We start from the raw sequence: 288,358 nt of genomic DNA, 5'->3' as shown, positions 1-288,358 counted from the left end.
CACATATTTGCAATTAACTTAAATTCATAACAGGGAACATGTGGGGTAGATAGACGCAGGCAAAACAGCTACACACACCTACATTACAAATTTCAGTAAGATTGTTATACCACTCACAAGCGCTCAAGACACTGACATCGCACATCCATGTCCATTGGCTTTCATACAGTATAGGGTCCTGTAATCCGGAGTGTGTGTCTGTTCGGCTCATTCATATATACAGGCATGTAACATGGTGAATCTCAAAAACTATGAACACCGATCATCATTACTTGCACAGGGGAATCAGAGCTGATTTGACTCGAGCGCCAATGGAGCGGAGAGATTCCCAGCATCAGTTCCCATTGTGCCACAAGGGGATACTTGTGTAGTCCCAGTACATCATCACGCCGGAGAGCCGTGCACTCTGCACCTGCCCAAACAGAGAAGGAACGTGCCCATGCCTCAAATGTCAGTGGCTCAGGAGACCACCACTTGCGGGTTATAATGCGTTTGGCTACTACGAGTCCCAGATCCAAGAAGTGAAATGTAGCCTTCAGCCTCATGTTCCTGGGGAACAAGCCCAGGATACACACTTCCCACGTCAGTTGTAAGGGCCGATCTACGCAATGCATTAAGCGACCTAGGATTAAGGACCAGTAAGGGCACAGCGTGGAACACGACCACATCATATGCAGAAGGTCTGCTTCTATGCTTTGACAGCGCGGGCAAGTGGCTTCTGTACGGACAAAATATCTGTTCATTTTTTCTGGTGTGAGATAAGCTCTTTGGCTCTTTGAGTAACATAATATTGGATAAGTCGAAGCTGCATATTACGCGGGACATATATGGGAGTTTCCAATATGGTTACCCATTCTTTGTCTGTGAAAGGCTGCCCCACCCATCCGCCCCTCCACCCCACCCCACCAGTCACACCATTGTTTTAGTCGTTTTACTGAGTGCCTTGTTATGACCTGATGACTGATTATTAACCCTTGGTTCTCTATGCAAATTATGCCCATTTTACTTCGCTGTGCTTGATACATTGTACCATAAGTGGAGAGACAGCATCACTGCTGCACTTGCAATCTATTACTTAATACCTGCAACACCTGCAAATATCTGCAACCTTTATTGGATATCAGAAGGGTTAATGACCCCACTGTATTGCTTTGTTTGAAAAGACACTTACCTTCAGCAGGTGTTTCTCTCAGCTCTTGTTCTCGTCACAGATATCAATCCATTTGCCACAGGTACTAGATACAATACACGTGGCACGAGTTTTGACGTCATGGCCGAAAAGGAAACCAAAACCAGCCTTAAGCGCACAAAGGCAGCACCTTTTACCTGACTCTCTGACTAGGGGGAAATCAGACATATCTACTACAATGGACATGACCTTAAAAAGACTCGCCGAAGTTCACAAGTTGGCTAGATCTACCAACATAGGTTTGATGCAACAGGAACTTTATGCGACCAGAGCAGACATCAATACTAATAATACTAAAGTGACTGATGCAGAGGCGTGAATCAGTGCCTTAGAGGATACTTCCACCAGTGCTTCCAAGTACATACAAAGACTACAAATCTCAAACTAATCTTTACTAAAGGATATGGCCAAACTGGAAGATAGAAACAGCAGGGGTAGCCTGCATATTTCTGGAATAGCTAAGGGATCAGAATATGCATCCGAATCCTGCATATTGTTTCGGAAGTTATGGATCCCACAAATGATAAACATTTATTTTTAAAAAGACTTTGAACTGGAAAGGGACTTCCCTGTGATCACCCAAGAAAAACATCAAACACCAGATTGTCTGCCTCCCTCGAAGATACCAACTCACTGAACTTATTCTAAACTATATACGGAAAAACAACCATTTCCTGTGGAATGGCCATAAAATATTTGTCTTACAAGACTGCTCTAAATTCACAGTGGAAATCAGAACGTTTTTCTGGCTCTTAGACCTCTGCTGAAAAAATATAACCTCCAATTTTCTTTCAGGGTTTTGACGGACGGGAAGAATCACATCTTTAATGATCATCGGGATCTACAAGCTTATCTAGATGAAAGAGACAATATTGCTATGGATACTCAACATCATTCCTCAGTGAATCAATCCCATAAGCCTCCCTGATCAGTAATCCATTTTGTTTCTACATTATTCATTATGAGCCTCTTCAGAAGGGGGACCTCATGAGTCCTCTCTTTACCACAACAGCTAAGTTTCAATGTTTTTCATTCGACTTAAACCTTAGTGGGTCTTAACTAGCATCATAGCTTTCTTGAGCTTATGTGTTTTACACTTTGCATACATGTTACCTGTTGATTTTTAATGCCGTTACACCTGACTATGGCCCTCATTACAACCTTGGCGGTCGGTGTTAAAGCAGTGGTAATACCGCCAACAGGCCGGCTGTAACAATAATGGAATCACGACCACGGAGGAAACCGTCAACCCAAACAGCGACTTTCACACTCCGACCGCCAAGGCCGTAGCAACAAACACCACGGCGGTCACGGCCAACAGACAGGCAGAAGACAATGTACCACCCACCACATCACAACCCGCCTATCCACCAGCTTTTCCTGGGCGGTACCAATGTCATCAAAAGCACGGCGGAAACAGTGTTTAGAAGGGAAATCACTCACCTCTCGACACTGCCATGGAGCCCGAGCTGCAGGTCCTGACGATGCTGGTCTACCTCCTCATCTAGTACACAGGGGAGGGGGGAGGAAAAAGAGAGTGACACACACGCAACACTCCCACCCCCACCCCCAACACCATACACACAACCAGATGCAGTAACATTACATATACACCCCGTAACCCCCTGGAAGAACGCAAGGACAAAAGGAATTGATTCAAACCAGTGATATTTTAGAAATAGGCAGATATACTATAGAATTTGAAAAACAGTATTTACAAAAATATACAATATGTACAGAAGGCCGTACATTGTCCTTCACACATGTTTGTGGGCCACTGGGCCAAAATTCATGGGCCAAGCCCACACTTGACTCCTGCCTCAATATGGAGAGAACACTGCAGGGGCATCAGGTCGAAAACACACAGGCACCTCAGGAGGATGGGGAAAGAGGGCACCTCAGCAGGAAGATGGTACTACGCCACTGCTCCTGGAGGGGGCTCTATTCCCACAGCGATGTCCTGGGGAGTGCAAAGCCACAGTCTCTCAAGTGTGTGGTTTGCCCACTGCTTGGTCCTGGGGAGTGCAAAGCCACAGTCTCTCAAGTAGGTGGTTTGCCCACTGCATGGCCCTGGGGAGTGCAAAGCCACAGTCTCTAAAGTTGGTGGTTTGCCCACTGCTTGGTCCTGGGGAGTGCAAAGCCACAGTCTCTCAAGTGGATGCCTCCTTTCCGCTGGTTCTGGAGGGGGCTTGTGCCCAGTGTGCCTCATCCTGCCATGGATAGGGTGAGTGGATGCCTTACTCCACTGGTTCTGGAGGGGGCTTGGTGCCCAGTCAGCTTCATCCTGCCAAGGACAGGGTGAGTGGATGCCTTTCTTCACTGGTTCTGGAGGGGGCTTTGTGCCGAGAGTGCTTCATCCTGCCAAGGATAGGGTGAGTGGATGCCTTTCTCCACTGGTTCTGGAGGGGGCTTGGTGCTCAGTGATGCAGCCAGTTCACATTCCCTCACCTGGGTATCTGAGGCACACGATTTGCAGGGAACAGGTAGCATGATAGTTCATGGAGGCAGGGCTAGACTCCATACTGCAGCACCTAAGGCTGCTAAGTGGTGGTACTGCCGTTGCTGGTGGGGGTGCTGCCAGTGGTGGTGGTAGGCTCCAGCCCGTCTCCTGCAGCCTCTGACGGCCGCCCACTGGGGATGCTGGTGGTGGCAGTGGTCCTACTGTCAGCGGTGCAGGTGGCGGTGCTTGCGGCGGAGCTGCTGGCGGTGCTGGCCGGGGTGCAGGTGCCGGTGCTGCCAGTGGTGGAGGGAGGCTCCAGCCCTTCTCCTGCAGCCTCGGACGGCTGCCCACTGGGGAGCTGCTGCTGACAGTAGTGGTGGCAGTGGTGGTGCAGGTGGCGGTGCTTGCGGTGGGGCTGCTGACAGTGCTGCACGTGGTGCAGGTGGCGGGGCTGACAGTTCTGCTGGTGGGCACCAGGGCTTCACCTGCAACCTCCCTCGGCTGAAGTGCCTTGCCTTCGGTTTTCTGCCCTTTCCTCACCTTGGCAGATGCTGTTGTGACCTTGGCTCTGTCAGCTGGAGTTTTGGAGGAGGCCTTGCTGGCTGGGTCGTGCTCCTTGCCCTTGCTGCATGCTGTCCCCTTCTTCACCTTGGCAGGTGGCGGAATGGTTTGGTCCTGTGCAGGGGTTGGTGGCACACTGGCTGTCCTGACGGGTGCCCCCTTTGAGCCTCTGGGAGTTGCAGGTTCCACAGCGGACGGCGACTTGGTGGCTGAGGTGCTGGCCTGGGTTCTGGACACCCTGGCCCGAGAGGAATGCTGGGGGGGAGGTGTAGGGAAGAGGTCAATGTTTGCCAGGAAAAGCTTCTTAGACACACTGGGGCAGGAAGAGGGAGCGGGTTTGGGAGTGGAGGAAGAGGGAGTGGTTGTAGGAGGTGTCTGTCTGCCGAGTTTGGGTGAAGGTGCATGGGATGGATGCTGTTATGAGGTGGATGGCTGTTGGGTGGGTGGGTGCTTGCGTTTGTGTACTTTGGGAGGAGGGGTCACAAACACACCAGGAGAGGACGCAGGGGAAGTGTGAATGGTTGAGGGGGTGGTGACTGCCAGTGTGGGGTGAGTAGTGATGGGCGTGCTGGTGATGGAGGTAGTGGATGAGGATGTAGTGCATGCAGGTGTGAGTGGAGACAATACTAGGGGGGAGGTGGACAAGGAGGAGGGGGACATAGTGGAGGCAGTGGATGTTGGTGTGTCTGCATGGGTATGGTGCTCGTGTGAGTGCCTGTGAGATGAAGTGTGGTGCTTGTGTTTGCCTGAGTCATTTCTGTGTGTTGATTTGGGTGAATGATGGTCTGAAGGTGTGCTTCGGATAGGCTGGGGTTGAGGGGATTGGCACTGGGTAGAGGAAGTTGGAGGGGGGAGGCTAGACACAGGGACAAGGGCTGCCATCAGTGCAGAGGCCAGAGCCTGAAATGCTCTCTGTTGGGCTGCCACGCCAGAGTGAATGCCCTCCAGGTATGCTTTTGTTTTTTGCAGATGCCTCTCGACACCCTAGATAGAATTCAGAATGGTTGACTGCCCAACAGTGAGGGATCTCAGGAGGTCAATAGCCTCCTCACTGAGGGCAGCAGGGCTGACTGGGGCAGGGCCTGAGGTGCCTGGGGCGAAGGAGATGCCCACTCTCCTGGGTGAGCGGGCATGGGAAACATGCTGAGGGACTGCTGGGAGGGCGGTGCTGGTAGGGGGGGTGGCGGCTGTATCTGCTGATGCGGTGGGCACAGAGGTGTCCGCCACCGCCAGTGAGCTTCCATTGGAGGAGGAGTCGCTGTCTCTGGTCTCCCCTCCTGTCCCCGTCGTGGTGCTCCCCTTGCCCTCCGTCCCACTGGTGCCCTCACCTTCTGAGAATTAGGCCTCCAGGCCCATGTGGGATGCAGCTCCCTCCATCGCCTGTGCCTCTTCTCCTCCGCCAGATGATGCTAATGCACATAAGGACAGGGTGACAAAACAAAAAGGTGGGGAGAGACAGAGGATACACTTGGTCAATGCCAGCAACACCACTACCGTTGGTGTACACAACACACAGGGAGCAGCCCTATGCACTAGGCCATGCCCAACCAGTTACTAAGATAGTCACCAGCCCATGGGGTACAATGCCTAACGTCATCAGCTGCACCCCAGAAATCCACAAGTCCCTGCCCAGTAGTAGATGCTCACTAACACTATTGGGGTAGGTGTGCTTCAGAGCCTGCCCAACAAGGGACCTACCCTGCCATCTTCGCCCTGGCCTAGGGGCACCCATAGCCCCCACCCCCTACCCAGGTAACTCTTAACACGCGCAAAGCAGGAGTCAGATTCTGTACTCACCCCCTTGTGACTGCTGTGATGCCTTCAAGTGCTCATTCAACTCCGGATAGGCCACCGACAGGATGCGGAACATCAGGGGGGTCATGGTGCAACGGGCACCCCTTCCTCGTTGGGAGGCCAGCCCCAGCTGGGCCTCCGCAGTCTTCTTTGCCCAGCGGCACAGGTCCTCCCACTTCTTGCGGCAGTGGGTGCTCTGCCTGTCAAAGACCCCCAGGGTCCGCACCTCCTCGGCAATGGCACGCCAAATACCCTTTTTCTGGTGGGCGCTGACCTGCAGGGAAAAGACAGCAGAAAAGGGAATTAGTCAACCGTTCTGACCGTCACACTCATGGCCCAACAGATCCCTCCCATCCCCTGACGCACATACATTGACCACCTTACATGCTTTTGCCCCCCCCCCCACATGTGGCTTACATACACAGCACTCCCTACATTCTTGGCCCACGCATCATGCTCACAGTGTACTCACCTGTTTGTCTGGAGGACCGTAGAGTAACGTGTACTGGGGTAGGACCCCATCCACCAGTTTCTCCAACTCTTCCGCAGTGAAGGCAGGGGCCCTTTCCCCAGACACATGAGCCATTGTCGCTTCCAGACACAGGCCACAGCAGCACTTGTAGTGTAGGTCCCCTCCAGTTGAAGGCCAGGTAGCAAGTGATTATAAAGATAGAAAATGGCGGTGACGTCTGCGGCGGTGCGTACCGCCACCGGCGGCGCGCATCGCCATTGGCTCCTGGAACCCATAGGGCCCAATGTTAACCAATGCAAAGTTGCGCGGTGGTCATCGACCGCCTACAGCGACGGCGCACAATGCCAGCGGAATTACCTTATTTCCACTTGTCCCTCCCCACAGGTCAGGAAGCCGCCATCTCAGGGGGGCACAGGCCATGGCACCTAACTGCGTCACAGCAGACATTGGCACTGCAACTGTTTTTCGGATTCACATTTTATTTCTGTAGAGTAAAGAAATCAGCATTAGTGCAATAGATGTGTGAATATGACCCTCTGACACTGTTCTATTCCATAGGCTTCAACCGCTGAGGCTGAATATGAGATGGCGGCATCCTCCGGTGTAAAGACCCATGGGGAACCTTGCAACAATGGAGGACAGACACATTATCATTACCTACAGACTTGATCGTGCCACAATCCAGGAACTGTGTGCCCAATTGGAGCCAGACATGATGTCAGCTATCCGCCAGCCCACTGGTATTCCCCCTCTAGTGCAAGTCCTGTCAGTGCTCCATTTCCTGGCAAGTGGTTCCTTCCAAACAACATTGGCCATGGCATCAGGGATGTCTCAGCCAGTGTTCTCTAATGTGTTGACAAGAGTGTTGTCAGCCCTGCTGAAACACATGTGCAGCTACATCGTGTTCCCACAGGTGGAGGATTTTGGCCACAGTGAAAGCTGACTGTTATGCCCTGGGTCATATCCCCAAAATCATGGGTGCCATTGATGGTACACATGTGTCATTTGTTCACCCTCCACCCCCCCGGAGAAATGAGCAAGTTTTCAGGAATAGAAAAAGCTATCACTCTATGAATGTGCAGATTGTGTGTTTGGCAGACCAGTACATCTCCCATGTGAATGCCAAATACCCTGGCTCTGTGCATGACACCTTTATCTTGAGGAATAGCAGCATCCCATATGTGATGGGTGAACTCCAGAGGCACTGGGTGTGGCTAATAGATGATCCCAAGGTCCCCACCCAGTATATATTGGTGTCTGGGTATGTGGTTGTCCCTAACGGTCACTGTGTGTCTAACAGTTGTCCCTCGATATTTGCAGGTGACTCTGGGTACCCCAACCTCTCATGGCTACTGACCCCAGTGAGGAATGCCAGGAGAAAGGCAAAGGAACAATGAAGCACATGGGCATACAGGAGGATTACAGAAAGGACCTTCGGCCTCCTGAAGGCCAGGTTCCAGTGCCTCCATCTGACAGGTGGCTCCCTGTACTACTCACCCAAGAAGGTGTCCCAGATCATCGTTGCATGGTGCATGTTGCACAACCTGGCCTTGAGACGCCAGGTGCCTTTTCTGCAGAAGAATATGCCTGGAGATGGTCTTGTGGCAGCGGTGGAGCCTGTGGACAGTGAGGAAGAGGAGGCAGAGGAAGAAGATTTTGACAACAGGAGCAACATAATTCAGCCATACTTCCAGTGACACAGAGGCAAGACATTGTACGTTCACTTTACATTTCAGTTATCTGTTGGACATTGTACAAGGCAGCCTCTTACCCTATGTCTATGGCCACTGACTGTACTCTTTGGCATCTCTATTTTCAGATCCCTGTACCCCACTGTGGCTCCTGCTGTGTATACTGCTGCCCATCCAAAGGTCATTCCAAAGTATGTTTCACTGTACATTTCCGTTGCAATACTTTGATAAAGTTTTACTAATACATTTGTGAATCATGTGACAGACTGCAGATTTGTATTTGTTCCAAGGGTGTTTATTTAAGTGCTCTTAAGTAGAGGGGGATGTGCAATGGGCTGTGGTGATGGTGAGGAAAGTCCAGGGTAGAGTCCAGTCTCTTGGTATCACAAGTGCATTGTCCAAGGGGGCATGGGAAGTGGAGCATGGCAGTTCAAGGTGGACAGGGTGACAGAGTGGGACACAAGGGTGACAATCAGGAGAGTCTTTTTCCTGGTGGGGGTCTTGGCAATGTGATCGTAGGGACCGTTTGCGGGGTGGTTCTCCTTCTGCAGGGGGTGCGGTGCTGGTGGCCTGTTGTTCCTGAGGCGGTGCCTCCTGTCCACTAGTGCCAGTGGAGGTGGAAGGTTGTTCATTGGTTTGGCTAGTGTCAGGGGTCCGTTGTTGTGCCACTGCCTCCCTCATGGTCTTGGCCATGTCAGCCAGCACCCCTGCAATGGTGACCAGGATGGTGTAGATGTTTGTTAGGTCATCCTTGATCCCCAGGTACTGTCCCTCCTGCAGCCGCTGGGTCTCCTGCAGCTTGGCCAGTTTCCTGGCCCATAGTCTCCTGGGAATGGTGGTATGCTCCCAGGATGTTGGAGAGTGCCTTGTGGAGAGTGGGTTCCCTGGGCCTGTCCTCCCCCTGTCGCACAGCAGTCCTCCCAGCTTCCCTGTTGTCCTGTGCCTCTGTTCCGTGAACCGTGTGCCCACTGCCACTGACCCCAGGTCCCTGATTGTCCTGTGTTTGTGGGGTTGCCTGGGGTCCCTGTAGTGGGGGACACACTGCTGATTGACGTGTCATGGGGACAGAGGGATGGGCCCGCTGGGTGGGTGCTGTGCTGGTGTTTCCTGAGGGGGGAGGCTCTGTGGTGGTTTGGGACTGTGGCAGGGGAACCGACTGTTCAGAGGTCCCTGATGGGCCAGGTTGGTCATCCTGACCCAGGCATTCAGAGCTGCTGTCATCACTGTGGGCCTCGTCGGGGGGGACTGGATTTAGCTGGCACTCCCTTTTCGGTGATGTTGAGTAGGGGTCCTGTGGGGATGGAAATGCAGTATTAACGTATCTGCGTGTGCCCTCTTGTGCATGGGTGTGTTTCCCTGTTTGGTTGTGATTTCCCTGTCAGCTTGGCCTTGTGTGAGTGGTGATTTTGTGGGCTGGCTGAGTCTCTGTAATGGACATGCTGTGGTGATGGTTGTCCATGCAGGTCTGTGTTGGAGGTCAGTGCTTTGGTGTTGCATGCAGGGCTTGGTATTGGGATGGGTGGGTTGTGATAGTGGGATATATTTGAGGTGGTGGAGTGATGGGGGTGAGGGTAGGGGTGTGACATTGTGAAGGCATGCAGGTAGGGGTGTGTGAAAGTAGTAAAGAGAGTCCAGTCCTCCTTCTACTCCTGCGAGGCCCTCAGGATGCATGATCGCCAAGACTTGCTCCTCCCATGTTGTTAGTTGTGGGGGAGGAGGTGGAAGTCCACTGCCAGTCCTCTGTCCGGCTACCTGGTGTCTTCCAACCACGGAACGCACCTTCCCTCATAGGTCGTTCCACCTCTTCCTGATGTCATCCCTTGTTCTGTTGTGCTGTCCCACGGTATTGACCCTGTCCTCAATTATCCGCCATAGCTCCATCTTCCTAACAATGGACGTCTGCTGCACCTGTGATCCGAATAGCTGTCACTCTACCCGGATGATTTCCTCCACCATGACCCTGTTTTATTTTCTTTCCATTAATTTGTTTTCCTTTCTGTTGCACTAAGTGCTTATATGTGAGAAATTATATGCCTTGACCGCTTACTTCAACCTGTGTTCTGCAACGCTGTTCCATATTAGTTTTATTCTTTTGTGTTTCTTTGTAAAAGAAAATCAAGAAAAATTGTTTGAAATAAAAATAAAAATAGGTCCTGGCCCCCAAAAAAAGAGTGCTGGTGGGCCCTACCTGCGACCACTTGCTCAAAATCAGCAATTAATCTCACAAATTTAAAGTACAAAAACTGTTTGGTTAAAAGTGAATATGTAGCTCAGTTTGTGCACCACAATTTGCACATATGATTCGCATTCCTTATCGAGTTCCAAGAGGAATAATATAGTTCCCTGGCAATGGCTGGTTGGCAAAGTAATCAGGGGAGTGCAGTGATTTCCAAGTTATTGCCTTGGGGCAGTGAGAGAATCCAAGGTGGCAATCACTTAGCATTGCCCTTTGTGGAGCTGCTGATTTGACCAGGGCCCTACCAATAGCTTTGATGTCTTTACATATGCACAATCATATTTATATCAATCTCACCACTCACTCCCTCTCTCTCCCTCTCTGTGTGTGTCTGTGTGTATGTGTACAGTAAGTGCACATATGACTCATTAACAGTGTTAAATATTGGTAATAAATTGTCTTTTGAAAGGGCTAACCACACATTGTACACATTGGCGATTTCTTGCTGAGCTGTTCCTTTTTAGGGTCAAGCGCACACAAGCGCTCTGGACCATGTTGTAATCTCTCTGTGGGCTCCTTACCACGCCCGTCACTTTCATTAGTTTGTGGACTTGCCTTTAAAAAATCGATTGATTCCATTTGTGAAAGGCATGCATACGTCATGCCTTTTCCGGTGTTTAGCCCTCCTCGAGCGCACCGGTAAACTACTGAATACATATGACGCTCTGTGTTTTGGGCTGGTTTCCAGACTACTTTATCTTTTAATTTCCTGTGCAGCGCGATCTTGCTAGGAAGAAGTCAAGCGCTTTGCATGACATCAACCCTGTTACATGGCTAATTGCACTTTTGGTGGTTACATGGATAATTGCACTTTTGCTGATAAGTTTCACTGCGAGCGAACTTCTGTTTCCTTTTCTGTGTCTCCTTAAAGCTCATGGCGACCACTGGCTCGCATATGTGAAACTGTTTTACTTTTCATTATTAGTTTATGTGGCAAGAAAAGTCCGGTTAGGAGTTTACAATTCTAATAGCTCTAACGTGCTCAAACGCGAGACCCATTACATTGCAAATGCTTGTTGTATAGGTTTGTTTATTTTTTTTATTTTATGCTTTTCTCCTATTTTGATACTCTTATAAAAGCTAGACTTCTGTGACGTGTCATATAAAAAATTTGGCCTGGTACGCGCTATATAAAACCACAAATAAATAAATCTCCACTAGGAAACACTCAAACTGCAAAACCTAGGAGCAAAGATGTCTCCCTCTGTTTGTGAAACCAACCACTCCACACCTCAAAACAACATGCAAATTGTAGCTTCTATCCAGCCTTATCTATTTGCGTGCAGAAATGTGTTTTGTGTGTAGAAGTAAACATTCAGAGAGGAGCAGCCTGTCTCGCTTAGTTATTTGAAAGTATTTACATACAATATACAGAAAAGCAGGGTGTGAAAGTCCAAAAGAGAGATGCATTTGGGAACTTTGAAAAGTAATACTCCCTTTCCTTCTGTGTTGCCACTATTCCTCTATTAGCTCACAGGACAAACAGTGACTATTTTGAAAATCTAATTTTCACATATAAAAATTGATCTATCTTTAGTGTGTTAAGGTATACAAGTACAGTTAAGCACAAATCCGTACAAATGATTTATGCTGCATCTCTTTCCAACCTTCGTCATTCTGTGCCACTACTTTGGTTCATATTATTAACTCCCCAAGCTTGTGGTAGGTGTTAGACCTGATAAATGGGGTGTCTTGTTTTTTCGGAGTGCATGTTAAAATCGCCCATGTATGAGTTAATTGCTATAATCAAAGAAACCAAATATTAAACACTCTTTTTTCTATCTGTGCTGTAGGATATTTTCAGCTGTTTAAGTACCATGTTTGTATTCTGTTTAGGAAGGAATTGGAACGAGGAGTGGTTTATTGAGTTAATCAGTTTGCAATTAAGGGACTACCTAAGGAAAAGCCAACCCTCACCAGTTTTTTATGCTCTATTAAGGTAGAGGATGTTGTATCCTAGGGAATAGGTTGTGAGAATAGGTTGTGTTATAGGGTTTGAAGAAAACATATTTCTGTGAGTGCAACATCATCACTATCTCACAATCTTGGATAAGGACAGAAGCAGAGACCTTAATTAAATACCAGAGACCATCAGTTCAGGAGAGAAACTTGGATGTGATGTGTAGGAGGGTGGTCACTGGCTAGAGAGGAAGCAGTTCTTCTTAGGTGGCTTTGGCAGACTGATTTTGTGTATAGCACATTTCTGGAGATTATGGTACTAAAATGTTATGGGATTTGTGATCCCAGAACATTTGGATGTGTGGAGTACATTAGGGGTAATGTGCATGGAGCAATGCATTGAAAAATTGGTGTTGGTGCACACGTGGACTGCTCAGAAGTAGATATGTTCAGGAAGGTGTTACACGGCAAGGGTTCTGAGAGCAGTCCCTGAGAGGAGAGTCAGTGAGAGTGCAGTTTGTAGTCTTCGCGCCTGATTTAGATTTTTGCAGGCAGGTATCACAACGGTGACAGGTATCATGTCCGCCAAAATATAAATCCCATAGGATATAAAGGGATTTATATTTTGGCGGTGGAGTAATCCGTGCGCTGAAATCTAAATCTGTCCCTTGTGTCATCTCATGCAGATGATCCAGCTTTGGTGTGATACAAGTAGGTCATTTTGGGGAGTGTATAAGAGATTTGTGTTCAAGCCAGAAGTAAGTGTCTGTAATAAACTATGAGGTGAGTATTTGCACCAGTCGTGTAAATCATGCCTAGTCCTTCTGTGGAGAGTCGGTCTGTGTGCTGCAGTATGATGTCACTGCACTGAACCGTCAAGTTGTTTTACAGATGGTGGCTACTTGGAGGGATATCAGTTTTGTACTTGTTAATATAATGGATTGGATCAGTATAGGAGAAGGTTTGTTCAGGCTAGGTTGATTTATGCTGCCATTATGCTGTCTAGTTTAATTTCCGGAGGGGGTGATTAGGAGGAAAATTGGAAATTGAGGAAGTGAGCTAATGGTGTCATAGGCAGTAGAGACTGTATGCTTAATATCATGATATTGTCTTTTCTAATTGTAAAATGTTTTATAGAGGATCAAACAGAGACTGAACCTAGATGCAGGTCAAGATGAAAGCTCCGCTTTTGGGACCCTTTGGGAACAATGAAATTCTCAGCCGCAGGTGCTTCAGGATCCTCAGGCAAGCCCTTGCCTGGCAGAGACCAGCATGAGAGGATGACTGACCACTGAGGACCTTAACTGACTCACCGGAGCTATGCTGGAGGCCCTCTCTCAGTGCTGTCCAACACCTAAAATGGCAGAGCTTGTGGAGAAGATAGCGGTCTAATGCAACCTGCCCTGGCAGACCTGAGCTTCTGGACACCCTCACACTTAGAGACGCAGGTGGTGGTGGGAGAGACAGACTAATTTAGCATGAGAAGCTCCCTGACTGGCAGAGGGGCTGGACTGACTCACCAGAGCTTTTCTGTAGGCCAGCACATAGCACTGCACAATACCTAAATTAGCTGTAGTTATAGTGAGAACAGAGGCCCGATGAGACCTGGGCCAGCAGACCTGACATTTTGAAACCCGCCACCAACAGTAGTGCTGACTGTCGAGACGGGGCCACTCACCTGAAAAGCAGGATGGCTGCAGGGGCGATGGTATGCCCCCGACCTCATGGAACACCTCTCGGCACTTCCTGGTGAACACGGAAGCCCCGGCAGGTGTCCCAAAAGGAAAGGGGGAGTGAAAGAGACAAAACACTGCCACGTCTTCCCGGTCCAGCCAGGCACCCTATATCTTAGGGGGCGGGGGCAGGTCATTGTTGACAGAGTGATAGTAGAGTTAGTGCACTCAACTTCCTTGAAATTGAATCTCTCTTTCTGATATGGGCACGGGAGCGGTAGAAGAACACCGGGATGCTCCAGCACTTTTCTTGAATAATAATAACTGTTGGCAAAATTTCTAACTCTGCATTACCAAAAACCCAAACTGAGTACCATAACAATAAGTGCTGCGACACTAGGGCTTGCTTCACAGAGATTCACTGTTGTACAGTACAATTAGAACACATGGTTGCACTTATCATGCAAGTGAAAGACAAACAAGGGCATTAATTATATCACATATAACTTTCCTGCATGCAAAGGGTTAAACTAGAAGGAACTTAAACAATCCAAGAAATACAAATGTCCACTCTGGTTTCAAACAGTTAGGATGGCACAGTTTGGTTTGATTCACTGTGTGTGTGAAAAAACCTTCAAAAAGCAAATTCTCTAAACCTGAAACACAGGCATGAATGACACAATTTAAATCCAAGAGTTATGCTATTAGAGAAAGAAAAGTCACATAAATGCTATTTTAAAATTGTACTGTCACTTTTTGTAGTACTTGAGCTCAAGCAGATTTCCTGAAGCACATTTAGGCAAGTAACTACAATAATAATGTAGAATGTTCAGAAATGCATTTGTCTCTTCAAGATAAACACTCTGCCAAAATATGAGGTCTGAAATACACCAGCTGTTCTAGGAAAGCACAACTCTCAAAGAACAAACTCCCTGGAGAATACTAATCACTTAGCTGCAGTCTTTTCCGGTGTGCTGGAGGAATGGCTGGGGTCAGCTGGTACAGGAACAAAGAAAATAATTGCCTCAAAAGTCCTGAATAGGAGGATGACAGCAGGGGCTGGACTGCCAAGTCAGATGCTGAGTTCAGGAAGCAAAACAAAGCCAAGCAGGGAGGCACACATCACTCTGCTATTTATGGCCAATCAGGAAAGCAGTTGAGTTTCCACGTGTGGATGAAAATAACGTCACCACGCCCAATTAGAAGCACATGTCTACACCTGCTCACATTAGCAAACAAGTATTGTTAAAACAAGCATTGATAAAACCAATTGTGTAAGACAGTACATTATGTTTACTTAGAAACATGAAGGTTTAACCAAGAACAGAAATATGATTTAACCCTATTCCCTGGGGATGCTGACAGATAACGCAGGATGCACCTTGGGGATTCCTGACACTGACAGTGGTGCGTGGTAGATAAGTGTACCCATACTGCAGTATTTGCCTCTCGAGCATGAGGAACCCAAGCTCCGACTGACGAGTCTTATCCCACAAGTGCTGGTCTTGGGTGCTTGTAGTTCACTGCTGCTGGAGATGACATATCTTAAACCCCAAGTACTTTAGATAGGATGTATAATTGTGAAGTCTTCGAAGCTGGTCATACATTGATTTTGTGAGCTGGTCTCAGGCGAAGTTGAACTCACAATCTATCCCCGGCTGGTTGGCACTATTTCACTTCACTGAGCGCACAAGTGAAGAAGTGCAATTGTACCCCCTTTCCTCTCCACCTATATGGGACCAGCCTCTCACAATTTGAAGGCATCCAAAAGCCACCTCAAAGAACAATTGAGATTGGGATCATTTAGTGAAGTTGCTGGGCCTGACCGAGTCCTGTGCTATCGCCTCCCCTTGGTCTCTCAAGAGTGCAGAGACTTTCATGTGGAGATCTGGGAGGCCTCATTAGTTATGAAAACCTAAGCCTCAAATGACATAACACTCCAAATTGAACAGTGATTTAGAGAACATGTGTGTGATCATTTTGGTGGATAACACTCATAAGTCTGAGAATTTGTGAGATCTTTATGCTGCCCTTGGCAGAGAAAAGTCATGTACTTCTTTGATATTGCACCAACCTCGAAGGGGAAAAGCACCATCAGCCCAACTGAAGGTATGAATGGAGAAGCAGGAGGAGCAGCTACAGATGGAGCCCAAACCAAAGCAGACTTGTTGGCCAGTTTGCAGACCTTTAAGATAGAACCCCGGAAAGACCTCCAGACAGATTTCTCTAAAGAACCGTCACTTCTGTGATCTGATTTGGGAGAAAAGGTTGCAATTCCCCAATCCAATGTTGACTCTGCAGATTCCAGAGTTATGGATGTGGAACAGTGGCTGCAGCCCTGCAGTCCCAAAGCCTGATGATGATAGACACATGCACTACCCTCCATTTGCAAAACGATACCATGGCAAGTAAGATCGAAGATCTGGAAAACAGATCAAGGAGAAATATCATGTGCATTAGGGGCCTCAGTGAGGGGGCTGAGAGCAAAGACTTAGACAATTTTATCAAACCTCTACTTGCCTCTGTCGGTGGACTTGAACCCACAAAGATTCTACAGAAACTGGTACATCATGTGAGGACGAAAAGTACTGAGCAAACAAATAGACCCCAGGACGTTCTGATGAAATTCTATGGCTGTCAATACAAAGAGTATATCCAGAAAGCTGCCAGAGCCAAGGATGCCATAGCCTAATATGACTACTGCTCCATTTTGATTTTTCGACATACTCCTCTGCCACATTTCTTCGCTGCCAGCAACATTGCCCAGTGGTAGATCAACTGAGGCAAAAGAAAATACGCCACAGATGGCATCACATTTGAAATTAGGAATAAGTCCCACCAATATATGGACTTGGTGACAGATGTTTGTGCACTGGGAATAGGGCTAACGGACCTCCCATCTTCCCTGGGTGGAAGTTCTCAGTCTACAGAAAGAGATGGACACCCATCAGCATGGCAATTGCTTCTGTCCCAGTGGCAGAGAGGCCCCCTATGTCACAAGCATCTAGCTACTTTACTGAAGAGGGGACATGAGACTGGCCTGAACCAATGACATTCTCTAGTTGAAGCTATGAAGCGCCAGACCCTTTGATATTGCTGCACCTCGGTGGAATAGCACCTCTTGCAGCTGTATAAAATACAGCAGATACAATATCCTAGTGGGGTCCCCGGCACTTCAGACCATCAAAATCACCACGATGTTGGAGCATCAGTTATCCCCTGATGGAGGAGACTTTCATGCTCATCCAGTAGCCTCTAACACACCAGGAGGATATGTTATACATGATTTTTATTAGTTCTGTTTTCTTTTTTACTGTTGTGGGATGCTTGGTGGGAAGGGTTGACTGCAAGAGAGACACTGGGATTCCAGTCAATATATTCTGTACTATCACACAATTATATACGCTACATAGATGTGGAGGCAAACTCAAGGCATGTGACATGATATGCCTGCTCAAGAAAAACATCATATCTGATTGTTCCTGTGGTTAAAAATTATCTCCTTAATTGTAAAAGAATGAAATGCGCCTCCGAAATACCCAAACAATTTGGCAGTTCATAGGAAGGAGGAATTATAGCATAATTGGGATACAGGAAACCCACCTGAAGTGCACTGAGGAAATGGAATCTAAGCATAAACCGTATCCTTTGGCATTCTACTGCTTAAAACAGACAACGCACAATGGGGTAGCCCTCTTCAAAACTCTCCCATTTATCAAGATGGACAGTAAAAAAAGACAAGGAGGGGGTAGATACCTCTTAGTTAAGGGCTAGTTGGAAGGGAAACTCCTCACGTTAACCATGACCTACTCTTCTAGCCCAGGTCATCTTGATAGGGGCACTTTAATGAAGTGTGGAACCCATCGTTAGACAGAACTGGTGGGGGAACCTTTCATTCAGGAGGTTTCACCAAGGAGCTTAAAAATACATTTAGAGGATTGGTCTTATTCAATATCTGGAGGGAACAACATGAAAATGAGAAAGATTTCACATTTTTCTCACACGTTCATATGACTTTCTTTAGAATTGATTACATATTTCTCTCCACCCCTCTCATGCAGCAGGTCTTCCGGGGACAATTGCAAATTCAGACCACGCCCAGACACTTGTAACCTTTTTTTAAAAAATAAATCTTTTTATTGAACAGAAAAGGTTAATAGAGCAGGGTTACCAGAATTCACTGTCATTATTGTCTAACACATCAATGAGTCAGTACACTGCAGAATGGGTTTCACCAGTAAGACACAAGTGGCAATTTTAGAGCTCATTAACATTTGGAAAGCTCTGAAGTAGCTCATTTGTGCCGCATTGGTGTCTAGGCCCTCCAAGATTCGTCTCTCAATTCCCCCGCCCCCCCAGCTTTCACCCCGATGCTCCTTCCACGCTCCCCACATTTTCTTCCATTTTTGAGGGCAACCGCCAATCCCGACACTTGTATCCTTACCTAGCAAGAGATACTCAACGGCAGCAACAGGTGGGCCTTCTATCCATCTGTGCTGTGGGATCAAGTCCTCAGTAACAAAAGCAAAACCCATATTTTCAGTTACTTTCAGGATAATGATATTCCTGAGACACCTGTTGCTTTTCTCTGGGATGGCTTCAAGGCAATCCTCAGGGGCAACTGCAGCAATAAAGTGGCGTATCTTAACCATCTTTGTCAACAATATATAACAATATAAACAATAGAAGATGATTACAGAGCATCTCCCACACATTAAAATCTTCAGGCTCTGCACTACAAAGACATCTGTGGCCACTAGACAACAATAAGTCCGTTCTGAAACTAAAACAGTTGTGTTTTGCTTAGAAGAGTGAACTAAGAATTAGACAGGAAACAGCCTTTGTGAAAGACATTGTCCTGTACTATGGCACTAAAGTTATCAAAGAGAAAGACAAATTAGCAGATTTTAGTCTTTGTGTTTCAGTCTATTGTAGTAAGTTGGCTCTGTATATACTATCTCAAAGAGAGAGATAGTGTGCACAGAGTCCAAGGGTTCCACTTAGAGGTTAGATAGTGGCAAATTTAGATAATACCAATGCTCTATTTTGTGGTTGTGTGGTCGAGCACTAGGCTTATCAGAGAGTAGTGTTAAGCATTTGTTGTACACACACAGGCAATACATGTGGAACACACACTCAAAGACTTAACTCCAGGCCAATAGTTATATAGAAAAATATCTTTTCTTAATTTATTTTAGAACCACAAGATTCAAGATTTGAAGTAAATACATAAAATGCAAGGTACTCCACACAGGTAAGTAAGGAACTTTGAATTAGAGCAGTAACATACACAGTATAGATTAAAATGGCAGCAAGCTATTTTAAAAGTGGACACTGCAAAAATCAACAGTTCCTGGGGAAGGTAAATATTGGTTAGTTTTTCAGGTAAGTAAGGCACTTACAAGTACAGTTTTCTGGGCATAGGCACCCCACCGTTGGGGGCTCAAGGCAATCCCAAAGTCACCGCACCAGCAACACAGGGCCGGTCAGGTACAGAGGTCAAAGGAGGGCCCAAAACACATAGGCGCCTATGGAGCACTTGGGTGCTCCGGTTCCAGTCTGCCAACAGGTAAGTACCTGCGGCTTCGGAGGGCCGACCAGGGGCGTTTTGTAGAGTACTGAGGGGACACAAATAAGTACACAAAACACACCCTCAGTGGCACAGGGATGGCCGGGTGCAGTGTGCTTAGCAGGCGTCTGGTTTTCAATAGGAATCAATGGAGGGACCTGGGGGTCACTCTAGTGGTGCAGGGAGGGCACAGGGGGGCTTCTCGGGCCAGCTACCGACTGGGCTAGGCAGAGTGACGCCTGATTGTCACTCCTGCACTGGAGTTCGTTCCTTTCGGTCGTGTGGGCTGCAGGTACAGTGCTTGGTCCAGGCGTCAGGTTCTTTGTTCCAGGCAGTCGCAGTCAGGGAGGGGCCTCCGGATCCTTTCTGCATGCGTCGCTGTGGGGGCGCAGGGGGGTCGTCCCAGGTTACTCACGGAGTTGCAGTCACCTGGATGTCCTCTCTGTGGTGTTAGTTCTCTGGAGCTCGAGCCGGGGGGACGGGTGCAGAGGGTGAAGTCTCATGCTTCCAGCGGGAAGAGTGAGGTCTTTGAAAGTTGCAAAAAAGTTGCAAAGTTGTTGCTGTTTTTGAGCAGTGCCGCTGTTCTCAGGGGTTTCTTGGTCCTTCGGATCAGGGCAGTCCTCTGAGGCTTCAGAGGTCGCTGGTCCCTGTTGGACGCATCGCTGTGCAGGTTCTTTGAGTCTGGAGACAGGCCGGTAGGGCTGGGGCCAAAGCAGTTGTCGTCTCCGTCATTTCTGCAGGGCTTTCAGGTCAGCAGTCCTTCTTATTGTTGTAGGTTGCAGGAATCTGATTTCCTGGGTTCTGGGTTGCCCCTAAATACTAAATTTAGGGGTTTGTTTAGGTCAGGAGGACAGTAGCCAATGTCTACTGTCCTGGAGGGTGGCTACACCCTCTTTGTGCCTCCTCCCTGAGGGGTGGGGGGCACATCCCTAATCCTATTGGGGGAATCCTCCAATCTCAAGATGTAGGATTTCTAAAGGCAGGGATCACCTCAGCTCAGGGCACCTTAGGGGCAGTCCTGACTGGTGGGTGACTCCTTGTTTTTCTCATTATCTCCTCCAGCCTTGCTGCCAAAAGTGGGGGCAGTGGCGTAAGGAGGAGCTGGCATCTCCACTAGCTGGGATGCCCTGGGGTGCTGTAACAAAAGGCATGAGCCTTTGAGGCTCACCGTCAGGTGTTACAGTTCCTGCAGGGTAGGTGAGAAGCACCTCCACCCAGTACAGGCTTTGTTCCTGGCCACAGAGTGACAAAGGTACTCTCCCCATGTGGCCAGAAACTTGTCTGGTTGTGGCAAGCTGGCAGAAACTGGTCAGCCTAGCACTAGGAGTCGGACTGCTATTCAGGGGGCATCTATAAGATGCCCTCTAGGTGCATTTTACAATACATTCCACACTGGCATCAGTGCGCATTTATTGTGCTGAGAGGTTTGATACCAAACTTCCCAGATTTCAGTGTAGCCATTATGGAACTGTGGAGTTCGTGTTTGACAAACTCCCAGACCATATACTCTTTATGGCTACCCTGCACTTACAATGTCTAAGGGTTTGCTTGGACACTGTGGGGGCATAGTGCTCATGCACACATGCCCTCACCTGTGGTATAGTGCACCCTGCCTTAGGGTTGTAAGGCCTGCTAGAGGGGTGACTTACCTATGCCACAGGCAGTATGAGGTGGGCATGGCACTCTGATGGGAGTGCCATGTCGACTTAGTCATTTTCTCCCCACCAGCACACACAAGCTGTGAGGCAGTGCGCATGTGCTGAATTAGAGTTCCCCAGAGTGGCATAAGACATGCTGCAGCCCTTAGAGACCTTCCCTGGCATCAGGGCCCTTGGTACCAGAGGTACCATTTACAAGGGACTTATCTGGGTGCCAGGGCTGTGCCAATTGTGGGAACAAAGGTACAGTTTAGGGAAAAAACACTGGTGCTGGGGCCTGGTTAGCAGGGTCCGAGCACACTTTCAATTATAACTGGCATCAACAAAAGGCAAAAAGTCAGGGGTTAACCATGCCAAGGAGGCATTTCCTTACACAACCCCCCCCCCCCAAAACGAAAGAGGATGAGACTAACCTTTCCCAAGAGAGTCTTGATTTTCTAAGTGGAAGAATCTGGAAAGCCATCAGCATTGGCATGGGCTGTCCCAGGTCTGTGTTCCATTACAAAGTCCATTCCCTTTTGACAGTCCTCTGTCCAGTTCACTTTCTTGGGCATTTTCCTGGAGGTCAGTTCTGTGAGGGGTGTCACTATGGATCCATATCCCTTCACAAACCTCCTATAGTACCCAGTCAAGCCAAGGAATGCCCTGACTTGAGTCTGGGTTTTTGGAGAGTCCCAGTCCAAAATAGTCTGCATCTTGGATTGGAGTGGCTGAACTTGGCCTCCACCTACAAGGTGACACAAGTAAACCACAGTGCCCTGCCCTATCTGACATTTAGATGCCTTGATAGAGAGGCCTGCTGCTTGCAGAGCCTGTAAAACCTTCTTCAGGTGGACCAGGTGATCCTACCAGTTGGAGATAAAGACAGCAATATCATCAAGATAAGCTGCACTAAAGGACTCCAAGCCAGCAAGGACTTGATTCACCAACCTTTGGAAGGTGGCAGGGGCATTCATTAAGCCAAAGGGCATCACAGTAAACTGGTAGTATCCATCAGGTGTAGAGAATGTTGTTTTCTCTTTTGCTCCAAGTGCCATTTTTATTTTCCAGAACCCTGCTGTCAAGTCAAAGGTACATACGTATTTGGCAGCATCTAATTTGTCTATTAGCTCATCTGCCCTTGGGATGGGGTGAGCATCTGTCTTTGTGATGGAGTTGAGCCCCCTGTAGTCCACACAAAACCTCATCTCTCTCTTGCAATCTTTTGTGTGAGGTTTGAGGACCAAGACCACTGGGCTATCCCAGGGACTGTCAGAGTGCTCAATCACTCCCACCTCCAGCATCTTGTGGACTTCCACTTCGATGCTTTCTTTAACTTGGTCAGACTGTCTGAATATTTTATTTGTGACAGGCATACTGTCTCCTGTATCCACCTCATGGGTACACAGGTGTATCTTACCACGGGTAAAAGAAAAGAGCTCAGCAAACTGCTGGAGGACTTGCCTGCAGTCAGCTTGCTGTAGGCCAGAGAGGGTGTCTGAATAGATCACTCCATCTACTGAGCCATCTTTAGGGTCGGTGGAGAGGAGATCAGGGAGAGATTCACTCTCAGCTTCCTGGTCCTCATCAGTAACCATTAACATGTTTACATCTGCCCTATCATGAAAGAGTTTGAGGCGGTTCACATGGATCACCTTCTTGGGGGTCCTTCTAGTGCCTAGGTCCACCAGGTAGGTGACCTGACTCTTTTTCTCAAGAACTGGGTAAGGGCCAGTCCATCTGTCCTGAAGTGCCCTGGGTGCCACAGGCTCCAGAACCCAGACTTTCTGCCATGGCTGAAACTCATAGCAGCATTTTGGTCATACCACATCTTCTGGAGTTGTTGTCTGGCCTCAAGGGCTTTGCTTGCCTTTTCCATGTACTCTGCCATCCTTGAACGTAGGCCTAGTACATAGTCCACTACATCTTGTTTAGGCTCATGGAGAGGTCTCTCCCAGCCTTCTTTAACAAGTGCCAGTGGTCCCCTAACAGGATGGCCAAACAGAATTTCAAAGTGGGAAAACCCTACTCCCTTCTGTGGCACCTCTCTGAAGGTGAAAAGCAGGCGTGGCAAGAGGACATCCCATCTTGTTTTGAGTTTTTCAGGGAGGCCCATGATCATGCCCTTCAATGTCTTGTTAAATCTCTCAACAAGACCATTTGTTTGTGGATGGTATGGTGTGGTGAATTTATAAGTCACCCCACACTCATTCCGCATGTGTTTCAGGTGAGCTGACATGAAGTTGGTACCTCTGTCAGAAACCACCTCCTTAGGAAATCCCACTCTGGTAAAGATACCAATGAGTGCTTTGGCTAATGCAGGGGCAGTGGTGGACCTAAGGGGAATTGCCTCAGGGTACCTAGTAGCATGATCCACTACTACTAGGATATACTGGTTCCCTGATGCTGTGAGAGGTTCCGGTGGACCCACTATGTCCACTCCCACTCTTTCAAAGGGGACCCCCACCACTGGAAGTGGAATGAGGGGGGGCCTTTGGATGGCCACCTGTCTTAACACCGGCTTGACAGGTGACACAGGAGGTGCAAAACTCCTTTACATTCTGTGACATATTGGGCCAGTAGAAATGGTTGAATAATCTCTCCCATGTCTTGGTTTGACCCAAATGCCCAGCAAGGGGAATGTCATGGGCTAAGGTCAGAATGAACTCCGTAAACTCTTGAGGAACTACCACTCTCCTAGTGGCACCAGGTTTGGGATCTCTTGCCTCAGTGTAAAGGAGTCCATCTTCCCGTCTTCGTAGGGCAGACCAGGGGGGATTTGTAGAGCACTGGGGGAGGACACAAGTATGCACACAAAACACGCTCTCAGCGGCACAAGGGTGGACGGGTACAGTGTGCTTAGCAGGCGTCGGGTTTTCAATAGGAATCAATGGAGGGACTCTAGCGGTGCTGGCATGGCACAGGGGGGCTTCTCGGGCCAGCCACCGACTGGGCTAGACAGAGGGTCGCCTGATGGTCACTCCTGCACTGGAGTTCGGTTCCTTTCGGTCCTGGGGGCTGCGGGTGCAGTGCTTGGTCCAGGCGTCGGGTTCTTTGTTCCAGGCAGTCGCGGTCAGGGGGTGCCTCTGGATCCTCTCTGCATGCATTGCTGTGGGGGTGCAGGGGAGTCCTCTCAGGTTACTCACAGGGTTGCAGTCGCCTGGGAGTCCTCTCTGTGGTGTTAGTCCTCTGGACCTATAGCCGGGGGCGTCGGGTGCAGAGGGTGAAGTCTCACACGTCCGGCGGGAAGAGTGAGGTCTTTGAAAGTTGCTAAAAGGTTGCAAAGCTGTTGCCGTTTTTGAACAGTGGCGCTGTTCTCAGGAGTTTCTTGGTCCTTCGGTTCAGGGCAGTCCTCTGAGGCTTCAGAGGTCGCTGGTCCCTGTCGGATGCATCGCTGTGCAGGTTCTTTGAGTCTGGAGACAGGCCGGTAGGGCTGGGGCCAAAGCAGTTGTCGTCTCCGTCATCTCTGCAGGGCTTTCAGGTCAGCAGTCCTTCTTATTGTTGTAGGTTGCAGGAATCTGATTTCCTGGGTTCTGGGTCGCCCCTAAATACTAAATTTAGGGGTGTGTTTAGGTCAGGAGGGCAGTAGCCAATGGCTACTGTCCTGGAGGGTGGCTACACCCTCTTTGTGCCTCCTCCCTGAGGGGTGGGGGGCACATCCCTAATCCTATTGGGGGAATCCTACAATCTCAAGATGGAGGATTTCTAAAGGCAGGGGTCACCTCAGCTCAGGGCACCTTAGGGGCAGTCCTGACTGGTGGGTGACTCCTTGTTTTTCTCATTATCTCCTCCAGCCTTGCTGCCAAAAGTTGGGGCAGTGGCCGGAGGGGCTGGCATCCCCACTAGCTGGGATGCCCTGGGGTGCTGTAACAAAAGGCATGAGCCTTTGAGGCTCACCGTCAGGTGTTACAGTTCCTGCAGGGTAGGTGAGAAGCACCTCCACCCAGTACAGGCTTTGTTCCTGGCCACAGAGTGACAAAGGTACTCTCCCCATGTGGCCAGAAACTTGTCTGGTTGTGGCAAGCTGGCAGAAACTTGTCAGCCTAGCACTAGGAGTCGGACTGCTATTCAGGGGGCATCTATAAGATGCCCTCTAGGTGCATTTAACAATAAATTCCACACTGGCATCAGTGCGCATTTATTGTGCTGAGAAGTTTGATACCAAACTTCCCAGATTTCAGTGTAGCCATTATGGAACTGTGGAGTTATTGTTTGACAAACTCCCAGACCATATACTCTTTATGGCTACCCTGCACTTACAGTGTCTAAGGGTTTGCTTGGACACTGTGGGGGCATAGTGCTCATGCACACATGCCCTCACCTGTGGTATAGTGCACCCTGCCTTAGGGCTGTAAGGCCTGCTAGAGGGGTGACTTACCTATGCCACAGGCAGTATGAGGTGGGTATGGCACTCTGATGGGAGTGCCATGTCGACTTAGTCATTTTCTCCCCACCAGCACACACAAGCTGTGAGGCAGTGTGCATGTGCTGAATGAGAGTTTCCCAGAGTGGCATAAGACATGCTGCAGCCCTTAGAGACCTTCCCTGGCATCAGGGCCCTTGATACCAGAGGTACCATTTACAAGGGACTTATCTGGGTGCCAGGGCTGTGCCAATTGTGGGAACAAAGGTATAGTTTAGGGAAACAACACTGGTGCTGGGGCCAGGTTAGCAGGGTCCGAGCACACTTTCAATTATAACTGGCATCAACAAAAGGCAAAAAGTCAGGGGTTAACCATGCCAAGGAGGCATTTCCTTACACCCCCCCCCCCCACAAAACGAAAGAGGATGAGACTAACCTTTCCCAAGAGAGTCTTGATTTTCTAAGTGGAAGAATCTGGAAAGCCATCAGCATTGGCATGGGCAGTCCCAGGTCTGTGTTCCATTACAAAGTCCATTCCCTTTTGACAGTCCACGGTCCAGTTCACTTTCTTGGGCATTTTCCTGGAGGTCAGTTCTGTGAGGGGTGTCACTATGGATCCATATCCCTTCACAAACCTCCTATAGTACCCAGTCAAGCCAAGGAATGCCCTGACTTGAGTCTGGGTTTTTGGAGAGACCCAGTCCAGAATAGTCTGGATCTTGGATTGGAGTGGCTGAACTTGGCCTCCACCTACAAGGTGACCCAAGTAAACCACAGTGCCCTGCCCTATCTGACATTTAGATGCCTTGATAGAGAGGCCTGCTGCTTGCAGGGCCTGTAAAACCTTCTTCAGGTGGACCAGGTGATCCTACCAGTTGGAGATAAAGACAGCAATGTCATCAAGATAAGCTGCACTAAAGGACTCCAAGCCAGCAAGGACTTGATTCACCAAACTTTGGAAGGTGGCAGGGGCATTCATTAAGCCAAAGGGCATCACAGTAAACTGGTAGTGTCCGTCAGTTGTAGAGAATGCTGTTTTCTCTTTTGCTCCAGGTGCCATTTTTATTTGCCAGAACCCTGCTGTCAAGTCAAAGGTACTTACGTATTTGGCAGCACCTAATTTGTCTATTAGCTCATCTGCCCTTGGGATGGGGTGAGCATCTGTCTTTGTGATGGAGTTGAGCCCCCTGTAGTCCACACAAAACCTCATCTCTCTCTTGCAATCTTTTGTGTGAGGTTTGAGGACCAAGACCACTGGGCTATCCCAGGGACTGTTAGAGTGCTCAATCACTCCCACCTCCAGCATCTTGTGGACTTCCACTTTGATGCTTTCTTTAACTTGGTCAGACTGTCTGAATATTTTATTTGTGACAGGCATACTGTCTCCTGTATCAACCTCATGGGTACACATGTGTGTCTTACCAGGGGTTAAAGAAAAGAGCTCAGCAAACTGCTGGAGGACTTGCCTGCAGTCAGCCTGCTGTAGGCCAGAGAGGGTGTCTGAATAGATCACTCCATCTACTGAGCCATCTTTAGGGTCAGTGGAGAGGAGATCGGGGAGAGATTCACTCTCAGCTTCCTGGTCCTCATCAGTAACCATTAACATGTTTACATCTGCCCTATCATGAAAGAGTTTGAGGCGGTTCACATGGATCACCCTCTTGGGGGTCCTTCTAGTGCCTAGGTCTACCAGGTAGGTGACCTGACTCTTTTTCTCAAGAACTGGGTAAGGGCCAGTCCATCTGTCCTGAAGTGCCCTGGGTGCCACAGGCTCCAGAACCCAGACTTTCTGCCCTGGCTGAAACTCATAGCAGCATTTTGGTCATACCACATCTTCTGGAGTTGTTGTCTGGCCTCAAGGGCTTTGCTTGCCTTTTCCATGTACTCTGCCATCCTTGAACGTAGGCCTAGTACATAGTCCACTACATCTTGTTTAGGCTCATGGAGAGGTCTCTACAAGCCTTCTTTAACAAGTGCCAGTGGTCCCCTAACAGGATGGCCAAACAGAATTTCAAAGTGGGAAAACCCTACTCCCTTCTGTGGCACCTCTCTGTAGGTGAAAAGCAGGCGTGGCAAGAGGACATCCCATCTTGTTTTGAGTTTTTCAGGGAGGCCCATGATCATGCCCTTCAATGTCTTGTTAAATCTCTCAACAAGACCATTTGTTTGTGGATGGTATGGTGTGGTGAATTTATAAGTCACCCCACACTCATTCCGCATGTGTTTCAGGTGAGCTGACATGAAGTTGGTACCTCTGTCAGAAACCACCTCCTTAGGAAATCCCACTCTGGTAAAGATACCAATGAGTGCTTTGGCTAATGCAGGGGCAGTGGTGGACCTAAGGGGAATTGCCTCAGGGTACCTAGTAGCATGATCCACTACTACTAGGATAAACTGGTTCCCTGATGCTGTGGGAGGTTCCGGTGGACCCACTATGTCCACTCCCACTCTTTCAAAGGGGACCCCCACCACTGGAAGTGGAATGAGGGGGGGCCTTTGGATGGCCACCTGTCTTAACACCGGCTTGACAGGTGACACAGGAGGTGCAAAACTCCTTTACATTCTGTGACATATTGGGCCAGTAGAAATGGTTGAATAATCTCTCCCATGTCTTGGTTTGTCCCAAATGCCCAGCAAGGGGAATGTCATGGGCTAAGGTCAGAATGAACTCCGTAAACTCTTGAGGAACTAACACTCTCCTAGTGGCACCAGGTTTGGGATCTCTTGCCTCAGTGTAAAGGAGTCCATCTTCCCAATAGACCCTGCGTCTTCGTAGGGCAGACCAGGGGGGCTTTGTAGAGCACTGGGGGGGGGGGGGACACAAGTATGCACACAAAACACACTCTCAGCGGCACAAGGGTGGACGGGTACAGTGTGTTTAGCAGGCGTCGGGTTTTCAATAGGAATCAATGGAGGGACTCTAGCGGTGCTGGCAGGGCACAGGGGGGCTTCTCGGGCCAGCCACCGACTGGGCTAGGCAGAGGGTCGCCTGATGGTCACTCCTGCACTGGAGTTCGGTTCCTTTCGGTCCTGGGGGCTGCGGGTGCAGTGCTTGGTCCAGGCGTCGGGTTCTTTGTTCCAGGCAGTCGCGGTCAGGGGGCGCCTCTGGATCCTCTCTGCATGCGTTGCTGTGGGGGTGCAGGGGAGTCCTCTCAGGTTACTCACAGGGTTGCAGTCGCCTGGGAGTCCTCTCTGCGGTGTTAGTCCTCTGGACCTATAGCCGGGGGCGTCGGGTGCAGAGGGTGAAGTCTCACGTGTCCGGCGGGAAGAGTGAGGTCTTTGAAAGTTGCTAAAAGGTTGCAAAGCTGTTGCTGTTTTTGAACAGTGCCGCTGTTCTCAGGAGTTTGTTGGTCCTTCGGTTCAGGGCAGTCCTCTGAGGCTTCAGAGGTCGCTGGTCCCTGTCGGATGCATCGCTGTGCAGGTTCCTTGAGTCTGGAGACAGGCCGGTAGGGCTGGGGCCAAAGCAGTTGTCGTCTCCGTCATCTCTGCAGGGCTTTCAGGTCAGCAGTCCTTCTTATTGTTGTAGGTTGCAGGAATCTGATTTGCTGGGTTCTGGGTCGCCCCTAAATACTAAATTTAGGGGTGTGTTTAGGTCAGGAGGGCAGTAGCCAATGGCTACTGTCCTGGAGGGTGGCTACACCCTCTTTGTGCCTCCTCCCTGAGGGGTGGGGGGCACATCCCTAATCCTATTGGGGGAATCCTCCAATCTCAAGATGGAGGATTTCTAAAGGCAGGGGTCACCTCAGCTCAGGGCACCTTAGGGGCAGTCCTGACTGGTGGGTGACTCCTTGTTTTTCTCATTATCTCCTCCAGCCTTGCTGCCAAAAGTGGGGGCGGTGGCCGGAGGGGCTGGCATCTCCACTAGCTGGGATGCCCTGGGGTGGTGTAACAAAAGGCATGAGCCTTTGAGGCTCACCGTCAGGTGTTACAGTTCCTGCAGGGTAGGTGAGAAGCACCTCCACCCAGTGCAGGCTTTGTTCCTGGCCACAGAGTGACAAAGGTACTCTCCCCATGTGGCCAGAAACTTGTCTGGTTGTGGCAAGCTGGCAGAAACTGGTCAGCCTAGCACTAGGAGTCGGACTGCTATTCAGGGGGCATCTATAAGATGCCCTATAGGTGCATTTTACAATAAATTCCACACTGGCATCAGTGCGCATTTATTGTGCTGAGAAGTTTGATACCAAACTTCCCAGATTTCAGTGTAGCCATTATGGAACTGTGGAGTTATTGTTTGACAAACTCCCAGACCATATACTCTTTATGGCTACCCTGCACTTACAGTGTCTAAGGGTTTGCTTGGACACTGTGGGGGCATAGTGCTCATGCACACATGCCCTCACCTGTGGTATAGTGCACCCTGCCATAGGGCTGTAAGGCCTGCTAGAGGGGTGACTTACCTATGCCACAGGCAGTATGAGGTGGGTATGGCACTGTGATGGGAGTGCCATGTCGACTTAGTCATTTTCTCCCCACCAGCACACACAAGCTGTGAGGCAGTGTGCATGTGCTGAATGAGAGTTCCCCAGAGTGGCATAAGACATGCTGCAGCCCTTAGAGACCTTCCCTGGCATCAGGGCCCTTGGTACCAGAGGTACCATTTACAAGGGACTTATCTGGGTGCCAGGGCTGTGCCAATTGTGGGAACAAAGGTACAGTTTAGGGAAAGAACACTGGTGCTGGGGCCTGGTTAGCAGGGTCCGAGCACACTTTCGATTATAACTGGCATCAACAAAAGGCAAAAAGTCAGGGGTTAACCATGCCAAGGAGGCATTTCCTTACACCCCCCCCCCCCCAAAACAAAAGAGGATGAGACTAACCTTTCCCAAGAGAGGCTTGATTTTCTAAGTGGAAGAATCTGGAAAGCCATCAGCATTGGCATGGGCAGTCCCAGGTCTGTGTTCCATTACAAAGTCCATTCCCTTTTGACAGTCCACGGTCCAGTTCACTTTCTTGGGCATTTTCCTGGAGGTCAGTTCTGTGAGGGGTGTCACTATGGATCCATATCCCTTCACAAACCTCCTATAGTACCCAGTCAAGCCAAGGAATGCCCTGACTTGAGTCTGGGTTTTTGGAGAGACCCAGTCCAGAATAGTCTGGATCTTGGATTGGAGTGGCTGAACTTGGCCTCCACCTACAAGGTGACCCAAGTAAACCACAGTGCCCTGCCCTATCTGACATTTAGATGCCTTGATAGAGAGGCCTGCTGCTTGCAGGGCCTGTAAAACCTTCTTCAGGTGGACCAGGTGATCCTACCAGTTGGAGATAAAGACAGCAATGTCATCAAGATAAGCTGCACTAAAGGACTCCAAGCCAGCAAGGACTTGATTCACCAACCTTTGGAAGGTGGCAGGGGCATTCATTAAGCCAAAGGGCATCACAGTAAACTGGTAGTGTCCGTCAGTTGTAGAGAATGCTGTTTTCTTTTTTGCTCCAGGTGCCATTTTTATTTGCCAGAACCCTGCTGTCAAGTCAAAGGTACTTACGTATTTGGCAGCACCTAATTTGTCTATTAGCTCATCTGCCCTTGGGATGGGGTGAGCATCTGTCTTTGTGATGGAGTTGAGCCCCCTGTAGTCCACACAAAACCTCATCTCTCTCTTGCAATCTTTTGTGTGAGGTTTGAGGACCAAGACCACTGGGCTATCCCAGGGACTGTTAGAGTGCTCAATCACTCCCACCTCCAGCATCTTGTGGACTTCCACTTTGATGCTTTCTTTAACTTGGTCAGACTGTCTGAATATTTTATTTGTGACAGGCATACTGTCTCCTGTATCAACCTCATGGGTACACATGTGTGTCTTACCAGGGGTTAAAGAAAAGAGCTCAGCAAACTGCTGGAGGACTTGCCTGCAGTCAGCCTGCTGTAGGCCAGAGAGGGTGTCTGAATAGATCACTCCATCTACTGAGCCATCTTTAGGGTCAGTGGAGAGGAGATCAGGGAGAGATTCACTCTCAGCTTCCTGGTCCTCATCAGTAACCATTAACATGTTTACATCTGCCCTATCATGAAAGAGTTTGAGGCGGTTCACATGGATCACCCTCTTGGGGGTCCTTCTAGTGCCTAGGTCCACCAGGTAGGTGACCTGACTCTTTTTCTCAAGAACTGGGTAAGGGCCACTCCATCTGTCCTGAAGTGCCCTGGGTGCCACAGGCTCCAGAACCCAGACTTTCTGCCCTGGCTGAAACTCATAGCAGCATTTTGGTCATACCACATCTTCTGGAGTTGTTGTCTGGCCTCAAGGGCTTTGCTTGCCTTTTCCATGTACTCTGCCATCCTTGAACATAGGCCTAGTACATAGTCCACTACATCTTGTTTAGGCTCATGGAGAGGTCTCTCCAAGCCTTCTTTAACAAGTGCCAGTGGTCCCCTAACAGGATGGCCAAACAGAATTTCAAAGTGGGAAAACCCTACTCCCTTCTGTGGCACCTCTCTGTAGGTGAAAAGCAGGCGTGGCAAGAGGACATCCCATCTTGTTTTGAGTTTTTCAGGGAGGCCCATGATCATGCCCTTCAATGTCTTGTTAAATCTCTCAACAAGACCATTTGTTTGTGGATGGTATGGTGTGGTGAATTTATAAGTCACCCCACACTCATTCCGCATGTGTTTCAGGTGATCTGACATGAAGTTGGTACCTCTGTCAGAAACCACCTCCTTAGGAAATCCCACTCTGGTAAAGATACCAATGAGTGCTTTGGCTAATGCAGGGGCAGTGGTGGACCTAAGGGGAATTCCTCAGGTTACCTAGTAGCATGATCCACTACTACTAGGATATACTGGTTCCCTGATGCTGTGGGAGGTTCTGGTGGACCCACTATGTCCACTCCCACTCTTTCAAAGGGGACCCCCACCACTGGAAGTGGAATGAGGGGGGGCCTTTGGATGGCCACCTGTCTTAACACCGGCTTGACAGGTGACACAGGAGGTGCAAAACTCCTTTACATTCTGTGACATATTGGGCCAGTAGAAATGGTTGAATAATCTCTCCCATGTCTTGGTTTGTCCCAAATGCCCAGCAAGGGGAATGTCATGGGCTAAGATCAGAATGAACTCCGTAAACTCTTGAGGAACTACCACTCTCCTAGTGGCACCAGGTTTGGGATCTCTTGCCTCAGTGTAAAGGAGTCCATCTTCCCAATAGACCCTGCTTCTTCGTAGGGCAGACCAGGGGGGCTTTGTAGAGCACTGGGGGGGGACACAAGTATGCACACAAAACACACTCTCAGCGGCACAAGGGTGGACGGGTACAGTGTGCTTAGCAGGCGTCGGGTTTTCAATAGGAATCAATGGAGGGACTCTAGCGGTGCTGGCAGGGCACAGGGGGGCTTCTCGGGCCAGCCACCGACTGGGCTAGGCAGAGGGTCGCCTGATGGTCACTCCTGCACTGGAGTTCGGTTCCTTTCGGTCCTGGGGGCTGCGGGTGCAGTGCTTGGTCCAGGCGTCGGTTCTTTGTTCCAGGCAGTCGCGGTCAGGGGGCGCCTCTGGATCCTCTCTGCATGCGTTGCTGTGGGGGTGCAGGGGAGTCCTCTCAGGTTACTCACAGGGTTGCAGTCGCCTGGGAGTCCTCTCTGCGGTGTTAGTCCTCTGGACCTATAGCCGGGGGCGTCGGGTGTAGAGGGTGAAGTCTCACACGTCCGGCGGGAAGAGTGAGGTCTTTGAAAGTTGCTAAAAGTTTGCAAAGCTGTTACCGTTTTTGAACAGTGCCGCTGTTCTCAGGAGTTTCTTGGTCCTTCGGTTCAGGGCAGTCCTCTGAGGCTTCAGAGGTCGCTGGTCCCTGTCGGATGCATCGCTGTGCAGGTTCTTTGAGTCTGGAGACAGGCCGGTAGGGCTGGGGCCAAAGCAGTTGTCGTCTCCGTCATCTCTGCAGGGCTTTCAGGTCAGCAGTCCTTCTTATTGTTGTAGGTTGCAGGAATCTGATTTCCTGGGTTCTGGGTCGCCCCTAAATACTAAATTTAGGGGTGTGTTTAGGTCAGGAGGGCAGTAGCCAATGGCTACTGTCCTGGAGGGTGGCTACACCCTCTTTGTGCCTCCTCCCTGAGGGGTGGGGGGCACATCCCTAATCCTATTGGGGGAATCCTCCAATCTCAAGATGGAGGATTTCTAAAGGCAGGGGTCACCTCAGCTCAGTGCACCTTAGGGGCAGTCCTGACTGGTGGGTGACTCCTTGTTTTTCTCATTATCTCCTCCAGCCTTGCTGCCAAAAGTGGGGGCGGTGGCCGGAGGGGCTGGCATCTCCACTAGCTGGGATGTCCTGGGGTGCTGTAACAAAAGGCATGAGCCTTTGAGGCTCACCGTCAGGTGTTACAGTTCCTGCAGGGTAGGTGAGAAGCACCTTCACCCAGTGCAGGCTTTGTTCCTGGCCACAGAGTGACAAAGGTACTCTCCCCATGTGGCCAGAAACTTGTCTGGTTGTGGCAAGCTGGCAGAAACTGGTCAGCCTAGCACTAGGAGTCGGACTGCTATTCAGGGGGCATCTATAAGATGCCCTCTAGGTGCATTTTAAAATAAATTCCACACTGGCATCAGTGCGCATTTATTGTGCTGAGAAGTTTGATACCAAACTTCCCAGATTTCAGTGTAGCCATTATGGAACTGTGGAGTTATTGTTTGACAAACTCCCAGACCATATACTCTTTATGGCTACCCTGCACTTACAGTGTCTAAGGGTTTGCTTGGACACTGTGGGGGCATAGTGCTCATGCACGCATGCCCTCACCTGTGGTATAGTGCACCCTGCCTTAGGGCTGTAAGGCCTGCTAGAGGGGTGACTTACCTATGCCACAGGCAGTATGAGGTGGGTATGGCACTCTGATGGGAGTGCCATGTCGACTTAGTCATTTTCTCCCCACCAGCACACACAAGCTGTGAGGCAGTGTGCATGTGCTGAATGAGAGTTCCCCAGAGTGGCATAAGACATGCTGCAGCCCTTAGAGACCTTCCCTGGCATCAGGGCCCTTGGTACCAGAGGTACCATTTACAAGGGACTTATCTGTGTGCCAGGGCTGTGCCAATTGTGGGAACAAAGGTACAGTTTAGGGAAAGAACACTGGTGCTGGGGCCTGGTTAGCAGGGTCCGAGCACACTTTCACTTATAACTGGCATCAACAAAAGGCAAAAAGTCAGGGGTTAACCATGCCAAGGAGGCATTTCCTTACACACCCCCCCCCCCCCCCCCAAAACAAAAGAGGATGAGACTAACCTTTCCCAAGAGAGTCTTGATTTTCTAAGTGGAAGAATCTGGAAAGCCATCAGCATTGGCATGGGCAGTCCCAGGTCTGTGTTCCATTACAAAGTCCATTCCCTTTTGACAGTCCACGGTCCAGTTCACTTTCTTGGGCATTTTCCTGGAGGTCAGTTCTGTGAGGGGTGTCACTATGGATCCATATCCCTTCACAAACCTCCTATAGTACCCAGTCAAGCCAAGGAATGCCCTGACTTGAGTCTGGGTTTTTGGAGAGACCCAGTCCAGAATAGTCTGGATCTTGGATTGGAGTGGCTGAACTTGGCCTCCACCTACAAGGTGACCCAAGTAAACCACAGTGCCCTGCCCTATCTGACATTTAGATGCCTTGATAGAGAGGCCTGCTGCTTGCAGGGCCTGTAAAACCTTCTTCAGGTGGACCAGGTGATCCTACCAGTTGGAGATAAAGACAGCAATGTCATCAAGATAAGCTGCACTAAAGGACTCCAAGCCAGCAAGGACTTGATTCGCCAACCTTTGGAAGGTGGCAGGGGCATTCATTAAGCCAAAGGGCATCACAGTAAACTGGTAGTGTCCGTCAGTTGTAGAGAATGCTGTTTTCTCTTTTGCTCCAGGTGCCATTTTTATTTGCCAGAACCCTGCTGTCAAGTCAAAGGTACTTACGTATTTGGCAGCACCTAATTTGTCTATTAGCTCATCTGCCCTTGGGATGGGGTGAGCATCTGTCTTTGTGATGGAGTTGAGCCCCCTGTAGTCCACACAAAACCTCATCTCTCTCTTGCAATCTTTTGTGTGAGGTTTGAGGACCAAGACCACTGGGCTATCCCAGGGACTGTTAGAGTGCTCAATCACTCCCACCTCCAGCATCTTGTGGACTTCCACTTTGATGCTTTCTTTAACTTGGTCAGACTGTCTGAATATTTTATTTGTGACAGGCATACTGTCTCCTGTATCAACCTCATGGGTACACATGTGTGTCTTACCAGGGGTTAAAGAAAAGAGCTCAGCAAACTGCTGGAGGACTTGCCTGCAGTCAGCCTGCTGTAGGCCAGAGAGGGTGTCTGAATAGATCACTCCATCTACTGAGCCATCTTTAGGGTCAGTGGAGAGGAGATCAGGGAGAGATTCACTCTCAGCTTCCTGGTCCTCATCAGTAACTATTAACATGTTTACATCTGCCCTATCATGAAAGAGTTTGAGGCGGTTCACATGGATCACCCTCTTGGGGGTCCTTCTAGTGCCTAGGTCCACCAGGTAGGTGACCTGACTCTTTTTCTCAAGAACTGGGTAAGGGCCACTCCATCTGTCCTGAAGTGCCCTGGGTGCCACAGGCTCCAGAACCCAGACTTTCTGCCCTGGCTGAAACTCATAGCAGCATTTTGGTCATACCACATCTTCTGGAGTTGTTGTCTGGCCTCAAGGGCTTTGCTTGCCTTTTCCATGTACTCTGCCATCCTTGAACGTAGGCCTAGTGCATAGTCCACTACATCTTGTTTAGGCTCATGGAGAGGTCTCTCCCAGCCTTCTTTAACAAGTGCCAGTGGTCCCCTAACAGGATGGCCAAACAGAATTTCAAAGTGGGAAAACCCTACTCCCTTCTGTGGCACCTCTCTGTAGGTGAAAAGCAGGCGTGGCAAGAGGACATCCCATCTTGTTTTGAGTTTTTCAGGGAGGCCCATGATCATGCCCTTCAATGTCTTGTTAAATCTCTCAACAAGACCATTTGTTTGTGGATGGTATGGTGTGGTGAATTTATAAGTCACCCCACACTCATTCCGCATGTGTTTCAGGTGAGCTGACATGAAGTTGGTACCTCTGTCAGAAACCACCTCCTTAGGAAATCCCACTCTGGTAAAGATACCAATGAGTGCTTTGGCTAATGCAGGGGCAGTGGTGGACCTAAGGGGAATTGCCTCAGGGTACCTAGTAGCATGATCCACTACTACTAGGATAAACTGGTTCCCTGATGCTGTGGGAGGTTCCGGTGGACCCACTATGTCCACTCCCACTCTTTCAAAGGGGACCCCCACCACTGGAAGTGGAATGAGGGGGGGCCTTTGGATGGCCACCTGTATTAACACCGGCTTGACAGGTGACACAGGAGGTGCAAAACTCCTTTACATTCTGTGACATATTGGGCCAGTAGAAATGGTTGAATAATCTCTCCCATGTCTTGGTTTGTCCCAAATGCCCAGCAAGGGGAATGTCATGGGCTAAGGTCAGAATGAACTCCGTAAACTCTTGAGGAACTACCACTCTCCTAGTGGCACCAGGTTTGGGATCTCTTGCCTCAGTGTAAAGGAGTCCATCTTCCCAATAGACCCTGCGTCTTCGTAGGGCAGACCAGGGGGGCTTTGTAGAGCACTGGGGGGGGGGACACAAGTATGCACACAAAACACACTCTCAGCGGCACAAGGGTGGACGGGTACAGTGTGCTTAGCAGGCGTCGGGTTTTCAATAGGAATCAATGGAGGGACTCTAGCGGTGCTGGCAGGGCACAGGGGGGCTTCTCGGGCCAGCCACCGACTGGGCTAGGCAGAGGGTCGCCTGATGGTCACTCCTGCACTGGAGTTCGGTTCCTTTCGGTCCTGGGGGCTGCGGGTGCAGTGCTTGGTCCAGGCGTCGGGTTCTTTGTTCCAGGCAGTCGCGGTCAGGGGGCGCCTCTGGATCCTCTCTGCATGCGTTGCTGTGGGGGTGCAGGGGAGTCCTCTCAGGTTACTCACAGGGTTGCAGTCGCCTGGGAGTCCTCTCTGCGGTGTTAGTCCTCTGGACCTATAGCCGGGGGCGTCGGGTGCAGAGGGTGAAGTCTCACGTGTCCGGCGGGAAGAGTGAGGTCTTTGAAAGTTGCTAAAAGGTTGCAAAGCTGTTGCTGTTTTTGAACAGTGCCGCTGTTCTCAGGAGTTTGTTGGTCCTTCGGTTCAGGGCAGTCCTCTGAGGCTTCAGAGGTCGCTGGTCCCTGTCGGATGCATCGCTGTGCAGGTTCCTTGAGTCTGGAGACAGGCCGGTAGGGCTGGGGCCAAAGCAGTTGTCGTCTCCGTCATCTCTGCAGGGCTTTCAGGTCAGCAGTCCTTCTTATTGTTGTAGGTTGCAGGAATCTGATTTGCTGGGTTCTGGGTCGCCCCTAAATACTAAATTTAGGGGTGTGTTTAGGTCAGGAGGGCAGTAGCCAATGGCTACTGTCCTGGAGGGTGGCTACACCCTCTTTGTGCCTCCTCCCTGAGGGGTGGGGGGCACATCCCTAATCCTATTGGGGGAATCCTCCAATCTCAAGATGGAGGATTTCTAAAGGCAGGGGTCACCTCAGCTCAGGGCACCTTAGGGGCAGTCCTGACTGGTGGGTGACTCCTTGTTTTTCTCATTATCTCCTCCAGCCTTGCTGCCAAAAGTGGGGGCGGTGGCCGGAGGGGCTGGCATCTCCACTAGCTGGGATGCCCTGGGGTGGTGTAACAAAAGGCATGAGCCTTTGAGGCTCACCGTCAGGTGTTACAGTTCCTGCAGGGTAGGTGAGAAGCACCTCCACCCAGTGCAGGCTTTGTTCCTGGCCACAGAGTGACAAAGGTACTCTCCCCATGTGGCCAGAAACTTGTCTGGTTGTGGCAAGCTGGCAGAAACTGGTCAGCCTAGCACTAGGAGTCGGACTGCTATTCAGGGGGCATCTATAAGATGCCCTCTAGGTGCATTTTACAATAAATTCCACACTGGCATCAGTGCGCATTTATTGTGCTGAGAAGTTTGATACCAATCTTCCCAGATTTCAGTGTAGCCATTATGGAACTGTGGAGTTATTGTTTGACAAACTCCCAGACCATATACTCTTTATGGCTACCCTGCACTTACAGTGTCTAAGGGTTTGCTTGGACACTGTGGGGGCATAGTGCTCATGCACACATGCCCTCACCTGTGGTATAGTGCACCCTGCCATAGGGCTGTAAGGCCTGCTAGAGGGGTGACTTACCTATGCCACAGGCAGTATGAGGTGGGTATGGCACTCTGATGGGAGTGCCATGTCGACTTAGTCATTTTCTCCCCACCAGCACACACAAGCTGTGAGGCAGTGTGCATGTGCTGAATGAGAGTTCCCCAGAGTGGCATAAGACATGCTGCAGCCCTTAGAGACCTTCCCTGGCATCAGGGCCCTTGGTACCAGAGGTACCATTTACAAGGGACTTATCTGTGTGCCAGGGCTGTGCCAATTGTGGGAACAAATCTACAGTTTAGGGAAAGAACACTGGTGCTGGGGCCTGGTTAGCAGGGTCCGAGCACACTTTCAATTATAACTGGCATCAACAAAAGGCAAAAAGTCAGGGGTTAACCATGCCAAGGAGGCATTTCCTTACACCCCCCCCCCCCCCAAAACAAAAGAGGATGAGACTAACCTTTCCCAAGAGAGGCTTGATTTTCTAAGTGGAAGAATCTGGAAAGCCATCAGCATTGGCATGGGCAGTCCCAGGTCTGTGTTCCATTACAAAGTCCATTCCCTTTTGACAGTCCACGGTCCAGTTCACTTTCTTGGGCATTTTCCTGGAGGTCAGTTCTGTGAGGGGTGTCACTATGGATCCATATCCCTTCACAAACCTCCTATAGTACCCAGTCAAGCCAAGGAATGCCCTGACTTGAGTCTGGGTTTTTGGAGAGACCCAGTCCAGAATAGTCTGGATCTTGGATTGGAGTGGCTGAACTTGGCCTCCACCTACAAGGTGACCCAAGTAAACCACAGTGCCCTGCCCTATCTGACATTTAGATGCCTTGATAGAGAGGCCTGCTGCTTGCAGGGCCTGTAAAACCTTCTTCAGGTGGACCAGGTGATCCTACCAGTTGGAGATAAAGACAGCAATGTCATCAAGATAAGCTGCACTAAAGGACTCCAAGCCAGCAAGGACTTGATTCACCAACCTTTGGAAGGTGGCAGGGGCATTCATTAAGCCAAAGGGCATCACAGTAAACTGGTAGTGTCCGTCAGTTGTAGAGAATGCTGTTTTCTCTTTTGCTCCAGGTGCCAATTTTATTTGCCAGAACCCTGCTGTCAAGTCAAAGGTACTTACGTATTTGGCAGCACCTAATTTGTCTATTAGCTCATCTGCCCTTGGGATGGGGTGAGCATCTGTCTTTGTGATGGAGTTGAGCCCCCTGTAGTCCACACAAAACCTCATCTCTCTCTTGCAATCTTTTGTGTGAGGTTTGAGGACCAAGACCACTGGGCTATCCCAGGGACTGTTAGAGTGCTCAATCACTCCCACCTCCAGCATCTTGTGGACTTCCACTTTGATGCTTTCTTTAACTTGGTCAGACTGTCTGAATATTTTATTTGTGACAGGCATACTGTCTCCTGTATCAACCTCATGGGTACACATGTGTGTCTTACCAGGGGTTAAAGAAAAGAGCTCAGCAAACTGCTGGAGGACTTGCCTGCAGTCAGCCTGCTGTAGGCCAGAGAGGGTGTCTGAATAGATCACTCCATCTACTGAGCCATCTTTAGGGTCAGTGGAGAGGAGATCAGGGAGAGATTCACTCTCAGCTTCCTGGTCCTCATCAGTAACCATTAACATGTTTACATCTGCCCTATCATGAAAGAGTTTGAGGCGGTTCACATGGATCACCCTCTTGGGGGTCCTTCTAGTGCCTAGGTCCACCAGGTAGGTGACCTGACTCTTTTTCTCAAGAACTGGGTAAGGGCCACTCCATCTGTCCTGAAGTGCCCTGGGTGCCACAGGCTCCAGAACCCAGACTTTCTGCCCTGGCTGAAACTCATAGCAGCATTTTGGTCATACCACATCTTCTGGAGTTGTTGTCTGGCCTCAAGGGCTTTGCTTGCCTTTTCCATGTACTCTGCCATCCTTGAACATAGGCCTAGTACATAGTCCACTACATCTTGTTTAGGCTCATGGAGAGGTCTCTCCAAGCCTTCTTTAACAAGTGCCAGTGGTCCCCTAACAGGATGGCCAAACAGAATTTCAAAGTGGGAAAACCCTACTCCCTTCTGTGGCACCTCTCTGTAGGTGAAAAGCAGGCGTGGCAAGAGGACATCCCATCTTGTTTTGAGTTTTTCAGGGAGGCCCATGATCATGCCCTTCAATGTCTTGTTAAATCTCTCAACAAGACCATTTGTTTGTGGATGGTATGGTGTGGTGAATTTATAAGTCACCCCACACTCATTCCGCATGTGTTTCAGGTGATCTGACATGAAGTTGGTACCTCTGTCAGAAACCACCTCCTTAGGAAATCCCACTCTGGTAAAGATACCAATGAGTGCTTTGGCTAATGCAGGGGCAGTGGTGGACCTAAGGGGAATTCCTCAGGTTACCTAGTAGCATGATCCACTACTACTAGGATATACTGGTTCCCTGATGCTGTGGGAGGTTCTGGTGGACCCACTATGTCCACTCCCACTCTTTCAAAGGGGACCCCCACCACTGGAAGTGGAATGAGGGGGGGCCTTTGGATGGCCACCTGTCTTAACACCGGCTTGACAGGTGACACAGGAGGTGCAAAACTCCTTTACATTCTGTGACATATTGGGCCAGTAGAAATGGTTGAATAATCTCTCCCATGTCTTGGTTTGTCCCAAATGCCCAGCAAGGGGAATGTCATGGGCTAAGATCAGAATGAACTCCGTAAACTCTTGAGGAACTACCACTCTCCTAGTGGCACCAGGTTTGGGATCTCTTGCCTCAGTGTAAAGGAGTCCATCTTCCCAATAGACCCTGCTTCTTCGTAGGGCAGACCAGGGGGGCTTTGTAGAGCACTGGGGGGGGACACAAGTATGCACACAAAACACACTCTCAGCGGCACAAGGGTGGACGGGTACAGTGTGCTTAGCAGGCGTCGGGTTTTCAATAGGAATCAATGGAGGGACTCTAGCGGTGCTGGCAGGGCACAGGGGGGCTTCTCGGGCCAGCCACCGACTGGGCTAGGCAGAGGGTCGCCTGATGGTCACTCCTGCACTGGAGTTCGGTTCCTTTCGGTCCTGGGGGCTGCGGGTGCAGTGCTTGGTCCAGGCGTCGGTTCTTTGTTCCAGGCAGTCGCGGTCAGGGGGCGCCTCTGGATCCTCTCTGCATGCGTTGCTGTGGGGGTGCAGGGGAGTCCTCTCAGGTTACTCACAGGGTTGCAGTCGCCTGGGAGTCCTCTCTGCGGTGTTAGTCCTCTGGACCTATAGCCGGGGGCGTCGGGTGTAGAGGGTGAAGTCTCACACGTCCGGCGGGAAGAGTGAGGTCTTTGAAAGTTGCTAAAAGTTTGCAAAGCTGTTACCGTTTTTGAACAGTGCCGCTGTTCTCAGGAGTTTCTTGGTCCTTCGGTTCAGGGCAGTCCTCTGAGGCTTCAGAGGTCGCTGGTCCCTGTCGGATGCATCGCTGTGCAGGTTCTTTGAGTCTGGAGACAGGCCGGTAGGGCTGGGGCCAAAGCAGTTGTCGTCTCCGTCATCTCTGCAGGGCTTTCAGGTCAGCAGTCCTTCTTATTGTTGTAGGTTGCAGGAATCTGATTTCCTGGGTTCTGGGTCGCCCCTAAATACTAAATTTAGGGGTGTGTTTAGGTCAGGAGGGCAGTAGCCAATGGCTACTGTCCTGGAGGGTGGCTACACCCTCTTTGTGCCTCCTCCCTGAGGGGTGGGGGGCACATCCCTAATCCTATTGGGGGAATCCTCCAATCTCAAGATGGAGGATTTCTAAAGGCAGGGGTCACCTCAGCTCAGTGCACCTTAGGGGCAGTCCTGACTGGTGGGTGACTCCTTGTTTTTCTCATTATCTCCTCCAGCCTTGCTGCCAAAAGTGGGGGCGGTGGCCGGAGGGGCTGGCATCTCCACTAGCTGGGATGTCCTGGGGTGCTGTAACAAAAGGCATGAGCCTTTGAGGCTCACCGTCAGGTGTTACAGTTCCTGCAGGGTAGGTGAGAAGCACCTTCACCCAGTGCAGGCTTTGTTCCTGGCCACAGAGTGACAAAGGTACTCTCCCCATGTGGCCAGAAACTTGTCTGGTTGTGGCAAGCTGGCAGAAACTGGTCAGCCTAGCACTAGGAGTCGGACTGCTATTCAGGGGGCATCTATAAGATGCCCTCTAGGTGCATTTTAAAATAAATTCCACACTGGCATCAGTGCGCATTTATTGTGCTGAGAAGTTTGATACCAAACTTCCCAGATTTCAGTGTAGCCATTATGGAACTGTGGAGTTATTGTTTGACAAACTCCCAGACCATATACTCTTTATGGCTACCCTGCACTTACAGTGTCTAAGGGTTTGCTTGGACACTGTGGGGGCATAGTGCTCATGCACGCATGCCCTCACCTGTGGTATAGTGCACCCTGCCTTAGGGCTGTAAGGCCTGCTAGAGGGGTGACTTACCTATGCCACAGGCAGTATGAGGTGGGTATGGCACTCTGATGGGAGTGCCATGTCGACTTAGTCATTTTCTCCCCACCAGCACACACAAGCTGTGAGGCAGTGTGCATGTGCTGAATGAGAGTTCCCCAGAGTGGCATAAGACATGCTGCAGCCCTTAGAGACCTTCCCTGGCATCAGGGCCCTTGGTACCAGAGGTACCATTTACAAGGGACTTATCTGTGTGCCAGGGCTGTGCCAATTGTGGGAACAAAGGTACAGTTTAGGGAAAGAACACTGGTGCTGGGGCCTGGTTAGCAGGGTCCGAGCACACTTTCACTTATAACTGGCATCAACAAAAGGCAAAAAGTCAGGGGTTAACCATGCCAAGGAGGCATTTCCTTACACACCCCCCCCCCCCCCCCCCAAAACAAAAGAGGATGAGACTAACCTTTCCCAAGAGAGTCTTGATTTTCTAAGTGGAAGAATCTGGAAAGCCATCAGCATTGGCATGGGCAGTCCCAGGTCTGTGTTCCATTACAAAGTCCATTCCCTTTTGACAGTCCACGGTCCAGTTCACTTTCTTGGGCATTTTCCTGGAGGTCAGTTCTGTGAGGGGTGTCACTATGGATCCATATCCCTTCACAAACCTCCTATAGTACCCAGTCAAGCCAAGGAATGCCCTGACTTGAGTCTGGGTTTTTGGAGAGACCCAGTCCAGAATAGTCTGGATCTTGGATTGGAGTGGCTGAACTTGGCCTCCACCTACAAGGTGACCCAAGTAAACCACAGTGCCCTGCCCTATCTGACATTTAGATGCCTTGATAGAGAGGCCTGCTGCTTGCAGGGCCTGTAAAACCTTCTTCAGGTGGACCAGGTGATCCTACCAGTTGGAGATAAAGACAGCAATGTCATCAAGATAAGCTGCACTAAAGGACTCCAAGCCAGCAAGGACTTGATTCGCCAACCTTTGGAAGGTGGCAGGGGCATTCATTAAGCCAAAGGGCATCACAGTAAACTGGTAGTGTCCGTCAGTTGTAGAGAATGCTGTTTTCTCTTTTGCTCCAGGTGCCATTTTTATTTGCCAGAACCCTGCTGTCAAGTCAAAGGTACTTACGTATTTGGCAGCACCTAATTTGTCTATTAGCTCATCTGCCCTTGGGATGGGGTGAGCATCTGTCTTTGTGATGGAGTTGAGCCCCCTGTAGTCCACACAAAACCTCATCTCTCTCTTGCAATCTTTTGTGTGAGGTTTGAGGACCAAGACCACTGGGCTATCCCAGGGACTGTTAGAGTGCTCAATCACTCCCACCTCCAGCATCTTGTGGACTTCCACTTTGATGCTTTCTTTAACTTGGTCAGACTGTCTGAATATTTTATTTGTGACAGGCATACTGTCTCCTGTATCAACCTCATGGGTACACATGTGTGTCTTACCAGGGGTTAAAGAAAAGAGCTCAGCAAACTGCTGGAGGACTTGCCTGCAGTCAGCCTGCTGTAGGCCAGAGAGGGTGTCTGAATAGATCACTCCATCTACTGAGCCATCTTTAGGGTCAGTGGAGAGGAGATCAGGGAGAGATTCACTCTCAGCTTCCTGGTCCTCATCAGTAACTATTAACATGTTTACATCTGCCCTATCATGAAAGAGTTTGAGGCGGTTCACATGGATCACCCTCTTGGGGGTCCTTCTAGTGCCTAGGTCCACCAGGTAGGTGACCTGACTCTTTTTCTCAAGAACTGGGTAAGGGCCACTCCATCTGTCCTGAAGTGCCCTGGGTGCCACAGGCTCCAGAACCCAGACTTTCTGCCCTGGCTGAAACTCATAGCAGCATTTTGGTCATACCACATCTTCTGGAGTTGTTGTCTGGCCTCAAGGGCTTTGCTTGCCTTTTCCATGTACTCTGCCATCCTTGAACGTAGGCCTAGTGCATAGTCCACTACATCTTGTTTAGGCTCATGGAGAGGTCTCTCCCAGCCTTCTTTAACAAGTGCCAGTGGTCCCCTAACAGGATGGCCAAACAGAATTTCAAAGTGGGAAAACCCTACTCCCTTCTGTGGCACCTCTCTGTAGGTGAAAAGCAGGCGTGGCAAGAGGACATCCCATCTTGTTTTGAGTTTTTCAGGGAGGCCCATGATCATGCCCTTCAATGTCTTGTTAAATCTCTCAACAAGACCATTTGTTTGTGGATGGTATGGTGTGGTGAATTTATAAGTCACCCCACACTCATTCCGCATGTGTTTCAGGTGAGCTGACATGAAGTTGGTACCTCTGTCAGAAACCACCTCCTTAGGAAATCCCACTCTGGTAAAGATACCAATGAGTGCTTTGGCTAATGCAGGGGCAGTGGTGGACCTAAGGGGAATTGCCTCAGGGTACCTAGTAGCATGATCCACTACTACTAGGATAAACTGGTTCCCTGATGCTGTGGGAGGTTCCGGTGGACCCACTATGTCCACTCCCACTCTTTCAAAGGGGACCCCCACCACTGGAAGTGGAATGAGGGGGGGCCTTTGGATGGCCACCTGTATTAACACCGGCTTGACAGGTGACACAGGAGGTGCAAAACTCCTTTACATTCTGTGACATATTGGGCCAGTAGAAATGGTTGAATAATCTCTCCCATGTCTTGGTTTGTCCCAAATGCCCAGCAAGGGGAATGTCATGGGCTAAGGTCAGAATGAACTCCGTAAACTCTTGAGGAACTACCACTCTCCTAGTGGCACCAGGTTTGGGATCTCTTGCCTCAGTGTAAAGGAGTCCATCTTCCCAATAGACCCTGCGTCTTCGTAGGGCAGACCAGGGGGGCTTTGTAGAGCACTGGGGGGGGGGACACAAGTATGCACACAAAACACACTCTCAGCGGCACAAGGGTGGACGGGTACAGTGTGCTTAGCAGGCGTCGGGTTTTCAATAGGAATCAATGGAGGGACTCTAGCGGTGCTGGCAGGGCACAGGGGGGCTTCTCGGGCCAGCCACCGACTGGGCTAGGCAGAGGGTCGCCTGATGGTCACTCCTGCACTGGAGTTCGGTTCCTTTCGGTCCTGGGGGCTGCGGGTGCAGTGCTTGGTCCAGGCGTCGGGTTCTTTGTTCCAGGCAGTCGCGGTCAGGGGGCGCCTCTGGATCCTCTCTGCATGCGTTGCTGTGGGGGTGCAGGGGAGTCCTCTCAGGTTACTCACAGGGTTGCAGTCGCCTGGGAGTCCTCTCTGCGGTGTTAGTCCTCTGGACCTATAGCCGGGGGCGTCGGGTGCAGAGGGTGAAGTCTCACGTGTCCGGCGGGAAGAGTGAGGTCTTTGAAAGTTGCTAAAAGGTTGCAAAGCTGTTGCTGTTTTTGAACAGTGCCGCTGTTCTCAGGAGTTTGTTGGTCCTTCGGTTCAGGGCAGTCCTCTGAGGCTTCAGAGGTCGCTGGTCCCTGTCGGATGCATCGCTGTGCAGGTTCCTTGAGTCTGGAGACAGGCCGGTAGGGCTGGGGCCAAAGCAGTTGTCGTCTCCGTCATCTCTGCAGGGCTTTCAGGTCAGCAGTCCTTCTTATTGTTGTAGGTTGCAGGAATCTGATTTGCTGGGTTCTGGGTCGCCCCTAAATACTAAATTTAGGGGTGTGTTTAGGTCAGGAGGGCAGTAGCCAATGGCTACTGTCCTGGAGGGTGGCTACACCCTCTTTGTGCCTCCTCCCTGAGGGGTGGGGGGCACATCCCTAATCCTATTGGGGGAATCCTCCAATCTCAAGATGGAGGATTTCTAAAGGCAGGGGTCACCTCAGCTCAGGGCACCTTAGGGGCAGTCCTGACTGGTGGGTGACTCCTTGTTTTTCTCATTATCTCCTCCAGCCTTGCTGCCAAAAGTGGGGGCGGTGGCCGGAGGGGCTGGCATCTCCACTAGCTGGGATGCCCTGGGGTGGTGTAACAAAAGGCATGAGCCTTTGAGGCTCACCGTCAGGTGTTACAGTTCCTGCAGGGTAGGTGAGAAGCACCTCCACCCAGTGCAGGCTTTGTTCCTGGCCACAGAGTGACAAAGGTACTCTCCCCATGTGGCCAGAAACTTGTCTGGTTGTGGCAAGCTGGCAGAAACTGGTCAGCCTAGCACTAGGAGTCGGACTGCTATTCAGGGGGCATCTATAAGATGCCCTCTAGGTGCATTTTACAATAAATTCCACACTGGCATCAGTGCGCATTTATTGTGCTGAGAAGTTTGATACCAATCTTCCCAGATTTCAGTGTAGCCATTATGGAACTGTGGAGTTATTGTTTGACAAACTCCCAGACCATATACTCTTTATGGCTACCCTGCACTTACAGTGTCTAAGGGTTTGCTTGGACACTGTGGGGGCATAGTGCTCATGCACACATGCCCTCACCTGTGGTATAGTGCACCCTGCCATAGGGCTGTAAGGCCTGCTAGAGGGGTGACTTACCTATGCCACAGGCAGTATGAGGTGGGTATGGCACTCTGATGGGAGTGCCATGTCGACTTAGTCATTTTCTCCCCACCAGCACACACAAGCTGTGAGGCAGTGTGCATGTGCTGAATGAGAGTTCCCCAGAGTGGCATAAGACATGCTGCAGCCCTTAGAGACCTTCCCTGGCATCAGGGCCCTTGGTACCAGAGGTACCATTTACAAGGGACTTATCTGTGTGCCAGGGCTGTGCCAATTGTGGGAACAAATCTACAGTTTAGGGAAAGAACACTGGTGCTGGGGCCTGGTTAGCAGGGTCCGAGCACACTTTCAATTATAACTGGCATCAACAAAAGGCAAAAAGTCAGGGGTTAACCATGCCAAGGAGGCATTTCCTTACACCCCCCCCCCCCCCAAAACAAAAGAGGATGAGACTAACCTTTCCCAAGAGAGGCTTGATTTTCTAAGTGGAAGAATCTGGAAAGCCATCAGCATTGGCATGGGCAGTCCCAGGTCTGTGTTCCATTACAAAGTCCATTCCCTTTTGACAGTCCACGGTCCAGTTCACTTTCTTGGGCATTTTCCTGGAGGTCAGTTCTGTGAGGGGTGTCACTATGGATCCATATCCCTTCACAAACCTCCTATAGTACCCAGTCAAGCCAAGGAATGCCCTGACTTGAGTCTGGGTTTTTGGAGAGACCCAGTCCAGAATAGTCTGGATCTTGGATTGGAGTGGCTGAACTTGGCCTCCACCTACAAGGTGACCCAAGTAAACCACAGTGCCCTGCCCTATCTGACATTTAGATGCCTTGATAGAGAGGCCTGCTGCTTGCAGGGCCTGTAAAACCTTCTTCAGGTGGACCAGGTGATCCTACCAGTTGGAGATAAAGACAGCAATGTCATCAAGATAAGCTGCACTAAAGGACTCCAAGCCAGCAAGGACTTGATTCACCAACCTTTGGAAGGTGGCAGGGGCATTCATTAAGCCAAAGGGCATCACAGTAAACTGGTAGTGTCCGTCAGTTGTAGAGAATGCTGTTTTCTCTTTTGCTCCAGGTGCCAATTTTATTTGCCAGAACCCTGCTGTCAAGTCAAAGGTACTTACGTATTTGGCAGCACCTAATTTGTCTATTAGCTCATCTGCCCTTGGGATGGGGTGAGCATCTGTCTTTGTGATGGAGTTGAGCCCCCTGTAGTCCACACAAAACCTCATCTCTCTCTTGCAATCTTTTGTGTGAGGTTTGAGGACCAAGACCACTGGGCTATCCCAGGGACTGTTAGAGTGCTCAATCACTCCCACCTCCAGCATCTTGTGGACTTCCACTTTGATGCTTTCTTTAACTTGGTCAGACTGTCTGAATATTTTATATGTGACAGGCATACTGTCTCCTGTATCAACCTCATGGGTACACATGTGTGTCTTACCAGGGGTTAAAGAAAAGAGCTCAGCAAACTGCTGGAGGACTTGCCTGCAGTCAGCCTGCTGTAGGCCAGAGAGGGTGTCTGAATAGATCACTCCATCTACTGAGCCATCTTTAGGGTCAGTGGAGAGGAGATCAGGGAGAGATTCACTCTCAGCTTCCTGGTCCTCATCAGTAACCATTAACATGTTTACATCTGCCCTATCATGAAAGAGTTTGAGGCGGTTCACATGGATCACCCTCTTGGGGGTCCTTCTAGTGCCTAGGTCCACCAGGTAGGTGACCTGACTCTTTTTCTCAAGAACTGGGTAAGGGCCACTCTATCTGTCCTGAAGTGCCCTGGGTGCCACAGGCTCCAGAACCCAGACTTTCTGCCCTGGCTGAAACTCATAGCAGCATTTTGGTCATACCACATCTTCTGGAGTTGTTGTCTGGCCTCAAGGGCTTTGCTTGCCTTTTCCATGTACTCTGCCATCCTTGAACGTAGGCCTAGTACATAGTCCACTACATCTTGTTTAGGCTCATGGAGAGGTCTCTCCAAGCCCTCTTTAACAAGTGCCAGTGGTCCCCTAACAGGATGGCCAAACAGAATTTCAAAGTGGGAAAACCCTACTCCCTTCTGTGGCACCTCTCTGTAGGTGAAAAGCAGGCGTGGCAAGAGGACATCCCATCTTGTTTTGAGTTTTTCAGGGAGGCCCATGATCATGCCCTTCAATGTCTTGTTAAATCTCTCAACAAGACCATTTGTTTGTGGATGGTATGGTGTGGTGAATTTATAAGTCACCCCACACTCATTCCGCATGTGTTTCAGGTGAGCTGACATGAAGTTGGTACCTCTGTCAGAAACCACCTCCTTAGGAAATCCCACTCTGGTAAAGATACCAATGAGTGCTTTGGCTAATGCTGGGGCAGTGGTGGACCTAAGGGGAATTGCCTCAGGGTACCTAGTAGCATGATCCACTACTACTAGGATATACTGGTTCCCTGATGCTGTGGGAGGTTCCGGTGGACCCACTATGTCCACTCCCACTCTTTCAAAGGGGACCCCCACCACTGGAAGTGGAATGAGGGGGGGCCTTTGGATGGCCACCTGTCTTAACATCGGCTTGACAGGTGACACAGGAGGTGCAAAACTCCTTTACATTCTGTGACATATTGGGCCAGTAGAAATGGTTGAATAATCTCTCCCATGTCTTGGTTTGTCCCAAATGCCCAGCAAGGGGAATGTCATGGGCTAAGGTCAGAATGAACTCCGTAAACTCTTGAGGAACTACCACTCTCCTAGTGGCACCAGGTTTGGGATCTCTTGCCTCAGTGTAAAGGAGTCCATCTTCCCAATAGACCCTGCGTCTTCGTAGGGCAGACCAGGGGGGCTTTGTAGAGCACTGGGGGGGGACACAAGTATGCACACAAAACACACTCTCAGCGGCACAAGGGTGGACGGGTACAGTGTGCTTAGCAGGCGTCGGGTTTTCAATAGGAATCAATGGAGGGACTCTAGCGGTGCTGGCAGGGCACAGGGGGGCTTCTCGGGCCAGCCACTGACTGGGCTAGGCAGAGGGTCGCCTGATGGTCACTCCTGCACTGGAGTTCGGTTCCTTTCGGTCCTGGGGGCTGCGGGTGCAGTGCTTGGTCCAGGCGTCGGGTTCTTTGTTCCAGGCAGTCGCGGTCAGGGGGCGCCTCTGGATCCTCTCTGCATGCGTTGCTGTGGGGGTGCAGGGGAGTCCTCTCAGGTTACTCACAGGGTTGCACTTGCCTGGGAGTCCTCTCTGCGGTGTTAGTCCTCTGGACCTATAGCCGGGGGCGTCGGGTGCAGAGGGTGAAGTCTCACGCGTCCGGCGGGAAGAGTGAGGTCTTTGAAAGTTGCTAAAAGGTTGCAAAGCTGTTGCCGTTTTTGAACAGTGCCGCTGTTCTCAGGAGTTTCTTGGTCCTTCAGTTCAGGGCAGTCCTCTGAGGCTTCAGAGGTCGCTGGTTCCTGTCGGATGCATCGCTGTGCAGGTTCTTTGAGTCTGGAGACAGGCCGGTAGGGCTGGGGCCAAAGCAGTTGTCGTCTCCGTCATCTCTGCAGGGCTTTCAGGTCAGCAGTCCTTCTTATTGTTGTAGGTTGCAGGAATCTGATTTCCTGGGTTCTGGGTCGCCCCTAAATACTAAATTTAGGGGTGTGTGTAGGTCAGGAGGGCAGTAGCCAATGGCTACTGTCCTGGAGGGTGGCTACACCCTCTTTGTGCCTCCTCCCTGAGGGGTGGGGGGCACATCCCTAATCCTATTGTGGGAATCCTCCAATCTCAAGATGGAGGATTTCTAAAGGCAGGGGTCACCTCAGCTCAGGGCACCTTAGGGGCAGTCCTGACTGGTGGGTGACTCCTTGTTTTTCTCATTATCTCCTCCAGCCTTGCTGCCAAAAGTGGGGGCAGTGGCCGGAGGGGCTGGCATCTCCACTAGCTGGGATGCCCTGTGGTGCTGTAACAAAAGGCATGAGCCTTTGAGGCTCACCGTCAGGTGTTACAGTTCCTGCAGTGTAGGTGAGAAGCACCTCCACCCAGTACAGGCTTTTTTCCTGGTCACAGAGTGACAAAGGTACTCTCCCCATGTGGCCAGAAACTTGTCTGGTTGTGGAAAGCTGGCAGAAACTGGTCAGCCTAGCACTAGGAGTCGGACTGCTATTCAGAGGGCATCTATAAGATGCCCTCTAGGTGCATTTTACAATAAATTCCACACTGGCATCAGTGCGCATTTATTGTGCTGAGAAGTTTGATACCAAACTTCCCAGATTTCAGTGTAGCCATTATGGAACTGTGGAGTTATTGTTTGACAAACTCCCAGACCATATACTCTTTATGGCTACCCTGCACTTACAGTGTCTAAGGGTTTGCTTGGACACTGTGGGGGCATAGTGCTCATGCACACATGCCCTCACCTGTGGTATAGTGCACCCTGCCTTAGGGCTGTAAGGCCTGCTAGAGGGGGGACTTACCTATGCCACAGGCAGTATGAGGTGGGTATGGCACTCTGATGGGAGTGCCATGTCGACTTAGTCATTTTCTCCCCACCAGCACACACAAGCTGTGAGGCAGTGTGCATGTGCTGAATGAGAGTTTCCCAGAGTGGCATAAGATATGCTGCAGCCCTTAGAGACCTTCCCTGGCATCAGGGCCCTTGGTACCAGATGTACCATTTACAAGGGACTTATCTGGGTGCCAGGGCTGTGCCAATTGTGGGAACAAAGGTATAGTTTAGGGAAAGAACACTGGTGCTGGGGCCTGGTTAGCAGGGTCCGAGCACACTTTCAATTATAACTGGCATCAACAAAAGGCAAAAAGTCAGGGGTTAACCATGCCAAGGAGGCATTTCCTTACACACACCCCCCGCCCCCAAAACGAAAGAGGATGAGACTAACCTTTCCCAAGAGAGTCTTGATTTTCTAAGTGGAAAAATCTGGAAAGCCATCAGCATTGGCATGGGCAGTCCCAGGTCTGTGTTCCATTACAAAGTCCATTCCCTTTTGACAGTCCACGGTCCAGTTCACTTTCTTGGGCATTTTCCTGGAGGTCAGTTCTGTGAGGGGTGTCACTATGGATCCATATCCCTTCACAAACCTCCTATAGTACCCAGTCAAGCCAAGGAATGCCCTGACTTGAGTCTGGGTTTTTGGAGAGACCCAGTCCAGAATAGTCTGGATCTTGGATTGGAGTGGCTGAACTTGGCCTCCACCTACAAGGTGACCCAAGTAAACCACAGTGCCCTGCCCTATCTGACATTTAGATGCCTTGATAGAGAGGCCTGCTGCTTGCAGGGCCTGTAAAACCTTCTTCAGGTGGACCAGGTGATCCTACCAGTTGGAGATAAAGACAGCAATGTCATCAAGATAAGCTGCACTAAAGGACTCCAAGCCAGCAAGGACTTGATTCACCAACCTTTGGAAGGTGGCAGGGGCATTCATTAAGCCAAAGGGCATCACAGTAAACTGGTAGGGTCCGTCAGTTGTAGAGAATGCTGTTTTCTCTTTTGCTCCAGGTGCCATTTTTATTTGCCAGAACCCTGCTATCAAGTCAAAGGTACTTACGTATTTGGCGGCACCTAATTTGTCTATTAGCTCATCTGCCCTTGGAATGGGGTGAGCATTTGTCTTTGTGATGGAGTTAAGCCCCCTGTAGTCCACACAAAACCTCATCTCTCTCTTGCAATCTTTTGTGTGAGGTTTGAGGACCAAGACTACTGGGCTATCCCAGGGACTGTCAGAGTGCTCAATCACTCCCACCTCCAGCATCTTGTGGACTTCCACTTTGATGCTTTCTTTAACTTGGTCAGACTGTCTGAATATTTTATTTGTGACAGGCATACTGTCTCCTGTATCAACCTCATGGGTACACAGGTATTTTTAATTACCAGGGGTTAAAGAAAAGAGCTCAGCAAACTGCTGGAGGACTTGCCTGCAGTCAGCCTGCTGTAGGCCAGAGAGGGTGTCTGAATAGATCACTCCATCTACTGAGCCATCTTTAGGGTCAGTGGAGAGGAGATCAGGGAGAGATTCACTCTCAGCTTCCTGGTCCCCATCAGTAACCATTAGCATGTTTACATCTGCTCTATCATGAAAGAGTTTGAGGCGGTTCACATGGATCACCCTCTTGGGGGTCCTTCTAGTGCCTAGGTCCACCAGGTAGGTGACCTGACTCTTTTTCTCAAGAACTGGGTAAGGGCCACTCCATCTGTCCTGAAGTGCCCTGGGTGCCACAGGCTCCAGAACCCAGACTTTCTGCCCTGGCTGAAACTCATAGCAGCATTTTGGTCATACCACATCTTCTGGAGTTGTTGTCTGGCCTCAAGGGCTTTGCTTGCCTTTTCCATGTACTCTGCCATCCTTGAACGTAGGCCTAGTACATAGTCCACTACATCTTGTTTAGGCTCATGGAGAGGTCTCTCCCAGCCTTCTTTAACAAGTTCCAGTGGTCCCCTAACAGGATGGCCAAACAGAATTTCAAAGTGGGAAAACCCTACTCCCTTCTGTGGCACCTCTCTGTAGGTGAAAAGCAGGCGTGGCAAGAGGACATCCCATCTTGTTTTGAGTTTTTCAGGGAGGTCCATGATCATGCCCTTTAATGTCTTGTTAAATCTCTCAACAAGACCATTTGTTTGTGGATGGTATGGTGTGGTGAATTTTTAAGTCACCCCACACTCATTCCGCATGTGTTTCAGGTGAGCTGACATGAAGTTGGTACCTCTGTCAGAAACCACCTCCTTAGGAAATCCCACTCTGGTAAAGATACCAATGAGTGCTTTGGCTAATGCAGGGGCAGTGGTGGACCTAAGGGGAATTGCCTCAGGGTACCTAGTAGCATGATTCACTACTACTAGGATATACTGGTTCCCTGATGCTGTGGGAGGTTCCAGTGGACCCACTATGTCCACTCCCACTCTTTCAAAGAGGATCCCCACCACTGGAAGTGGAATGAGGGGGGGCCTTTGGATGGCCACCTGTCTTAACACCGGCTTGACAGGTGACACAGGAGGTGCAAATCTCCTTTACATTCTGTGACATATTGGGCCAGTAGAAATGGTTTTCTAATCTCTCCCATGTCTTGGTTTGTCCCAAATGCCCAGCTAGGGGAATGTCATGGGCTAAGGTCACAATGAACTCCGTAAACTCTTGAGGAACTACCACTCTCCTAGTGGCACCGGGTTTGGGATCTCTTGCCTCAGTGTTAATGAGTCCATGTTCCCAATAGACCCTGCATCTTCGTAGGGCAGTCCAGGGGGGCTTTGTAGAGCACTGGGGGGGACACAAGTATGCACACAAAACACACTCTCAGCAGCACAGGGATGGACGGGTACAGTGTGCTTAGCAGGCGTCGGGTTTTCAATAGGAATCAATGGAGGGACTCTAGCGGTGCTGGCAGGGCACAGGGGGGCTTCTCGGGCCAGCCACCGACTGGGCTAGGCAGAGGGTCGCCTGATGGTCACTCCTGCACTGGAGTTCGGTTCCTTTCGGTCCTGGGGACTCCGGGTGCAGTGCTTGGTCCAGGCGTCGGGTTCTTTGTTCCAGGCAGTCGCGGTCAGGGGGAGCCTCTGGATCCTCTCTGCATGCGTTGCTGTGGGGGTGCAGGGGAGTCCTCTCAGGTTACTCACAGGGTTGCAGTCGCCTTGGAGTCCTCTCTGTGGTGTTAGTCCTCTGGAGCTCGAGCGGGGGCGTCAGGTGCAGAGGGTGAAGTCTCACGCTTCCGGCGGGAAGAGTGAGGTCTTTGAAAGTTGCTAAAAGGTTGCAAAGCTGTTGCTGTTTTTGAACAGTGCTGCTGTTCTCAGGAGTTTCTTGGTCCTTCGGTTCAGGGCAGTCCTCTGAGGCTTCAGAGGTCGCTGGTCCCTGTCCAATGCGTTGCTGTGCAGGTTCTTTGAGTCTGGAGACAGGCCGGTAGGGCTGGGGCCAAAGCAGTTGTTGTCTCTGTCGTCTCTGCAGGGCTTTCAGGTCAGCAGTCCTTCTTCTTGTTGTAGGTTGGAGGAATCTGATTTCCTGGGTTCTGGGTCGCCCCTAAATACTAAATTTAGGGGTGTGTTTAGGTCTGGAGGGCAGTAGCCAATGGCTACTGTCCTGGAGGGTGGCTACACCCTCTTTGTGCCTCCTCCCTGAGGGGTGGGGGGCACATCCCTAATCCTATTGGGGGAATCCTCCATTCTCAAGATGGCAGATTTCTAAAGGCTGGGGTCACATCACCTCAGGGTACCTTAGGGGCAGTCCTGACTGGTGGGTGACTCCTTGTTTTCCTCATTATCTCTCCAGCCTTGCCGCCAAAAGTGGGGGAAGTGGCCGTAGGGGCGGGCATCTCCACTAGCTGGGATGCCAGGGGGTGCTGTAACCTCACAGAGTGGCCTTTGAGGCCCACCGCCAAGTGTTACAGTTCCTACAGGGGGAGGTGAGAAGCACCTCCACCCAGTACAGGCTTTGTTCCTGGCCACAGAGTGACAAAGGCACTCTCCCCATGTGGCTAGAAACTCGTCTGGTTGTGGCAGGCTGGCAGAAACTGGTCAGCCTAGCACTAGGAGTTGGACTGCTATTCAGGGGGCATCTCTCAGATGCCCTCTGGGTGCATTTTACAATAAATTCCACACTGGCATCAGTGTGCATTTATTGTGCTGAGACGTTTCATATCAAACTTCCCAGATTTCAGTGTAGCCATTATGGAACTGTGGAATTTGTGTTTGACAAACTCCCAGACCATATACTCTTTATGGCTACCCTGCACTTACAACTTCTAAGGTTTTGCTTAGACACTGTAGGGGCATAGTACTCATGCACACATTCCCTCACCTGTGGTATAGTGCACCCTGCCTTAGGGCTGTAAGGCCTGCTAGAGGGGTGACTTACCTATGCCACAGGTAGTGTGAGGTGGGCATGGCACTCTGAGGGGAGTGCCTTGTCGACTTAGTCATTTTCTCCCCACCAGCACACACAAGCTGTGATGCAGGGTGGCATAAGACATGCTGCAGCCCTTAGAGACCTTCCCTGGCATCAGGGCCGTTGGTACCAGGGGTACCATTTACAAGGGACGTATGTGGGTGCCAGGGCTGTGCCAATTGTGGGAACAAAGGTACAGTTTAGGGAAAGAACACTGGTGCTGGGGTCTGGTTAGCAGGGTCCCAGCACACTTTCAATCATAACAGGCATCAACAAAAGGCAAAAAGTCAGGCGGTAACCATGCCAAGGAGGCATTTCCTTACATCTGTACTCTGCAGAGGGACATTTAAGCGCATTTTGAGAGAACTGCCTGAAGTCTTGCCAACTCCTAAGAGTCACTCCCCATCAATGTAAGAAACTTGAGGATCCTATATCTGAAGAGGAGCTACAGCGGGTGATTAAACATCTCAAATGTAATAATGGCCCAGGACCAAATGGCTTCACAGCCAGCTTTTATAAACACTTCAGGGCCAAACTGATCTCTATCCTCCTAAGGCAATACAACTCTGTTGCATTGACTAAAACAGTCCCCGATGATGAATGAAGCAACCATTACTCTTATACGCACACAGGGCAAACAGTCAGTCTTGAACTTATATGTTAAGATATGCACCAAGATACTGGCAACACATCTTGAAACAGTCATGCCCTATTTTGTTTATCCCTGTCAGTAAGTCTTTATTATACACTGGCAAACACATGATAATATCAGAAGGATAATCTACCTGGTTGAAAAGGCAAAGAAGAAAGCAATCCCGGTTGTTTTGGGCTCTCTAGATGCAGAGAAGGATTTTGACCAGATGCATTAGGCTGCACGCTCATTTACAGAATTATGAAAATGTGTTTGATTTCAAGATAAATACAACCACATTCGAAATTCTCAATTTTACACTTCCTACAGAGATATTAGGAAGAATACGGGACATCACTAGATTTGAATGGGTAGACAAACATATTACATATTTAGGAGTCATAATATCCACAAATATATCAGACCTATATGGGCTCAGCTTCAGCCCCTTGATAACAGATCTGAGGTGGCCGTAGGCATTTGTTCTCTCTTCCGAACTCTTGGTTGGGCCACATCAATGCCCTCAAAATGAACATCCTGCCACGGCTTCTCTGTCTATTCCAGGCATTACTTATAATGTTACCCAAACTCTTGTTCACCACGCTCAAGTCTGCATTCCTGAAATACATTTGGGGAGGATGGATGGCCCCTGTGGTATATAAAGTTCAATGCAGGACCCGCACGGCATATAACGTTCTATGCAGGCCCACAGAGAGTGGCTGTTTAGCCCTACCAGATGTGTATATATCTGTTTTGTAGCCTCCCAGCTAAGGATAATAGCCAAATGTAGTGCGTGTGAGTCATAAAAACCAAGGATAGAGCCATAGCAGACCCATCTTTATGGAACTTAATTTGGAAGCTGAAAACAAACATGCTCCGAATGTATACCTAAGCACGTCCTGTAGCACGATCCGGCACTCTTGGGAAGAAATCAATAAGATACTTCTGACCACATACCCATCCCCTCATGCGCCCATCCATTTCAACTTCACGTTTATTCAGCATTACTTCCAGGACCTTTTGAAGCCTGGCGTAGCGGTGACGGGTGAACAATCTGCACTTCCCAGAAGGTGTTAAATCATTCCTTGACTGCAAAAAGGAATTTAGACTAAGTGAACTAGAAAGGTTACATTATGCCTCTTTGCTGCATTGGGTGTCCCCCTTGAAGATCAAAGAAGCAATAACACAGGGCTCTACCCTATTGGGACTACTATTTAAACTTATCACTGGCACTAAAGGGGTGGTTTCGTCTATTTACTGGTTAATAATCTTTGAAACACATTCTTTCTCTACCCCTATGAACCCAAGTGGCATGACCTGATAGGAAAGTCTCTCAGGAGGTAGTAATACACATGCAAATGGTGTTACGTAAATAAAACCTCACACAGTGTCCTTATGGCTGAAGGCTTATTACAGGCTACTATATAGCTGGTACATGCAAATTACACAGATTTTACTCAGGGGTTAGCCCTCACATGTAGTCTTGCCCGAAGATACAGCCCTTCTTGAAGGAGGTCCTAACTTGTCCTAAAACTGTTCTAGGATTCCCAGTTTCAGAAAATCTGTCACTCTTGCTACTTGGGGTTATCCCACAGGGCCTATAGTTTCAATCCTAGGGGATACAATTCGGATGTGGAACTGCTTAGGTGCAGCAAAAACTACAGTACTATGAAAAACTTACTTAGAATTTAACAGTTGATGCTACAAACTGTGGGGGTGATTCTGACGCCGCCCGCCAGAATTCCGCCCTCCATTATACCGCTCCGCGGTCAGAAGACCGCGGAGGGTATTATGAGTTTTTCCCTGGGCTGGCGGGCGGTCTCCAAAAGACCGCCCGCCAGCCCAGGGAAAAACTCCCTTCCCACGAGGATGCCGGCTCGTAATCGAGCCGGCGGAGTGGGAAGGTGCGACGGGTGCAGTGGCACCCATCGCGTATTTCAGTGTCTGCAAGGCAGACACTGAAATACTTTGCGGGGCCCTCTTACGGGGGCCCCTGCCGTGCCCATGCCATTGGCATGGGCACGGCAGGGGCCCCCAGGGGCCCCGCGACCCCCCCTACCGCCATCCTGTTCATGGCGGCTTTCCCGCCATGAACAGGATGGCGGTAGGGGGGGTCAGAATCCCCTCGGCGGCGCAGCGAGCTGCGCCGCCTTGGAGGATTCGAAGGGGCAGTGGAAAACCGGCGGGAGACCGCCGGTTTTCCCGTTCTGACCGCGGCCAAAGCGCCGCGGTCAGAATGACCAAGGGAGCACCGCCGGCCTGTCGGCGGTGCTCCCGCCCCCGTTGGCCCTGGCGGTAGAGAACCGCCAGGGTCAGAATCACCCCCTGTGTCTCTTATTGGGAACCCCTATTAAACTGTTTGTTAGAAGGTGCCCCATTGAGGGTGTACCCACCTAAACTGAGATTATTTAATCTGTTTTGAAGGAGAGAAATGCGACCTGAAATATCTCTCAACATTATGGGCGTGAACCATAGAGACCGAAAGACTGTTTTTTAATTTGCCCACATCATTTTGTGGCAATATACAGGATTTATCTACATCTCATTACTTTTCTTGAAGCAGTGTCACCATATCCTCACCTGGGCTCGGGGATGGGGGTGATGCTCAGTGGGAGGGAGAGTTAAGGGTCTTGTTTTGTATATGTTCACATCGAAGTTTACCTTTATAGACGCCAGACTTGACGTTTTAATGGTAAGGTATTCTTTAGCTGCCAATAGCATATCTCTGCCACTGTACTGTAAAATATTACCTGAAAAGCTAATGAATTTATTTTGGAAAAAAAGAGTATCAAACAATGTGATTAAGCCATAGGGGTTGATGTCGAAGACTGAATATTCACTTACCCATTTTTATTCAATTTATCATATAGTTTGCAATTCTGGATATGGTAACCTGAGATAGAAATATGTTTTCCTAAAAGGGACTGCCTCTTTGAGACTAAGAAGAAAAAGCATAGTATATTGGTCTGGGGATATGTCTTTCATAAAACTAAGAGCCAGATTTAAGAAAAGTAACGCTGCACATAGAGCAGCGCCACTTTTCTTGCGCCCCTTAGCACCCCCCTAACGCCACCATGTGTGCGCCATATCTAAGATACAGCGCACCGTGGCGGTAATTAGGGAACTAGCATCAACATTTTTTTATGCTAGTTTGGAGCTTTGCTGGATTAGCATTAAAAATGTTGATGCTAATCCTGCAAAGCCCGTTGAGGCCCATTATAAATAATATTGGGCCAGATGTAGGAAGGAAAAAGTTTGCGATTCGGAAATTGCGAGTCATTGCGACTCGCAATTTCCGACTCGCAAAATGGGATCCAAGAAAAAAAAGCAACATCAATTTGCGACTCGCAAATGATGTTGCACCGCAGATTGCGAGTCCGCTGTTAGCGAGGTTGCTTTTTGCGACCTCGCTAAAAGCAAACTCACAATTTGCGAGTCGGGTGTCGCAAATTGCGACTGGGCTGCAAATTGCATGCAGGTGCACCAAAACAGTTGGAAAAACACTTCCTGGCTCTTGCTGATGACATCAGCACCAGGAAGTCATCAAATACACCTGGGAGGAGGGAGGACCACACCCTTTTCAAACTGCTTTGCAACTACCTGGAGAGAGGAACTGCTGCTACCATGGAAGACACAGGCAGTGCAGGAAGGAAAAGGAAATTACAATTCTCAGAAAAAGAACTTGAGGTGCTGACAGAAGAATGCTGTCAGCACCATGACCAGCTTTTTGGCAAGGCAGCCCTGAGTGTCCGTGACACTGAGAAGAGGAGGATCTGGCAGCAAATCCAGGAGAGGATCAATGCCATTGGGGTGAGCCACCGAAGCATTAATGAAAATTAAAAAAAGTGGTACGACCTGTGCTCCAGGACAAAGGAGAGGGTGGCAGAGCGCCTCAGGGAAATGAGGGGCACAGGAGGAGGCCCATCCACCATCCCACCACCCACAGACATGGAGGAATTGGTGGAGCAGACACTGGAGCCTGAGGCTGTGTCAGGAATGGGAGCATTGGACACGTCGGCGCAAGGGACATCCAAAAGTGAGTACCATGAAAAATGCATGTACACCTACAAATGCTATATCCACACTCACCCAGTACACAGCAGCATGCACAACCAGACTAGCTCCATTCCAGACTAGCAACCACCAGAATGATGCATTATGGGCAATGTAGTACAGTAGTCAGCATATAGGCAAATGTTTATTATGAGGCATACAACAGATGTGAGAGACTGACAGTGTGTTCCCTATGTCCCACAGGTCTCCCACAAGACACCCCCACCAGCCACACCATCCAGGGTGAAGACAGCAGGCCACAGGCAGTGTAGGAGGCTGCAGCAGCCATTACAGGGCCCAGCACAACACCACCACAGTCCTCTCCAGAAGAAGTACAGGACATGGAGGAGGGAAACACAACACCTGGCCCCAGCCACACAGTGAGACAACCAGAGCCAGCAGCACCACTGCATCGCAGACGCAGAGTCCAAGTCCAGGCGGTGGCCCAGGAGGATATAGGGGAGGCATCAATGTCTGCAGTCGAGGCATCCCTCCTTTCCGGTCAGCGCCTGCAAACAAGGCAATTACGGATTATATCAGGTGCAATGCAGAGAATGGAAAACAATATCACACATGGCCTGGCTAATGTGAACACACAGTTCACAAGGCTAAATGACAATGTCAGCGAACTTACACATTCAATCCGCCAACTGGTGATGGAACTGGTGGCTGAGAGACAAAGCGCAAGGTGCCGTGAGCGCCACCTAGTTCAAAGATTTGACCGCATGGCAGCGTCCATTGGCAGTCTTGCCATGAACACCACAGGCCTGTCAAGACGGACCGTGAGTCTGCAGGTGGAACCGGGCCACTTTGCAGGGGATGTGGCGCGGGGACTGGGCCGCATTAGCCACGCTGTGGACATGTTGGAGGCCAGGCAGGTGGCAAGGGGCACAGGTGAGACCCCTCAGGACAGTGAGGAGGGGTCCACTATCAGCAGTGTATCTGCCACTGACACACGTGTACTGCGGAGTGGAAGTGCACATCAGGGGTCAGCTGACCCAACTGGGATGAGCCATGCTGGGCGAACCAGGAGGAGGATGTAGGCACAAACACTGCAGGACTCATGAGGCACATGCAGTTAATGTGTCCTCATTAAGGGTGGACATGTGCAGCCCCTTACGGACAGTTATGTTATTTCGTCATTAGGTTCACTAATTAAAAAGTTTTGTTTGTTCCACTACACAACTGGGCTCTTTGTGTGTAATATTGGTGAGTGTGGTGTCTGTTGCCACGTACCTTCCAAAGTATTGGGTTGCAATGTGGTCCTGTCTCTGTCTGCCTTGATTTGCAATGCTTCTATCTCCAGGCTGCCGATGTGGTAGCTCTTGCTCATCATCCTCCGAATCTGGGTCTGCAGGGGTGAGATGTAGCTCACGTCTGATGGCAATGTTGTGTAGTTTTGCGCATGCGCCAACTATCTTGAATGCTGTTATTGGGGCATACTGTAGCGCACCTCCACTTCTGTGGAGACATTGGAATCTTGCCTTTAACAGTCCAAAGGTCCTCTCTATGACATTTCTATGTGCACTGTTATATCACCTCTCATTCTCATTGCTGGGTGTTAGGTACGGGGTTAGTATCCATGGCCGTAGTGCATATGCACTGTCACCTGTTTAGCAAAAATAAGCAATGTTAGCAGGGCATGGATAGTTTCTACAGTGACCTGTGTGTATGGCTTCAGGGTGTATTCAGCAATACCTAAGAGATATCCATCTCGAAACTCCCCACGTTCTAGGCGTTGGTGAATCCCACTGTGCCTGAAAATGTAAGAGTCATGTGTACTCCCTGGAAATTTGGCTACCATGTCAGTGATGACATAATGGGCGTCACATACCACCTGGATGTTCAGTGAGTGGGTACATTTCCTATTGCGAAACAGATATTCCAGATTTGCAGGAGGGCAAATTTGTATATGTGTCCCGTCCACACACCCTATTACATGAGGGAAGTTGGCAATTCTGTAGAATTCCAACTTCGTGCTGTTAATTTCTGCCTCATTCCTGGGTCGGTATATGTATCTGGACATGTGTGTGAGTATGGCATCTATGAAAGAGCTGAAGAATCGTGAGAGTGCACTTTGGGATACCCCACCTGCCACAGCAATCACCCCCTGATAGCTACTGAGGCCAAGAGGTGCAGTGAGCATAGTACTTGCACATGTGTGGGGATGGCGCTGCCGCGCACAGTCTGACGTTGAAGCTGCGGATTGAGTAGATCAATTAATTCTAATATTGCTGCACTGCTGAGTCTGTATTTGTCATAAATCTCCTCCTCAGTTTGTTGGAAAAGTGTCTGCCTGGTTCTGTATATCCTCTCCTGTCTCTAGCTCCTCCTCCTCCTCTGCTGGGCGGCGTGGACTCTCCTCCTCCTTGCTATCTCGTATATTTCAGCCATTTTGAGTAGCCCAGATGCCTTCTGGGTCTCCTTTTATACTTTGGTTCTGGTTACCACCTGCTCTGACTTAGTGGTAATTTGGGTGTGCAAAATGGGCTTTTTGCGACTAGTCGCAATTTGCGAGTGGCTTTTTCATATGGTTTGCGACTCACAAATTGCGACTTCCTATTTGCTGGTCGCAAATTTTGCAAGTCGGTAATGGCTCGCATCGCAATTTGCACTACTGAAATGGGACTTTTGCATCCCATTTCCGATTTTGCGGGGTCACAAAATTTGCTACACCTGGCCCAAAATGCCTTCTTTTAATGCCTGCTCTGAGCAGGTGTTAAAAGTGCTGACAAAAATGACACAAAGAAATCTCTTAGGTTTTTGGCCTAAAGGGGAACACCCCATTTGCATGCATCATGCATGGCGCATGCATGATGTAGTGCAAAGGGTTACAAAGTGGCTCAATGCATGCATTGTGCCACTTTGTAAATCTGGTGTGGCATTTTTTGCCAGCAAACGCCACATTCACGTAAAACAAATGATGCTAATGTGTCGTTAGATGGCGCAAGGGGCTCTTAAATCTGCCCTAAACGTTTAGGCTGATTTTCTTGGAGCCAAAGTCATAGACTGTGGTATAAATCACTGATTAAGTTTCCTGCGTTAATCGGTAGGGAGCTTTGAAGGTAGCATGGATAGCACAGTAGGAATAGGATCTCTGAAGTCTGATTAGTTATGAAGCTGTCTTTGTTTTAGGTTCAGCTGAAAATGTGAGACAATTGTTCTTGAGAAGCAGATTCAGTGTGGTAAGCATCAAAATGCAGTTGTTGAGTATCACTCACTATTCAGTACTAAGGTGTCACATTTGGTGTAAAAGGTGTGCATCACAATGAATTCACATTTGGTTGAGAGCATTTTGAGATGCAAAATAACCCCTAATATAACATTAGCATGGGAATGGAAACGTTTACTCAAGGGGTATCCTGGTGCTGTTGACGAGCAAGGCATCACACCTGAGATAATCTATCAAGGGAAAGTTACTGGTCATTAAATGCGAAGAGTACGTTGAAATGACCATGTTTTCACAAGATTCTGAACTTCGTGTAATTACGATGTTTATGGGCCGGATAAGGGATCTGATTCCAAATCTTGGCAATCCAAACTCCACTAAAGAGCAATGTTGCCTGCTTTAACTTTTTGGCTTCTAGGACTTTGTTTTAGAAAGTGAGCCTGAAAGGACCCCTGCTGTGTACAAGGGGCATATGTTTGGAATATAGCACAGAAGAAAGAATGCCTTACATAATGAACAGTCAATGCACAAGCATTTGAACCAACTCTTGTTTTATATTACTTTCCAGTGCAGTTATTTCATATATCTTGAGACCGTGTTCTGCCTGCCAAGGCCCAGATTCATTCTTACGCTTGCATCTGGACTACTTGTTTCCTGACTAGATATTGAATATTGCTAATATAGAGAGAGAATTGCCATCGTCAAGCACGAAGTAATGGTTGTTTCAATAACAGATCTTTAGCAATCTATGGGAATAATAGATAAAATATTTTGCTTCATCGTCAGGGTGGCAAAGCAGGCAGCCACAGTTGTGTTAATATGGAGTTTGAGAGTAAGGTTCTGGTCCTTTATAAATCCAAATTTTTACTTCCTCCAAAGAAGGTATAAAAGATGTGCATTAGAACTACCACACATTTCATCATTAACACATCACAGTGCAAAAACACCATTGGTTCTACGTTAGCATGAGTGTGAAAATAATTTAGCAGCACAAGTCACATTTAGGTGCAAGGTAAGAAGCATTGTAGTATCACTTTTAGAATAAAAGTATAATGTATGTGCAAAATAACATTGAGGTGCAAATTCACTCATGGTAAAACATCAACTGTGATGTGAAAACGTGTAGGAGTTAACATCACATTTAGATGCAGAAACACATGTAGGTGCAAAATCACAATTCAGTGTAAAAATGCACTGCTCCTACAACTTTACTTGTTTGGAGACACTTTTAGGTAAAAATACATTTTAGAACAAAAATCAGACTTAGTTGCACGAACACAATCTGATAGAGCCCTCTAGCTGCAAATTCCTTACCCTAGAATATTCCCCACGCGTCAGACTGGTTCCTAAAATTTTTCATCAGCAGTACCCCTGCACACTGGTAGATGCCATCATTTGGCTTCACATGGCTCTGTTGCTACATCCACACCAAAAGTGACATGAGTAATGCCTATATAGGTACCACCCCAGCATGCTGAAGTCAGTTGTTTTCTTTCCACACTAGTCAGTGCAGATCTGGAGAACTGCTACCACCAGTCTTTTCTAACCGACCTTTTTTTGACATTTTGTTGAGTTTTTTCGCTACTGTGTCTCTTGTGCCACGCCGAAGAAGTCTGCTAGGAAGTCTGTTTACTCCAGTATTGGAACTTTCATAGATTCACATGCTTGAATAATTCCCTGTCGTTGAGATGGGAGTCCCCGGTACCTTAGAAAAGACAATGTCCAAAAGACATAACAGGTATAACATAAAAAAGTCTACATTTTAGCAATCTATCCAAGTCCTTATGTAAAAAAGGACAAAACTTGAACCTCAGCCAATCAGAGAGCACCACCCTTTAGAGCCCTCCTGAGAGAAGCTCCAGCACCTCAGATTTTCTACCACACATCGTGCTAGGGAGTCTTCTCTGAGCTCTGCTCAGTTTGTTCTTGTGGAAGAATATTTTCTCACTATATCTGAATTTCTATTTGCTCATTTAGGGGGTCATTCTGACCCCGGCGGTCTTAGACCGCCGGGGCCAGGGTCGGCGGGAGCACCGCCGACAGACCGGCGGTGCCCCGCAGGGCATTCTGACCGCGGCGGTAAAGCCGCGGTCAGACCGGCAACACTGGCGGTCTCCCGCCAGTGTACCGCCGCCCCTTTGAATCCTCCAAGGCGGCGCAGCTCGCTGCGCCGCCGAGGGGATTCCGACCCCCCCTACCGCCATCCAGTTCCCGGCGGTCCGCCCGCCGGGAACCGGATGGCGGTAGGGGGGGTCGCGGGGCCCCCTGCAGTGCCCATGCCCCGTAAGAGGGCCCCTACGAGTATTTCACTGTCTGCTTGGCAGACAGTGAAATACGCGACGGGTGCAACAGCACCCGTCGCACCTTCCCACTCCGCCGGCTCGATTACGAGCCGGCTTCATCGTGGGAAGGACGGTTTCCCCTGGGCTGGCGGGCGGCCTTTTGGAGGCCGCCCGCCAGCCCAGGGGAAACCTCAAAATACCCACCGCGGTCTTCCGACCGCGGTACGGTATTTTGGCGGCTCCCGCCGGGCGCGCGGTGACCGCGCCCGGCGGGAGTCAGAATGACCCCCTTAGTGTTTCTGACTTACACTCATACTTTCTGGAGGGAGCCTGTTGTACCAGCAGGATGTCTGACAGAGAGAGAAAAAGTCTCTTTAGAGCCTGCAGCACTTGTGGGAAGAAAAGGCTCCATTCAGAAGACCATCATACAGATTGTATATATTGCCTCTATCCTGAACATTCTGCTACTGACTGTAAAGTATGTCGTACCTTTTCATCGAAGACTTTGAAGGATAGAGAGGGGAAATTGTTGATATGGCTCCAGAAACTTAAATCAAGAAAAAACCCTGTCTCGGGCTCTGACAGTGAGGAGTCTTCATGGTCTTCTAGGAAGTCACAAAAGAGGCAAATATCACCTCATTCTTCAAAACAACCCTCAAAGACTTTCAAAAAGACCTTACAGGGGTCTGGTGAAGGCTGCAGTCTCTCATCCTCACCTCAGGAAAAAAGATCCTCCTCTAAGTCCAGGCATCAACCTTCAACATCAAAAGAGGTACCAAACTCCTCCATAGAGCCTTCTACACTCCCTCCAAAGGTGTTGATGGTGTTTAGAAAGCCTTCTTTAGCTTCTGAAGACAGGCCGTTGATGACGATTCCACCGTCGACGAGTTCATCGTTGTCGACACTGTCGTCGTCGAGAACATACACAGCGGCTGCATCAACGGCGACGACGGTAACCAGTGTATCGACTTCTTCCTCGTCGACGACATCCACGGCGAAGGTAACAAAATCTAGGCCGTCAACGTGGAAGATCAAGACGTCATCGACTATGACTCCGACAATGACTCTGTCGACGACACCATTGACGATGAGGATTCCTACGTCTACGCTGTCGTCGGTGACACTGTCGACAGGAGCACTAGGGCTATCGGAGATGACTTCGTCGACGACCTCGACAACGGTACCGTCATCGACACCGTCGACGAAGAGAAAAAGGCAGTCTGTTTCTGGGAGGGGAGATATCACTCCAAGAGCTACATCCCCAAGCAAGGTTACACAATTAATCCCAACTCATCTTCTGGACGAAGTTTCAGATGAGGATGGGCCGTTTGGGGCAGCCCATAGCCCTTCACAGCTTCATGTTAAGTGTCAAGAGGATGAAGAGGAATACTATCAACAGTATTATTCTCCTCAGCAACAGATGACATAGGTACCAGAGGACATGGTTTGTGTTCCGAGTTCCCTCATATCTGATCTACAGTTTATGTTATCAGATTACAAAAGGAGGTTTCCATCAGCGCCACAATCGGACATTCAAACGGCGCCTCCTCTATCGATGCCTGCCACCCCAGTGCCACACTAGATCATCTCCTAGGTCCGCCAGAAGTACTCCGCAAAGGTCTTTCATGCAGGTTACTGACTCTTCGGATGAAGAGAAGGAAGAAGGAGAATTGCAGAGCAACTCAGATTGGGACAACTATCTATTGCCAACACTCTCATCTCCATCGCCTACGCTGGTGGAATCTCCCCCAGGAGATTTTGTTTTTTTTTATAATCTGCTTGAGAGGGCGCAAAGAGATTTGCGATACCCATGCCATCCAAGCAGATGTATTGCTTTTTATGTGACTTCAAGGAGCCGTATCAAAAGAGTGTCCGCTCCATACTGATAATAGGCTACATCTGGGAGGAAGGTCTCAAAGTGCTGAGAAATCCAGCTACGGTGACGGCAGTCTTGCCTAGGTTGGACAAAAAGTATAAGGCCCCAGAGGACGCCCCGGCGTGTCTAGTTAGTCACCCAAAGCCGGACTCCGTTATAACCCAGGCAGCGCAGAGTCTTTCCAAAAATCCATCAACGCCACTTTCAGCTCCTCCAGACAAAGAGGGGAGAAGACTGGACAACATTGGGAAGCGTTTCTCTTCCATGTCTGGTCTAATAGTGAGGGCAGCGAATTTACTGGCAATCCTGGGAAGGTATGACAGACAGCTGTGGGCTGATATTGCCCCGTATCTAGACCACCTCTCAGAAGACTCTAAGGCGGAGGTGAAGAAAATCCTCTCGGAGGGAGTGCACACCTCGGCTGAGGTGATGGACTGCGCTATGGCTATTGCAACAACAGCCCTTCGACAGCTAGCTGGTGGAGCAGTGCTGCGGCGTTAGGGCTGGCTTAGGGCAACTTCCTTTCATCCAGAGGTTCAGAATAAAGTGTTGGACCTTCCTTTTGATGGAGAGGCTTTGTTCGGCAACCATGTGGATGAGGCCCTGCAAGCCATCAAATCAGACACAGACACTGCAAGGTCCTTAGGGACACTTCAATTTAAGAGAATGCCTTTTCGTACCTCCAGAGGTCGAAGAGTCTCAACATATCGAGGGGATTACCAGAGTTTTCGTTACCCCTCCTATGTTACACAGCAGTTTTGGCCTCAATATACCCAAAGGCAACTACCTCAGGCATCCTATTCCAGACCCCCTACTAAGGTAAGACCGCGTCAGGGAAAAGAGGCAGCCAGACGTCAATGACACGTTTCAGGCTCCAACTGCATCCTTACCATACAGCTGGAAGATAGGAGGAAGGATATCACACTTCTACCAGAAGTGGGAACAAATAACATCAGATCAGTGGGTTTTAAAGATTGTTTGATTTGGCCATACTTTAGAGTTTAATCAGCACCCACCTTCTTGTCCTCCTCATGCCTCCTTGCAGAAGCATCTAAAACAACTCCGGCTGGAGGTCGTGACCATGCTCAGAAAGGGAGCGATAGAGAGAGTTCCTTCTTCGGAGAGAGGCAAAGGTTTTTACTCCTGTTTCTTTCTGGTGTGCAAAAACTGGGAATCTTGGCGTCCCATTCTAGATCTCAGGGACCTAAACAAGTACCTCAAACACTAAACCATTCGCATGGTCACACTGCAAGATATTCTTCTCCGTATGAACCACGGAGATTATATTATGTCTCGGGATATACAGGACGCTTACTTTCATATTCCGATTTCACCTGCCCACAGAAAATATCTCTGTTTCGTGGTAGCTGTCAGCCATTTCCAATTCAAAGTTCTTCCATTCGGCCTGAAGTCCGCCCCCAGAATCTTTACAAAGTGGCTAGCTCCAGTAGCAGCTTTCTTGAGAAAGAAAAACTTGCAAATTTTTCCCTACTTAGACGATTGGCTAATAAAGATGCGGTCGTCTCAAGCAGCTCACGACTCAACAACGGCTTGCATAGCAATATTCGACGAGCTGGGATTTACTCTGAATCAGAACAAGTCAAACATCTTGCCAACAAGAGTGATGACCTTTTTAGGAGCAAAAATCAACACCATCAAAGACAGAGCTTTCCCGTCAATGAAGAGACAAGCAAAACTCGTTTGCCCAGCAAGCAGAGTACAAAGAAAAAGTCTCTTTCTGTACACACTTACAAATCGCTTCTGAGGATGATGTCTTCTTCTTGCATACAGTTAGTCCCCTTTTGTCGACTAAGAATGCGTCCCCTGCAGGAAGAACTAGATCTTCAGTGGATACAGAGAGAGAACTCGTTCGACGGTCTAGTCACAGTAACTCCTCGGATGGTTCAGGCGCTCCACTGGTGGAAAGATGAGGAAGACATCGCAGTCGGTCTTCCTTTCCTACTGCCTCAGGATCCGTTGGTCATCACCACGGATGCTTCTCTAGAGGGGTGGGGAGCGCATCTTCAAGATCTTCAGATCAGTGGAAAGTAGAGCAACTCCTTCAGAAAATATCACATGAACTTCCTGGAGTTGAGAGCGGTCTCCCTGGCTCTGCAGGCTTTCCTCCCGAGAAGAAAGCACTCAGCAGTTCTCATAAGGATGGACAATACTGCAGCAATGCATTTTTTAAACCAGAAAGGGGGAACAAAGTCTCTCCTCCTATCTCGGGAATCGCAGACTATTTGGGATTGAGCAATTTGCAATGGCATCAGTCTACGAGCAGAACATCGACCAGGAAGGCAGAACAAGACGGCAGACACTCTCAGCAGACTGACTTCCTCCGTCACGAATGGGAGCTGAACCAGGAGGTGCTCGACCAGGCCTTCAGGAGGTGGGGGAAACCCAAACTGGATCTTTTTGCAACCCCGCAGAACACCAAATGCCGCTATTATGCAAGTTGGGTTCACCATCCGGGCTCTTGGGGGAATGCGTTTTCGATGGCATGGTGCGGAATATTTGCCTATGCTTTTTGACCCATTCCTCTAACCTCAAGAGTACTTGCAAAGCTCAAACGGGACATTGCAAGCTCATCCTGATAGCTCCGTGCTGGCCCCGCCAACATTGGTTCTCGGGACTCCTCCTGTTCTCGGAGGCGACTCAAATTCCACTGAAAGTTTCACCACAGCTCTTGACAACGAACGGGGCCAGATTTTACATCCGGGCCTCAAATCACTCAAATTATCGGCCTGGCTCCTGAACACAATGAGTTCGCCCATATAAACATTCGCCCTGAGTGTCGGGATATTTTGGCAAAAGCCAGAGCAGATAGCACCAACAAATAGTACTCTTTAAAAGGGAAGAGATTTTGTTTGAGTGTGAGAGAAGGAGCAGATTGATCCACTACTATCACAGCCGGAGCGAATATTGCCCTATCTCCTTTATCTGGCATCTACAGGCTTGGCGCGTGCATCCATTAGGGTGCACTTGGCAGCGAGATCTCGCTTCAGACGTTCGCCTACATCACCATCTCTGTGGTCGTCTAGATTAATCAAACAATTTCTCAAAGGACTCCTTCGAGTTTTTCCGCTGATAAGGCATCCTCCACCGCCTTGGCAACTCAACACGGTTCTCTCTCAGCTTATGAAACACCCATTGAACCGATACACAGAGCGGATCTGAAGCATTTATTGTGGAAAGTGGCTCTGTTACTAGCCCTTACTTCTTCTAGACAGGTCAGTGAGATCTAGGCGTTGACCATTCAGGAGCCTTTCCTCCAATTTAAACAGGATAGAGTGATACTTCATACGAACCCTAAGTTTGTTCCAAAGGTGCCATCAGACTTTCATATTAACCAACCAGTGGTTTTGAAATCTTTCTTTCCGAACCCAACATCTCCGGCAGAGAAAGCTCTGCACTCGTTGGACATCAAAGAAATCTCAAATTTTACTTGGAAAGAACTAAGAATTTTAGAAAGACGACTCAATTATTTGTTGCATATAGGGTCCCTAGGAAGGGACAGGCCCTTTCCAAGAGGAGTATAGCCAGGTGGATAGTAGCTGCTATAAACCTTTGCCACCAAGCAGCTGGAAAGCCTTTACAATCCTCAGTAAGAGCACATTGTACGAGGACTGTCTCAGCGTCCATGGCACTGTTTGCGGGTGTACCCCTGCAGAACATTTGCAGAGCAGCCACCTGGAAGACTACTCACACGTTTACCAAACACTATTGTCTGGATGCCATTCCTAAGGGAGATGTAGCGGTTGGTCATGCAGTACAGCGACATCTGTTCCAGTAACGGTGAGCTCACATTGCCTCCCTCCATCCTTCTTTTCTATCCTGTACATTGCATGGTTTAAGTTTTCTATGTTTCATTTGCATATGTTCTTTTTTCATAACGTATAAGTATGTATCGAAATTGATGATATTATATGTATGGAAGGTAATGTTTTTTCATGCTATTAAGAACAGCTCACTAATCTCTGATTAATTTGAATAATGTAGAATCAATGCAATGTGCTCTGAATACTGCTTTATAGTCTGATTCAAGCATGTGACTCTCTGAAAGTTCCAATACTGGAGTAAAAAAATAAGTTACTTACCTGTAACTACAGTTCTCCAGTATTGGAATCTTTCATAGATTCATAGCGACCCACCCGCCTCTCGGGAGAAGCTCACCTTTTATATCTCTTGTTCAACAGTTGACTTGCGCACTAGTGCGTAGAAACTCTGAGGTGCTGGAGCTTCTCTCAGGAGGGTTCTAAAGGGTGTTGCTTTCTGATTGGCTGAGGTTCCAGTTTGGTCCTTTTTTACATAAGGACTTGGATAGATTGCTAAAATGTAGAGTTTTTATGTTATACCTGTTATGTCTTTTGGACATTGTCTTTTCTAAGGTACCGGTGACTCCCATCTCGATGACGGGGAATGATTCAAGCATGTGAATCTATGAAAGATTCCAATACTGGAGAACTATAGTTACAGGTAAGTAACTTATTTTCTTTCACGCCCGATGGCACCTGTCACCGACAGATGTCAATGATGGACCCACAGTTGATGTGCCTCTGGTTCTTGAAGTGCAACCACGACAACAAGACCTGTGTCGATTTCCTCACCATGCACCCCAAGGCTTTGAGGGAGTGCTCCCTCAAACTCCTCGCCGCTTAGTTTGCAAAGCCATGAAGTTCACTATCTCGAGAGAAAGGACTTGAGATCATTCGCAGAGCCACTGCACGTACTCAATGTCACAGTCAAGGTCATGGGGAAATTGGGTAAGTCCCACTGAAACAAGAAGAGTAAGAAGTCAAAGCGGCAAGTCTTTCGAAGTCATCTGAGGAGATGAGGGAGCATCGGCACTTGAGGCCTAACTCTGTGGTGGAGCCTGTGCCTGGGCCATCTCCACACCTCCTAGAGGGTTCGAACTCGGCAGTAGTCGGTTCCTTGAATCCATTGATGGATTTAAGCAGTGCTGGTTGAGCCACCTCGACCTTCTCTGGTGCCTGCTTCAGTGATGACACCCCCAAGGCTGCTGGCGCCCCACAGCCGTATTGTCCATCCCTATCTTCGACTCTGACATGGAGCCAGACGTGCATCACCCGACACCGGCTGCTATGCCGATGGAGGGAACACTCCTTATGAAGTTGCCAGTGCTTTATTCTTATAATAGGCCTTGATTTGGGGACAAATGGGTGAGGCCTGCCGACCCTTATGGATACCAGTTAGGTATCCATCATTTTAGGTATCCCTATGGATACCAATTAGAAGAGACAAAGGACAACTGGTATGAGGATCTGGTGGATGCCAATGGATCGAACACCTCCCCAGACACTGGCCTGTTCTCTCCCACCTTCTATGGCTATGCAGAAGGGTGCAATGGTGGTGAAAAGGGAGGCTGATGTCCTGGATCTTATGCTGCACTCAGTGGCAGACAAGACAAACGTCTTATTGGAGCTGCTTCAACGGGAGTTGCCCCTACAGAACAATTGATCCCATTTAATGAAGTCCTTAGGAATGTCGAACTCAGGGCCTGGTCCAAGCCCTGTACAAGGGCTCTTGTGCATAGGAAAATTGCCCACTGCCATCCTCTGCCCCAGGGGGACTTCAGTTTTCCCATACCCAGTACTCCACCCTGGAGAACTTGGTGGTCCATGGCTCCACCTCCAAAGTTCACCCTTCCACTCCACTGGACAGACTGGATACCTTTTGGAAGAGGATGTTCTCTCCTGTCAGCCTGGCACAATGGTCGGTGAACACTGCATGCCCCTTGGGCTGATACTCCTACACCATCTGGGACTCAGTTGCGCAAGTGCTACCCATGGTGTCGGAGGAGGCCCAAGCCATACTCTCACAAGCAATTGCTGGTGGGAGGGTCGCAGCCAACTTCACCATACTATGGAAGCTGGATACAACAGGCTCGCTGGGCAGAGTGATTTCATCGTTGGAGGCCCTTAGGAGCCATGCCTGACTGAGAACCCCTGTTTTTTCATGGGATGTCCATGCCTCGATCATGAGCATGCCCTTTGACAGCTCATGTTTATTTAGTGAGAAGAAGGACTCTGCGCTCTAGTACTTTCAAAACAGCAGAACTACGACCATGTTGATTGGGCTTTTCTATGGCCATCACCAACCCCAGTCCATCTTCCACCCCCTTTTGGGGCCACGGAAGGGGCTTCCAAATGCATCTATACATGCCCAGCCACACTGTCCAGCAATCTGCACAATCGTTTTGTGGTTTAGGGCGCAGTTCCCACAGACCACATGGGTCATTCAGCCAGAGGTCGAGCCAGTCCACTAGCCCCCCGAACCTCTGCCCCCAGCAGCAGTAGCCTTCAAACTCCTTTAGTATGGCCTACGACCATCATGGGCACCCAGTGGGTGGCAGGACATGCCATCAAGTCCACAACTGGAGGTAAATAAGATCAGACTGTGGCATTTGGTAGCTCATCTAAAAGGGCTTCTCCTTCCTCTTTGTGACCGCCATACCACCAACTTACAACAAGCTGGTCGAGGACCACCTCTCTTAGCGTCGTCAGGAGGTGTTAGCTCTCTTGACCAAGGGAGCTATAGGAAAAGTGACACATCAGAAGTAGGTTGTGGTTGCTAGTCCCGCTACTTTCTGGTGCCCAAGAAGGACAGAGGACTTCATCCTATGACACATCAGAAGGAGGTCGTGGTTGCTAGTCTCACTACTTTCTGACGCCCAAGAAGGACAGAGGACTTCATCCTATTTTAGACCTGTGCCTTCTTAATCTCTTTTCATCTACGGAGGTCAGGGATTCTAGTCTTTCCCTACCTCGATGATTGGCTGCTAAAGGAGGCCCGCCCTAGGCAGTCGTCTACCACCTCCAGACTACGGCAAGCATTCTGCACTCGCTGGGGTTCACTAGCAACATTCTGAAGTAACACTGGCTCCCTTTCAGATGCTCCCCTTCATCAGAGCTGTTCTGGATACAGTGCAGGTTTGGGCCGATCCTCCAAGCGATCCTCCCAAGCGGCAAGTCCAGGATATTCAGGCTGTGTCTCAGCCATCTACCCTGGATTTTAGAGAGACTGACCTTGAGGCTGTTAGGCCACATGGCCTCCTGCATTCTTTATATGACACATGCCCGCTGGCACATGAGGACTCTGCAGTGGAACCTGAAGTTCCAGGTGGCACAGCATCGGGGACTCTCTCCCACATGGTCCAGATCTCGAAGGGAATTGTAAGAGGCCCGCAGTGGTGCCTAACAAACCAGGATTGGATAAGTGGCAGACCCCTCTCCATTCCCCACCCAGAGCTGACTGTGATGTGAGATGCCTCACTTTAGGGTTGGGGTGGCCATCTGTGAAAGGTAGAGATCAGAGGACTCTGGTCTCCAGCAGAATCCAGACTCCACATCAACCTGTGGGCGCTCCGAGAGATCTGACTGGCACTGAAGGCCTCCTTCTGTCAATCAGGGGAAGGCTGGTTCAGGTGTTCACAGACAACACCATTGCCATGTGGTACTGCAACAAATAGGGTGGGGTGGGATAGGGTCATGGACCCTTTGTCAAGAGGCTCTGTGCCTCAGGACATGGATGGAACATCAGGTCATATCCCTGATGGTGACGTGGTCTCTGAACACTAGGGCAGACAAACTCAGCCATTGATGCCTCATGGATCACAAATGGTGACTCCATCCGGAGATGGCACTAGATCTCTTCCAAGAATGGGGAGAGCCTTGGTTGGATCTGTTCGCCTCCGTCGAGAACTCGCAATGTGAGTTTCTAAGGCGGTTCTCGCTTGGAGACGCCTTTCATCTTGAGTTCTCAAGAAAATCAGGAATGACCGGGCCCAAGTCATTGTTGTGGCTCCAAACTGGGCACAGAGTGTCTGGCATCCCAAGCTGTTGAGCATGAGCATGGATCCTCCAATCAGTCTGTCTCTTTGGGAGGATCTTCTGTCGCAGCAACAGAGCAGGGTTCTGCGCCCAAACCTGGCAACTCTTTGCCTTCATGCATGGAGATTGAGCAGCGACAGTTGACAGCTTTCCACCTTATGTCCAAAGTCTGCAATTTTGTCTAGGAAGCCAGGCGTCCCTCCACCGAGATGGTATATGCCTGCCATTGGAGGAAGTTCTTGGCAATTTGTACAGATAAGCGAGTTGATCCCCTATCTGCACCCCTTTTCCAAGTTCTTCTGCTTATTCTCACTCTGCCGCAGCAGGGCTTTGATTTGGGCACATTAAAAGGCACTCTTTCTTCCATCCTTGAATGTTTGTGGGTGCAGGATCAGCCATCCTGTTCTGTAGGTTTTTGGAAGGCCTCCAACATATGTTCCCACCTTCTCCCTTCATCGTCTTCAGTGGGACCTCAATTTAGCCTTCACATTCCTAATACGTGCTCCTTTTGATCCAGTGTACAACTGCCCTATCAGGCTACTTACTCATAAAATAGCCATTCTAGTGGCAATAACATTTACCCAGGTGGTCAGTGAGCTACAGATTTATCACTCAGCCACTGTACCTTACCATCTACCCAGACAAGCTGGTTCTTTGAGTGTGAGCCTCCTACCTACCAAAGGTGGTCGCCCGCTTTCATGTAAGCCATTCTATCACCCTGCCTACCATTTACGCTCTGCCTCACTCCTGTAAAGGAGAGGAGAGGCTCCCTCAGTTGGACCCAAAAAGAGCATTGCTGTTCTACCTTGACCGCACAAAAAAGTTCAGAGTGGACAATCAACTCTTTGTGGGGTACGCCAGAGCTTAAAAAAGAATGGTGGTGCAGAAACAGACCATCTCAAGATGGATAGTGCTCTGCATCAAAATCTGCTATGCACTGGCCAAAAAGCAACCGCCAGAGCTGTGACCACTGCACTAGCCCATGGAGTACTTGTCCTGGATATTTGTTAGGCAGCAATGTGGGCTTCTGTGCACACGTTTACAAAGCACTACTGCATTAACTACCAGGTATTTCAAGATGGTCATTTTGCCCATTCGGCCCTACAGAAGTTTGTACTATAATCTGTGTCACAGCTCAGCCTCCAGGGAATTATTGCTTATGTATCTATTCTAAGGTAAATAATCTGTGGATAGAAGTCTCTGAACATGTTACTTACCTTCAGTAAGGCATTATCTGATAGAGACTCTGTCTACCTGGAGATTCCTTACCGACCCAATCATCCTGCGAATGGTTTCAGAGAATAGTTTTTTTCCCTTTCAAGGGCCCTAGTTTGATACACCAGTGGTCAGTGTTCTTTGTGGTTCTGTGCTTCTGACGTGAAAAGTCACAAACAGAAACTGATGTCAAGCATCCTGAGGTGGCACCTATATAGACACGATGCACATACTTTCGGTGCGGATGACGATTACAATGCCATGTGGATTCGAACAATGCCACCTACCAGCACGCAGAGGTACTGCTCACAAAACACTTCTGGATACAGTAATGCATCTGTGAAGTATTCTAAGATAATGAATCTGGTGCTAGATAGAGTGTCTATAAGCTAAGGCATTACTGAAGGTAAGTAACTTGTTCTTTAGGTGTCAAATCACCCCTGGTGTAAAGTCAGCAGAAGTTTGGTATCACACTTAGTTGCAAAATCAGTACAAAGAGAAAATGTAGTAGTAAGATGCCACATTAGATGCAAAAGATGTGCATCAGTATGACATTGCATTTGGTTGACAGCACATAGAGGTACAAAATCATCATTGATGCACCATCACCAATGAGTATGGAAAGCCTCTGGAGGGGGGTGCAAATTACATTTATATTGTAAATCATGTTTGAGCATAGCATTTTGTGTCATATGTAGGTTCAAAATCGCATATGGGTTTAAATCACCATGTTGCAACATCAGCAGGGTCTAATCCAATTTTGCAGCAAAAACCGATTTACATACAAAATCTTAATCAGGTGCAAAATTGTCATTGCGGCAACATCAACAGAAGTGTCAAAACACTTTTTGGAGCACAGGGCACCTCTTCACTTCAAAGTTCATGCAGTGGAGAGAAGTCTCTAGGCAGGTGAACTAAGAAGGCTAATAGCCAGTACCTGACATTAACACTGAAATACTATTGTTGCAAAATCCAGAATATGAATTACATATTCTTAAATTAGTGGTTGAAAGCACCTGACCTACACACACTAATGGTTGAAGGGGGCTGACCCAAACTCAGTATTGAGAAATAAAAAATGATGAAATGATGTATCTAAAATCCATTTCTGCCTAAAGTGTAAATATAAACAGGAGAAAATAAAGACACTATCATACATTTCTAAAAGAATCAATATGTGCTGCCCACCAACCAGAGAATATCATCACCACTTGAAACAACCAAAACATGAATTCCTCAGTCTACTGCTTAAGGGTGCTACCGAGAAAGTACTGAAAAACCAACACAATCAAGACTTTTACTGAAGGTATGTTTTCATCGCAAAGAAGGCAGGGGGCTGGAGAGCTTTCCTAGATCTACAAAATTGTAGCACGTTCCTGAAGATGTGGTCCTTCAGAATCGTTATTCTTCAGAAAACTCTCTTGATACTTCAAAAAGGTGAGTTCCTGACTGTTGGAAGTGGCTTTTCCAGCAGTGTTATCCCCAAACATTTTGCCTTTCTTCTCCTATTTTTCTGATCCTCTTTTTGTTGACTTTATGACTCTTGGCACTTTACCACTGCTAGTCAGTGCTAAAGTGCATGTGCTCTCACCCCTAAAACTTGGTATAAGTGGTTTCCACCTTTTTGGATTATTTAATTTACCTGTAAGTTCCTTGTAAAGTGGTATACCATATACCCAGCGCCTGTAAATTAAATGCTAATAGTGGGCCTGCAGCGCAGATTGCGACACCCTCATAAGTAGTCTTTCAAACATGTCTCAGGCCTGCCACTGCAGTGCCTGCGTGCGCAATTTACTGCCACATTGACTTGGCAAGTCAAACTACTTGCCAAGGCCTGCACTCCCTTTTTTCTACACCAGTGTCACCCCTAAGGCCCTGGATAGCCCTATGGGTAGGGTGGGGTGTATTAAAAGGTATGACATATTTTTATGTGCTACATTTCCTAGTAGTGACAAACAGCCTGTTAGACTTTTCATCCTTGACGTGGTCTCCCTTAACTTTTTTGCCTCTGTTCGCCAGGTTTTTGACGTGTGCTGGACTCTGTTTTTGCTGTTTTTGTTACTCTGGGCACTTTACCACTGCTAACCAGCACTAAAGTGCAAGTGCTCCTATACAAAATGTGTATGTAATTGGTTCAACCATGATTGGCATATTTGATTTACTGGTAAATCCTTAGTACAGCGCTCTAGAGGTGCCCAGGGCCTGTAAATCAAATGCTACTAGTGGGCCTGCAGCACAGGTTGTGCCACCCACATTAGTAGCTCTGTAATTATGGCTCAGACCTGCCACCGCAGTGACTGTGTGTGCAGTTTTAAACTGTAAATTCGACTTGGCAAGTGTACCCACTTGCCAGGCCTAAACCTTCCCTTTTCTTACATGTATGGTACCCCTAAGGTAGGCCCTAGGTATCCCCAAGGGCAGGGTGCAGTGTATGGTTAAGGCAGGACATATAGGCCCTCATTCCTACTTTGGCGGGCGGCGGTCATTCTGACTTTCCCGCTGGGCTGGCGGGCGACCGCCAAAAGGCCGCCCGCCCGCCCAGCGGGAAAGCGCCAGCAACGAGGATGCCGGCTCCGAATGGAGCCGGCAGAGTTGCTGGTGTGCGACGGGTGCAGTTGCACCCGTCGCGATTTTCAGTGTCTGCCAAGCAGACACTGAAAATCAATGTGGGGCCCTGTTAGGGGGCCCCTGCAGTGCCCATGCCAGTGGCATGGGCACTGCAGGGGCCCCCAGGGGCCCCACGACACCCGTTCCCGCCAGCCTGGTTCTGGCGGTGAAAACCGCCAGAACCAGGCTGGCGGGAAGGGGGTCGGAATCTCCATGGCGGCGCTGCTTGCAGCGCCGCCGTGGAGGATTCACAGGGGCAGCGGGAAACCGCCGGCTTCCCTTTTCTGACCGCGGCTTTACCGCCGCGGTCAGAATAGCCCCAGAAGCACCGCCAGCCTGTTGGCGGTGCTTCCTCCGTCCCCTACCCTGGCGGTCTCGGACCGCCAGGGTAGGAATGACCCCCATAGTAATGTGTTTTATGTGTCCTGAGAGTGAAATACTACTAAATTTGTTTTTCACTGTTGCAAGACCTGTCCCTCTCGTAGGTTAACATGGGGGCTACCTTTAAATATAATAATTAAAGTGTAGATTCCCTTTGGGAGCGGATAGACATGTGGAGTTTGGGGTCTCTGAGCTCACAATTTAAAAGTACATCTTTTAGTGAAGTTGAGTTTAAGATTGTGTGTTTGAAAATGCCACTTTTAGGAAGTGGGCATTTTCTTGCTTATACCATTTCTGTGACTCAGCCTGTTTGTGGATTCCCGCTCTGGGTCAGTTTGACAGTTGGGCTGTTTGCACCTCTCCCTAGACAGTGACACAAAGGGAGCTGGGGTGTAGTCTGCATTTCCTGATGAGTCATCTGTGCTAGGAGGGATGGGAGGAGTGGTCACTCACACCTGAAAGGGCCGTGCCTGCCCTCACACAATGCTGTCTCCAACCCCCTGGTGTGTGTCTGGGGCCTGGCCTGGGCAAGGCAGGATTTCACAAACAATAGAGACTTTTCTTTGAAGTAAGCCTACTTCAAAGGGCAAAATGGGTATAAGAAGGGCACCCAAAACCACAGACTTTAGAACACTTCTGGAAACCAAGAGGAACCTCTGTGTGGAGAAGGGCTGAAGAGCTGACGAAGAAGAGCTGCCTGTGACTGCTTTGTGGAGCTACCCTGCAGTTGCTGCTTCTGCCTGTCCCAGAGGACAAAGACTGGACTTTGTGTGCCTTCCTTCTTGTGAAGAACTCTCAAAGGGCTTGATTTCGAGCTTACCTCCTGTTGTTTGAAGTCTCAGGGACAGCAAAGACTTCTCTCTGCCAGCACCTGGAGCCTCTGCTGAGACTCCTACTCTGCCAAGTGGTGCCCATCCAGTTCCTGGGGCCCTGAAAGGAGAAGCTGGTAGAACAAGAGTGAGAAATCCACGCACTGACCGCCGTGCGGGGAAAAGTTCGACGCAACTCCGATCTGCAGCTGAAAAATTGACGCGCCGCCGGCTTCGCAGCTGAAAATCGATGCTCGCCTGCAGCGCGACTGAAAGATCGAGGCATGTGGTTGGAGAAACGACACGCATCATCTCTGACGGAGGCTGGTGAGATCGCAACCCACGCTGCGTGGTTTTCGGATCATCATGCGGCAGGATTTCTGATGCAAACATCGCTGGGCATGTAAAAACGATGCAAGGCCTGCCCGGACCCGAGAGTGAAGTTCAAATCGACGCATCGCTGTCCTGCGGAGAGAAGAAACGAGGCACGCCAACTTGACTGAAGGAGAAACGATGCGTGGTCTCACTCGTGAGTGATATCGATGCATCGCAAGCCCTTTTTGACGCACACTCGCCTGTGCGGGGTTATTTGACGCACCCAGGTACATTTCCACGCTAACAGCGTTAGTGTTGTGTTTAAATTTACATTAGACACTTTTTGGTTTTTAATTGATAACTTGACTTGTGTATTGTGGATTTTTGTCATTTTGGTCTTGTTTTGTTTAGATAAATATTTTCTATTGTTTCTAAACCTGTGTTGTGTCATTCTGTAGTGTTTACATTGAATTACTGTGTGTGTTGGTACAAATACTTTACACATAGCACTCTGAAGTTAAGCCTACTGCTTGTGCCAAGCAACCAAGGGGGTGAGTCAGGGTTAGCTGAGGGTGATTCTCTTTTACCCTGACTAGAGTGAGGGTCCTTGCTTGGACAGGGGGTAACCTGACTGCCAGACAAAGACCCCATTTCTAACCCAGCCTATTTGGTTTTTCACTACAGTGAGTGCTGCCCGTCTCTCAGGTTTGCAGTGCGAATTTCCTTAGTTATGTCTGAGTGGTAATTTCTGATCCATAAGGAGTAGTATGGGCATGTTTGCAATGGTGATGAGAAACTGCGCTTACTGGTGTAGGTAGGTTTTACATTACTGTTTCAAAAATGCCACTTTTAGAAAGTGGGCCTTTTCTAATGCTTATAACTCCTGTGCTTTGCAGCAAAACTCCAATCCATGTCTAGGACAGGGTGACAGGTCCATTTTGTGCAATACTCCCCAGACAGTCATCCATCAGGGAGTGTTAGGCGTGACAGGGTTACATCTGCATACTGATGTTCTTCCTGGGCTGAGAGAGAGGGAGACCGGGTGCACTTTACACTTGTATAGGCTGTGTCCTGCCATCACACAAAGGGCTTGTTTACCCACTACAGATGTATGGAGCCAGGGTGGAGAAGAAGGGAAATCCTAGGTACTGGTCAGATCTGTCTGGAACCTTCTCCCACCTTCTAGAAGCTGGGAATTATGAGTATAAGTAGAGGGACTGTAACTCCATGTTTTAGAGCCATTTTGGTAACTGGACTGAACCTCTGTCAGAAGGACTGCTGGAGTGCATGAAGGACTCCTCTGGATTGCTTTTCTGCATGCTGCCCTTCTGCCAGTTGCCCTCTGACTTTGAAGGACCCAGACACTACCAAGACTACCATGAGTAGCCACCAACCATCTAACTGTGCTGGCCTGACTGCTGCCTCCCTGGTGCCACCCCCGTAGTGGATGAGACGCACTTGCATCTTTTCTGCTGTAGCGCAGGGGACATGCTGATCAGTACAGGGAAAGTCTTTCCCGTGGACTCATTAGGGCCACTTCACTGTCTGGGCAAATCCCTACATAAGAGTATTGCCCTAGCGCGCATTTTCAAACAACAGCCTTCCTTCTTTCACTGGCCGGCGTTCGTCTGCCGATGTTGCTGCCCGACTACACTGGGTTCTCCCCTCACAGCAGCCAAGGTAACAGAACTGAGTCAGGAGAAGAGTGACTTCATTTGCGCCGCGTTTTCATAGGCGGCTGTCCCACAGTTCTGCGTGCCACAGCATGGCTGAGAAGGCTGTGCACCATACCTCCCCCCTCCGATGAGGGTATTCACCACTCTGCACCATGTAACAGCTGAACTGCGCGCCCGCCCCCTCTCCTTACCAGGGCCATGGCCCGGGACTCCTTGCAGTGCAGGAGCAGGAACGTACTTTCAGCGCAAATGCTTAGGAGCCTCCCCTTCCTATAGAGTTGACAATGGAACCTTGTATGATATAGTAATATATCTAAAGAATTCAACCACCGTTTTGTTGTTGTACCTAAGTATCCCTGGTGGTCGCTCGGAGTCGTCTTTTTGCCGAGTGACAACAGGACAGCATAATCCTGCTTACAAGTGGGCAGGGGCTCCTGTGCCCCACCTGGGACCTCAGATTACACAAAAATCCCCTAATAGGAATATCGGGTGCTGAACACTATACCTCTCTTTTGGGTCCATGCTATGATTCCTATATTTCTCCCAATATTGCTGGTCATACCAGCACCCATTTATGAGCTATGTTGCTTCTGATTGTATGATATGAGTGGAATGTCCATACGCCTATCTAATCCTGTGTTCACTTGTCCTAATCTGATTTGCACTTATAGGCCTCATATGATTATGCTGATGTTTGCTGGTCTGCATATTTTACCATGTCACTTCATGCCCTGGTGCTATAACCGGTGTCGTTTTGTCTTACATTGATAGGTTATTAGTTCTACCATGATAATTGCATACAATGCACAGTAATGTTTTTGTTCCTGATGTTTGGCAACCCAACCATAGTTTTCTTACTGCACTCATGGGTATGTTTATGACAATTGCCTAGTGACAGGGTAATCACTGAGTCATTGCTCTATGATTTGTGTTCAATATAATTTATATTTTATTGTGTAGAGTCTCTTTTTTGGTGTATTTTATTGTGTCACTGGTGTGTGTGTGTGTGTGTGTGTTGCGCCAACGCTTACACATGACCTCTGGGGATAAGCATGACTGCTCTGTGCCAAGTTACCAGGGGTGAGCACAGGTTATCTTTGGGGTGTAACATACTCGCCCTGACTAAATTGGTGGTTTCCGCGTGGTGGAGGTGCATACCCTAGCCAACCAGAAACCCCATTTCTAACACTGTCATTATAAAACCTTCAGGATGCTTATTTTCATATCCTCTTTCCTCAGGATCATAGGTAATATCTGCAATTTTCTGTAGAAGAACCGCATTTTCAGTTCAGACTTCTACCATACGATCTCAAGTCGGCCCCAGGGGTGTTCAACACATGTTTGACACCAGTGGCAGCACACCTGCGGAAAGAGGGGGTGCCGAGTGGCAAATCCTCTCTATCACTTACCCCTTCCCTAACTTTCTTGAGAAAGTTCCTTGATACCGCTCAAGGGAAACTGTTCAGTTTCCTGTAGCGCTCAGCAAAATTGGGGGGAGGGGGCAAGCCACATCTATTTTTGAAACGCAGTTCTGTTTCAATCACACTGTGCAATTCACTGCTAGGACTGATTTCTTCCTGCATCATTCCACTGTATTGCGGACTCCTGATGCGACCCATCCCGCAGAACCCACATTGCCAATGGCGACTGACTGTGGATTAAGGGAGGACCAATTAACTTACTCTCTGGCTGAAACAAGCATTGTTGTGGTGGAGAATGTCCCAGAAGATTTTGAAAGGCCTCACCTCGTAGCGCCATTAACAGCAAAAGATGCATCAGTGGATGAATGTGGCGCTCTAATGCAGGATTTGGTGACAAAAGTAAAGTGGTTGGAAGACGAGAAGAGTCTCATATCAAGGTTGTGGAACTACATGTTATTTGCTCGGGCTTCAGGCTTTTCTTCCCTGTCTGTTTAAAGATTTAGTCATGTTTCAGACAGTCAGCACAACATCAATGCGTTACATCGTCATTCACAGTGGAATTATATCACACTTCCTGTTAGAGGAAGCGCAACAGTTGTGAGATTCGCCAGTATTGATAAACATCCACCTGCCAGCGGAACATCTGTCATGACTCATCTGTATGTATGCTTTACCTTCACTTATCCCTGGTCCTGAAAGTCCTCGGCAATGCGAAAAATAGCAGAGCGAATTGATGCTGGTTACCCCTATATGGCTGAGGCACATCGATACACTAAACTAAAACGGCTGTCGTTCATATCACCCTTCGCCTCCTGGAGGAAGGGACCCTGAACCTCACCACCTGGCACATGGTTAGTGGGGTTTGGACCTTTAGATAACCCAAAAAAACATTGAGATTCCTTAGAGCAGACATGTAAACCCTGTGTCTCCAAGACGTGCAACCTTAAATGGTGGTAAGTCTGTATATAGGGGGTCATTCTGACCCTGACGGGCGGCGGAGGCCGCCCGCCAGAGTACCCCCCTCCAGAACACCGCTCCGCGGTCATAAGACCGCTGCGGTGATTCTGGCTTTTGCACTGGGCTGGCGGGCGGCCGCCAAAAGGCGGCCCGCCAGCCTAGTGCAAAAGAGCCTTCCCACGAGGACGCCGGCTCAGAATTGAGCCGGCGGAGTGGGAAGGTGCGACGGGTGCAGTGGCACCCGTCGCGTATTTCAGTGTCTGCAATGCAGACACTGAAATACAATGTGGGGCCCTCTTACGGGGGCCCCTGCAGTGCCCATGCCATTGGCATGGGCACTGCAGGGGCCCCCAGGGGCCCCACGACAAGCCATACCACCATCCTGTTCCTGGCGGGAGAACCGCCAGGAATAGGATGGCGGCATGGGCTGCGCCGCCATGGGGGATTCCCAGGGCAGCGGAAAACCGGCGGGAGACCGCCGGTTTTCCCTTTCTGACCGCGGCCAAACCGCCGCGGTCAGAATGCCCTGCGGGGCACCGCCAGCCTGTTGGCGGTGCTCCCGCCGACCCTGGCCCCGGCGGTAGTGAACCGCCGGGGTCAGAATCACCCCCATAGTGTGCAACTAAAGTCTTACATCCACTTTTAATGCAACTGTTTCTAGTTCTCCCTTCCCTACTACATCTAACTATATCAGGCCTCAAACAATCCTCATTGAAGATGCATTTGGAACCTGCCTTAAGATACTGATGCTCTTCACAGGAACAGTTACTCCTTTCACAGAGATAATGTTACAAATGCGGTCTCTAGCTGGCACTAGTTTAACCCTATCCAAGTAGGGACCCTCACTCTAGTCAGGGTGAGGGAGTCTAAAATAACCCCTGCTCATCCCCTTGGTAGCTAGGCATGAGCAGTCAGGTTTATCTCAGAGGTAATGTGTAAAGTATTTGTATACACACACACACACACACACATTGAAAACACCACAAAAGTACTCCATACCAGTTTAGAAAAATAGCCAACATTTATCTGAGTGAAACAAGACCAAAATGACAAAACTCCAACATACACAAGTCAAGATATCACTTTTAAAAGTTTAAGCAAGTTTAGTCCATGGAAATCAATGAATGTGTTTGTTTTAGGGCAAAGTACCTTGGATGCGTCGAAAATCAAAGACAAAAACAGGTGCCAGGTAGGTGAGGCGCCAGAAGAGCAAGTGATGCATTGGTTCCTTACTGCCAGGGGAGGTGATGTGTCGGTTCCCTTCTGTTGCAAGGAGGTGATGCGTTGGCTCCTTACTGTCAGGTGAGGTGATGCGTCAGTTTTTGGACACACAGCCTCAGTTCCTTACTGTGGTGCTGTGTCAATGAAGAAATTGGCGCCTAGGAATGATGTTTAACAAATCCTGACACTCTGTGTTGGTCTACAACGGCAAAGTGGGCGCTGCGTCGAATCCTTCCAGCAATGTGTCGATTTACAACGGCGCTAGGAGTTGATGAGTGAATTTTCTCCTTATGATTACCAGAACTCATGTCTAAGGGCCCAGGGACTGGATTTGGCAGGTGAAGTCTATGATGGCTCTTAGACTTCTTAACACGAGGCAAGCTCAGTTCAAACCCTTGGAGAACCTTGGAAAGCAGGATGTAGAACGCAACGTCCAGTCCTTTCACACCCGGTACAGAAACAGGAAGCAGCAGGCCAGAACAACACATCAACAGGCAGAGTGGCAGTCCCTCCTATAGCATCCAGCCCTTCTTCCTGGCAGAATGTCCTCAGTCCAGAGGTTTTCTAACTTTGTGGTGTCAGAGGTCCAGTACTTATATCCAAATACTGTCTTTGAAGTAGGCAAACTTCAAAGAGAAGTCTTTGTAGTGCACAAGACACTACCTTTCCCTGCCCTGGCCCCAGACCCACTCCAGGGGGTTGGAGACTGTTTTGTGTGAGGACAGGCACAGTCCTATTCAGGTCCAAGTGTCAGCTCCTTCCACGACTCTAGCTCAGGAAGACCCATCAGCCTGGTGATGGGCCATCAGGACATGCAGGTCACACCTCAGTTCCCTTTGTGTGACTGTGTAGAAAAAATGCACAAACAGCCCAACTGTCATCCTGACTCAGACGTGTATTCAGCAGACAGGTAGAGGCACAGAATTGTTAAGCAGTGCATTTCTCAAATAGATGTCTTTTTTTACACACTGTCTTACATTTGGAAGGAAAAAATGTTGAGAAAGACAAGGGCCAATAACACTTGTTCTTCTGTTCCGTGTTCCCCAACGCAACATGGACACATCACATTTTTACATTGAAATCTGACGTGTTTTTTGCAAAGTGCCTAGCTGTGGATTTTGGCCTCTAGCTAAGCCAGCACCTAGGGAAACCTGCCAAACCAGTGCATTTTTGACAACTAGAAACCTAGGGGAATCCAGGATGGAGTGACTTGTGGTGCTCTCACCAGGTTCTGTTACCCAGAATCCTTTGCAAACCTCAACATTTGGCAGAAAAATCACTTTTTCCTCACATTTCGGTGACAGAAAGTTCTGGAATCTGAGAGGAACCACAAATTTCCTTCCTTGCAGCGTTCCCCCAAGTCTCCCGATAAAAATGGTACCTCACTTGTGTGGGTAGGCTTAGTGCTTACGACAGGAAATACCCCAAACCACAACGTGGACACATCATATTTTCCCAAAGAAAACAGAGCTTTTTTTGCAAAGTGCCTAGCTGTGGATTTGGGCCTCTAGCTCAGTCGGCACCTGGGGAAACCTACCAAACCTGTGCAATTTTTAAAACTAGACACCTAGGGGAATCCAAGATGGGGTTGACTTGTGGGGCTCTCATCAGGTTCTGTTACCCAGAATCCTTTGCGATCCTCGAAATTTGGCAAAAAACACATTTTCTTCAAATGTCGGTGATAGAAAGATCTGGAATCTAAGAGGAGCCACACATTTCCTTCCACCCAGCATTCCCCCAAGTCTCCAGATAAAAATGGTACCTCACTTGGGTAGGCCCAGTGCTTGCGAAAGGAAATCCCCCAAAACACTTTGTGGATACATCAAAATTATCAAATACACAACTACCTGTTTTACCGGGGGGAGGGGACCTGTGTTTTTGGTCCAGGGTTCAGCAGCCATATAGGGAAACCTAACAAACCCAAACATTTCTGAAAACTAGATACCTGAGGGAGTCCAGGGAGGTGTGACTTGCCTGGATCCCCCAGTGTTTTGTCACCCAGAATCCTCAGCAAACCTCAAATTTAGCACAAAAAAAAATCACATTTTCCCCACATTTCTGTTTGGGATCACTGCACCGGGACAAATTTCCTACCATCAAACGTTCCCCTCAGTCTCCCGGTAAAAATGATACCTCACTTGTGTAGGTGGTCCAAGTGCCTGTGACAAGGAAGAGCCAAAAACATATTGAAATTGAGGGGGCACCAAAGCGGGTCCAAAAGGGCAGTTTGAAAAAGGAAATTTTTTATGCTGACAAGTCGGGCAGAATTTTTACCGATATAGATGCAACAATGCTGGTTGGTAGAAATGTTGTGGATTCCTGCAGATCCCGGAAGGTTCCTTCACAAAAATGTGGGAAAAAATGTGTCATTTCCAGCAAAGTTGGAGGTTAGCAGGGCATTGTGAGTAAGAAAATGGTGTTGGATGCACGTGAAGCACACCACCCTGGACTCGCCCAGATGATTACTTTTCATATGTGTCTAGGTCTTGTGGATTTTTCTACATGGCAGCGTCCCAAAGTCCAAAAAGTGCAGCCCTCACCATTCCAAGTGGGACGATTTTGAGAGTTAGACAAGCTCTCATGGCCCAAAGGTAAAACCAAAACCCAAAATAATCAAATGTCCTCTTGCTTGCCGTGGGATAAGATGTTTTAGTGTGCGGTGGGGAGAGCAAAAAGACTGTTAACGACTTCAGTTGGGGTGTGGGCATAACCATGCCCATACTGGTTGGTAGCTACCACCCCACTATGTTTTTTTTAAATTCCCTGGGATCTAGTAGGCTTTCTGGCCCCCCAGGTAGTGGATCGGGGGTAATTGCCCCATCTGCCCACTGGTGGGCAGAACAACTTTGGCCCCATTTATTTGGGGTGAGGGTATGGCCATAACACCACCCTCTTTTTCTGAAAAAAAAATCTTTCCTGGTCTCAAGTGGTCTTTCTGCCCCCTTTGGGGGCAGATGGGCCTTCCAAAAATAGGCTGATCTGCCCCGGTCGACAGTAATGTGCCCCCATGGGGAGCGACCCTTGCCCAAGGGGCTGCCCCCTCAAACAAAACACACATACACACCAATCCCTGGTGCCTAAGTGGTTTTGGCCTAAAAGAAATAGGCCTATCTGCCCCCAGAGGGGAAGAAATGCCCTAAAATAAATTTGCCTCCCCAGGGGAGCGACCCTTGCCTAAGGGGTCGCTCCCCTAGCATAAAACTGACCTAAAAAAAAATCCCTGGCGTCTAGTGGTTTCTGCCCCCAAGGGGGACAGATTGGCCTAATAAAGATAGCCTGATCGGCCCCCAAGGGGGACAGAAATGGCCTAAAGATAATTTTGTCCCCAGGGGAGTGCGCCTTGCCTAAGGGGTCGCTCCCCGCATCTACTGTACTGAATTTGAGTTTCCTCTTTCTTCCTCCTGTGTCCTTGAGTTCCCTTCAGCTGCCATTGTGTATAATGGTCCTGGCTGACTCTCCTGAGTGCCTCCCTGGTGCTGTGCTAGGTATGTCTGCCTTCTCCTGTGGCTGAGGCTTCTGGAAACAGCATGCATTGACTTACTTCCTGGCTGTGATGTCATCATGCTGCTCCAGAAAGCAAAATTTGCAATTTGCGACTGCCAAATACTGCTCTGCTTTTTTACTGAATCAGTATTTGGTAATCGCTACTTACAATTGCGATTTTTTGGTAATCACAAAATATTTTGCGATTTCCTCGTTACGTCGCATTTTGCTAATCCCAAATAGCAATTCGGTGAAAATCGCTATTTGGGATTTGCAATCACTGTGCTTCATAAATATGGCCCACAGTCTTTAGCTAACATATGGCTCCCCCACTTGAAATAATTCAGAAAGCAGATTTGAAGCTTCTTTCCTGGAAAACCGCATTGCTTCTGTCATTGACTTTTTCCAGGAGAGTAAATGAACTGCAAGCCTTGACAATCAAAAAGCAATTTCTCTTATTATTAAAAGCCAAAGTTAATTTATACCTAAAGTGCATCTGATTTCCTCATTTAGCCAGTGGTACTCCACTTCTTCTTTGCATCCTCTACAATGAATGCAGAAAGATCCTTGCATTTGTTAGACTATGTGATGGATGTTAGAGTTTATCTGGAAAAAGACTAAAGCCATTGGAATTTTTGCTCAAAGCATGTGTCTTTTTGGTATCCTAGCAGATGCCTTCCTCTTTTCAAGCAAGATCTGTCACATTGGCTGTCTACATATATCTTTTGTCACAAGAAGGCTAATCTGCCACTTCATGTGCAGCCCTCTATGCTGGTGGGCTGCTACATGACTCAGTCTGTACTGATACATGGAAGAACATACATATGTTCACCAAGCACTACCGCCTGGATTTAGATGCAGCAGCGGATTCTTAGTGGTACAAGCAGTTCTATGCTACCTCTTTCTATGAGGTGTTCCTGCTTTCCGCTGTTTATATGTGATATACTTCAGATTATTGTAGTTAAATCAATCAATCCATCTTGAACTGACATCTCTTCTGGGTCGAGAGCCAGTGGAGGTTTCTGAGGTTGGGGGGGGGTGATGTGAGTCTGTTTGGGTAGGTCCAGGACGAGTCTGGCTGCGGTGTTCTGTATGGTGTGGAGTCTTCTGAGGAGATTGAGTAGTCCAGGTAGAGACCGTTGAGGTAGTCAGGGGGGCTGGAGACGAGGGCCTCTGTGCCAGTTTTTCAGGTGTTGATGGGGATCAATCTGAAGATCTTGCAGAGCATGTGGAGGGTGTAGAAGCATGAGGAGGCAACTGTGTTGATTTGTAATTTCATTGCCAGTTAGATGTCAAGGATGATGCTGAGGTTGCATGCCTGGGTTGGTGTGTGTCTGAGTTCTGCCGACCACCAGCTGTGGTCCCATATGGAGCGGTTCTTACTGAAGATCAGCACTTCTGTTTTGTCGGAGCTAAGCTTGAGGCAGCAATCTCTCATCCATTTGGTTACGTCTGTCATAGCGCTGGGGAAGTTGGTTTTGGCATTGGTTGAGGCCTCAGCAAGGGAGAGGATGAGTTGAGTGTTGTCAGCATAGCAGATTATGTTGATGTTGTTCATGTAAATGTTGAACAGGGTGGGGATGAGTGAGGATCCTTGGGATACACCGCAGGTGATGTCTTTGGGTGCGGAGAAGAAGAGGGTTAGTCGGATGCTCTGTGTTTGGCTTGATAGAAAGGAGGTGATCCACTTGGTGGCATCTTTCTGTATGCCGATGGTGTGGAGTCTGTTGATGAGGGTATGGCGGCAGATGGTATTGAATGCTGCTGAGAGGTCGAGAAGTATCAGGGCTGTAGAGCCTCTGCGGCCGAGGAGGACTCTGATGTCTGTGGCAGCGATAAGCATGGTCTCAGTGCTGTGATTTGCATAGAACCCAGATTGTGATAGGTTGAGAAATTTGCTATCTTCCAGGTATTCGGTGAGTTGTCTGTTGATGGCCTTCTCAAGTACTTTGGCAGAAAAAGGGAGTATGAGATCAGTTGGTAGTTTTTGAGGTCTCTGGGGTCAGCTGAAGGCTTTTTCAGGAGGGGTCTGACCTCTGCGTATTTCAAATCATCTGGAAAAGCTGCTGTGGAGATAGAGATGTTGAGAATGTTTGTGAGTTATGTCCTAGTTGGGTTGGCGCCGAGGTTGAAGAGATGGTGGGGGCAGAAGTTGGTGGGAGCCCCGGCGTGGATGGACAACATGATGGACAGTGCGGTCTGCGCGGAGTGCAGGGATCAGGTGGTGATAGTTCAGTCTCTGTTTCCTGGTTGCTTGTGGTTGTCTAAACTGGTGGTAGAGGGTTGGGGGTCGAAGTAGTTGTAGATTGTGGTTACCTTGTTGTGTAAGTTGTCTGAGAGGGAGTCACAGAGTTTCTGGGAGGGGTGGATGGAGTCTTCTGTGACGAGAGGGTTAGCTAAATCCTTGACAATCTTGAACAGTTCCTTCGTGTGGTTTGCTGCAGAGTTGTTGCGGTTGGTGATGGCTGCTCTCTTGGCTTCCTTGATGTGCCGGTGGTATTCGTTGAGGGCTGCCTTGTAAGTGACTCTATCAGAGGGGTGTTTGGAGGCTCCCCATCGCTTCTCGAGTTGATGTCAACTGCACGTAATGGTTTGGAGCTCTGGGGTGTACCATCAGGCTCGTTTTTAGGTTTTGATGTCTTTGACTGGTTTCAATGGGGCAACTTCGTTGGCGCAGTAGGTGATCCAGGTTGCGAAGTTCCGGATGGCCTGGTTGAGATCCACAGAGGTTTCGGGTGTGAAATGCTGAGGGATTGGGTCCATTGCGTTTTGGTTGCTTTTCTCCATCTGCTGTGGGAGATTTTGTGGGCCATGGTGTGAACGTTTTGATTTCTTCTATGATAAGGTAAAGTGGACGATGGCATGGTCAGTCCAGTTGAGCTTTGTAGTGTGGCTGAACTTGATTCTGTCACTGGAGCAGACAATGGCATTGAGTGTGTGTCCGGCTTTGTGCATGTGTGCGGTTACCAGTTGGGTGAGGCCAATGTTGTTGAGGTTCTCTAGGAGGGCAACAGTGTTGGGGTCTTTTGAGTTGTCGATGTGGAAGTTGAGTTTGCCAAGCAGGATGTAGTGCTGGGAATCTATGGTCAGGGGGCGATGATGGTGGGGATAGCATTGCCGAATGCTGGTCAGGGTCATGGTGGCCTGTAGGCTAGGGTACCTATTATCGTGGTCTTGGCATCTGTATGGAGTTGGAAGTTGAGGTGTTCCTTGAGGGGTGTGGGGTCGTCGATGATTGTGGTGCATCGGATGGTTTCCTTGAAGATTATGACGATGCCTCCTCCGTGTTTGTTTGTAGGGGCTTTGTGTATTATCTTGTAGCCAGTGGAGGTGGTGACGGCCATGTCAGGGTTCGCGGTGGGGCTGAGCCATGTTTTGGTGATGAAGGCCACATCAGGGGCGAGGGTGTTGATGGTATCCCAGACCTCTATGGAGTGCCTGCAGAGGGAATGAGCGTTGATCAGGATGCACTTTGGAGAGGTATTAAGGCGAGCGGGGGCTCGCTCGCACAGGGTCTGGTGCGGTCCAGAGTTCTTATGGTGCAGATGAAGCTGCAGTGGCGACAGGTGAAGGGTCTTTTGGTTGAGTGCGGGGAGGCACTGAAGCAGTTGTTGTTATGGCATCTGTGGTCGGGGGCCAAAAGGTCTATGGCGGTGTAGGCATGGATGGTGTGAGGGCCAGGACTCCTGGCGCTGGGCGTGGTCCAGGCACGGACGGGCGCAAACGGGCTTGGCTTTGGCACACTGGCGGTGTGCCGGATGTGCACCCGCTGCACACGGCCACGCAGCTGACCTCCATAAGTAGTGCTGGGGGTAGGTATGGGAGGCGTGGGTGGTGAAAAAAGGCGGGAGCGGGGAGAGCGGGAAATGGTGACGGTGTCCAAAAAAATACCAACTAATTAAGCCTAACCAGTGCTAAGTGCGTCAAACACAACTAACTAAGCCAAAGCCAAAGAGCAAAAGAAGGGTGAAAAAAGGAAGTGCAAACCGAAGAGACCTTAAGTTCTGCGGGCGGGCAGCCAGGGGTGGACCGACCCTCAATGAGAGAGGAGGAGCATCGATCCGCTAGGAAAAATGCCCCCGGAAAGGAAAAATGAAATGGTAATAAACTTTCTTTATTACCGTTTTATGTTTCAGCACCCCGTCCTGAACCAAGTGTCAGGACGGGGCAGGACAATTGCTGCCGAGTGGCAGCAGGGAGTTGTGCACTTGTTTAAAGTGTGCATGTCCCTTTGGCCAGCTGTCTTGCGACGGACAGCCTGCCATGCACACTTTAAACTTCTCTAACCCAGCTGTCTTAGGACAGGTGGGTTAGAGAAAGCACAGGCCTCCAGCGCTCTTGTGAGCGCTGAGAGAGGCCGCTCCCACCAATCCTGGTGCTTCTTTCATGCTGGTTACCAGAATGAAAGCAGCGCCACGATTGGCTAGTGCAGTTTCCTGGGTCCCGTCGAGCTTTGGACCCAGGAGAGAAGGAGAGATGACAAGAGGAGGATGTCCGTCCTAAAGTGAGTGCAGTTTTTTAAATTTTATTATTATTGTAGCCCCTCCCAATTGTAAATAAGAACCAGCTACCGGTGTGGGCAGCAGGATCAACCTAGGGGCTTTGGGCAGAATGTATTGAGGAGCCAGGCGGGGGAGCGGCGCAGAGACCAGGGGTCACTGGACTACCAGCATTAAAGCACGTGTATCTATAAAAATAAGTGCTGAAGTTGAATACCTGGAACTATATTTTTGAAGTGCTGGTGTATTTCATAGAGTCATACACAGCTCACCACGCTCCCCTGTCAGGGGCTTACAAGTTTTGCTCTTTCACTCATGTTCTATGAAACCTGAGCTAAGGTGAGTGAGAGTTCTGTAGCATTCAACTGATTGATTAAAGTAATGTTGGGTGCTTTTGAATGACTGGAGCTTAAAACAACCTTTGTTCCTGATCCTATGGCCATATTAACAATGTTTATTGCTCTTTTAAGATAAAGCTTAGCTTTGGATACAAATAAAACTGTGTGCACATCGTTATCAGCAGCAACTGCCGCAAATATCAAGGGAAGGAGTGGGGAGTGGCGGGGGTAAATACATTACAAAAAAAAGACACCATTTGTCTCTACCGTCCTCTCCTGTCGCCTCGCTCGTCCTCCTTTCCTGTTCTGGTGTTCCAGCATTCGCCTGGAAGTCACCAATTAGGTAGTGTTGAGTGTAAGTTGCATGTATTTTACATCGCAAGGAGACAGTAGTTGATGAAAGGGCCCTTTTGAGGAGAGTCTTGTGTACCATCTCTCTAGGGAAGACACCCTTTGATGTTACTGGTTTGTGGCCTGCCTGCTAGGAAGCAATGCACCCTCTTAGGGAGCTATCTTGACATCTGTTTCAACACCCTAAAGTAGGTATAGTTTAGCACCGAACCAGAGATTTGCATTATCCTATGACTGGGTCGGTCAAGCGTACGATTATTAATACAAAGAGTTGTGAATTAGGTAGCATAGGAGAGTTGAAAGCTGCTGAATGTGTCCTCCACCTGAGGGTCAGTAGTTACAAATTAAGATGGGAGGATGTTATCTTGCAGACCGAGATCACCCCACACCTGCGTTCTGTCACTTCCTCCAACACATCTTAACGAATGTACCTCTCAGAGGTTTCTACATCCTGAGCTGCTTCGTCTGCTCCAGTCAGAACAAAAAATAATGCAACTTGACCTTTTCGATGCAGGTTTCTTGGGAACCTTCTTGCCAAGGATGATATTTACTGTGACTTCCACTAAAAGTTGAAGCTGCTTTGCAGTCAATGGAGCTGTGGCATTATTTGGAGAATGCCTCCGATTTGGGGTTTCAGCTTCGAAAAGGCAGTACGCTGACTTAAGAAGGCAACATGCACTGTTTGGGAATCTCTATTTCCCAGAGAAGCAGATTATCATAATTGTACTGTCAGGGGAATCTCTGTTTTTAGGAGAAGTATGTCGACGTATCTTTAAGATGCTTATCTTTGTAAGTGGATCACCCTTAGCCAAAGACTGATGAGGAGGATGGGCAAGACGTAGGTTTGTTGTCACTTACCACATTTCATATAAATATGTGAATGTGCAGTTTAAAAACAGTTCAATACAACATGTTCAACAAATTCCGAAAGTTTGAGGCGTCAAAGGCGTGGCATCCAGTTAGGATATTTCTTCTTTATTGTCCAACATAAGGCAAGAGCAAATTCGGTGAAAAATATTGGATTAGAGATTTTAAAAAAAAAATTAAGGAAAAGACATGTGAAAAAGCACTTGCGAATTTGGACGGATGTAGGAAGTTGGCTCTGTATATACTATTTCAAAGTAAGAAATAGTGTGCACAGAGTCCAAGGGTTCCCCTTAGAGGTAAGATAGTGGCAAAAGTAGATAATTCTAATGCTCTATTTTGTGGTAGTGTGGTTGAGCAGTAGGCTTATCAGAGGGTAGTGTTAAGCATTTGTTGTACACACACAGGCAATAAATGAGGAACACACACTCAAAGACTTACTCCAGGCCAATAGGTTTTTATATTGAAAAATATATTTTCTTAGTTTATTTTAAGAACCACAGGTTCAAGATTGACATTAAACACTTTAAATGTAAGGTACTTCACTTAGATACTTTAAGAACTTGGAATGAAAACAATATCATGTACAGTCTTTGTAAAAATGGCAATAAGCTATTTTCAAAGTGGACACTGCAAAAATCAACAGTTCCTGGGGGAGGTAAGTAAAGGTTAGATTAGGAGGTAAGTAAAACACTTACAAGTCTCAGTTCTGGGGCATAGGCAGCCCACCGTTGGGGGTTCAAGGCAACCCCAAATTTACCACACCAGCAGCTCAGGGCCGGTCAGGTGCAGAGGTCAAAGAGGTGCCCAAAACACATAGGCGCCTATAGAGAACAGGGGTGCTCCGGTTCCAGTCTGCCAGCAGGTAAGTACCTGCGTCCTCGGGGGGCAGACCAGGGGGGTTTTGTGGAGCACTCGGGGGACACAAGTAGACACACAAAACACACCCTCAGTGGCACAGGGGCAGCCGGGTGCAGTGTGCAAAGCAGGCGTCAGGTTTTGTATAGGATTCAATGGAGGGACCCAGGGGTCACTCTAGCAGTGCAGGAAGGCACAGGGGGGGCTTCTAGGGACAGCCACCACCTGGGCCAGGCGGAGGGTTGCCTGGGGGTCACTCCTGCGTCGAAGTTCGGTTCCTTCAGGTCCTGGGGGCTGCGGGTGCAGTGTTGGTTCCAGGCGTCGGGTCCCTTGTTCCAGGCAGTCGCGGTCAGGGGGAGCCTCTGGATTCTCTCTGCAAGCGTCGCTGTGGGGGCACAGGGGGGTTGTCTCTGCTTACTCACGGGCTCACAGTCGCCGGGGAGTCCTCCCTGAGGTGTTGGTTTTCTGCAGGTTGACCCGGGGGCGTCGGGTGCAGAGTGTAGAGTCTCACGCTTCCGGCGGGAAACGTGAAGTCCTTGGAAGTTGCTTCTTTGTTGCAAAGAAGTAGCTGGTTTGAACAGGGCCGCTGTTTACGGGAGTTTCTTCGTCCTGTAGTCCAGGGCAGTCCTCTGAGGCTTCAGAGGTTGCTGGTCCCTGTCGGATGCGTCGCTGGAGCAGGTTTTCGAAGTTGGAGACAGGCCGGTAGGGCTGGGGCCAAATCAGTTGTCGTCTTCCGCCTTCTCTGCAGGCTTGTAGGTCAGCAGTCCTTCTTCTTTCTTCAAGTTGCAGGAATCTAGTTTCCTAGGTTCTGGGGTGCCCCTAAATACTGAATTTAGGGGTGTGTTTAAGGTCTGGGAGGGCAGTAGCCAATGGCTACTGTCCTGGAGGGTAGCTACACCCTCTTTGTGTCTCCTCCCTATAGGGAGGGGGGCACATCCCTAATAGTATTGGGGAAATCCTCCAAAATCAGCAGGGGTCACTTCAGCTCAGGACACCTTAGGGGCTGTCCTGACAGGTGGGTGACTCCTCTTTGTTTTTCTCATTATCTCCCCTGAACTTTCCTCCAAAAGTGGGGGCTGTGTCCAGGGGGCGGGCATCTTCACTAGCTGGAGTGCCCTTGGGCATTGTAACACGAAGCTTGAGCCTTTGAGGCTCACTGCTAGGTGTTACAGTTCCTGCAGGGGGGAGGTGTTAAGCATCTCCACCCAGTGCAGGCTTTGTCTCTGGCCTCAGAGAGCACAAAGGCTCTCACCCCAGGGGGTCAGAAACTCGTCTCTCAGCAGCAGGCTGACACAGACTAGTCAGTCCTGCACTGAAGGATTGGGTAAAATACAGGGGGCATCTCTAAGATGTCCTCTGTGTGCATTTTGTAATAAATCCAACACTGGCATCAGTGTGGGTTTATTATTCAGAGAAGTTTGATACCAAACTTCCCAGTATTCAGTGTAGCCATTATGGAGCTGTGGAGTTCGTTTTTGACAAACTCCCAGACCATATACTTAATATGGCCACACTGTACTTACAATGTCTAAGAATGGACTTAGACACTGTAGGGGTACATTGCTCATGCAGCTATGCCCTCACCTCTGGTATAGTGCACCCTGCCTTAGGGCTGTAAGGCCTGCTAGAGGGGTGGCTTACCTATGCCACAGGCAATAGTTTGTGTGCATGGCACCCTGATGGGGATGCCATGTCGACTTTGCCTTTTTCTCCCCACCAACACACACAATCTCTAATGACAATGTGCATGTGTTATGTGAGGGGTCCTTAAGAGTGGCACAACACATGCTGCAGCCCTTACAGACCTTCCCTGGTCACAAGGCCCTTGGTACCACTGGTACCTTTTACAAGGGACTTATCTGTGTGCCAGGGGTGTGCCAATTGTGGAAACAATGGTACATTTTCAGTGAAAGAACACTGGTGCTGGGGCCTGGTTAGCAGGGTCCCAGCACACTTCAGTCAAGTCAGCATCAGTATCAGGCAAAAAGTGGGGGGTAACTGCAACAGGGAGCCATTTTCCTACAACGGACATAACTTATTAATGTACAGTCTGCATAAAGGACCAACGCACAGAAATTAAAGTAGACAATTATTTTTTGTTTGGAATACATTTTCGTTTTTTTATCCTAAAATAACCCCAGGAGAATTCCTACGAAGCTAGGTGAGTCACAGCTTTCCAGGAGTTGGCAGATGCGTAAGCATTTAAGCATAAGTAAATGTCATAGGTGTAAACTTTATTCTTTTTTTCACCATGGTGAAACTGTTTTCCCTGTGAAGAAACTCCTTCCTCTAGGCAAACACCCGTTTTGATTGTGTACCCTCCCTGTTTAGAGACTTGCCAATACACATGATAGAAGTACATTTCCAACCTTATCCAGTGTGGGAAAAAGCCTTATAAATACCCATAAACTGTTAAATGTGTGTGTGTTCAACTGCCTTTTAAGACATTCACGCCCTACAGCTTTCACCCCTCTTCCCTGTGAGATTTATACCCGCATTCAATTACACCACAAAAGTGTAACTTTACATGTGAGTATATTAATTTCACGGATGTTAATTAACTTTTGTGTGAATATTGTGAATATCAAAGAAGAACTTCGCTAAATCAATCAATTTGTGTGTCTTATTTCAACTTGGGTGCGAACATGACTGTGAACTTGGCCCACTGTGAGTTTCTTCATAGGTAAGGTAAATTGATACCGTACAAGAATGAAAGAATAAGAATAAAAATTGTCAGGTGCAAAATAAAATGCTGATTGATTTTTTTACACATGTTTAGGCCAGTTTCCTTCAGTGTTGAAGATATGGTGTTCGAAGCCAACTTTGTTTTGGCTACCTTAGCTGATGCAGAGTCAAGGGCAATTTCACAAAGATCACAGGTTCTCTCACACAGGTATTATGTTTTGCATTCAAATACCTTCTGACATATCTGTTATTGATTTGTGATGACTGGGAAAACTAGGGGTTTAGTGATGTAATGGCTCTGACAATTATAATTTTGTGAATATCATCAGTCAGTAAACCGTATTACTTGCAGGGTTAAAAATGTAATGGAAGGAATAAGGAAGCGAGTGATACACTTAATGGCTGCTCTCTCCTAACCTCCTGAACAGATGCAACTTGACTTCTGGCTTGTGCTATCCACAAGTGTAAGAAGTTATACTATTTCAAAGTAAAAAATAGTGTGCACAGAGTCCAAGGGTTCCCCTTAGAGGTAAGATAGTGGCAAAAATAGATAATTCTAATGCTCTATTTTGTGGTAGTGTGGTCGAGCAGTAGGCTTATCAGAGGGTAGTGTTAACCATTTGTTGTACACACACAGGCAATAAATGAGGAACACACACTCAAAGACTTACTCCAGGCCAATAGGTTTCTATATTGAAAAATATATTTTCTTAGTTTATTTTAAGAACCACAGGTTCAAGATTTACATCAAACACTTTGTCCCGTCCGCCGAAATCTAAATCCCATAGGACATAACGGGATTTAGATTTCAGCAGAAGGGACATCCGTCACCGTTGTAATGGAGTAACCCATCCGCCTGTATCTAAATCAGGCCCTCTGTCTTTCCAAAATGAGACACCCTTGCCACATAAATCAGGAGGGCTCTCTTTACATCTAGTATATTCAGCTCTTGCTCTTCTGGAGAGGATGGGGTAGCAAAAAAAACTCTTACCCAAAATTAGATGTTGAATTAACGTTAAGAGAAAAGGAAGGACCAAGCCTCAAAACTACACTATCTCGGAATGCTCTTAGATATTGATGTCTGGCTGACAAAGAACCCAGTCCTCCTATTCTTTTGGCTGTTGTGATTCCTACTAGAAAACACACTTTCATCAACAGAAATTTCAACTCTGTTAACTCAAAGGATTCAAAAGAAGAAAGCTTTAAAGCACCTTACATTAGCAATAGATCTTAAAAAGGCAATCGTTTCCTTACTTTTGGGCTAATATTAAAGAAACCCTTAAATAATCTAGGTGCTAAGTTCTCACATTACCTCAGTATTGGAACTTTCATAGATTTACATGCTTGAATCCTTCTCCGTCGTCGAGATGGGAGTCCCTGGTGTAATACTGAAGCTATGCTCAAGGGCATATACAGATTAAGTGCATTAGACCTTAAAATTAGAAACATATCACAGTTGTTTTGTAAAAAAGGACCAAACTCCAATGTCAACCAATCAGATCACACCTCTAGAACCCTCCTGTGAGGAGCTGACTTCCCTCAGAGTTTCCACCACACGTCGTGCTTAGGAGTCTCCTCTGATCTCTGCTCAGTTTTCTCTCAGATATTCTTTTCTGAGGAGATTTGGAATATTTTTCTCTTCAAAAGTTCTTACAAAGTGGTTGGTTCACCCTGACAGCCATGTCAGAGACACCTAAGAAAGGGCCTTTTAGAGCCTGTGCTACCTGCATGAAGAAGAGGCTACTTGTCGATGATCAGCATTAGGACTGCATATACTGTCTCTATCCTAACCATAAAACTAGAGACTGCAAGGTATGTAGGACATTTTCTACTAAAACCCTAAAGGACAGAGAGGGTTATCTTCTCATTTGGCTACAGAAATTGAAGTCCAGAGACAATCTGCTTTATGATGAGGACAGTGCCTCCTCTTCTGTGTCTGTCGTCAGACACCTGTGAAGAGACAGTCTGAGGAAATGTCAGGCACCCAGGAACCACCTAAAAAAGCTTCAAAGAACTCATCTGAGACGTCCTCAAAAATACGTAGCCCATCAAAAAAGGGAAAATCAAAAGCTTAAGAGTTGAAATCTGGAAAGGAAGCTGTCTCTTAGCCCTCATCGCCACCTTTCAGACTAAAATATACTTTCAAAAAGCCAGCCCCTGCACTGTCGATGGGACCATCATAGACGGTAACACTGTCTACTGCCCATTCCTTAATGACGACATCTACCGTCGTCACAATGTCTATGTCAGCGGCATCCACTGAATCCTGATCGACAGTCTGTTCATCCTCGTCGACGGCGCGCCCCATCTCTTCACTATCACAGCAGTCTTCGTCGACGCGGCTCATCACGTCGACGATCCCACCGTCAATGCTTCTGTCGACGGAACACTTGTCAGCGCTTCCACAGTTGCCGGTGATCTTACCGACGATGACCTCGTCGATGACCCTTCAACTGACGACGTCCTTGTCAACGACGTTTCAACCGTCAACGCTCCCACCGTAGTCGACGCTTGTTCCGTCGGCACTCTCGGCGACAATGCCTCAGTCGACGATCATTTTATCAACACTGCCACTGTCAACATCTCACCTCTCGTCGACGATCAAGATAACAGCAAAGACACAGAGACCATCTACTTTAGCTCTGTTCTTGTTGACGGACCAGGCTAGTCAAAGGAAAGTCAAAAAGCATCACTTGACCCCCTCAATTACATCTCCTAGTAAGGTCTTGAGCCTACTACCTTCGCATCTGTTGGATGAAGATGACTCAAAAGAGAATGGCCTCTATGGGGTGACCAGTTACGGTTCAAGTGTCAGGAGTATTCAGATGATGATGACTCTTATTATGACCAGCACTATCACGAGCAGCAACAACCGGGGCTGGTAGGTCTCCCTCCCGGCTTGGTGTCGGATTTGCAAGCAATGCTAGTGGATTATAGGGAGCGTTTTCCGCCAATCCCTACATTGGGGCATCAGCCGACAATTCCTAGCCATACCACCGACCCCTCAGCAGTTTCAACAACCGCAACTTTTAACCCCGCCTAGGTCTCAAGCTTCTTCTCAATCTACGCCTGCGCAGGGGCAAGCCTCTTCGGAGGAAGATAATGAGGAAGGAGAGATCCATACAATAAATGATGAATGAGATGACTGTATCATTCCAGCACCTGTCTCTCCTGCGACACCTGTTGTGGAGTCTCCTCTAGAGGATATTGGTGGCTTTCATAACCTGCTAGAAAGAGCAGCCACGCGATTTGATCTACCAATGCCTGCTACTCAGCAGGATTGTTTCCTGTACGATTTCAAGGAGCCTCACAGAAAAACGGTTAGGGCTATCCCAATCATTGACCATGTTTGGAGCCAATGCTTGAAGATAATGCAGAATCCTACAACGGTTCCTGCAGTGCTGCGTAGGTTAGACAAAAAATATAAGTCCACAGATAATGCTCCTGCTTGCCTCACAGGCCACCCGAAACCGGACTCTTTAATCTCTCAGGAATTCCAGGAATCCTTCTACTCTGTTAACCACACCGCTAGATAAAGAGGTGAGACACCTGAATAACATTGGAAAGCGTTTTTCCTTAATGTCTGCCATTGTAGTAAGAGCTGCCAATTCTCTAGCGCTCCTTGGTGGATATGATAGGCAGCTCTGGCCAGACATGTCTCAATGTTTGGAGGAACTCTCGGAGAGTGTCAAGGTGGAGGCAAAAAAGGTGCTCATGGAGGGACAACGTTCTTTGGCGGAAATCATTGATTGCGCACTTGATATCGCAGCCATAGGTTTTAGGCTGTCAGCTGGATCAGCTGTTTTAAAATGTCAGGGCTGGCTCAAAAACACTAATTTTCGACCCAAAGTTCAGATGAAAACTTTAGATCTTCCCTATGACGGAGAGGCGCTCTTTGGGAAGCACGCCGATGACGCGTTTCAGGCTATAAAGTCAGACACTGAGACAGCCAGATTGTTAGGCACTCTACAGTACAGGAAAGTGCTTTTTTGTGGCACCAGGGGCAGAGGACAACCTTTGGTGGAGGATATCAGCACTATAGATATCCATCGTACTCCACCACTTTCCAGACTTCTACACCACAGTATCAGCAGAGACAGCAGCCCCCACGGTTTACACCAGACCCTATCACAAAAGTAAGCCTGGAAGACAATCTAAAGAAACTGCCCGTAGACAATGACTGCCGCCAGCCGCTTATTCTCACTCTTCCCCTACAGTCTTCCATGGAATATTAAAACATCATATCCAGCGTTGGCGGCAAATAACAAAGGACAAATGGGTGCTGGATGTAATTCAATTTGGACACCTCTTAGAGTTCATTCAGATTCCCCCGTTAATGCCTCCGCCCCAGGCTCGACAAAGACATCTTCGTCTGCTCAGCTTAGAAGTGGAAACCTTGCTGAGCAAAGGGGCCATAGAAGTTGTTCCATATTCCCAGAGAGCAGAGGGTTTCTACTCCCACTTTTTTCTCATTCTGAAAAAATCTTGCTTATGGAGACAAATCCTAGACTTGTGGGAGCTAAAGAAATACCACAAAAACCAAACATTCCGAATTGTCACTCTACAAGACGTCCTACAACTTCTCAACAGAGCAAACTATGGGGCTCATTCTGACCCTGGCGGTCGGTGAAAAAGCGGCGGCCAACCCGCAAACAGGCCGGCGGTCAAAAAAATTGAATTCTAACCCTGGCGGGAACCGCCAACACAGGCCGCCACTTTAACACTCCGACCGCCACGGCGGGACCGACAAACAGCGCGGCGGTCACCGCCAACAGGCAAGCGGCAGACAATGTACCGCCCACCCTATCACAACTCACCAATCCGCCACCTTTTCCGGGGCGGGAGCCCGCCGATAAAAACACGGCGGAAACAGACTACGAACGGGAAAACGCTCACCTATACACACTCCACGAGGAAGGAGGACAGCATGGAGCCCGAATTACACATCCTACCAGCTATTGTCTACCTGCTCATCTACCAGGAGTACGAACGCCGGCGCAGACGACAACGGTGAGTACTGCACCTACGACACAGGCGAGGGGGGAGGAGGAAAGCTTACGGCACACACATGCGCCATACACCCACCCCCCCACCACAAATACCTACACCCCAATGCCAAGCAGCAAGTCATAGTGACACCACACAAACCCCCCGGAATAATGCAGACACAATTTAAATGATCTATAAAATATATGTATAAATAGCTCCATTGAAGGAATGGCAAATATGCCATATAAAAGATACAAAAATAAGGAATGAACATAGGCAACAATATATCCTTGGTCAAAAAGTCCAGCACATTCCGTCAAAGTTCCATAGTCTGTGGGCCAATGTGCACAAAAACATGGGCAAAGCCCACACAGGAGACCAGATACCATTGGAGAGAACACTGCAGGGGCATCAGATGATAAAACTACAGGCACCTCAGGGGGAAGGGAAGGGGGGGCACCTCAGCCACATGAGTCCATGACGCCAGATCCACGAGGGGCCTCCATGCCCACTGTCCCATCCTGGGGAGTGCAAAGCCACAGTCTCACAAGTCCCTACAGTGGGAGGCTTACCCACTGGACCATCCTGGGGAGTGCAAAGCCACAGTCTCTCAAGTCTCTACAGTGGGAGGCTTGCCCACTGGACCATCCTGGGGAGTACCAAGCCACAGTCCATCAGATGGATTACCGACTCCACTGTTATTGGAGGAGGCATGGTGCCCAGAGTGCTTCCTGAAACCCTGCTCGACACAGAACCGGCACTGTCAATGGGCCAGCGGTGCTTGAGATGAAGGGCCCAGCGGAGCGGTGCTTGACAGGAAGGGCCCAGCGGAGCGGTGCTTGACAGGAAGGGCCCAGCGGAGCGGTGCTTGAGATGAAGGGCCCAGCGGTGCGGTGCTTGAGATGAAGGGCCCAGCGGAGCGGTGCTTGACAGGAAGGGCCCAGCGGTGCGGTGCTTGAGATGAAGGGCCCAGCGGAGCGGTGCCTGACAGGAGACGGCGGGGCCCAGCGGAGCGGTGCTTGACAGGAAGGGCCCAGCGGTGCGGTGCTTGAGATGAAGGGCCCAGCGGAGCGGTGCCTGACAGGAGACGGCGGGGCCCAGCGGAGCGGTGCTTGACAGGAAGGGCCCAGCGGAGCGGTGCTTGAGATGAAGGGCCCAGCGGAGCGGTGCCTGACAGGAGACGGCGGGGCCCAGCGGAGCGGTGCTTGACAGGAAGGGCCCAGCGGTGCGGTGCTTGAGATGAAGGGCCCAGCGGAGCGGTGCCTGACAGGAGACGGCGGGGCCCAGCGGAGCGGTGCTTGACAGGAAGGGCCCAGCGGTGCGGTGCTTGAGATGAAGGGCCCAGCGGAGCGGTGCCTGACAGGAGACGGCGGGGCCCAGCGGAGCGGTGCTTGACAGGAAGGGCCCAGCGGAGCGGTGCTTGAGATGAAGGGCCCAGCGGAGCGGTGCCTGACAGGAGACGGCTGGGCCCAGCGGAGCGGTGCTTGACAGGAAGGGCCCAGCGGTGCGGTGCTTGAGATGAAGGGCCCAGCGGAGCGGTGCCTGACAGGAGACGGCGGGGCCCAGCGGAGCGGTGCTTGACAGGAAGGGCCCAGCGGTGCGGTGCTTGAGATGAAGGGCCCAGCGGAGCGGTGCCTGACAGGAGACGGCGGGGCCCAGCGGAGCGGTGCTTGACAGGAAGGGCCCAGCGGTGCGGTGCTTGAGATGAAGGGCCCAGCGGAGCGGTGCCTGACAGGAGATGGCGGGCCCAGCGGAGCGGTGCTTGACAGGAAGGGCCCAGCGGAGCGGTTCTTGTCCCGGCGGGGCCCTGTTCAGCGGTTCTTGTCCCGGCGGGGCCCTGTTCAGCGGTTCTTGTCCCGGCGGGGCCCTGTTCAGCGGTTCTTGTCCCGGCGGGGCCCTGTTCAGCGGTGCTCCTCCCGGCGGGGCCCTGTTCAGCGGTTCTCCTCCCGGCGGGGCCCTGTTCAGCGGTGCTTGTCCTGTGTGTCTAGGGAGCCAGACCTGGGCAAGACTTCCCGCTCATTCACCATCCGAGCTTGCGGTCGCGGCGCCCTCCTGTGATGGAGTCCTGGGCGCGTGGGTGTCGTCCGTCACACCCGGAATGGGGCTGGTGGGGCCCTCCTGGGCAGCTCGCCTGCTGCCTGACTTCTCCGCCCTGCTGCCCTTGCCCTCTTTCGCTGGAGCTCTGTGGCCCTTGCCTCCCTTGGATGATGTGGCAGGTGACGGGGCAATGCTACTGTCCTTGGTGGCAGCCGTCTCAGGCTTGTCGCGCTGGGCCTTCTTCTTTTTTGTCCTCTTCCCAGGGGGGGGGCTGGCTGTCCCCTTGCTGCTGGCCGATGTTCCTGCCCTAGGATCTGGTGGACTCCAATAGCCCTGCACTATGGTCACAGTAGATGCAGGGCTGGTGGTGGCTGAGGTGCTTTTTACCAGATCGAGGGGGTGGGTCAGGGATTGGAATGAGCTCAAGGTTGGAAAGGAAAAGGACTTGGGAAGGACAGGGACGGGTAGCTGTAGTGGGTATGGGAGTGGAGGAAGAGGATGTGGTTGTAGGAGAGTCAAGTGTGCTGTCTTTGGGTGCAGGTGCTTGTGACGGAGGCTGTCGTGAGGTGGATGGCTGTTGGGTGGGTGGCTGCCTGTGTTTGTGTGCTTTGGAAGAGGGGGTGACAGACACACTGGGAGAGGACACAGGGGACGTGTAAATGGCAGTGGGGGTGGTGACTGCACGTGTGCGGACTGTAATGGAGGGTGTGCTGGTGATGGAAGTACTGGCTGATGGTGGTGTGCATGCAGGTGTGAGTGGAGACGTCACAGGGAGGGAGGAGGGAGATGAGGAGGTGGGGGACACAGAGGTGGTAGTGACTGTTGGCATGTGTGCATCTGGATGTTGCTTGGGTGAATGCTTGTGGGATCTGTGGTGCTTATGTCTGGATGAGCTGCCCTTGGGTGTAGAGGTGTGTGCAGGCTGGTCTGATGGTGTGGATGGGATAGGCAGAGGAACAGGAGATTGGGACTGGGTGGAGGGAGTCAGAAGAGGGAGGCTGGAGACAGGGACAATGGCTGCCGTCAGTGCTGAGGCCAGAGCGTTGAACGATCGCTGATGGGCAGCCTGACCCGAATGAATGCCCTCCAGGTATGCATTGCTCCGATGCACCTCCCTTTCTACACCCTGGATGGCATTCAAAAGGGTAGACTGCCCAACAATGAGTGCCCTGAGGAGGTCAATGACCTCCTCACTGAGGGCAGCAGGGGTAACTGGGGCAGGGCCTGAGGTGCCTGGGGCGAAGGAGATGCCCGCCTTCCTGGGCGTGCGGGCACGGAGCGAAGGCTGAGGGGCTGCTGGGAGGGCGGGGCTGGTGCGCTGGGTGGCGGCTGTACCTGTTGTGGCAGTGGGCACGGATGTTGCCGCCACCGCTAGGGAGCTCCCTTCCGAGGACGTGTCGGTGTCGCTGACGTCTCCACGGGTCCCCGTTGCGGAGCTCCACTCGCCCTCCGTCTCACTGGTGTACTCGGAGTCTGTTGTATGGCCCTCCGGGGCCATGTGAGATGCAGCTCCCTCGTGGGCCGATGCCACTTCTCCTCCGCCTGATGATGCTAATGCACACATGAACAGGAAGACAAAGAAAATGGGGGGGGAGAAATGAAGACAGGTTGAGTGCATGCATTGGCAACACCGTTGGCGGCGAGGACAGACACAGAAGCCCCCTGAACTAGGCCGCGCAATGGGGGTACACTACTCAGTTATTGTGACTAGGCCTACGGGTCTATGGACGACAGATGCACACATGGGTGGGGCCGGACCATGGCTAGCTGTACTTGGCACCCTACAGAGGTGGGGGGCGGGGGCACAGGGCCGTGTCTAACGGAGGGGCCTAGCCTACAGAATGCGCCCTGGCCTGGAGATAGCCACAGCCCTCCTCCCCCACCCAGACACCTTCACTGCGCGCAAAGATAGCAGAATGTGCTGATACTCACCCCCTTGTGTCTGCTGTGATGTCCTCACGCGCCCATCCAAATCGGGGTAGGCCACCGCCAGGATCCGGGACATCAGGGGGGTCAATTGCCGGCTGGCACCCCTCCTACGTTGGGAGGCCATCCCCAGCAGAGACTCGGCGGTCTTTCTGGTCCCGTGGCGGATGTCCTCCCACCTCTTTCGGCAGTGGGTGCCCCGTCTGTTGTGGACCCCCAGGGCCCGGACGTCCTTGGCGATGGCACGCCAAATGTCGATCTTCTGATGGGCGCTGACCTATGTGACATGTACAGGGTGGTAAAGGAAATCGCATCAGTTTTCTGCCTGGTCAATGTGAGTGGCCCCCCCCTCCCCAACCTTGCCATGTGGCACATGCTCTCATCTTTCGTACGTTGCACTCCTCATTCGCTCCCCTCCCCACCATCTTACATACACCCCACTCAACACAAGCATAGCCCATTCAACGTGCACCCTGTGTACTAACCTGTTGGTCTGCAGGACCCTAGAGTAGCGCATACTGGGGGAGGACCCCATCAACAAGTTTCTCCAATTCTTCGGCAGTGAAGGCAGGGGCCCTTTCCCCAGTCGCAGCAGCCATTGTATCTCCCAGACCGAGGTCACAGCAGCACTTGCAGTATAGGTCCTCTCCTGTGGATGATCAGGTCTCGAGTGATTAATCAGATAGAAAATGGCGGTCACGCCCGCGGCGGTGCGTACCGCGACCGCCGGCGCACATCGTCATTGGCTCCTGAGACCCATAGGGTTCAATGTTAACCAATGCTGCTATGCGCCGCGGTCTTCGACCGCCTACCGCCACGGTGTGCCACGCCAGCGCAGTGACCTCACATCCCACTGTCACACTTCACAGGTCAGGCAGCCGCCATTTCAAGGGCCCACATGGCATGATTTCTACTGCGTCACACAGGCCTAGGCCTTGCATTGCCACTCATACATGCCGTTCCATGCATAGCGATTCGTGTACTGTGCAAGCTGTGTGAACTAACCTGTGGGTTGCTTGACTCTGTGCTCCATGTTGTCCTTCCTAGGCACCGACCGCTGGGACTTGCGAGGAGAAGGATGAATCCTCCCGTGTACCGACCGCTGGTGGACCTGTCGACAATGGAAGAACGACATATCATACTTACATACCGGCTTGACAGAGCAACTATACATGAACTATGTGCCCAGCTGGAGCCAGACCTGATGTCACCCATCCGCCAACCCTCCGTGGCGGTGTTGTGGCGTTCGGGTCCTGCAGGGGTATAAAGGTATGGTTATTGCTTCTGTGTGTGGCATTTCGTGTGATGGGTGGGTGTCCGTGTACCCATGTGCAGGCATTTCCTTGTGGGGGCTTTTGTGAGGGTGGCTTGTGGGGGTGATGTGTGTGTGCAGTGTGCATGCTTTGGTGATGGGTGTCCATGCTTTGGGGTCGCATGCAGGGCTTGGTGTTGGGATGGGTGGGTTGTGATGGTGAGCCTTTTGCTAGGGGTTGGTGTGATGGGGGAGGGGGTGAGGGTGGGGGTATGATTTGGCATGCAGGTGGGGTGGGGGTGGGAAGCAATAGTGAAGATTTGCCTTACCAGAGTCCATTCCTCCGCCCACTCCTGCGAGGCCCTCAGGATGCAGGATGTGCAAGACTTCCTCCTCCCACGCGGTAAATTCTGGGGGAGTAGGTGGGGGTCCGCCGCCAGTCTTCTGCACTGCAATGTTGTGCCTTGATACCATGGAACGCACCTTCCCCCGTAGGTCGTTCCATCTCTTCCTGATGTCCTCCCGATTGCGTGGATGCTGTCCCACCGCGTTAACCCTGTCCACTATCCTTTGCCATAGCTCCATCTTCCTGGCAATTGTGGTGTGCTGCACCTGTGCCCCGAAGAGCTGGGGCTCTACACGGACTATTTCCTCCACCATGACCCTGAGTTCGGCGTCACTGAACCTGGGGTGTCTTTGGGGTGCCATAGGGTGGTGTGGTTGAGGTGTGGGGTGGCGTTTGTGGTGATGAGTGTGGTGCGTGTGGTGGTGTGTGGTGTTTGGTGCGTGGATTCTGTGTGGGTGATGGTGTTGTGTGCCTCTGTGTTGTGGGATTCTCTAATCTGTGCTCTCTCTCTAGCCTTCGTCAATGATTTCGGGTCGTAGGGGCTTGTGGGTGATGTGGGTGTGTGTTTTATATTGTGTTGGGTGTGTGGGAGTGGTGTTAGTATGTGTATCAGGTGTGTGTATTTCGAACTGGCCAATGTTGTTGAGTTTTCTATGTGTGTGTGTATTTTGACCGCGGCGGTGTGTACCGCCAATGGAATACCGCGTTTGAAAGACCGGCGCGTGGATTTGTGGGTCGGAATGGTATGGGCGTATTTCTGTTGGCGTGACGGTGGAGGTTTGGTCATCGCAATTTTTGCGCTGACCTTTGGTGGGGCGGACTTTTGTGGATGTCGGGTTTTTGGCGGTTTGCCAGTTGCGGGTCAGAATGACCGTGGCGGTTTACCGCGGCCGCGGCGGTGTTATGGCGGGCTTCTGGCCGGCGGTAAGCGACTTTTACCGCCGAGGTCAGAATGACCCCCTATGTGGCGTCCTTGGACCTTCAAGAAAGGTATTTCCATGTTCCCATTCATCCACTACTCAGGAAGTTCCTAAGATTTGTGGTGAACGGCAAACACTTCCAATTCAAGGTCTTTCCCTCTGGGCTACGTTCAGCACCGCGAATCTTCACCAAATGTTTGGCCCTAGTCGCAGACTATCTAAGAAGAAAGAAGCTCCAGATTTGGTGCCTGGTCATGGGCGTCAAGATGGCGGTCGCACTCTAAGAGTGCTATGGACCCCTCCGTCATCCGCCGGTGAGAGGCCCGCTGTCCCTGTTCCTCTCCGCATACCTGAGGGCCCCCGATGTCGAGAGTGTGAGGGGGCAGTCGGGGCCCGCCCTTTCTTGAAGAAACTGCGGCAGAGCCACGGACGGGCTCCACTACCTGGGACTGCCGCGGTGGGCCTTCCCATGGCCTTAGTGAGCTAGGCTGGCCACGGGTGGGTCTCGGCGGCCGCTGGGGGTGGCTGCGGTACTGGCGGGGGCGCACCTAGTGCTGGAGCGGCGCTGCCCCGGCTGGTGATCTTGCCGTGCCCGGCGGCAGAAGAGAGAGGTGGAGTCTTGGTACCCCAGGGCCACAGCCTGTGGTCCGTGCCGCAGTCCGGGGTGAGCGGAGGAGCAGAGCAGCAGGGAGAGGAGTCGGTGCCTCCCCGGGCTCGGGCCCAGGACGTTGCCACCCCTCCTGGAGTTAGCCGCATCGGCGGCGGAGAGCAGCAAGGGGCTTCCGACCCGGCGGAGTTGTGAGCGGCAGCCGGTGCCGGGACCCGTAGATCAGGAGAATACCCAGGTGGCTGTGGAGAGCCCGGGGCCCCCCTGAGGTAGATTGTGTGGACAGGGCCCCGCTGTTGGTGAGGCCGTGGCAACGGAAGGAGAGGGGCCCCATGGGAGAGATGGCTGGTTCTGAGGGGCCGGCGGCAGTGGACTGAGTGAGCTGGACGCGCCCAGTGGGGAGCCTCTGTGGACTTTCAGGGGTGACCTTGGGTCCCCTGGCCCCCAACTTCTTTCTTCCTCCCAGTTTTCTTCCCTCCCCCCCCCCAGTGGAGGCCAGGGCCGCGCGCGGTCTGCGGCGGCCCCCGGGGGGGCCCAGGTGTGAAGACAGAGACCTTTGAGGAGCCGCGCGGACCAGGGTGGCATGATTGAACACGGAGCGGTGAAGGACTGGTGAGTCCAGATCGGTGATCGGGTGTGAGCGGGCCCTGGACTGCAGCTGAAGTTAAGAAGACCAGGGGCTGGGCTGGCGCTCCCTGAGATGGAAGGGCTTTGACCCGCTCGTCTGCCTGGAGATATCCTCTGGGGCCCGGAGTGTGCAGTTGGGGACCCCGCATAAGGCTCCCTCAAGAGTGAACCGGCAGAAGGCGATTGGTGGCATCGGTGCAGCCCTGACCACATACCTCATATGGGGAGAGACAAGGCGGGCAAGCAGCCTCCGGCATCACAGCAGCGCATAGACCAACTTACTAGGCAAGGATCTTCCCAGGCGGTGGGAGAGCCAGAGACCACAGCGGCAGAGGGAGTGAACACAATTCTTCAAGCTATCCAGACCTCGCAGCTGGCCGTGGAAGCCACAGTCGGTGAAGTGAAGGAGGACGTGGGCCTCTTGCGTCATGACTTGCGAAAGGCGGTAGGCCGCATCAAGGAGGTCGAGGACCGAGTCTCCCAAGCTGAGGAAGAGATCACGGACCTTAAGATCAAGGTAGCCCAGCTGTGGACCCGTACCAGTGAACTGCACCACAGAGCAGAAGATGCCGAAAATCGCTCCAGATGCAATAACCTGCGATTCGTCGGTTTCCCGGAGGGTGTAGAGATAAGTTCCACAATTGAATTCCTGGAGTGTTGGATTCGATCATGGGTCTCGGAACAGCGGCTCTCCCTGTGGTTTGTCATAGAGCGTGCCCACAGGGCTCTGGCGATGTAGCCGCCACCGGGTGTGCCCCGGCAGCCGATGATAGCAAGACTCCTCAACTTCAAGGACCGGGATGTAGTCCTTCGAGAAGCTAGGGCCCAGCCAGACCTCCCCTGGGACAATCATAGGATCCTGATATTCCCGGACTATACCCATGAGGTGCAAGCCAGGTGCCGCTCGTACGAGGGAGTGAAGCAGAAGTTACGGACAATGCGATTGACATACATGCTCCTCTTTCCTGCGCACTAAAGGTCATGATGGATGGGAAATCCTTTTTCTTTGACTCGCCGGAGGCTGCGTGGGAGTGGCTCACCGAGGAGCGCCGAGTGACTAGGAGGAGCCCCCCCCCCGGGCCGGGGAGTGGACCGTCGGCGGCAGGTGCACCCGGTCCCGTCGGAGACGGAGGAGTGGTCTTTTTGGGGATTCGGTGGAGGATGTTCAGCCGGACCTGACTCTCTCTGGAGGAGAGACTGCACCGGATGGCCCTGAGGAGAAGAGGCCGACTCCGGATGTAGAGTGAGAGTGACTGAGCCAATCTCCCTTGCTCTCCTGATTGTGACACTATGTACTGTGTGCAATTGGGAGAGTATGAGCGAGCGCTCCCCCCCAGAACTGAGGCGAGGGGCAGTGGCCAGCCACATTGCAGAACTCTGACTCAAATGGAGGGGTCCACCACTCCACACCTACAGTAGACACTCTATACCTACTGTTTGGGGTGACAGATGCTTCTGGGGTGGAAGTATGGGGAGGGGGCAGTTGGGGGGAGTTCAGGGGTTGTTTAGCTGTATTTTATTATGGTTGACCCAGTGTTTTACTTTTCAGGGTTGGCTTAACAGGTCACAATGGAAATGTCTGGTGGGCACACGGGGCACACTGTCCTTGATCCCTTGCTTATGTCCAAGTCTGCTAAACGGGTACTATCCTGGAATGTAAACGGGCTCCTGGATAAAATCAAATGGTCAGCGTTGTTTAGCACCCTCCGTCGCTTCACTCCGTCAGTGGTCCTGTTGCAGGAGACCCATCTACTTGGCACTCGATGCCCCATGCTGATGAGAGGGGGGTACGACAGGGTCTATCATGCACGTTTTTCCAGAGGCTCAAGGTGGGAGGGCGCTCCATCAATATCCTCTGTGTTTATACGCCCCCGGAGCGCTACAGTGTTTTCTTATGACCCTTAGGGACATGGTGGCGGGGCTTTCCCCGGGGCTAACTATTTTGGGATGAAACTTCAACTCCGTACTGAACCCAGAGTTGGACATCATGGGGCCTTTGTCCACGACTCGGCTGCCAGAGCGTCAGGGGTGCTTAAATGGGTGGAGGGTCTCGGTCTCTGTGATGTATGGCAGATATGGCATCCCCATTTGCAGTGGTACACCCACACATCGGCAGCACACCACATGCACACCAGGATAGACCTCTTTCTTGTTCCGGCCCTCGGTGTACCTCGGGTCACGGGGCTGGAATTGCTCCCACACGGGGTTTCGGATCATGCGCCGCTCTTGCTTCGACTGGATGACGTTGATGCGGGTAGGCGCCCAATGTGGTCGCTCAAGGCCTGGTTTCTTCAGGATAGTGATTACGTCCAGGCTATAGGAGACTGCCTGTCAGAATATTTCTCTATTAACCTCGGCTTGGTGTCGTCCCCGGGTACGCTTTGGGCTGCCTGTAAGGCCACCCTTCGGGGGCACGCCAAACATCTTCTTTGTGTGCGGGAACGGGAGCGTAGTCAGACGGTGTCAGTGCTGGAGGCCCAGGCAGCACGTCTGGAGGGCCGACTTGCTGAGGCCAAAAGTGAAGTAATCACAAGGCATCTCGTCCTGACTCGGCAAGAGATTAGGCAGGTTACCCTTAAGATGGCGAAGCACGTGTGGCGGGCTTCAGTGGCTTGGGTTTATGGGTGGGGGACAAAAACAGCAAGCATCTACACTGGCTAGCAACTGGCCCGATGGCGGGAGGATCGTTCTGGAAGTCGTTGACGAGTCAGGAGCGGTTTCACAGTCACCTTGCGAGATTGCGCAGAGCTTTGCCACCTACTATGCAAGATTGTATGAGGAGCGCCCCATACCCCAGGTGGAGAGGGACGATCCCTTGTTATATGAGGTATCCTTTCCGAAGATTTTGGTGGCGGACAGGCAGGATTTGGACGAGCCTGTAGGTGTTGAGGAAATCGGAGCCACTATGTCTGAGTTAGCTGCGGGTAAGACCCCAGCCCCTGACAGGTTCCCAGCTGAGCTTTACAGCAAGTTTCGGGATGTGCACGCCCCTCACTTACTAGCCATGTTTGAGGAGGCAGAGAAAACCGGGAGGTTCCCGCCGGGGCTCGATCGGGCAACTATTGTAGTAATTCCCAAGACAAAGCCTCCATCGCGGAGCTGCTCGGAGTTTCGTCCCATCTCAGTCCTTAACACAGAGATTAAGATTTTTCCACATTTCTGGCTGCCAAACTGAGGAGAATGTTGGCCTCACTGATACACTCGGACCAGTGTGGTTTTATGCTGAATAGGAGTACTAGGCATTGTATAAGATGACTGCATGTGGCTCTGGCTAACCGGGCCCTTTTGACCCCTCAGCTGGCACTCCTTCTGGTGGATTTCGAGAAGGCGTTTGATACAGTGGATTGGTCCTATCTCCGGGAGGTGCTGGAGAGGGCCGGGTTTGGTTCGCTGTTTCAAGCGTTGGTGAAGCTCCTCTACTCTAACCCCAAAGCCCGAGTGCAGGTGAATGGGGTGGTGTTGGATTTGTTTCCCATCTGGAGAGGGACTCATCAGGGCTGCCCTCTCTCCCCGCTTTTGTTCGCGCTAGCAATGGAGTTGCTGGCAAGGCTGATAAGGGAGGATCCTTTGATTGATGGGTGGGCCTGGCCCACTGGGCAAGAAGACCCCATTGTGTTATACGCAGACAAAGTGCTGGTGTTCTTGGCGAATCAAGCTAGCATCGGGCCTCGGGTATTGCAGCTCTTAGGCCTGTTCGCAGAGGCCTCAGGTCTGGTAATTAACCCCGGTAAGTCTCTCCTGGTTCCACTGAGCCCAGCCCGGGACAGCTATGATTGGCAGCATAACATCCCCCTCCAGCGTAACAGTTTTCGGTACCTCAGGGTGCATGTAGCGCTCTCACCTGAGCTGACTTGGTCCCTCAATGTGACACCCTTACCTCAGAGAGTCAAGGAGGTCCTCCAGCGCTGGCGGTCACTACCCCGCAACATTTTGGGTCGAATTGCGCTATATAAAATGATGGTGCTTCCTCGGCTCCTCTATATGCTTCAAAACGTTCTGCACCATATACCTAGGAGGTGTTTTAATGAGATGGAGGCGGTGGCGCGGTGGTTCCATTGGCATGGTTTGCGCCCCCGGCTAACACTCGTACTTGTCAGGGTGATGTCTACGAAGAGGGTTTCGGGATGTCCAACCTCCACCTTTACTACTTAGCAATGCATTTATTCGTCATCCATGACTGGTTGGGAGGGGGCTGGTCGGATCCTGCATATTAGATAGAACTCTTAATGATGGCTTTTCTGGTTTGCTGGGGATGCTGTATGGTGACCCCCTGCTGCGTAATGTTATGGAAGTGACTCAGGTGGTGTTGGCAGGGTGGAGGGCCGCGCAGCAGACGACGGGGTGGTGGCGCCGTCTCACCCAGCAGACACCGCTGTGGCAGGGACTGTGGCTGGGGGAGGTCTCAGCACTTCAGGGTTTCCACAAATGGGACCTCAAAGGTATCTCCCAGCTAGGTGATGTTTGGACTGGTCTGCACATGCGGTCCTTTCAGGAGCTTCAGGAGCAATTTGAGCTTAATAAGTCCCAATTTCACAAATATCTGCAACTCAGACACGCATTGCAGGCACATATTCGGGCGGGGACGGAACTCCCAGAGTTCAGCCCCGTAGAGGCCAAAACTATGATGGGCGCTCCGGGTAAAGGAGGGGTGTCATGCATCTACCGCTCATTAGTTACTAACACAACCCAAACGCTTGATAAGCTCCGAGAGTGATGGGAGCGGTGGGTGGGTCCGATAGACGATGGAGACTGGAGGGAGGCGTTGATGGCCCCGCGGTCCCTGACCATGACCTCCCACCTCCAAGTGGTACAGACATACTTTCTTCATGCGGCATACCTCACACCTGACAAGTTACTTAGAGCGGGCTTAAGGCCCCAGGTGGAATGTCCTCGATGTGCAAGCCCCAGTGCAGACTTCTTTCACATGGTGTGGACTTGTCCTCATATAACCAATTACTGGAGGGCGGTGCTCAGAGAGATCTCAGGCGCTATACAGGTGGAAATTGAGGTTGCTCCATTGTTAATTATCCTAGGGGTGCTTGAAGGGGTGGGTTCCAGAAGAGCGTATCGGATATTCATGGGAGCGGCCTGCTTGGTGGCCAAGAGAGACATTGCAGCGAACTGGAAGGCCGGGACCGCCCTTGCGATTGCAAAGTGGCATTGGAGGGTGGACTGGGGTGCTCAGCAGGAGAAATTGGTCTATGAAGCACAAGTATGCCCAGCCAAGTATACAAAGGTGTGGGGGAGCTGGGACGAGGCAAGGAGCCTAGTTTTATTATAGGGGGATGTGTGCAGTCCAGCGAGTGTGGCAGTGGTTCCCGTGTGTACATCAGTTTGTAATGCGTTGGATTTGCATGGTGCGTTCTCCTAACTGTGCCGATTGTACCAGTGACCTGTTGGGTTTTAATGACTTTCTATATAAAACTAATAAAAATGGTTTATCAAAAAAAAGAAGCACCAGATTTTTCCTTATCTAGACGACTGGCTAGTGAAAGCTCCCGACGTCCAGTCTGCGTACAAGTCCATCAAGGCGACCCTACGCCTTTTCAAGGACTTGGGCCTTGCTCTAAACCGGGAAAAATCATTGCTCCAACCTTCGACTCGGTTAGCCTTCCTAGAGGCTATATTGGACACACAACAGACCAAAGCCTACCCAACACTGGACAGGCAAAACAAGTTAATCTCTCTAGTGAAGCGAATCCAAAGAAAAAAGTTTATTTCGGTTTGTCAATACAAATCCTTACTAGGGATGATGTCATCATGTATAAGCCTCATTCCTCACTGTCGACTTCACATGCTTCCACTTCAAGAGGAGCTGGACAAACAATGGAAGCAAGCACAAGGATCCTTCGAGGACACGGTCCACATAACACGGCTCATGATAGTTTCTCTCGATTGGTGGACAATTCCTGAAAACATTTCACGAGGTCTGCACTTCTTGCCACAGATTACTCCACTGACCATAACGATAGACGCATCACTGACCGGATGGGATCCATGCCTGCAGGACCTTCGAGTGAGTGGCAAATGGCCCCCTTCTCACCATCTCTTTCACATCAACCTTCTTGAGCTGAGAGCAGTGTATTATGCTTTGCAAGCCTTCCTCCTGAGAATTTGAGTATTGAGGGTGCTTGTCAGAACAGAAAATACCACCACAATGCACTATCTCAACAAGCAAGGAGGAACACATTCCCACCTACTATCTCGAGAAGCACAGACCATTTGGAACTGGTGTATCCAGCACTCAGTGCACATAACAGTGAAGCATGTCCCAGGCCTGCAAAATACCATTGCGGATTCATTGAGCAGGTTGGCAACCTCTCCTCAGGAGTGTGAATTAGACCAGCAGACACTGGATAGAATATTCAACCAGTGGATAAAACCGAATCTGGATCGGTTCACAACTTCCCAGAATGCCAAATGCCAATATTACGTAATTTGGCTTCACCAACAGGGATCGCAGGGGGATGCATTTTCGATCGCATGGTCAGGGATTTATGCATACGCCTTTCCTCCAATCCCTCTCCTCACAAGGGTAATCAGGAAAATAAAGTCAGAGCCCTGCCAGATAATTCTGACAGCTCCAGCATGACCACGTCAACCTTGGGACACAGAGTTACTTCTACTTTCCTCATGTCCACCCATCAGGGTCAAACCAATTCCGGAGCTGCTCCCCATCAACCAGGGACAAGTCAGACACCCAGATCCCAAGTCTCTGAGCTTCTCGGCATGGCTCCTGAATTCAACCAATTCGGCCGCTTAGACATACCAAGTGATTGCAGGGACATATTGGCTAAAGCACGAGCAGATAGCACGAATAAAACGTACCGCCTGAAGTGGAAAGGATTTTGTTTGTGGTGCAAAGCCAGGAATATACACCCTCTCTCCTCCGCCGCGGAAATAGTGTTACCATACTTCTGACAGCTAGCACGCTCAGGGCTTGCCCATGCGTCCATCAGAGTCCATCTAGCTGCTATCTCCCGATATAGAACACCAGGCAAACCATCCTTATGTTCTCTGAGATTAATAAAGCAATTCTTGAAGGGTCTCTTCCGATCCTTTCTTCCGGTGAAAGCTCCACCTCCAGCATGGCAACTTAACGTCATCCTCGGCCAGCTCATGAAAGAGCCCCTTTGAGCCATTCACAGGGCAGACATCAAGTACCTCACATGGAAGGTGGCTCTCCTCCTTGCCCTTACTTCGGCACAAAGGGTCAGTGTAATCCAGGCTTTCACGATATAGGAGCCTTTCTTGCAATTCAAAAATGACAGAGTGATTCTGCGCACTAATCCTAAATTCATCCCTAAGGTGCCTTCAGGTTTTCATATTAATGAGGCAGTAGTGCTAAAGTCTTTTTTCCTGAACCCCCAAACTAGTGCAAAAAGAACCCTGCATTCACACAATCTTAAAAGATGCATCAAATTTTATTTGGACAGAACGAAATCCTTTAGGAAGACTAACCAGCTATTCATAGCCTTCAGTACCTCTAGAAAAGGGTACCCTCTAACTAAACAGACTATTTCTCGATGGATTAAGGACACAATCGTTTTCTGCCATCAGAAGGCAGGTAGACGATTGCATACGAGTGAGCGAGCACATTCCACCAGAGCAATATCTAAATCCTGTGCACTGTTCACAGGTGTTTCAATACAGGACATCTGTTGTGCTGCAGCATGGAAGACAGCTCATACTTTGACGCAGCACTATTTCCTGGACACAGAGTCGCTTCAAGATGCAGCGGTTGGGCAAGCAGTCCTCAGAAATCTATTCCAATGAAGGTGAGCCATTTGTTCTTCCCTCCATCCGCTTGTTTTGTATTATCTCACATTTTCTGTAAAAGTAATACCTTTATGTTCTCCAGGCTGTGGACTGCAAGAAAAGCTTATGAGAACGTTGTCTCGCTCTTTCACATATAGAATGCTATGTTGCTATTGAACATGTCGAAAATGTGTTATTCACTGCTTACTATTCTGGTTCAAGTTTGTGAATCTATGAAAGTTCCAATACTGGAGTAAGAAATAAGTTACTTACCTGTAACTGTAGTTCTCCAGTATTGGGCACTTTCATAGATTTACATGCGACCCATTCACCTCCCCTGAGGAGCTCACCTTCTTTCCCTTAGTAGTATCTATATTGCAGCACTAGCGCTTGGAAGATCTGAGGGAAGTCAGCTCCTCACAGGAGGGTTCTAGAGGGTGGTGTGATCTGATTGGTTGACTTTGGAGTTTGGTCCTTTTTTACAAAACCACTGTGATATGTTTCTAATTTTAAGGCCTAATGCACTTAATCTGTATATGCCCTTGAGCATAGCTTCTGTATTACACCGGCGACTCCCATCTCGACGACAGGGAAGGATTCAAGCATGTGAATCTATGAAAGTGTCCAATACTGGAGAACTACAGTTACAGGTAAGTAACTTATTTCTTCCGTCACATCTGCCCAATTCTGACTAAAGTTGTAAATAGATGCCCGCTGCAACGTTAATGTAGCCACTGTCAGACCCAACTCAAAGCCTTCTTGAAGAAACTGAAGTATCACCACATTCGAACAATTTAAAGGACCTAATTGTTTACTTCCACATCATTTTGAGAAGTGAAACTAATGGTGAAAGAAGGCGGCTCAATGTACAGCTTCCATCTCCTTGAAGCTGGATGATTTTGTCTGCTCCAGAAGGGACCATCTTACCTAAACTGTGGGAACTCATCCAGGCTCCCCAACCCCTCTCTTTGGCATCCATTGTTATGACTAAAATGTTTGAGAGATTTAAGTAGAAGCCTTTTGACAGGTGTGCTGGATCCAACCACCATCCTAACTCCTTTCTGAACTCCCCGAATATAGATAACTTCTTTTTCAAATTATCTGATCCTGGAGTCAGAATTTGGAGAAACTGGTTGACAAACAGATTGAGGTAAAACCTTGCCCAAGGAACCAGAAATACAGAGACGGTCATATCCCCCTGAATTTTTAATGCATCTCTGGCCATCAGATGACTCTGTTTAAAAAGAATTGCAAAGATTTGTAATCATCTTTTTCGTCCTTCTTAAAGGAAGGGATATAAGGCCAATATCTGTTTGAAATCTCTCCCCTACCAATTCTAGGTCTTTGAAGTACAATAGCTGTGATTTTCCCAATTTATGAAAAACCCATGTTGCTGCAAAACCGCTAGTACTCTGTCCATCTCTTTATTTATTTTATGCTCTGTTTTGGCATGGATGAACCAATAGTCTAAGTAGAGATGCAAAAGCACTCTTTCTCTGTGCAGATTTGATCCTGATTTGGAGACCTACAAATTGGAAATATAAATTTTCTACAACAAATCTCAAATACTTCATGGAGATGAAAAATCAATATAAGAAGACATGTATCCTGAAAATCTAAGGCGGCCATGAACTCTTTTTGTAACACCATATCAACAATTTTTTGTAGACAGTCCATTTTGAAATGTACTGTCTTTATCTATTTGTTGACCCTCTTCAGATCCAGAGTCTAACGGATCTTCTTGGCTTTTTTAACAGGAAGAGAATGTACATGAAGAAGTTCCTTGGGTGCGGACACTAGTGTTTTTTTTCAAGCAAAGTCTGTATACCTCCCCCCAAGGCCAAAGCTTTTTCCCTGTTCTTTGGAACAGGAGTAGGGATGTTTCCAAACTTGGAGGCTTGGATTCAAATTCACATACAATAAGTGGATAATATTCAGAACTCATTGATCGAAAACATGTTCTTTCCTTTTCTGGAGAGAAAATTTAAGCCGACCCTCAAAACAGAAAAAATCTCCTTTTTGTGATAGTCAGGACCTTCGCTGTTTTTGTCCAGGCTCCAGAGAATTCAGAAACGATTTCTTTCTTTTTGAGCTGGAAGTGCTTCCTGCGCAATGACTAGTATGATCCCTTCTTTTTGTTCTCGTAGTTTCTTGATGAATTGGTTTTTAACTTTATAGGGCAAGGAGTGCTTCCTGTTTTTGAAAGTCTTTGTAACCATTTGTTCTGACTGGTCCCTGAACAACTTTCTGCCTTGGAAGAAAAGCGGTCTTCCCTGCTGCCTTCACATTCCAGTTCCTCAGCCACAAGTGTCGTCTAAGGTTCTATGTTGGAACCACGCATGCCATTATCGTGCATGGCTTTACAATGCGGTCTTAACCACGAATGCGTTTTTGCCACGCATGTCACACATGGACGCATGCACACACACGCACCCACGCGTCTGGTATCAAGGAACCCATAAGAAATAATGATGTAACAGGGAATAAGTGATACCAATCACTGCGGATGCACTACACATAGGAAGACTTTTTCAGGCCAGAAGAGGCAAGTACTTCAATTACGCCTTGGTTTTTCCCTGTGCCTGTAAATGCCGAGAACAGCCTCAGAGGAAATAGTGAGTGTCTGATCTCGACCAACTCATACTGCATATGCGACCCTTTGATTTATTGGGGTCCGAGGGCTTATGGCTTTACTGTGGCATTAAATTAATCAGCAGTGCCAGAGCGGAGAGACTTGAAAGTGAAATTAATCCTGGCTCTGGATGTGAGAATTGAGACAGACAGAGTGCTGGTGAAATACATATATATGATTTGTGAAGGACAAATTCCAAGGCACTTGTGTCAAACAAACAAAAAAAAAAACATCGTCCATATCTTGTAATGTAGCAAATTTTCTTGTTTAATTCAAAATTGTTCTTGAAAATTTCGGAAATTCCAAACAGCCAACACGTGTTTCGTCGTGGGAACAATACTCGCATTGACTTTCTCAGGGCTGCAACCAATACATTTAACTCAAAATCCACTATCGCCTTCATAAATCTATAAAACTGTCTTATAACCATATTCCGGAAAGACAGAAAATTTCAAACTTTATTTCGTTTTCGAACCAAAGTCACTATCCCGATAATGCTCCTGCATGGCGTGTACGCCATTAATTTGTGTAACCCATATGATTTGTGGAATTTCAGCTTATAGAGAACTGTAAGCAGTGCTTAAATCAGAGCAGAAGTTCAAGCACTGTGCCTAAATGATCGTACATTATACATTTTTAAAATGTTAATTGAAATGACTGGCATCCAATTGATTATGAGTCCAGCACTGGTGTGAAAGTAATAGTGTGTGACTACAAGTACCAGAATGCTCACTGGGATATATAGGGTCAGACATGGAAACAGGGGAACAAATAGAGCTGCCGTCATCAAGACCGGAAGGGTTGAAACGCATTGGTGGCATTTGTAATGCGACTGCTGTTGCTAATTAAATCCAGTGATTTTAAGCCCCTGGGAGTGCAGAGTTATAATTTCTGCTTAAAATATATATATATTTATATATATAAAGAACTTTATCATTCTCTAAACTCTTACTCACCCTAAACCTTAAAATACCCTTGCCACCTAAAAACCCTACCCACCCTAAACCATAAAAATACCCTTACCACCCAAATACCCCTACCCAACCTAAAGTTACGATTCACTCCCTGGGCTCTCATGCTCACCACAAGGGGACTTAATTGTGGGAATTTCCAGTGCTCCAATAAGCTTTAGGACCTTCCCCTGCATGCATATCCTGACTTCCAGCCATTTGGATGCTATTTTGAAATTGCCGTCCATTCCCAATCCACGCTGGGTTTTGGAAGCAAGTCTGCTCATTCTTTGAAACTCCAATAGCTATAATTCCCTGCTCACTGCTTCGTCTCCACCCCTGAATGCCAAAGATAGGTGGAGAAATTTAGCACACACCTGTGGTTGGCAGCTGCTAGCTTGCTTACACCTGATGCATGTGATTACTGTGAGTTCTTTTAAGCCTCAGCTCCCTTCAGTCCAGCGTTGGGCTCTGGGTTGAAATGGTGTGGCCTGAGGCCACGGCAGACCAACCCCTAAACACATTTAAAAAAAAGACTAAACTCAGTTCCTGAATTAGACATAAGGTACATTGTCCTTGTTTACTCCGCTTGGCACCCTTAATTAGGTGTGCCAGACACTGACCGTAACAGTGTGCCCAATAACCACAAAAAATTGTTGTCATAACATGTTTGAACTCTGACAGTTCATGTCTGCACTAAGCAGAGGGCATTAGTGAAAGGTAGGGCCTCTATAGGTTGATACCATGGCTCCATCTTTCACTGGAAGCAGACTGGCCTCTCTTTGAAGAAGGGAATGCATGTGGTCCCTGGGACTCCTGTGACCCCCCCACCTCAAGAGGCAAACTTGTGGAAGCCCAGACTGTGCGCCACCTCTATGCGGCACACAGCTAGTGCACCTTCTGACAATTTGTTTGCCTCTGTACCTATGTCTGTAATATGGAGTGGACGTAAAGGCAAAATGCTCTGGGGCGGAAGCGTCCCCCCCCCTCATCCAGGACAACTGTTCAATTGGCTCTTTCTTTGCAGTCACTGTAGGAAGTCAGTTCTTTTTATAGTATACCAAAATGAGGTATACTTTACAAAGAGTTCAGGGGTTCCCTTATAAGTGGACAGGAGCTTGCTCTAGCAATCCCAAGGTGCTCTCCTAGGGGGTAGTGTGGTATATTAGTCTTAAGCTTATCAGAGAGGAGTATTAGACATTTACCATATACACACAGTCAATAAATGATACACATAATTCAATAAGGAGATCCACACCAATTTATAATAATAACAGGCATCTTTATATATGTTTAGGCACCAGAATCAATATGATCAGCAGAAAATGATTTGCAATAGAAATTATCGCAGGTTTGAAAAGTCAACACTTAGTGCAGTTTTCTGAAGCTGCAATGTTACTTTATGGGAGAGAAAACATAAATGGCAAGCAGATTCGCCATTCTTCCTGACTTAAGGTGAGTATGGGACAGGGCCCTAGGCCGCACCAACAGGACACCTCGGTTGGCACTGGAGCAGCCAGGTGCAGTGGTGCAGTTCAGGGTCGGATCCCCTATTAAAGTCAATGGGGAACTGTCCAATCAAGAAGATGCTGCAGGTAGGAACTGGGGGGGCCAGTCCAAGTGAACCACCAAGGGGCTTCTTTTCTTGTGATGCTTGGGGGTAGGGACACCTCGTCTCCTCGTCTCCGTGGTCTGCGGTGGCCAGGTGCAGAGATGTCTTGAACCATCAGGTTTCCGTCACTGGTGGCGATGGAGGAGGCCTGCAGAAAGAGGCCACCTTTTCTTTGTGAGATGGATGGCCAAGCCTGAAGTTGATGGCGAGGGCGCCTTGTGGAAAGGAATTGCCACTGTGAGTAGATCGGCATCTCTGAGATACCACATTTTTATCTGTGTAACATGCTTCAAAGACCACGCTCAGCATAAAATCACTCCTAGGCTATGGCTTCATTAACACTTATTTTCTTAAAAATCCAAGGCCTCAATACTCCATTGAAATAGCACACGCTTCTTAACACTTAACACTTAAGGAAGCAGAAATCCTCCTCCTCCAGGAAACCCACCTGTTATCAAATGACGTTAAACGATTTTGCTCCTTCTGGCAGCTTCACTTGCACCTTTAAAAAAATTAGATGGGTCGCAATACTCCTCAGGCGTGATCTAGGCTTTAAAATTTGAGCTACATGCAAAGACAGGGAGAAAATAATGGGCATCAAAAGTAAAATAGAGAAACTAGCCCTCTCTTTGTTCTAAATCTATTCCCCCAACAAGAATTGGGAATGCTGTTACGCCATTTTCTTGCCTATGGCATCCCATTTTGCACCAAGGGAATTACTTCTGGTAGGTAACTTCAATACAGTCCTCAACCCACTCCAGGGCAGAACCCATACACACCAGATCCCAGTTCTGGTCACTGGTTTCTTGACTCAGGAAGACCTTATCCTGATGGACAATTGGCGCAATCAGCAGGAAGGGGATAAGGATTTTGCATTTTTATCAAATATACACAAAACTAATTCCTGAAATGACTTTTTTCTTATTTCTCACAGCCTACTACCCCAAGTTCTAGACTCCTCTATTGAGGTGAAAAATCTTTCTGACCACACCTCGATATGGTTGCAAAGGTTCTCACAGCCATCACAAAAGCTTCCTCAGCACCTATGGTTGATATTGTCCTAAGAGACCCAGCTCTTCCCTAAAACATTAAACAATCCATACAGCGATATTTTAAAGAAAAACATAACGGGGGTCAATCAATCAACACTATGGGAGGTATTGAAGGCAGTCATCAGATACAAACTTATTTCTCACAGAGCCACCTTTGAAAGCATACATCGACGCAATAAAAATTAAGCAGAGACAGCAACTTTCACAAGCATAGGCCCAACATAAGCAAAATGGCTCCTCCAGGGCCCTCAAGGACCTTCTTAAAATAAGAGGAGAGTTGAACCAACTATTAATGAAAGAGACTGTCAAGAAGGTCCTTTATATCAAACAATCTTGTCATGAAAAAGGAGATGAGGTAGCTCGAATTCTCACATACAAGCTAAGGCAAGTTAAACTGCATAACCATATCAAAGAAATAACCATTGATAATGACATCACACACTTGACAACCTCTGAAGCAATAACAGTGTTCTCATCCTGCTCCTCCTCCCTCTTTTGCCATCAGGGGCTTGACTCTTTTCAAGAAGATTACCATCTTGTGACTTATTCTCCTCCCAATCTGGGGCAGGAGCTTGTGGAGTTGGAGGTAGATCCTTCCACTGACGAGGTCAAGAGGTCATTAAAAATAATGCCCAGTAACAAACCCCTAGACCCAGATGGCTTTTCTGCTACTTTCTATAAAACAAACACCAATTTTTTGGTTGACCGCTCACCATGCTGTTAAATTTTTTCTAACATCAAAAAGGGTTACAGAGTCCATGCTTCTCTCCCACCTAACCCTACTGCTAAAAAAGGACAAAGACCCGACAATCTGCAGTTCAATCCGTCCCATTGCTCTATTAAATTGTGACGTAAAACTATTTGCCTCCATTCTGGTAAAGAGATTAAGCTAATTGTGCCACTGCAATCTGGATCCATATCCCTACCCTCACATAATTAATAACCAGGATTAACTTCTTCCTCCACTCCAAGTACAAAGAAAGTCTACTTTGGAGGACACTGACAAAGCCCCCAAAGAAAATGGTAATAGCCAGAGAGTTTTGAGTAACCAATTATTTCTTCCTTCATACCTTGTGCATATGCGGGCAATGAACAATCACTTTCTGTAGGAATTTGGCTCTGTATATACTATTTCAAAGTAAGAAATAGTGTGCACAGAGTCCAAGGGTTCCCCTTAGAGGTAAGGTAGTGGCAAAATTAGATAATTCTAATGCTCTATTTTGTGGTAGTGTGGTCGAGCTGTAGGCTTATCAGAGGGTAGTGTTAAGCATTTGTTGTACACATACAGCCAAATCATGAGGAACACACACTCAAAGACTTACTTAGGCCAATATGTTTTTATATTGAAAAATATATTTTCTTAGTTTATTTTAAGAACCACAGGTTCAAGATTTGCAGTAAACACTTTAAATGCAAGGTACTTCACTTAGATATTTTAGGAACTTTGAATAAAAGCAATATCATATACAGTCTTTGTAAAAATTACAATAAGCTATTTTCAAAGTGGACACACTGCAAAAATCAACAGTTCCTGGGGGAGGTAAGTAAAGGTTAGATTAGGAGGTAAGTAAAACACTTACAAGTCTCAGTTCTGGGGCATAGGCAGCCCACCGTTGGGGGTTCAAGACAAACCCAAAGTTACCACACCAGCAGCTCAGAGCAATTCAGGTGCAGAGGTCAAAGAGGTGCCCAAAACACATAGGCGCCTATGGAGAACAGGGGTGCTCCGGTTCCAGTCAGCCAGCAGGTAAGTACCTGCATCCTGGGGGGGCAGGCCAGGGGGGTTTTGTAGAGCACTGGGGGGGGACACAAGTAGGCACACAAAACACACCCTCAGCAGCACAGGGGCGGCCGGGTGCGGTGTGCAAAGCAAGCGTCGGGTTTAAGGTAGAAAACAATGGAGGAGCCCGGGGGTCACTCTAGCGGTGCAGGCAGGCACAGGGGGGGCTTCGCGGGACAGCCACCACCTGGGCTAGGGAGAGGGTCGCCTGGGGGTCACTCATGCGCTGAGGTTCAGTTCCTTTAGGTCCTGGGGGCTGCGGGTGCAGTGTTGGTTCCAGGCATCGGGTCCCTTGTTACAGGCAGTCACGGTCAGGGGGTGCCTCTGGATTCTCTCTGCAGGCATCGCTGTGGGGCTCAGGGGGGTCATCTCACATACAAGCCTTAGCTTGTATGTGAGAATTCGAGCTACCTCATCTCCTTTTTCATATGTTCAAGGATCTGGGGATCTGGATTACTAGAGAGGCTGCATCCCATTACTAAGAAAACATAGGGCCACTGGTGAAAGGGCTGGAAAGGGATGTGAAATATTGGAGCACCCTGCCACTGTCCCTATTGGGTAAAGTGGCAATGTTTAAAATGGTTACACTTCCCCAGGTGCTTTATGTTCTACAAAATAGCTCATATAGAGTTCCGAAGGACATTTTTCCCTGATTGGATGCCCTTGTGAGAACGTTCCTATGGGCAGGGGGGCAGCCAAATCTTAATGAGGACTCTGTAGCTCTCCAAGTTCGAAGGGGATATAGCACTCCCGAAAGTCAGGAGATATTATGAGGCAGCCCATGAATCATGAATGACTGGGCATGTGCAGACTGGGAGGACCCAGCCTTCTGGGTGGATAGCTGGGTTAGGGCATTCAGAGCTATGCCCATGCACTAAACGGAGAGAAACTCAGCCCCTTTTTGAAGCCAGCAAAGGTTATGGCAGTGTGGCGTAGCCTGCAAAGGGAGAAGAAATGGTACAAGAGACTCACTCCTCAAATGCCACTATGGGATGGGACTAGACCATGACAGGTGGTGGAACTGAGAGGATTCCATGGCTGGGACAATATAGACATCACCATACTTGTGGTCATCTGGGATGCCAGTGGCATTGTCTCATTCGAATATTTGAGAAAGGAATATCAGATGCCAGCAACACAGTGCCTGAAATACTGACAATTGAGTCGCGTTCTCCTGGGGTCCATAGATGAAGATGAGGAGACCCAAGAGGGCTGTCCCCTAGATGAGGAGGACTGCCAGACGGCACTTTGTTTCCCCGTCAGAAGTGGCGATTAAGGCAAGCTACCGGCTGAACCAATAAAACATCTCCCACAGAACATATTACATGAGGAAGTTGCTGTACAAAATTGGGAAGATAGGTAACATGCTGTGCCTGCGCAAGTGCGGAATGGAGGGCACACTATTTCATATGTGGTGGCGTTGCCTGAAGCTGCACCCTCTTTGAGAACAGGTTGCTGAATCACTGGAGAAAGCCATGGGGAAAGTAGAGACCTGCAGCCTAAGCTGGCGCTACTTGGGATTTGGGGGCTCTCACACCTTTCACGCTACCAGAAAATACCAGTATACATGGGATTCAAATTGCCAAAGCAAGATATAGCCCAAAATGGGGCAGTGGGACTCCCTTTTATTTTTGAGAATGGGAAATGGGTATGGAACAATGCCAGCTTGTAGATACAGAGGTATACATAGGCAGAGGCTGTCAGAGAATGTTTGTGAAAATTTGGGGAAACTGGGGCTCAGATGGTGTAAACTAGGGTGAACAGGCATATAGAGGGGAGTCACTCCTGTTTGGGAGAAGAGTGGGATGCAGGAGCAACGCTGGCTTCGCCACACAGGGAAGCATACACACTTCCACTGCAGTGGAATGGATAGTCGCATTGGACATGCCTACTTATGAGAAGTAGGATTCAACCAGAGCAGACTAGTTCTTTATGCTGCAGTGGGGGGGGGGGGAGGAAGGGGAGCCAGTTCGGTCTCAATGGTGCTGTGCAGTTGTTGTGCCATTACATTTCTGTATTATCTCTTTATTTAATCATGAAAAAAAAACAATGAGCTTCACAACCTAAGAAACAATACAAAAAGCCTTGAAAAATCCAGGTCTAAGGATAAATTTCCTAGAAACAAATCCATACTAAATGCTGCAAGGAAAACCTACAAAGAAGCAGTAGTAAAAGCATCCTGCATTTAATCTCAAATTGCCCAATCCCTGAATCCTACCAGGACCTTGTTCAAATTCATTTACTAAAACACTTACGCAGCAAACCACACAGCCCAATCCCTATTGGAGATTGATTGTAATGTATTTGCAAAATTCATTCCTGAACAAAAATCAACAGAATCAAAAAACATCTTCCTGACATCCCACTCTTGTGGACTGAAATTTGCTCTGACGGCAAATAACTCTTCGAACTCTTTCTATTTATTCAAACTGTGAGACATTACCAAAATTATCGAACAAATGAAACCAATACCCTACTTCAATGATGTTTTCCTGCTAACATTGTTATAAACAACTCTCACATTCTTGTCCCTACTGACTACTGCTCATCAACACTTCTGTGAAGCAAAGTTCATTCCCCAACAACCTCAAAGCTGGGCAAATATCACCAACTCTGAAAAAACATATACTGACCTAGCAGTTGTGGACAACTGCAGACCAATAACCAATCTACCATGGCTCTGCACAGCTCTTGAGAAAAGCGTTGCCTCACAACTCAGTGATTTTATAGATACCAATGAGCTTCAAGCTCCCTACTAATCAAGAAAGGGTCACAGCATAGAAACAGCCACCATAAAAGTTCTAAATAATCTTCTGAAAATTATGGATGATGAAGATTCTTTCCTTTTAATCCTCCTGGACCTGTCAGCAGCATTCAACACAGTGGACAACAAAATACAACTAAAAACTCTTAAATCCAGAGTGAGCATAAAGAATACAGTTTTAAAATGGTTCAGATCAATACTTAATTATCACATCAACCTAGTTAAAGTAGGTGTCAACATTTTCCAGAATGGAAAAGATGACATGTGGCGTTCCCCAAAGATCAAGTCTCTCTCCTGTCGTTTTCAACCTGTACCTCGAACTGCTGAGCCTACTACTGGAGAAGTCTAATATGAAACTAGACCAACATGCTGATTATACCCAAATATAGCTATAAACCTCATCTCCGAAAGATCAAGCTCTACTTAATGAGAGCCTGAATACAGTATTAAATTGGCCATTCTTACTCTTGTCATGAAAAGCAACCAACGGAATTGATCCCTCAGTTATCTCTCTTCAGGCAAAATATGCATGCCAAGCCTCACCAGCCTTGGTGATCAAGTCGTTATGATTCCTCATTGACAACAAACTCTCCATTGAACCTCAGTTGCTTAAACCAGTCCAAAGACCAACTTACCACCTAAGACAAATAAAAAGAATAAAATATCTCCCCTCAATTGATTAACTGACAATGGCAGCCCAAACCTTGATGATTTCCAGGATCGATGGAGGGAATGCCATACTCTTTGGTACATCAGTGACCACTCTCTGCCCACTTAAAATGACTTTCCACTCCACAGCTCACCTAGTCTCAAACCAAAAAAAAGTCTGACCACATCTCACCCATATGATCTACATTGGCTTCCGCTAGAAGCCATATTTGAAATTGAATTCATGACCATTAAAGCACTTCAGACTGGCCATCCAAACTACTTGTCAGATGTTCTGAAAATTTCAGGCTGAACCAGTAAATCCCTTATCAAAACCTCCCTCGTAGTAGAACCTTCAAAATTCAAAGCTTCTTCAGCTCAAAAGTGTATTTTTCTGGTGCCGCTCCTACATTTTGGGAAGCAACTTAAAACGTATTTCTTTAAAACCCACTTCTCGTCCAATACTTAACAGAACTGTCCTCTTCCTTAACTTCCAGTCCCTGTTGTCATTGAAGGCATTCACTTCCCTATATGTACTGTTCTAAGATAGTATACACCCTCTTCCCATTTTCCCTCTTCCCCTCCTGCTTAATGGATATCATATTGATACAATCCGATTTTAATTGTACTCATATTATGTCTTGTACTATGTAGATGTTGTTAAAAAGTAAAGCACTTTAATACCACTTGGTGAAGCAGCAGTATGGAAAAAAAAGAATAAATAACTCAATAAATACATAAAAAACAGGCAAACAAGCGACAACACAAGACTAGCGATCACCTTGATGGAGGTGTCTGAGCACAATAAAAAACTGTTGATTCTTCTTTCACTCAATGACAATAAGGTGTTCAATAGGGTAGATTGGCCCTACTCAATGAAACTTCTAGGTGAAATTCAAATGCGACCAAAAATGAAAACCTTTTTTCAATCACACTATGAACACCCCTCTATCAAACTTAAAATCTATGGGAAATACTCCACTAACATCCCTATAATTCTAGGTACGCACCAGGATTGCCCCCTTCCTCCCCTCATGTTTGTGCTTACTATGGAATGCCTGGTACAAAACATTATGCAAAATCCTGATGTCAAAGGCATCAGCGTTGGCAGCGTTGGTAGCCCTCTTCACCGAATATCTCCTTTGCATTCTTACTACCCTAGAGCAGTTATTGCAAGCACTACAGACTAAACATTATCTCTTTTCACAAATATCAGGGTTTAAAATACATTCTGTGAAATCCAAAGGCATAGGTGTCATTGATTCACATCACAAGATACGTGATCCCCTGGGTCAGCATGGCATCACCTGGAAATCTACTGACATTAAATATTTAGGTATAAACGTCCACACTAGATCCAAAGACCCCGATTGACTGCAACAAACTACCTTTGCTCCAAACTCTTTATAAAGTTATGTACCATTGGGACAGGCTTGAAATTTCCTAGAAATTACCTGCATGCCTCACCTCCTCTACACAGCCCTGGTCCTTCCCCTATGCTTCCCAACTCCAGTCATATTCCTAATCAAAAAACAAGTTCTTGACTTTGGAAAGACAAATCCCCAATAGTCTCTAATGCTCAATAGTGGAGGCTGGACAGAGATCCTCTGATGTGGAGGCCTATATCGAAACAAACAGTCAACTTCAGCCAGCTTCAGACTGGAACCATGATTCCTATAAGAAACATTGGGTCTAAACAGAACAGAACTTTGGTGGATTTCATGGCTCTTCCTAAGGCCTATACTTAAACTATACCCACTGTTGAACATGACCTCGGTTTTGCTTGAGTACTGCCAACAAGTCACACTACATCAGGGTGCTTCCTCCAGGCCACCCATCTTTCCCCAATACTACATAACCCAGTCTTTGCCCTGGGCGTCACTGACCCAGGGTTTCGTAGATAGAACTAAAATCACCCTCTTTTAATACAGAACTCTTTAAAGATGGCCACCTCATAACAAGGGCAGAAATCCAAGAAAAAGTCTTACTAACTCATGCAGACGAATTTTGAATTACTCAATGTCTTCATTAGACCAGCACTCCCTCATTCCAAGATAAACTAAATAATGAGCTAACACTTCTGGAATCTCTTTTTTGCAAATAATAACTGACATAAGGGCACCACCTGGATATACCTATCCCTCGAGGAACTTTTTACCCAGCCCACGCACAAATATATCACCTACTGGCATAGAGACTTGGGAAGGGAGATCATGCATGCTAAATCTTCCATATGTGTTCAGCATAAAGAAAACGCCTAAAAATGAATGACTAGATGGTACCTTACATCAACACTGTGCGGCCATGTTTGGAGGGTCCGACATCTGTTAGAAGGGATGTGGCAAACAGGGAATATTATTACATGCATGGTGGTCATGCCCTCTCATTCACACATTTTGGCGCAAAATCATCACCAAAATCAAATTAATTATGGGTGTCATCCCCCCCTCAAACCCACGATACTCCTGCAGGGAGTCCCAGATGAAAACAATATTTTCCTACTCACTATGCTCATTGGGAAACTCAGTTTACATTTATTATTGGCAGGGTGTCTATTTGTGGCCCTAGTATGGAAATTGGCTCCTCCACTCTTGCTTAATTTGTGGTGGAGAAAGACATGGTACATCTTTGCAATAGAAATTCTGTCTGAAGTTGTACAGGACAGTATTTAAATTTGAAAGAACCTGGCATATTTTTGTCACCTACATGAAAAGACACCAAGTGATCGGGGGCGAACTAGTGGTTTTATCTGACACTTTACAACACTCACGCCTCAGTGAAATGTCACACTAAAGGGAGGCTGGAATTGCTGGTAATTTTAAGGGGGTCCAGTATAGTTGTTAATGTACAGACATTTTATTTTCCATGCCTCGGGCTCTGGGGGTTCCAGAAGATTTATATTTTAATTGTACTCCCAAAGGTCTACATACTATTCCCCTGTCTCATTGCCCATGTTAAAAAAATAAAGGTGTGAAAAAAAGAAAAAAATTTGCATTATGCCATGGAGGGCAGAAAGCTCAAATGGAGCAGATTATGGGTAAATCTAATTATCTGGCCCCGGAGGGCAAAAAGAGAGTTGGGACATTAGGGGTGCAGAAAGACAGTAGTGCCCCTTATTGCATGAGGAGTTAGCAATGGGCTATCCTGGGGTGTGGGGGAGGTGGGGTAGCGATCCCCACTTACTTCAAGCCCTCCTTGATGGTTAATACGAGGATTTCTCCTCAGGGATTGTCTTTCTAAGGTAATCCACCAGCAGAGATTCACTGAGGGACTATCCTCCAGAAGTTACCTAGGAGCAGGAAGCCACTAGGGCAGTGCTTACTTTGAGTCGGTGGTTTCCGGTGCGGGCACCAGCACTTATTTTTGAGGGCCGGCACTTATTCTTCTGCCTGTGCAGTCTCTCTCCAGCCCAGCAACACTGTGCCGGGCTGGAGAGAGCCTACTGCACATGTGTGTTTGGCCGGCCTGAGACGGCCGACCAAACAAACATGAGCATTGAGGGGAGTGCACAGTGCATTCCCCTCACTGCTCGTCCCCCCTGTGGCCCTGCCCCTTTAACAAACAAAACAATAATAAACAGGGTTTATTATTGTTTTGTTTGCTAAAGGTTTTGTAGCTTCTGCTGCTGGCGGGGGGTGACGCTCTTCTGCCCCAACGGAGGAGCCGCCCCTGCAAAGCTTGCACATGAAAGGCGTGTTTTGCATAAACATAAAGTGTTGTGCTAAAGAGAGAAGATGAGCAAGCACAGTTTAGCATGAGGTTTGTACTTGTTAGGTACTATTTTACATTTGAGGATAACCACAAAGGTTAAGCCTTGTGTTGCCAGGTTGGAGAGAGCCTGCATAGGCTTCCAGTCTGCCTCGGCAGCTTTGAGCAGCGTCAGGATTGGCCGCAGGGTAGGCTGGGAGCCTGTGCCTGCAGCAAGATGGAGGAGAGGCGTGGTGAGGAGCGAGGTACGTTTTTTTTTTCGTTTTTTTTTTTTTTTAGACCCCCTCTCCCCGTGCAATTCACCTGTCCCGCTCTTTATGAGCAAAGCGGGCTGCGACTGGTAAACTTGGACTTTTGGTCTAAACTTAAAACAGTCTTAAGTTTACAACTTTAGGAATTCAAAAAGGGCATTTACCTGTACATTCACACTTGGGGCGGATCTCCCAGGCTCTCAGGTACCCAGGCTTTGTGGATTCCTTTGAAGGGGACTGAGAAAGTAGCCAAAGTAAAGCTAAATTTAGAATTTTTGGGGATAAATAGGAAATACATGCTCCGCAAAAAAGTGTCTGGTTTTTCCTATAACTGGGATCAACAAATTGTTTGCTGTGCTAAAGTCACCATCCTCACAGGTTTCAGGAACATGCAGAGCTAAATCAAAAAACTAGTTTGTTTACAGCAGTTTTGGCATTTTTCAACGAATCAGACCATTTTTCCTATTTTTAGAGCTTTCAATCTACTTCCAGTTTGTGGTGAAAACCGGTGTAAAACCCATGAATGAACCACAAAATCTATAGATTACTGAAAAGTAGACAAAATTATGAATTCAGCAATGCGTCATTTGTGTAGCTCCCTCAAGGATTTCCCAAAGAAACTGACTGTTCAAATTAAAAAAAATGAAAATAAGTAGGAAACAATAGCCATATATGACAATGTTTGTAGCTGTAATTTCTTGCTGCAATAGCTGATTTACAAAAGCAATATACCATTACGTCCGCTAGACCCTCTTAATTGCAGGGACATACCTGGGTTGTAGGTTGTCCAAGAAACAGAGATACCCAGAATCAATAACTGAGCTCCTCCTTAAAAAATGTTTTCATTGTGTACCAAGTACACAGCAATTTACATGGTAAAATATGTGAAAAAGGAAACCTTTGTATTTCTGAAATGGACACCAGATATGGAGTATAGAAACAGTGGTTATTTGTACATCTCTGAATTTGTAGGCACCCATACTAGCATGTGATGGCATTTTTCAAAATGTCTTCTTTCTTACACAGTGGCTTACATCTGGAAGGCACAAATGCAGAGAAATCCGATGGTAATAGCATATGTTCTACTACCCTGTGTTTCCACAAGTGTCACAATACAAATGGTAAAACACTTGTTTCGGTAGGCCTAGTACCCCCAACAGGAAAGGGCCCAAAATGCAACATGGACACATTGCATTTTTCCATTGAAAACTGCCCCCTTTTTTTTGCAATGTGGATAGGTGTGGATTTTGAGCCTTGCTGGCATCTATGAAAACATAGCAAACCTGCACATTTTATAACTGTAGACACCCTAGGGAATCCAGAGTGAGATGACTTGCATGGCTCTCACCAGGTTTATTTACCCAGAAGCCCTTGCAAACCTTACATTTTGACTAAAAATCCACATTTTCCTCACATTTCTGCAAGGAAAACATCTGGAATCTGCATGGAGACAAAATTGTCCTACCACCCAACACCCCCCTAAGTCTCCTGATTAAAATGGAACCTCACTTGTGTGTGTAGCTTAGTGACCGCAACTGGAGAGGATCCAAAACGCAACATGCATACATAACGTTTTTCCACTGAACATTTTTTGCAATGTGGGTTGCTGAGGATTTTGGCCCATTCAGCACCTAGGGAACACTAGTAAACCTGCATATTTTTGAAAACTAGATACCCTAGGGAATTCAGGATGGGGTGACTTGCATGGCTGTCGCCAAGTTTTCCTTACTCAGAACTCCTTGCAAACCTTAAACTTTGGCTAAAAACTGTTTTCCCACATTTCTGTGATGAAAAGGTCTAGAATCTGTGGGGAGCCAAAAATGTCCTACCACCTAGTGTTCCCCTAATTCTCCTGATACAAATGGTCCTTCACTTGTATTGTTGGGCCTAGTGCCCACAGCAAGAAGTGACCCAAAACTAAATGTGGAGACATCAACATTTCCTGTAAAAAAACAAATTACCCGATTTGATAATGGGAATAGCTGCGGTATTTGGGGCCCAGATCTGTGGACACCCAGGGAAACCTACCAAACCCACACATTTCTGAAAACTGGACACCCGGGGGAGTCAAAGGTTACATGCCATGCGTGGATCCCATGAGGTTTTCTTACCCACATTGCCCTGCATACCTCAAACTTTGCCTAAAATAGCACATTTTCCTTGCATTTTTGTAAATTCAACTTCTGGAATTGGCAGGGATCCACAAAATTACTAACACCACCCAGCATTCCCCCACTTTTCCCAATGAAAATGTTACCCCCCCTTGTGTCGTTTGCAGGTCATTGTGAGTAAGAAACATTTGTGGGATCCATGTGAAGTGTCATAACTCTTCTTGTGGTGTATCGCAGCCCGAGTTCCCGCAGTCATGCTTCCCTTGTGACACCTTCCAGTTTCGAGTTCTCTATGATTTCCCACCCAGGAAGTCTGAACCATTGTGCATTAGTATAAATCATGTGTCTAGTTAGGATAGTTACATTATTCATTGTGATCCAGATAGTATATAACACATGATCTTTCCCCCAGGTTCATTTAAATTTTCCATGCTTCCACGTGGCACATACACTCTTCTGGAACCGTCTAGACTTCCTGTATAAATAAGCCCTCTGAACTTACTTCAGCGCTTGGTCTCATACCCGTCCTGCATAAGCTACGTCTCTGCACTCACCTCCTGAGTCACCCACATCTTCAGCTTCCCCGTCCTGAGCAAGCAGCGTCCCTACACTCCTTCTCCTCAGTCGCCCAGATCTTCAGCGCTCTAGTCCTATGCAAGTTTCTTCCAAGCACTTAACGTTGAGTCGCCCGAAACTACCAGCATTCTAGTCTTCAAAGCCTTCATGATGACCTTGTGATCCTGGCTTCTGCAACAATTCCAGTGTCTTTCTTTGTGACCTACGATACAGCCTCCTCTTGAGCTTCTTGCACTGAGCTTCCTTCCGCCTTTGGATTCCAATTAGAGTAATAGAAACGGCTAAGTACCTTCCCTTCAGGTTAGTGCACACTAATCCTTATAGTATTAAGCAGGTCTGACATTCAGCCTCTTCAAATTTCTTGACTTGTCTACAGTTCTTTCATCATACTTAATCCCCCAGTGCTCCTTGCTTGTCCTTACTCTGGACCTTGTCTTCATCCATGGCACTTGAACTGTTTTTGCTCATTGACCAGAGACTTTATCCTTTGTTTTTACTTTTGAATAGAAGTATTGAGAAGAATGCTGTTTCGAAGTGATTGTTATTTGTATGAAACCTGTAACCTCCATTCTGTGTTTTTCTAGTATACCTTGGGAGTGTCAGTAACTTGTTCTCAGTGAAAACCTAGTTCTGAGAGTAACCTTGTTTCTAAGCATACCTTGGGAGTGTCAGTAACTCCAAACCTAAGTACTGAGTATAGCCTTGGGAGTGCCAGTAACTCCAAACCTATGTACAAACTGTAATCTTGGGAGTTCCAGTAACTCCAACCTTGTTCCAAGTGTAGCCTTTTCCAAGTGTAACCTAGTTCCAACTGTAACCTTGTTTCTAAGTATCTGTAGGAGGCTTGCCCAGTGTAAGCTGGACACCTACGGTGTTACATCTTATACTGGGTCCAGGCAATCCTCATTAGATAGTGGTACAGTGTCTAGTTAGCCAGGGCTCTCTAGTGGTAGTTGTGGTGAGCAGCCAAGACTTATCTAGGAGGAGTGTGAAGGACTTGCAATACCACAGTAGTCACACAGTAACTTATCACACATGAAAGGACTCACACTGTGTTGCAAAAATGAAGGTACTTTATTACAGGAACACCAAACTAGATTACTATAGGCAAACCCCCTTCTGGAGGTAAGTACACACAAAATATACACAGGTAAGTATTTGAAAATAGCATAAAATAGCAAGGGCCCTATAGGGGGCTAAACCATATACTAAAGTAGATTGCAAGAATGGGTCCCCAACCTGAGGATATGGAGTAGTTAGCCAAGGGCTGGGAAAGAGTGGAACCCCAAGAGGTAAGTATCTAGAAGACCCTCAGCGACCAGGTGAGCAGAGGTAAGTTACCTGGTCGTCCAATAGGCTAAAATGGGGACTCGTAAATGGAATATTGAAAAAGCAGGACCAATCGGTGGACCTCAACAGTGGATTCTGGATGAAGAGGACCTGCAAAAGGAGGGGACAGAGTCTAGTCCACGCAGGAGTGTCCAGGTGGGGTAGGAGGCAATACCCACCCTTCTGTGGGTAACAAATGCCCTGGGTACCTCAGTACCATAAACTAGGGACTTGCAGGGGTACACCAGTATGGCAATTGTGGGGTGTATAGGGTACCAATACAACCACATTTAGAGGAAAGAGCACAATTACTGGGGTGCTGGTTAGCACGATCCCAGTGAAATCAGTCTAAGCACACTGACAACAGGCAAAAAGTGGGGATAATCATGCCAGAAAGAGGGACTTTCCTACAGCATCCCTTTGGGGTTTCTATAAACTCCAACCTATGCACTGAGTGTGACTTTGTTTTCTAGTATGCCTCGGGAGTGTCCCCAACTCCAATCTATGTATCAAGTGCAGCCTTGGGAGTGTTGGTAACTACAATCTATGTTCTGAATCTACCCTGGGAGCACCAAGGGCTCCAATCAGTATTTCAAGTCCATCCTCAAGAGTCTCAGAATATTCTGATACAAAGAACCTGGCTATTCTTCTCTAATTCAGTGATTTTAAAGAAACCCGTAAGTGTTGGTTATTGAGGCAGTGCATTGTAATGTGCAGAGGCTTATTAGCATATTTATGGTAATTGCCTCTCCTTGTTCTTTCCAGTGTATTGCATCTTCACGATACCAGAGGTGATGGTCCCGTAAACGCCTGCCTTCGCATACCCAGAAGATTTCAGGAGCTATGCATTCTGTTAAGCAGAGTAGCACCATCACTGAGTAGAATCAGTACTGCAAATTTCCTTTTTCCTATTTTGTCCGGATCTATGTGTACTGTCCCTAGATCTCGCATCTTCCTGGGAGGGAGTGGAGGTTCAGCATCAGCTCCAGTCTTGTCTCAGCAGTTGGAACCAGGGAAGTGCGTGACAGAAAGCCAAACCTCACACTTTCCACTGCTTGGACTACATGGAGGCCAAGATATACGTTCTGGGCCAGGACGAGACTCGGTCCAAGGACATCCTGAAAGTTTTAGATTTAGTCAGAGCCTTAGTGGACATGCAGCATGTAGCCAACTCTGGTGAATTAAGAAATCTAGTAAACGCTTTTGTTTACTTAAGTGTTAATTCTGTTCATGTCACAGTTACCACCCTAGCCCCAATGTTTTTGGACCAGCTCTTTATACCTTGTGGAAATTGTCACACAGTTGATGTACCCTGGGGTCCATGTCAGTTGTGGGTTCTTTGCTACCTCGGAGCAAGTCCCTCTGACACTGTTAATATGACCTTGACCATGTCCTTTTTCAGGGTTGTCACACTTATCTGGAGTAAACTACCGCTTGAACATAATGGCCCAGCTTTACACAAACTTAAAAAGATTAAAGAAATTGGCCCTCATTACAATCCTGGCGGTCGGTGATAAAGCGGTGGTAATACCGTCAACAGCCGGTGGTAATAAAAATGGAATTATGGCCACAGCGGAAACCGCCAACACAGACAGCCACTTTAACACTCCAACCGCCACGGCGGTAGCAATAAACACCGGGGCCGTAACCGCCAACAGCCAGGCAGAAGACAATGTACCGCCCACTCTATTATGACACACCAATCCGCCAGCTTTTCCGGGGCAGTACCAACGCCATCAAAAGCACGGCGGAAACAGTACACAGAAGGGAAACGACTCACCTCTCAACACTCAAGGAAGAACCACGACACCGTGGAGCCTGAACTGCAGAACTTCCCCATGCTGGTTTACCTCCTCCTGCACCAGGAACACATACGGTGGTGAAGACGACCACAGTGAGTACCGCACCTAGCACACAAGGAAAAGAGAGTGACACACACACGCAACACCCCCAGCCCCACCTCCACCCCCAACAACATACACACAAATAGATGCAGTAACATCACATATTCACCCCCCACCCTTCAGAAATAACACAAGGACAAAAGAAATTGACTAAAGTGAGTGTAATATAAAATATTTAGATAAATATGTCCTTAAAGCAAGAAACAGTATGTGCAATATTTACAGATGGAGGGGCAATGCCCACTCTGAAATGTCCGTGGCCCACAGGGCCATAACACATAGGCCAAAGCCACACTTGACTCCTGCCTCAATACGGAGAGAACACTGCAGGGGCATCAGGTCAAAAACATACAGGCACCTCAGGGGGACGGGGAATGGGGGGGCACCTCAGCCAGAAGATGGTACAACGCCACTGCTCCTGGAGGGGGCTACGTGCCTTCTGCGATGTCCTGGGGAGTGCAAGGCCACAGTCTCTCTAGTGGGTGGTTTGCCCACTGCTTGGTCCTGGGGAGTGCAAGGCCACAGTCTCTCAAGTGGATGGCTTCTCCACTTCTGCTGGATGGGGCCTTGTGCCCAGTGTGCTTCATCCTGCCAAGAAGGGAGTGAGGGGATGCCTTCTTCCACTGGTTCCAGAGGGGGCTGTGTGCCCAGTGTGCATCATCCTGCCAAGGAGGGGGTGAGTGGATGCCTTCTTCCACTGGTTTTGGAGGGGGATATGTGCCCAAGGATGCAGATCCTGGATGGTGCAAGGTCACAGTCTCTCACCTGGGTGTCACACCTACAGGTGTTGCTGGGGCCAGGACGCACTACAGCCCCTGTAGGCACGACTACACACTGCTCACCGGCAGTGACGGCTGCTCAGTGGATGGTAGTTGCAGTGCAGGTGGCGGTGCTGTCAGCGGTGGGGGGAGGCTCCAGCCTCAGATGGCTGTCCACTGGGGCTGCTGCTGCTGGCAGTGATGCTGCTGGCGGTGCAGGTGGTGGTGCTGTCAGTGGTGGGGGGATGCTCCAGCCCTTTCCCTGCAGCCTCGGACGGCTGCCCACTGGGGCTGCTGCTGCTGCCAGTGGTCGGTGCTGTCAGTGGTGGGGGAGGCTTAAGCCCTTCCCCTGTAGCCTCGGACGGCTGCCCACTGGGGCTGCTGCTGCTGGCAGTGGTGCTGATGGCGGTGCAGGTGGCGGCGCTGCCGGCGGTGCAGCTGGCAGTGCTGTCAGTGGTGGGGGGAGGCCCCTGGCCCTTCTACTGCAGCCTCGGATGGCTGAAGTGCCATGGCTGGTGTTGTCTGCCTAGATGCTGCTCCAGCCCCAGGCACCAGATCCATCCTGCCTGCGGTGTCAGTTCCCTTTACATTGGCCTTGGCAGCTGTTGTCCCCTTCCTGCCCTTGGCAGATGGTGGTGCCTCTTTGCTTCTGCCAGCTCGTGTTGCCTTCCTGCCCTTGCTGGCTGGTGGTGCCTCCTTCCCCTTGCTGGCTGGGGTTCCCTCCTTCCCCTTGCTGGCAGGTGGTGCCTCCTTCGTCTTGCTGGCTGGTGTCCCCTTCTTGTCCTTTCTAGCTGGCGGCCCCTTTTTGCCCTTGGCAGGTGGTGCAGACACACTGGCTGTGCTGATGGGTGCCTCCTCGGAGCCTTTCACACCAGCAGTAGCTGCAGGAACTACAATGGCCGTGGAATGGGTGGCTGAGGTGCTGGCCTGGGTTCTGACCACCCTGGCCCGAGGTGAAGGACAGGGTTGTGGGGGGTAGGGGCAGGGAATAGGTCAAGGTTAGAGAGGAAAAGCCTTTTAGGGACACACGGGCTGGAAGAGGGTGAAGGTTTGGGAGTAGAGGAAGAGGGAGAGGTGGTAGGAGGTGTCTCTCTGCTGTGTTTGGGTGCAGGTGCATGGGCTGGATGCTGTTGTGAGTTGGATGGCTGTTGGGTGTCTGAGTGCTTGCGTTTGTGTACTTTGGGAGGAGGGGTCACAGACACAGTGGGAGAATACACAGGGTACATGTGCATGGATGTGGGGGTGGTGACTGCCAGTGAGGGGCGTGTTGTGATAGGTGTGCTGGTGATGGAGGTAGTGGATGAGGACGTAGTGCATGCAGGTGTGAGTGGAAATGCTACTGGGAGGGAGATGGACAAAGAGGAGGAGTGGGACACAGTGGAGGAAGTGGATGTTGGTGAGTCTGCATCTGGGTGGTGCTTGTGTGAGTGCCTGCAGGATGAAGTGTGGTGCTTGTGTTTTGCTGAGCCACTGCTGTGTTTTGATTTGGGTGCATGCTGGTCTGAAGGTGTGCTTGGGATAGGCTAGGGTTTAGGGGAATGGGGCTGTGTAGAGGAAGTTGGAGGGGGGAGGCTAGAGACAGGGACAATGGCTGCCATCAGTGAGTTGGCCAGAGCCTGGAATGCTCTCTGTTGGGCCGCCACGCCAGAGTGAATGCCCTCCAGGTATGCATTTGTTTGTTGCAAATGCCCTGCAAGACCCTGGATGGCATTCAGTATGGTTGGCTGCCCAACAGAGAGGGATCTCAGGAGGTCAATAGCCTCTTCACTGAGGGCAGCAGGGCTGGCTGGGGCAGGGCCTGAGGTGCCTGGGGCGAAGGAGATGCCCACCCTCTTGGGTGAGCAGGCAAGGGAAACTCGCCAAGGGGCTGCTGGGAGGGCAGTGCTGGTTCGGGGGGTGGCAGCTGAACCTGAAGTTGGGGTGGGCACAGAGGTGTCCGCCACCGCCAGGGAGCTTCCATCAGAGGAGGTGTTGCTGTCAGAACTGCCCCATCCTGTCTCCGTCATGGTGCTCCCCTCACCCTCCGTCCCACTGGTGCCCTCACCGTCGGTGGATTCGGCCTCCAGGCCCATGTGGGATGCAGCTCCCTCCATCGCCGGTGCCTTTGCTCCTCCACCAGATGATGCTAATGCACACAAGGACAGGGTGACAAAACAAAAAGGAGGGGGAAGAGACAGAGGATACACTTGGTCAATGCCAACAACTCCTCTACCGTTGGCGTACACAACTCACAGGGAACAGCCTTATGCACTAGGTCATGCACTACCAGTTACAATACTAGTCACCAGGCCATGGGGTACAATGCCTAACGCCATTAGCTGCACACCTTAAACCCACAGGACCCTGCCCAGTAGTAGATGCCCACGAGCATTATTGGGGTTGGAGTGCATCTGAGCTTGCCCATAATGGTACCTACCCTGCCATGTTCGCCCTGGCTTAGGTGCCCACACAGACCCACATCCCCCACCCAGGTAATACCTAAATGCGTGCAAATTAATGATTCTGAATCTGTACTCAACCCCTTGTGGCTGCTGTGATGCTTTCAAGTGCCCATCCAACTCCGGATAGGCCACTGCCAGGATGCGGAACATCAGTGGGGTCAGGGTACGACGGGCACCCCTTCCTCATTTGAAGGCCAGCTCCAGCTGGGCCTCCGCTGTCTTCCTTGCCCAGCGGCGTAGGTCCTCCCACCGTTTGCGACAGTGGGTGCTCCACCTGTCAAAGACCCCCAGGGTCCGCACATCCTTGGCGATGGCACACCAAATACCCTTTTTCTGATGGGCGCTGACCTGCAGAAAAAAATACAGCAGAAAAGGTATGATTCATACCATCCGGACTGTTAAACTCATGGCCCACCATATCTCTCCCATCCCCTTATGCACAGACATTGCCAACTGAACATGCAGCACTCTGCCCAGGACCCTTCAGCCACCCCCACACGAGGCTGTACACACACAGCACTCCATACATTCATGCCCCACGCATCGTGCTCACAGTGTACTCACCTGTTTGTCTGGAGAACCATTAAGTAAAGGGTACTGGGGTAGGACCCCTTCCACTAGTCTCTCCAACTCCTCCGAAGTGAAGGCAGGGGCCCATTCCCCAGACACTCGAGCCATGGTCGCTTCCAGACACAGGTCACAGCAGCACTTGCAGTGTAGGTCCTCTCCTGTTGAAGGTCAGGTAGCAAGTGAGTGAACAGATAGAAAATGGCGGTCACGTCCGCGGCGGTGCGTACCGTCACCGCCGATGTACATCACCATTGGCTCCTGGAACCCGTAGGCCACAATGATAACCAATGATGTGATGCACGGCGGTCATCGACCGCCGACAGCAATGGCGCACAACGCCAGAAGAATTACCTTATTTCCACTTGTCCCTCATCACAGGTCAGGCGCCCGCCATTTCAGGGGGACACAGGCCATGGCATCTAACTGCGTCACAGCAGATATAGGCACATCAATGGACCTACATGTTCACATACTGTTTCTGTAAAAAAAAGAAAGGCATATTGATCTGAATATATATTTGATTATGACCATCTGCTCACTGTTTTTCACCCTAGAGTTCAACCGCTGAGGATGAATAGGAGTTGGCGACATACCCTCATGTACAGACCCCTGGTGGACCTGGTGGACAATGGAGGACAGGCACATTATCTTCACCTATAGACTGGGCTGGGCCACAATCACAGAGCTGTGTGCCTAATTGACCTGATATCTGCCATCCATCACCCCACTGGGATCCCCCCTCTTGTGCAAGTCCTATCTGTGTTCCATTTCTTGGCAACTGGTTCTTTCCAAGTGACAGTGGGCTTGGCAGCATGAATGTCACAGCCAATGTTCTCAATAGTGCTGACCAGAGTGTTGTCTGCCCTGATTAAACACATGTTTATCCTAACCTATAGAGTAGATAGGGCCACAATCCAAGAGCTGTGTGCCCAATTGGAACCAGACCTGATTTCAGCTATCAGTTACCCCACAGGTATCCCCCCTCTAGTGCAGGTCCTGTCTGTGCTCCATTTCTTGGCAAGTGGTTCCTTCCAAGTGACAGTGGCCATGGCATCAGGGATGTCACAGCCTATGTTCTCAAACGTTCCGACCAGAGTGTTGTCTGCCCTGATGAAACACATGCGCAGCTACATCGTATTCCCCCAGGAGGATGAATTGGCCACAGCTGACTTCTATGCAATGGGACATATCCTCAACATCATTGGTGCCATTGATGGTAGACATATTGCCTTTGCCCCACCCTGGTGAAATGAACAGGTGTTCAGAAATCGAAAGAGCTTTCACTCTCTGAAGGTGCAGATGGTGTGTTTGGCAGACCAGTACATCTCCTATGTCAATGCAAAGTATCCTGGCTCTGTGCATTATGCCTTCATCTTGTGGAATAGCAGCATCCCATATGTGATGTCTCAACTCCAGAGGCACAGGGTGTGGCTAATAGGTGAGCCCATGGTCCCCACCCAGTTGATGTAGGTCTATGGGTGTGGGGTTGGCCCTAAGGGTGAGTGTGTGGCTAACAGGTATTCCTCGATATTTACAGGTGACTCTGGTTACCCCAACCTCTCATGGCTAATGACCCCAGTGAGGAATCCCAGGACAAGGGCAGAGGAACGTTACAATGAGGCACATGGGCGAATAAGGAGGATCATTGAGCGCACCTTTGGCTTCCTGAAGGCCAGATTCCGGTGCCTCCATCTGACAGGTGGATCCCTGTACTACTCACCCAAGAAGGTGTGCCAGATCATCGTTGCATGTTGCACAACCTGGCCTTGAGATGCCAGGTGTCTTTTCTGCAGGAGGGTGAGGCTGGAGATGGTCATGTTGCAGCTGTGGAGCCTGTGGACAGTGACGAAGAGGAGGGAGAGGAAGAGGATGTGGACAACAGAACTACTATAATTCAACAGTACTTCCAGTGACACACAGGTAAGACACTGTAACTTCACCTTCCATTGCAGTTTTGTGTTGGACATTGTACATGGCAGCCTGATTTTCCTATTTCTATGGCCACTTACTGTACCCTTTGGCATCTCTATTTTCAGATATCTGTGCCCCACTCTGGCTCCTGGTGTGTTTACTGCTGCCCACTACAGGTCAAACCTATGTAAATATAACTGTACATTTGAATTGCAGTGTTTACAGCTTGTTAAACAAATACATATTTAAATCAACTGACAGACTCCATACTTGTGTTAGTTCCAAGGGTGTTTATTTCTGTGATAATAAGTGTAGGGGGTATTGCAATGGGCTGGGTTGATGGTGGAAGAATGTCCAGGATGGCGTCCAGTCTATTGGTATCACAGATGCATTGTCCAAGGGGGCGTAGGGAGTGAGGCAATGACAGTTCAAAGTGGACAGAATGACAGAGTGGGACACAAGGGTGACATTCATGGGAGTCGTATTTCCTGGTGGGGGTCTTGGCAATTGTCAGAGTCACCAGATCCTCGGGGTCTGTGCACTTTCCCAACACTTCCACCACAAGACAGCTCCAATACTCTGATTAGATTTATCACAGAGTCTAAGAGAGTCCAAGTGGGGAAAAGGGGATTAGGACGGGAACAGCTGGGAAAGAGACCTGTAGGAAGCAAAAGGTTAAAACACAACATCAAAATTCCATCTCATGAAATCAGTACCATGCTACAACTCTAAGCTTCGTCTTTTCCGAAAAACATAAACAACCCTAGAATAGTCCTAAAACTGACCAGGCTTTAGATGACCGAATGCCTGAGGAGGAAACAGGAAAAGTTAAATAGGACTTTCAGATTCGAGTACTTTCTTTAGCATGAGAATCAGGAAACACTCTGAGCAATTTCTAAACAACCATATGAATCTCCTTTTAAGAATATATATCAGGAACACACAGCATTACATCTAGAACTCTGGTATTGTTGTGTTCATCTCAGAAAAAGCATTGGGAAGTGAATTGCGCACATTGCAGATTTTTATATGAGTATTAAACACCATAAAGGATTGTGCACCATGAAATCACACAACGTAGATTCAAGGAATAAATCACGCAACGTGTCAACTTGAAATGCTACCAAGAAAATGTCTTAGAATAGTAGCGCACAGTAATTTACATTACTTATACATGAGGAAAGAATTGCGCGTCTTGACGATTCAAATGCCACCATACAAATGCCAAGAAATGGTAGCGCACAATGAACAACATGAAAAGCACTCAGGGAAAGAATTGCGCGTCTGGCCGATTCAAATGCCACCATGCAAATGCCAAGAAATGGTAGCGCACAATGAATAACATGAAAAAACACTCAAGGAAAGAATTGCGCGTGTTGCCGATTCGAATGCCACCATGTAAATGCCAGAAAATGGTAGCGTGCAATGAACAACAAAGTTAAATGCTCATGAAACGAGTTGCACGTCTTGCCAACTCGTAAAACATCATGTAAATGTCAAGAAATATCAGCGCGCAATGAACAACAATGTAATAGCAAAGTCAAATCTTTATGGAATAAATTGCGCGTCCTCCCTATTTGCAAACCACCATACAAATGTCAAAAAATGGCAGCACACAAGTAATCTGTTATTCATTTAAGAATTAAAATCAAGAATATGAAAATTCTCAATTACGGTGTTGGGAAATGTCCAAACACCGTCTTACCGCCTGGAAACAGTGATCACCAATGAGAGATGAGCGCAGAAGACTGGAAAATCCAAATAGGCCCCCGGGACAGGAGCTCAGGAAGAAGCTGCTGCTCTGCACCGGGACCTCTGAATAGTGAGCACTGGAAGTTGGGCTGACTCTCTTTTATAGAGTCTTGGCCCAGCCTAGAACCACGCCCAGGCATGTTGCAGGGAAAGTCTCTAGAAGGCCCTGGAAAGGGACCACACCCTAACACACTCTGAATGTCTGCAGCAATACATTGCAAATGTACAGTATTTATAAGCACCTTAAAAATGAATCTTTTGGATGGAATTCTGCAATGCAAAAGGTTAAACAATAACATATCATCACAATGCATGAATTACATTATCTTGCGAGTGTTGGGTTTTTGCACTCTAGATGCCCGTAGAGCGCGCACTGTCCTGGTGTTGACAGCAATGTTCTCTGGCTTCTGCCTGGATCTCAGGGACCTTTTGCGTGGTGGTTCTACTTCTGCAGGGGGAGGGTTCTGGTGGCCTGTTGTTCCTGTGGCTGGGCCTCCTGTCCACTAGCGTCGGCGGGGTGGAGGGCTGTTCTTTAGTGTGGCTAGTGTCAGGGGCCTGTTGGTGTTCCACTAACTCCCTCATGGTGTTGACCATGTCTGTCACCACCCCTGCAATGGTGACCAGGGTGGTGTGGATGTCTCTCAGGTCCTCCCTGATCCCCAGGTACTGTCACTCCTGCAGCCGCTGGGTCTCCTGCAGCTTGGCCAGTATCTGGCCCATGGTTTCCTGGGAATGGTGGTATGTTCCCAGGATGTTGGTGAATGCCTCGTAGAGAGTCGGTTCCCTTGACCTGTCCTCCCTCTGTCGCACAGCAGTCCTCCCAGCTTCCCTGTTGTCCTGTGCCTCTGTCCCATGAACTGTGTGCCCACTGCCACTTACCCCAGGCCCCTGATCGCATCGTGTTTGTGGGGTTGCCTGAGGTCCCTGTAGTGGTGGACACACTGCTGATTGATGTGTCCTGGGGACAGAGGGATGAGCCCGCTGGGTGGGTGCTGTGCTGGTGTTTCCTGAGGAGGGAGGCTCTGTGATGGTTTGGGACTGTAGCTATGTCACCAACAGTCCAGAGGTCCATGATGGGCCAGGTTGGTCATCGTTATCCAGGCGTGCAGAGCTGCTGTCATCACTGTGGGCCTCTTCTGTGGAGGGACTGGATGTTGCTGGCACCTCCTCTCCGGTGACGTGGTGTGGGGGTCCTGTGGGGATGTAAATGCTGGGTTTTTGTTTCTGCGTGTGACATCTTGTGCATGGGTATGTTTCCCTCTATGGTTCTTATTACCAAGGCAACTTTAGCTTGTGTGAGTTGTGATTTGGTTGGCTAAGTGATTGTCACTAGTGTGCATGCTGTGGTGATGGGTGTCCATCCAGGGCTGTGATGGGGGTCCATGCATTGGTGTTGCATGCAGGGCTTGTTATTGGGATGGGTGGGTTGTGATGGTGGGGTATATGTGAGGTGGTTGAGTGATGGGGGTGAGGGTAGGGGTATGTGATGGCATGCAGGTAGGGGGGTGAAAGTAGTAAAGAGTTGACTTACCAGAGTCCAGTCCTCCTGCTACTCCTGCCAGGCCCTCAGGATGCATGATCGCCAAGACTTGCTTCTCCCATGTTGTTAGTTGTGGGGGAGGAGGTGGGGGTCCACCACCAGTCCTCTGTACAGCTATCTGGTGTCTTGCAACCACGGAACGCACCTTCCCCCGTAGGTTGTTCCACCTCTTCCTGATGTCATCCCTTGCTCTGGGGTGCTGTTGACCCTGTCCACGATTCTCCGCCATAGCTCCATCTTCCTAGTAATGGACATCTGCTGTACCAGTGATCCGAATAGCTGTGTCTCCACCCGGATGACTTCCTCCACCATGACCCTTAGCTCCTCCTCAGAGAACCTGGGGTGTCTTTGTGGTGCCATAGGTATAGTGTGTGTGGTGTGTGAGGGTGTATGGGGTGATGTGTTTGGGTGTGTGCTGTGAGGTGCGTGGATGGTGTATGGGTGATGGTGTTTTGTAGCTCTGATTCAGTTGGTGCTCCTGGCGTGTCTCTCTCAGTTGTCAATTTTTTTTTCGTAAAGGGTTGTGGGTAGTGTGTATTTTATATTGGTGTGGGTGTGTAGGTGTGGTGTGTGTATGTGTGTCAGGTGTGTGTAGTTTGAATTGTCCAATGTGGTGTTGGTTTGTAAGTGTATGTGTATTTTGAGTGCGGCGGTCTGTATCGCCAATGGTTTACCACGGTTGAATGTCCGCCGCAGTGATTCGTGGGTCATAATGCTGTAGACGTATTTCTGTTGGCGTAACGGTGTGGGTTTTGGTACTGCCATTTTATCACTGATCTTTGGGCTGGCGGACTTGTGTGTGTGTGTCTGTATAGTGGTGGATTTCTATGTGTGGGTCATAATACCCATAGCGGTATACCACCGCGGTCGCGGTATGTTTGCGGCAGTCAGCATGGCGGTAAGCGGCACTTACCGCCAATGTCATAATGAGGGACAGTATGTTTTATTTTTTGGATATGTACACACTTGTTCAGACTACTGATGTAGAGTTTCTAAATAATTGTCAGTGGTTATGGGATTCTAGTGGCCTGTTGAAACAAAGGCTTTTCCCCTTTATAGGGGATTGAGAAATGAATGAAATATTTCTCTCGTAGGAGATTTCCATGCATAGCCATAATCACTTAATAGTCCTGCCCAAGTGCGGGGACCCGGGAGCACTTTGAAGTGCAAATGCTCTCCTTTCTTCAGGAACGCCTGCAGAGTCACTTAGAGATAACATTATTATGCAGCCTATAGGAGCAGGCAACAATGGCCCAATTACTCATCTTGTACTTAAAAGAGGGTCCAGATTATATATGTTTATAATTTCATGTTGTTTTTGTAAAAACAGCATAAATGTCTTTCACAAACCTACTTTCTTTTTTTGGTAGAGTGGAGAGATGAAGTAAGGCAGGGCAGTGTAGCTCCATAGGCCGCCATTATATTAGTTAAAATAGAGGCTATATCTTTAAGAACACAGAGACCACCAGTATCCCACCATGCTGAGCATGTGAAAGTTGCTTCATTTCTTTTTTCTGGCTCCTGCTGACAGGATCCTTGAGCATTAAGCTCGGCCAGTTTTTGACTTTTTTTCAAGAAAATTCAGCTCAGAATTTTACTCACAATAGATACACTCAACGTCTTTGGTCTCTCCCTACCATTTTCTGTCATTTTCTGACAGGAATTTGTATTTTTGGCCTAAAAAATGCAATCTCTTTTTGATAAGTTCCAGACTGTGGGAAAAAAAAGACTAAGAAAGATCCTCATAGAGTATGTATTCTATGTTTTCCTGATACTTATGTTCCTGACACTTGTCGGATTTGCAGGACCTTTTCGAGATGCACCCTTTGGGGCAGGGAAAAGATTTGCCTTCAGGGTGCAGAGGAGCGGTGAAAGCAGAAGACACAATCTGCAGGTGGGACTTCAGAGCGGGGAGAAGGTCAGTCCTCTACCAGGGTTCTGTCATCTGTCTCTGGAGGGCGTCCCAGACAGAAAAGGACTGAAAAATAGCATTGGTCCCAGTCGACGTCAAGATCATCGATGTTGAGAAGAGGTACAGCGCCAACCTGTTCGCCAGCTATTCATGTCTCAATGTCGAGGAAGCGCCTCAGATTGACGTTGAGACAAACAATACTGACATCAATGACAACACCCTCGTCCCAGAGGAATCGATCGGCATTGAGGAACCGCTGAGATCTTTAGCGACATCGACACATCAACGTCAATCGATGACGAGGACAAGATCAACGTCAAGACACTCTCGGTCTCCACAGATGGCAGACTCCAGCATAGAGACATCTATATAGATGTCATTCACCGTCAAAGAGTTGATTAACTTTGAGGGAGTGAGGACAGTCAACTTTCATAACTGTTTCGGCCTCCTCCAGGCTTCAGGAAGCGTGCAGAAAAAGGAGACAGAGCAACAGTTCGCCAGACTCTGAGTATTCTGGTACCTACTCCCCATCACAGGATGCACCAGCTGATTATCTGACAATGCCATCTCCGCTTCCTCCTCCAAAGCCTACTCCACCTCCACCACCTACAGCACCAGGGCCTGGAACACCTGCTTCACTATCACCAGTGCCACTACCTTCTGCACCAAGACCCAGATCTCGTTCCTGTTCTCATCATCACTCATTACTCCAGACACTGTCAACATAGTTCAAGGCGCTCATCTGCATCGTCAAGACGTTTACACCATTCAGGAAGGTCTTGATCTAGACACACCAGTAATACCTCCATTACAAGTACTGGGAGATATTCACTGACTCTCTCAGACTCCCCACCTCTATGCATTTCACCCATTGATGACATTTCTACCTTTCAAGAGGTTTAGGTCAGGGGTGCTAACAAATTAAACATTTACACCTACTCCGACACCTACAACATCAGTCATCTTTGAGACCATGCAACATAGGTCAGCCTCACGTCTTTTGCTACCTCTAATGCCAGGTCTCTTAGATACTGCATGAACCCGATCATTGGTCAAGCCAGCTCCATCAAGGCTTCTGAAGTACCGTCCACCAGAACAGGTCATGGCCTTCCTCTGTACAGACTCACCGCCAGACTTGGGTATTGTAGTAGCTGCAAGGAATCAACATGATACTGCTCCAACTTCCAAACGAGGCTCTGTGGGTCTGAAGGTCTGCAGTACTGTAGACACCAAATGAAGACTGCAAGCGCCACTGCCTTATTAGGCAGATACAACAGAGCCCTCTGAGAATCACTCCAACAAGTTGTGTAACATCTCCCTGTAGGAGGCTGGCCTGGCTTATAGTGGGTACCTGATCGTACTTACACCTTGTGCCAGGTCCAGTTATCCCTTATTAGTAGATTAGTAGTGTTCTAGCAGCTTAAGCTGATAGAGGTAGCTATAGCAGAGCAGCTTAGGCTGAACTAGGAGACATGCAAAGCTCCTACTATACCACTTATATCATATAGGTATTATACCATAAGAAACACAATACTCAGAGTTACTAAAAATAAAGGTACTTTATTTTAGTGACAATGTGCCAAAAATATCTCAGAGGATATACTCCCTTAGGAGGTAAGTAAAATACACAAAATATACACACAAACCAAAATCTGGTAAGTAAAACAGTCAGAAAGTAGTGCAAACACTGTAGAATACAATAGGATGCAATAGGCCTAAGGGCAACACAAACCATATACTAAGAAAGTGGAATGTGTAGGAAAGTACCATCTTGCCTGGCATGTTACCCCCATATTTCACTGTATATATGTTGTTTTAGTGTATGTGTCACTGGGACCCTGCCAGCCAGGGCCCCAGTGCTCATAAGTGTGCCCTGTATGTGTTCCCTGTGTGATGACTAACCGTCTCACTGAGGCTGTGCTAACCAGAACCTCAGTGGTTATGCTCTCTCTGCTTTCTAAATTGTCACTAACAGGCTAGTGACCAATTTCACCAATTCACATTGGCATACTGGAACACCCTTATAATTCCCTAGTATATGGTAGTGAGGTACCCAGGGTATTGGGGTTCCAGGAGATCCCTATGGGCTGCAGCATTTCTTTTGCCACCCATAGGGAGCTCTGACAATTCTTACACAGGCCTGCCACTGCAGCCTGAGTGAAATAACGTCCACGTTATTTCACAGCCATTTACCACTGCACTTAAGTAACTTATAAGTCACCTATATGTCTAACCTTCACCTGGTGAAGGTTGGGTGCAAAGTTACTTAGTGTGTGGGCACCATGGCACTAGCCAAGGTGCCCCCACATCGTTCAGGGCAAATTTCCCCGGACTTTGTGAGTGCGGGGACACCATTTCACGCGTGCACTATACATTGGTCACTACCTATGTATAGCGTCACAATGGTAACTCCGAACAGACAATTCCATGATCCCCTGAGTCTCTAGCACAGACCCGGGTACCGCCAAACTATCTTTCCCGGGGTTTCACTGCAGCTGCTGCTGCTGCCAACCCCTCAGACAGGTTTCTGCCCTCCTGGGGTCCAGCCAGGCCTGGCCCAGGAAGGCAGAACAAAGGACTTCCTCAGAGAGAGGGTGTTACACCCTCTCGCTTTGGAAAAAGGTGTCAGGGCTGGGGAGGAGTAGCCTCCCCCAGCCTCTGGAAATGCTTTGATGGGCACAGATGGTGCACATCTCTGCATAAGCCAGTCTACACCGGTTCAGGGATCCCCCAGCCCTGCTCTGGCGCGAAACTGGACAAAGGAAAGGGGAGTGACCACTCCCCTGACCTGCACCTCCCACTGCATTGCTCAACTCGCTGAGTTGACCACCGGCTTCGTGGGACCCTCTTTTGTAGTGTTGAGACGACCACCATGCTCAGTCTCCTTGAACCCGTGTTCAAGGACTTTTGCGGGTGCTGCCTTCTTGTGCGTGGGCTCTCTGTGTTGCTGAGGGCCCCCTCTGTCTCCTTTCCCAAGTGGCGACATCCTAGTCCTTCCTGGGCCCGGGCAGCACCCTTTTTCTTCAACCGTGACCTCTGAAGCTTGCAAAGCTTGTTTGCAGTCTTTCTCCAAGGAAACAACTGTGCATCCTCCTGCACTCCGTGGGACATCTTCTGTACAAAGGAGAAGTTCCTGGCACCTTTTATGTTGCAGAATCTTCAGCTTCTTCCATCCGGAGGCAGCCATTTTGCACTTTCATCCGGGGTTTAGTGGGCTCCTGCCCTCCGAGGACACTCTCATGACTCTTGGACTTGGTCCCCTTCCTTTACAGGTCCTCAGGTCCAGGAATCCGTCTTCAGTGCTTTTCAGTCTGTTGTGGTCTTTGCAGAATCCTCTAGCATGACTTTAGTGTGTTTCTGGAGAAGTAGTAACACTTTATTCCTACTTTTCAGGGTCTTGGGGGGGGTATCTTGGACACCCTTAGCATTTTCTTACACTCCCAGTGACCCTCTACACATTACACTAGCCTGGGGTCCATTCTTGGTTCGCATTCTGTAGGAGGCTGGCCTGGCTTGTAGTGGGTATCAATGGGTACTTACACTCTGTACCAGGTCCAGTTATCCCTTATTAGTGTAGAAGAGGTGTTTCTAGCAGCTTAGGCTGATGGAAGGTAGCTATAGCAGAGCACCTTAGGCTGAACTAGGAGACATGCAAGGCTCCTACTATACCACTGGTGTCATATGCACAATATCATAAGAAAACACAATACACAGATATACTAAAAATAAAGGTACTTTATTTTTATGACAATATGCCAAAAGTATCTCAGTGAGTACCCTCAGTATGAGGATGCCAAATATACACAAGATATATGTACACAATACCAAAAATATGCAGTAATAGCAAAAGGAAGTAATGCAAGCAGTGTAAAGTTACAATAGATTGCAATAGGAGCACATAGGTCTAGGGGCAACACAAACCATATACTCCAAAAGTGGAATGCGAACCACGAATGGACCCCAAACCTATGTGAGCTTGTAGAGGGTCGCTGGGACTGTAAGAAAACAGTGAGGGTTAGAAAAATAGCCCACCCCAAGACCCTGAAAAGTAGGTGTAAAGTGCACCTATAACCCCCAGAGAGCACAGAAGTCGTGATAGGGGGATTCTGCAAGGAAAACCAACACAAGCAAAGCAACAGTGGATTTCCGGACCTGAGTACCTGTAAGACAAGGGGACCAAGTCCAAGAGTCGCGACAGTGTCGAGAGTGGGCAGATGCCCAGGAAATGCCAGCTGAGGGTGCAAGGAAGCTGCCACCGGATGGAAGAAGCTTTGTGTTCTGCAAGAACGAAGAGGACTAGGAACTTCCCCTTTGGAGGATGGATGTCCTACGTTGTGAAGAAGCTTACAGAAAGTCCGCAAACAAGCCTTGCTAGCTGCAAGGGTCGCGGTTAGGGTTTTTGGATGCTGCTGTGGCCCAGGAGGGACCAGGATGTCGCCACTTGGATGAGGAGACAGAAGGGGCGCCTAGCAAGTCAGAGAGCCCTCACAGAAGCAGGCAGCACCCGCAGAATTACCGGATCAGGCACTTAGAAGAGGAGTGAACCGGAGTCCACCCGAAGTCAGAAAAGGGAGTCCCACGACGCCGGAGGACAACTCAGAAGGTTGTGCACTGCAGGTTAGAGTGACGGGGACCCAGGCTTGGCTGTGCACGAAGGAAATCCTGGAAGAGTGCACAGGAGCCGGAGCAGCTGGAAATCACGCAGTACCTAGCAATGCAGTCTAGCGTGGGGAGGCAAGGACTTACCTCCACCAAACTTGGACTGAAGAGTCACTGGACTGTGGGAGTCACTTGGACAGAGTTGCTGAGTTCCAGGGACTACGCTCGTCGTGCTGAGATGAGTCCCAGAGGACCAGTGATGCAGTCTTTTGTTGCCTGCGGTTGCAGGGGGAAGATTCCGTCGACCCACGGGAGATTTCTTCAGAGCTCCTGGTGCAAGAAGGAGGCAGGCTACCCCCAGAGCATGCACCACCAGGAAACAGTCGAGAAAGCCGGCAGGATGAAGCGATACAAGGTTGCAGTAGTCGTCTTTGCTACTTTGTTAGGGTTTTGCAGGCGTCCTGAGCAGTCAGCGGTCGATCCTTTGGCAGAAGATGAAGAGAGAAATGCAGAGGAACTCTGGTGAGCTCTTGCATTCGGTATCTGAAGAATTCCCCAAAGCAGAGACCCTAAATAGCCAGAAAAGGAGGTTTGGCTACCTAGGAAGGAGGATAAGCTAGTAAGAAAGGTAAGAGCCTATCAGAAGGAGTCTCTGACGTCACCTGCTGGCCCTGGCCACTCAGAGCAGTCCAGTGTGCCAGCACACCTCTGAATCCAAGATGGCAGAGGTCTGGGGCACGCTGGAGGAGCTCTGGGCACCACCCCTGGGGTGGTGATGGACAGGGGAGTGGTCACTCCCCTTTCCTTTGTCCAGTTTCACACCAGAGCAGGGACTGGGGGTTCCCTGAACCGTTGTAGACTGGCTTATGCAAGGAGGGCACCATCTGTGCCCTTCAAAGCATTTCCAGAGGCTGAGAGAGGCTACTCCTCCCCAGCCCTTAACACCTATTTCCAAAGGGAGAGGGAGTAACACCCTCTCTCAGAGGAAATCCTTTGTTCTGCCTTCCTGGGACTGGGCTGCCCAGACCCCAGGAGGGCAGAACACTGTCTGTGGGGTGGCAGCAGCGGTAGCTGCAGGGAAAATCCCAGAGAGCTGGTCTGGCAGTACCCGGGGTCCATAGTGGAGCCCCGGGAATGCATGGGATTGGCACCCGAATACCAGATTTGGCATGGGGTGACAATTCCATGATCTTAGACATGTTACATGGCCATATTCTGAGTTACCATTGTGAAGCTACATATAGGTATTGACCTATATGTGGTGCACACGTGTAATGGTGTCCCCACACTCACAAAGTCTGGGGAAATTGCCCTCAACTATGTGTGGGGCACCTTTGCTAGTGCAAGGGTGCCCTCACACTTAGTAACTTTGCACCTAGCCTTCACTAAGTGAAGGTTACACATATAGGTGACTTCTAAGTTACTTAAGTGCAGTGTAAAATGGCTGTGAAATAACATGTGCGTTATTTCACTCAGTCCGCAGTGGCAGTCCTGTGTAAGATTTGTCTGAGCTCCCTATGGGTGGCAAAAGAAATGCTGCAGCCTATAGGGATCTCCTGGAACCCCAATACCCTGGGTACCTAGCTACCATATACTAGGGAATTATAAGGATGTTCCAGTGTGCCAGTTAGAATTGGTGAAAGTGGTCACTAGCCTATAGTGACAATTTTAAAGGCAGAGAGAGCATAAGCACTGAGGTTCTGGCTAGCAGAGCCTCAGTGACACAGCTAGTCACTACACAGGTACACACATTCAGGCCACAAACTATAAGCACTGGGGTCCTGGGTAGCAGGATCCCAGTGAGACAGCCAAAAACAAACTGACATACATGAAAAAATGGGGGTAACATGCCAGGCAAAATGGTACTTTCCTACACTCCCTAGAGACAAGAGAGAGGACTTTAATTAAATTCTCACTGAAGGCCTAATGGTTTTCAATCAAGTCATTAGCACAGCAGCGGATTCCTCTCTACTGGCAGTGCACAAATACTGCCATGGCATCTCTCTACAATGGCATTCTTGGCCTTGTCTTACCTCTCTTAAGCCAGAGTCACAACAGAGGATATTCAGTTCTCTCGTAGGGGATCTACGTTGATAAGCATTTGAATAGTTCTGCCAATGTGCAGTATCCGGGAGCACTTCGTTACAAAGGCCCTCATTCTGACCTTGGCGGGCGGCGGAGGCCGACCGCCAAAGTCCCGCCGTCAGGTTACCGTTCCGCGGTCGAAAGACCGCGGCGGTAATTCTGACTTTCCCGCTGGGCTGGCGGGCGGTCGCCTTCAGACCGCCAGCCAGCCCAGCGGGAAAGAGGCTTCCACGATGAAGCCGGCTCGGAATCGAGCCGGCGGAGTGGAAGCTGTGCGACGGGTGCAGTTGCACCCGTCGCGTATTTCACTGTCTGCGCAGCAGACAGTGAAATACATGTAGGGGCCCTCTTACGGGGGCCCCTGCAATGCCCATGCCAGTGGCATGGGCACTGCAGGGGCCCCCAGGGGCCCCGCGACCCCCCCTACCGCCATCCGGATCTCGGCGGTCCGACCGCCGGGATCTGGATGGCGGTAGGGGGGGTCGGAATCCCCGCGGCGGTGCAGCAAGCTGCGCCGCCGCGGAGGATTCAATGGGGCCGCGGTACACTGGCGGGACCCCGCCAGTGGTGCCGGTCCGACCGCGGCTTTACCGCCGCGGTCGGAATCCCCATTGGAGCACCGCCGGCCTGTCGGCGGTGCTCCCGCGGTCCTCCGCCCTGGCGGTCAAAGACCGCCAGGGTCAGAATGACCACCATAGTCTCTTCTTAAGTGTAGACGTTCACCTTGCTTCAGGAAGGCCAGGACATTAGGAAAGAACATAATATGCAACCTAGGCAAACAGGCTACAGTGGTGTAATTCTTCAGATTGTACTTAGAAAGGGGTTTAAAACACCCTTATAAAGGTATAATGTGAGGTAAAGTGTACACCAGTCCTCAATCACTTTTGCAAACCCCTTTTCTGACAAAATGAGAGATGAAGAATAGAAAGGCAGTGTAGCTTCATAGACTGCTAATATGTGAGTGGAAAACAGTCACTGTGACTTTAAGGCTGCAGAGACCACCAGTATCCCATCATACTCAGCAGGTGGCAGTTGCTTCGGTTTTTTTTCTGGTACCTGCCAACAGGATCCTGGAGCACTGAGCTCGACCTTTTAGGCCTTTTTTTTCCCTCCAAAATTCACTTGTGATTTTTCATTATAACGACTTCACTCTGCGTTTTTCAACTTTCTCTCACATTTTCAGACTTTTCTGACAGATTTTTGAGCCATTTTTTCTAACATTATGCCTTCTCTGTTTGACCTTCATGTGAGAGGAAAAAGGCTAAATTAGACCCTCACAATGTCTGCATTATCTGTCTTGCCTCTTCTCATCTTCCAGAACATTGTCATCATTGTAAATATTTTTCACAACATACACGAGACAGAAGGTAATGATTAGACTCCAAGGAGCCGAACAGAGGTGCAGACTCAATGGGAGACCTCAGAGTGAGGAGAAGGTCACTCCTCTACCAGGGCTCTTACTTTTGCCTCTAAGGGACGTGGAAGGTCCACAAAGAGAGTGATAGCAAGAAAGTGTAATCTTTCCTGGTCGAGACCAGGTACAGTACCAACTAGCTCACCGCTGACTCATCGTCGGAAGCCGACATCATAGTTCATCTCTATGTCGAGGAGAAGGATTTATTCATCTTCTGACTCGGAGTACTCAAGGGCTGATTCTCCTTCATTCCCAATCGTACTACCAGGTTCACCACTCCAATTTCTCTACTGCCTCCTCCACCACCTCCAACACTGCCTCTTTAGCCTGTGACTCCTGCAACTCCTGCACCGACTACACCTGCAGCTCCTGTGCCAATTCCTAGTGCTCCTATGACCCAGGCAAAGCCCAGATCGCGATCTACAACATGATAGAGATCATGCCACAGACACCATTCCAGACGTTCCTCATCTACTAGACGCTCTCACCGTCGTAGCCATAGTTCGAGGACAACAACACCATTTAGACATCTAGACACACAACGTCCTCATTTTCATCAAGAAGACAAGAGTGTCCGACCCTTACCGACTCACTGCCTCCTCGCATCTTTTCAATTGATGACATGTCCACCATCCAGCGGGTATTAGTAAGAGCAGTGGCAAAATTGTACATACAGAAGTCAGTTCCTACACCTACGACATCCGTTATATGTGAAACACTTCAACAAAGATCGTCAACAAGGCCTCTACTTCCATTGGTGCCAGGATTGTTGGAGCCTGCCGTGGAGCCCTTCCTTACTCCAGCAGCCACCAAATCAGCTCCCTCAAGATTTCAAAAGAAATAAAGACCACCAGAACAAGATCTGCGTTTCCTTTGAACATACTCACGACCTGACCCAAGAGCTATTCTGGCAGCTAAGAAATATCATGCCACCACTCCGTCTTCGTCAGTTCTTTCCAACAAAGAGAGTAGGATATCAGACTTGGTGGGTCGCAAGGTCTGCAAGACTGCTGCAACCACGATGAAGGCCGCAAGCACCACTGCCCTCCTTGGAAGATATGATAGAGCACTCTGGGACACTTTCCAACAGTTTGCTGACAACCTATCACCAGAGACAGAAGACTTCCTGGAGATAGTAAAGGAAGGCCTCATGGTATCAAATCAAATAATCATTGATGCAGCAGATTAATCGTTGTTCACAACCCATAAATATTATCATGCATAGCCTTAAGACGTCATTCCTGGCTGAAACTCACGTCATTAAAATCCAAGTCACAACAAAGAATTTTGAACCTTCCATTTTCTGAATCAACCCTCCTCGGCACCCATACCGATGAAGAGATGGCTCGCATGAAGTCAGAGATGGAAACACTGAAAGCTGTCGGCCTGGAAGTCCAAAGGAACAAAGACGTCACTTCAGGCCTTATAAACTCACCTATTACCCTTGAAGGGTTCAAACCCCTCAATGGTACCAGAGTCACCAGAAACCCCAACATCGACCTTATAAGCAACACCAGCAAAAAAGACAATCTAGAGGACGTGCTTCACAGCCACCCACCCAAGGGGGGGAAGCAAAGCAATGAATCCTCCTTTCCCCCTCGTCCGTTACCCACTCAAGTGGGGAGAAGCATCTCACATTGTCTGGCAGAGTGGCAAAAAAATCATAAAAGATGCCTGGGTACTGAATGTTGTTCAGAATTGATATTGTCTCAGGTTCAGCAGTTCTTCCTTGACCATACCACCAAAACCATCCAATCATTGTTTTCTTGTGCTTCAAAAATAAGTCAACATCTTGCTTTGAAAGAAAGCGGTGGAGGTCGTCCCTCACAACCAACTGGGCAAAGGTATCTATTCCAGATAATTTCTTGTGAAGCAAAAAGACAAGAACGAGTTCAGGCCCATTCTCGACTTAAAGACAGCCAACAAATAGATTTGCTAAGAGAAATTTCAGATGCTTGCATTACATCAGATCTATCCCCAACTACGCCAGGGAGAATGGCTATGCTCTATAGGCCTCCAAGATGCATATTTTCACATACCCATCGCAAAAAAACACCACAGATTCTTGTGGTTTGTACTGGTGCAGAACCACTATTAATATCATGTCCTCAAGTCAGCTCCCAGAACCTTCTCGAAGTGAATTGCAGTAGTCACTGCAGATCTCCAATCTGATATGGTCTCTGCAGTACTTAGGAGCCACTCTCGACACCATACAGGCAAAAGTGTCTCCTTCGAAGGAGAGATTTTCATTGATCGTTCGGAAACGTCATTCTGTAATGACAGCCTCTCATCCCACAGTGAGGTCGGTGTTCCCTTTTCTTGGCTCCATGGCCTCATGCATTTTCCTCACTCCAAATGCACACCTCTACATGCATCCCCTTCAGGAATGTCTCAAGGATCAGTGGGATCAAGTGACAGGCAAGTGGGAAGACAAGATCATCCTTTTCCCTCATGTGAAGCAGTCTCTGACGTGGTGGTGCTCTCCAACCAACATTCTTCAAGGGGTACCTTTCCCCCAAAAGACCACTTCTCAAACCATTATAACAGATGCATCACTATTGGGATGGGAGCCCACATGGATCATCTCCAATTACAAGACAAATGGTCTCGGAAAGAAATACCTCAGCCACCACCTCACCTTCTACGTACCCAACAGCCGTCTCCGTTCCTCCCAGCTCGCCCTTGCAGCCATCCCCAAGATCTGGAAAAAACCCAGCAGGAGGGAAATCCTTCTTCTAACTAGCAGCCCAAACATGGAACACGCTACCTCTCAAGCTCAGGCAGACCCCATCACTGATGCAGTTCCTGGAGGACCTCAAGACCTGGCTTTTCGAATGTGCAGCACGCCCACAATCAGTGTCTTAAGACCCTACGGGTGATTAGCTGCGCTTTACAAATCCATGATTGATTGATTGACATATTACATCAACTTTCTCGAGCTCAGGGCGGTCCACCTGGCACCCAAAACATTTTATCTGTCATGCAAAACTCATTCCCTGCTTGATCAGACGGACAACACAACCACCCTGTACTACCTCAACAAGCAGGGTGAAACAAGGTCCAGACCATTGTCCCATGAAGCCCAAGCAATTTGGAAATGGCTCCTAGCCAGAAACCTGCGGATCACCACAACTCACCTCCCAGGAATGCAAAATGTGCAGGCAGAGGCCCTTAGAAGGGCTGTGGAAGAAAACCACAAATGGGTCCTTCACAACGATGTTATCAACAACTTCTTCAGGCCATGGGGTTACCTGCACATCGACTTGTTCACCACCGCAGAAAACAAAAAATGTCAAGACTTTGCCTCAAGGTACTTCCAACCAGGGACTCTGGGGAATGCCCAATGGATCGACTGGTCAGGCAAATTTCTCTATGCCTTTCCTGGAATCACTCTGATCCCAGCAGTCCTTCTCAAGTTGTTCCTCTCGAGAGCCAGACTCATACTGATAGCATTGGAGTGGCCACATCAAAGGTGGGTCACGGACCTCCTTCACCGGTCACAGCGTCCACACCGCAAGCTGCCATGCTGTCCAGACCTACTGTCAACACCAGGACAGTGCGCGCTCTACGGGCATCTAGAATGCAAAAACCCAACACTCGCAAGATAAAGTAATTTATGCATTGTGATGATATGTTATTGTTTAACCTTTTGCATTGCAGAATTCCATCCAAAAGATTCATTTTTAAGGTGCTTATAAATACTGTACATTTACAATGTATTGCTGCAGACATTCAGAGTGTGTTAGGGTGTGGTCCCTTTCCAGGGTCTTCTGGAGACTTTCCCTGCAACATGCCTGGGCGTGGTTCTAGGCTGGGCCAAGACTCTATAAAAGAGAGTCAGCCCAACTTCCAGTGCTCACTATTCAGAGGTCCCAGTGCAGAGCAGCAGCTTCTTCCTGAGCTCCTGTCCTGGCGGCCTATTTTGGATTTTCCAGTCTTCTGCACTCATCTCTCATTGGTGATCACTGTTTCCAGGCGGTAAGACGGTGTTTGGACATTTCCCAACACCGTAATTGAGAATCTTCATATTCTTGATTTTAATTCTTAAATGAATAACAGATTACTTGTGGTTTGTAAATAGGGAATACGCGCAATTTATTCCATAAAGATTTGACTTCGTTATTACATTATTGTTCATTGCGCGCTGATATTTCTTGACATTTACATGATGCTTTATGAGTTGGCAAGACGTGCAACCCGTTTCATGAGCATTTAACTTTGTTGTTCATTGCGCGCTACCTTTTCTTGACATTTACATTGTGGCATTCAAATCGGCAACACGCGCGATTCTTTCCTTGAGTGTTTTTTCATGTTATTCATTGTGCGCTACCATTTCTTGACATTTGTATGGTTGCATTTAAATCGACAAGACGCGCAATTCTTTCCCTGAGTGCTTTTCATGTTGTTCATTGTGCGCTACCATTTATTGGCATTTGTATGGTGGCATTTGAATCGGCAAGACGCGCAATTCTTTCCTCGTGTATAAATAATGTAAGTTACTGTGCGCTACCATTCTAAGACATTTTCTTGGTAGCATTTCAAGTTGACACGTCGCGTGATTTATTCCTTGAATCTACGTTGTGTGATTTCATGGTGCATAAACCTTTATGGTGTTTAATACTCATATAAAAATCTGCAATGTGCGCAATTTACTTCCCAATGTTTTTTCTGAGATGAACACAACAATACCAGAGTTCTAGATGTAATGCTGTGTGTTCCTGATATGTATTCCTAAAAGGAGATTCATATGGTTGTTTAGAAATTGCTCAGAGTGTTTCCTGATTCTCATACTAAAGAAAGTACTTGAATCTGAAAGTCCTATTTAACTTTTCCTGTTTCCTCCTTGGGTATTCGGTCTTCTAAAGTCTAGTCAGTTTTAGGATTATTCTACGGTTGTTCATGTTTTTTCGGAAAAGACGAAGCTTAGAGTTGTCGCATGGTACTGATTTCATGAGATGTAATTTTGATGTTGTGTTTTAACCTTTTGCTTCCTACAGGTCTCTTTCCCAGCTGTTCCCGTCCTAATCCCCTTTTCCCCACTTGGACTCTCTTAGACTCTGTGATAAATCTAATCAGAGTATTGGAGCTGTCTTGTGGTGGAAGTGTTGGGAACCTGCACAGACCCCGAGGATCTGGTGACTCTGACACCTACTAACGAAGTTTGGAGGACAGATGGTCCACCCCAATCTCTCCTCTTTGTATTTGGCAGCATGGCTCCTAAGCTAGTGCATTATGGACACTTATATCAGCCACAATACCGCATGAACATTCTTAAAGAAGCTAAACGGCCGTCAACCTGTTCAGCTTATGCCTTCAAATATAAAATATTCTGCATTTGATGTTCTTCCAGAAACCTAGGCCAGACAGACATCACCATTCCCGACGGTTACAGCATCCATCGCCATTCCCGATGGTTACAGCATCCTAAAGAGGGACCAGCCCTCCCGCCCGGACGGAGGACTCACCATTCTACACAAGTCCTCACTACGTGTCAAGGCTGTCCCAGAAGAACAATGCACCACCATATAACCACCCGAATGAAGTACTTGCCATTGTACACAAGTCCTCACTACATGTCAAGGCCGTCCCAGAAGAACAATGCACCACCACGGAACACCTTCACTTCCTGGTCCACTCCAACCACAGCTCCTCCATCCATCGCACCTTGGTGTACAGGCCACCCGGCCCAAGCCCAGCTTGCATAGACGACGTCTTAGACATCGCTACCCCCTAAGCATCAGTCGACTACCTCCTCCTCGGTGAACTGAATTTCCAGCTCGAGGACCGCGTTGACCCAAACACCACCGCTCTACTCGACAACCTCGTCACCCTCAGCCTCAGACAGCTGGTCTCCGCACCCACACACATCGCAGGAAACACACTGGACCCCATCTTCACCTCAAGCAACCGGATCACCATCGAGACAATCTCCATCCCAGACTGGACCGACCACCACTGCATACACTTCACAATCACCGCACCCAGCAGCCACACCTGCACCCCCAGGACCCCCCACAGGAAATGGAACAAAATCACCAACGAGCAACTCACCTCATTGCTCGCCAAATCCCTTCCTCCGATGATGCCAACACAGCAGCGCGCAATCTCCACGCATGGATCACCGAATGCGCCAACATCCTAGCCCCACTCCAGCTGACATCGGCCAGCTGACATCGGCCAAACGCGTACCTAAGAAAGCCAGCTGGTTCACCACCGAACTCCAAGAATCAAATCGTACCCACAGACATTTAGAGAAAAAATGGAGGAACAGCCAAACCAGCTAAGACCTCGCCTCATTCAGAGCTGCATCGCCAACCAAAAATCAAGAACGCAAGGAAAGACGCACTCCGGGAGCACATTAACTCCTCCGCACACAACTCTAAGAAACTCTTCTCAGTCATCAACGAGTTCACAGATCCCTCCTCAGAAGCCACCAGAATCGCCCCATCACAGGACCTCTGCGACAAACTCGCCACCTTTTTCCACCACAAGATCCAGGACATCTACAACAGCTTCCTCCCGGAAAATCCTGGCACCGGAACCTGTGACCGACCCACCCAGACCATCCACAGCTGGTCCATACTCACCACAGAGGAAACAGTCAGCATCATGAACAGCACCCTCTCCAGAACCCCCACAGACCCCTGCCCGCACCACATATAAATCACAGCCAACTCATCCCTCGTCCGAGCTCCGGAACACAATCAACTGCTCCATCAACACAGGCACCTTCCCCGAGGACTGAAAACACGCTGAAATACGCCCTCTCCTGAAGAAACCTCAGCCGACCCATCAGAACTAAAGAATTTCTGGGCCATCTTGCTGCTACCCCACCCCGCCAAAGTACTGGAGAAAGCAATCAACTCACAACTACGGAATAACATTGAGGCCAACACCTCCCTGGACAGCTCCCAGTCCAGCTTCCTCAGCATCCACAGCATGGAGACAGCCCTCATGGCAGCCACCAACGACATCCAATTACTCCTAAACCACAGCCACACCGCAGCGCTTATACTCCTCGACCTCTCAGCACCATTCAACACGGTCTCCCACAGCACTCTGTGCACCAGACTCCATGACAGGAATCCGCGGAAGAGCCCTGGAATGGATCCACTCCTTCCTCTACAGGAGGACGCAGAGAGTCAGACTCCCACCCTACACTTCCACACCCACAGGATTCAACTGCGAAGTCCCCCAAGGATCCTCACTGAGTCCCACACTGTTCCAACGTATACATGGCCCATCTTGCTGCCATCATCAGAAGCTACGGTATGAACATCGTGTCATATGCCGATGACACACAACTCATCATTTCCCTCACCGAAGACCGAGACACGGCCAAAAGGAACCTCCACTCAGGAATGGAAACCGTCACCACCTGGATGAGAGAAAGCTGCCTCAAGCTCAACTCCGACAAGACTGAGCTCATCATCTTCGGAAACGCAACCTCAGCTTGGGACGATTCCTGGTGGCCCACATCCCTCAGTGCCCCCCCTGCACCAACTGAGTGCACCTGTAACTTAGGAATCACTCTCAACTCCTCCCTATCCATGACCCGCCAGGTAAACTCAGTCGCCTCCTCCTGCTGGCACACACTCCGCAAACTTAGGGAGATCTTCAGATGGATCCCAGCAGAGTGTCGCAGGACAGTCACCCACGCTTTAGTCACTAGCAAGCTCGACTACGGCAACGCCCTCTATGCCAGCACCTCAACTAGAAACATAAAAAAACTACAACTCATCCAGAACGCCGGCGCCAGACTCATTCTGGACCTCCCTCGCCGAGAACACATCTCCCAACACCTAAGGACCCTCCACTGGCTACTGGTCGAGAAGTGAATCACCTTCAAGCTACTCACCCACCCGTACAAGGCCAATTACAATGCAGGACCAGCCTACCTGAACCTCCGGGTCTCCTTCCACACCCCGCCAGATACCTCTGCTCCGCCCAGATTGCCCTGGCCACCATCCCTTGCATCTGCAAAACTACCACCGGAGGACAATCCTTCACCTACGCTGCAGCAAAGAGCTGGAACAACCTCCCCCTGCACCTCAGACAAAGCCCGTCGCTCACCATCTTCAGGAAGAACCTGAAGACATGGCTCTTCAGATGAGGCCCTTCCACTTCCCCCTTAGCGCCTTGAGATCCTCATGGGTGAGTAGCCGAGCTTTACAAAAATTGATTGATTGCTGTGTGACTATAGTGGTATTGCATAAGCTTTGCATGTCTCCCTGATAAGTCATGGCTGCTCATCCACAGCTACCTCTGGAGAGCCCTGGCTTCCTAGACACTGCCTACACCTCACTAATAGGGGATACCTGGACCTGGTATAAGTTGATAACACCATAGGTGTTTACCACACATCAGGGCAGCCAGGCCAGGCACAACCATTATCAGTACCTCTACAGCATCTATTTTCAAAAGCAGCTTTCCTAGTAGCTATTACATCAGCTTATAGAGTTAGCGAAATCCAAGCATTGTGTGCTAATAAACCTTATACAGTAGTAATAGTAGTTTATTGTACAGATAATAAAATCCAATACAATTAAAACAAGAAAGTGAACAATCAGTAAAACATTTACAATCAAATATTAAATACATGCTAAAAACACTCCATGATTTAAATACACATACCACAGTAAGAAATATTCCTACATAATAATATAAAACCTTCAACAAAAAATGAGGCCGAACCACCACAGCCCAGAACCCCACATGATGCATAATAAACGTAAGGGCTCACAGTGCTCAAAGCCCTAAAGTGTGTAGTGCATTAAATAATCATTAAGTTAGATACCAATAAGGATCCCAGCCCAAGGTGCGACATTTAATCTCAGCACCTTAACGAATTACTACAAACCAAAGAGGCAAGAGCGGGAGAAAATTACAAATATAATTATCCACTGCTCGCAGTGCCCTTAAATCTGATTTGGGGGATTTTAATAAATTTGGTCAGTAACACATTCAACATTAAATTTGTAGGATCCAAGGACTTAATAATGGCCTGTCGACAGAATCGAATCCCCAATTCATTCCACTTACAGTGAAGCAGAGATCTGCATTCTTTGAGTAATGCCGGACACAAACAAACCACATGTTCAATTGCTTCTTCCACGTTACAACAGCCCCTGCACATCACCCCCCTCTCCTGGAGTTAACCGCCATAGGGATAAGTGTTTAAAAAAACCCTAATTGCCCATCCTAAGGGCCATAAAGGCCTCTTTCAAACAAAACCCGTAGGAGCAGGAGAAATAACTGGATGGAGTACCTGGCTTGAAGGAGTTAATTACTGACCAGGCATGCTTACGTTTAGCAAGGAGGGAATGATCCGAGTGATACAAGTGTAACTGTATGATCTTTTTGACCCCCAGTTTAAACAAGGAATGGTGATAGTTGCTTACCCAGGGGTCTTCGGCTTCCAATTGCCGTTTACATTCAACCACAAATTAAAATGAGACCCCTTTGTTTTCGACGCACTGATTTCGTGCTCCAAAACTGCCTCCAGGCTATCTTCCTTGGCTCGACGCAGCTTATGACAAAGCTTCAGGAAGGCACCGGCGCCAACTACTTCTGATCGAAAAGCCCAAATTCCAATGGCACCTGTGCAGGGGAAGCAAGATGTGATACGTGGAAAACTCTGTTAAAGATCTTATTGACCAGCCTGTTTTAAAACAAGAGCATCTACCACAGGAGTTCCTGACCATAAGAAAGTGAGGGGATAATCTTTGCTCTCATGACTTCCATATGAGGGAGAAGATTTGGCCCCTTTAAAACTTTATATAATTTAGAAAAGACCACCTGCAATGCCAAAGCTTTAAGTTCAATCTCCTTCTTATGCTTGCCCCTAGACTCAAAATGGACCTCTAAGTATTTATAAGACTGATCTGAAACAAGTTTGCTGCTCTTGTAACCTTATACAGTTTTCCTCTCTAATAAGGTAGTTCTCAGAACCAATCTGAAATTTCTTCCCAAAGTTATTTCACATTTTCATGTCAATCAAACAATTTCTTTACCCACTTTTTTCAGAATCCCTCTAATCTAGCAGAGCAAACACTTCACTCCCTGGATGTAAGGAGGGTTTTGAGGTTTTACCTAGACAAGACGTGTGACCTGTGCAGATCTGGCCAGGTTTTTGTGAACTATGGGCCAGTCCGCACAGGTTTGGCCACTTCCAAACAGTTGATCTCATGCTGGATAGTATCCTGCATACTTTTCTGTTAGCAAAAGGCCAATAGGCCTTTGTCAGCAGAACCTAAGGCCATTCTACAAAAGGCAAAGCAGCTACAATCGCTTTGATTAGAAATGTCCCCATTGCTGAAATTTATAAGGTAGCTACATGGAGATCTTTTCACACATTCACCAAACACTACTGTTTGGACTCCGATGCTAAGGCAGATGCTCAAGTAGGACAATATTCTCTCAGAAATGTATTTGCGTAGTCTGATCTTGTCTCCTCTGTTCTTTCCACCACATATTATGGATTGCTATTCTATTGACATGCTTATGACTATCAACAGAGATCCCCTACGAGAGAGGGCTTAGTTTCTTACTTGTAACTCCAGTTCTCTCCCAGGGGAATCTCTGTTAAAGTCAAAAGCAGCCCTCCTTCCTTCTCGGCAGACGGACAGAGAATAGTATTACACTTACCTATCACTGGTACTTATCGTCAAAAATAACTGAGGCAACTGCCACCTGCTGGGCATGATGGGATACTGGTGTTCTCTGCAGTCTTAAAGGCACAGTCACTGTTCTCCACTCACATACTAGAAGCCTATGAGGCTACACTGCCTATCTATTCTTCATCTCTTACTTTGTCAGAAAAGGGTTTGTGAAGGAGATTTGAAGTCTAGTGCACACATTTACTGCAAATTATACATTTATAAGGGTGTTTTTAACCCTTTTATAAGTACTATCTGAAGAATTGCGCCACTGTAGCCTGTTTGCCTAGGCTGCATATTATGCTTTTTTAGGGTCGAGCCTGCATTGCATGCGCTCGCGCATGCGTATCGCTCGAGACGCTTTTGTATTTAGAAAAGGGCTCGGAGCCCTGTCAACTTCACGTCAGTGTTTTTTATTGGTTCATGGGCTTGCCTAATAAAATCTGCTTGCTTTTAGTAGTCGAAGGCAAGCATACGTCATGCCTTTCCGATGGCTAGCCCTCCTCGAGCGCAGCGACCAAGTACAAAAAATATGCGAGGCTCGCTGTTTTCCATCGGGCTCGTGGACTTCTTTTTCTCTAATTTACGAGCGCGATCTCGCTTGGCCGAAGTCGAGCGCTTTACATAGTTAATTTCACTTTTTCAGGTTGTGTAAACAAATGCACTGTTGCCCGATAGCTGAAAAGTTGGGTTAGGAGTTTACAACGCGATCAGCTCTAACATGAGCAAACGCAAGACCCGTTGCATTGTAAATGCTTGTCTTAAGTGTCTCTGCAGGCCTTCCTGAAGCAAGGTGAACGTCTACACTTAAGAAGAGGCTATGTAAAGAAGTGCTCTGGGATACCGCGCGTGGGCAGAACTATTCAAATGCTTATGACTTCAATAGAGATTCCCCTATGAGAGAATTGTAGTTACAGGTAAGAAATGATTCCTTTACCATTTTCCGGTACCACTCTCTTTGGCACTCATACCGATGATGAGATTGCGAGGATGAAGGCGAAGATGGAGAAGCTAAACTAAAGAGTCAAGAAAATCTTTCAGACCATTCCAACGCCATTTCTCTTCACAGAGGGTTCAAACCCCTCATTGATATCATGGTCGCCAACAATCCGGTGCACAGTCTCAACAGTACCAACTATCCTACCAGCCCTATGGGAGAAAGCGGCTAGAGGAAAATCAAGTCAGTGACCTGCTCAGGGAGGCAGGCAACCAACATCAAACCCCTGAATCATTTGTTCCCCCTCTTCCGTTATCCACTCCTGTAGGGGGGAGCATCCAACATCATTTGGAAGAGTGGCACGACATCACACAAGACGCCTTTGTTCTGAATATTGTTCGCAGTGGATACTGTCTCAGGTTCACCAGTCCTCCACCATCCATTCCTCTCAAACTATCCAGATTCCAACTTCCACAATTACAAGCAGAGGGATACATCCTCTTACAGAAGCAGGCAGTGGAGCCTGTTCCTTCTCACCAATGAGGAACAGGAATCTATTCCAGGTATTTTCTCATCAAAAATAAAGGCAGGAATGAATTCAGACCCACTCTCGACCTCAAAACCACCAACAAGTATACTCAGCGAGAAAAGTTCAGGATCCGGAATTGCCACAAATTTACCCTCAACTTTACCAAGGTGATTTGCTCTGCTCCATCGACCTTCAAGACGCATACTTTCATGTGCCAGTAGCCAGAAAGCATCAAAAGTTCTTGAGGTTCATAGTGGGGCACAACCATTACCAGTACCAAGTCCTTCCATTTAGCCTGAATTCAGCACCCAGGCATTTGCCAAATGCATGGCAGTGGTTGCTGCCCATTTACGAAGACACAAAGGCCCTCAGTATGACATTGGCAGTAAATCCCACTTACCGCTATGCCGACTGCTGCCAACATACCGCGGCGGCGGCGGATATCCACTTACCATATTATGACACACACATACCAATCCGTTACTATACAGCCGCATACAAAAGTCCGCCAGACCAAAGGTCAGTGATAAACTGGTGTTATCAAAACCCACACCATTACCCCAACAGAACTACGCCCACAACATTATGACCCACGAATCACCACAGCGGACATTCAATAGCAGTAAACCATTGGCGGTACCTACAGCTGCACTCAAAATACACACACACAAACAAAACAACACCACATTGGCCAATTCAAACTACACACACCTGACACCCATGCACACACCACACACACACCCCCACACTACTATAAAACACACACCAACATTACCCACAACCCCTTAATAATATAAATAATTGCCACAAGACTGACACCACAGACAAGACCACAGCCACACACCACCATCACCTATACGCCACCCACGCACCCCACATTACACACCCCAACACATCACCATACACACCCTCACCCACACCCCTCACCCTACACTCATGGCACCACAACAATACCCCAGTTTCTCTGAGGAGGAGCTAAGGGTCATGGTGGAGGAAACCATCCGGGTAGAGCCAAAGCTATTTGGATCACAGGTGCAGCAGATATCCATTGCTAGGAAGATGGAGCTGTGGCAGAGGATTGTGGACAGGGTCAACACCGTGGGGCAGCACCCCAGAACAAGGGGCGACAGCAGGGAGAGGTGAAACGACCTAGAAGGGAAGGTGCATTCCATTGCAGCAAGACACCAACTGGCCATTGAGAGGACTGGGAGTGCCCCCCCACCTCCTCCCCCACAACTAACAACATGGGAGGAGCAAGTCTAGGCAAGCATGCATCCTGAGGGCCTGGCAGGAGTACGATGAGACTGGACTCTGATGAGTCAACTCTTTACTACTATCACCCCCCTACCTGCATGCCATCACATACCCCCAACCTTACCCTCACTCCTATCACTCCACCACCTTCCACACACCCCACCATCACAATCCACTCATCCCAATGCCAAGCCCTGCATGCACCACCAATGCATGGACACCACTCACAGACCTGCATGGACACCTATCACTAAAGCATGCACAATAGAGGCAATCAGCTAGCCCACCAAATAACAACTCACACAAGGCAAAGCTGCCACGGCAATAACAACCATAGAGGGCAACACACCTATGCACAAGATGTCACACGCAGAAACAATAACACTGCATTTACATCCCCACAGGTAACCCAGCCAATGTCACCGGTGAAGAGGTACCAGCAACATCCAGTCCCACCCCCCAGAAGAGGCCCACAGTGATGACAGCAACTCTGGTCGCCTGGATCTGGGGACCTCCGGACAGTCGGTTACCCAGGCCCTCTCTCACACCACCACAGATCCTCCCCCTCAAGAAATACCACCACAGCACCCACCCAGCGGGCCCATATCTCTGTCCCCAGGACACGTCAATCAGCAGTGTGTCCACCACTAAAGGGACCCCAGGCCACCCCACAAACCCAGGACAATCAGGGACCTGGCGTCAGTGGCAGTGGGCACATGGTTTAGGGAACAGAGGCACAGGACAACAGGGAAGCTGGGAGGACTGCTGTGCGACAGGGGGAGGACAGGCCCAGGGAACCGACCCTCTAGGAGGCACTCACCGCAATCCTGGGAGCATATCAACATTACCAGGATACGCTGGGCCAGATCATGGACAAAATGCAGAAGAACATGCGGCTGCAGGAGGGACAGTACCTGGGGATCAGGGAGGACTAGAAGGGCATTAACACTATTCTCGTCTCCATTGCAGGGGTGCTGGCAGACATGGCCAACAGTCTGAGGGAGGCAGTGGCCCACCAGTGGGCCCCTGACACTAGCCACACTACTGAACAGCTTTCTACCTCCGCTGCCACTAGTGGACAGGAGGCCCCGCCACAGGACCAACAGGCCATCAGCACCCCTCCCTCTGCAGAAGGAGAAACCCCCCCCAAATGTTCCCTGCGATCCAGGCAGAAGCCAGAGACTATTGCCAAGACCCCCGCCAGGAAATAAGACTCTCCTGAATGTCACACTTGTGTCCCACTCTGTCACCCTGTCCACCTTGAACTTCCATTGCTCCCCTTCCTATGCCCCCTTGGACACTGCACCTGTGATACAAATAGACTGGACTCTAACCTGGACTTTTCTCCATCATCACCCCAGCCCATTGCACTACCTCCTCTTCTTCAGGGCACTGCAATAAACACACTTTGATAAAATACAAGTATGGTGTATGTCAAATGATTTAAAAATGTATTCATTTAACAAGGTTCAAACATTGCAATTCAACTGTACAGTAATGTTTACATAGGAAAGACCTGTAGTTGGCTGCACTGAACATACCAGGAGCTATAGTGGGGCACCAACATCTGCAAAAAGAGATGCCAAAGGGTACAGTGAGTGGGCATAGAACTAGGAATCCACAGCCTGCCAGTGACAATGTCACACATCAAACTGTCTATGAAATGCTAAATAACACTGTCTTACCTGTGTCTCATTGGATGTATTGAGGAATGACTGCACTTCTGTTGTCCTCATCCTCATCCTCTGCCTCCTCATCTTCACTGTCCACAGGGTCCACTGCTGCCACACGGCCATCTCCAGCCTGCTCCTCCTGCAGAAAAGGCACATGGTGGCACAAGGCAAGGCTGTGCAACATACAGCATGCCACGATGATCTGGCAGACCTTCTTGGGTGAGTAGCACAGGGATCCGCCAGTTAGATGGAGGCACCGAAACCTGGCCTTCAGGATGCCAAAGGGCCTTTCTATAATCCTTCTTGTTCACCCATGTGCGTCATTGTAACGTTCTTCTGCCCTTGTCCTGGCATTCCTCACAGGGGTCAGTAGCCATGAGAGGTTGGGGTAATCAGAGTCACCTGCAAATATCGAGGGACAACTGTTAGCCACACACTCACCCTTAGGGCCCACACCATACCCATACACCAACATCCACTGGGTGGGAACCAGGGCTCACCCATTAGCCACACCCGGTGCCTCTGGAGTTGGACCATCACATTTGGGATGCTGCTATTCCTCAGGATAAAGGCATCATGCACAGTCCCAGGATACTTAGCATTGACGTGGAGATGTACTGGTCCGCCAGGCACACCATCTGGACATTCATGGAGTGAAAACTCTTTCGATTTCTGAACACCTCTTTATTTAGGCGGTGGGGGGAGACAAATGCAATATGTGTTCCGTCTATTGCCCCAATGATGTTGGGGATATGTCCCATTGCATAGAAGTCAGCTTTCACTGTGGCCAAATCCTTCACCTGGGGGACAACAATGTAGCTGCACATGTGTTTAATCAGGACAGACAACACTCTGGTCAGCACTATTGAGAACATTGGCTGTGACATTCCTGCTGCCAAGCCCACTGTCACTTGGAAAGAACCAGTTGCCAGGAAATGGAGCACAGATAGCACTTGCACAAGAGGGGGGATCCCGGTGGGGTGACGGATAGCAGATATTAGGTCAGGCTCCAATTGGGCACACAGCTCAGTGATTGTGGCCCTGTCAAGTCTATAGGTGAGGATAATGTGCCTGCCCTACATTGTTGCCAAGTCCACCAGGGGTCTGTACACGGGGGATGTCTCCATCTCCTATTCATCCACAGCGGTTGCAATCTATGGGTCACAAGAGTGAGCAGCTGGTCATTATCTGTACATTCTAACCACTATAGTGCAATGCATTTTGTGATTGTTACAATATTGTGGTGGGATATGTCCATAATGTGAATTTGTGTACTGTGACGCAGTTAGGATCCATGGCCTGTCCCCGTCCCCGAAATGGCGTCAGCTTGTCCTGTAGTGAGGGACATGTGGAAATGAGGTAATTCTGCTGATGTTGTGCGCCGTTGCGGGAGGCAGTCGAGAACCGCAGTGCAACCCCTCATTGGTTATCATTGGGCCCTATGAGGTACAGTGGCCAATGGTGATGTATGCCGGTGGTGACGGCCATTTTATATCTGTTCACTCACTTGCTACCTGACCTTCAACAGGAGAGGACCTACACTGCATTTGCTGCTGTGACCTGTATCTGGAACCGAACATGGCTCGTGTCAATTGTGGAAAGCGCCCCTGCCTTCACCTCGGCGGAGTTGGAGTGACTGGTGGATGGGGTCCTACACCAGTACCGACTGCTGTATGGGCCTTCAGATCAACAGGTGAGTACACCGTGAGTATGATGCATGGGGCGTGAATGCATGGAGTGCTGTGTGTGAAGGCCTCATGTGGGGGGTGGGTGGATGGGCCCTGGGAGGCGTGCAGCATGTATGCTGGGCCATGTCTGTGCTAATGGGAATGGGATGGGGCATGGTGGGCTATAAGTGTAACAGGCAGGATGGTCGGACTAACACCTTTCCCTGTGTGTAATTCCCTGCAGGTCAGCGCCCATCAAAAGAAGGGAATATAGCGTGCCATCACCAAGGACGTGCGGACCCTAGGGGGTCTACTGTAGGCAGAGCACCCACTATCGGAAATGGTGGAAGGACCTGAGACACTGGGCACGGAAGACGGCGGAGGCCCAGCTGGGGATGGCCTCCCAACGAGGAAGGGTGCCCATCGAACCCTGACCCCCCTGATGGCCCACATACTGGCGGTGGCCTATCCGGAGCTGGATGGGCACTTGGGCACTTGCACTTCATTACTACTTACGTCTGGTGGGGTGGTATCTGGGTGGGGGATGTGGGCCTGTGGGTACCCCTAGGCCAGGTTTGACATTGCAGAGTAGGTCCCATGTTAGGCAGGGTTCTTATGTGAAAGTCCTTCAACCAAGCTAGTAGGCATCCACTATTGGGCAGGGGTCTGTGGGTCTCAGGTATGCTGCAATTGGTGTTAGGTGTCCCTATCCATGGGCTGGTGACTAGCATTGTGGCTGGTAGTGCCTTGCCTAATGCGTAGGGCTGTTCCCTGTGTGTGAGTGTGTTGTGTATGCCAACGGTGGTGTTGGTGCCGCCATTCACCAAGTGTATCCTTTGTCTCTCCCCCCCCCCTTTTTTGTTTTGTCACCCTGTCCTTCTGTGCATTAGCATCATCTGGCGGAGGAGCAGAGGCACCGGTGACGGAGGGAGCTGCATCCCACAGGACCCAGGAGGCCGAATCCACCCACGGTGAGAGCACCAGTGGGACGGAGGGCGAGGGGAGCACCACGGCGGAGATTGGAGGGGACAGTTTGGACACAGATACCTCCTCCGATGGAAGCTCCCTGGTGGTGGCGGACACCTCTGTGCCCACCCCAGCTACAGGTACAGCTGCCACCCCCGTACCAGCACCGCCCTCCCAGCAGCCCCTCAGCGAGTTTCCCGTGCCCGGTCACCCAGGAGAGTGGGCATCTCCTTCGCCCCAGGCACCTCAGGCCCTGCCCCAGTTAGCCCTGCTGCTCTGAGTGAGGAGGCTATTGACCTCCTGCGATCCATCTCTGTTGGGCAGTCAACCATTGTGAATGCCATCCAGGGGCTGGCAGCCCAAATGCAACAGTCCAATGCATTTCTGGAGGGCATTCACACTGGCTTGGCGGCCCAACAGAGATCAATCCAGGCTCTGCCCTCCTCTCTGATGGCAGCCATTGTCCCTGTTTCCACCCTACCCAATCTCATTCCCCTCAACCCCAACCTATCCAAAGCACACAGGCAGATGAGCATGCACACAAGACAACAGACAAGAGTGGCACACGCAAACACAAGCACCACACATCATCCCACAGGCATTCACACAAACACCATCCAGATTCAGACATACCAACATCCACTGCCTCCACTGTGTCCCCCTTCTCCTCGTCCTCCATCTCCCTCCCAGTTGCGTCTCCACTCACACCTGCATGCACCACATCCTCATCCACTACCACATCACCAGCACACCCATCCGAGCACACCCCTCACAGGCAGGCACCACCCCCACATCCATGCACACGTCCCCTGTGTCCTCTCCCGCTGTGTCTGTGCCTCCTCCTCCTAAAGTACACAAACGCAGGCACTCAGACACCCAACAGCCATCCACCTCACAACAGCATCCAGCCCATGCACCTGCACCCATACACAGCAGACAGACACCTCCTACAACCCCTCCCTTTTCCTCCACTCCCAAACCTTCTCCCTCTTCCCACCCTAATGTCCCTAAGAAACTTTTCCTCTCCACCGTTGACCTCTTCCCCCCTTTTCTCCCCCCTGTCCTTCACATCTGCCCAGGGTGGGTAAAACCCAGACAAGCACCTCCGCCACCCAGTCCATGGTCCCAGTAGTGTCCACAGCAACTCCTGGTTGGAAAGGATCCTGGGCACCAGGCAGCCACACGGAAAGGGTGCCTGCCCCAAGTGCTGCCAGGAAGGGCAAGGAGACACCCCCAGCTGCTATAAAGAAGGGGAAGGTGCCACCCCCAGCTGCTGAAAGGAAGGGAAAGGTCAAGGGGACTGGTGCTGGGACTCAGTCGGAGCCCACCCCACCAGCCATGGTGGTGTAGCTGTCCGAGGCTGCAGGGGATGGCCTGGAGCCTCCCCCGACCACCACCACCAGCTCCACCAGCAGCACTGCCACCACCACCACCAGCAGCAGCCCCAGTGGGCAGCCGTCCGAGGCTGCAGGGGATGTTCTGGAGCCTCCCCCCACCAGCTCCACCAGCAGCACCGCCACCAGCACCACCAGTGGGAAAGGGTAGCCGTCTGAGGCAGCAGGGGATGGGCTGGAGCCTCCCTCCACCACTACCAGCTCCACCAGCAGCACCGCCACCAGCACCGTTACCAGCAGCAGCTACACCAGTGGGCAGCAGTCCAAGGCCGCAGGGGAAGGGGAAGGTGCCACCCCCAGCTGCTGAAAGGAAGGGAAAGGTCAAGGGGACTGGTGCTGGGACTCAGTCGGAGCCCACCCCACCAGCCATGGTGGTGTAGCTGTCTGAGGCTGCAGGGGATGGCCTGGAGCCTCCCCCGACCACCACCACCAGCTCCACCAGCAGCACTGCCACCACCACCACCAGCAGCAGCCCCAGTGGGCAGCCGTCCGAGGCTGCAGGGGATGTTCTGGAGCCTCCCCCCACCAGCTCCACCAGCAGCACCGCCACCAGCACCACCACCAGCAGCACCAGTGGGAAAGGGTAGCCGTCTGAGGCAGCAGGGGATGGGCTGGAGCCTCCCCCCACCACTACCAGCTCCACCAGCAGCACCGCCACTAGCACCGTTACCAGCAGCAGCTACACCAGTGGGCAGCAGTCCAAGGCCGCAAGGGATGGGCTGGAGCCTCCCCCAGCTCCACCAGCAGCACCACCACTGCCACCTCTGAGCAGCCGTCTCTGCCAGCGGACAGTGTGTAGTCCTGAGTCCATGGGCTGTTGTGCGGCCTGGCCCCTGCAAATCCTGTGGGTATGACACCCACCTGAGAGACTGTGATCTTACACTCACTAAGATCTGCATCGAAGGGCACAATGCCCCCTCCAGAACCAATGGAGAAGCCTTCCACTCACCCCATCCTCCCCAGGATGAAGATCACAGGGCATGTTGCCCCCTCTAGAGCCAGTGGGCAAGCCACCCACTTGAGAGACTGTGGCCTTGCACTCCCCAGGACAGCGCACAGGGCATGTTGCCCCCTCCAGAGCCTGTGGGCAAGTCACCCACTTGAGAGACTGTGGCCTTGCACTCCCCAGGACCAAGCACAGGGCATGTTGGCCCCTCCAGAGCCAGTGGGCAAGGCACCCACTTAAGAGACTGTGGCCTTGCACTCCCCAGGACAGAGTAATGGGCATGTTGCCCCCTCCAGGACCAGTGGCGTTGTACCATCTTCCGGCTGAGGTGCTCCCCGTTCCCTGTCCCAATGAGGTGCCTGGCTATTTTCGACCTGATGCCCCTGCAGTGTTCTCTCCATGTTGTTGCAGGAGTGAGGTGGGGACTTGGACCTTGTGATGTGGTCCTGTGGCCCACGAACTTTGAGGACTGGGCAGTGTCCCTTGATTTGTTAATATGTATATACTTTTTGATTTGGATGCATGTCTTGCTACTAATTTATCTTATTACACTCGTTTTTACTCTATAGTAGTTGTCCTTGCATTATTCCTGAGGGGTACCGGGTGAATATGTTATGTTAGTGCATCTGCTTGTGTGTATGGTGTTGGGGGTGGGGGTGTTGCATGTTGCGTGTGTATGTCACTCTCTTTTTCCTCCCCCCTCTCCTGTGTGCTAGGCGGCAGTACTCACTGTGGTCGTCTTCGCCGTCGTTGGTGTTTGTAGTGGAGCAGGACGTAAAACAACATTGGGAATATGTGCAGCTCGGGCTCCATGGCGGAGCGGTTGTTCCCGGAGTCTCCACAGGTGAGTAGTTTCCTTTCTGTGCAGTGTTTCCGCCACGCTTTTGATGTCGTTGGTATCGCCCCGGAAAAGGTGGCGGATTGGCCTCTCATAATACAGTGGGCGGAACATTGTCTTCCACCTAGCTGTTGGCGGTTATCGCCGTGGTGCCTGTTGATTCCGCCCTGGTGGTCGGTGTTAAAGTGGCAGTTTGTCTGAGCTGTTTCCGCCGTGGTCATAATTCCGCAGGTATTACTGCCTGCCTGTTGGCGGTATTAACACCACTTTATCACCGATCGCCAGGGTTGTAATGAGGGCCAAAGTTATTCGTCTACCCGTATCTAGATGATTGGCTAATCAAGGTGTCTAAGTATCAGGGAGCTCTGCTTCACTACAATTATCTGGGGCCCCCATCAACACCCTCCAAGCAAGGGTGTTCTTCGTAGGAGAGACGCTCATCAAAACTTCGGAAATCTCAAGCTCTCATGAAAACTTCCCATACAACAGTGAAAACAGTAGCCTCTCTCCTTGGCTCGATGGCCCTCCTGCACATTTCTCACACTGAATGCTCATCTCCACATGAGACCGCTACAGGAATGCCTCGACGACCCATGGGATCATCTGACAGCTGAGTGAGGCTTCAGCTATCCCATCATGCAAAGCTGTCTTTGAAATGGTGCTGCTCTCCAACCAATCTCCAGTGAGGTACACCATTCCATCAGGAGATTCCTCCTCAGACCATAGTCACGGATGCCTGTCTACTAGCATGGGGAGCCCACATAGACCACCTCCAAATGAAGGGCAAGTGGTCGCAGAGAGAATCAACATATCACATCAATCTCCTAGAGTTGCGTCACAGTCCATCTGGCGCTGAAAGCGTTTCATCCATCATTCTGCTCCAACCCCCTGCTTGTTCAGATGAACAACACAACAACCATGTACTATCTCAACAAACAGGGAAGTACAAGGTCAAAGCCTTGTCTCACGAAGCCCAAACAACCTGGAATTGGCTTCTGGCCAGAGACCTCTTGATCACTGTGACTCACCTTCCAGGTGTACAAAACACTCAAGCGGATTCTCTCAGCAGACTCCTCCAAAAAGAAAACAGAAAATGCTAAAGCTTCGCATAGAGGTACTTCCAGCCAGGGATACTGGAGAACGTCTTATGGATCAATTGGTCCGGCAGATTTCTCTACGCTTTTCTGCCAATTCCCCTTAATCCCTGTAGTCCTCATCAAGCTGTCCCACTCGAGAGCCAAGATGGTACTCATAGCTCTGGAGTGGCCATGTCAGTGTTGGTTCATAGACCTCCTTAACCAGTCCATCCGTCCACATCTCAAGCTGCCAGGCAGATCACATTTACTGATGAAATTCGGAGACCAGATGGTGCACCCCAATCTCTCCTCTTTGAGTTTGGCAGCATGGCGCCTGAGCTAGTGCAGTATGGACATTTGAATCTGTTGCAAGACTGAATGGAGATTCTCAAAGGGGTGAAGCAGCCTTGCACACGCTCCGTATATGCCTTCAAATGGAAGAGATTTTGCATAGGGTGTTCATCTAAGAACGAAGATCCCACCACTTGCCAGGAAGATGTCATTTTTCCATTCCTACTCCATTTGACACAATCTGGCTTGAACTTATCTTCTATAAAGGTTTACCTGGCAGCTCTTACTGCCTACAGAAAATACCCTTCATAAACCTCTTTTTTCAGAATCCCAGTCATCAAGGATTTCCTAGAGGGTTTGGAAAAGGGTTTTTTTCCAATAAGGTGCCCTTCCCCTCTATGGGAGCTCAGTATAGTCCTTTCACGCCTGATGGAGGAACCCTTCGAACCCATACAAAAAGCCTCTCTGCAACAGCTTTCTCTGTGGCGATCACATTTGTCCACAGAGTTAGCGAGATCCAGAGTCTCCGTTTGCAACTACACACTGTATTTCATTCTAACAAAGTGGTCACGAGTACTCACCTGAAATTCCTCCCTAAGGTGGTTTTGGACTTCCATGTCAACCAGGCAATCTCTTTGCCAACATTTTTTCAGAATACCTTTACCCCAGAGGAAAGAACCCTCCATTCCCTGGATGTAAGAGGAGTTCTGAAATTTTATCTTGACAAGAAACTGGACACCCGCAGATCGTACCAATTGTTATCAACTATGGTCCCTTCCGTACAGGCTTAGTCATCTCTAAGGAATCCATTTCGCGATGGATAGTCTCATGCATTTTACTGTGCTATCAAAAAGCTAACAAAACACTGCCTGCTAGACCAAAAGCACACTCTACTAGAGGAAAAGCAGCTACTACCGCATACTGTGCAATATTTGCAAAGCAGCAACCTGGAAATCAGTTCATACATTCACTAAGCACTACTGCCTAGATTCAGATGCTAGAGCAGATATTCAAGTAGGGCATGCTTCCCTCAGAAACCTATTCAGTTAAATTGTACAGTCCATCCTCTGTTTCCTCCTCCACGCTATGTAGGAATGGGCTTGCTATTCTATTCAGTGCTTATGACCATACATGGAATTCACCTTCGAGAAAAGGAACAGTTTCTTACTTGTAACTGCAGTTCTCTTGTAGGTGAATTTCCATGATAAGTCATAAGCTACCCTCCTTCCTCTCAGGGGAAGAGACAGAGATCCACCAGTAGACTAATAACACATGTCACCTCAATGCTCAGCATTATGGGATACTGGTGGTCTGTGGGTTCTTAAAGATACAGCCTCTATTTTAACTCATATAATGGCAGCCTATGGGGCTACACTGCCCTGCCTTACTTCATCTCACCACTTTACCAAAAAAAGGGTTTGTGGAAGACATTTATGCTGTTTTTAGAAAAAATAACATGAAATGATATACGTATATAATCTCTTGGTCCCTTTTTTAAGTACAAGATGAATAATTGGGTCATTGTAGCCTGTTCCTACAGGCTGCATAATCACTTTCTCTCTTAAGTAACTCTATAGGCCTCCCCAAAGAAAGGCGACCATTTACACTTAAGAAGATATATTGTGAAAAAGTGCTTCGGAGTCCCCGCACATAGGCGGGACTATTCAGTGCTTACAACTTATCATGGAAATTCCCCTGCAAGAGAACTGGAGTTACAGTAAGAAACTTTTCCTTCCTTGAGAACCTACCCTCAGACTATTCTCAGTTCATTGACTCAGTTGTCAGGTATAACCAAAAGATAATGGAACAAAGAAAGAAACGTAAATTGTGTCTATATTGCAGTGAGGCGGAGCATTCCACACAAGAGTGAACTACTGATCCGGAGAGTATTCAGAAGGTTTGCACCTTTGTGAGAAAGTAGCCTCTTTCTAGCCTTGTTACCCCCACTTTTGGCCTGTTTGTGAGTGTATGTCAGGGTGTTTTCACTGTCTCACTGGGATCCTGCTAGCCAGGGCCCAGTGCTCATAGTGAAAACCCTATGTTTTCAGTATGTTTGTTATGTGTCACTGGGACCCTACTAGTCAGGACCCCAGTGCTCATAAGTTTGTGACCTATATGTATGTGTTCCCTGTGTGATGCCTAACTGTCTCACTGAGGCTCTGCTAACCAGAACCTCAGTGGTTATGCTCTCTCATTTCTTTCCAAATTGTCACTAACAGGCTAGTGACCAATTTCACCAATTTACATTGGCATACTGGAACACCCTTATAATTCCCTAGTATATGGTACTGAGGTACCCAGGGTATTGGGGTTCCAGGAGATCCCTATGGGCTGCAGCATTTCTTTTGCCACCCATAGGGAGCTCTAACAATTCTTACACAGGCCTGCCATTGCAGCCTGAGTGAAATAACGTCCACGTTATTTCACAGCCATTTACCACTGCACTTAAGTAACTTATAAGTCACCTATATGTCTAACCTTTACCTGGTAAAGGTTGGGTGCTAAGTTACTTAGTGTGTGGGCACCCTGGCACTAGCCAAGGCGCCCCCACATTGTTCAGGGCAAATTCCCCGGACTTTGTGAGTGTGGGGACACCATTACACATGTGCACTATACATATGTCACTACATATGTATAGCGTCACAATGGTAACTCCGAACATGGGCATGTAACATGTCTAAGATCATGGAATTGTCACCCCAATGCCATTCTGGCATTGGGGAGACAATTCCATGATCCCCCGAGTCTCTAGCACAGACCCGGGTACTGCCAAACTACCTTTCCCGGGGTTTCACTGCAGCTGCTGCTGCTGCCAACCCCTCAGACAGGTTTCTGCCCTCCTGGGGTCCAGCCAGACTTGGCCCAGGAAGGCAGAACAAAGGACTTCCTCAGAGAGAGGGTGTTACACCCTCTCCCTTTGGAAAAAGGTGTCAGGGCTGGGGAGGAGTAGCCTTCCCCAGCCTCTGAAAAATGCTTTGATGGGCACAGATGGTGCCCATCTCTGTGTAAGCCAGTCTACACCGGTTCAGGGATCCCCCAGCCCTGCTCTGGCGCGAAACTGGACAAAGGAAAGGGGGGTGACCACTCCTCTGACCTGCACCTCCCCTGGGAGGTGCCCAGAGCTCCTCCAGCGTGCTCCAGACCTCTGCCATCTTGGAAACAGAGGTGCTGCTGGCACACTGGACTGCTCTGAGTGGCCAGGACCAGCAGGTGACGTCAGAGACTCCTTCTGATAGGCTCTTACCTGTGTTGCTAGCCTATCCTCCTTCCTAAGTAGCCAAACCTCCTTTTCTGGCTATTTAGGGTCTCTGCTTTGAGGAATTCTTTAGGTAACGAATGCAAGAGCTCATCAGAGTTCCTCTGCATCTCTCTCTTCACCTTCTACCACGGAATCGACCGCTGACTGCTCTGGACGCCTGCAAAACCGCAACAAAGTAGCAAAGACGACTACTGCAACCTTGTATCGCTGATCCTGCGGCCTTCTCGACTGTTTTCCTGGTGGTGCATGCTGTGGGGGGTAGATATGGACTTAACCATCAAAAAAGCGGACAAGGGCGGTAATATAGTGGTAATGAATCGCACAGATTATGAACTGGAAATGTATACACAATTAAGTGATTCTGCCTGTTATGAGAAGCTTTCTTATAATCCAATATCAGCTTTGACAGGGAAAATAAACAGAATGTTAAGAGACTGGAGAGATAAAGATTTACTGAATGAAGAAGAATTTTTGTATTTACAAGTATTTCGTCCCAAATACCCGTGTCTGTATACATTACCGAAAATTCATAAGAAATCTAAATTTCCACCGGGGAGACCGATAGTATCGGGTATAGGAGGGCCAACTGAGAGGCTGTCAGTGTTTGTTGATGTTTTTCTGCAGCCATTTGTAAATAATTTACCTTCACATATCAATGACACGAAACATGTATTGAGTTTATTGTCAGATATCCAATGGGAACCAGGGATGTTTTTGGTAACGTTAGATGTGACAGCTCTCTACACTAGTATTCAACATGATTGGGGATTGAAAGCAATAGAATACATCCTAAACAAAAGATCAGTGAGCCTATTAGAACATACACACATGTTCTTGGATATGATTGATCTTATACTCAATAATAATTACTTTTTGGTCAAACAAAACTGGTTCAGACAAAAGCAGGGTGTAGCGATGGGTTCGAAATTTTCACCATCATATGCCAACCTGTTTATGCGATGGTTCGAGGAGAATTGGGTTTGGGGCTCTAAAGCGGCGAATTGGCACTCATATATCCTCTATTGGGGGCGATATATTGATGATTGTCTTATGATATGGAAAGGAGATGCAGTAGCGTTGGAGAACTTTTGTGACTATCTCAATGGGAATGATGTGAATATGAAATTTACATATAAGTACAGTGAGTTCAAAATAGAATTTTTGGATGTAGAATTATTTGTGGAGAATAACAGAATAGAAAGCAGATTGTTTCGGAAAAGTACTTCCTGCAATACTATATTGCATGCGTCAAGTTCACACCCACAACACCAAATAGAGGCTATACCGTTGGGTGAGATGATCAGAGCGAGAAGGATTTGTAGTAGGGATTGTGATTTTTATGATACTCTTGTTGATATGGAGCATAGATTTAAAGTAAGAGGTTATTCAAACAAGAATATTATCAAATCTCGAAATAAAGCTCTTAAAATCTCCCATTCACAGACACTATCACCAAGAACTCAAGAGAATGAGGAGGACAAGAGGAATAGTGCTCAGAGATTGAGGATTGTTTTAAATTACACGGAGGTTTCTCATAGATTATTGAGAATAATGAAAAAACATTGGCCAATACTGACTCAAGATGAGATACTCAAGAAATATATTGGTATGAGACCGGAGGTGTCGTTTAGAAGAGGTAATACCCTCCATAGTATTTTAAGTCCAAGTTATATATCAGAGGAAACTAAGGTTAATTGGCTTAGTGCACATAACCGTGTTTTTTTTAAATGTGGTTCATGTGCAATGTGCAAATGGGCATGGCATTCTAAGAAAGAGTTTTTATATAGAAGAGGAGGCAAAATTCATATAAAATCACATATAGATTGTAACACAAAATTCGTAGTTTACATGCTTGTTTGCAAATGTGAGAAGATATATGTGGGCAGCACGATACGCCCACTTAAGATGAGAATTTCGGAACATTGGAGGGCAATTAAGCAACTAGATGAGCGTTACCCGATAGCCTTGCACATGATGGTATGTAAAGCACAAGGAGTACACAAAGACTTTAAGTTTTTTGGCTTTGAACATTGTGAAAATAACCCACGGGGGGTAATAGAGAGTTGGCCTTAAGAAGAAGGGAATCACTGTGGATTATGAAGTTAGGAGCGGTAGAACAAGGTTTAAACACAGATCATGAGATTGAGTATTTTCTTGGTGAGTAATAACAAACAAAAGTCTCTACGAATTAGTTTATACGATTTAATTATAAGTAATAGTAAGGTTATACTACGTAATGTGATTAACTAAGTTTAGCATTCATGAATTTTACTTTATTATTATTTTTTATTTTTTATTTTTTTTATTATCATTGTTTATAGTAACTATCAGTAGTGATAATGAAATAATTGTAATGTTATAATTTTATTTAAGTAGAGATTGGCTTCAGTCAGTGCTAGGATAGGGAGCTTTTATAGAATGGAGTTTATATAGAAAGGAATTGGCTCCAAGTTGTTACAAGTATTAGATTAATGTGGCTGCTTTCCTCGTGGGACTTAGGTGCAGTTAATGTAGTCCGTTTTCGATGTTTAGTATTCTTTGTTAACTAAACAGGGAGATCACAAGAGGTGAGTGCATCATCTATGTTCATAGTAGAGCCGATTAGTTGTACGATAGTCCGTTTTCTATCTTTATTATTCTTCCGTGGCGTCCGATGTGTTTAAATAGGACGCGCGGTTGAAAACTCGGTTTAATTAAATCGGTAGCGTACTCGCTGGTAGCTGGATATTGTACCAGGTAAACCGAGACTCTTAATTTCCATTTGCATGGTTAGATTGAAAGGCATTGTCCATGTATTTAATTGGTGCAAACTTTTGTAATAGGTACATCCATTGGGAATGAGTGGAGAGATTTTTTAGTATTCGATTCAAGCTCATAAGCGAATGGGTAAGTTTATTTGGGGATCGCATGAATATTGTATATATGCTGTAAATTGTGACATAACTGAAACAATTTATTATTTTTTGTTGGATTCATGTATTATTAGATTTTCACTTTGATGGTCAAGAAGCACTTTGGCTCACTAAAAGAAACTTTAACATAATCAAACTAGTAAGGTAAAATTTAAATTAATTGGGGGGCACACCATTTTCTGGGGGGTTTGTAACTAAATAGAATTGGGTTCTTTGGAAGAAACGAAGAGCATGACACTTATTTATATTTATACTTATATTTATATTTACAATTATGGTGAGTTTATCATATATCAATAGTATGCATTTGTAACAAATACTATAGTATGGTGGGGGCACCAAATAGGTTCTTAATTAGAATTATAGTGGAGCTGCACTTGTTTCAGTTATAACTACACCTTTTATAGTCTGTCAGGGTGAAATATTTATCTAATGATGTGCTCACTTGAGATAGATTTGTTTATGTTTATGTCACCTATTTTTGTTGCATGGTTCTCACCATTTCACATGATTGTTTTTTGAGGTAAATTTAATTAATTTCTTTGAGGTAATTTATTGTGGTAATTTTTTGTGGTTTATATTAAGGGTATGGATAAAATGAAATTGACTATTGACTTATGTTATTTGGCAATATCGTTTTAGGAATTATTGGATGGATCTTTATGTAATAAGGAAGTCCTGAAGAAATCCTAGGGGCACTCCCCCGGATGAAACACGTGTTGACAACAAATTAAAAAAATAGGGATTTCTCTTGGTTTAGGAAGTTATTGAATTAGACGAATTATGTAATTTATGTAATTGTGAATTTGAACAATATTATTTTCACTCACGTTTGTATATAGGATGTATGATTTTGTGTATTCTATGATCTGAAATGAGAATAATAAATTTATGTAATGATATATTTTGGTGTTATTCTAGATAGATACAGTATGTTTAATACTTTGGTTCATGCTAGTTTTTTCCTATCTACGAAGATTGGATTTATTGCACGTGTGCCACCACTCCTTATAACAATGCTGTGGGGGGTAGTCTGCCTCCTCTCTGCACTAGAAGCTCCGAAGAAATCTCCTGTGGGTCGACGGAATCTTCCCCCTGCAACCGCAGGCAACAAAAGACTGCATCACCGGTCCTCTGGGTCCCCTCTCAGCACGACGAGCGTGGTCCCTGGAACTCAGCAACTCTGTCCAAGTAACTCCCACAGTCCAGTGACTCTTCAGTCCAAGTTTGGTGGAGGTAAGTCCTTGCCTCACCACGCTAGACTGCATTGCTGGGTACCGCGTGATTTGCAGCTGCTCTGGCTCCTGTGCACTCTTCCAGGATTTCCTTTGTGCGCAGCCAAGCCTGGGACCCCGACACTCTAACCTGCAGTGCACGACCTCCTGAGTTGTCCTCCGGCGTCGTGGGACCTTCTTTTGTGACTTCGGGTGAGCTCCGGTTCACTCTTATTCGTAGTGCCTGTTCCGGCACTTCTGCGGGTGCTGCTTGCTTCTGAGTGGGCTCCTTGTCTTGCTGGGCGCCCCTTCTGTCTCCTCACGTGATTGGTGACATCCTGATCCCTCCTGGGCTACAGCAGCATCCAAAAACCCTAACCGCGACCCTTGCAGCTAACAAGGCTTGTTTGCGGTCTTTCTGCACGGAAACACCTCTGCAAGCTTCTTCAAGATGTGGGACATCCATCCTCCAAGGGGGAAGTTCCTAGTCCTCTTCGTTCTTGTAGAATCCACAGCTTCTACCATCCGGTGGCAGCTTCTTTGCACCCTCAGCTGGCATTTCTTGGGCATCTGCCCACTCACGACTTGAGTGTGACTCTTGGACCTGGTCCCCTTGTTCCACAGGTACTCTCGCCTGGAAATCCATTGTTGTTGCATTGTTGGTGTTGGTCTTCCTTGCAGAATTCCCCTATCACGACTTCTGTGCTCTCTGGGGAACTTAGGTGCACTTTGCACCCACTTTTCAGGGTCTTGGGGTGGGCTATTTTTCTAACCCTCACTGTTTTCTTACAGTCCCAGCGACCCTCTACAAGCTCACATAGGTTTGGGGTCCATACGTTATTCGCATTCCACTTTTGGAGTATATGGTTTGTGTTGCCCCTATACCTATGTGCTCTCATTGCAATCTATTGTGACTGTACATTGCTTGCATTGCTTTCTATTGCTATTACTGCATAATTTTGGTATTGTGTACATATATCTTGTGTATATTTCCTATCCTCATACTGAGGGTACTCACTGAGATACTTTTGGCATATTGTCATAAAAATAAAGTACCTTTATTTTTAGTATATCTGTGTATTGTGTTTTCTTATGATATTGTGCATATGACACTAGTGGTATAGTAGGAGCTTCACACGTCTCCTAGTTCAGCCTAAGCTGCTCTGCTGAGCTACCTTTTTCTATCAGCCTAAGCTGCTAGACACCTCTTCTACACTAATAAGGGATAACTGGACCTGGTACAAAGTGTAAGTACCCCTTGGTACCCACTACAAGCCAGGCTAGCCTCCTACAACCTTGACATCAGATACTGTATCTAAATGACTTGAGTGCCCAGCTGACATAGATGTCCATCAATTGGACATGACTCTTGAACCGAGCCCCTCTTACCTGGCCGCTACCTCACATAAGGTTCTACAACCTATAATGATGACAGTTATATTGATCATTTCTCTACAACAGGGGTTGTCTATGCTTGTTGATTCTGGGGTCACTGGGAGTTTCCTAGTTTTAACATTAGAAAGTTTATTACAAGTTCCACGGGTTACTAAAAGTGAGTCTGAGCACGGTAAAACCGTGGATGGCTCTGAGCTTTCTTCTGGGTTGATTGTTTAGGAAACTATTCCAATATCATTAGTGTGTGAGAAAGGGCACACAGAGACTTTGACCTTTGATCTCATTAACATACCTACTTTTGACACTACATTAGGAATTCCTTATGTTCAGCTGCATAATCTTACCATTAATTGGCCTCCTCGTCTTGTTACCTTTGAATCTTATTACTGCTGCACTCATTGCTATGATAACAGTCTGAGAGGTATGTCTCTCTTGGCATGTGCAGCCTATGCACTTGACTCCTTGACTCAATCCCCAGGGAGTAACCCGAACATACAAGACACCTTTGATGTACAATGAAATGCACCTTCCTTCATGCAGTCAGACCTACGCTCCTCAGGGCTTGAGACAGAACCTTCTCTTTTTGCCAAAATGGGTAAAAGCACATTTCATGTTCAACCTGCTGAATTCCCGGACCCCATCTTGTTGCCTGAAGGTGTGACCCTGGACACTAATAACTACCCAGTATTTAGACCCTTAGGTCTTACGCAGGCTTATTTTGTAGAGGCACATGCCTCCTAGATAGTTGTGGGAAGAAGTTCTACACAATTCAGCAGTACGACTTGTTATGTGCCCTCAGTTTCCCCGACTTTGAAAAGAGTTTTGCTGGCGGAACAGAGTCACAGTAGTCAGGACACTCAGAAACTGACTCCCCCGAACACAGTGTCCTTTGAACATATTGTAGGACTGTCTGACTAAAGTCTTCTTGCGGTAGAGTGGGGATGAAGTCTTGGGTAACTGAAAAAGATTATCACATACAACACCAGTTCTCTTATCATGGAACCACTTTGTTTACCCCTACAAAAGAATTAAGACAAGAAGCCTGGGTCAGACATCCTGACATTCAATTAGTTGAGCTTCTAAATATCCAAGAAATCTTAATAGATTCTCAGTTGTGGTTTGAATGGTCCACATTGTGTGATGATGTGCAGGTCTATTTTCAGACTAGCCCAACACGTTCTCAAGACAGGGCATTTCACTTCGCCCCTACAAGCAATTTAAGTGTCTTACCTTCACCTCCTTATGTCTGGCATGCCATCAGCTTGGAGTTAAGTACTGACCTTCCCAACTCCAATGGCTATAGAACTGTTTCAGTAGTAATTGATCTTTCATCTTAAATGAAACACTGTATTGCCCTAAAAGAAATACCAACTGCCAAAACTCTTACCATGCTGTTTGTTCAATGCATCATGGATTTGCACGAGCTCCTTTTGGTTATTGTGTCTAATAGGGGCCCACAGTTTGTCTTAAGATTCTGGTGCAGCCCTTGCACATCATTGGACACTGAAGTCTGACTCTTGTCTGTCCGTCCCCCCTATGTTGCCGGATAGATGTAGTGGGTAAATCAGGTTTCAGAGCATGCACTGGAATGTCTTGTGGTCACTGCTCCCAATTATTAGGAGTCCTTGATACTGTTCGCTGTGTTTGCCTACAGTATCACACCACATTGAAGCACAGGGGTTTCCCCCTTTTGATGTGTAGCTGTTATACATTTTTATACGTTACCTTGGAATTTTCATATTAATTCTGAAAATGTACTTGCAATACGAGACTTTGTAAAACACGTCTCTGACTCCCAACAAGAGGTGTCACAGCACTTACAACAGACTAAAGTGATTGTTAAGAGAAATCCTAATTACCATCATCGACAACCACCTGATTACAAAAGTGCAGATCAGGTTTGGGTTGTCACAAGAAACTTAAAACTGCCTGGTGCATGTAAATTGCAACCTCGATTTATTGATCCCTTTCTAATAGAAAAGGCAATTAACACTGTAACAGTCCAGCTTCAACTGTCAGATGATTTATTTGTGTGCCCATTGGCCCCTGTTTCCCTTCTCAAACCATGTCATGTCCAAACTCGTCCCATTCCTCCTAATCCATCTGTAACCCTTGCCCAAAGGATTCTGGATTCACAGTGGGTTAAAGATAATTTGTTTTACCTTATTGCATGGAATAGGTGTGGCTCTGAAGAAAGCTCTTGCGAACCAGCTAGTACAGTTCAAGCACCTCGCTTAGTTCATTAATTTCATGCCTGCCACCCTGACAAACCACACCCGGTAGGTCGTTCTTTGCGGGGGGAACTGTCACGACTCCATCTTGTGCCCTAAATGTGGTGGGTTATACTGCCTGAGCTCATGTCACCCTTCCCTTCTGGCGCCTACCAGCCCGAAGTTCTCCCAGACATGCTTGCCTTGTGGCACCTTCCAGTCTCGAGTCCTCCATGATTTTTCCTTCCAGGAAGCCTGAACCATTGACCCTCCTGTGCTGTTGCCATGCAGGTTTGGTCTATCGTGCACCAGTAGATATCACATGCCTAGTTAGGTTAGTTATGTTATACATTGTGACCTATTGACTTCAAACATCATGCACTTGGGGTTCCTTTGTACTTTCTAATTGTTGCCAACTGCCATTTGCACCTGCCTCCTGAAGGGGCCTCATATCCAGGGCCACTGGAATTATGTGATTGTACAGCCGTGGCGATTTTCCAATAATTATAGATCTGCTGCATTTGCCACATAATTCATCATCTGCTGCATAATGTGCAGATTTAAAAAAATAAATTCTAGCTCAGGTGGTTTAAAAGTTACTAAAAATGCAGCAGCATGTGTTGCCGTATATTGAAAGGCCTTATGCAAACCTTGACTTGTCACCTTTTTGTTGCTTAGTGCTACAATTGGGTATTAACCTAGTACTGCTAAGGTACATTCAATTCCCAGACAGGGTTCCCACTTTTAAAAATGATGAAATATTGAAGTGATATTACAAAATGTGCCACATTATGCTGCATAATTTGTCTTTTCTTATTGCATTATTTACTCCACCCTGCCACATAATTTGCAACTCTCCTGTCCCATAATTCCAGTGGCCCTGCTCATATCCGTTGTATGTAACATATGATCTTCCCCCCAGATTCATTGGACTATTCCACCATAGATTGTCAGTTGTGGTTTGAATGGTCCACATTGTCTGACGATGTGCAGGACTGTGTTCAGACCTGCCCAACACATTCTCAAGACAGTGCCCTTCTGAAACCTTCTAGCCTTCTTGTATAAATAACCCTCTGAACTTGCATCGGCGCTTGGCCTTGTACACGTTCTGTATATGCTATGTCCCTGCACTCACCTCCTGAGTCACCTGGATCATCAGCGTCCTCATCCTGCGCAAGAAACGTCCTTGCCCTCACTCTCCTTAGTCGCCCATATCTTCAGCACTCCTGTCCTACCCAAGTTTCTTCCCTGCACTCAACATTGAGTCACCTCAGCACGCAGGGAGGACAGCAGAAGTCATTGGAGCCCCCATGAGTGACCCACAGGCGATGAACACAAGGAGTCACGTGGAGGTCTCAGCAGCACAACAAAACAGAAGTCCCATGTCACAGGAGTTGCAGAACAGAGGCTGGTCTTCGGATTGCAGAGTGCTGGAGGATGGGGCTTCTCGGCGCTCAAAGATCTCTTGGAGGAAGAGCCAACAAGCCTTGGCAAGAGCAACAGTCGCAGTTCACAGGGTTCCAGTCCAGTGGCAGGAGCAGGGGCCCACCGTCTCCCAAGTTGGTCAGAAGATAGAAAGGACCCAGAGGAGGCCACAGAACCAGCACCTGTCGGCAGAGCCTTCTTGTTGTCTGTAGGACAGCAGGATCCACCAGCCAGTCTTTGTTGTCTTGAGGGGCCTGCAGATGCAGGGGAGTAACTTCTTCACTCCCTAGGGAAGGAGCTGGACTGAGGGGTAGTCACTCCTCTGACCTTTGCGTGGTTTTGCACCAAAGCGGGATCCGGGGGTTCCTGAACTGGTGCAAACCAGATTATTGCAAGGAGGGCACCAAATGTGCCCTTCAAAGCAGTCTGGTGGTGCTCAGAGGCCACTCCTCCCCAGCTCATAGACACCTAATACAAAGGGGGATGTGGTCACACCTGTCCCTTGTAGGAAATCCTCTGTGCTGCCTTCTGCTGCCTGAGTCCAGCTCACCAGCAGGAGGGCAGAACATTGTCTGGGGTAGGCAGCAGCGTGGGCTGGTCGCCAGATCCCATAAAACTGCACAAGCAGTACTGGGGGATCCTCTAAGGAACCCCAAGAGTACAGGGGATCAATGCAATTAGCACGGGAATCAGTGTAGTTGCATGATCCCAAATTGTTTGATACTAACAATGCCTAGGTTTGGAGAAGCCATTATGTAGTTGGACCACTCGTGTTGATAGGTGTCCACTACATACCTTAAGATGGCTTCCCCGCACTTACAATGACAGTGAATGGAGTCTGGGGTTTGTAGGGGTACACTGCTCATGCAAGGGTACTCTCACACTTAGGGACATACACCCTCCCCTTGGAGTGAAGGGCCTACCAGAGGGGTGACTTATAGTGTCTAAGTGCAGTGACCAGGATATAAGATAAGCCTTATATCAGTGGTGAAAGGGTGCATGCAACATTTCACGCAGGCTGCAATGCCAGGCCTGCAGACACAGTTTGCATGGGCTCCCATGGGTGGCACAATACAGGCTGCAGCCAATTGGGGACCTCTGGTGTACAAATGCTCTTAGTACCTAAGTTCCATATACTAGGGACTTACATGGGTGCACCAGTGTGCCAATTGTGGGGTGTAAAATTTAGCAGCAATCAAATTTAGAGGAGAGAGCACAGGCACTGGGGTCCTGGTTAGCAGGATCCCGGTGCACTACAGTCTAAACACAGTGACACCAGGCAAAAAGTCGGGCTAACTGTCAGAAAGTTGCTACTTTCCTACAAGCATACCTAGGGAGTGTCAGTAACTCCAAACCTATGTACCAAGTATAACATTGGGAGTGACAGTAACTCCAAACCTAGTTCTGAGTGTATCCTTGTTTCTAAGAATACCCTGGGAGTTTCTCTAAATACCAACTTCTGCACCGTGAGCGATCTTGTTTTCTAGTATGCCTTGGGAGTGTCCCTAAATCAAATCTACGTATCAAGTGCAAACTTGGGAGTGTCAATAACTCCAATCTATGTTCAGAGTCTACTCCGGGAGTGCCAGATGCTGCCATTAGTATTTCAAGATCCTCCTTGAGAGCCTCTGAATATTCTCACACAAGAATCTGGTTATTCTGCTCCTTTGCCGTGATTTTAAAGACGCCTGTAAGTTTTGATTATTGAAGCAGTGCATTGTAATGTGTAGAGGCTTGTTAGCATATTGATGGTAATTGCCTCTACTTGTTCTTCCCAGTGTATTGCTTTTGCTGGTCCCATAAACGCCTGCCATCGCAAACCCAGTGTGCCTTACAAACTATGTATCCTGTTAAGCAGAGTAACACCCTACCCATCTGGAAGCCCGCTGGATCTAGGTGTACTGTTCCTGGATCTCACGCCTTCCTGAGACGGAAGTGAGGTTCAGCATCGGCCCCAGTGTCGTCTTTGCGGTTGGGACCAGGTGAGTGTGTGCATGAGGCACACCACCCTGGCCTCCCTTGGGTTTCTAGTGTTCAGAAATGACTGAGTTTGTTACATTTGCCTGGGTGGCTGTCCAGCCTGGCCCAAATTCAGCCAATATTCCTATTGCTGATTTCGCCATGTTGCATTTTGAGGCCTTTTATGGTGCAGATGTTAAGGTCATCCACACACTTGGGGTACTTTTTAATTGGGACAAGTGGGGAATGCTAGGTTTAGGAAATGTGTGATTCCCCACTGTAGGAAAATTCCCTTTTGGCATGGTTAATCTCCCCCTCCCCCCACCACACTTTCTGCTTGATATTGATGCTGACTTGACTGAGAGTGTGCTGGGATCCTGCTGACCAGGCCCCAGCACAAGTGTTCTTTCCCTAAAACTGTACCATTGTTTCCACAATTGGCACGTCTCTGGCACAAAGATAAGAGCCTTGTAAAAGCTACTAGTGGTACCAAGGGCCCTGTGACCAGGTAGGGTCCCTAAGGGCTGCAGCATGTATTGTGCCACCCTAAGGGACCCCTCACCAATCAATGCACGCTGCCTTTGCAGCTTGTGTGTGCTGGTGGGAGAAAAAGGAAAAGTTGACATGGCACCCCTCTCAGGGTGTCATGCCCACCAACCACTGCCTATGGCAAAGGTAAGTCACCCCTCTAGCAGGCCTTACAGCCCTAAGGCAGGGTGCACTATACCACTGGTGAGGGCATAGCAGCATGAGCAATGTGCGCCTACAGTGTCTAAGTCCATTCTTAGACATTCTAAGTGCAGAGTGGCTAGCAAGTACATGGGCTGGGAGTTTGTCATCACAAACTCTACAGCTCCATGATGGCTTCATTGAAGGCTGGGAAGTTTGGTATCAAACGTCTCAGAACAATAAACCCACTCTGATGCCAGTGTTGGATGTATTGTACAATGCACCCAGAGGGAATCTTAGAGATCAATCAATCAATCAATCAATCAATCTGTTTATAAAGCACACTACATACCCGTTAGGGTTTCAAGGCGCTGAATGCCCCCTGTATCTTAACCAACCCTTTATTATAAGGCTGACCAGTCTGTTGCAGCATGCCACTAAAAAACAGGGTTCTGACCTCATGGGGTGAGAGCCTGCGTGCTCTCTGAGGCCAAAAACAAAGCCTGCTTTAGGAAAAGGTGCTTCACACCTTGCCCCTGCAGGAACTGTAACACTTGGCGGTGAGCCTCAAAGGCTCCAGCCTCCTGGTTACAGTGCCCCGGGGCACTCCAGCTAGTGGAGATGCCCACCCCCAGACAAATCTCCACTTTTGGCGACATGTCCAGCAGGAAAGTTAGGCAAAACAGGAAAGAGAGCCCACACCAGCTAGGACTACCCCTAATGTATCAAGAGCTGACGTGACTCCCCCCCTGCACAATCCTCCATCTTGATTTGGGGGACAGGGATCAATTTGGGTTAGGACTGGGTCCCCCTCTCCAAAGAGAGTGGACACCTGAAGGGTGTAGTCACCCTCAGGGACAGTAGCCATTGACTACTGCCCTTTGACCCCTGTAAAGCCACTAAATCTAGGATTTAATGGCTCCCCTGAACCTATCTCATCAGATTTCTGGTGACCTCAACAAGAAGTAGAAAGAAGAAGGACTGCAAAGCCGACCGCAGCAGAGAAGACTCCAGACACCAACTGACTTGGCCCCAGCCCTACCGGCCTATCTGCAGCTTCAGAAGCCCTGCTACCAGAAGGTGACACATCCAGCAGGACCAGCGACCTCTCCAAACCCCCAGAGGACTGCCTGCCCACCAGAGGACCAATAACTCCTGAGGACAGCAGCCCTGTCCCCAAGAAACTCCAAGAAGATCTCCAGAACTGCCCTTGATCCGCAAGTCCTGCCCACTCTGTACCCGATGCCCACAGCCTGAGTCCAGGTGGCCCAGGTCCCCAGGTTATTTTGACCTTGTGTCCACCCTTGGTTGACCCCTCCTGGCCAACACGACTACGCCTGCAACCTAAATCCAGAGGCCCCTCCTGACCGCAAGATAACCGGATGAAGATTACCGATGCCTAAAGGCATCCCTGCATCCGCAGATCTCTGGCCTTGGGGAATCCGACCACCAGTCCAGCAGCGTTCAGCAGGTGGCCCTCCTCCTTGTCAAGCCTGTGATTTCCTGGAACAGACCCCCTGGACCCAACCTGCAGCATCTTTGTGATCCCCGGGGTCCCCCTATTAAAAAGCATTGGGAGCTCGACGCTGTGTTGGCACACTGCACCCAGCCGCCCTTGTGCCACTAAGGGTGCATGATTGTTGCTGACCTGTGGCCCCCCCGGTGCTCACCTAAATCTCCCAGGTCTGCCCTCTGAAGTCACGGGTACTTACCTGGCAGCAGATCTGGTTCTGAGTGCCCCCGGTCTCCATAGGTTCTCATTCAAAATCTAACTACAACTTTGACCTCTGCACCTGGTCGGCCCCATATTGCTTGTGGTGTAAGTTTGGGGTCATCCTGAACCCCGACTAGTGGGCATTCTAACTCCCAGAGACTGGAACAGTAAGTCAAGTACTTACCTCATAACTGCACTAACAGTTCCCCCCCAGGACTGTTCTGAAAATTGCACTGTCAACTTTTAAAAGTGAAAAGTGTTACTTGCCTGTAAACCGTTTTATTTGTGAAATCTAAACAAAGTGTCTTTGATACATATGCTTGATACTTACTTGCAAATGTACTTGCCTGTGACAAGATTATTTTGGTTGTAGAAATAAAGTAACAAAAAATATTTTTGCTACATAAAAACAATTGGCCTGGAGTTAGTCATTGAGTGTGTGCCGCATTTATTGACTGTGTGTCTACAACAAATGCTTTGCACTACCCTCTGATAAACCTAACTGCTCGACCACACTACTGCAAAAGAGAGCATTAGTATTAACTACTCTAGCCTCTGTTAAGCCTCTGGGGAACCCCTGGACTCCGTGCAAACTATATCACATTTTGATGTAGTATATACAGAGCCAGCTTCCTATACCCATAGATTCTGAAACTTTCCTTAACAATTTGAAGAAAAAGCATGATTGTAGGCAATGTTTGAGGTTTGGATATGAAAACATTGTGGGATCCATGCAAGGCACGCCACCCTGGAGTCCCCAGCATGTCTAATAGGTGGGTTTAGTTGGTTTTACCTTGGTGGAAGAGCACAGGGCCAAATAGTGCAACCATTCACCATGGAAAGAAGGAGGAATTTTGGATTTACTCCTACTCTGCTGGTCCACATGTCAAAACTATGGCCGAAAGAATCAAAATTTCATCTTGCTTGCAATGGGAATGGGGCTCAGTACCCCATTTGGGCAGAAAGACTGTTGAGGTTTTATGGCTGGAGGATAGGTCCAACACCATGGTGGTCCGCCCACATGCCAACATATATTTTTTTCCACAATAAAATATACCTCTGGTGTTTAGTGTGCTTCTAGCGCACCCCACTAGGTTGGTAGATTGGAGGCGAACACCCCCATCCACTCCTGGGGTGGGGTGAAGAAAGACTAATTGGGCACCTAGTGGAAGGGAACACATGCCTACTCTCAGGGGTCACTCATCCCCCCAAACAATGTGTTTACTCAAATAAACTCCCTAGTCTCTAGTGGGTTTCTGCCTCCCCACCCTCTGGGGAGCAGATTGGGGTTGAACACCCTTTTGCATGTCCTGGGGGGGGGCAGAAGTTCTAATGGGGCCCAGGGCAGGGGATGTGGGTGAATTCCCCACAAAATAAACTCTGTCTTAAAAAAAAAAACTGGTGTATAGTGGGCTTTCGGCTTCCCCAAGAAGGGGTGAGGGGGCAGATCTAAGGGTTAACACAACATCCACCCCTACAGAGGGCAGACAAGGTAATGGTGTACAGAGCTGGCAGGAGCACATTCCCATGGCAATTCCGTAAGGATCGAAGTGTCTAGTGGGCTTTTTGACCCCCGCACAGTGGGGCACAGAGGGGATGAACACCTCCAGTCATCTCAACATGGGGGTTAGAAAGTCTAAAGGGGACCATGAAGGGTAAGCACAGACCCCAGGGGTGCCACTCCTTTGTCTGCCTCCCCCATCACACCTCGGCGAGGGCAAAAGGTCTAATGGGTCACCAGGCAGAGGGGATGCAGGCCCAGTCCCAGGGTATCTGCTCCAACGCCTCCAAAAATAGAAACATGAAAACCTGCTACTAGGCTTTCAGCCCCCACAAAGGAGCAAACTGTTGGTGAAAACCTGTATGCCCCCCTCTATTGGGGGGCAGAAAGCTAATAGGGTCCAAGGCAGGGGGATCACAGGACCACTCCCAAGCAAGGATTCACTAGGGCGGATATCATTGGAATGGGGAAATTATTCCCTTTCCAATGAACTTTGAAAATCAATGCCCAGGGGACTGAAATATGCCCCTGCACCAATCCAATGAAATGATATCAGTGCGCTATGCTCGCTGACCATCATTTCAACAAAAATAAAAAAATAAAAGACTTGGGGGGTCATTCTGACCCTGGCGGTCGGTGATAAAGCGGCGGCCAACCCGCCAACAGGCCGGCGTTCGAAAAAATGGAATTCTGACCCTGGCGGGAACCGCCAACACAGGCCGCCACATTAACACTCCGACCGCCACGGCGGGACAGACAAACAGCGCGGCGGTCACCGCCAACAGGCAGGCGGCAGACAATGTACCGCCCACACTATCATAACTCACCAATCCGCCACCTTTTCCGGGGCGGGAGCCCCGCCGATAAAAACACGGAGGAAACAGACCACGAACGTGAAAACGCTCACCAAAACACACTCCACGAGTACGGAGGACAGCATGGAACCCGAATTAAACATCCTACCTGCTCTCGTCTACCTGCTCATCTACCACGAGTACGAACGCCGGCGCAGACGACAACGGTGAGTACTGCACCTACGACACACGGGAGGGGGGAGGAGGAAAGGTTACGGCCACACACATATGCGACCCCCACCCCCCCAAACTATGTACACACCAATGCAGAGCAACAATGCACAGTGACACCACCCAAACCCCCCTGAAAAATGCAAAGACATAATTAAATTGTGAAGAAAAATTTATGTAAAAAATAGGCTCTGAAAAATATAGGTCAACTATGCAAAATATCCATACCAAAATAATACTATATACACTGCCATGGAGAACCGAGGCAATTAGTCCTGTACATCAAAAGTAAATAGATTTGTCCGTGGGCCAAAGTGTAGCGACACAAGGGCAAAGCCCACACAGGAGACCTGAGTCCTTTGGAGAGAACACTGCAGGGGCATCTGATGAAAAAACTACAGGCACCTCAGGGGGAAGGGAAGGGGGGGGCACCACAGCCACATGAGTCCACGACGCCAGATCTACGAAGGGGCCACCATGCCCACTGTGCCATCCTGGGGAGTGCAAAGGCACAGTCTCTCAAGTCTCTACAGTGGGTGGGCTGCCCACTGTGCCATCCTGGGGAGTGCAAAGCCACAGTCTCTCAAGTCTCTACAGTGGGTGGGCTGCCCACTGTGCCATCCTGGGGAGTGCAAAGCCACAGTCTCTCAAGTCTCTACAGCGGGTGGGCTGCCCACTGTGCCATCCTGGGGAGTGCAAAGCCACAGTCTCTCAAGTCTCTACAGCGGGTGGGTTGCCCACTGTGCTATCCTGGGGAGTGCAAAGCCACAGTCTCTCAAGTCTCTACAGTGAGTGGGCTGCCCACTGTGCCATCCTGGGGAGTGCAAAGCCACAGTCACTCAAGTCTCTACAGTGGGTGGGTTGCCCACTGTGCCATCCTGGGGAGTGCAAAGCCACAGTCTATCAGGTGGATTACAGTCTCCACTGGTCAAGGAGGAGGCATGGTGGGCACAGTGAACCGTTAACAGTGCTTGACAGGAAGGGCCCAGCGGAGCGGTGCTTGAGACGGCGGGGCCCAGCGGAGCGGTGCTTGACAGGAAGGGCCCAGCGGAGCGGTGCTTGAGACGGCGGGGCCCAGCGGAGCGGTGCTTGACAGGAAGGGCCCAGCGGAGCGGTGCTTGAGACGGCGGGGCCCAGCGGAGCGGTGCTTGAGACGGTGGGGCCCAGCGGAGCGGTTCTTGAGACTGCGGGGCCCAGCGGAGCGGTGCTTGACAGGAAGGGCCCAGCGGAGCGGTGCTTGAGACGGCGGGGCCCAGCGGAGCGGTGCTTGAGACGGCGGGGCCCAGCGGAGCGGTGCTTGAGACGGCGGGGCCCTGTTCAGCGGTGCTCTTCTGCACGGCGGGGCCCTGTTCAGCGGTGCTCTTCCGCACGGCGGGGCCCTGTTCAGCGGTGCTCTTCTGCACGGCGGGCCCTGTTCAGCGGTGCTCTTCTGCACGGCGGGGCCCTGTTCAGCGGTGCTCTTCTGCACGGCGGGGCCCTGTTCAGCGGTGCTCTTCTGCACGGCGGGGCCCTGTTCAGTGGTGCTCTTCTGCACGGCGGGGCCCTGTTCAGCGGTGCTCTTCTGCACGGCGGGGCCCTGTTCAGCGGTGCCCTTCTGCACGGCGGGCCCTGTTCAGCGGTGCTCATCCAGTAAGTCAAGGGAGCCGACCGTGATGTTTCTGGCCCCTTCGGTGACGGAGTCCTGGGCCCTTTGGTGTCCTCCCTTACAGCTGGGATGTGGCATGTGGGGCCCACCTGCTCCGCGCTCCTGCTGCCTGACTTCTTCGCCCTGCTGCCCTTTCGCTCCTTAGATGTGGCTCTCGGGCCCTTGCCTCCCCTAGATGTTGTGGCAGGTGAAGTGGGCGAACTTTGCTGCTTGGGGCAGCCGTGTCAGTCCTCTCACGGCGGCCCTTTTGTTTCCTGGTCCTCTTGCCTGGGGGGGGGCTGGATGTGTCCTTGCTGCTGATTGAAGTGTCACTGCTGGCAAAGGGTGGACTCCAGAACCCATGCACAACAGTGACACTCGAAGCTGGGCTGGTGGTGGCTGAGGTGCTCTTGGGACTCTTTGCAGATGGAGGGGGTGGGTCATCGGAGGGAAAGAGGTTAAGATTAGCGAGGAAAACTTTTTTAGGGCCAAGGTAAAGGGTAGGAGAAGTGGTGATGGGAGTGGAGGAAGAGGATGTGGTTGTAGGAGAGTCAGGTGTGCTGTCATTGGGTGAAGGTGCTGGTGCTGTAGGCTGTCGTGAGGTGGATGGCTGTTGGGTGGGTGGCTGCCTGCGTTTGTGTGTCTTGGAAGAGGGGGTGACAGACACAGTGGGAGAGGACACAGGGGACGTGTAAATGGCAGTGGGGGTGGTGACTGCACGCGTGCGGACTGTACTGGAGGGTGTGGTGGTGATGGAAGCACTGGCTGATGTTGGTGTGCATGCAGGTGTGAGTGGAGACGTCACAGGGAGGGAGGAGGGAGACGAGGAGGAGGGGGACACAGAGGTGGTAGTGACTGTTGGAATGTCTGCATCTGGGTGTTGCTTGGGTGAGTGTTTGTGGGATCTGTGGTGCTTGTGTCTGGATGAGCTGCCCTTGGGTGTTGAGGTGTGTGCAGGCTGGTCAGATGGTGTGGATGGGATAGGCTGAGGAACAGGAGACAGAGACAGGGTGGAGGCAGTCAGAAGAGGGAGGCTGGAAACAGGGACAATGGCTGCCGTCAGTGCTGAGGCCAGAGCATTGAACGATCGTTGATGGGCAGCGTGACCCGAATGAATGCCCTCCAGGTAGGCATTGCTCCGATGCACCTCCCTTTCTACCCCCTGGATGGCATTCAAAAGGGTAGTCTGCCTAACAATGAGCGTCCTCAGGAGGTCACTGAGCTCCGCACTGAGGGCAGCAGGGGTGACAGGGGCAGGGGCTGAGGTGACAGGGGCGAAGGAGACGCCCGCCTTCCTGGGCGAGCGGGCACGGAGCGTAGGCTGAGGGGCTGCTGGGAGGGCGGGGCTGGTGCGCTGGGTGGCGGCTGTACCTGTAGAGGCGGGGGGCACGGATGTTGCCGCCACCGCTAGGGAGCACCCATCCGAGGACGTGTCTGTGTCGCTGGTCTCAGCACCGGTCCCCGTTGTGGTGCTCCCCTCGCCCTCCGGATCACTGGTCCCCTCTGTGTCTGTTCCTGGGCCCACCGGGGCCTTCTGACTTGCAGCTCCCTCGTGCTCCGATGCCAAATCTCCTCCGCCTGATGATGCTAATGCACACATGCACAAGAAGATGAAGAAGAAGGGTGGGGGGAGAAAAACGAAGACCAGGTTGAGTGCATGCAATGTCAACACCGTTGGCGGAGAGGACAGACACAGGAGCCTCATGCACTAAGCCGCGCATTCGGGGTACACTACTCAGTACTTCTGACTAGGACAACAGGTCTAGAGACGACAAACGAGCACATGTGTGATGCTGGACCATCAATAGCTGTACTTGTCACCCTACAGAGGTGGGGGCCGGGAGCACAGGGCCATGCCTAAGGGAGAGGACTACACTACAGAAAGCGCCCTGGCCTAATGTCACCCACAGCCCTCCTCCCCCACCCAGACGCCTCCACTGCGCAGAAAGATAGGAGAATGTGCTGATACTCACCCCCTTGTGTCTGCTGTGATGTCCTCAAGCGCCCATCCAAATCAGGGTAGGCCACCGCCAGGATCCGGGACATCAGGGGGGTCATGGTACGACTGTCACCCCTCCTAGGTTGGGAGGCCATCCCCAGCAGTGACTCGGCGGTCTTCCTGGTCCCGCGGCGGATGTCCTCCCACCTCTTGCGGCAGTGGGTGCCCCGTCTGTTGTGGACCCCCAGGGTCCGGACTTCCTTGGCGATGGCACGGCAAATGTCGACTTTCTGATGGGCGCTGACCTATTTGACATGTACAGGGTGGGAAGGAAACATTCATCAATGAACTGCATGTTAGATGTGATTGGCCCCCCTCACCAACTTTGCCATATGGCACATGCTCTCATCTGTTGTGCGTTGCACTCCTCATTCGCCCCCACCCCACCAACTTACATCCACCCCACTCCACACAGGCATCGCCCATTCCATGTGCACCCGGTGTACTTACCTGTTGGTCTGGAGGACCGTAGAGTAACGCATACTGGGGGAGGACCCCATCCACGAGCTTATCCAACTCTTCAGACGTGAAGGCAGGGGCCCTTTCCCCAGTCGCAGCAGCCATTGTCACTTCCAGACCGAGGTCACAGCAGCACTTGCAGTATAGGTCCTCTCCTGTGGATGATCAGGTCTCGAGTGATTAATCAGATAGAAAATGGCGGTCACGCCCGCGGCGGTGCGTACCGCGGCGGTGCGTACCGCGACCGCCGGCGCATCTCGTCATTGGCTCCTGAAACCCATAGGCTTCAATGTTAACCAATGCGGCTTCGTATAGCGGTCTTCGACCGCCTACCGCCACGGTGTGCCCCGCCAGCGCATTGACCTCACATCCCATTGTCCCACTTCACAGGTCAGGCAGCCGCCATTTCAAGGGCCCACATGGCCTAATTTGTACTGCGTCACACAGGCCTAGGCCTTGCATTGCCACACATACACGCCTTTCAATACATAGATAACCGTGTGCTATGCAAGCTGTGGTGAACGTACCTGTGATTTGCTTGACTCTGTGCTCCATGTTGTCCTTCCTAGGCACCGTCCGCTGGGACTTGCGAGGAGAAGGATGAATCCTCGCGTGTACCGACCGCTGGTGGACCTGTCGACAATGGAAGAACGCCACATCATACTACGATACTGACTTGACCGTGCCACTATACATGAACTGTGTGCCCAGCAGGAGCCAGCCCTGATGTCCTCCATCCGCCAACCCACAGGAATTCCCCCTCAGGTTCTGTCAGTCCTCCATTTTCTTGCAAGTGGCTCATTCCAGACAACAGTGGCCATGTCATCTGGAATGTCTCAGCCCATGTTTTCAAAAGTTTTGTCTAGCGTGTTGTCTGCCCTGACGAAACACATGCGGAGTTACATTCTATTCCCTGAGGAGGAGGATTTGGCCACTGTGAAGGGTGATTTTTATGCCCTTGGACATATTCCCAACATAATTGGTGCCATTGATGGGACCCATGTGGCCTTAGTACCCCCAAAAGACGATGAGCAGGTGTACAGAAACAGGAAAAATTACCATTCTATGAACGTCCAGGTGGTCTGTTTGGCTGACCAGTACATCTCCCATGTGAATGCCAAGTTCCCTGGTTCAGTGCATGACGCGTATGTGATGCGTAATAGCAGCATCCCTCATATGATGGAACAGCTACAGGGACAACGTGTGTGGCTAATAGGTGACTCTGGTTACCCCAACCTGCCTTGGCTATTGACCCCAGTGAGGAATCCCCGGACCAGGGCAGAGGAACGGTACAATGAGGCCCATGGGCAAACTAGGAGGATCATAGAAAGGACCTTTGGCCTCCTGAAGGCCAGGTTTAGGTGCCTGCATATGACAGGGGGATCCCTGATGTACTCACCAAAGAAGGTGTGCCAGATCATCGTGGCCTGCTGTATGCTTCACAATCTGGCATTGCAACGTCAGGTGCCTTTCCTGCAGGAGGATGGTCCAGATGGTGGTGTTGAAGCAGCTGTGGAGCCTGCGGAGAGTGAAGAGGAGGAAGACTCAGAGGACGACACAGACAACAGGGACAGAGTTATCCAACAGTATTTTCAGTAGCACACAGGTAAGAATCACCCACGCCATTTTACTTTTCCTGAAAGCCTCCTGCATCTCAACTTTGTCTATTTCCCCCCAGTTCTTTTAAACTGATGTTTGATTTTCCCTTCCCTTTTCAGTGCTGTATGACCCACTGCGTGACTTCTGCTTGGTTAGCCCATGGACTAATGCTTATTGACCTCGGTATGTGTTCAGCACAAAGTTAACAGACCATAATTGATCTGTAATGTGTTATACATTTGTAAATAATACAGGCTGACTCCTGATTGATTTCAGTGCATTGAGTGATTTATTTTTTGTGCTAGATAATGGTACATGATATTAACACGGTGATGGGTGGGGGTGGAGTAATGTCCATGGCAGAGTACAGTTCTCAGTCTCACAGGTGCATTGTCCATATGCCTGTGGAAGGATGGAGCAGGGGCAGTTCAAGGTTGGACAGGGTGGTAATGTGGGACAGTGGGATGACTTCAGGGGGTATCTCATGCTGGCGGGGGTCTTGACATCCTACTCTGTCTATTTTTTTGATCTCAGGCTCCTCTTGCGGGGTGGTTGTTCTTCAGCAGGAGGTTGGGTTCTGGTGGCCTGTCGTTGTGGTGGGGCCTCCTGTCCACTAGTGCCGGCGGAGGTGGCAGGCTGTTCCTGGTCCGGGCTAGTGACAGGGGCCCTGTGTGGTGCCACTTGGTCCCGCAACGTGTCTTCTATACGTTCAGGGCCTGGACTATGCTCCCCATAGCGGTAGAGATGTTGGTGAGTTGATTGCTGAACCCCATGTAGCGTTCCTCCTGCTGTGCCTGGATCTCCTGGAACCTGGCCAGTACCGTCGCCATCGTCTCTTGGGAGTGGTGGTAGGCTGCCATGATGGTGGTGAGGGCCTCTTGGAGAGTGGGTTCCCTGGGCCTCTCCTCCCCCCCCTGTCGCACAGCAGCCCTCCGAGTTGCCCGGTTTCCCCCGGCCTCTGGCCCCTGGACGGTGTGCCCACTACCACTGCCCCCAGGTCCCTGTTGTTGGGGTGGTGGGTTAGCCTGGGTGCCCTGTAGTGGCAGACACACCGCTGATTGACCTGTCCTAGAGACAGAGGCATGGGCCCGCTGGGTGGGAGCTGTGCTGTTGTTCCCAGAGGGGGTTGGGTCTGCTGTGGCCTGTGGCTGCCTGAGGGGAACCGACTGTCCAGAGGTCCCCGATGGTCCGGGCTGGTCATCAGGTTCCAGGTCGACAGAGCTGCTGTCATCACTGGGGGCCTCTTCCGGGGGGGGGATGGACATTTCTGGACCCTCCTGACCGGTGTGTTGGCGTTCGGGTCCTGCATGGGGTAAGAGAGTATGGTTATTGTTTCTGTGTGTGCTATTGCGTGCGATTTATGGGTGCCCTTGTCCCCCAGTGCTGGCATTCCCTTGGGGGAGGTGTTGTGGGGGTGTTTGGGGGGGGGGGTATGTGCAGTGGTCATGCTTAGGTGATGGGTGTCCATAGTTTGTGGTGGCATGCAGGGGTTGGTGTTGGGTGGGTTGTGCTGGAGAGACATTCTCAGGGAGGATGTGTGATGGGGGGTTGGGGGTGAGGGTGGGGGTGGGGGTTAGCATGCTGGGGGGGGTGAAGTAGTTGAGATTGTACTTACCAGAGTCCATTCCTCCGTGTACTCCAGCGAGGCCATCAGGATGCAGGATGTTTAGTACCTCTTGCTCCCATGCTGTGAATTCGGGTGGAGTGGGTGGGGGTCCCCCGCCAGTCTTCTGCACTGCGATGTTGTGTCGCGAGACCATCGAGCGCACCTTTCCCCGTTAGTCGTTCCAGCGTTTGCGGATGTCGTCTCGATTTCTGGGATGCTGTCCCACCGCGTTGACCCTGTCCACGATCCGCTGCCATAGCTCCGCCTTCCTGGCTATAGTGGTGTGCTGCACCTGTGAGCCGAAGAGCTGGGGTTCAACTCTTATTATTTCCTCCACCATGACCCGGAGTTCTTGGTCCGAAAACCGTGGGTGCCTTTGGGGTGCCATGGGGTGGTGTGGATGAGGTGTGGGGTGGTGTATGTGGTGATGAGTGTGTTGGTGTGTGGTGCTTTGTGCTTCTATGTGGTGTGTGTGATGGTGTAGTGTGCCTCTGTGTGATGTAGCTCTCTATTCTGTGATGTGTCTCTCTCTCCTTCGTCTCTGATCTTAGGTCGTAGGGGTTTGTGGGTGATGTGGGTGTGTGTTTTATATTGTGTTGGGTATGTGGGAGTGTTGTGTGTATGTGTTTCAGGTGTGTGTATTTCAAAATGTCCAATGTGGCTGTGTACTGGTGCTGGGTGTGTATTTTGACCGCGGCGGTGTGTACCGCCAATGGACTACCGCGGTTGAAAGACCGCCGCGTGGATTTGTGGGTCAGAATGACATGGGCGTGTTTCTGTTGGCGTGGCGGTGGAGGTTTGGTCATCTCCAGTTTACCACTGGCCGCTGATGTGGCGGCCTGCTGTGGAGGGCGGATTTTTGGGGATTTGTCAGTTGTGGGTCAGAATGACCGTGGCGGTTTACCGCGGCCGCAGCGGTAGAATGACGGACTTCTGACCGGCGGTAAAGGCCTTTTACCGCCGAGGTCAGAATGACCCCCTTGGTCCGCTGGGAAGCTCTTCCCCAGCAGGCAAGCTAAAAAAGCTGAAAAGGAAACCCTTTGGTGCAAGCACCAGATGGTCCGTTACAAACCCCCCCCCCCGGTGTCAGGTGGTGGCCGTCACGTGCACAGGCATTGGCCGGTGACTGTGCTAAGAGGGCTAAAAGGGGCATTGCTCATTCTTGGTGCAAAGCAATCTTGGAGCTGCATGACTGTCAAATTTCAGCACATGGTAACTTTTGGAGCACATAAGTTAATTGACTTAGCCATTTGTGCCACAAAGGAATAGTAAATATGGTCCTATAGGCCTTTGAAAGAGGAAAAGTAAGAAGAAGTTCATTTGGAAAGTATTTAATGTTGTTAGAATGCAGGCGAAGGTGTGAGGTATTTTTGTATTACAATATCTGGATATTAAAATGATGAAAAGGGGACATTTTGGATGAGGAAGTAATGCAAAATTGTATGCTCTAATTGAAATGCATTCAGAAGAATTGTTTAGGATAGTCAAAAATCAAAAATGCATTAAGATTTTCTGCACAGGTGATACTGCCAGAGCACATGCTAAGGCAAACTAGGGCCACTTTACAGGTGCAGTGCACACCCTTTAGTGTGTGCAATAGAGCATAGTGGAAGAGCGCATCATATTACAGCAAATATGCTGTTGCCAGCGCAAGAATGAATTTGTGCAAGTACTCGGAAGAGAACATTAGTGAAATGCGAACAAGCTTTTTGAAGCCACCAGCCCTCTCAATTAAGGCAGACCCCAGACTCCATTTCAGAAATGTCCCTGAATGACCCTTATCACTCTATTGCCCCCTCCCAAAAGACTTCCTCGGGTGCACTGCATGTGCCAGTTGTATGTGACGCACAGTCATTGACGTCTGTCTTTGCCTCTGCACCCACATCTGAAATATAGCGCAAGTGCAGCGGCAAAGTATGTCCTCATTTGCTTGACGCCACACCCCATGCAATGAGTGAGCGCCACACCCCCTGAGATGTGTGGGTGCACATTTAGTGCCGGCATGATCTGTATAACAAAAGGGGCTTCATAATCATCTGCGACCTATTCTGTAATACCACAGTACCCTTCTGGCGCAAAAAGCAGGCACAAACGTCTATTGTTCAAACTGGGAATTTTCTATAATATGGTCGCAGGTAAGCTGTAAATTGTTACGTTTCTCTAGACTAACTTTAACAATCTTTTGTTTAAAATGATGTGTGTTACACTGTAAATTTTCAGACCGTGCACTGGACTTCATTTTTTTTTCTTTTATTAAAGGATAACATAAGGCCTAATGTCCCTAATATCAAAAGACTCATACGTTGTAGAAAAAGGGAGTAGCCAAAAAATGAAAATACTCACCAGTTCAACTAAAGCTCCGATTGCTCCTAGCAAACTAAGCAAGTCATCACAACTCTCCCCAGAAGAGCTCTCTTGTCTCTTTTATCCAAGCATCTATCCATTTATCCTTTCATCCTTCAATCCACCTGCTGATATCTACCATTTCACAGTTTCATGCAGTCATCATTCATTCTTTCATCCATCATTCAGTCTTTCACCATTCTGTCCACCCGTCCATTCATATCTAAACCTATCCATCCATCTCTAAACCTATCCAATAAACCTATCCATCCATTGATCCATCTACCTATCCATTCACCCTTTCACCTATCTATTTCTCAATCCACCCTTCCATTCATCCTTTTATTCATTCATCCATGCATCCTTTTGCTCATCTATCCATCTACCCTTTCATTCCTTCCATCCACCCTTTCACTCCTTACATATGTCCATCCTCCCTTTCTGTCATCCATCCAGCCACCCACCCTTTCACTCAGCCATCCATCCTTTCACTAATCCATCCACAGTACCATCCATCCACTCATCCACCCATCTATGTACCCTTTACCTTATCCATCTGTCCTTTCAATTACTTATCTATCCATGCTTTCACCCATCTGTCCATCCATTCACCCTCCCTTTCACTTATCCATCCATTCTTTCATTCATCCTTCCATTCACTCTTTCATCCATTGATACACCCTCCCTTTCACTAATCCATCCATTCTTTCGTTCATCCATCCATCCACCCTTTTATCCACCCCTCGATCCAGCTCTTCACTCATCCATCCATTCTTCCACTCATCTGCCCTTTCTCTCATCCATCCATCCTTTCACTAGTCCATTAGTTCTTCCCCCTTTCACTTATTCCATCCATCCTTTCACTTATTTCTTTCCACTCAACCATCCTTCCTTTCATCAATCCTCTCTTTCACTCATCCATCTATTCTTTCTCTTATCGTCCAGCCATCCTTTTGCTCATCCACACCCCTTATTCAACCATCCATCCATCCACCCTCACTTTCACTCATCCATCCACTCATTCTCTCATCCATCCATCCACCTTTTCATCCATCCATCCACCCTCCATTTCACTCATCCATCCTTACATCCATCATTTCATACATTCACCCATCTACCCATCCATCCTTTCACTCACCCATCCACCTTGCCACTCACTTCATGATGCCCCAGCATCCCCCTTTTAGTCATCCATCTAGCCACCCTTTCACTTTGTCCATCCATCTACCCTGTTATTCCACCCATCCACCCATTCTCTCACTCAACAATCCATACTTTCACTCACTCATACATTCATTCACCCTTTCACCCATCCTCCCTTTCATTCATTCATCCATCCGTTCTTTCACTTTTTTTCCATTCACCCTTTTATCCACCTGTCCACCCTCCTTTCCACTCATCCATCCATCCATTTCCTCACTCACCCATCTTTACATCATCCGTTCACTCATTCATCCATCCATCTACCCATCCATCCTTTCACTCACCCATCCATCCATTCTTTCATGCCATCTATCCATACACCCATCCATCACTCCTCACGTTAATGTATCCAACCACCCTTTCACTTAGCCATCCATCATTTCACTAATCCATACACTCTTCCACCCATCCTTCCACTCATCCATCATTGCCCCTTTTCATTCATCCATCCATCCATCATTCCACTCACTTATCAATCCACACTTTATCTCATCTGTCCATCCAGTCACCCTCCCTTTAACTCATCCGTCCATTCTTTCACTCATCCTTTTATCCACCCTTTTATCCATCCTTTCATCCACCCCTTTCACTCATTCATCCATTTGTTCACTTATCCATCCTTTCTCATTCACCCATACACCCTTTCACTCATCCATCCATCCCTCCTCCCTTTCACTCATCCCATCCATCTATCCTTTCACTCACACATCCATCCATCCTTTCTATTATCATCCTCATCCTTTCATCCACCCTTTTATCTATTCTTCCATCCACCCCTTACACTCATCTATCCATGCATTGACTCATCCATCCCTTTTTTCATCCATCCATCCTTGAACTCATCCATCTTTACTCCAGTATTGGAACTTTCATAGATTCACATGCTTCAATCATTCCCTGTCGTTGAGATGGGAGTCCCCGGTACATTAGAAAAGCAATGTCACAATAGACATAGACCTTATAGGCCCCAGGCCTTTTAGTTTAGTATCATATCACAGTCCTTATTAAAAAGAACCAAACCTAAGAGTTAACTAATCAGGTCAAACCACCCTTTAGAACCTTAATGAGAGGAGCTGCATTCCCTCAGATTTTCTACCACATGTTGTGCTAGGGAGTCTCCACTGAGCTGTGCTCAATTTCTTTCCAGTCACAACTGCTTGAAAAAGATTTTCACAGTTTTCTCTTTCTACTTTGGAAGATATATTCTACAGCTTGGTCTACCTGTGTTTTTTGGTGCTGACTGACTTCTCTCATGTCAGAGACACCAAAAAAGGGCTCTTCAGACCTTGTGGCACTTGCAAAAAGAAGAGGCTACACATTGATGACCCTCATTAAGACTGCATATATTGTCTTTATCTCAAGCACAAAACAAAAGACTGCAAAGTATGTTGCATGTTTTCTATAAAAACTTTAAAAGATAGGGAAGCGCAACTGCTTCTTTGGCTGCAGACTCAAATCGAGAGACAACCCAGTGTCTGATCAGGAAAGCGAAACTTCATCCACGTCATCTTCTAAAGCACCTGTGAAAGGAGCTAGAGAGGATCCAGTATCTCATGCATCTCAGGAACCTCCAGCAAAGGCATCTAAGAAGACTTATGAGAGTACTCATAAGCACCGTAGCCCCTCCAAATCGCCTCATAAACGTATCCTTCTTCCATCAAGAAATGACAAAAAGAAGTCAGATTTCCATTCAAAATCTCTTCAGAAATTGACTTTAGAACCCCCAACAACTCCACCTCAGGTGAAGCATGTCTTCAAAAAACTGTCTTCAGCACGGCCAATGGTGGGTCATCAATGGTATTGCTGTTGACAACGACACTGTCAGCATCCTTCTCGGCGACATCATCATCAATGACTACAGCTCCTGTGCGATTGACCATAAACATTGCCCCATCGTCAACACTCTCGCTGATGGCAAATCCTCCGTCGATGACAAGTCAACAAGTGACGACAGGCGACCTCCCGTTGATGGATTATACCCGGTCGAAGGCGATTTCTGCACCGACGACAAGGCACAGACCAACCACACTGCCTCTGTCTTCGTCGACGACATCATCGACAAGCCAAACAGTGACATTACAAAAAAATTGATACAAAAGCGAATAACTCCAGCTCTTACTTCTCCGAGTAAGGAGTGCTCAACTCCTGCCATCCTGCCTCCTGGATAATCAAGGCTATGAAGAAGACAGCATATACAGGGCTACATGGAGACCTTCAGAGCTGCATGTAAAATGTCAAGAATACTCAGATGAGGACGAATATTGTGATCAACATTATTACCGCTCACAGGACTATCACCAGCCTCAACAATACCAATAGGAAAATGTATGTCTTCCGTCGACTCTCTTGACAAATTTGCAATCAATGTTAGCAGACTACAGGATACGCTTCCCTCCAGTGTTTACTCCCGTTCAACATGCTCCAGTCCTTACAGACTCTGTGTCCCCTAAACACTTAGGGCCAGATGTAGGAACCGTTGTGCATGTCGCAAACTGCGAAAACCGCAGTTTGCGACATGCAAAACGGCCATCGCAATGCTGATTCACATTTTGCGAGTCGGTACCGACTCGCAGAATGTGAATCCGACTCGCAAATAGGAAGGGGTGTTCCCTTCCTATTTGCGACTCGCACTGCGATGCAGAATTGCTTTGTGACCGCGAAAGCGGTCGCAAAGCAATTCGCAGTTAACACCCACTTGAAGTGGGTGGTAACTCATTCGCAAACGGGAAGGGGTCCCCATGGGACCCCTTCCCCTTTGTGAATGTCGCTGAAAATATTTTTTAAGAGCAGGCAGTGGTCCAATGGACCACTGCCTACTCTGAAAAAATGAAACCAAATGGTTTCATAATTTTTTTGAATTGCAACTCGTTTTCCTTTAAGGAAAACGGGCTGCAATTCAAAAATAAAAAAACTGCTTTATTAAAAAAACAGTCACAGACATGGAAGTCTGCTGTCTCCAGCAGGCCACCATCCCTGTGAGTGCAGGGACTCGCTATGGGGTCGCTAATTGCAACCCACCTCATTAATATTCATGAGGTGGGTCTTTGCGACCCCATAGCGAGTCGCAGAAGGTGTCTGAGACACCTTTCTGCATACAATTTTGCGAGTTGCAAATTGCGAATCAGTCTGACTCGCAATTTGCAAGTCGCAAAATTTTCTGTTGCTACATCTGGCCCTTACTCCTCAGCCACCAGAGCATTTACCTCCTACTATACTACAGCACCGTTCTCCATTGGTAGTGCCATTACATGATCCAACATCAACTGAAGAAGAGAGGGAAGGAGGTGAACTCGCATGTCATCAGGATGAATAGGATGAATATCTCTTGCCTACATCAGCGTCTCCATCACCTCCTCCAGTTGATTCACCTCCGGAAGATATAGGTTTCCACAACAACTTAGAAACAGTAGCCACACGTTTCAACCTGCCTATTCCTGCAACACAACAGGGCTGTTTTCTTTATGACTTTAAATAACCCCTTCAAAAAAGTCAGGGACATACCCATTATCGATTATGTGTGGAATCAGGACTTAAAGAGCATTTGCAATCCAGCCGCACTGCCAGCCGTATTGCCCAAGCTTCCTAAACAGTATAAGGCCCCAGAGGATGCGCCACCCTGCCTCACTGGCCACCCTAAACCAGACTCAGTCATCTCTCAGGTGGCGCAACGAAGATCAAGGAACCCCTCCACGCCCTTGACAGCACCCCTGGATAAAGACGGCAAACGTTTCGGTAGCATTGTCAAACAGTTTTCGGCCATGCCAGCTCTCAGAGTAAGAGCCCCAAATTTCCTGGCGCTTCTTGGCGGCTATGATTGACAAATGTGGTCTGATATGACCCCATATCTAGACAAGCTTCCAGAACACATCGGGGGAGAAGCGAAGAAAGTGTTGCTGGAAAGTTAACGTTCTTCTTCAGAGATCATAGGCTGCGCCATGGACATTGCTCTCACTGGATTCAGACAGCTTGCTTTTTATGCCATCAGGGATGGCTTAAAGCAACCAATTTCAGGCCAGAAGTCCAGACAAAGATATTGGATTTGCCATATGACGGAGAGGCTTTGTTTGGGAAGCATGTTGACGAAGCTCTCCAGACAATCAAAACTGACACTACCAAATCACTGGGAACTTTGCAGTACAAAAAAGTGCCTTTTCCTGGTGCTCGAGGAAGAGGGCAAACATCTTTTCGTGGAGGATATCAACAATATCACTATCCAGCATATTCCTCCAATACTCCACATTTCTGCTCTTAATGCCATCAGTGACAAACTCTGTCAGCTGAATACAACCGCCCTCCTCTCAGAGGGAAGTCCGGACGACAGGGCAAAGACACCTCTCACAAACAATGACTTCAACCAAGTGGCGACTACTACCCTTTTTCTCCCTCGTAGGGTACCAGGGAGAATCACCAACCACCTGCATCGTTGGAAACAGATAACAACAGATCAATGGGTCCTGGGACTAGTTCAATTGGGACACCTTATGGAATTCATACAAGCACCCCTCTTATCACCACCCTAACCATGCACACAAAAGCATCTGCGCCTACTCAAATGGGAGGTCAAAACCATGTTGCTGAAAGTAGCAATAGAAAGAGTTCTCCACTCCCAAAGAGGGAAAGGTTTCTACTCCTATTTCTTCTTAATCTGCAAGAAGTCAAGGCAGTGGAGACCAATTCTCGACTTGAGAGAACTCATCAAATATCTTAAGAAGCAATCATCTCTCCTGGTTGCATTCCAAGAAATATTGCAACTCCTCAACAGGGAAGATTACATGTCATCCCTAGACCTCCAGGATGCCTATTTTCATGTACCCATCCATCCAAAATGCCAAAAATTTCTCTGGTTTACATAGCTGGAAATCACTTTCAGATTCGGGTGGTACCCTTCAGTCTCAAGTCTGCTCCCTGCATTTTCACCAAATGCCTGACACCAGTCACAGCTTATCTCAGACAGCAAAAGCATCAAGTCTTTCTCTACCTCGATGACTGGTTGCTGCAAGCTCCCACCATCCACTCCACAGAAGCATCCACCAAAGCCTTCATATGCCTCTTCAATGAGCTAGGGCTCACTCTCAATCTGGAAAAGTCAATACTTCAACCATTGCAGAGGATAACTTTCCTAGAAGCCATACTGGGCACAAACCTCTACATAGCCTACCCCACAGTCAAGAGACAATGGAAGTTACTGACTCTGGCAAGCTGAGCGCAAAAAAGAGGAAGTCACTTGCAGTTTGTCTTTACAAATCTCTCCCTGGTATGGTGTCCTCTTGTATTCATCTCATACGTACCGTCGCCTCTAAATGCTTCCTCTTCAGAAGGTACTGAAAAACCAATGGGCACAGGCTATAGGGACTTTCAAAGACATTATTCATGTCACTCCGCTCATGATGAAGTCTCTCAACTGGTAGGCACACCTCGTAAATCTTTATACAGGCCTCCCTTTTTCACCTCAGACCTCTCCACTAGTAATTACAATGAATGCTTCCCTAGATGGGTGGGGAGCTTACCTCCAGGATTTTCAGGTCAGAGGCAAACGACCTCCTTCACATTGGGACCTTCACGTTAATCTTCTCAAGTTAAGGGCAGTATGCCTTGCTCTACAGGCTTTCCTTCCCAGGATTCAACAATCCTGAGTGCTCGTGCAAACAGACAACATGACAACGATGCACTACATAAATAAGCAGGGGTGCACCCGATCTTTCTTACTGTCCTAGGAAGTTCAGTTGACCTGGCAATGGTGCATCTGACAGACGGTGCACCTGACTGCAGAGCATGTGCCAGGAAACCAGAACCCCATAGCAGTCACTTAAGCAGGCTGAAAGCATCATGCTACAAGTGGGAATTGGACCAAAACACACTGGATCAGATCTTTCTCATCTGAACATCCCTTTATATAGCAGCGACATACTTGCCAAGGCAAGGGCGGACAAAACTAATAAAACTTATCACTTAAAATGGAAAAGATTCTGTATAGGGTGTCGAACTGCTAAAGTGCATCCCATCTCATCATCTCCAGAAGAGATTTTACCTTACCTATTACACCTCGCACAATCAGGATTAGCTCACGCTTCCATTCAGGTGCATCTTGCTTCCATTTCTTGTTTTTGGAGATCATCCAACAAACCATCCCTGTGGTCCGTCAGACTCATTGACCACCCACCTCAACCTCAACCCTAAAAACTACCCTGTCCTAAAAACTACCCCATCCTCTCCTAAAAACTGCCCTGACCCCCACCCTAAACCCTACCTTGCCTTGTCCTAAAAACGACCCCATCCTCACATCCCCACCCTGCACCCTAAAAGCTACCCTGCTCTGTCCTAAAACCTACCCCACCCTGTCCTAAAAACTACCCGACCCCCCACACTAAACCATAAAACCTACCCTGTCCTAAAAACGACTGCTCCCTGTCCTAAAAACTACCCCAACACCCTGCCCTGAAACCTAAAACTTACCCTGCCCTGTCCTAAAAACTACCCCAACCTTCCAGCCCTAAACCCTAAAACCTACCCTGCCCTACCCTAAAGCCTACCCCATCCAGTCCTAAAAACTACCCTGATCCTCGCCGTAAACCCTAAAGGCTGCCCTGCCCTGTCCTAAAACCTAACCCACCCTGTCCTAAAAACTACCTCGACCCCCCGACACCACCCTAAACCCTACACCTGATACCGTATTTCACCCGGCCAAGCCCTTAAAAATGCCCCTTCCAAACACTGCCCTGAGCCCTAACCCCCACCCTACCCTGCCTTGCCCTAAAACCTACCCCTCCCTGCCCTAAAAACTACCCTGACCCCTCCACCCCACCATCAACCCTAAAATCTACTCTGTCTTAAAATCTACCCCACCCTGTCCTAAAAACTACCCTGACCCCCACCCTAAAACCTACTTTGCCTTATCCTCAAAAAACTATCCCGACCTCCCGCCCCCATCCTACACCCTAAAAGCTACCCTGCCCTGTCCTAAATCCTACCCCACCCTGTCCTAAAAACTACCCTGACCTCCTAACTAAACCATAAAACCTACCCTGTCCTAAAAACGACTGCTCCTCGTCCTAAAAACTACCCCAACACCCTGCCCTGAAACCTAAAACTTACCCTGCCCTGTCCTAAAAACTACCCCAACCTCCCAGCCCTAAACCCTAAAACCTACCCTGCCCTGTCTAAAAACTACCCCACCCCCTCCCTAAACCCTAAAACCTACCCTGCCTTTTCCTAAAACCTAACCCGCCCTGTCCTAAAAACTACCCTGATCCCCCGACACCACCCTGAACCCTAAAACCTACCCTATCCTAAAAACTACCCCACCCTGTCCTAAAAACTACCCGACCTGCCCTAAACCTTTAAATCTACCCTGTCCTAAAACCTACCCTGCCCTTCCTAAAAACGACCCAGTGCCCCACCCTAAACCCTAAAATCTACCCTGCCCTGTCCTAAAAACTACCCCGCCCTAAACCCTAAAAACTACCCTGTCCTGTTCTAAAACATACCTGCCCTGTCCTAAAGACTATCTCGACCCCCATCCCTGCCCTAAACCCTACTCTGTCCTAAAAACTATCCACCCTATCCTAAAAACTACCCCGCCTCGCCCCGCCCTAAACCTACAGTGCCCTGTTCTAAAAACTACCCGACCCCACGTCCCCACCCTAAACCCTTAAAACTACCCTGCCCTGTCCTAAAACCCATCCCACCCTGTCCTAAAAACTACCCTGACCCCCGTCCTAAACCCTAAAACCCACCCTGTCCTAAAAACGACCCCACCGTGTCCTAAAAGTGACCTTGCCCCCACCCTGAACCCTAAACCTGCACCGCCATGTCCTAAAAATTACCACTACCCCCGGCTCTGCCCTAAACCCTAAAAGCTACCCTGCCCTGTCATAAAACCTATCCCGCCCTGTCCTAAAAACTACCCTGATCCCCTGCTGTAAATCCTAATTACTACCCTTACATCCCCTAAAAACTACCCAACCCTAAACCCTCAAAGCTACCCTGCCCTGTCCTAAAACCTACCCCACCCTGTTCTAAAAACAACCCCAACCTCCCACCCGCCCTAAACCCTAAAACCTACCCTGTCCCAAAAATGACCCTGAACCCTAAAACCTACCCCACCCTGTCCTAAAAACTACCCCAATCCCTCCCTCCACCCTCAAAACCCGTCCCACTTACCTCTCTCTCCTCCGGTCGCAGCTCCTTCCTGTTCCACCCGGACTGCTTGCTCTGCCATTACCACGCATATGCGTGATAAAGGCATGCGTAGTAAACGCATTTGCATGTGCTCAGTGCATAGCGTTGCATTGACTGCGTTGTTAGTGATGTTCCCCCTGGATTACCCTCAGAGCTGGGCAAACATTTTCTCAGTGCTCCGGCTGCAGCTGTGATGTGGGCTGATTGGTGTAATTGGAATGGATCACCCTGCCTATTGTTTGTGTTAATATGTCTGAGCCCCCACTTGCACATTTACTGATTTCCCTTAACCTAGTCATTGTCTCCAGGTTCACTTCAAGAGCCATGATCCGATGGGTTTCCGCAGCAAGTGCAGTGTCATTTCTTCTGCTACGACTGCTGTTCACTTTCCCTTTTCCAAAAACAAAACACTTTGATAAAATAATGTGTTGCGGTAAGCTAGAAGCTTAAACGTAAACAAAAAACATCAATATTAAGGCTTCCTTTTTTTGGCGAGGAAGCATTTTTCCAGGGGTCGTGGGGCCTTCACCTTCAAGTCACACAAGTCCGCTGACTGACAGCGCCACCATCCCTATGGTTACCATCCTTGAAAAGTACACCAATCAGCCTCATATACAGCATTATAGCAATTTAATAATGATAATATCACCCACTGAGGCCTGAAACTACTGGTGGCACAGAAGGGCTTTTTGAGTGGCTCTGCTTGACAACCCACTCATTTAGCAAGTGTGAGTGTATGTGTCTGCTTGCATTTGTGAGCATATGTGCATATGTGTGTGTTCACGTGAACATACGTTTGCATGCATATGGTTGTGAGTGTCTGTAGGAAGTTGGCTCTGTATATACTATCTCAAAGTGAGAGATAGTATTCACAGGTTCCCAAGGGTTCCCCTTAGAGGTTGATAGTGGCAAAATTAGATACTACTAATGGTCTATTTTGTGGTAGTGTGGTCGAGCAGTAGGCTTATCAGAGGGTAGTGTTAAGCATTTGTTGTACACACACAGGCAATAAATGAGGAACACACACTTAAAGGCTTAACTCCAGGCCAGTAGTTTTTATATAGAAAAATATGTTTTCTTAATTTATTTTAGAACCACAAGATTCAAGATTTGAGGTAAGTACATAAAATTCAAGGTACTTCACACAGGTAAGTATAGAACTTTGATTCAAAGCAGTAGTACACATAGTTTTGGTTAAAATGGCAATAAGCTATTTTAAAAGTGGACACTGCAAAAATCAACAGTTCCTGGGGGAGATAAGTTTGGTTAGGTTTCTCAGGTAAGTAAAGCACTTACACAGTCAGTCTACTGGGCATAGGCAGCCCACTGTTGGGGGTTAAAGGCAACCCCAAAGTCACAGCACCAGCAACACAGGGCCGGTCAGATGCAGAGGTCAACAGAGAGCCCAAAACACATAGGTGCCTATGAAGAACAGGGGTGCTCCGGTTCCAGTCTGCTGGCAGGTAAGTACCTGCGTCCTTGGAGAGCAGACCAGGGGGGTTTTGTAGAGCACTGAAGGGGACACAAACAGGCACACAAAACACACCGTCAGCGGCACAGGGGAGGCCGGGTGCAGTGTGCAAAGTAGGCATCGGGTTTGCTATTGAAAGCAATGGAGGGACCCGGGGGTCACTTAGGCGATGCAGGCAGAGCACAGTGGGGCTTCTCGGGCCAGCCACCGACTGGGCTAGGAAAGGGGCCGCCTGCTGGTCACTCCTGCACTGGAAGGTGGTTCCTCTCGGTTCTGGGGGCTGCGGGTGCAGTGCTTGGTCCAGGTGTCGGGTTCCTTGTTACCAGGCAGTCGCAGTCAGGGTGAGCCTCTGGATCCTCTCTGCAGGCGTCACTGTGTGGGTGCAGGGGGGTCAAATCAGGGTACTCACGTCGTCGTAGTTGCCTGGGAGTCCTCTCTGCAGTGTTTGTTGTCTGGAGCTCAAGCCCGGGGCATCAGTTGCAGAGTGAGAAGTCTCACGCTTCCGGCGGGAAGAGAGAGTTCTTTGGAAGTTGCTAAAAAGTTGCAAAGTTGTTGCAGTTTTTGAACAGTGCTGCTGTTCTCTGGAGCTACTGCCTGGAGGATGGCTACGCCCTCTTTGTGCCTCCTCCCTGAGTGGAGGGGGGCACATCCCTATTCCTATTAGGGGAATCTGCCAATTTCAAGATGGAGGATTTCTAAAGGCAGGAGTCACCTCATATCAGGGCACCTTAGGGGCTCTCCTGACTGGTGGATGGCTCCCCCTTGTTTTCCTCATTATCTCCTCCAGCCTTGCCGCCAAAAATGGGGGCAGTGGCCGGAGGGGCGGGCATCTCCACTAGCTGCGATGCCCTGGGGTGCTGTAACAAAGGGCATGAGCCTTTGAGGCTCACCGCCAGGTGTTAACGTTCCTGCAGGGGGAGGTGAGAAGCACCTCCACCCAGTATAGGCTTTGTTCCTGGCCACAGAGTGACAAAGGCACTCACCCCATGTGGCCAGAAACTCGTCTGGTTGTGGCAGGCTGGCAGAAACTGGTCAGCCTAGCACTAGGAGTCAGACTGGTATTCAGGGGGCATCTCTGAGATGCCCTCTGGGTGTATTTGACAATAAATCCCACTCTGGCATCAGTGTGTATTTATTGTGCTGAGAAGTTTGATACCAAACTTCCCAGATTTCAGTGTAGCCATTATGGAACTGTGGAGTTCGAGGTCGACAAACTCCCAGACCATATAGTCTTTGTGGTTACCCTGCTCTGACAATGTCCAACGTTTTGCTTAGACACTGTAGGGGTATAGTGCTCATGCACTTATGCCCTCACCTGTGTTATAGTGCACCCTGCCTTAGGGCTGTAAGGCCTGCTAGAGGGGTGACTTACCTATGCCACAGGCAGTGAGAGGCGGGCATGGCATTCTGAGGGGAGTGCCTTGTCAACTTAGTAATTTTCTCCCCACCAGCACACACAAGATGTGAGGCAGTGTGCATGTGCTGAGTGAGGGGTCCCCAGTGTGGCATAAGACATGCTGCAGCCCTTAGAGACCTTCCCTGGCAACAGGGCCCTTGGTACCAGGGGTACCATTTACAAGGGACTTATCTGTGTGCCAGGGCTGTGCTAATTGTGGGAACAAAGGTACAGTTTAGGGAAAGAACGCTGGTGCTGGGGCCTGGTTAACAGGGTCCCAGCACACTTTCTATCATAACTGGCATCAACAAAAGGCAAAAAGTCAGGGGGTAACCATGCCAAGGAAGGCAGTTCCTTACAGTGTCCAAATGTGTTCTCATCTGTGCTAATGAGCATATTTTCATGCGTACATGACAGTACACACTGCTATACGGGATGTGTGAGCCCGTGTGACTGTGCGTACACTTATGCTTGTATGTGTACTTCTATCTGTATTTGCCAGTGTACGTCTGTGTTCAAACAGGCCTCTGTGTGCATGTGTGGCTGTGTGCACGTATGCAGTATTTGCCAGTATACGTTTGGGCATACAGGCGTGTGTGTTTATGTGCGTCCGAGTGGTCCTGCGCTTGCATGTGTCTATTTCCTGTGTGTGTGTGTGTGTGTGTGTGTATTTGCACATGGGTTTACGGGCACGTTTGTTTGTGTCGTAGTCATTTATTTTTCAGACTGCATGCAGTAATGCGTTGTGACAATTTGTGCGCTGTTCTTACATTCAAGCTAGGGGTCAAATTTTGCTTGAAAGAAGGTAAGTGTTGCCCATTGGGCAAATAAATACATCAGTTGTTGAATCGTGCAGTAAAGAACTGGCCACTCAGACCCTAAATGAAAGCGACCTTATCAAAATAAAGGGGCTGTGTCTCTTCTCACAATGCAAGAAATACGTGTTCTCCAGTAGTGGATCTTTCATAGATTCACATGCCTGAATCATTCCCCGCCGTCGAGATGGTAGTCCCCGGTAGCTTAATAAAGCAGTATATATATCACTATCATAGGCTATAAAGGCAATGAAAAGGTCAGTTTAATAGCCTATCCATGTCCTTTTAAAAAAAGGACCAAACTTGAACTATAATCAATCAGGCAACAGCACCCTCTAGAACACTCCCAACAGAGGCTGAGTCCCTCAGATTTTCTACTGCACGTCGTGTGAAGGGAGTCTCCCTGAGCTCTGCTCAGTTTAACAGCTTTTACTTCTTTTGGATCATCCAAGATTACATTTCCTGTTTCATTTCTCTAACCCTGGCACTAATATGTCAGAGTAGCAGTAAACAAGGTAAAAGACTACATAAATATGTCTAAGCTTTTCCTGAAAAACTCTCACGTTCTGAGAGCTGAGGCTATTACTGGCTGGGATTACAAAATCCTAAATCTGACACTAATATTGAGGACAATGAGGAATGCTTTTCCTCACTGGAGAGGTCAGAGGGAGACGTTGCACCAGGCTCTCCAGAAGGCACGCAGAAAAGCCATAAAAAGACTTACCATGAGTCTTCAAAAGGCATTTCTCACAGAGAGAAAGAAAAAAAAATGGAAAAAGACCCTCAACTCCCTCTTCAACTCTGACAATACATGCAAGCATTGCGCCACTTTGTAAATATGGTGCAGCATTTTTGCCACACTATCACCACATCAGCGTAAAAAAAATGAAGCTAATGTGGCGATAGTTGGTGCTAGGCCTTTCTTAAATTTGGGCCTAAGGCTGTTTCATCTAAGTACAAAAGACAAAATGACAAATGTACTCCGAAATACATTTCAGAATGTTCAGTAGTTTTATAAAAGTATAACTTATAGCATTTCATGGTGGGAGACTCATAAGAACAAAAAGGAGTTCACATCATAAGATGACCAGGCACCCTGGATTTGTCGGGACGGTCCCAGATTTTCACCAGCTGTCCCAGAAGATTTAAACAATTTTGGGTCAGGTTCCGGTTTTCAGTGAGGCTCGAATGCAAACAGCGAAAGCATGTTTTTATGTGCTACAGAGAGTACTATTTAGCAGTTCTTATTAGAAATCTATTTAAATAACATGTATGATGCTGTGGACCTTTTATTTACTCCCTTAGTGCCTTGTTTGTGTTTCTATACTGATGAGCACTGTCAGTCTGTGCCCCTCTGATGATGTGGAATTGAGTCCTTCTTCTATTTTTGAAAAATGTCCTGGTGTGTGGCTTTCAAGATCTGGCCACCATAACACATCAGCACAATAAGAGTAAGGCATAAGAGTTTGGGGATCCAGGTAGAAGGCAGTATTCAAGGGTGTCTTTGCGAACACAACTCCAATAAACCACAGAAAGGCTAACTTGCCTGGGTATGACCGAAAAACAAGAAATGTCCCTACAAGCCACCAAATTCTCTCTGAAATCCTAGGTTTTAGTAAATCACACTTCTGGTGGCATAATAGCAAATTATTACTGGTTTGCTAACTTCAGCAAATCTCAACGTTCTTCTGGATTGGAGGACAGCCGATAATTACAAAGAGCACTTTTTGTCAATGACACTACACTGTGGATCAGTTGTGAGAAAACAACTGAGTACTGAATTCCCAGAACCCTACAAAAATTGCACAAATTCCATTATTATACGGTTTCCTTTTCCTCACTTCAAATCTCTTCATACATCTATTGCCTCGCAACAACACACTATGGGGGTCATTCTGATCCGCCGCCGGCCTGGCGGGAACCGCCAGAAGACCGTACCGCGGTCAAAAGACCGCGGCGGTCATTCTGAGTTTCCCGCTGGGCTGGCGGGCGACCGCCAGAAGGCCGCCCGCCCGCCCAGCGTGAAACCCCCTTCCACTAGGATGCCGGCTCCGAATGGAGCCGGCGGAGTGGAAGGGGTGCGACGGGTGCAGTTGCACCCGTCGCGATTTTCAGTGTCTGCCACGCAGACACTGAAAATCTATGTGGGGCCCTGTTAGGGGGCCCCTGCACTGCTCATGCCAGTGGCATAGGCACTGCAGGGGCCCCCAGGGGCCCCACGACACCCGTTCCCGCCAGCCAGGTTCTGGCGGTGAAAACCGCCAGAACCAGGCTGGCGGGAAGGGGGTCGGAATCCCCATGGCGGCGCTGCTTGCAGCGCCGCCGTGGAGGATTCACTGGGGCAGCGGGAAGCCGGCAGGAAACCGCCGGCTTCCCTTTTCTGACCGCGGCCTTACCGCCGCGGTCAGAATGCCCCCGGAAGCACCGCCAGCCTGTTGGCGGTGCTTCCGCGGTCGTTGGCCCTGGCGGTCCATGACCGCCAGGGTCAGAATGACCCCCTATATGTTTACATTAGGAGAAGACTTTATTTCAATGTGAGTGTACTGAAAATTCCTAAAAAAGAGTCCTGTAGGTATTAACCAAAGGAAATTCACACAAAAGCCAAACAGGCCATGTGGGGAAAATAGTTTCACTGATCCATCCAATACAAGCCAATGGGATAAACTGTTAATATGAGCTTCTCTGGAACCTATGTGAAGCCTATCAGAAAATGTAAAAATTATGAGGATGTGAAATACATGTAATGTGGTAATACATAACGCCATAGCTGCAATGCCTCTGGTACCAAGATAACACCATCTGTAAAAAGTCTCCCCAGTGATTTATCACTCAAATATCAGCTTTACATATATTTTGGAAATATAGCCACAATACTGTACAACATAGCTTAAAGACAGCGGCAAAACCGATAGATCAGGCTATTCACACTCTTTCTACTCTTCTGTCTCAAGTTCATTCACCACTTCTTAAACAAACTTCTTATCCCTCTCTATCTTCCTTTCTATGGGGGTCTTTTGACCTCGGCGGTCTTTTTCCAAGACCGCCGAGGGACCGCCGTGCGGAAGACCGCCAGTGGTGACGGTTTGCCGCTCAGCCTATTATGACCGTTGCCAGCACTCCGTCCTTTTTTGGACAGAGAGCCGCCAACAGCCATACTGGCAGGAGGCGGGGAAGTGGAGGTTGCTCCACCTCCACCGCCACACCAACAGAACACTGCCCAGCGAATCACGTCCTGTGATTCGCCGTGGCGGAGTTCTGTTGGCTGTGTGGTGTCGGCGGAGCTGCCCCCATGGCTCTCGTCCCCTCCCGGAGGATTGACGGAACAGGTAAGTCGATCGTCCGTTAGGGGAGGGGGGTGGGGGGTGTTGTGTGTTGTGTGGGTGCATGGGGGTGTGTGTCTGTGTATGTGGAGGGGGTGTTGCGTGTTTTGGGAATGAGTGCGTGTATGTCTGTGGGTATGTCTGTATGGATGTGTGCGTGTATGTTTGTATGTGGGTGTGCGTGTCTGACTGTGTGTGTGAATGTAGGCATGTATGTCGGTGTGTGTGCGTGTAAGTGTGTAGGTGGTGCCTGCGTGCATGTCGTGTGGGTATGGGTGATGTGATGTTGGGGGTTGGAGTGGAGAGGGGCCCTGCCACCTTTGGGGGTGGCAGGGGTGGTGGGGGGTGTAGGGGAGGGAGTCGGGGTGGGGGTGGGGTGTGGGGGAGACCCCTATCAGTGCCAGGGAAGGATTTCCCTGGCACTGATAGTGCTTACCGCCATGGATTTCATGGCGGTTCAAACCGCTGGAAATCTGTGGCGGTGAGCTGGGTCAAAATACCGCCTGGCGGGCGGAACGGAGAACCGGCGGTAACCGCCATGGTCATAATACTACAAAGAAAGACCGCCAGCCTGTTGGCGGTCTTACCGCCGCTTCTCCGCCTTCCGCCAGGGTCATAATGACCCCCTATATATTCTGTGCAGCTCTCATCCCTATCACTCACCATGCCACATAATTCCACTACACCAATACACTCCACACTACACAATTACATCCCACACAATTCCACAACTAACAATTAAAAAAACACCCACATAATTCCACTCCACACCACATACAATCACTACACTCCAAATCAAAACACATAGATAAAAGACATTGGGCCAGATGTAGGTAAGTATGGTTTTGCGAGTTGCAATTTGCGAGTCATAGAGACTCGCAAATTGCAACTCGCAAAACCACATGCAGAAAGGTGTCTCAGACACCTTCTGCGAGTCGGTATGGGGTCGCAATGACCCACCTCATTAATATTAATGAGGTGGGTCGCAAATTGCGGCCCCATACCGACTATGGGCACTCGCAAACATGGAGGCCTGCTGTCGTCAGCAGACCTCCATGTTTGCGACTGCTTTTCAATAAAGCAGGTTTTTTTTTTCAAAGTGCAACCCGTTTTCCTTAAAGGAAAACGAGCTGCACTTTGAAAAATAAACCGAAACCTTTTGTTTCGGTATTTTTCAGGGCAGGTAGTGGTCCATTGGACCACTGCCTGCTCTGAAAAATTATTTTTGTGATCATTCACAAAGGGGAAGGGGTCCCATGGGGACCCCTTCCCGTTTGCGAATGAGTTACCATCCACTTCAAGTAGATGGTAACTGCGAGTTGATTTGTGACCGCTTTTGCGGTCACAAATCAACTTACATCGCGGTGCGAGTTGCAAATAGGAAGGGAACACCCCTTCCTATTTGCAAGTCGGAAACACATTTTGCGAGTCGGTTCCGACTCGCAAAATGTGTTTCTGCATCGCGCACAGGCATTAGCGCCTCGCAAACGGCGTTTTTCGCCGTTTGCGAGGCGCTAATGCCTTGCTACATCTGGCCCATTGTCATTTACAGTGCCAATAGCTCTAACTCTCGCGAATGCGAGCGCTATTGCATTGCAAATGCTTGTTTACATTACTGCTGGCAACCGTCCTGATACACTGAGACGATTAGTGCTGATAATCTTGACATGGCGGTTACTAATATAATCTTGTTTGGTGTCACTATTACTGTTGGTAGCTCGCAATGATTTTTTATCACAATTAGTAGTTCTTATTACACAAATAACAAACAAAAGGTTGGAGACCGCTGGATTAGAATGTATTAAGTAAAAGTTCACTAACATAGGCCTCTTGGCACTAGGAATGTCGGTGAGAAGACTAATGTAAAGTTTGAAGAGCGTTAGATGCATTCATTTATGACTCCGATGTCAGATACTTGTTTAAAATAAAACGTGCTGTCTTGGAGTGTTCTCTGTCAATGCGAGCACCAATAATGGTATGATGATGCAGTTCCGAGACGCAGTGTTACAAATAAGCCTGTTGGCTCAATCCAGTCAATTCGACGGAAACGGACTGTTCACCAAATGCTGAGCATACAAATCTTTAATGCTTAAGAAATGCTTGAAGAGTAAATTCACTCAAAGCAATGTTTTTTCTTCTGGCAAAACATCAGTTGATTTGGGGGCATATGTGATTCAATGAGTTCATGACTTGAATGTGTTCCATTATTCAAAACTCCAAAACCCAATGCATTTCACGTCAGCATGACCCTTCATCGGGGGAAACTATTAACGGAAAATTAACCATTTAGCAATGCACAGTAGTGGGATCAGTACGTCACGCTTCGTGAACTAATGTGAACATATTTAACAAAGTACTTACGTAAAAGTGTCTCGCCACATGTGCTAATTCCCATCATACAAGCTGTCACACGTGTATTAGTAACAATGCATGCTCATTAAAGTAATTACTGCCAAGTGATATCTGAGGATATTAATTGCTGACCGAACGCCGGTCAATATATCGCAATATCAATGCCAATGGTGGTGAATAACAGAGTATTAATCGTACCAAGTAAATTCCTGCATGCGGAAACGCAAAAAAAAAATCAGCCATCATCCAGTAGTAGATCCACCATGTTCAGATAGTCGTGATTTCTTTCTGAAGGTTAGGTGAAATAAAAGGGTGTTAACGTCCACATGAAGACCATTCCAAAGTTACATACCAAATACTGTAGTAAAAGGCAAACTAGTCCAGATGCGTTTGCGTACGCATGCAGTCTTTTTTTAAATTAAAAAATCTTGTAAATAGCACTATTACTCAGTTCTCATATTTGTATAGTATGTCTAAATTATGTTGCCTTTTACACCACTGGTGCCACAGACTATCAGTGTCGTAGTTCTGTCCTTTTCCTGGGTCTTTTTGTTTTGAGATCACTAGATAAGGGTAACTCTGGCCTTGCTGCATGCTTCCCCCGTGTACTGTTTCCCATTGTTTCCGCAGATAGCTTTGACATATGCCTCAGTGGGCTTTGTTCACAGTACATTGAACGTGATCTGTATGATGGCCAGAATCCAGGGGAGTGATTGTTGGATTCGTTTTACATGGTTGTATTTAAGGAGATGTAGGCACATTGAAGCCGTTGTATTTAATAATGATACAGTAGTCAAGGTGTGTGTGCCACAAACAAAGATCTTGTCAACTCCACCCGATGGTCGGTTTTGAGGAATGGGTGGATTAGAAAGCTGAGTGGCCATGCCCTTGAACATTTCGATGTAGTATAAAAGTTTATTTTGGGGTTTTGTAACCCATAAAACTCCTACAGAGGAATAAGTTATATGAACTAGTTGAGTAAAACAAGTAATATAGAGGATAATTCAAAACAAGTGACTGCATATATGATTACAAAGCTAATGTAGATACTTATGATCCACCACTGCAGTCGAAAGAAAAAGACTGCTATATGCGTATAGCACGATCTCTGCATTTCCTGAAAACAATCCATGTAATATGAAATATATAAAAATAATAAAAGCTACTGCAGAATTTGATGGCAGTTCGCACACATGGAAAACCAGGCACAGATGTGGAGTACTATCATTTTCCTACGTCGTTCATGTATGGGGCAAAACAAAAACAACAACAGAGTGAGCCATATTTTCAGTTTCTGAGGGGTAGCGAGAAAACCAGTTTGAAGGTGAGATCTCTGTTGCCCAGTTCTGCATAAACTAGCTAAGTGCAAAATGGCCATTTCGAAATTTGATGCCTACTATCTTTGCTGGCTTTACCCAATTATAGTAACCTCTAGCTGTTGGGGAACGTTTAATTATTAGAAAGGCTCTACTCAGAGGTCCATTACATAAGTTGTTAATCAAATAGGATCTACTTCATAGCCAATAGTTTGCTGAATGAATAATTGTTCAAGTAGCTGCTGACGGTTCTCTTCAAAGAGTTATGGCCAAAGGCAGTCATGCGAATATCGGAACATCGAAGTAGTTCAGAGCAGTGCTTAGTTTGTGAAAAAATAAATGCCAGGGCCCTTGTCAGGAAGTCACTGTAGCTTGTACCACCCACTGCCCCCGTCTGTGCTGCTAATGATAGTCCCAACCCAACTACTAAGCATCACACTACTGATAGAGCGAACCGTAGTAACAATTTACCTGTGTTCGGACGCTCTTTAGGCCGATGAATCTTTTGACTAAGTGGGAACTCTCTGTACTCTTAATCGATCAGTCGCATCAGATCAATAATCAATAACGTACATAAGCAATACCTTGATCAACATAACACTTAATGATTAATCCAGAATACATTTCGGCGAACCCTGACCTTTCAGTCAGGAATAACCACACCAGTTTATTGCAAAGTTAGTGAATTTATTTCCCTATATTAACAAAGCTAGCACGATATAGATGTGTCTCAACACCAAATGATAAACATAAATGAACATTAATAGCTGTCCATAACGTCGAAACAAGTGTAATCTATGTAGCATTTGAATCACAAGGCATTCGATAATGGCAATGCAAAGCACTAATACGATAATCTGTAATGAACTAATTGCGTACATTTAGTCAGCATAACAAGATCTCAAATTGCATCGTGCGACATATGGAATCCTCATCTAACCTCAAATTAGCATCGGCATGTGGGACTTCATGCAAAAACAATTTAGCAACATAAATTTTGAAAAACTCCTAGCTAGGGCTCTTATCAAAATCAGCAGTTGGTTACCTAAAAGAAACACAATGCAATTTTACAATTTCCTTTCATATTTACCAATTACGATCAGCATACAAGGAAGTCTTCGTCTCACAGGTACCGTTCTTCGATCAGCATGGGACGGGACAAAGGGGCAGGGGTGAACGGGGCAATCGCCTCACGGCGGCAAGTTAAGACTACTACTTCATGCAAAGGGACAAATCAAAGTTAAAGTCTCTAGGGCAAGAATCATTAAAGTCTCTTTCTCTCGACTAGAGAAAGCATCAAAGTCTCTCAAAATGGCGTCGCAGCAAAGTGGGCCATAATAGCTACGAAGTCTGTAAATGGCGGGTATCGAGCTGGTAATGGTTCATGATAGCGCAATGGCTACCTTCTTCTCGTGCACCTGGTTTTTATAGACAACAGTTCGAGTCCAGTAGGGTCTCCATTGGAGGGTTCATAGGTTAGCTTCAAATTGTCCAATCAAAAACGACAGTTCTCAAGCTTTTACTTAAGCATACATTATCCTTGGAGATGGGTACGCAAATCGCAACATTGTCTACCAATTAGCTCACTTTCAGAGCCTCCATTGTCCGCACCTGCAAGTCGACCTTGAATTAAAGAGAAAATATGCCAGGCTGGCACGAAACTTTAAGATAAGCATGTGAACAGTTTCTGTGGAAAAATACAGCTTCAAGCAGAAATACACGTTTAATAGCACATTGGAAAAATACGAACATCTAAACCGTGAGACCAGGCCACTAGGCCAAAGCCTCCTCTAAAGTAATGCTAAGCTAACGTAGTTCAAACAAGCAAATCGAAGCACAAGTTTATGATTATGTCAGATTAGTGCAATTCTAATACACCACGTTATATATAAAGCACGCGTATAATGTTGGCAAACTACTCTGAGGGCACATTTTATCCCCGTACAATCTTTATTAGTTCGGTTAATGTCACACATGATTATTTCACACTACGTTTATGCGTTAATAAATCAAAACCTTCATTTTCTGCTTCATCAATCCCTCCTCTGATGACTACTTGTCATCACACAAATTAAGCCCACAAATTTTATTCCATTAAAATTCTGTCAGTTCCCTTTTCCTTTTAGTTCCCCTAGTCTGTGCTTTGTATTCTTCTGCCATTCTTTTCATAATTTTCTCCTCCTTTCTTCTTTTTATTCTTTCCATAATCATTATTATTCCCCTTTTTATTCCCCAAATACACAAATTATCACTATTAAAATTCCCTCTATTATTTTTAGCAATATTCCATTCCAAATTCCCCCAATCCAATGTCCCACTGAAGCAAGTCCTTTTCCAACCTTCTCCCACACTCCTGGTTCTTTCAGTTCCTTCAAATCTACACTTTCTTTTGTTAGATTAGCAAGCATAGTTTTAATTTTCACACTATTGTCAGGTATATAGGTACAACAGTGTCTTGCACCAAGCATTTTGCAAACACCGCCATCCTTTGCTAAAAGAATGTCTAAAGCAAGCCTATTTTGAAGAGTCATAGCTCTTTCCGCTGCAAGTTCAGCATCTATCAGGATTATAGCACCTGAAAACTTTGTCAACATGTTATCCACTATAGTAGACAACTTTCTTATTTTGATGGAATTCAGCACAACTCCCAATGAAGGAATCATGGCTCCAAATATATCACCTACCACAGCAGCTGCGGTCTCTCTTTTCTGGATACGATGGGATCCAGAGGTCTTTTGAATCATCGATAGGTCATCCAGTTGATAAACCTTTGGGAACACTATACCCAAATAACATCTTCCCCACCATCCCTTTGGAAGACGATAATAGGCATTATACCCACAAATGTAATATACACCTGGAATGACAGGGTCAAGTCCGTCCATCATGAATGTCCATTTGGCCTTAAAGATAAACGTATGTTTACACTCACTCGCTCCTACAAAAATGTTGTCATAATAAGATTCACCTCGATATATAAAAAATTTCCCTACATGCCAAGCATCTAAAGCAATTTTCCCTTGTGTTTTTTATTGCAGCAAAATCATAATTATCTACTGAAGTCCTCTTATGTAACTCCTTTTCTAATTTCGCCTTCATTTGAGCCCTTCTATCATCTGTGCGATCTAAAAAGCTTATTTCTACTGCAGAGAGTGAGCAAGTAAGGTTTTCCCTATGAGCGTGAGCCGTTTCAAAAGGTAGCATTGGCTCGAAAAATTCCCTCATAATTTTTGCATCCCAATCTTTTGCAGTCTGACTTAGCTGCGCTATTATAGGAACATAAGCAAAGGTAACATCATAATTTGAGTAAAAATACTGTATGTTAGTTTGACCATAAAACCTAGACATTACTATACTACATGTAATCCCGTATGTAAGAGGCATGTGGTGATATGTCACCCCCTCCTTCACTGATGTCGGTATCTGAGTACACACATAACAATCTTTCGCATCCATTGTCTCAACATATTCTGTTAGTAAGCGATAGAAAACATTATACGAAAGCTCTTTCCTTTCATGCAAGAGTCTCTCATCCAGTGCTAGCCTTTTCAATGCGGTTAGTTCAGTGACAGTAACAGGAACAAAAGTAGAAGCCTCAATATTCTCATTCTCACCCTTTCCATGCATTCCAAGTACAATTGCCATTATTATTAGTACACATGTAACTACCAAGCCTATACACACATATTTACAATATTTCTTTCTATTGTTTTGCATCATGATCTGTATAGAATCAGAGAGCTAGAAGCACTTATAAATGAAACTTATTTAGCAATTCAGTTACAAAGCTGAGCGAGCGCAATGTTCACACCGTCTTCTCCAAAGGCCAAGTCACTTATCGGTTAGCAGCATTTGTCTCAATTCGGCAATAACTCAGTCTTTATCGGTTTAGTAAATGTCTCATCCGGTTTAGCAATGTCTCAGCTGATTGTTTATTTCACGTTAGATTGTAGCAAGCAATATCATTTATCACCCTTTCAATCAACACTGTCCATGAAACTTTTCTTTTCTATTGGTATCTCTTCCTCTTCTTCGTTCTCAATGCTTAGAGATACAAACTCGTCAGTCCAATCGTCATTGACTGCATATGCCCATTCTGGACCGGAATACCTTCTGTTCGGTATCCTTTTCCTTTTCAATTTTGCTTCTCTTTTCGATTCTGCCTCGCTGGTACTTTCCTCTTTTGTCAAGTCTTTTTCTTCACTCGAGGTTGGTACCACGACAGACACTTCTTTTCTTTTCTCTTTTACTTTTGGCCTTTCCCCGTCGTTCAATCCTTCTCCAGACCTTTGTTTTACTGGTGATATACTTAGTCTCCTCTTTGCACCGTGTCCATTTGATGGACCTGCGACCTTTTCTGTAGAGGTTTGAACTTTTTCGTTCTGCTCTGCCTTGTCCCCTCCTTCAGGGGAATCGATCACGTTCTCTTTTTCTTTTTCTGTATCGTCTGTTTCTGGGAAAGCCCCCTTCTGATCAGGCTCTCCTGCTTTTTCACCTTTTTCGAGCCCTTCGTCACCGTTACTTTCGTCAGGCTCTGTATCACTTTCAGCTGCTTCAGGTTCTTTGTCACCTTCAGCTGCTTCAGGCTTTTTGCTACCCTCATCTGCTTCAGGCTCTTTGTCACCTGCAGCTTCTTCGTCGCTGTCTGAACTTTCTCCTTGGTCTTCCCCAAGTGAGTCGGACTCTTCGTTCTCCAATAATATCTCCTTTTCTCCTGCTGCTGCTTGTTCGCTTTCAGTTCGCTTTTGTTCTGTCTCAGCACTCGGCACTGTTTTATCAGGCACTGGCAATTTCAGCGCTTCAACTTCCTCATCTGTGGGACACAGCACCTTCTTTGTGTGGCTGGCGTGAATCCAGTTGGGAACCCCCGCACACTTCACAGCGGTAGTTGTCGTCAGGATCACTTGGAAAGGGCCTTTCCAACGGGGTTCCAGACACGACTTCCTCACGTGCTTCTTTACCACGACCCAGTCACCTGCTTTCAGTGCGTGTCCTGGACCTTGGATCGGTGGCAAGGTGGTTGCTTCCACCTGGTGAGAGAAAGAGCGAACCACGTCAGCCAGTCCTTTGCAGTAGTCTAACACCATATCATCTGTAATATTCAAAAGCGCATTTGCGGGAACTGCAGGAAGTCTCATAGCCCTGCCCATGAGAATTTCGTGCGGAGACAATCCAGTCTTTCTATCAGGAGTGTTTCTCATTGACATTAGCACTAAGGGCAATGCGTCAGGCCATTTCAAATTTGTCGATGCACCTATTTTCGCCATTCTTGATTTCAGTGTACCATTCATCTGCTCCACCAGTCCTGAGGCTTCAGGGCGATAGCTACAATGCAGCTTTTGCTCAATGTTCAGCGCTTCGCAAAGTAACTTTATCACCTCGTTATTGAAGTGACTTCCCCTATCTGATTCTAAAGAGATCGGGAATCCGAAACGTGGTATCAATTCTCTCAATAATAGCTTTGCAACTGTAAGGCTGTCATTTCTACGTGTGGGGTATGCCTCAATCCAGTGACTAAAAATGCACACCAACACATATTTCAGACTTCCATGCACAGGCATCTCAATGAAGTCCATCTGCATACGACTAAAAGGACCGCTTGCCCTACCAATGTGACTCGCGTTCACAACTGTTCCCTTTCCTGGGTTCATCTGCTGGCAAGTGACACATCGATGGCAAACTGCTTCTGCAGCTTGACGAAATTTGGGGTTAAACCAATCAGTTTTGAACAATCTTATCATGGCATCTCTCCCTAGGTGAGCTTGCCCATGATAGAACCGCGCAAGCTGTGATAAGAGACTATTTGGCAAAACAAATTTTCCCTCATGTGAAACCCATAACTCGTCTTGTCTCTTTATACATTGTGATTTAATCCAGGAATCTCTTTCATCCTCCCTGACATTATTTTGTAATGCTTTTAATTCCTCTATTGTATCTACGACCTTCAAGGCAAATGCTTCAGCTGGTTCGAGTTCTGGCTCACTTATTGAGTTCCATTCATCTCTCAGTAATATACAGTTCAAGGCACAAAATCTTGCGACTTGATCCGCATATGCATTTCCCAGAGAAACATAGTCCTGTCCTTTCGTGTGAGCACTGCACTTTACCACTGCAACTTCAGCTGGCACTTGAATGGCATGTAACAATTCCCTTATTCTCTCCCCGTTTTTCACTGGGGATCCTGAAGAAGTCAGGAAACCTCTCTGTGACCATAGTTGTCCAAAGTCATGCACAATCCCAAACCCATATTGGCTATCAGTGTAAATAGTGACTTTCATCAATGCAGACAGTTGACATGCTCTGGTAAGGGCTACAAGTTCTGCTACTTGTGCAGAATAGACTCCTTGAAGCCATCCCGCTTCCAAGACCCCTGTTACAGTGCATACCGCGTATCCTGCTTTCAAAATCCCCATCCCATCTCTTAGACATGAACCATCAACAAAAAGAATTTGGTCATTTTCATCAAGTTTAGTATCCTTAATGTCCGGTGGGGGTTTTGTGCAAAATTCAGTCACCTGAAGGCAGTCATGCTCGACGTCTTCAGCGTTCTCAATTTCGACATTTTCTCCAGGAAGCAAGGTTGCTGGATTCAACGTAGTGCACCTTTTCAGCTGCACATTCGGTGAGCCCAGAATAATCGTTTCATACCTTGTGAGTCTTGCTCCAGTCATGTGTTGCGTTCGGGAGCGGGTCAAAAGTATCTCAACTGAGTGAGGGACCATGACTGTTACTGGGTGTCCCATCACTATTCCTTCACTCTGAGTGAGGCTGATACCAACTGCTGCTACGGCGCGCAAACACCCTGGGAGTGCTGCTGCGACCGGATCCAAAGTAGCTGAAAAATACGCTACTGGTCTGTTTACGCCACCATGAGCTTGAGTCAAGACAGACAAAGAACATGCATCACGTTCATGGCAAAACAATGTGAAAGGCTTTGTGTAATCAGGCATACCTAAAGCTGGAGCCCTACACATGCATTCTTTCAATTCAACAAAGGCATCCATCTCATCTCCTTTCAGCTCAATTTGATCCAAAGCATCCTTCTGGGTCAGTTTCAGTAAAGGCTTCGCTAGAGTCGAGAAGTTGGGAATCCACTGGCGACAGTAGCCCACCATTCCCAAGAATTTCCTCACCTCTTTTCTCGTCTTTGGCAGACTCATCTGAAGTACACTTGTAATTCTTTCCTTCATTATTCTCCGTGACCCTTTCTCTATTTGGTGACCCAAGTATTTCACTTTCTTCTGACAGAACTCTAATTTGGAAGGAGACACCTTGTGTCCATTCCTTCCCAAATGGTTCAACAGAGCAATGGTATCGGCTGTGCAGCCACTTTCTGTCTTTGATGCAACCAGTAAGTCGTCAATGTACTGTACTAGGGTTGACTCGAATGGCAACTCTAACTCTTCCAAATCTTTCTTTAGAATCTGATTGAATACTGACGGTGACTCAGAAAACCCTTGAGGAATTCGACACCAACTGTACACTCTGTCTAGGAATTTGAAACAAAAGAGAAATTGGCTGTCCTCATGAAGAGGCACAGAAAAGAATGCTTGTGACAAATCGATGACCGAGAACCATTCGGCATCGCAAGGAATTTGAAACATTATCACAGCTGGATTCGGTACTACTGGGCAGCATTTGTCTATGATGTCATTTATTTTCCTCAAGTCTTGCACAAGTCGGACCTTTCCACTTGGCTTTATTAGTCCCATTATTGGTGAATTACATGGACTGCTTAATACTTCTTTCAGTACCCCCTGTTTCACAAATTCGTCAATGAGTTGGGCAACTTTCATGAGGGTATCTTGTGGCATGTGGTATTGTGGGGTCTGGGGAAAGATCGCATTGGGCTTTACCGTCACTTTCACTGGTTCCACTCCTTTCATCAATCCCACCTCTTTCCCTGTCATGTCCCACACTTCCTTTCCGACTGTTTCTCGTAATTCGGCTGGAATATCTTCTTCAGTTATCATCGGGAAAAGGCAAATCAGAGGATACTCTTCATCGACCGTTTCCATTTCATCCCCCTCTACACTATCCTCTTCCTCCCCATCACTGCTCGTCTGGATTGTTATTCCTTCGTTCGAACACATGATCGAACATCCCAGCTTGCACAATAGGTCTCTCCCTAACAGTGCTATCGGGCTTGAGTCACATATCACAAACTGATGTACCCCTTGATAGTTACCGATGCTGACTGGTACCGGATCTGTTATTGGGTTTGTCAGGTGCCTGTTTGCTACTCCCACCACTTGAACTGTCCTCCCTGAGAGTGGCAAATTTGGTACTTCACTACTCTTAACAGTTGAACGTGTGGCTCCCGTGTCCACCAAGAATGAAACACGATGACCCATTACTCTTCCCTCTACGTACGGACCCTTTTGATCAACTTCTAAGGATGCCACAAGCACACAATCTCCTTCCTCTTCTGAGCTCTCACTCTCCCATACATTGTTTATTCCACTCCCACTGTGTAATGGGAACTGTTGCACGGTGCCATTTGTACTCATTACCTGACCCGAGACCTGTGGAGGAACCATCACTTGCTGCTGACTCATTGGTGCCAAAGGTATTTGCATTTGCTGATTAGGTACCATGGGTAACTGCTGTTGCATCGGCTGCATTTGCGTCATCTGCATACGAGGCATCTGCATCTGCTGCGGCTGCATAGGTTGTAATCCCTGCAATTGATTTATGGTCTGAAAATTTGGGTTTGGACCTCTCATTTTCGGTCCCCTCATTGTCTGAAATGCATTGACATCATTGTTTTGCTGACCAACACCTACACCTGCACCTGCACCTTCCTGCACCACCATCGGGCACTCGCGTTTCCAATGACCTACAATTCCGCACACGTGACACAGCATCACCTTCTTCATTGCCTGCACACCCGTTACAACAGTGTTTAAATCCGGACCATTATTCACAAAACCTCCTCTGCCTCTGCCTCTCGCCTGTGGCTGAAACGCCATGTTTCCCTGCAACTGCGGCTGCGGTTGCGGTACCTGCTGTTGGAACCCTTGCATCCCTTGCAAACCTTGCAGACCTGTCTGAGCTGCTTTAAGTTGCATCATCATCACCTTCTCTTTCAGCTTTTTCTGTTTCAACTCAATCTCATCGCTACAATATTTCGCATAATTCAAGACTTCATCAATCGGTTTCGACTGCCAGCAAATCAAATGCGACTTTATCATCTGACTTATCTCTGGTCTCAACCCTTCCACAAATCTAAACACAAAATGAAGCATATCCTTCGCCTCGATTGTTTCCGTGCCATTGTAATTCTTGAACGCCTTCAACAACCTCTCATAGTAACTATGAATCGACTCTTTAGCCTCTTGGGCCGTTCGATCGATCTTCTGCCAATCCACATTTTTCGCGGCAACCTTCGTCTTCAAATGCTCAATCACCTTATAGTACAAGCTCATCACCATAGGTGATGGTGCACCCGTCTCCCTGTCTCTCTCTGGTTCACTTGTCGGCCAACCTATAGCTCTTTTGCAATCCTCCCACAAATCTGCCGGAACCACGATCTCAAAGAGAGTGTTCAGGTCTTCCCAGAGGCATTTTGCAAGCTTCACAAACCTATCAGTCTGTTGATACCATTCAATCGGCTTCTCTCTCAGTTTGGGAAAATCATCCGTAAATGACTGAATGTCACTTCTGTGCCATGGTACATGTATTAATTTTCCACCTGCTGTCTCCCTCATTGGTAACATGGTTACTGTCTCGCTGCTCTGCGGTCTTTTCTCGTTGTGCTCTGTAGCACTGTCCCTCCTCTTATCCTTCCTCTTTACCCACCTGTTTTCCCACTTGTCTAAGCACCTCCACACTTGGGGACTCTGCAACAATTCTCTAAGGTGTGCCTTCATACCTGCTGACCTCATGTGTTCAAAATCTGTGGTCCCAAAATCCAACCTATAGCTCCTGCTCAAGTGTTTCGTCTTGCCTATGTCAATCCCGTTTCTGTCCGCTACTTCCTGCAAACTTTTATGTACCTTGTTCACTTCTTTCGTGATCTTTGGACATAGATACCTCAGCTCCTCTTCCGTGTAGGATTCTAACCTATTCACACCCATATTCCCTTCCACCAATTCTTGTGCTTCCATGTTCAGCCTCATCCTATTCAAGTAATCTTCTCCTTTCCCACTGTCTGAACTTTGTGTAGAATTCAAGCTGTTGAACCACTGTGTCAGCTGTTGCGCATTTACCCCCATCAGTGTAGCATTCACATCGACTGCCATTGATGGTTGCGGCAACTTTTCAGTATTCGATGTTAAAGGTATTATCAGTGGGGGACTCGACCTCACCAGTGTAGACTGAGCACATATGGGACTAAACTCCATCAAGGATCCAGATCCACTTGGCTGAGCCGCTATCGGAGTTATCCCTGGAGTGTTTTCTATGCACCTCCTCTCTGTCCCATTCTGCAGCATTGATCCCTGACCGCTCATACCTAAGTTAGGCTGACTGTACAGAGGTACCGGTGGACCTACAGTAATGGGTAGTGATATCGCGTCTGGGTTCTGTCCATTTCCCATGTTCTGAGGCATGTTCATTCCCATACTATGGGTCATCATTGCCGGCATGCCCATCTGACTCCCCGCCATCTGAGCATGAGCGTTTCCTCCCTGCATCTGCTTTTGAGGCATCATAAACTGAGTTGATTCAACCTGTGTCATTGTTGGATTGTGACCATTCTGTACTCCCCTTACTGTTTGTTCTAGAACCATTCCTCCACTATTGTCACTGCTGTAGTACCCTGGCATCTGCTGTTGATAATTTTCTACTGGTTTCATTATGGGCACATCTGGATATATCCTCCTAACCTGCGGTATCTGCGGGGTGAACAGTAAATCAGGTTCTTTAGATCCCGATGGCGCTCCTGAACTCTGGGTTTCACTGTTCTGTACCGGTACCGGAGGGGCAGAACTGGTACTTGGACCTTGTCCATTTTCTGCATAAGGTGGTGGACGGTCGTTCAGCAATTGCATTATTAACTCCTCATCTTCTAACTCCTCTTCTCTTCTCAACTTTTCCTCGTCCTCTCTATCCTTGGGACACTTCCTGTCTGTCTTACAGGTAGCTTTCTTACCTGTCTTCTCTTCTTCCTTAGTAATTGCTGGAAACAATTTTATCCCCTGCAATATATCTGACCCCCACACCTTCTGCGCATTATCCCACCTAGCATCCGCTAGTGTCTTTTCTACCTTCCTCATCCTTGTTTCAAACTTATTTTTCTGTTGCTGTCTAGCCATTAATTCCCAGATTGCTAGAGCCTCAAACTGTGCTGGCCTTGGAGGCACCTTCATTTCGTACATCGTGAATCTCAAATTCTCTAGGATCCTTATATTGAATGTCCCGTGTATCGGGAACGCTACGCTCCCATGTTTCTCTGTCAGTTTGTGCAATTGCTTTAGCCAAAGACACGGAGCTACCCCTTTTTCCTCCATTACAATGTAAGCTGGTGTGCCCTCGGGCGGCGTCTCCTCTCCTACGCTCGCTTTGATGTAAGACTCCCCCTTCATCGCACTCCTAAATGCTTTAAGGAATTTCATTTTCTCGTCTTTTAATTCACAAAGTTTATAATCAATAGGTCACTTTTATTCCACAAAATTTGTAATCAATAGGTGACTTTAATTCCCGGAATACTCTTCGCTTGCCTTTCCCCTTCCAAACGAGCCCCACGGACTGCGTTCAATCCGTGCGCGACCCTTCTCTCCAACCAACCTATCCCAGCGCGGCTCCTAGTGACGTCACACTCACACACACTGCGGCTGACAAAGCCTCGCGGCTAGTCTTCCTTCACTCACCTCTTTTCGTAACAACTTCTTGCATATATTGCGAGCTACCAAAAAATAAAACAGATCTGTCGGTTTACTACAGGAAGGGTAACACAATCGCTTCAGGACCTTAGGGACCTTTCACTAGCCTCGGCCGCTATTCCGTCTTTCTCAGTCCCCACGTTCGCAAGCAAATCTGACCTGCAGACCTACTCTCAACTTGTCAATGATCTGTTCTAGTGCACTTAGAATCTTGTCAAAGCCCGAAGTCGAAGTTCCTTTCACTCCCTAACACACGTTCCGACTTGTTGACCACGCCCGATCAACATACTAAACCGCCCAGACCACAACATGGATCAACATACTCCGGAGTCTCTTGACCTCGCAGGGCCCGTCTCAACAACAACAACCACGTGGACCTTTTTATGCACAAAGCGCCACACGCACATGAAGTTCGACGACTTCCCTACTCTCACACTCGGAGCCGCACCTCCGCTATCTCTATGAAGTTCGACGACTTCTCTACTTCTACACTCGGAGTCGCACCTCCGCTATCCTTTAAAGAAAAAAAAATCCCTCGCACCCTTTTCACACACCCTGCGGCAATAAGCTGTGCAAGCGCAAAACCCTAACATCACTCATGCCATCACTAGTACCGCCAACGCTGTTTCCACACCTCCGTTCTCTCCATTCGCAAGCTCCGAGATCCCGGGAAAGTCGCGGTGGACCTAGCCCATCATCATTCTGTCAATCTGTTTTACCCAAGAAAAATCTAATTCAACTTCTCGAATGAGGCCTCAAAAATGCGTAACCGTTAATTCAACACCATGTATTTTAATAGTACAGGATCCCAAAAGACGGAACCGTCCTCTGCTACCATCTACTGATAGAGCGAACCGTAGTAACAATTTACCTGTGTTCGGACGCTCTTTAGGCCGATGAATCTTTTGACTAAGTGGGAACTCTCTGTACTCTTAATCGATCAGTCGCATCAGATCAATAATCAATAACGTACATAAGCAATACCTTGATCAACATAACACTTAATGATTAATCCAGAATACATTTCGGCGAACCCTGACCTTTCAGTCAGGAATAACCACACCAGTTTATTGCAAAGTTAGTGAATTTATTTCCCTATATTAACAAAGCTAGCACGATATAGATGTGTCTCAACACCAAATGATAAACATAAATGAACATTAATAGCTGTCCATAACGTCGAAACAAGTGTAATCTATGTAGCATTTGAATCACAAGGCATTCGATAATGGCAATGCAAAGCACTAATACGATAATCTGTAATTAACTAATTGCGTACATTTAGTCAGCATAACAAGATCTCAAATTGCATCGTGCGACATATGGAATCCTCATCTAACCTCAAATTAGCATCGGCATGTGGGACTTCATGCAAAAACAATTTAGCAACATAAATTTAGAAAAACTCCTAGCTAGGGCTCTTATCAAAATCAGCAGTTGGTTACCTAAAAGAAACACAATGCAATTTTACAATTTCCTTTCATATTTACCAATTACGATCAGCATACAAGGAAGTCTTCGTCTCACAGGTACCGTTCTTCGATCAGCATGGGACGGGACAAAGGGGCAGGGGTGAACGGGGCAATCGCCTCACGGCGGCAAGTTAAGACTACTACTTCATGCAAAGGGACAAATCAAAGTTAAAGTCTCTAGGGCAAGAATCATTAAAGTCTCTTTCTCTCGACTAGAGAAAGCATCAAAGTCTCTCAAAATGGCGTCGCAGCAAAGTGGGCCATAATAGCTACGAAGTCTGTAAATGGCGGGTATCGAGCTGGTAATGGTTCATGATAGCGCAATGGCTACCTTCTTCTCGTGCACCTGGTTTTTATAGACAACAGTTCGAGTCCAGTAGGGTCTCCATTGGAGGGTTCATAGGTTAGCTTCAAATTGTCCAATCAAAAACGACAGTTCTCAAGCTTTTACTTAAGCATACATTATCCTTGGAGATGGGTACGCAAATCGCAACATTGTCTACCAATTAGCTCACTTTCAGAGCCTCCATTGTCCGCACCTGCAAGTCGACCTTGAATTAAAGAGAAAATATGCCAGGCTGGCACGAAACTTTAAGATAAGCATGTGAACAGTTTCTGTGGAAAAATACAGCTTCAAGCAGAAATACACGTTTAATAGCACATTGGAAAAATATGAACATCTAAACCGTGAGACCAGGCCACTAGGCCAAAGCCTCCTCTAAAGTAATGCTAAGCTAACGTAGTTCAAACAAGCAAATCGAAGCACACGTTTATGATTATGTCAGATTAGTGCAATTCTAATACACCACGTTATATATAAAGCACGCGTATAATGTTGGCAAACTACTCTGAGGGCACATTTTATCCCCGTACAATCTTTATTAGTTCGGTTAATGTCACACATGATTATTTCACACTACGTTTATGCGTTAATAAATCAAAACCTTCATTTTCTGCTTCATCACTACTCCAAGAGGAACAATTCAGGCTATTCTGGTCCACCAAAGCTATACAAATTAGTTGGGGGGGGGCAGGTATTAGTTATTTTAAGGCATATTGAATTATCAAACAACTGCTGTCCTGCTTGACAAACAGCACCGCCATGTGGCAGACCAATGGCTCAAATTAAGCACTGGTTCAGAGGACTTTTTTGTGCTTAGGTCATGTTTCAGGGCTTTCCGGGATGATTTTAGCCCATCTGCAGTCAAAGTTATCAGTAAAACGTCTCTAAATTGAGCCCCAATCACACAAATATGCCGTCCGAATTATGAATACAAGTGAATAGTTGATAGTGCTATAGTGGAGTCTATGGAAAGTCTTCTAAAAGAGGTTTTTGGCCATAGCTATTTTACCTCTTTGAGCATGTCCCCAATTTCATCTCCATAACGGAGTGGTGGGCACACCTGGTACTTGTAATACTTACAAGTGATAGGTCCCTGTGGCCCCCAGTCTTTGCACCAAATGCATCTAGTGGCTGTTTCCCTAAGGGACAATAATGTTGCTCTACAATTTAACTGTGTTTACAGTCTTTCATCATCGCTCATTCCTGTTGCCATCCTCAAATAGTCAGGTGAATTAACCCTTTCGAATTTACAGCCAGGAAAATTACGTTTTGGTCTCCAAGTTTTGCATACATTTTATGTTATTTGTTTCATACTGGCTTCATTATGTGCGAGGCCCATCATATCACAGATTGTGTTAAATCAGTCCTCAAGATTGTGTTTTGGAAATAAGGGTGGCAATGTGTCACAAAAAGCAAGAAGGAAATTTGCTCAACCCTGCCCCAGCATAAGTGCATCAGTTAGAAATTGAGATATAAATTACACAAAATCATTAATATATTAGCAGAATAGCACAGGAGCTATGTTCCAGTCTTGGCACATGGTAGAATTGACGAGGAATTCCACTTTAGCCTCCCCTCTACTTTCCTATCTTGGAGCTTGGAACTGACCTAGGGACCCTATGAGGAGTTTTAAGCACCTAAGCATCATTATTAAAAGAGGAAATCTAAATGCATGGTCAACAATGCTCACTTCTCTGTACCAGCAACACTGGGTTTGGTTACATTATCTTTGCTCATCCAGCCTAGTTAGAGGTATATTACTACAAAACTTTTTGTAAAAAAACTCAGGCCCTCATTCTGACCTTGGCGGCGGCGGAGGCCGCCCGCCAAAGTCCCGCCGTCAGGTTACCGTTCCGCGGTCGAAAGACCGCGGCGGTAATTCTGACATTCCCGCTGGGCTGGCGGGCGGCCGCCTTCAGGCCGCCCGCCAGCCCAGCGGGAAAGAGGCTTCCACGATGAAGCCGGCTCGGAATCGAGCCGGCGGAGTGAAAGCTGTGCGACGGGTGCAGTTGCACCAGTCGCATATTTCACTGTCTGCGCAGCAGACATTGAAATACTTGTAGGGGCCCTCTTACGGGGGCCCCTGCAGTGCCCATGCCAGTGGCATGGGCACTGCAGGGGCCCCCAGGGGCCCCGCGACCCCCCCTACCGCCATCTGGTTCCCGGCGGTCGGACCGCCGGGATCTGGATGGCGGTAGGGGGGGTCGGAATCCCCTCGGCGGCGCAGCAAGCTGCGCCGCCTTGGAGGATTCAATGGGGCGGCGGGACACTGGCGGGAGACCGCCAGTGTTGCCGGTCCGACCGCGGCTTTACCGCTGCGGTCGGAATCCCCATTGGAGCACCGCCGGCCTGTCGGCGGTGCTCCCGCGGTCCTCCGCCCTGGCGGTCTTTGACCGCCAGGGTCAGAATGACCGCCTCAGTGTTTTAGGAAATCCACTGGTTGGGGTTCAAGTTAGCCCCAAACACCCACCACCAGCAACACGTGGCCGGCCAGGTGCAGCGGTCAAAGTTGAGAAAATTTAACGTGGGCTGTTATGGAGACAGGGGGTACTTGGAAAAAGGTCTGCCTGCAGGTAATACCTGTGGCTCGGAGGGCAGACCAGGGGGGATTAGAAGAGCACTGGAGGGGCCACAAGTAGGCACCAAACACAAACCCTCAGTGGCACAGGGGCTGCTGGGTGCAGGGTACAAACAGAATGTCGAGTTTCCAGTGCTGATCTATGAGGGCACACCACCCATCGGACAGGGAGAAGGGCCGCCTGCTGAACGTTGAAGCACCGGGGGTCTATTTCCCCAAGGCCTGGGGGCTGCAGGTGCATTGTGTTCTTAGGTGTTGGTTATCTTCGTCCAGAGCTTTGCGGTCGGGGGGTCCTCGGGATTCCCTCTGCAGGCCTCATCGTGGGGGGATGGAGAGGTCAACCCAGGGTGGGATCTTGCTCGCAATCACCTGGGGACCCTCTCTTGCTGGTTGAACCACCTGGACACGGGCCATGTGCGTCGGGTGCACAGGTGTCAGGACTAACAAATCTGGAGTGAGGTGGGAATCCTTGCTTGTAAGTTTCTTTAGACAGCCGCCGTCCTCTGGAGTCCTCGGTCCTTTTGGGTGCAGGGCAGACCTCTGGAGTTGGGCAGAGGTCGCTGGTCCTGCTGGACACGTCGCTGGTCTTTTGCAGGTTCTTTGAAGCAGGAGACAGGCAGGTAGGGCTGGGGCCAAAGCAGGTGTCGTCTTCCTTCTCTGCTGGGGGTTTCAGCTTAGCAGTCCTTCTTTTTCTTGTAGGTCGCTAGGAATCTGGTGAGCTGGGTTCAGGGAGGCCCTTAAATTCTAGATTTAGGGGTGTTTTTAGGGGCCAGAGGGCAGTAGCCAATGGCTACTGTCCCTGAGGGTGGCTACACCCTCCTTGTGCCCACTCCCTTTGGTCCAGAGGAGCTCACCACCGGCCACGTGGGTGAGACTGCACCGTTGGGCCAGGCGGCATTTTGGCGGTTTGGCTTTCGCCAAACCCCACAACTTGTAACGCGTAGGTCTTTACTGCCGGGTCCGCGGCTGATGACCGCCAGCCTCGTAATGAGAGCCTATGTGTGTGTTCTCACCCACTGTAGATGAGTTGGTTTCCGCAACTTTACCATGGCCCCCCCTTTAAAAAATATATATATATATGTAGAAATATATGTCAGTAAGTATATATATATATATATATATATATATATATATATATAATTTTTTTTAAAGATCTTAAAGATGTTTTATCATCTCTAGCTACTTTTCCTGGGGAAAAGTATACTTATATGTCAAATGGTTGCTATTGCTGTCTTCAACTCCTTGTTAAAGAGGGCAATTGTATGTTTTTTCCGCAAGAGATGAACATTCTATCTGTGTCTTATAATGTAGGTTTTGTACGATATACCTTTACATGGTAAGAGGTATAGTTCAATAGCAAGCTTGCCGCTCTGTGTTCCAGCAGGGTAGTACATGCAATTTAGATCTACATATAGGAACAAATACATTTATATTCATTACCCCATTTGGTAATACTGTCCTACGGTCATTGTATAGTTTTTTTACTCTTTGTGATATCATTGCTATGGTTCCTACCACATGTTTTGATGTCGTAGAGTATATTATTACTCACCTTAATTTTTATGATTGCCCAGTCTTTTTCTGTTGTTCTGGGCTGAATATGTGATACTTAGAGACGTTTTCGAAGGTCTCAGTTCGAAGTCCCTCCTCCAGGTTACTATGTTTTGGTGTCTGATTCGACAGTAAGGAATCTGTGGCAAGATGTCTCTATCAGTTGAACAAGTTACTTACCTTTCGTAAAGGATTATCTAGTAGAGACAGGATCTAGCCGTAGATTCCTTAATGACCCTCCCATCCTCCTCGCTCTGCTAGCTGAGTCCTCTTTAGTCTCGAAAGATTCTGTTATGGAAATCAACACCTAGAATTAAGAATTTGGTGATTAATTGGCACACGGGTGTCTTTTGTTGAAAGCACACCGTTTTGATGGGCCGTTTCTATTTGTGGCTCCATGTTTTGAGCGCGAAAAACAGTCATGGAAGAAACTGATGTCGGCGAGGGGGTTATATGAACTCCGCTGATGTCATGTCCGGTGAACAATGTTGATACAGAGTCGCACAATGCCCTCGTCCGACAGGCAGACGTGCTATGGAAAAAAAGTTTCAGGATCCAAGCTTACGTCTGGGGAAGATTCTAAAGTAAGGAATCTGTGGCTAGATCCTGTCTCTACCAGATAATATGTTACTAAAGGTAAGTAACTTGTTCATATTATTATATATATATATATATATATATATATATATATATATATATATATATATATATATATATATATATAAATATGTGTGGGTGTGTGCGTGTATATATATATATAAATATGTGGGGGTGTGTGCATGTATATATATATATATATATATATATATATATAAATCCACATAAAAAATGCTCACAGCCGGACTCCAAGCGGCCCTAGAGGGGTGGTGCGTTACAACCGGCAGAGCACTCCGGTTAATTATATCATAAATCCAAACTCTCCAAAGAGAAAACGCACGCTCAGGAATTCAAAAGCAGAAGTGTTTATTCAATACACAGCGCGTTTCGGCTGACAAGCAGCCTTGATCACGTGTATGGATTTATGATATATATATATATATATATATATATATATATATATAAAGTGATGTGAATAAAATATATACTCTACAAAAATAAAAAATAATTAAACACAAAATGCATTAAATTAAAAATATTAACAAGAGCGTAAAAGAAGTAAAATTGAACAAAAACATACATAACCAAAATATGCTTCTAAATTAATTTAAATAATATAATTAACAAAGAAAATATTTAATGATTACTGTGAACTAATTATATAAATAATGTACATACATATTACAAATTAAAAAGTATATTTGTAAGTAATATAGATAAAATAAATGATAAAATATGAAAAACAACAATTTAAAAATAAACAAAATCAAAAGTGTTGGACTTCAAAGGCGTCAGCACGGGTGTGGAATTTAATAAAATACTACTTGTCCATGAGACAGGTTGCTCCATAAATCTACTTGTCCTGTAACAAAATCCGTGTGTCCCTTTAGAGCCATGTAATGTGGCGACAAATTATGGCAGCAATCTCATTATATAAGGGCTTTCATAATAGCTTATCAGATTATGCCAGGGATCATACTATAGTAGGGCTTGGAGACTAGCAAATCCCTTATTTTGCCACCTTTCCATAGATGTGCATACTGAGGCTGTAAGTAGCAATAATCAATAGTTACTCCAGTATTGAAACTTTCATAGATTCAGATGCCTGAATCATTCCCCGCCGTCTAGATGGGAGTCCCTGGTACCTTAGAAAACATAGGGCCTGATTCTAACTTTGGAGGACGGTGTTAAACCGTCCCAAAAGTGGCGGATATACCACCTACCGTATTACGAGTTCCATAGGATATAATGGACTCGTAATACGGTAGGTGGTATATCCGCCACTTTTGGGACGGTTTAACACCGTCCTCCAAAGTTAGAATCAGGCCCATAATGTCTCCACAGACATAACCATAGAGGCCTAATGCCTTACACTTAAGTAATCTATCCAAGTCATTATGTAAAAAAGGACCAAACTTTACCAATCAGAAGACCCCACCCTCTAAAACCCTCCTGAGAGAAGCTCCAGTCCCTCAGATTTTCTACTGCACGTCGTGCTAGGGAGTTTCCACTGAGCTCTGCTCACTTTTTTCCTGTTTAGAATAGATTTGACCTCTACAGCTCATATACATATTTGTCCTAGATAGTTTTCACACCCAGAACACCTATGGACTGACCTTATCTTCATAATGTATGACAAAGAGAGAAAAAGTCTCTTCAGAGCCTGCAGTACATGTGGAAAGAAAAGACTTCACTCTGAAGACCCACATAGAGACTGCATTTATTGCCGCTACCCTGATCATTCTGCTAAAGAATGTAAGGTATGTTGTACTTTTTCATCCAAAACACTGAAGGATAGAGAGGGAAGGCTGCTAATGTGGCTGCAGAAGCTTAAAACTAGAAAAACCCTGTCTCAGATTCAGACAGCGAAGAGTCTTCCTGGTCTTCCAAAAGGTCTCAGAAGAGAGAAAGATCACCTCATTCTGATAAGGGTTCAGAACAGCCCTCTAAAACTTTTAAAAAGATCACACAGGGATCTGGTAAAGGCTGCAGCCTTTCAACATTACCTCCTGAAGGGAAATCTTCCTCTTCAAGATCAGAAAGAAAAGACCGGCCTTCTACTTCAAAAAATGTTTCTAAGTCTTCTTCAGAACCATCAACACCTCCACCAAAGCAAATTCATACGTTTAAAAAAACGTCTTCAGCTCCTCCAGATGACAGACTGTCGATGACAATTCCACCGTCGACGAGGTCCTCGTCGTCGACACCATCGTCGATGAAGACATATACAGCGGCTTCATCAGCGACGAAGACATCCACTGTTTCCAGCCTCTCAACTATTGCCTCTAGCTCGTCAACAATGTCTACGTCAATGATATACAAATCTAGATAGTTGACGTTGAAGATAAGACTCTCGTCAATGATGACGGCATTGACAACACCATCGTCGACGATCATTCCAGTGATGATGACATCGTGGACGACGACGACGACCAATGTCGACCCCTTACATACAGAGACGACTTTGTTGATGACCTCGCCAATGGCAGCGGCGACAAGAAGAAAAATTCAGGCTTCAAACAGAAATGAGGAGTTAACACCACACAACACGTCCCCAAGTAAGATCACACCCATGCTCCCAGCCCATCTATTGGAAGAAGATTCGGATGAAGATGGGCCATTTGGGGTGGCTCATAGTACTTCTCAGCTCCTGGTCAAAAATCAAGAGGAAGAAGAGGAATGTGACCAAGAGTATGATCGACAATATTATACTCCTCAGCGATACCAATGAGGTGTGCCAGAGGATATGGTGTGTATTCCAAGTTCCCTTATTACTGATCTCCAACTTATGTTGTCTGACTACAAAAGGAGGTTTCTGTCAACACCACAGTTGGGAAAAATTCCAACTGAACCTCCACCGTCCTTACCTCATCCGTCCACTCCAGTACCAAGACCTACGTCTTCACACAGATCAGCGAGGAGTACCCTGCAGAGAACAGTTTCACAGGATACAGATTCCTCCAAGGAGGAGAGGGAAGAAGGAAAACTTCAGGACACACAATTTGAATGGGATAACTATCTAATACCAACCCCATCATCTCCATTGCCTACTCCTGTGGATTCACCCCCAGGAAACATTGGGAGTTTCCATAATTTGCTTGAAAGGGCAGCAAAAAGATTCATGCTACCCATGCCATCTAAACAAATGGACTGTTTCCTCTATGATTTTAAGGAGCCCTTTCAAAAGAGTGTACGATCCATGCCCATAGTGAGTTACATCTCGGAGGAAAGTTCAAAGGTGATGAAAAACCCAGCCATGGTAACTGCAGTCTTACTAACACTAGACAAGAAGTATAAGGCCCCAGAAGATGCTCCAGTATGTCTAATTGGCCATCCGAAACTGGATTCTGTATTAACTCAGGCAGCACAGAGGCGTTCAAATGATCCGTCAACACCAATTACAGCACCTCCAGGCAAGAAAGGAAGAAGACTAGACAACATTAGAAAAGGTTTTATCCATGTCTGGGCTTATGGTGAGAGCAGTAAACTCCTTAGTTGTTTTGGTAGATATGACAGACAATTATGGGCAGATATCGCTCCATGTGTGGACCAGCTTCAGGAAGATTCAAAGGCAGAGGCAAAAATGATCTTGTTAGAAGGAGAGCACACCTTGTTGGGAGATCATCGACTGCACAATGTATATTGCTACCACTGCTTTTAGACAACTGCCAAGTGCGGCGGTTCTCCGTAGATAAGGATGGCTTAAAGTTACTACTTTTCGACTGGAGGTGCAGAATAAGATATTGAACCTTCAGTTTTATGAGGAGGCTCTCTTTGACAAACACATAGATGAAGGCCTAAAAGTGATTAAAACTTACACAGACACGGCCAGATCACTGGGTATTCTTCAGTTTAGAAAGTAGCCTTTGTGTGGCTCCAGATGGCGAGTAGTATCATCTTATAGAGGGAGTTTTCAACACCTTTGTTACCCCTCCTAACGCAACTCAACAGGTTTGTGCACAATATTCACAAAGGCAACCACCCCAAGCGTCCTACACAAGACCTCATCCTAGGGTTAGAGCATGTCAAGGGAAAGAGACAGGTCGCCGCCAATTACCAATTTCAGGCTCCAGCTGCCTCCCCAACACCGATTCTAAAAATAGGGGGAAGAATATCCCACTTCTTTCAAAAATGGCAAAAAATAACATCGGACCATTGGGTATTAAATATAGTTCAATTCGGCCACACCTTAGAATTCACCCCAGTCCCTTCTTTGGAAAAAGGGAGAGGACTCTACTCCTGTTTCTTTCTAATATGCAAGAACTGGAAAGAATAGCGTCCCATCCTGGAGCTCAGAGATCTCAAGACAAACCTTTCGCATGGTCACGGAGACTTTATGGTAACCCTGGATCTACAGGACGAATACTTTCAAATCCCAATCTCACCTGCCCACCAAACATTCCTTCGCTTTACAGTAGCTGTCAGCCATTCCCAGTTCAGGGTTCTTCCTTTTGGGCTGTAATCAGCCCACAGAATGTTCACGAAGTGTCTGGCTCCGGTAGCAGCTTGGTTGAGAAAGCAAAAACACCAAATATTTCCGTATTTAGACGATTGGCTCATAAAAGCACAATCGAGTCGGGCAGCTCACAACTCAGCAAAAGCTTGTATGGAATTATTCGACAGGCTAGGTCTCACTCTAAATTGAAACAAATCAAAGATCTTGCCAGCAAGAGGAACTACTTTCTTAGGAGCGACAATAGATATTATCGAAGACGTGGCCTTTCCCACATTGGAAACACAAAACAATCTCATGCCCTTAGCAACTGGAGTTCAAAGAAAAAAGTTTCTTTCAGTACGCAGTTACAAGTCTCTATTGGGAATGATGTTGACTTGCATTCAGCTAATTCCATTTTGCCACCTAAGAATGTGCCCCCTACAGGTGGAATTAGATATTCAATGGATAAAAAAGAGAGGGTCATTCAAAGACATTGTCACAGTGACTCCACGCATGATTGAAGCACTCTACTGTTGGACAAAACAATCGAACATTGCGATAGGCCTTCCTTTTCTGCTTCAACGACCCCCACTGGTCATTACCACGGACACCTCTCTGGAAGGATGGGGGGCATAGCTACAAGACCTACAGATCAGCAGAAGGTGGAAAAGCTCTTTTCAAAAATGTCACATCAGTTTCTTAGAGCTCAAAGCAGTATTTCTGGCTCTAAAAGCTTTCCTCCCCAGTATAAAACAATCTGCTGTTCTCATAAAACAACAAGTAGAGAGGAACAAGGTATCTTCTCCTATCTTGAGAATCTCAAAATATTTGGAATTGGGCTATTCCAAATGGGGTGAGTTTAAGAGCAGTCCACCTACCAGAGAGACAGAACAAGACAGCAAAATGGAGCAAACCCAACTTAGATCTCTTTGCAACACCGCAGAACACCAAATGCCGCTTTTACACAAGCTGGGATCACCAGCCGGGGTCGTGGGGGAATGCCTTTTAGATGGCATGGTGCGGAATATTTGCGTATGCTTTTCCACCCATTCCCCTGATTTCAAGAGTGCTCACAAAAATCAAGAGAGAACGTTGCAGACTAATCCTGATAGCCCCATATTGGCCTTGCCAGCATTGGTTCTCAGAGCTGCTCCTACTGTCAGAGGGAGACCCCACTCCACTGAAGATCTCACCAAATCTGCTAATTGTGTACGTGGGTCAAGTCCTACACCCAGACCCCAAATCACTGAAATTATCAGCTTGGCTCCTGATCACAATGAGTTTGCCCACTTAAATATTCACCAAGAATGTAGAAAAATGCTCTCAAAGGCCAGGGCTGATAGCACAAACGAAATTTACTCTTTGAAGTGGAAGAGCTTTTGTTCATGGTGTCAGAAAGAGCAGATAAATCCACTATTGTCAGCATCAGAAGAGATATTGCCCTATCTCCTGCATCTGGCATATTGAGGAATAGCTCTTGCATCCATTAGAGTGCATCTGGCGGCCATATTTCGTTTCAGACATTCCAGACAATTGAAACACTTATAGTGGAAAGTTGCTCTTAAAGCGGCTCTTACTTCTGCTAGATGTATCAGCGAGATTCAGGCCCTTACGATTCAAGAGCCTTTCCTTCAATTTAAAGAAAACAGGGTAATCCTTCGCACAAACCCAAAGTTTGTTCCTAGAGTACAATCGAACTTCCACATTAATGAACCTTGGATTTTAAAGACTTTCTTCCCAAATTCGTCATCTCCAGCAGAAAGGGCTCTTCAGTCGGTGGACATAAAAAGATGTATTACGTTTTATTTGGAGAAAACAAATATTTTTGCAAGTTGAAACAATTATTTGCCGCTTATAGCGAACCTCGAAAAGGCCAAATCCTTTCAAAACAAGGCATAGTAAGATGGATAGTAGATGCTATAAAATGTTGTCACCAGGCAGCTGGCAGACCTTTACAAACTTCAGTACGGGCCCATTCCACGAGATCTGTCTCAACATCAATGGCATTATTCGCAGGTGTACCCCTACAAGACATTTGCAGATCGGCCACCTGGAAGAGTACACACACGTTTACAAGACATTACTGTCTGGATGCGATACCTCAAGGTGATGAGGCTGTAGGCCAGGCGGTCCTGCGGCATCTTTTCCAGTAAAGGTGAGCTAACTCTTCCTCCCCACCATCCTCGTTTTTTAGTACTGCTCATTGCATATTTTGATGGTTTGCTTTTCTTCCATGTTTTTAAATGTATGTATAATTGTTTACAAAGATAAATAATTGTACAGATATATATTTATAGGTGAGATCATTTTTAGAATACTTAAGTACTCTATCAGATGAAAAAGGTATCTTTCAACAATTCTAATGATTTACTGACAATGCAATGTGCCATAAATACTGCTTTATAGTCTGGGGAACAGGGTCAAGACTGATTTGTATATGGCTGGGTCCAAAGAAAGGCATGGTGAGCACAAAAACTGAAGGATTAAACCCAGATTTGTGACTGGGGGTGAATGTTTAATTTGTTCTGCATTCTGTCCATCAACTTTTCTTTTTGCATTTGTCGCCCCAAGTGGGAAGGGTATGCCCAGACGTGGGTCCCGTGCTCACTATGCCACCAGATTCAAGCTAGCCTGGCTGAAGAGGGGCGATACCCCGAAACTGGTCCCAAGATGCTTGTTTCTGGTCCAGGGAGGACCTGGTCTGGCAGTTCGGGCTGGACTGTTCCCCTGGGGAACAGGGTCAAGACTGATTTGCGGTGCTACTCTCCTGAGAGAGAGATATGACAGGAGGTACTCTGTCCAGGTTTAAATATTTTCAACTGGCAGTCTGGAAACAGTCTACTCGACTAAACCGGTTGGGGGAAAATCCCCTATCAGAAGACCTTTTTAATGGCTCCCCCAAAGGCAGTAAGGTTGCAAAGTGCTATTGGGAGAATCTGGAGTTGATCAATGGTGATTTTAAGTTGCCGGAGCAGTTATGGCAGAGGCACTATGATGAAAAAAATAGCGCAGTCGGGGTGGCAAGAATCCATGAGAATGTGTTTTGAGGTAGTTAAGGCTGCCCTGCTGAGGAAAAAACATTTGTATGTGATACACAGAGCTTATATCACCCCAGCAAAACTTATGAAAATAAAGAAAGGAGAAGTGGTGAATTGTGCTAAATGTGGAGTTCCAAACACCTCTTTCGTTCACATGTTTATGGAGTGCCCAGGAGTTGTTTCTTTTTGGTCTGAGCTGGTGGGAATGCTGTCGCAGATTATAGGGAAGGAATTGACTGTAAATCTCCCTCTTATTATTTTCGGCAAGCTGCATGACTCGGTAGGGTGGTCGAGAAATAGTAGGAGCCTGCTGTTTTTTGCTATTTTATTAGCCAGAAGGGAGATTTGTTTGAAGTGGGTGATGGCAGCCCCCTCCCTTACATAGGAGCTGGCTGGAAATGCTCATGAATACAGACAAATTAGATCTGAAGGTGGGTGGCCCTGAACACAGTTGGAAAAAAAGGAAACTATGGGTTCTGCTCCTGAAATGGGCCCCTTCTCAGGGATATATTGTCCAATGATTCAAAAACCCCTCTTACATCTGTGCCAGCCATAGGGGGCGACCCCAGGTGGGTTGAGCAGGTGATATGGGGCCCTCCTTGGGCGGTATGTCCACTTTTGTTTCGGATACAGAAGTGAGAACCCTGTAGAATTAAGGTGCGACTTACCGGTGAGGTGTATGAGGACTAAAAAAAAAAGAGACTGATTTGCATATGGCTGGGTCCAAACTGGAATGGCATGGTGAGCAAAGAAACTGACAGATTAAACCCAGATCTGTGACTGGGGGTGAATGTTTGATTTGTTCTGCATTCCGTCCATCAACTGTTCTTTTTGCAGTTATAGTCTGATTCAAGCATGTGAGCCTATGAAAGTTCTAATACTAGAGTAAGAAAATAAGTTACTTACCTGTAACTGTAGTTCTCCAGTATTGGAATCTTTAATAGGTTCACATGCGACCCACCCGCCTCCCCGGAGAAGCTCACCTTACGTCTCTCAATAATTTCTTTTAATGATACACACTAGTGCTTAGAAAATCTGAGGGACTGGAGCTTCTCTCAAGAGGGTTCTAGAGGGTGGGGTCAACTGATTGGTGGACTCTAAAGTATGGTCCTTTTTTACATAAGGACTTGGATAGATTATGTAAGCGTAAGGCATTAGGCCTCTATGGTTATGTCTATGGAGACATTGGGGGTTATTACAACTTTGGAGGAGGTGTTAATCCGTCTCAAATGTGACGGATATACCACCAGCCGTATTACGAGTTCCATAGGATATAATGGACTCGTAATACGGCTGGTGGTATATCCGTCACTTTACCGTCACTTTTGGGACGGATTAACACCTCCTCCAAAGTTGTAATAACCCCCATTATCTTTTCTAAGGTACCGGGGACTCCCATCTTGACAACAGAGAATGATTCAATCATGTGAATCTATGAAAGATTTCAATACTGGAGAACTATAGTTATAGGTAAGTAACTTATTTTCTTCCAGTTTTGGAATGCCCTTTTGAGTCTGTGTAAACCTATGAACTTGTGTGTTTTAGGGGTTTTTGCCAGCTCTTCTCTAATTGTTTTCCATATTGAGAAATCTTGGAAATTTATTCCCGACAGTTGGGGAAAAAAGTATTTTTTTTAGACTTTTATTTATTCAAAAATGCAGCAGAACATTTTATCTCAGATCAAAATAACAATTCATACATTGACAATGATCCAGTTTCGCATGACTCATAATACTGGTATTAATACGTGATATAGAAAGCCTGCGCTTATCTCTTGCAGTTCTATCCAAAAGCCTGCTACCCGCTGATTTCCCCATTACCTCCTCTCTCACAGTTCCTCCTAATTGTCTTAAACCGCTTATTTGCACCAACTCTTTTTGCATACAGATTCTCATGGCTTTTAACCTTACGCATTTTATTACGCCACTGAGCCGCAATTGGAATAGCTAACGACTTCCAATTTGCTAGAATAAGTGATTTTGCTACTAAAGTAGCTATGAAGCAAAGCTGGTTTTGCTCAGTGGAGAGATCTTTCGTCCCTGATGGAACGCCGAAGAGGGCTCAGAGCGGGTCAGGAATGATTTCTTGCCCCATCGGTTTTCCAAGTTCTTTAACAAATATGGTCCAGAATGTAAACAATCTGGGACACGTAAATATGTGGAGCCAATCCCCTGCTTCCATCCGCATCAAAACATATTGCTTCAGCCCCACCATACTTCCTCTTGATTTTATCTGGTGTATAATATATCATCCATTTACAATAATAGGCTGCTATACCCATTATAGTAATACCATTGCGCTAAGGTTATTTGACAGCGAGTGGTAGAGGCTATCTTACTTATATGGTAGGATAATAACTGTGGGCCTGAATTCTGGAGTAGAACTCAATACCAATTTCCAACTCTTGATAGACCGGAGATAAAAAAGACCCAACAAATTTTGACACTTAGGGAAAAAAGTAATTGGAGGTAAAGTGAATTTGTAAATTCTCAACAGATTTTCGCACGTGCAAATCTAGACACATATTGCTTGAGCTAAAATGTAGTTGACAAATAACTTCTAGCAGTACCAGTTCCTGGCCTTCTTCTGTAAATTCTTGGTAATTCATGAGTCATAAATCTGCACTAATGCAAGGACATGCACCATTGATGCACTTTTGTGACTTCCTTTCAGAATTGGGGTCCTAATTAGGTCTGGTGTTAACCAAGACCTTTTGTTTTTATTACAATTCTGTCTCTTTCTCTTTGTTTATTGGCTGGTTTCACTGAGTGACATCATTGTGCTCTTTCACAAGGAACATATTGGCACACAAAGTAGTTTTGCTTTTGCCAATGTTTGTTACAATAGAGAGGACCCAGCAGTGCTCACAACAATAACATGTTACAAACTCCATGGGAAAACAAGACACGCATTGACGAAACCAAAAGGCTGATGACCAATGCTTGTTTATTTCCATAATCTTGTTGAAACTGATTACACTGATTTTTCCATTATAGATATACTTTTTAGAAATACTAGCATGTATCAACACACTTAACTAAAAGATGCTTCAAAGAAATGGTACCTAAAATTTCACAGCAGCTTAGCAAAATGGTTTTTTCCTCATTGCATTTTGTAAGGAACCTTTTGATTTTAAAATCAAAGAATCCTCAATATTGCTTTCAAGCTTCTGCAAATATTTGCATCTAATCAGAAAGCATTCTGGGAGCATTATTCGTAGACTCATATTTTTCAACTTTGCAAAGGAGTGTACGCATTTTTAAACTGGAACTACTACTAGTAGTGCTATCCGAGCTTGCAACATTTCCTTAGCGCGCGTTCACCCCAATAATAAATGCTTTGCATTAATGAACCATAAATACAAGGTCGAAAAGCATTCACCTATGGACACAGATTTTACTTTCACTGTAGACAATTCCCTTCCTTGCTCCTTAATGTGTTAGGATAAACTGGCAGCCAAAGCGTTTGTGCTGCAGGGATGTTGGGCCTACTTTTCCCCATGGAGAAAATAAATATAAAAACATGGGCCCATAGTTATACTTTTTTAGCGCCGCAATTGCATCATTTTTTGACCCAAAAGCGGCTCAAGCTTGCAAAATACGATTGTATTTTGTAAGTTTGCGCCGTTTTTGCGTCAAAATTGGTGTAAATGCGGCGCTAAACAAGTATGAATATAGGCCATGATTTCTTTGACTCCAAACAATATGTCCTGGGTGTCAGACTTCAGGAATTCCACACTTCTGAATCAGATTAACCAGTCTGAATCAATTTAAGCAAATATAGGGAAAGTGTTGGACATGGGAGGGTTAGATTTACTCCGCTCACGAAATGCCCTGAGGCAACTTTCCTGCTGCACTGGATGCTGCACTTGGTAAAGGGAGCGATGGCAGAATTCACGACCTGGCAATCGCTGGCTGTACAGTAGAGGGGCCCTCCTTAGCGAGATGCCTGGGACACATATTTAGAAAAGCTGGCAGCCCAGGACTTCAGGCCCCCGTGAAGGGCAGGTGGACCGCTCCGCCTGATTGTACAAATATCCCAAAGACTATTACACCATCCCTACATGATTAGTACATATAACATACACCTCTGGATCCCAGACTTCTGTGGCCCCATACCCCCGGATCCAAGTCTTAGGTTGTGATATCAATATTCTTCCATTGCCTACTATAACTCACTCTCAGCTTCTCCTGACGGATTTGGGATACTGAGATGACTTACAACCCCCACCATGGACGATGCCAGGTGGTCTCCAAGAAAGTACGATTTACAAGTTTGCGTCACAGTTGAGCATTGTTATAATCACTAACTACAAGGTGTTCTCGACAACGGACATGTATGACCTCTAATCCCATAATGGGGAACTTGCTAGCTACACACAGTGCTTGAAATTTAATGGCAAATAAGATACATAACACATGGGATGCTGTTGGGTGGGATGATAACCCGCTAATGATTCACCAGCTTACACATGGTGTCTACTTACTGTGCAACCGTGGCCTCCTGTATAACTCATATATTACACCTGTGTTGTATACATACGTAAAATGTCAAGAACGAGTCACATGTTTAAAGAAAGATTTACTACTCTTACTCCAATGTAAGCAAAAGCAGGGAATGTGTTTGACTTTAGAGGGGTTACACTAAAAAATCAAAACAAATACAATATAAATGAGTAGACTTGGGGCATGAGGGTCTTTCTTTCTTACCTGTTTGATAATGGACCTACAAGAAGGAGTAGAGGCTCCAAAAACGGAGCTCAGGTAGAGGTACAGGTAAGGGCTGCCTTTCCTACTTCTGTTGCTCATTCCCACCGTGGGCAGTGCGATGTTACTGCGCTTCAATGGTCAACCCTGCTCACTAGTTTTCTTCTGTGTCCCAGGGAAAGGGATTGTGTTTTACAATACAGTTGAATGTTGTGAAGGCATATAATTGGCCTGCAGACTTTAGCTATTTAAAAGAATTATATTCACTGAAGGCCAGACTGCATTCAGTGAAACATATTACATGAATTTTAAAAAGTATGAATGAGAAGAAAACAAAACACAATTGTTGAACAGTGCAATAGTGTATTTTCTTTATGAAACTCAAGTAGTAGTACCTTTTTACCCTGTGTCACTGGAGTGAGGCGTGCAGGTTTACTCACTTTTGAAAAAGTTCCACTGCTATGTGCTTAACTCACCCTTGGCCTATTTCAGGTAGGTGTGAAGTGCTGCGCTGCTTAGGAATAATGACTCTGCGCTGGTTGTATGTGTGCCTTGAAAGGGTACAGCACAGAGATAGAGTAGTACTGTGTAGTACATGTGAGATTACTGCCTGGTCTGAGTGTATGTATGCCTGCAAGGAGTATGTGACATGAAACATGTAGTGCTGTGCAATGTGTGTGCAATGAAAGCATATGCTGGGTCTATGTGTACTTGCGTGAAGTACAATACATGAAGGGTGAAGTGTTATGCAGCACGTACATGGTGAGTGTGTGCTGGCAGGTTGTGAGCTTGTAAATAGCACACCCTGGTTAAACATAGAAAAGCTTCAGTGCTGAACAGTGCATACAGTAAGTGTCTTGAATGCATGTGTGCAGGTAATGGTACACAATGCATGGATGTACTAGTGCTGCACAGCAAGTGTGCTGTGAAGGTACACTGAGTAAGTATGGCTGCAATGCAGCATTACACAGAGGATCTAGGATTCCATTTTGGAAAGCCCAATCCTGCTTAGTGAGGATATGAGGAGGAAAAGAATTCCCCAGACATATTTTTGTTATGCTGCATTCCTGTAAGCTAGGTGGGACACAAACTGGAGGGAAAAGGAAGAGACTCTCTTAACACTCTGCTCTGTGATTCAGAGATAGAACACCAGGGAGATGGGGCTGATAAGGGAATCATAAAGAGTAGGACCGGGGCAGTGCTTAATTTGTCAAATAAGTGACAGACCCAAATGTTTTTCCAAAAGCTCATTATCAGCTCTACAGAATGTGGGGTCAACCTTTATTTAAGCTACCACCAAACACTTCCTGTCCCATCATATTACTTTTACAGTCCTGCCTTCTCCCCTTGTGTCTGTTTTCCAGTATTTCTCTTCCTCCGTTTTCTTTACACCTTTTCTGCCTTTCCCTGTCATTCTGCCCCAGTCCCCAAAACTAAGTGCTGGTAACTATCACCTGCAACCACTCAAATTAAGCACTAGTAATGGGAGCACTGATGATAGCGTGGGCCTTTACTTTGGCTCTCCTTACCTTGCTGCCTTTACAAAGGTGAGCAGCCCTCAATATAGCTACAGTCAGCAGTGAAAGCACCCACATATTGTTAATTTATTACTAGAGCTACGTTGGACATTATTTATTTGTAGAAAGACAGTGCTATTTAAATCAAGACAAGGTGATGTTTTTGGTTATAGCTGTTACCCCGACTATGATGGAATTTGTGTATTTTTTCAGTACTGACCACATCGCTTAAAAATTCCGGTGACAAAACTAAGCCACAGCTTCTAGTAGCAAAGAACTGGCTTAAACTTTATTGTGGTACCTCTAGGTAAAAAGAGCATAGCATCAGGCAATATATTTTAATCGGGCAGATAGAGCGTAGCATTCTTTTATTCTGTCATGCTTAGGTGCCTCAGTGAATCAGCATTTAATCTATTTGTTCCACTCTGTTAACTGAAGTCCCCCGAAGATACACAAGCTGACCAACTCAGACTCCATTATGGTTGATGTTGCAGTTCAGTAACGTAGCTGTAGTCTGTCATGTCCTGAAGGGAGGAGGTGTAAATCTCCAGTAACTAGTAAGGAGCAAAAATGGGATGGGACACAAGCAATGCTGTGCACTATCCGCATACTGTAAGGGTACTAAGCCTGTCTTAATTCAATTAGGCAGAACAAAGAATCCTGTGAATTGTAGGTTCACTTTTGCTGTTTTACTGACTGAAAGCCTCCTTCATAACATCCTGCTAGTTAGGCGACTATCACATTGAATTTAAGGAATGCTTCAGATATCAGAAGGAAGTTTATTTTGCAGGAACCTGCATGGCACAATAGCATAATGGACGCCGTGGAGAACTGCAAAAGCCTGTAAGGAGGGAAAGCTACAGGATTCCAAGGAAATGAACAAAGCAGTTCAGAGTCCTAAAAGGAGGGGGAACGTTTTGTAAGAGACTGAAATTGTGGAGAGATTACAGGAGGAACATGGTAGAAGTAAATACTACTGCAGGTGCCCAGAGGAATGTATCACACAGGAATCTGAAAGGAGAGAGTGCTGCAAGCGCCCACAAGCATGGTGTAGGAATTTAAAGAGAAATATTGCGGAAGATACCTATATTGAAGTCAAGTAAGAATGAGAAATGTGCATGTAGAGTTGAAGGAGTGGGCTCCCTAGGTCTCGAAAGGGATTGAAGTGAAGTTACTAAATAAAAGAATGTATTGTGCTACAAGAGCACGTAGACAGTGATAATAACAGAATTAGAGTGACCTGATGGCTTCTTGTCACTGGCACGCTACTTTTCCATTCATGGATGTTGATTTGCCATGTCAGTCCATTCTGGAAGTCATAGTCTTTGTAGATTTTAATTGAGCCAATTGGACAAGCACACCTGATAAAAATGGCATATAAAAAGCTAAGTATATGAATGGAAAAGTAGTATTCCAGTAAGACGGAAGCTGGTCATCCTCCACAGGATCCTAGAGAGAGGGATGAGCTCAATAGGTATGTATTAGAAGTTTGTATAGCTTTACAAGCCTTGAGGAACTTTAAGTCCTGTTGCTGAAATCTGGTGAGATGGAGCTTGCTGGGTTAGGAACAGAGTAAGGGCTGCAGGAATTTGGAGACACTGAATTAGGGTACAGAACCTGTATAACAAAGCTGCCTTTTCTGGTGTGTTTACACAATGCTGAGTTATGTTGTAGGCCTCAGCCATGTAGAGCTCAAATTAATAACCCCAACGCATACGTTTCTGATTCAGCATCTATAATCACACCAATTATGTTGAACTTGTTGAGTATACAGAAACGGAAGGTGTGTTGCTATGTGTTTGGCTTCACTACCTGTCACTAGTACATTATTGAGATTGTAGCCAACCGCCCTGCAAATAAAGGGGGCTGGCGAGCATGTGCTGAGTGGGAGCAAATAGTGCACAGGACATTGCCTGCCAGCCAGGGCTTCTATTTCTCTGCATACCCAAGCCAGTTGAATGAAGCCTTGCACGGTGGAGCAGAAAGAGAGGCACTTACTGGTAGGTTCACTGTGAAGTCCCACCCAACAATCCCCTCCAGCAGTAGCATCCAGCAACAGAGGGCCAAATGCTGTCCCTGGTGACAGGATGCACACACTGGACAGAGGCAGCAACAGCAAGAGGTCCAAGGTTGAGACATTATTTCTCAATGAAAAAAGAAGGCACTCTGACATTCTTTAATGAGAGGCTCAGGTAGGGTGCATGTGCAGAAGAATGGGTGAGGGTGAGAGTATCTCAGACAACATGGGATACGTACAGCTGCCTAGCCACATCCATGTATTTTTAAAAAATTATGTTCACCACCACTGCCACTTGAAAGAAAGTTATAGCACTGGCCCTGTAGAATAGGTGCCGAGCACCAGAAACCCTTCCCACAAATTAAGCACTGACTGGGGGTCTGGAATTTACCTTTTGATGCACATATCTGTTAGAAATGGGGTCTCTAGTTGGCAGTGGTTTGGACCCTGTCCAAGTAGGGACCCTCACTCTAGTCAGGGTAAGGGAGCCACACAGCTAAGATAGCCCCTGCTCACCCCCTTGGTAGCCTGGCTCAAGCAGTCTTTGTATTTGTTCACATGCACACACAGTAACACAATGAAAACACCACAAAGGTACTCTACAACAGATTAGAAAAATAGCCAATATTTATCTGAGTAAGACAAGACCAAAAACATCAAAAATCCAACATACACAAGCAAGAATACACATTTTTAAAGATTAAATCTCAGTAAAGCGCTTAGAAAGACAGTAGCTCCAACTAGGGCTATCACGATGTTGTAATGGAGTCATTCCCAACAGTCTGACTCCACTCACGAGGAAGTGCAGGCCAGTCACAGAGTTGGATTAACCCCAGGTAAAGCTTTGAAAATGATGAGGAAACAAAGACGTTGCACAGAGTCATGGAGGTGAGGCATCACTGTTGCCTGTGCGTCGTTGGTTACTTACTGCTACCAAGGAGGTGAATTGTTGGTTCCTTGCTGCAAGGCAGGGGAGGTGAGCCGCTGGTTCCTTACGGCTGCAGGGAAGGTGATGGGCATTAGTAATGAGGCGTCGGTTCCTTATGATCCGGCCGGGTCAATGAATCCAGCAGGTCAGTATGCGAGCCGTCAACTTTGCGGTGTCACAATACCACCATGGGGCCGCAGGTGCTGCGGCTCAGTCAGATGTCTCAGATGTCAGGAACACAGCACTCAGGACTCACAGTGTGGCGGGACTTTGGAGGCGCTGTAGCAACATCAGGCCTGCGGCAGCGGTTGTGGTCATTGCACTCAGCGGGGACCACAGCACCAGTGCAGGCATCGGCATGGAGCTGGACAGCGGCGCCGGTTCTGAAGTCACTCTATGTACTTAGTTTCTTCTTGGTTACACCAGAACTCACTCCCAAGGGCCTAGGAACTGGATTTGGCACCATTTGGTGAGTCAGGACTCTCAGCAAGAGAGCCCAGGTGCTCGCAGATGAAGTCTTTGATGTCCCTGAGACTTCTAACACGAGGCAAGCTCAGTCCAAGCCCTTGGAAAACCTTTGGAAGGAGGATGTAGAAAGCAAAGTCCAATCCTTTCACTCCCAGGACAGAAGCAGCAAGCAGCAGGGCAGCACAGCAAAGCAACAGGCAGAGTGGCAGTCCCTCCTACAGCATCTACCTCTTCTTCCTGGCAGAATGTCCTCAGTCCAAAAGGATTCTAAAGTTGTGGTCTCTGAGGTCCAATACTTATACTCATTACTGCCTTATAAGAAGCAAACTTCAAAGGAAAGCCTTTGTAGTGCACAAGACCCTGCCTTTCATGCCCTGGCCCAAGACACACTCCAGGGAGTTTGAGACTGCTTTGTGTAAGGACAGGCACAGCCCTATTCAGGTGTAAGTGTCAGCTCCTCCCACCACTCTAGCCTAGAAAGACCCATCAGGATATGCAGGCCACACCTCAGCTCTCCTTGTGTGACTGTCTAGAGTGAATTCCCAAACACCCCAACTGTCACCCTGACCCAGACGTGTATTCCACAGACAGGCAGAGGTACAGAACGGTTAGGCAAGAAAATGCTCATTTTCTAAAAGTGGCATTTTCAAACTTATAATTTAAAAACCAACTTCATGAAAATATGTATTTTTAAATTGTGAGTTCAGAGACCCCAAACTCCACTTCCCAATCTGCTCCCAATGGGAAATTACACTTGAAAGATATTTCAAGGCAGTACCCATGTTTACCTAAGGGAGAGATAGGCCTAGCAATAGTGAAAACTGAATTTAGCAGTATTTCACTATCAGGCATGTAAAACACACCAGTACATGTCCTACCTTTTACATACACTGCACCCTGCCCATGGAGCTGCCTTGAGCCTACCTTAGGGGTGACTTACATGCAGCAAAAGGGAAGGTGTGACCTGGCAACTCGGTGCACTTGCCAGGTCGAAATGACAATTTAAAACTGCACACACAGACACTGCAGTGGCAGGTCTGAGACATGTTTACAGGGCTCACCATGTGGGTGGCTCAATCAGTGCTGCAGGCCCACTAGTAGCATTTGATTGTGGTCCTGGGCACACATAGGGCACATTACTAGGGACTTACGGGTAAATCAAATATGCCAATCATGGACAAACCAATCACCAATACCATTTAGGCAGAGATCACTTGTACTTTAGCACTGGTCAGCAGTGGTAAAGTGCCCAGAGTCCTAACGCCAGCAAAAACGATATTCATCACAGGATCAAAACACAAGGTCAGAAGCCAAAAAGACAGAGGAAACCCTGCTGAAAGGGCCATTTCAATATGTGGCTGACATTCAGGTGTGAACTCTGGTCACTCCCATGAACTGTGTTGTGGGACAATCAGCTTCAGAGTCTTGCCTGCTGTGACAGATGGTCTTTCATGAGGAAAGAAGAGAAACAGAAGTGTCCATTTCAAAAGAAGCAGAAACCCAACACGTCAAATACTCAGACTCTAAATTACACTTTGGTGTCTCGAAACAGACTGTAAAAAGGGGAGGGTGGGACCCCAAACTTTGTCATCTGCCAAGCAGTGAGATGGGCTGTGTGAAAAGGGGAAGCTCTGCAAGACTTTTGTCTGTGACCTGCTTTTGCCTGCTAGTCTCCCTGCTGGTTAAGGGAACATCACCCAGAGAAAGCAAGATCACCTGCCCTGGAGCCTGGAGCACCAGCACCTGTCTGCTTTCCAAGACCAGTGTGTCCTGTAAGGAAGAGGAGAGCATTGCTGGAAGCAAGGTCTAGTGAGGAACCCTACTGTGAGGAGCCAGTGTGCAGGATTGTTTACGGTGACCCCCCTGTATACCAGGAGAGGGTCGCCGTAGATTGAGCTATGTGTTGAGCGGCATGCAGGTCTTGGAAGCCCATAACACCATGCCCCCGTGACCCTATATGGGAGAGGGGGTTTATGGGTAAGTTGCTATTTTGAGGAGTGCCAACACTTGCGATCATCTGGGCGGGGGCGCTGGTGCTAGGAGAGCCTACGCCTCTATTACCACTTACCACAGAAACCACATAGGCCAGAAGGGGCTGCTGCTAGCAACATTACTAAAGGACTCGGGCAGCGCCCAGATGAGAGACTGAGGCTATGTTTGGCAGGTTGGACCTGCACTGCGAGGGAACTGCCCTCAACTCACCTAAAGGACTGCTGGAGACGCCGTGGATGGCATTGTATCCTACCTGGCTCCAGTCTGGAGCTGAAGAAATGATTCCCTCACCTCCCCTCTCCCTAGCCCTCCAGTGGGTAAAACCAACTTACCACATTTTCTCAAGCTGGGAACTGCTTAATGATCTTCAACCGCGCCGCTGACGAGAGAGAGTCTGCCCCACCTGGTTCTGCTGGATCGGCTACGAGCAGCGGACTTTTCCAAACTGAGCAGGAGAGGGCACCCGCTGCACCACTGAACTCTTCCATGCTGCGAGAGAGTGGGTAAGATGTGAACTGGGCCATTTGGGTCCCAGGGACTTGCTGCGAACCCTGCTGCAGCACCATAGACACTTGACTAAACTCCTGAAGAACCAAAAGCAATATTTGAGTATGGCCTACTAGTGTGCATTCCCCGGATGCAGCCACTGGTGAATAGGAAATAACCCTGAACACATTACACATAAGAGTGTGGGACAGAGCTTTGCCTGACAACTACTAGAGCCCCGACCTTAAGGGGGATATTGTTGTTGCTGCTGAAAGTCATATTCCTTTGCATGTGTAGTTTGAAATAAAATACTACTTTTTTGTAATTTTTCCCAAGCAAGTATTTGGCTGGGCATTGATGTATTATTTGTTCTGTTTGCACTTTGTATTATGAGTGGTGTTCACTCACCTGTATCTACTTCCCCACCCTCCCCCGGGATTCTTGACTGCTCGACCAAACCTACCACTGAGAGTCAAGTGCACAGGGTGTACTAGGCCCAGCTGACCCAGCTGAGGAGGATCCATAGTAGGTCGGGCCCAGGGACCTCAGGAGTAAAATGTGTCAACCATCACGGTTGTGCCCAGTAACCCATGTGTCCCCTGTGACCCTCTGAAAGGGGTTCTGACAACACTTTAATACAGTTGATCATAGGGTCCTCCTGATTATCCTTGAAACCTGGATGGGGTTCTGGAGTCGGGTGTTGAGCTGGTTTACATTATTCATTGTCAGTCGTTTTGAAGCTGTGGTATCCTGTACATACAGCTCAGCAATGGTTCTTAAGAGTGTGCCTTGCATAGAAAACTCATGCAAAATAGTGTTCAGGTGGAGTTTTTTTATCTTAACGCTATCATGCAATACTACATCATGTTTAGCATCATTCCAGCACGTGGTTATTTGCATTTTCATGATACGCAACACATAGTAGGTTCGACACAGCAACATTTGTCTATTCGAGCAACCCAGTTAGCTGCTTTCATACAGGAGTGCACGTCGAATAACAGCAAATTTGCTCCCTATATCTCGTAAGCAGAAAACTGCGGGCCATCATTTGCGGAGGCAGAAGTTTCTCTTTGTAATAAGTGTTTCCAGATTAGTTCCTGACCAGATTAATTCCTGACTATCTTGTGTTAAGAAAGAAATTAAACAATATTTTCTATTTATTTAAATGTTAGTCACGGAAATTATCGTCCAACTGTTTGAAATTTCTGTTTTTCTGGGTCCTTTTCAGGTCGATTTATTCTCATTTTTTGCGATACTTTTGATATATTATTTGCCTGCTCTATGATTTTTATACATATGGTAAATTAAATTAAAAAAAATAAATGTAATTTAGCAAGAATTTAATATTACATATTCAGCAGAAGTGCTAAAATGTTGACTTTTGGTCCAGTTTGACACAGGCACGCACAGATATTACTAAAGAGGCAGCTATAAATATAACGGATAAAGAGAATCATACAGAAACATTGATGAGAAAGAAAAAGTTGGATTTGAATAAAAGACAGAAGGATGTTCAAAAGTTCGTAACAGATTTTAGAAGCCCACTTCTTCAAACATCTGTTTTAAACAGTAAAGAGACATCTGATGAAGAAAGTAGTCAGATGGAGGAAGTTATACCAAAGACACCGAGTTATCAAAAAGTAGGTGCATACATATATAGTCTTTATTTTCTGGGGAGAGAGTGTGTGTGTGTGTGTGAAATTGTCGTGCTCATGTTTCCATATAATAATCATGTTGCCTGGTTTTGAGTCATCGTTGCATTTGTAGCCTTAATAGATTCTGCTGTTAAATTCAGCTTCTTATCGTGTGTGTGTGTGTGTTTCTTTCTGTTTTGCAATTGGATTATGTATAGTGATGCTCAAGAGAGTTACATTTACTTAAATTTGGACTGCTGCCTTTTCATGCCTGTTTTACGCCAGTCAGTAACCCATTTAACTCCTTTCACAAGTGATGCCCAAATTATATTTTACAAACTTTTGTTTGCTGCATACCACGAAGATTTCCTTGGATACAAATAGAAAGCATTAAATGAGGGATGGAGGAAAATACATATAACTACTGCTGCAATAAGCCATGATTTTGCAGTCAGTTATCGGACAGGTGGCCACTAGAAAAGAGTAAACTGTTACACTGGATGTGGATTTCCTGAAAGGTGGTATCCAATTAGAGCGTGAGTAGAGGATGATCTTAAAGCTTTCATTTAATTTTGCATCCAGTGAAGTTGGATCTTTATTCAGGTCACTGATGCAGGTTGAGAAGGACCTACCAACCACACTTCACAACCTCTATATTACATAAGCTTTGCGTCAGAATTTTGTCATGCTCTCTTTCACTTTTCTTGTTTCATTTCCAGACTCAGAATGAAACAAACCATTGCAAAAGGGCATGAATAAAGAGCAGTATGATGTGATAGATAACAGTACATTGAAAGGCAGCAGTTCTTTTTTAACCGTGGTTAAATCCTGGCAGTGGCGTAGCGTGGGTTGTCAGCACCCGGGGCAAGGCAAGTAATTTGCGCCCCCTAACCCGGGGCAAGGCAAGTAATTTGCGCCCCCTAACCCGTGGATTTAGTCTCTTCCAAGATGTTGCGCCTGGTGCGGCCGGCCCCCCCTGCACCCCACACGCTACGCCACTGAATCCTGGCGGTCTTGAGGTGGTGGTGGTCCTAATCCACCAGGGCAGTGCTGCAAGCAGCGCTGCCATGGGTATTATGACCCCCTACTCTGCCAGCAGTTTCTTGGCGGTATCACCGCCATGAAAATGCTGGCGAAGAACAGATACAGGGGACACTTGGCATGGTGGCATGAGCAGTGCAGGGGCCCCCCGGCCAGCACCATCGCAATGTTCACTGTCTGAGAAGCAGACAATGAACATTGCAAGGGTGCTGATGCACTCTGCAGGCTACAGGATTGTGGCAAGCTCTATTACGAGCCAAAGACAATGCTGTATCCTGTTTTCTGCTAGGCCAGCGGGCGGAAACTCAGGTTTCCGCCTGCTGACCTAGCGGGAAACGCTTAATGGGGCCAGTGGGGAGGTAGCCTAAATGGCGGCAACCGCCCGGTCAGAAGTTCGGCGGACGGTAAAAAACGTCCGCTGAACTCATAGTTAGCCTGTTTATGTCCATTTATTTTTCTGAAGTTGTGGTGTGGTTATATGTTTGCTGAATTTTAATATAATTATTCTGCAGTTTGATTGACCATGAAATGTATTTAATAGTTTGACTATTCCTCTGTATTTCACGGTAAATGGTAAATTCAGATTGGTTTCAACAGCACATGTCACCACGTATTCCAGTGCTTTCTCAAGGTTACTGATTGAAACAGTGGACATCCATAACAATGTGATGTTATGCATTAAGAACCTAGAGTTCTGCAAATCACTTTAAGTGTGCTTACAGCACATCCTATATGTGGCCATGGAGAGCTGCAGGGTGCCCCTGTTTGCAAACTTTGAGAGCCATTCCAGGATTCTAGAGGACATTTCATCAACATGAGTGTATTAGCAAAGCTCTAGAAATTAAAATGTAGGTGGCCAGAGGTCCATAAAATTAGTTCCATTGAGGAAGCTGAGTCCACTTCAGTGACTTCATTCTCAATAGAAATTGAGGAATTAGATATATGCACTAAGTCTTAGACCCCTGGACTGATCTCGCTGACAGAATGAGATCTGCTGAATGGGCTTCAATGTTTCTGGAACTGCTTGCAAGTGCACTGTATTTGCGAGAGCTTCTAGAAATGGAAGATTTTGAGATGAAACTGAGAACGACATATCTTCATTGAAGAAAGAGCCTAAATTGTGCAAAATGGTGGTGATAATTTTCAGATGTACGACATCAAAAACATGCCTTTACCATGCATGAAATACAGTGACCTTTACAACGTGTTGTATAACATCTTGGGTCTTTACTAGTTAGTTTGGTGGGTATTACTGACATGTGTGTGTGGCTGTGAGTGTGTGTACATATGCAAATATTTTTCTTTTCACTGAAAAAAGTAGATCAAAGGGACGTTATAGTAAGGTGAAAATATCAGTGAAAACATACCATTTTAACTAACAAAACCAATGAAATTTACCAGTTATAGTTATCTCATGGAACTAGAACTTATGCCCTAAACTAATTGTAATTTGCACCCTCACCATTCATAGTGTTGTTATAGATGATGTAATTTCAGATGATGCTGTAATGTTATTAATGGTGTGATAGAACATGTCATGAGTGATGTAATATGGAAGGTAATTAGCAGTGCATGTCTCTAACTACCCAGCGACCATCAGGGGGTTGTGTGTGTGGGTGTGTGTCTATGTCTGTGATGGAGACTTCTAACCATAGATTCCGTACCTTAGAATACTCCCTAGACGTCAGGCTGGATCCTGAATTCTTTTAGCAGTACCTCTGCCTGCTGTCAGGTGGCATCATTTGGCTCTGCGCTGGAAGTGACATGGCAGTTATGTGGGAGGTGACTATATAGAGGCAATCACAGCATGCTGCCATCAATGATTTTCTTTCGATGCCATCAGCGCAGATACCGAGTGAGCTACCTCTCTCCACTTTTTGGACAACTTTTTGGAGCTTTTCAAATCTTTTGAAGACTTTCTTTTCGATTGTGTTAGGGATGTTACTCAAGAAACCGGATTTAAACCCTGTTGTTCTTGTCAGAGAAAGATGCCTTTGACAGACCACCACCTGGTTTGTTTCTGGCTCCTGGAGCCAGATCATGACCCCAAGGCATGTTGGGACTGTCATGCCGTGAACCCCAAAGGGCTGCAGGAGCTCTCCTTGGAGTACCTGGTCGCCCGACACCAATTGCCTCCATGACGTTTCAGGTCCCAGTTGCGCGGTGGGTCCTGGGCCCGTTCGCAGAGCCTTTCCAGGCACTCATTGTTGTGCTCAAAGTTGTCGGATAAGTCTCACAAGAAGTCAAAGAAGTCCAAGAAGCTGAAGCGCTCTTCGACTTCATCACACCAGTTCAAGTTATCAGATGAGGTGCCTGGAGTGACATCACTCACAGAGGCTGCCTCTGGGTCCACTCCGTGTCTCCCTATGTTTCCTGGAGCATGGAGCAACCTCTTCCCAACTCTGTTAATTTTATGAGGCAAAGCAACTCATCTTTGGCGGTCCGACTCCTCTGGAGCTCCGTCGGGCTCCATGGCTTTGGCGGGTGCCCCCGCTGGATTTCTGGCAGTGGTTCTGCCCTCAGCACCAGTCTGGCCCTCTGGATCCAGTTCTGGATCCAGAACGGCTCAGATCATGACTTTCCCCGGAGCCCATTCCAGCGCCGTTGTTCAAGACGCCCTGACCTCATCATTATAATCGACTCCTATATGGACCCAGATTTGCATTGCATGATGTTGAATCAAGTACAGACTGGAAATCAACCTTCAGAGCCAGGGCCTCATTTTGTCTATAGGCTGTCGAGACGGGCCACTCACCTGAAAAGCAGGATGTCTGCAGGGGCGATGGTATGCCCCCGACCTCCTGGAACACCTCTCAGCACTTCCTGGTGGACACAGAAACCCCGGCAGGTGTCCCAAAAGGAAAGGGGGAGTGGAAGAGAAAGAGACAAAACACTGCCACATCTTGCTGGTACAGCCAGGCACCCTGTATTTCTTGGGGCAGGTCGTTGTTGACAGAGTGATAGTAGAGTTAGTGCACTCAACTTCCTTGAAACTGAATCTCTCTTTCTGATATGGGCACAGGAGCGGTAGAAGAACACCGGGATGCTCCAGCACTTTTCTTGGATAATAATAACTGTTGGCACAATTACTAACACTGCATTACCAAAAACCCAAACTGAGTACCATAACAATAATTACTGCAACACTAGGGCTGACTTCATAGAGATTCACTGTTGCACACTACAATTAGAACTGTGGTTGCAGTTATCATGCACAAGAGAGACAAACAAGGGCATTAATTATATCACGTATAACTTTCCTGCATGCATAGGGTTAAACTAAAAGGAACAAATACAATCCAAGAAATACAAATGCCCACTGTGGGTTCAAACAGTTAGGGTGGCACAGTTTGGTTTGGTTTCACTGTGTGTGTGAAAACCCCTTCAAAAGCAAATTCCTCAAACCTGAAACACAGACATGAATGACACAATTTAAATCCAAGAGTTATGCTAATAGAGAAGGAAAAGTCACGTAAATGCTCTTTTTGTAGTACTTGAGCTCAAGCAGATTTCCTGAAGCACATTTAGGCAAGTAACTACAATAATAATGTAGAATGTCCAGAATTGCATTTGTCTCTTCAAGATAAGCACTCTGCCAAAATGCGAGGTCTGAAATACACCAGCTGTTCTATGAAAGTGCGGCGCTCAAAGAACAAACTCCCTGGAGAATACTAGTCACTTAGCTGCAGTCTTTTCCGGAGTGCAGGAGGAATGCCTGGTGTCAGCTGGCACAGGAACGAAGAAAAGAATTGCCTCAAAAGTCCTGAATACGAGGATGAGAGCAGGGACTGGACTGCCAAATCAGATGCTGAGATCAGGAAGCAAAACAAAGCCAAGCAGGCATGCTTCACTCTACTATTTATAGCCAATCAGGAAAGCAGTTGAGTTTCCACATGTGGATGAGTCACCACACCCAATTAGAAGCAAATGTCTACACCACACCCAATTAGAAGCACATGTCTACACCTGCTCATATTAATAAACCAGCATTGATAAAACCAATTGTGTAACACAGCACATTATGTTTACTTAGAAACATGAAGGGTTAACCAAGAACAGAGATATGATTTAACCCTAATCCCTGGGGATGCTGACAGATAACGCAGGAGGCACCTTGGGGATTCCTGACAGTCCTCCCCACTAAGGACCCTCTCAAAGGGCGGGACTTGGAAGAGTGCAGGAGATGGAATTTTTTAGTAAGATGTGGAGCATGAACTGTGGACGCGGGTTCCCAGGAATTTTCCTCAGGCCCATAGCCTTTCCAAGCCAATAAATAGTGTAGAACACCACGAACATGCCTGGAGTCAGGAATTTTGGCCACTTCAAATTCCCCTTGCCTGTGTACGTTTACCAGGTGAGGTGGTGGGTCATCGCGGCTATCAGGGGAATAGGGACGGAGTAACGGCACATGAAACACGGGATGTACCTTGAAATCATCTGGCAATGTCAGTTCTACTACCACAGGATTGATGATTTTGGCAAAAGGAAAGGGGCCTAGAAATTGGGGGTTTAATTTTCTGGATCCTGCCAGATGGAGATTTTTTTATGAGAGCCACACCTGATCTCCTATCTGATAAGAGGGAGCAGGTCTCCTTCTTTTGTCTGCTTGTTTTTTTACTTGAGCTTGGTAGAGTTTTAAATGGTGTTGTACTTGTTTTTGAATCTCCTGTAACTCTTTATGGTGCTTCTGTACTGATGGGACTCTTGTGGATGTTTGGGAGCCAGTTATAGGTAGCATTCTTGGGTGCAGACTAAACAAACAGTAAGATAGGGATACTCCTGTAGCCATGTGGACACTGTTGTTATATACAAATTCAACAAGAGGTAAAGCCATATCCCACTCAGTAGACCATGTGTCATTGTAACATCTCAGGATTTGCTCCAGCGATTGGTTGGCACATTCCGTCTGCCCATCCGTTTGTGGATGATATGAAGAGGACAAGCAGACCTCCATACCGACAAAGGAGCAAAAGCTACGCCAAAACCATGATATAAATTGGGGGTCACGATCTGAAACAATTGTGGTGGGCAACCCATGAAGCCGTACAATGTGTTGGACAAACAAATCAGAGAGCTTGGAAGCTGTAGGGAGGCATTTTAATGGAACAAAATGAGCCTTTTTAGTTAGGTAATCTACAACCACCCATTTGGCAGTGTGTCCATTGGGAGCTGGGAGATCAGAAATAAAATCCATACTTATCATATGCCATGGGGCCACTGGAATGGGCATTGAAAGTAACAATCCTGTGGCTTGAGTATGTGGAGTTTTAGCCCGAACACAGGTGGAACAAGTCTGGACGTAGCTTCTGACATCCTGCACAAGTGTGGGCCACCAAAACCATCTTTGACAGAGATCTAACATCTTTTTCTCACCCGGGTGACATGCGAGGACAGATTCATGTCCCCAATGTAACACTGTATCCCGTAATTCTTTGGTAGAGGATAAAACTGATCAGCATGGTATAGTAAACCTTCTTTTTCATACACATCATTTGAACAGGGAACCTTATGTTGGGCTACCCATATTTTCTCAAGGAACTCTTGGGAAGTGCACACAACCACAATTTTTTCTGGAGGTATAATACTTCTGACCTGTTCTAGCGCAACATCAGAGGAGAAACCCATCCTAAACAACGTGTCTGCCTTTTGTTGGGTAGTACCGGGCCTATATGTAATTACGAAGTCAAACTCGTTAAAGAATAGAAGCCAGCATAATTGACAAGGTGTCAGGGCCTTGGTCGCTTGTAAAAACTGTAAATTACGGTGATCTGTGTAAATAGTTACGGTGTGTCTAGCTCCTACTAGGTGGTGACGCCATTCCTGGAAGGCAAGCTTGATGGCAGAAGTTCCCGCTCCGCCACCGTGTAATTTTGCTCTGTGGTAGCAATTTCTTTGAGAAGTAAACTACTGAATGGGAATGCCCAGACTCAGGATCTCGCTGGGACAAGACACCACCCACTGCTATTTGAGAAGCGTCTGCTTCCACGAAAAATGGATGAGCCGGGTCGGGATGATGGACAATGGGTGCTTCAGTGAATGTGTTTTTAAAATGTTGGAAGGCTTTCTCAGCTTCTGCATCCAAGAGGAACTTAACCCCCTTTCGTAGGAGACGAGTTATGGGAGATACCACGGTAGAAATGTGGGGTATAAATCTCTGATAAAAATTTGCAAAGCCCAAAAACTGTTGCACTCCCTTGATAGATCTTGGGGCTACCCAATCCAGGCTGGCCTGTACCTTGGACCTATCCATGGAAATTCCATCAGGAGTGATCACATATCTCAGGAATTCTACAGTTGTAGCGTGAATTTGTTTTTTTCCAGCTTGGTGAAGAGATGATTCTCACAAAGCCGTTGTAAAACCGCTCTTACATGCCCCATATGTTCCGCAGTGGAAGACGAATAGATCAAAATGTCGTCTATGTATACCACTACACAGATATCCAGAAACTCCTGCAGCACTTCATTGATGAAAAATGTAATCGCTGCAGGAACGTTACACAACCTGAAGGGCATCACTGTATACTCGAATAGTCCAGTACGAATTTAGTTCGGAACGCCGTCTTCCACTCATCCCCCTTCATCACTCAGATCAAGTGGTAGGCGCCCCGGAGGTCAAGTTTAGTATAAATGGTCGACTGATGTACCTGATCTAAAAGTACCGGGATCAACGGAAGTGGATACCGATTTTTTATGGTCACTTTGTTCACTGCGCGATAATCTATACAGGTGCGCAGCTCGCAATTCTTCTTGGGCACAAAGAACAAAGACGACAATATGGTGACGTTGAATGGTGAATGAAACCCTTAGCCAATAGATCATCCAGGTAGTCTCGCAGGTATCGATTCTCAGGCTCAGAAAGAGCATACACCCTACTACACGGTAGCGTTGCCCCTGGAATCAAGTCTATACGACAATCGTATGACCTATGTGGCGGCAGCTGGGTGGTCTTTTGTTCACTAAAAACATCATGGACGTCTTTATACGGTGCAGGAACGGCCAGTGTGTCGTCCAGCTTGATAGCCATACTATGTGTGGACCCACAATGCAAGGGTGTCACTAGTAATGGTTTATCTTGGTAACAGGAGTGCCCGCAATGTTTAGAGTCTAATGTCACTGTCCTTGCTGCCCAGTCAATTTTGGGATTGTGTAACTGAAGCCAGGGTATCCCCAAAATGGCTCCAAATACTGGGGTATCTATGAGGACAAACTGAATTTGTTCTGTATGGTTGTTTGCGCAAAGCATGGACAAGGGTGTTGTTTAATAAACGATAATCCCAGAGGACAATTCTGAGCCATCCACGGCTCTGACTGGTTCAGTGACGTCTTTTCTGACAGTCGTAATATTCAGGATTTTAGCCAAACCCAAGTCTAAAAAGTTTTTGGTAGCCCCAGAGTCAAGCAATATGGGAATGACCTTACGAACCTGAGGGGACAACACTAACGTCACAATAAGAGTTAGATGTTGAGGTACTGGATTGGTGGTATTAGCCAGAAGATGTGGGACCATATTGAAAGAAGCGCTTGATAAAATGGTCTCAGAAGTTATAGAGCCATTTAGTTTTCTGCCTGGTCAGGAAGAGAGAATTCAGGCCCTGTTACCGCTCCAATGGCTTTCTTTGGATCAGTAGGCTTGTTAGGACATTCCTGAGCAAAATGCCCTGCCTTATAGCAGTATAAGCACAGTTTCAATTTTTTCCTACGTTCTTTCTCTTCCTTTAGATAGCGGGCTACACACACTGCCAATTTGCATGGGCTCAGGTGTATCAGGAGTGGGAATGGTGGACTCCTTTTTCTCAGTTTTGAGCACCACTAAGCGTGTGTCACCCCGGAATTTTTCTCCCTTACGTCCACTCAAGCAGTGATCCAACCGTACCACCAGGTCAATGAACTCTGAACACTCCGTAGGAGGTTCCACAATTTGGGCTAGAACATCCTTGAGATCGTCCCGAAGGCCACGATAGAAGAGGGAGGTCCTCTTCTCCTCGGGCCACTCAGTCTCTGCCACCAACCGATTGAAAGAGGTGATATTGGACAGTATGTCCTTGTTTCCCTGGCGCAAATTCAGCAACTCATTGTCACTGGCTTGCACGAAGAGGTGTTTGGCTAACAGTTTCCGCAAGGCTTCCTTGAACGGGTTGAAATCATACAGTATAGGGTCATTACGCTCCACCAGCAGAATAGACCAAGTAGCTGAATTGCCTCCCAAATAAGAGATAACAAAAGCTACCTTTGCAGCATCGTTGGGGAATGCAGCTTCCCAACACAAAAACTGTAGCTGGCACTGGTTAAGAAAAATGTTGAACTTGGCACTATCTCCAAAAAACCTTTCTGGAGGAGCTAAGGTCACAGGGGTTGGTGTAGTGACCATTACCTGCATGGCTTGTGTGGTGGAAGTTGTTGGGCCTGAATCGGGTCTAGGAACATGATTAGACAGTCAAACTGAGGGGCCCGTAATACTGGAGATCTTTGTTTTAGTTTGACTCCTCCCCAGGAGGTGTCTTGTGGTTTATACCGCTGTAGTTCAGTGTGCAACTCCAGGTTTTCTTGCTTTAAGGAAATAAGTTCCTGCTGTAATCCCGCTAGGGCCCTAGTTAAATCTAATAAAGATGGAGTATCCTCATCAGCTGGTAAAGCCTGTGCTAAACCTTTGAAAGTACCCATTGATGAATCCATCGCCCAGGCAGCCCTGTATGTTGTGGCTTGGCTTTATGTTGAGACGGGGCCACTCACCTGAAAAGCAGGATGTCTGCAGGGGCGATGGTATGCCCCCCAACCTCCTGGAACACCTCTCAGCACTTCCTGGTGGACACAGAAACCCCAGCAGGTGTCCCAAAAAGAAAGGGGGAGTGGAAGAGAAAGAGACAAAACACTGCCACGTCTTGCCGATCCAGCCAGGCACCCTGTATCTTTGGGGCTAGGTCGTTGTTGACAGAGTGATAGTACAGTTAGTGCACTTAACTTCCTTGAAACGGAATCTCTCTTTCTGATATGGGCACAGGAGATGTAGAAGAATACCGGGATGCTCCAGCACTTTTCTTGGATAATAATAACTGTTGGCACAATTATTAACACTGCATTACCAAAAACCCAAACTGAGTACCATAACAATAAGTACTGCAACACTAGGGCTGGCTTCACAGAGATTCACTGTTGCACACTACAATTAGAACTGTGGTTGCACTAATCATGCACAAGAAAGACAAACAAGGGCCTTAATTATATCACATATAACTTTCCTTCATGCATATGGTTAAACTAAAAGGAACAAAAACAATCCAAGAAATACAAATGTCTACTCTGGGTTTAAACAGTTAGGGTGGCACAGTTTGGTTTGGTTTCACTGGGTCTGAAAAACCCTTCAAAAGCAAAGTCCTCAAACCTGAAACACAGGCATGAAAGACAGTTTAAATCCAAGACTTATGCTATTAGAGAAAGAAAAGTCACGTAAATGCTCTTTTAAAAATTGCACTGTCACTTTTTGTAGTACTTAAGCTCAAGCAGATTTCCTGAAGCACATTTAGGCCAGTAACTACAAACATAATGTAGAATGTTCAGAAATGCATTTGTCTCTTCAAGATAAGCACGCTGCCAAAATACGAGGTTTGAAATACACCAGCTGTTCTAGGAAAGTGCGGCGCTCAAAGAAGAAACTCCCTGGAGAATACTAGTCACTTAGCTGCAGTCTTTTCCATAGTGCTGGAGGAATGCCTGGTGTCAGCTGGTACAGGAACGAAGAAAAGAATTGCCTCAAAAGTCCTGAATACGAGGATGACAGCAGGAGCTGGACTGCCAAATCAGATGCTGAGATCAAGAAGCAAAACAAAGCCAAGCAGGGAGGCATACTTCACTCTGCTATTTATGGCCAATCAGGAAAGCAGTTGAGTTTCCACATGTGGATGAGTCACCACACTCAATTAGAAGCACATGTCTACACCTGCTCACATTAGCAAACAAGCATTGGTAAAACAAGCATTGATAAAACCAATTGTGTAACACAGCACATTATGTTTACTTAGAAACATGAAGGTTTAACCAAGAACAGAGATATGATTTAACCCTAATCCCTGTGGATGCTGACAGAAAACGCAGGAGGCACCTTGAGGATTCCTGGGACAGGCCCTGTGAGCGGTATGATTGGGGTGGATCTGAGGATCCTTATAGTTACCAGAACCCCTTAGAAGAGCCAGAGGATAAATGGTACGAGGAACTAGGAGATGGCAGTGGCCTGGACACGTCCCCAGACACTGGCTTAGTCTCTCCTCCTAGTGTGGCTACCTTTGCCATGGTCATGAGGAGGGCGGCTGAAGTCCTGGACCTTACTCTGCCCTCGGTGGCAGTCAAGACAAATGTCTTGACAGAGGTGTTTCATCTGTGAGTTGTTATCCATTTTCCCCTTTAATGAAGCCTTCACAGCTGTCCTGCTCGGGCATGGATCATGCCTTGCCCAGGGTCTCATGTACATAGGACAGTGCCCACTGCTATGGCCCCACACCCGGGCACCCAGCTTTCCTCACCCAGCACCCCACCCCAGACAGTCTGGTTCTCTGGGCATCCACCTCCAAAGTTAATCCTGGCGCCTTCTCTACCCCATTGCTGGATAGGGAATTCAAGAGCTGAAGACCATTGGCAAGAGGTCCACCAGTCAGCCAGTCTGTGCTCGTTGAACACCATGTGCTTCTGGGGGGGGGTTTTGGTTGCACATTTGCTGCCTTTGGTCTCTAAGGAGGCCGGAGCCATACTTACTTTCCTGATGTGCTCAACCTTTGAGTCCTTGCACGATTGCCCTCAAGCCCATTTGACTATTAAAACAGGTTTTCTTCTTGCCATTACACTGGCGAAGAGGGCACTGTCTCTGCACCTTCCTTACATAACTTTTTTCTCAGACAAACTGGTTTTGAGAATACATGCCTCTTTTCTATTAAAGGTGGTGACACGCTTTCGAATAGGTCAGACCATCACTCTGCCTACCTTATTTGCTCTGCCTCACCCTTTCAAAGAGGAGGTGAGACTCCACTGCCTCAACCCAAAAAGAGTGTTATTGTTGAAAGTTGTTCGTAATAAAGAGTTCTGGGTGGACGATCGACTCTTCATTGGGTTTGTTGGGGTGAAGAAAGAAAAGTCTGTGCAGAAACAGACCATCTCAAGATAGATTGTACTCTGCATTAAAATCTGCTATGCACTGGCCAAGAAGCAACCCATGAGGGCTTGTGTGCTCATTCTACCAGACCAAAGGCTGCAACAACTACATTAGCTCATGGAATCTCTGTTCTGGACATCTGTCAGGTGGCAACGTGGACGTCTCTGTTGATGTTTACCAAGCACACTTCCTGGACAGTCAGGTCCATCGTGAGAGGCACTTTGCCTATTCGGTCCTCCAGGATTTCTGGTCTAGATCTGTTTGCAATCTCACCTCCAGGGAGGTATTGCTTGGGTATCTATTCTACAGTAAGAAATCTGCAGCAAGAAGACTATCAGATAAAGAAGTAACTTACATTCAATAACACCTTATTTGTTAGAGACTCTCTCTAGCCACACATATCTTACTGAACCACCAATCCTCCATGCTCTGTAAATGGATGTCTCTGCGTAGGGTTATCCTTGTAGGCCCCTAGTGTCTGCACACTGGCCCATTAGCATTCTGTCGTGGTTCAGTGCTTCCAATGAAGAAATGTTATGAAAAGAAAAGGATGTTGTTGTGCTGGCGTGGACCTCGCTGAGTTGGAGCCAAAATGCTCCATCTGCAGGCGAGCAGAGGTATGGCAGACCTGGTCTGACGCCTAGGAAATATTCTAAGGTGAGGAATCTGCAGATAGATAGAGTCTCTACTAGATAAAACGTTACCAAATCTAAATAACCTGTTCATTTATAATGTAATTTAAAAATATATACACTTGCCTGCTTGGCAAAGTTCTGTGTGATAAAGTACCAAAAACAAGGGCTGTATGGTACGTATCTGTGTAGTACTTACTGGTGTGGTAAAGTCTGCATGTTGAAGGTTGCAAACCATAATTTCCAACTGATGCAATAATTCTTAGTTCTGTTCTGAGTGAAAGAAGACCATGTCTGGAAGTGGCAAAGGAGGAAAGGGTCTTGGCAAAAGGGGTGCAAAGAGGTACAGGAAGGTTCTTCGGGACAGCATATAAATCAAGAAATATATACACAGTTCCACTACCGAAGTAAGTACTTCTAAATCAAAGGTACTGGAAAGTTCATATTTTTGAAGCAAGAGCCCTCACTCACCCACAGGTGACATGCTTCATCATAGGGCTCTGCTCCTCGCCAGGCCTGCACTGCAATGCCTGGTGGGCCCCACAGGGGGGCTCTTTGCCGGAGATCTTTTGCAATGGTATCCAGCCGGTCAAGAGGTATATTTGGTATAGGATTGGTATGGAAAGGAAAAGGAAAAAAAACTGTTAAAAATGACTAGAGGTAAAATACAATTTTATTACGATATCCAACCTCTGTCATGATTAAAAACAAGGGTATTGGGAGAAAATAAAGTAAGGTCTAAACTCCCCTGAAAAAAGTCACTTGCTAATTTTAGACTTTCACTAAATCCCTCAATCTCAGAATATAGTGATGATAAGCACAGGGTTCTCTGCACTCATCCATGAATTGTGGTCAACATGTTTCTCGCTAGTAGTCTAAAAGATCTGGCGCGATTCGTCAGGACCAGTACACCTACCTAATCCTAAAAATAGGGTGTCACCCAGATTAGGGGAAATCCTAAATAGCAGGAACCTAGAAAGTAGGACACAATAAACATAGTTCGTAAATAAATATCACAACCCACAATTGTGTGTAAGGTGTTCTCACATCAGTACCACATACTAGTGAAATCTCCCTTCCGTGATGTGCGGAAAACATGGTGAAAAAGAATCTTGCTCGTATGAATACACTCAGGCAAATATGCAATACGTGCTTACCCTCCTCATATTAGTGGATGGGCCCCATCGGGAAAGCACGGAGCTTACGTGGTCCAGAATGGTCTAAGTAGGTAAATATATACAGGAAATTAGTAGACAAGGCAAAAACTATCACACAAAATAGCAGGTAGAGCTGGTCATATCCTAGAGAAAATTTCAGTACTGTTGTCGGTAAATGTTACCTCTCAAGGACTACAGAGAAGTGGAATAACACATAAAAGAAAAATCCTAATCAATAGACTGTCACTGTAGCTACGTCTGATATAGCCCACTGCAAAAAGGATAGCTGGTAATTTTAAGAAAAGTGACACTGCATGACGTAAAAGTCGCTATCCCCAAGGGGAAATACCCACTACATATGGGAGCGAAATGGGAAACCAAAAATGCCCCTATTTAGGGTAAAGAAAAACCAATGGAGCGCAATACGCGGTCAAATTGTCCAGCATGTGGAAAACAAATTAGTAGAAATCAGAAATTCTATCAACTAAAGGTAGACGGAGAAATAGAACATAATGTCCATCTAGCAAAATATTCACAAATTCTGCAAAGTGCAAGAGGCCTCATAGAGAAGTGTTATAGGCAGATGAAGGACAATATACTGAAACATGCGTAATCCACAACCTAGCCGTTTCAAAAAAAGTTGTTTGAAAAAGAGAGACCGACACAATATATACACATGTATATTATCCCAGCATGCGGGGAAGGTCCAAAGAAAGGGCCACTACATGTAGGAGCATAATAGAAAAAGCATGTCTGATCCAAGCAAAGAAAAACTGGCAAAGCGCTCTACGTGGTCGGATAGTCCCGACTGTGTAAAGCTGACTATTTGCAAACAAGAATTCAATCAGCTACGGAAAAAGAAGGAGGAAAAAGTCCATCTTACAAAATGTTCGCACTATGTGGAGGACTCCCAGGGAGGTACTGCAAAAGAAACGCGGCGCAACCCCGCAGTGGACGGTTCCCCGTGAGTAGCACCTTGCCCCTTTTTGTTGTGGTTTAGTTTGTTAGTGGTGCATATAGCCGGTTCCTTTGAACCGACTGGATTTTGAATTGTGCGCGCTTTCATGACTGCGTCCGTAGTACAGTGATCAGTGTATTAACGCCCCGCGTTTCTTTTGCAGTACCTCCCTGGGAGTCCTCTTGCAGTCCGCACATGGTGGGAACATTTTGTAAGGTGCACTTTTTCCTCCTTCGTTTTCCGTAGCTGATTGAATTCTTGTTTGCAAATAGTCGGCTTTACACAGTAGGGACTATCCGACCACGTAGAGCGTTTTGCCAGTTTTTCTTTGCTTGGAGCAGACATGCTTTTTCTATTATGCTCCTATATGTAGTGGCCCTTTCTTTGGACCTTCCCCGCATGCTGGGATAATATACATGTGTATATATTGTGTGGGTCTCTCTTTTTCAAACAACAACTTTTTTTGAAACGGCTAGGTTGTGGATTACGCATGTTTCAGTATATTGTCCTTCATCTGCCTATAACACTTCTCTATGAGGCCTCTTGCACTTTGCAGAATTTGTGAATATTTTGCTAGATGGACATGATGTTCTCTTTCTCCGTCTACCTTTAGTTGATAGAATTTCTGATTTCTACTAATTTGTTTTCCACATGCTGAACAATTTGGCCGCGTATTTTGCTCCATTGGTTTTTCTTTACCCTAAATAGGGGCATTTTTGGTTTCCCATTTCGCTCCCATATGTAGTGGGTATTTCCCCTTGGGGATAGCGACTTTTACGTCATGCAGTGTCACTTTTCTCAAAATTACCGGCTATCCTTTTTGTAGTGGGCTATATCAGACATAGCTACAGTGACAGTCTATTGATTAGGATTTTTCTTTTATGCGTTATTCCACTTCTCTGTAGTCCTTGAGAGGTAACATTTACCGACAACAGTACTGAAATTTTCTCTAGGATATGACCAGCTCTACCTGCTATTTTGTGTGATAGTTTTTTCCTTGTCTACTAATTTCCTGTTTATATTTACCTACTTAGACCATTCTGGACCACGCAAGCTCCGTGCTTTCCCGATGGGGCCCATCCACTAATATGAGGAGGGTAAGCACTTATGGCATATTTGCCTGAGTGTATTCATAAGAGCAAGATTCTTTTTCACTATGTTTGCCGCACATCACAGAAGGGAGATCTCACTAGTATGTGGTACTGATGTGTGAACACCTTACACACAATTGTGGGTTGTGATATTTATTTACGAACTATGTTTATTGTGTCCTACTTTCTAGGTTCCTGCTATTTAGGATTTCCCCTAATATGGGTGACACCCTATTTTTAGGATTAGGTAGGTGTACTGCTCCTGACGAATCGCGCCAGATCTTTTAGACTACCAGCGAGAAATATGTTGACCACAATTCATGAATGAGTACAGAGAACCCTGTGCTTACCATCACTATATTCTGAGATTGAGGGATTTAGTGAAAGTCTGAAATTAGCAAGTGACTTTTTTCAGGGGAGTTTAGACCTTACTTTATTTTCTCCCCATACCCTTGTTTTTAATCATGACAGAGGTTGAATATCGTAAAAAATTGTATTTTACCTCTAGTCATTTTTAACAGTTTTTTTCCTTTTCCTTTCCATACCAATCCTATACCAAATATACCTCTTGACCGGCTGGATACCACTGCAAAAGATCTCCGGCAAAGAGCCCCCCTGTGGGGCCCACCAGGCATTGCAGTGCCGGCCTGGCGAAGAGCAGAGCCCTATGATGAAGCATGTCACCTGTGGGTGAGTGAGGGCTCTTGCTTCAAAAATATGAACTTTCCAGGACCTATGATTTAGGAGTACTTACTTCGGTAGTGGAACTGTGTATATATTTCTTGATTTATATGTCTGATGGGAGCACTATACACAGGACCAGGACTTTGTTTCCGAACCTCCTATAATTTTTGAGCCCCTCTTCTTGTATTGTTGGACGCTTCGGGACAACATCCAGGGCATCATCAAGCTTGCCATTTGCCACCTACTGCGGCCTGGAGGAGTCAAGTGCATCTCTGGCCTCATCTATGAAGAGACCTGTGGTGTGCTCATCGTTTTCCTGGAGAATCTGATACAGGACCCATCACCTA

The sequence above is a fragment of the Pleurodeles waltl genome, chromosome 11 (assembly GCF_031143425.1).
Source record: "Pleurodeles waltl isolate 20211129_DDA chromosome 11, aPleWal1.hap1.20221129, whole genome shotgun sequence".
In the NCBI taxonomy this organism is placed as follows: domain Eukaryota; kingdom Metazoa; phylum Chordata; class Amphibia; order Caudata; family Salamandridae; genus Pleurodeles; species Pleurodeles waltl.
This window is presented reverse-complemented; position numbering follows the sequence as displayed.